This window comes from Harpia harpyja, chromosome 15 (assembly GCF_026419915.1).
Source record: "Harpia harpyja isolate bHarHar1 chromosome 15, bHarHar1 primary haplotype, whole genome shotgun sequence".
Classification (NCBI taxonomy): Eukaryota; Metazoa; Chordata; class Aves; order Accipitriformes; family Accipitridae; genus Harpia; species Harpia harpyja.
The window spans coordinates 12,391,229-12,679,586 of record NC_068954.1 but is presented as its reverse complement, the minus strand read 5'-3'; the positions used below and the strand labels follow the sequence as shown (position 1 = coordinate 12,679,586).

General features: G+C 39.7%; 5 protein-coding genes and 1 long non-coding RNA gene across 16 annotated transcripts in view; 3 read left to right on the top strand and 3 right to left on the bottom strand.

Annotated features, from left to right (window-relative positions):
• Positions 1-83,469: 83,469 nt before the first annotated feature.
• LOC128151666 (uncharacterized) lies at positions 83,470-89,293 on the bottom strand. The gene is made up of 3 exons (XR_008238443.1): positions 89,123-89,293; positions 86,978-87,067; positions 83,470-85,026 (listed from the first exon to the last, which is right to left on the bottom strand). It is a non-coding gene; the product is annotated as an uncharacterized LOC128151666 (long non-coding RNA).
• Positions 88,698-189,318, top strand: VSNL1 (visinin like 1). 5 transcript variants are annotated; one of them, XM_052809182.1, is made up of 4 exons: positions 88,698-88,855; positions 129,303-129,469; positions 186,415-186,630; positions 187,565-189,318. In XM_052809182.1, the coding sequence occupies exons 2-4, from the start codon at positions 129,308-129,310 to the stop codon at positions 187,760-187,762; spliced, it is 576 nt and encodes a 191-aa protein (XP_052665142.1). In that variant the 5' UTR covers positions 88,698-88,855; positions 129,303-129,307; the 3' UTR covers positions 187,763-189,318. The 5 variants fall into 5 exon arrangements, with proteins under 5 accessions (XP_052665142.1, XP_052665145.1, XP_052665143.1 ...); XM_052809185.1 differs by having other exon boundaries at positions 88,705-88,855; positions 129,307-129,469; XM_052809183.1 differs by lacking the exon at positions 88,698-88,855 and adding an exon at positions 89,423-89,540.
• Positions 189,319-189,511: 193 nt separating this feature from the next.
• SMC6 (structural maintenance of chromosomes 6) lies at positions 189,512-228,564 on the bottom strand. 3 transcript variants are annotated; one of them, XM_052809180.1, is made up of 29 exons: positions 228,461-228,564; positions 225,687-225,843; positions 223,093-223,229; positions 221,495-221,612; positions 220,597-220,702; positions 219,295-219,431; positions 218,680-218,741; positions 217,311-217,391; positions 215,676-215,777; positions 215,370-215,489; positions 215,167-215,265; positions 213,906-214,052; positions 213,436-213,524; positions 212,788-212,952; positions 211,625-211,803; positions 210,338-210,539; positions 210,083-210,197; positions 207,153-207,313; positions 205,285-205,420; positions 204,253-204,333; positions 202,188-202,358; positions 200,353-200,490; positions 199,463-199,608; positions 198,652-198,777; positions 197,117-197,222; positions 195,666-195,818; positions 193,816-193,913; positions 192,375-192,493; positions 189,512-191,374 (listed from the first exon to the last, which is right to left on the bottom strand). In XM_052809180.1, the coding sequence occupies exons 3-28, from the start codon at positions 223,222-223,224 to the stop codon at positions 192,385-192,387; spliced, it is 3,279 nt and encodes a 1,092-aa protein (XP_052665140.1). In that variant the 5' UTR covers positions 223,225-223,229; positions 225,687-225,843; positions 228,461-228,564; the 3' UTR covers positions 189,512-191,374; positions 192,375-192,384. The 3 variants fall into 3 exon arrangements, with proteins under 3 accessions (XP_052665140.1, XP_052665139.1, XP_052665141.1); XM_052809179.1 differs by lacking the exon at positions 189,512-191,374 and having other exon boundaries at positions 192,181-192,493; XM_052809181.1 differs by lacking the exons at positions 189,512-191,374; positions 225,687-225,843 and having other exon boundaries at positions 192,181-192,493; positions 228,461-228,546.
• Positions 228,565-228,704: 140 nt separating this feature from the next.
• GEN1 (GEN1 Holliday junction 5' flap endonuclease) lies at positions 228,705-249,624 on the top strand. 5 transcript variants are annotated; one of them, XM_052809733.1, is made up of 15 exons: positions 228,912-229,135; positions 230,280-230,388; positions 232,071-232,268; positions 234,074-234,260; positions 235,478-235,654; positions 237,302-237,412; positions 240,359-240,432; positions 241,260-241,351; positions 242,174-242,324; positions 242,442-242,478; positions 242,581-242,661; positions 243,645-243,775; positions 245,549-245,610; positions 246,158-246,301; positions 246,529-249,624. In XM_052809733.1, the coding sequence occupies exons 3-15, from the start codon at positions 232,108-232,110 to the stop codon at positions 247,983-247,985; spliced, it is 2,865 nt and encodes a 954-aa protein (XP_052665693.1). In that variant the 5' UTR covers positions 228,912-229,135; positions 230,280-230,388; positions 232,071-232,107; the 3' UTR covers positions 247,986-249,624. The 5 variants fall into 5 exon arrangements, with proteins under 5 accessions (XP_052665696.1, XP_052665694.1, XP_052665693.1 ...); XM_052809736.1 differs by lacking the exons at positions 228,912-229,135; positions 230,280-230,388 and adding an exon at positions 228,705-228,782; XM_052809734.1 differs by lacking the exon at positions 230,280-230,388 and having other exon boundaries at positions 228,911-229,135.
• Positions 249,625-265,136: 15,512 nt separating this feature from the next.
• On the top strand, positions 265,137-266,980 carry MSGN1 (mesogenin 1). The gene has a single exon (XM_052809905.1). The coding sequence runs from the start codon at positions 266,384-266,386 to the stop codon at positions 266,900-266,902; it is 519 nt and encodes a 172-aa protein (XP_052665865.1). The 5' UTR covers positions 265,137-266,383; the 3' UTR covers positions 266,903-266,980.
• Positions 266,981-275,845: 8,865 nt separating this feature from the next.
• LOC128152238 (uncharacterized) overlaps positions 275,846-288,358 on the bottom strand; it is a 12,677-nt gene continuing 164 nt past the window's right edge. Inside the window, exons 2-21 of the mRNA XM_052810338.1 lie at positions 288,195-288,247; positions 286,531-286,623; positions 285,017-285,144; positions 284,193-284,336; positions 283,448-283,531; positions 282,691-282,858; positions 282,526-282,622; positions 282,206-282,429; positions 281,308-281,461; positions 281,024-281,232; positions 280,819-280,936; positions 280,445-280,650; positions 279,873-279,990; positions 279,055-279,224; positions 278,212-278,285; positions 278,006-278,133; positions 277,001-277,190; positions 276,420-276,561; positions 276,062-276,158; positions 275,846-275,919 (exon numbers count right to left, since the gene is read on the bottom strand). Of these exons, the coding sequence (XP_052666298.1) occupies positions 275,846-275,919; positions 276,062-276,158; positions 276,420-276,561; positions 277,001-277,190; positions 278,006-278,133; positions 278,212-278,285; positions 279,055-279,224; positions 279,873-279,990; positions 280,445-280,650; positions 280,819-280,936; positions 281,024-281,232; positions 281,308-281,461; positions 282,206-282,429; positions 282,526-282,622; positions 282,691-282,858; positions 283,448-283,531; positions 284,193-284,336; positions 285,017-285,144; positions 286,531-286,623; positions 288,195-288,247 (2,671 nt within the window). The remainder of the gene's footprint in view (positions 275,920-276,061; positions 276,159-276,419; positions 276,562-277,000; positions 277,191-278,005; positions 278,134-278,211; positions 278,286-279,054; positions 279,225-279,872; positions 279,991-280,444; positions 280,651-280,818; positions 280,937-281,023; positions 281,233-281,307; positions 281,462-282,205; positions 282,430-282,525; positions 282,623-282,690; positions 282,859-283,447; positions 283,532-284,192; positions 284,337-285,016; positions 285,145-286,530; positions 286,624-288,194; positions 288,248-288,358) is intronic.

Genomic DNA, 288,358 nt, shown 5'->3' with positions numbered 1-288,358 from the left:
CAGATAGTTGTAAGAAATTGTCTATAACTTGGTAACATGATATGTTATGCTATCGGATGTGTGCTCACCATGTTCCTTGAAGGGTACTATTTTTAGAAGACGATGGCACATATTGTACAAGGACCACCCTGAGCAGCAAGCAATAGCTGGCAGCAGGTGAGACTCATGCTTAGAAAAGCCATCTGTTCTGTAACCTGCATCAGCACTCACCAAGCAGCATCCTTCTGACTCTGCAGGCAAAAGCATGTGAGGTCCAATCCTTCACCAGCACATCTCTCCATGGAGAAGCTGTGAATGCCTTACCACCCACTTGTTCAATGATATCAGATTGCTCTTCCAACCTCACCAGTGTTTCATTGTTCTTTTAGTTCTCTGAAGGATGAAAATAGACTAAAGGTGTTGGTAAAAAACTGATGCAATTTCACTCAAATTAATTTACTGAGACTGATATGAATTCTTGACTCGAGAAGTAACTTTCATTGAGGATTCATTTCAAAAAGAGAGCTGCAGAATACAAATGAGATGGTGAGACAGGATAATGAACATTTGCACTATCTCTGATATCAGAATGATGTAAGATCATACCTACGTGTCAGGTCATACCTTGGAAACTGTGAGTTGCTGACTTGGTTTCATCTATTATTCACCAGTAACAACAATTGTATATGACAGTGGTAAGCATCTTGATTGAAACTAATTATTTAAACTCAGGAATGTTTGAAGAACCCATGTTCACCAGTTATCAAGATCATTCAAGATAAAAGGAGTCCTGTACATGACTAATTTGATTCATGAACTAATTAGCAAACATACTTACACAATCTCTAAAAATCTATTGTGTGTTCAAAGAATAAGAGCAGTAATTTGGAGGATGTTACTGCACTCTACGTGGATAACAAAGACATTGAATCCTGCTCTTGGATCAAAAATCAGGGCAACACTGTATATGGAGAAGCAAAGTCACCATAATAATAAACATCTCCCAGAGATTTCATAACATTTGATCAGATAAATAGATGTGTGTTACAATCCAACTGCATGACAATTACTGGAACACAGCAAAGCTGTCACTTCAATATTGCTCCATCATTTTGAAGCCCTGAAGCTGGTGTTGTCTCTATCCATTCTTTTTCTTTACCTTCTTTGCTGCAAAAAACACATGAAATCACCACGGTTACACCATATTCTTGTCTCCGTGCTGTATTACAAATGCCAAGAAGGAAATGTGAAGTTTATCAAGGACACTACTCAAAGCCAGGATGTAAAAATTGGATTATGTTATACAGGCATGAACCACAGAAAGCCATGTCACATAGCTTTAGGGAGTGTAACATTTACAACTCAGGAAAAGAGATCTTAGAGTCATCAGTGACAGGTCTCAGAAACCATTAGATCTGTGTGCAGCAACAGCTGAAGTAAGACAACAGAGCAGTGAGCAATGTAAGGAAGGATATTGAGATGAAAACAGGTACTATATAAAATTTTGGGACGCCCATATCTTGCTTATGGTGTGTAGTTCTGGTTTCCACATCTCAAGAAAGACAGAGTGGAATTAAAGAAACTACAGAGAAGGGCATCTGAAATGATTAAGCAGCTGCCTTATGAGGAGAGACAAGAAACGCTGAAACTTCAATTTGCCAAGGGGAAGATTGATATGGTCGGGATTTACAAAAACCATGGAGAGTAGAATAATTCAGGCTGGAAGATCAACTGTATAGAAGACCTCAGGGGGTCATCTTCTGACTTCAGGAAGTCATCTAGTCCTATGTCCTACTCAAAACAGGGCAACTTCAAATTTATAAGGTTGTAGATTAGGTGAGTGTGGAACTGGCATTCATCAAGTGCAGTAATATTACAAATAGGGAGCACCGAAACTGATTTGCAGTAAGTTTAAAACAGAGAAAAGAGAGTCCTTTTTAAAAAGAAAGTAATGAGAATTTCTGTTAAGATGGGTTATGGAGGCTGGTAATTTAAGCATGTTCAAAAAGCTGTTAGACAAATTCATGGACAATAGATGCATAGTCAAATTGCAAAAGGTATATGCAGAGATGGACCCTGTAACATCCCTAATTTAATTTTGGGAGACAGCAAAGGTGATAGCCTGCAGAGAGTGGGGATGCTCATGCTGTCTTCCCAAACAGCATGTCCGACAGCCACTCTTGGGAACAGGATAGATGGAGCACTGGAGTCACGTTATAGGTAATTCCTTATGTTCCTATGCTCTCTTGAACAGCTGAACAGCTCTGCTGAAGAGCTTATGTGCAAAACACAGTCAGAACCCTTTTTTTTTTTTTTTTTTTTTGCCTGCCATGCCCTATATATGTCTGAATCACTGTTTATCCTAGAGCTTTAGAAACAGAAAAGGCTCGCATGGGACTGTATCATCATAGGTCCATGTCCTTTCCCTGCATTGTTCAGGGCACCAAAACCCATGAGGCTGAGATGATGCCATACTGTGTTCTCCGTTGCAGGATGTGCAATGTCTCCCTGTCTTACGTAAGCTATGAAAGGACAGTGGATTCATCCCAGCTTTGCTATTTCTGTAACACGCTTAAGTACCTGGCAGATTCTAATCTTAAATGAAAAGTGAATGACTCTCCTGCAAAGATTGCCATTTCCTGTTATTTTGAAAATAATATCTTGAAAATGAATATTTCTCAATACTGTGAGATCTGGACATTTCAGTTTACATATATAAAACAGATCTGCTCATTTTGGATACAGCCTGGTCCACACTTCAACTGCCTTTTGGATATGCGTTGACTTGCACCTTGATCGATAAGATTAAAGAGCCTGTTTCTTGCCTTCTTGCAGAAAAATATTTTAAAACCTGTGATGAATGTTCTGTGTCTCAAACTAAAAATGATATCTCTCCTACATGTGGATAAACAATTTCCTAGGCAACTCACAAAAAGTATTACATACAGATATTACTGAAGGCTTTTAATTTCTTCAGGACTTACGTGCTTTCTTTCTTTTAAGTAGTGAAAACATATTTCATTTACATATAGGGAAAAAAAAACAACTAAAGGATAAATCTTGCAGAAATTCTCAATACTGCAATGGAATTTTTTATGCAGTTTTTTCCCAAATTGTGTTAGATGAGTTAAAGACCACTGTACTTTGTGGGTGTCAGAGAGTACTGTTTAATATCTTATGGATATAATCGTTACAGTTAAAATAGATATCTAATTACTAAGAAATATTTTTATGATGAGAAGCTAAGTTGAATTACTGGCTAATAAAACAGCGCTTGTGTGTTTGTCCAGGGGAGCTTACACCTACTGCTTAGCAATCTTTCGACGCATATCTTCAAAGGCATCACTGGACACATATGCTCTTCAGAACAGAAAATATATGGGCATTCCCTGAGCATTAGGATCTCTCCTTTCCCTTTTCTCCCCTTCACTTGTTCTGCCTGTCTCACTGGAGGAGAGAAGCCCACTCCCGTTGCTTACATTAGTTTGCGTTTGGGTTGCTGGTGACCTACTTTCAACAGATGGAGCGAGAACAGTCCATTCTTATCCTGGAGGTTAGTGTACTCCTCTCTGAAGTAAACACTTTGCATTTAAATCCTGCAAGTTCTCCATCTCAGACAGGCCTAAAATGGAGGTCTCACATTCCAGTAAGTGCTTTCCATAGCAGGCTGCACAACCGCGAGGTGGCTCTCACCAACTTACAGGTATCTGTGGAAGTTCTAGCTGTGAACCCCACTTTCACGTAAGCACCTTCTGCCAGGCTGCCGGTCTGTGTCCGAGCCTGGCAGACAGCTGGGTGTCTGGCCACAGTCCTCCATCCTGCAACGCCTGTCGGCTGGTTTAGCTTCAGTACCTACCTCAGCGGTATGAATTCTGCTCCCAGAGCCCTTAGCTGTCAAGTCTGCAGACTTCCCTGCAATAATGCCTACATCTCTTTTTTAATATATCTCATGGGCTTTGTTGGCTTAAGTTGCCCTCTAAAACATCAGAATAACATTAGGTTCCTATCCCTTAGGTTAACTACATTAAAGATAGTGAGAAATGCAGCCATTCTGGTCCATTCTTGCATGGTGAATGTACATCCTCAAGATGGCTAGACTGTCTGTCCATTCCTTTTTTTGTGCAAAGGAGCTAGCCTACCAAAAAACCCCCTTGGTCCAGCTAAGCTGTGAGGCATAATCAGCCACTTCAGTGAAAGAAAGAGGAGCCCATTTTCTGCAGGAAAGCTTTCACAGATTGAGCGAGAGGATATGCTTTTCTCAGTGCTAAGCCAGCCTGCTCCAGCATGCTTTTAGCAAGCCCTGTGCTGCTGAAGGTGCCCTCTGGAATTCTGTCATGGTTTAAATCCTATTATTTCACATCCTGTTCAGTGATAGTCTTTTGGGGCCAGCATAATGCTGTGAGGTTGTTGGTTGGGTTTTTTTTCCCCTATGATATCCATGTTTTGAGTCCTCTTTTTATTCTTTTGGCTCAGCCTTGCAAAGCCATAGTGTGCACTTTTATAGCTATGCAGATGTTACTTGATCTAATCTCCTCTTCTGCCTCCTACACTGCAGTTTCTACTTTGACCAACTGTTCTTATTCAGTAATGTGTATCCTACAGTTCTATGAAGCACAAGCTGAACAAAACCAAAGTAGTACCTATAAGATGGTGTGGCTGTTCAGTGAGTGCTGCTTCTATGGTGGTCTTCTTCTGACCCTCTTTACCATCTACCCAGGATTTGGGGAAGAATGACAAAGCTTCTCATAATTTGCTAGAACTGTCATCTGAGAACCCATTGACATTTATTTATTTGGGTTTTTTTAATGTTCCAGTGCAAAAGGGGGACATATTGTGGCCAACTCTGGCTGCAATCCCCTTTGGTTTTTGTTCTCTTTGATCTCTGTCCCGACACAAAAGGTCACTCATTAAATATCAGAACTACTGAAGCTTTTTCTTCTCTCAAGATAGGCAGAAATACATGCACTTGAGGATCCTGTGGTTTTTACCATATCACAGATGGTTTTTCTTCTAGAAGCTCTGTTTGGACTCCTGATATTTCTAGTCAGTAACTACTTATTCTGCAAACTTTCCTGTGAATTACAGTGGAAACAGTTCTGGAGTTTGGTACCAACTAAGGTAAGGATAGAGAACACCGACCTCTGTTTTTAAGGACAGCTCTCAGGGAAAGTCTTGAGATGGCTCTTATTTACTGGACTGCCTGAAAGCAGCCAAGGAACCTACACAGCAGGATTACCACCTTCCTTAGGTTTTAGCCACTTCATGTAACCGATGAAAAAATAAAATAAAAGCAACCATTTCCCCTCCCTCTCGCATGCCACATTTGTACTTCTCTGCAAGCACAGCCAGCTGAGGTGCCACAGCTCTGCCGAGCTCTGGGAGCACCAGCAGCCTCCCACGCTCAGCACAGACATGTGCTTCAAGAGGCCAGCCCAGCCTGCACAAACCCTCCTGCGCATCCTGCGGTACCTGTTTCTCCCACGGACTGGAGAGGGAGAGAAGGTGACTACAGACTAGGCCCCGAAGGGCCCAAAATTAGGTGAAGGGAATCCACGCTTTAAAGTTCAGAAAGATATTTACAAAGAGCTCTTTTACTCAGCCTTAATTTGCAATTCAGGGGCTACATTCATCTGCAAGTGTGTGACTGAAATTTACTTGGCAGATAAGTCTACTTGAACAACCTACATTTCATAGCAGACCTAAGGAAAAGAGGAAAAACTTTTCCTCTGGACAGCCCATCTCTAGGGGAAAAAAAAAAAAAATTAACCTCTTTTCAAAAGAGGTTTATAAAAACATAAAATGTTTATTGATATGTTGCAAAATGAACAGCATGTTTATTGCATTAGCCACATAAATGGTGTTAGAAATCATTCTCAAAAGTTAGCCACAGAAGAGACAATGAAAGGAAACATGAAAAAAGAGTTAAGCAAGCCCAGTTGCTGCTTGTGTATTGTTCCCTTTAGGCCCAGCCATTAATTAACACTAGATATGAAACAGTCTCTGCAAATGTGTTCCTGCAGAATTTTAAAATGAATAATAGCTTCTGCGCTGGGGCAGGCTATGAAATCTTCTTATGGAAACTTCAGCTGATTTTAAAGCCTTTCTGAATTATCACTGGATTCTCTCTCGTGACCAAGGCCATATGTTAAAGAGGTAAAAACTGGCTCCTGGTCTTTGCTACACTGAGTTCCTGCCAGTCTGAGCAGGTAGATTGCCTCCAAGGATGTCAATACCCTCCAGTATTGCTTATAACACAACTAACAGCAGCCCAAAGGCTGCGGTGAATTACTGCAGGGCTCAGAGGCAATGTAACCACTTCAACTCAGAAAGACGCATTTTCCTGCAGCAGAGATACAGCGTGTATGAGAGACCCTGTGTCTCCACCTGCTAAAAACTGAGAGTCTGGGGGTGGGCAAGGAGAGCGAAGGAGAGAAAGGTGTTTCCTCAAACCTTCCCTTAGCTTTGTTGCAAAAGATCGTAAGAAGAGAATTCATTGCTGTAAAACAAGTGGGTAACAAGAATCTTATTCTTTGTTCAGTGGAGTGAAATTTAGGAGCCCAGAGGCAAATGAGAAAAATAACATCTATCTTCTTCAGAAGCTGCAATTTCTGTAACCAGGAAAAAGCACTCCACAACTCTCTAGCATGGGGAGCCAAGACATTCAAACCAGCCAGAGCTTTGAAAGGATTTGCTGTTCTCTTTAAGTGAACACCAAATTACCAAGAGAGCTATGAATTGCTAGGTCATGATTTATGACTTTTTAAAGAGAGAAAACTAAAGTGGGACAGCCTAAAAAAAAAAAAAAAAAGTTTGAAAATAAATCTTTTCCCTGTCTGCTATGTCCTTGAAAGTTGTGTCTGTTTCTCCAGTCTTATTCTGAGTCCAGCAATTTTTGGAGGCTTCCTGAGCTGCAACAAATTTGACACAGTCCTTTCTGCAGCCTTTGGAAAATCCCTGTGGTATAGCTATGGCCACTCCCAGATCTTCTCAGCAGTTCCCTGGTCTCTGTGCTTCAGTCTATTTTCTCCTATGGTCCACCCCATCTTCCCACCCCACACTGAACATCAGAAGTTATTTGTTCCCTCTGCAGGGCAGAGAAACAAACTCTTGTTCAGCAAGGACAACCCTGACACTGCAAAAACTGGCAATCTCTTCCCAGTTTTTTCTCAGGATCTCTGTCTCCTCACCTCATGCTCTACAAGCTTTTCCATGCAGATGTCTGGGTTCATGCCACCTAATCAAAATGCACATGCAGCAAAGAGAGATTTCCAAAGTCATCAGATCTTATGTGGTGTGAAATGTCATCTTGAAGTACTTTTTCCTTCCCACTGACTATAGAGGGAGACACAGATAACTACACTTCTAACCTAAGTAGTGCATTGCTGTGTCTAACAGTAGATGAGATTAATTTGGGCCATATTACTTAAGTATTCCATAAAGACATCTCAGCACAAACATTAGTTGCATTCTGTGCCACATCAACTACTCATCCTTTAACCAGCTATTTTCAGAGTTGGGGAGATCCTTCTGGATACATTTATTCTCTCAGAGGTTTAGGTACAGGCCCAGGATAACATATCTGGGTTTTTGCAGCATATGGCTTTGATTTGCACATCTTACACATATCTTTCAGCTTGTCTAAGCTTGAATGCTGGGGTGTGAGGAATGTGGTAATTTAAGGGTACATATACAAGAAGCAAATTGTGGTGGCACCTGTCACTTGTCCTTTTGACCCATGCTACAAGAGTTAGTCCTCAGACCATGCAGAATTACTGTTGAATGAAGGTTCACTACACAGATAACATTATAGCACCATCAGAAATACAAGTACTTACTGTGGTCTGATGGGTACTGCTAGTGATAGAAATTGTGTCTAACTCCTCACCAAGTAAATTCACTCTCCCTCAGAAACAAAGTGTCTTAAACTAGAGCCTGATTTTATCAGAGGATTCTCCAGTAAGGCCAGCTTTTTTAAGTCAGTAGGATACACCTGTAGAATAACCAGGATTAGTCTCAAAACATTAAGTTCAACAAGAGTTTTAGGCATATGTCTGACATAGACAAAAAATGTACTTCCAACATTTACACCTGTGGTGGGTTGACTCTGGCTGGATGCCAGGTGCCCACCAAAGCCGTTCTATCACTCCCCCTCCTCAGCTGGACAGGGGAGAGAAAATATAACAAAGAGCTTGTGGGCTGAGATAAGGACAGGAGAGATCACTCACCAATTACCGTCACGGGCAAAACAGACTCAGCTTGGGGAAAATTAACTCACTTTATTACAAATCAACCAGAGTAGGGTAATGAGAAATAAAACCAAATCTCAGAACACCTTCCCTCCACCCCTCCCTTCTTCCCAGGCACAACTTCACTCCCGGATTCTCTACCAACCCCCCCAGCGGCACAGAGGGACGGGGATGGGGTTTACGGTCAGTTCATCACACGTTATTTTCTGCCGCTTCATTCTCCTCAGGGGCAGGACTCATCACACTCGTCACCTGCTCCAGTGTGGGGTCCCTCCCATGGGAGACAGTCCTCCATGAACTTCTCCAACCTGGGTCCTTCCCATGGGCTGCAGTTCTTCACAAACTGCTCCAGCGTGGGTCCCTTCCACGGGCTGCAGTCCTTCAGGAGCACACTGCTCCAGCGTGGGTCCCCCATGGGGTCACCAGTCCTGCCAGAAAACCTGCTCCAGCGTGGGCTCCTCTCTCCACAGATCCGCAGGTCCTGCCAAGAGCCTGCTCCACTGTGGGCTTCCCACGGTGTCACAGCCTCCTTCAGGCACCCATCTCTGGCGTGGGGTCCTCCACAGGCTGCAGGTAGATATCTGCTCTACCGTGGACCTCCCTGGGCTGCAGGGGGACAGCCTGCCTCACCATGGTCTTCCCCACGGGCTGCAGGGGAATCTCTGCTCCGGCGCCTGGAGCACCTCCTCCCCTCCTTCTGCACTGACCTGGGGGTCTGCAGGGCTGTTTCTCTCGCATGTTCTCTCTCCTCTCTCCGGCTGCCATTTACCTCTGTCCCAACTTTTTTTCCCTTCTTAAAAATGTTATCCCAGAGGTGTTACCACTATAGCTGATTGGCTCGGCCTTGGCCGGCGGCGGGTCTGTCTCAGAGCTGGCTGGTATTGGCTCTCTCGAACACAGGGGAAGCTTCCAGCAGCTTCTTACAGAAGCCACCCCTGTAACCCCCCCCGCTACCAAAACCTTGCCACACAAAGCCAATTCAACACCCTAGTGTAATTTTCCACTTGCAACTTCCCCAAGTACTGCTGGTGCCTATGTCTGTGCTATAATGATAGAAATTATTAATAGTCATTCTGGATTCTCCCTGTCCTATTCCCCTGTGAAGCTTGGTCAATTGGGTTTTAAAATACTTCCCAGATTAAACTTCCTGCAAAAGATCATGATGATTGACCTTCCAGGATCACATCTGTGTCCATTTTACCCAACTGCCAGAGCACTTACCTGGCAGGTAGGTTTTTATTCCTTTTCTCCCTGCTGGTTTCAAAGCAGAGACTTCACCACATACACCAGAACAGGTTTCTAATTCTCCAAATTCTTGTTTTTCTGAGAAAATTTCCCTGCATCTTTCATTTTGACATTATTTCACTAATGTTTCCCCCATGAACTCCCTAACCACTAGCTGTATACAGATTTTGCTTGGGGGAAGGTTTGATTTTGCGTTTGTTGTTGTTGGGGTTTTTTTCCCCCTGCTTTGAACATTGAACTCCAGAAGAATTTTAAACAGCAGCACTAAACAATTCTAGCAAATTTTCACTCATTTTGTTGCTTTTATTTTGCCTAGACTTTTCCCTGTAGATATCAGACATTGGATGCTATATATCAAGGTTTCCACAGAGCAGAACACCCAAGAGTTAAGCATTTCAGCACTGAGCCTTGTAATGCTGAAGTTCCTTTGCAGATTTACCTTCAGGCACCCTGTGAACTCGAGTCCCCTATAGCCTTTTATAAAAGGCTATAAAGGAAATGTAGTTTGTGAGATTCTGATAAACAAGAAAAGCTGTGTACTAAAATCTGAGCCATGTTGAAATGTGAGCCTCTGGGAATACCATTAAAAAATAAATCTAAGACAAAACCCAAACAGTTCTATAATGCTAAGATATACATTCTCTTAACACAAATAAAACTCGATTTTCAAAACTCTGAATGTGTTTTCTCTTGGTCCTGGTCTTCAGTAAGTAACACCTGAGAAAGCAATACCACAAAAATCAGGTGGTCTCTGATGAGCTAGAAATGTGTAGGTATTGGTACTCTGTTCTAGACAGTCGTGTCTTTAAATATACCTCCTCTAACAATTCTTTAGAGATAACAATAAAGAAAAAATAATTCCAGCAAGCTCTGTGATGAGATATAACAGATGGGACTGCATAATGATTTTAGCTGATGCTACACAAAAGCACTGCTCCCTGCTTCTTCTGAGCAAGGAACCCATGCTGTTGTGCAGCTTTGCTGATTTGGCTTCCAGGTGGAAGCGAGGATATGTTCCTTCCTCAGAAGAAATCCCAGCCACTATCATTTCAAAACAAAACACTCATTAGTAAGCAGGTTCTGAAAATCTCTTTGCACTGAGTTTTGGTGACTTTCCAAAAGACATTCCCAAAACTTTGAGCATTTTCTTGTTTGCCTACTCTGAACAAAACAGCAATACATTTTACTTGCAGACAGCACTGGCCAGACAGACAATGCACAAGCCAATGTACAGCCAAAATGTCCCTCTGACCCCACTCAATTTTTATCAGCATGACAGCTCATGGGGAACACACTCATTCAGATACAGAGGAGAAGTAGAACAAGGGGTCATGATCTGGAGGCTTCCCCCTACCCTGCCTGTGCGCTCATTCATCCCCGTGAAGGACTCTATTCTATTAATAATTTTTCCTATAAAAAAAATGAATCAAACTAAAATCTTTCCAGCTTGCCTCCCTCCCTCCATTTTCTTGGATCCCAAATTTTTGCATTTTTTCTAAGTACATCAAGAATGATCATTCATTCAAGATATACGTTGCTTTTTAATGCATTAAAAGCTATACTTTAGGACTTGGAAGAAAATATTTTGAACTAAAATGGAGGATTCAAAGTGAGTATTCCAGTGCTTGTTTCTCCTCCCATTTCCTTTGATGTGGTCCAGGAATAACTCAAGGGGAGTGGAGTTGCATTTTACCAAAGTTAGCATAAAAAAGGTCAGAGTCAGAAGGTCTGCAATGAATATATTGGTGCTTAATGTAGCTAGCAGAAAATGTGCAATGAATTCAGGCTATTATAGCAGAAAGGCTTCTGATGACTGTAGATTGTTTGTAATAGAGAAGCTATCAGAAGTTTGTGCCATATGCTTTTAAAGTGTCGGTCCTTTCTTAGCCTCTACTTCTGTTCCAACTGCTTCTCCCATCACACAAGTGTCCTGATCTCAACACACTTGGCAGTCAAATAGATACAATTATGTACCACAAAATCTGTGCTGCAAGTGGGATGTTCTGGTAATAACATCAGACATGAGAAAATACAGCACAGCCACAAGGCTAGAGGGACACAGCAGGCTTCAAACCCTTTGGAACAAAACAAACCATATTATTTCCATGAGCTGAACTTAAAGGAACTTAAATAAGACAACTCTTAGTAGAATAATTACTTCCACATATCTCTGATTTGTAAGTTGACAATATATTTTCTTTAACAGAAGTCTGTTTCTTCAGGTTTTTACTGTCATACGTACCTGAGATCAAAGGCAGAAGCTGACCTTTAGATATTGACTGAGGTGACAGTGTAGGAATGGGCTGTGAAGAGACATTAATGAGGATCTTCATTATTTCTTCTGCTACACAGGGTAGGGCAGGCACGCAGAAGTCATTCTGCAAAATGTTGATTACCAATGGCATTGAACAAGCTCATACGTATCAAAGATAATTCTCGTATCCCAGATGAAGCTTTTATTAATGGCTGCTATAAAGACCTTGAGGTGTTTTGGTTTTTTTCTTTGCCAGGTAGCTTCTCTTGAGAGAGAATAAACATGAACTCAGTAGTGCCAGTTACCTAGCTGGGATTGAATTCTTAGTTACAGTGAGGTCTTCTCACATTGCTGCAATAAGGTGGGGGTATCATACCTGCCTTAGGTCCCTTTATACAGCCAGAGGTATTAAAGGCACCACAGAGTGAATGTGAATCCAGCCTTTTTTAATCAGTGCATTCCTTCTCACAGAACCAACATATTTAAAACAACTCTGACACACTTTGCTATGCTTGCCTCTCCAAGTGCCCTCCTTTTCCCCTTCACCTGTAAACTTCCTAAATGCACTATGAATACCTGCTGCCTTTTTTCTTTCTGTTTCATCCTAGTGTCTCCCCAATTCATTTTATTCCAATAACATTTAAATCAAATTATTGTTGTCAATAGAAGCTGCCTAAATATCTGTTTCTGAGGGAAGGTATGAGGTAGGTGTCTAAGCCTCCATTATAGACAATGAATTGAATTAGTACAGTCAGTGGAGCCTAGAGAGAAATTCAGCTGACAAGAAGCTTAATTCAGTTGACTACAATGTAGGTACTGAGTGATATTTTAGATGCTCTAAGGAATGTGAGACACACTGTCATTAGGCTGTCAGATATGACAAAGTACCTACAAGACACCACCTTTATCCTTGAGCAGTAGATGGAGACCAGGTAAGATACTACAGAGCATCTCAGATAGCCCTAGATGCCAACATCTAGGCACCTGTATCCTGCCCTGGGTGTCTATTTCACAGTCAAATATGTCCTTTAAGCTATATTTAGACTCACGTTGCAGCTTTTTTGTTTTCTTTTAGAAAAAAAGCTATAACTCTGTTATCCTAATTTATCTTACAAATTTTGAAACTAGGAAGCCCTTCACATTAGTAAAGTGAAGAGCTGACTGAAGGAGGCAGGAAGAAAATTCTTTGCCAGGATAAACACTAGAGACAGTTGTCTTGTATCAGTTATTCAGAAGAAGATGAAGGAGAAAAGGCTTCATGTTGGAGATCAAATGCAAACTCTGGGCAGATCTGTTCTGACTAACGTAGGACCATGGAGCACAGAACCAGTCTACATCTCGTCTGCTAAACAAAGCTGCCCCAGGACATGTTCCCTGGTCCTTTACCTTACTGGTGTAGCATGAACATACCCATACATTATCTTACCATTTATAGCAAGGTAACTACATCCAAACTGTGGAGAATAGTTCCTGTCCTGTGTTACTTCCCAAATGGTGCCTGAAATTGTGTGACTTGCTAGTCGCCTGCCTATCAAAACCAATCAGACCCTAACAGTTTAAAAACGCGATCAAGTTCCTTTGTTTAACCACATAGTGCTGACATCCAAGGCATAAAAGGAACACACAGAGATGACAAAAGCATTGCAAAGAAACCAAGTGAATTTTTTGCATCAATTTTTGCTGTAGAAGAAATGGGGTAGATTCCCACATGAGAACCCTTGTGGGGGATGGAGGGACTGAGCAGTGAATTTCTCTGAAATGGAAGGAACAGAGGAAGTGAGCATGGTACAAGTAGACCAAATGAACTCCAATAATTCACCAAAAGCAGAGAGAATCCATCAAAGTATTCAAAAAGATCTGAAGGACAGAACAGCTGAGCTACTAACAGCAGTGTGTAACCTCTCACCTAAAACTTCCTTGATACCTGAGGAATGAAGGCAAGCAAACATGACGCCAATCTTTAGAAGAAATTTCTGGGAAGGTCAGGAGAACTACAGATGAGTAGTAGTAAAAGATGAGAGCTGAACAAGACAAAGCAGTAGAAGCTATTATAAAAAAAACAGATGTGAAAAATAAGCTCTGAGAAGAGTCACCTGTAAAGGGGACACTTGCCTTGCAAACCTCTTGCAGTTCTTTGAATGAGCCAGCTGAGCTGGCACATAGATAAAGATGAATTATCTGAATTTCCCCAATCCTTTTGATAAAGTCTCTCACCAAAAGCTTCTGAAGAAATTAAGCAGTCACAACAGAAGTGAACATTTTCTAGCAGAAGACAAAATGTGCTAGCTATTAATATGGCTAAATGGCTAAAAGATAAACAGTTAAGGTTTCTGGAGAGAGGTCAACAGTAATAGAGGGCTGTGCTGTTTAATAGTTTTATTTTTAAAAATGGAAAAGCAAGTGAGCTGTGCCATGAAAAAGTTGCATGATGTTACAAAGTTATTCATGCTAGAAGAACAGGGTCTAAATGTGGAGAATTACATAGACCTTTACAAGATTCAGTACTCATGCAACTAAATGTAAATGAAATTCAGTGTCATTTAACATAAAGCAATGCACATGGGGAAGAACAATCCTAGTTTCTCATTAAAAATGATGACCTCTGAGCTGAGCATTACTGCTTGGGAGTGAGACCTTGGGATCATGATAGATAGCTCCTTGAAAACATCAGCTCAGTAATAGTCAAAAAACCCCAAACCAAACCAAACAAAAAAAACCCCTAACCTTCCCCCAACTGCTAAGAATTATTAGTAGAACCAAAAAAAAAAAAAAAAAAAGAGAACAAATATCACTATGCACTATACAAATCCATTATTCACTCATCAGGAACACTGTGTGCATTTCTGGTTTGTTTGTCTAAGGAAGGGCATATTCAAGCTTGAAGATATTTAGAAAAAGAAGAAAAGGATGATCAACCATGTAGAAGAGTTTCCATATGTGGAATGATTGAGTAGGCTGGGGGTTTTCAAACCTGAAGAAGAGATTACCTAGGGGAGTATGACAGAGATGTACAAACCATACATGGCATAGAGACAGTGGAGATGAATTAGCTGTTTACTATCTCTTCCTGTATGTGTTTAATCCCAAAAGGAACTCAGATTTTTGGACTGAAAGATTTTACAGTTTAGATCAGACTAAAGAGTTAATCAGTGTAAAAAGGGCTGCCTAATATTCTTCATTTATTTTGCCTTTTTAGATCTCAATTTTGCAACACTTAAAAGATGCCCATTTTATTTTTGTGGAGAGATAAAATGGACATATAATTCTTTGCATATTTCTTTTATACAAAAGTCCAATATTTGGGCACTAGGCATCATAGAATGTGCTACATTAAGCTTATATTATGCAGCATCCTTTTGTGTGATGGAGCCACACTGAATTATACAGGAAAATGGGAGTGACGAAGCATTATTACTAATAGATTATTATATCATTCTTCAACTTTCCATACTTCTGAAATAATTCTAAAAGCAGAAATAAACCATGAAGGAACACTGTATTTGAGAAAGAAAAATACGGAAAAAATATGCAGCATGAGAAAAGAGGAAATAGTATGTTGGTGACTGTGCACATCTGCCTTTGTGGATTGCTACAGCTATGTTATAGCTACGTTAGAGAGGTTCTGTTGCTCTATCTGTGATGCTCCAGGGTATAATAAATATTATAGGCAGAGCTAATAGTTTTTATTAGATCAACAGGTATGCTCAGAAAAAGCAGAAAAGCTTTCAGGCACACAAGCCCTACAGATATGAGAGAAGCAGATGGAAGTCTGCTTCCAATGTTTTAATAAAGCATTGACTTCCTACGAGCTCTACCTGCTAAAACCTAGACTCAAGTCAGAGCTTCTGGAGCTCAGCAGATGTACACAAATGCTCCAGGGAACAGATGATCAGTGTGGCTATCTCCAAAGCCAGCAGAAAATATGGAGGTAAAAAGAATGATGAAAGGTTTCATGGAATGGAAGGAGAATCAAACAAAAATGTTTCCTGAATTCCGCCCATTCTAAACTCATCCCCTCCATACTCTTTTTTCTAGCAGAAGGCATCTTGCACTTTCCCATTAATCTTTCTGAGATTGTCCTGAAGACTAAAGACACTCACTCTCTGTTCTTTCAAATATGACTGTGATGGAGATGATACAAGAAACCTGAACATTATCTTAAAGAAATTACACAGGGGAAAAAAACTACAAAAAAAAAAACAACAAAAAAACCCAACACACAACCAAAAATGCAGACAGGGAAAGAAGGCAAAATAAAATGTATTTGTGCTCAAGAAGAGCTATACAACAGCCGGGGTTTTGTTAGAACAACAGTTGTAGCTGAGGATTTGTGGCTCACAAACAGATATGTGTGAAATCTTTTCAGAAAGAAACATTACTTGGTCCTTTTTATGTTCAATTTTATATATTTCTGCCACAGAACTAACTTTTTACTACTAAGAGTAGTCACAATATTCACACTTCTAAAGCTAATCCTTTGATTTGACATCAAATTTATGAATGCAAATTGCATACAAACACTGAAACTTATACAAAAAAATGCTTGTCAAATACCATGAGAAGTAAACAAGAACATCGTAATTCTAATAGGGTTTTTCAGCACAATTCTTTTTCATAGGATTGCCAGGTGGGATGATGCATTATGCCACACTGATGGAAAGGGAAAACATTACCCCTGACCTGAGGTACACACCGTAGGCACCATGTTTTCACTGTAGATAAGTTCTTACACTTTTCAGAGCATTAAACTGTTTAAATTAACCTTTGAAGTTTCTTTGCACATATTTGTCCATAAGCTGTTTAAGCTGCTACAGCTCAGTGCAACAATGAAAGGCAGAACTGTAAACAACATATTTACTGTCGGCATTTCCCCTCCATCTAGTCCTCTAGGCTTTTGTTACTTTCCATCCATGTGAATGACAAAGATTTAGCCCTTTCAGAATTACACTATTTTGTATAATAAAAGCCATGTAATAAAAAACAGACAGCTATATTTATTGATTTTACTCTATTGATGCTTTCTTTTGAAGTGCAAAATTTTCATCATTCCAGATCAAGAAAATCTCACACCAAAATGCAAGCCTGAGCAATCCCATTCTTCATATTTTGCACCTGTATTCTTGACTCATGAAGATGAAGACAGGATTTCTCCATATGCATCTGTCTCCCTCTCCTGCATCCTCCCTGTGAAATAATAGTTCCCTCTCAGGACATGATATGGCTCAAAAAATGGTGTTTTGGGGAAAAATCTCTTTGTATTTTTGCCCACGGTTGACGTGGCTCCCTATTATGACAGACTTAAGTTGAAGTGATTCCCATCTGTCTAACTGCATGGTCTGCTACACGCCCCTTGCAAGAAGGGGTTTCCTTGCTTCACAAACATATGCATTAAAAACTTATGGGACTTTTTCCTATACTTCCCATATTTTTTAATATGGGACATAGGATGTAAGGCTGAAATAGTCAATTCTCTTGCTACCCATTCCCTTCCTAGTTCTGCTCCTTACAAGCACAGAAATGTCTCTTGGGCATCAGTAGCAGTGGGCAAGAAGGACAGATTCCCCGTCAGCTTTCCATTCTCCAGGCTGAGCCAAGCCCACTCTCGCAGCAGTGGCGGATCCCCCAGATCACTGGTTGTCTTTTAGTAAACATCACCACAGGCCAGTGGCTAGTTGAAGTCTGGCATGGTCTGTCTACCAGCGTTACAAATTCCTTTTGTGGATTGCTGCAGGGATCCTGGCATATTATTATGATGGAGACATTAATGCTAGATGCTGCCCTAACACACGGAGTTCAATAGGACAGTGAAACTGTAAATGAAGACAGACTTCAAATGGGTTAGTCACTATGGAAAAGTAAGAAAGTGCATACCATTTTTGATAAAAATTGAACTTCAGCAGCTTTAAATAACTTGTCTGAGGTCAGAATGAACTGAATTATGAAATAAGGCTAGTGAAATGTCAACCCTAATTAGGGGTTGTCGTTAAAATAATAGTACCACAGATGAAAAATACATATTCAAAGAGTTCAGTGATAAATGCTAACCAGGGAAAACATATTTGGATACTATGATGTTTTGATGATACTATTTGGAGATAAGTCTTGAAGAACAGCTGCTTTCAGAATAATTTGCTTGATAATTAAGATCGTTTTACGTAAGTATCACTAATGCCACAACAAAAGATAACACAGAAGATAAAGGGACTTCTTGCTATGAGGAATTTACAGACTAAGTGCTCAAATTAATTTCTAAGTCCCCTTTTTTCGATTATGAATAAAATTAATATAGAAATAGTCAGTGAGCAAGGGCACTGTGTCGCAGTAGTTCAAAAGCGTTTCATTTTAGTTTCCATTTCAGAGCAGTCTAAGCAATTAAATTAAAATGCTGCAAAAAATCTCAAATGGCATTTTGTGTTGTTCTGTAAATGTATGCTTTCATATTTTATTTTAGGGTTATTTGGGAGAAGGGTCATCACTAAAATAATTTAATTACATGCTCTTGAATTCTATGGCATATTCTTTTCCTGGTTTTATAATTGCAAATTTGTGTATACAGCTCAGGAATACTTTTGTGAAAACTGAACCTGAAATATCTACTTTGGTGCCCCGGAGTAGCTGATAACCAAACTGTTCCCTCAAGTGTCACATCTTCCTGAAAGCTGCTTCTGCACTGATGGATTATTTCATTCATTTGTTCATTCAAAAGATCAATGTTAATCTTCTTTCTCAAGGAGATGAGTAAAGAGATGAACATGGCTCTTGGCAGCCTTTTCAGTGCTGCCACTCTTGCTCATTTCTATACAAACACAGGTAAGACTTTGTTCACCAATGTCAGTATTACAGACACATCAACCCAGAAGCTTCCCTTGTTAAAATATTTTTATTTATATATATATATATATTCATTGAGAATAGAGGGGGGCTGTAGAAATGAATTTTGCTTCTGGATTACATCAATCTATGGTGTAAGATCCATGTCAGATGAGAGCTAGGCTGACAATCAGACTGAAATTTCATGAGAGGCTCACATGAAGTTTGAACCTTATATGAAAAAAAATTAATTCTTCTGGTATTCAGAGATTTTCATATTCAAGATTATTTCTTTTCCCTCTAAATCAAATTATAATAAAAGCATTCAAAGTATATTTAGATGGCTTTTTGATTGAATTTGTTTCTCAGTTTGAAAGGGAGAAATACACTCTTAGCTTTAGCTGCTGTCTTGTTTCTTTTATATTTACTTATTGAGGGGCATTTATGCCTATCAGTGTAAAAGAGTGCTTACTTTTCATATTGATCCCAGAATTGTTACTGTATAAATGGGAATTGCCTCATCTCAATTGCCTCATCTTAAATACAATTTAAAATAAGTAGTATTGAAGAGGAGAAGGAGAAAGAGCAAGAGAACAAGAACTGGTATGAACAGAAATATCTGGAGGGATACTGTATTTCCCTTTTAACCTGGCCAGACCCAGGTGTACACACTTTCCAATTAGCTAGAACAAACCATAGAAAGAAATCTTGCTTTCAGGCTCACTGGAAAAATTTGGTAGTCTAGGTATCCTTAACCACATACTTTGGAATACAGCTACAAACTCTGAGGGTAATTGGGTGTGAAAAGGCTGTCACATCTAGCTGGAACTTGGGTCACTTTGGGATGTCACACTCCAGCACAGAGCTGGAGTGTTGGATTAGTGAACACTGACAGTTGTTACTTAACAACTAGAGTTTTATAATCCGGGGGGGGGGGGGGGGGGGGCAACAAACCAACCACGTGTTGGTGTTACATTATGTAAAGGAAACTCTTTAACCTCCAGTACCCACAATGTGTTCCTATTCCATTTGATGCAATGGCTTTAACCTTTGCTAAAATGCAAAAGTGATTTGGTCCATATTAATTAAATCATGAATGCCCCACTAATGTGCTAAGCCCCTCATGAGTTTCACTGTGTTGAATCTCACCAGACTACACTGCCCTGACAACATACAAAGTTATTTTGTCCTGGTGCAGAGCAGTGACACCTCTTACAGAACCACCGGCGAGTCTCTGCTAATAAAAGGAACAGGGCTGGGACATGGGTGCGGGGACTTGATCATCCGCGCTGTTAAACTGTCAGGCTGCTCCCTCACCACTTCGGGCACCGTTCAGAAGTTAGCAGAGGCTGGGCAGCAATTCCAACGTGCAGGCTTCATGCTTTTAAGGGTAAAAGGATTTAGTAGTACACATATGGGCTATTCTATGCTACGGAATGGTCCCACGCTTGTTTAATTTCCCGGTACAGACATAGCCACAAGGTCTGCTTCTCTCCACCCCCTCAACAGCTGGCTACCTAGCTAGTTATTTTGCTTTCCTTTTAAAATCCTCCTTTCAAAACCTCTTCTGAAAGTTGTCAAAATGGGTCTTACCTGTTTAAAAACAGGCTTGAGACCTGGACTCATCATACTGTGGTGAGATTTCTTAAAACAGTAGAATGGGTATGAACCCGAATGTAAGAAAACGAGCTCAATTGCTACCTTCACCAAGGATGCTATTTGAGACACTGAGGAAATTAATTAGATTGTGGATAAACCTTGTGTAGAACAAGATAAATCTGAAAATAGATTATATTCTTTGTATATTTCTCTTGAATAAAATATATGATAATATTGATATACATTGGCAGCACTAATAATACAGATGTGGTTTTGTATTCTTGTATTAAACAATCCCTAATATTTTAATGATTTTTTTTTCTGATTAGTTATTTTCTGGACATTAGAAAGTGTAACATATGGTCTAAATCAACTACAAAAAGTATTTTTAATTTTTTTAACTGTTTAAAAGGCTGTATGAGGGATTTTCATGGAATAAACCCATCAATGATCTCCACCAAAAGAGAAGCAATAGGACTTCAGTGATCTAAATTCTATTATGCTTTTAAATTCTTTAGGAAAAAACTTATATTGCTGGTGAAAGATAATCTAAGATTTAGCAGATGGTCCTAGTTGTGATTTACAGACAATCTCTGTTAAAAATGCATATATTTTTCCAAGTCTGAATTTCTCCACCTAAAATTTCAGTGACAGAGGAGTTTGTTGTCCTTATTTTGTGTATGTTCCACACAATAAATTTAAAATATTTAAGTAATTAAAGCAAAACATACTTGTACTTGTTTTAGTCTCTGAGAGGTAAATCCAGAGACTAAAAATCCAGTTGTGTGGATTCCCTACACCTGCAGCCTGGAGAGTTGAACTGAACCTTTGTGACAAGAGGAGAGAAACTTCATTTATTTCTAAATTAATTCCTCCACCCCAAGAGGCAGAGCATAGCCTGCACACCGTACTTATGCCATGCATCTGGTTGTAAGGCACTCATTTGTCCTTTATACTTCTGATTTCTCTTCCATGAGTTTTTGTTTACACGTACGAAGGGAAGAAGAAGCAAAGCAGGTTTTGTGTTAACTTTGTATATTCCAAGTGATGCAAAACAACTGTAGTATAGCAGTTAATCTACTCCAAAGTGTGCTGTGATGATACTCTGCAATACTGACTCGGACTACCTTCACATCAATCAAGTGTGTAATCTGAGCCAGACCACTGATTAGTTTGGGAAATGGTGAATAATAATAAATATAATTAAAAACCATGTTTGGACTCAGCTCAGAGACATAGCAAGAACATGACAGTAATTACTCATCAGCACTTTCACCTGCAACTATATGCAAAAAGATTTGTGTTTTATTAGGTATAGCAGGTCTTCCAGGAAAGGAGTGAGGCACCTTGACAGCCCGTGCACGGGAGAGTCAGAGCTGTCCCGGGCATGCAGTGCACATTCAATGGATAAACAGAGGATTTCATTTTCTAGTGCCTGTCGATCTCAGACCTTTCACAAACACAGATATTGCTTTTAAGGATAAAAACAGTGAATTATTTAAATCTAAGAAACTGGCTGCCAGTTATGCATGTTAATTGCTTATCAATAATAGTTTCTCTTAAATATATTGTGTTTACAGGGGATAACTGGTAGCTACCCCACCATCACCACTAGTGTCTCTGTTAATTCTCTATTAAGTTTGTTCTGCAATTACTGATTTTCCAGGTGAGTTGATAAACAACCGAAAGCCCAACAGCTACAGTGAGATTCCTGAGTCATTCTCTTCTGTTAATAATGTCGGAAAACAATCCAGAAGGCTAACAAATTCTTATAGTAAACTTGGGGGTTTTTGCATCCTCTTTTACTAGAAATAAAAATTACTTGAATTTTAGGATGTTAATATTGGAATTAGAGCATGATCTTGGTAGAGATAAAAATCTTGCTATTGACTGCATCTCTGAAACGGCAAATCACAGACAGAAAATAATTTTTCATAGCCAGGTACGAATTTTGTCCTGTTCCTTTCTCTAAAAGTTTGAAAAATGTATGAAATACTAAGTAAAGAGCTTCTTTCTATGATCTACTCTAATAAAAAGTTTGCAAAAATTCATGTATAAATTATGACCATTTTAAATATATATATTTTAAAAAAAGGAATACCATAGTATCTCTTGCATTTCTATGCCAATCTTGCTTGGTAATATTTTGTAATTCGGGGGGGGAGAAAAAAAAAGATCAGAAAAAGCTGAGAGCTTCATATCCTGCTAGAATAGAGAGGGCAAACCAATTTCCAAGAAATAATCAGAACTAGAGATAAAGCTGGCAGGTTAACCTGCTTCACCCTTTTTGCTGTGCTACAGGACAGTGAAAATGGGAATGGGGGGTGGGGAGAGGAGAGGGAATAGAAAAGAGGTTTGCAAAAACCAGGCAAAGGACTGTACATGCTGAGCACCTGGATCTCAGACAGTCACAGATGCAAACTAAACAATGCTGTGGCTCTTTTACAGCCTTCCTAAACACTAAGTAACAAAACCTTAAAAGCAAACAAAACCCCTGATTGATAATATTATCCCTTCAGTAAACAAGGGTCCAAGAAAATATATAAGTTGAAGGGTTTTGACATTCTCAGTGCTTTCCCTGACGTTAAACTGGAAGAGTTCTTGCAAATGCTGTATTTGATGAGACAGGACCCACATGTCCTCTTTTGGGTTTACACCATGGATGAGGAATAAACAGCTGGCTTTGGTTTTTACTTTTTAATGTAAAATTATCAACACATCATTTCTGGTTTAGTATAAGTTCAAATATATGGTGAGTATGGACTGAGGTTCCAGAGCAGGAAACTACTTCTTACCATAAAACTGGAGTGATGGAGTGATGTACTCCAAAAGTGTCAGACAATAACACTACAGAAGTTAAGAATGTGTATGAAACACATAGCCTTTATAAAATCTGACTGGTTTGACATCTTTTCATCTTAATTTGGGAGGAATTAGCTTACAAATTGAAGGCAATAATGGAGCTGAAGATAGCAATCTTTCAGGGAAAAAACATTACTAATTATTCAAATACACATTTTCAACTTTTATCTCACTTTACCTTTTACCTCGGTTTCAAAAAAGGCATGGTGACATTTAGGAAGTAGTTAATATTTACATATAGCTTGACAAAACTGGATCCCAGTACATAGATAACCAGAATATATCAGCATCATTTATTTACCTGAATCAGTCTTTCCCCAATTCACTCCTACCAGACTGTAAACTCCTAAGGACAGGGGCTGTGGTTCCAGCTCCTCATTTACTTCTGCAAAACATGGAATAATAATGTCTACCCACACAGCTGTACTACTTTTCCCTTCTATTTTCTCTTTTTAGAGGACCACCAAGGTTTTCTTTTCTACTCTCACTGGTTATGCACTAGCATTAGTTCCCTGGAGTCTAGAAAGTGATTTCTGGGTTGCAGTGGAGTTAGCCAAAAGCCAGGCTCATTAATTCCTATAAACTACTTGAGTGAACCATTTCTCCTACACTAGGACTGTTCCTTCCATTATGATAAGACAAATTTTAAATGTCACGTGTAACATTTTATTTTTGTGTGAAATATTAAATTTCAGCAGATATAAAGGATCAAATTAAAGCCTGCTCTAATTTAACTGATTTCACCAAAAGCTCATCAAAGTTCAATTTGGTTTTGATCTTCAAACGCTAGAAGAGATTGGTGTGATTACATGGACTCACATCATGGAAAATATATATATATATCTCTCAAAGTGTGTAAGTAAATTACATGGTTATTCTTGCATTTTAAGATACACTGAATCACAAAGCAGTTTTTAAAGGTTTAGGGTTTTTTTTTCCAGAAAATACTGGTTTATTGGAACTGAAACTTTTTGCCAGTGTGTGCTCTTTCCCAATGCTTTCATTGGGACAATTTTCACAAAAAAAAAATTTGAGTTACACAGCTCCCAACATAAAAACCTATCCATCACTTATATTTTGATTTTTTGAACGCTTTTTGGAGATGTGAGAAAATCCACCTACATTCCATTAAGTCAACTGATGTTACATCTACGTGAAAGGATTTTGGTACCCTCTCTCTTTTCTCCCCATACCCAAGAATGAAAATAACCTTCATTTAATCACAATTCAGAGTAGGACTCTTTTTTTGAAATGTCAAGGTTTTACAAGACTATTTTCCACTGAGACCAATAAGCAACATGAAAAGTTTTTAAGAGGAAATTAATGGTACTGTGAAAACACACATATCAATATGGGGAATATGTATATCAGGGGAGGATAAGTTTCTCATTCCCTTCACTCAAGTAGTACGTTTATTGTCCATGGAGGATAGTAAACTAATTGGGAACATATCGCTCTTGCTGACTCCAGAGATACTTCCCTTTTTAGTGAAGGTTTAAAACGTATCATGAGAACAAAAGCTTTAGACTTGGAGTCTACATTTTACATATATTCACAGTAAACTGGAGAACATTTTATACTTTCCACCTGAGACACACAAATACTGAACAGGTATTTCCTACATTTTTGCGGCAGAGAAGATTTCCACCAGTACAACATGGAAGTTGCTTGCACTAGGACTGTAGTTTCAGAATTTCAGTACCCATTACATTGTTAGAAATGTTTGCAGAAGAACAATCAAGAATTTTTATTTTCCATTTTCAGGTTTTTTAAAATTCAAGTGATTATAGTAGATAGACAACTGAATTATTTGACCAACTTTTTGTGCAACTGTGCTGCCTCACTATACAAATTAAATGTGTAGATAAATCAAATAGGACAATATGGGTTTATTTTGGGCTCAGTTTTCATCCTAACAGCATCAGTATATATCTTTTCTGTGCATTTTATTTACCGAATCGGATGAACAATTACCATGCAATGGTTATTAGGCCATACAGACAATAGTTTCCCAACACCAATGCTCAGATCCAGGGCACTGTTTGATTTGTTTGCATAGAAGTAACTTCTGGGTCCCAATCATTCTCAGGATCTCTACTGATGGTGAAAATAAAATCCCAGTGGATGACTGTTCCATGCCAATGGGTGCTCTTTGACAGTCAATATTACTTTTCTTTAGAACAATTCTCCTCCAGAACTCTGAAGGGGAAACAGAACAGAACAGAAACCAATCTGAACAGACACCAGGAGAGGAAATAGCCAGAAGACTTCTGCCACCTACGCACACATTAACCTTTTTACAGCTTTTGCCTGACTCACTGATATTTAACATGTCTTTTCTTATATTCTGGGATTCCTTTATTGCATGGAAATGCATGTCAGAGAAGATCTTGGAAAGAGAGGTTCAGCAGAAGTACTGCATTTATCTGTCTGTCCCTTAAGGACCTCTTTCAATGCCCACCTGATTACATTACCTTGCACATTAGCATGGTGTGTCCTTTCTTTCAGATGAATTGGTACTTTTGCCATTTGCACGTAATTACGTAAACCAGGTTGTTCTTAGCTTCAAAAGAAAAAAATAATCTATCTACCTAGAACATTTACTACTTTGCACCCTCTTCACATATTATCTGATCAAAAAACAGGTATGATAGATATGCCTTTCACTTTTTTGTCAAAGTAATGCTCATTCGACCCTTTGCAATTTTCCAGCAGTCCCAGGAGTGCAGTACAAGAAAATGAAGGATAGCGGCATGAATCACAGCTAATGTAATCTGAAAAAGACAGAAGTGAATGCTTAGGAATTTTCCTTTTGTTTCAAGCATTTGAACTTCATTTATCCACAAACACAAGAAGATGGACTTGCCACTTCCTTTCACCTTCAAGGACAAAAGCAAAAGTAAGGGCTTCTTCCTTTAGAAAGAGGTTTATAGTGATACCCTCACCTACTTCTGGTGACCTTTTAAGGAAATTTAATTTTGAATCCTGTCCAGCCAGAAAATGCTGTGCTGTACATTCACTAACTGGACATTCTGTTTCTTTTTGTCACCTGAGACATCAGAGCTTTTCTAGGAAGACAGGATTGCCACATTACCTTTTCTTTGGTGAACATTTGGATGTTTTTCCATCACAATTTTAAGTTACCCTTCCAGAATATTACTTTAGAAATATAAGCAGGTTTGTGTGTCTGAAACCAGAGCATTCAGCACTAAAAACTTCCTAAATTCTCAAAAGGAATAATTATTAATGATCTAGTCAAGAATCTGCTTTTGAAGTAATTCCTTTAATACCCATGATATTTTGTTTGGTACGAAATTCATGATAAAAGTTTATGTATGGATATCAAGGGGATCATGCAAAATGAGAGGGCTTAATTGTTGCAACTTAGTGAAAGTGCATAATGCAAAGACACAAGTTTCATGATTAGTTAATCACTTTCCATCTCAGAATTCAGACATTCCCATCCTTAAAAATAGCCCTTTGACCTATTTTTTATAATCCTTGTCTCTAACAACTTCAACTTCATTTAGCATCCCATTGTATTCGCTGCCTTTCTCTACAGAACCTCTCTTGCTCTTTTCTCTCTCACCCGTTTTGCTCTCTAGCTACTGGTAGTAGCCCTACAGTTTTTATTTTCTTCTTGCCTTTTCTGCCCCTGACTTCTTCCATGCTGTGCTCTGTTCCCGGGAATAACGATCAGTGGTACTGAGACAGACTCTCCATTCAAACCCTAGCAATAAAGCTTCATCTATTGCAAAGCTTGCCAAACCCTGATTCATATAAATATCACCTCATCACTTACAAAGTTTTCAACTAAACCCTGTAAATCTTCTCACTGAGAGCTCGTCTACTATTTGATATAGGCAATGAATCTATATGTGTGCCCATCGTGTTATGTAGCACACTACCATTACCTAACAAATCCAAATAATTGATAATATGTATGAGTTAGACACTATATTCATCTCCGCTTGCTGTAGGTACTTGAAGTGTTTTAGTTAGGAGTTTGACTGCCTTACATATCTCCTCAAGTCAACAGGGAAAGATGGACATCACTGGAAACAAATCAACTTAACTACAGTTTGAATTGTCCTCTGGAGATCCATTCCTTATTTAATGCCTAAATAAGGTAGGATAAATCTGGATTTATGAGACTGTTTGATATCCTAATTGGAAAGTTTGTTGGTGAAATAAATAAATGAAAGATTAGAGTCCATGTATCTCAGATCTTGAACCGCCTCACTGCTTCTGAACGGGTGAGCAATCCCTTCAAGTCAGTCCTAGTGCCTCAACAGAAACTCTGCTGACTAACTAAGCAAGAGGACAATCTAAAAAAAGAAAAAAAGTTAGCACATATTAGCAGCAAACTGTTGTGACAAATAACCTGCAAGGACATAACAATCACTGAACTATTTATATAAATAAGAGAACTATATGATTTCACTATTGGACTGCTAATTCCAGAGACAGAAATAGCTTTTATGCCTAGAAAATTCAATGGGGGAGTAATATTTCTAACATATTCTGCATTCAAAATAAACAGTATTTAATTGAAATAGTTTATCAGACACTGTCAGCTGCAGCCTATCCAAAACACAGAGACAAAACAGACTAGACATCTTCCATTTTTGTTAGAGTTATTTACAGTTCTTCTGCACATATCCAGAACCACAGTACTCCGAGCAAGTCCTGTTTCCCACCCAGGGCTAATTCAGAATTTGATGTTCCTCTGCTTTGCTGTAGTGCAGCAGACATGATAATGTCTTGTTTAGAGCATACTTCACACATATGCTCAACACTTAGGATCTCAAAAAATGCATGTATGACCACTTAAGCAAACAAAATCCAAAGAAAAAGAGGGACTCTGTCTTTTTTTATAGTAACATCATTGTATTTGGAGCACTCGTGCAAGATAAGGTCCGTTGCCACCTCATCCTAGAAGTAAGACCTTCTCACACAGCTCAGGCTCTGCTCATTTCTGAAGTCAAGAATGTGACACTATGCAGAAGAGCCTGGACCAAAAAGAGTGCGTGTAAGCAGCAATATCATAGCACTCAAAACACAGAGTGTGATTTGGCTCTGAGCCCAAATTAGGATACATTTCTCAAGTGAGCTCTTGATTTCCCAGCTGAGACTGTTTTTTCTTTTTTTTCTGCTCTGTTAAAGTGCAATTAGTTTAATTTAAAATCACCCTGGTTTCAGCAGAGAAGCAGCACCAATAGTTGTCCTTCCCAACAGAATTTGTTCTGCAAACATGTCTTTGTTCTAGTGCTGGAAAGTTAAACAGGTTTTAGCTGCAGAAGAGAGAAAAAGGAGAAACCCAACTAGCAGGTCTCTCCTGAGAGGCAAGAGGACTCATCTCTGTTGCCACTGCCTAGCTGATACTGGTGTGTGGCAGCACAAACACTTCTCCTCCTTGCTCTAGTGTAAGTTAAACAGATTATGTCATGGTTTAAGCCCAGGTGGCAACAAAGCACCACAAAGCTGCTCACTCACTCCTCCCCGCCGGTGAGACAAGGAGGAGAAAATATAAAGAAAAGCTCATGGGTCTAGACAAGGACAGGGAGGGATCACTCACCACTTATGGTCATGGGCAAAAACAGACCCAACTTGGGGAAAAAACAAAATCAATTTAATTTACTAAAAATCAAATCAAAACAAGCATAATGGGAAGTAAAACCAAATCTTAAAACACCTTCCCCCCACCCCTCTCTTCTTCCTGGGCTTAACTCCACTCCCGGTTTTCTCTCCCTCCTCCCCCCAGCAGCGCAGGGGGACGGGGAATGGGGGTTGGGGTCAGTTCCTCACACGTTGTCTCTGCCGCTCCTTCCTCCTCAGGGGGAGGACTCCTCACTCCTCCCCTGCTCCAGCGTGGGGTCCCTCCCACGGGAGACAGTCATCCATGAACTTCTCCGGCATGAGTCCCTTCCACGGGCTGCAGCCCTTCAGTCACAGCCCGCTCCAGCGCGGGCTTCCCCATGGAGTCCCGGCCATCTTGGGGGGCATCCATCCCCCCGCTCCGGCGTGGGCTCCTCTCTCCCCGGGCTGCAGGTGGGCATCTGCTCCCCCGCTCCCCTCCGTGGGCTGGGGGGCACAGCCTGCCGTCTGGTCTCCCCACGGGCTGCAGGGGCATCCCCTCCTCCCCCGCTCCTCCTCCCCTCCTTCCTCACTGACCTCAGGATCTGCACGGGGGTTCCTGTCACACTCCAATCCCCCGACTCACTGCAGGTTCCCCTCTTAACTCTGTTCTCCCAGAGGCGCTACCGCCATCACTGACCGGCTCGGCCTGGGCCGGCAGCAGGTCCGACCTGGAGCCGGGGAAGCTTCTGGCAGCTTCTCACAGGAGCCGGCCCTGCAGCCCCTCCCCCGCGACCAAATCTCTGCCACACAAAACCAAACCAGATTAGTGTAAACCAGCTATTTGAAGCCATAATGAAATAAAACAGAAATCCAGCATTGATTCCAGCTGTATCCAGTTATGGTTTCAACACCCTGCATGTAAAGGGACCCCATTTTACAAGCTTAGGATGCTATCTGTGCAAGTGCATGACAAGTTACATCACCTACTTGAACTCAGAGAAATGTACAGTGTAAGTGTCCCTTGGGACTCTTGGCTGATAGCTAGCAGCTAGAAGGTTGTGCTGTGTGCTCAAAAAATATATATATGGTTTATATGTATGTCAATAGAAAAATAAATTGTCCTGAGGCAACAAAACTCTGTGTTGGTTCTATCCCAAACACCACTGCCTATTCTAAAGGCACTTACAAAATCCAGTGGAGGGTGATGACATGACTGAATTCAGACTGGAGAGTTTAATGGATGAAGTTGCAGTTTGGAATAAAATCTTCCCTAATGTGGAAGAACTGAGCACACCTGAGAGCAATTAATCCTTCTGAGCCAACTTTAATTTAATGTCAGAATGAATGCATACCTTGATATTTACTATGCCAACACATAAGCAGGTCCCCTGTGGCAAGATAGCATTTCCAGTCATCATAAAATGAAGTTTAATGATTCTAAATACTTTCAAGAAGTTGACTGGGTCAGCTAAAAAATTGTATCTATCTGTGATACATAGCACTATGAGATTTAAAAAATTATCACTATATCTTTGTGAGCCATGTGTAATAAAGAAGGGGTGGGGAGGAATTCAAGGTCTTTCCTTGCTGTCACAGCAAGGAATAGAGGAACCAGCAGCTTATTCCATCTCCTCACAAGTTCATTATTCTTGTATGAGAAGGAAGATACATTTTTTTGGTGATGGGAAACTACTATCTTTACTGTGTTCTTGTATATGAAGTATTATGCTTTAGCCCACGGAACAGCCTCAACTCAAAGATAATCCCTGTTGGAGCAGGTCCACAGGAGGGCCATGAAAATGATCAGAGGGCTAGAACACCTCTGCTGTGAAGACAGGCTGAGACAGTTGCGGTGGTTTGCCCTGGAGAAGAGAAGGCTCCAGGGAGACTTCATTGCAGCCTTTCAGTACACAAAGGGGGCTTATAAGAAATATGGAGGGAGATTTTTTACCAGGGCCTGTAGTGACAGGACAAGGGGTAACGGTTTTAAACTGAAAGAGGGTAGATTTAGATTGGACACAAGGAAGAAATTTTTTATGATGAGGTGTTGCATTAAAGGCTAAAGAAGTTTGGCAGAAAATAAACTGCCTTGTGTTCCAGCTTATCCTCAGATATCAGAGGGGCTGGGGGCAGCTGGGCTTAGATTCTGAGTGATGTCCAACTCAACACTATAAGTCCGGTCGTGTGCAATATGTACTGAACTATCATGATTACGGACGTACTAATAGCGTAATATACTTTCAATCTAGTTGCATTCAGCAAACTCTCACAGCCAGACTTAAGAACTGTGGTTGCATTCAATGAACTGCCACAGCTAGATTTTAATGAATAGTACAGTTTATTGAAGCAACAGAAGTACAGATTCTTTCGGATTGCCGGTGATAAATACACTGTCTGCAAAGCACATGCAAACAATAATACAGTTGACTACAAGAGCACTAAATTATGGAAAAACTCTACAGAGATTTCTAAGTAAGTACCCCATGAAAGCACTCAGTATAGCCGAGTGTTCGAATCTCACCCAACAGGCGTCCCTATCGGGGGGAAGAGAGGCTCAGCCCGTTGACTGATCCCAGAAGTCAGCAATGTCCTCCCGACTTGTCCACAATGATATTTTCCCTAACAGTCCCCCTCTCTTAAGGACTTTTATACTATTTTCCTATTTTTAGGTGGAGCTTCAGTGACTCTAGTCATACATACCTTTATTATGATTGGTGTAACATCTCCTCACTTTTAAAGGTATAAGCTAGAGAAATTCAGAGTGCGTGCTCAGTGAGGGGTGGTTGCATCCTGAAGGCGAGCAGGCTTTGGGATGCAGGTGTGTTTTGGTATTATAATAACATTATAATGAGCAAAGTTCACCCAGAGGACATGATTTTGACAGAAAATGAGTAACTGCTGGTTCAGGGCTGGCTCAGGGTAACAACTATGCTGTTTATCAGTTCCATAGCACCACCCAGTTCCCATCCCTACAGTGATATCACAGAGCCTGGTCGTGGTATTTCGACTCCACTCCACCCTCCGTATTGTTTCGCTTAGAGTCAGCACACCAAGCTCCCCTGGTGTTGCTAATGTCTAAGGTTGCAGGTTATATTGCTTAGGGAATTATTATGGAACAGATTCCTTGCATATCTACCATATTCCACCCTTGAGATTTACCTTTTCGTAAGAGGTGGGCATATCAATAAATCACCTCCAGCAACCATTCCACATGAAGGTGGTGAGGCACTGGAACAGGTTGCCCAGAGAAGTTGTGGATGCCCCATCCTGGAAGTGTTCGAGGTCAGGTTGGATGGGGCTTTGAGCAACCTGATTGACTGAAAGATGTCCCTGCCCAAGGCAGGGGGGTTGGACTAGATGATCTTTAAAGGTCCTTTTCAACACAAACCATTCTGTGATTCTATGAAAGATCACCCATATTGATGCAAGTTGTACTTCTGGCTTTAGTACACCTGGAGTAAAGCGTATATGTCTGCTTTTCATGATGACCTGGAACACTGCCCTCCTGCAGAGACAGGAACCTGCAATACTCCCTCACACTCTGTCCTCTGTACCCCCTATAAGAAGGACATCTACGCTAACCGGGAGAAGATACACTTCTGTAATGGATGGAGTTTGTTCTCTTCTCTTTATGCTGAAACCATACCTTGTAGAGTGAAGATACTGAAGAAAGGCAACACACACTTCCAGCAGATCCATGAACTTGGTGCTTCTCCTCTATCCTAGAGAAACTTCCTTAAAGGCTATAAGGAGCATCCTTGAAATATTTTTTGAAACTTGACCTTTGCAGAGGGACAAAGTCACTGTTAAATGCTAGATGTGGCAGTGGTTTTGGGTCCTTTTACTATGTGCCTCTTTGTTCTTCTGTCCAATTTATGCCTCTAACGAATTCCCGCCTGTAACTGCTCAAACCTTTCTCTGGTGACTTACACCTGGTTGGAATTTGACATGTGCTAACAGCTTCTTTTTTAATCAGGCAGTGAAATGTGTAGCTCTCTGGAGAACCAAATAAAAAATCCTGCATGTAGAGCCTGGCAATAGGGGTGTAACAACTCCCTCCCAGATCCAGCAGCCTGCCACTAAGAGAGAGGTACACTTATTTCCCTCAGAGATACTCCAAACAAAAGTAAAGGAGCAGCAGTCATTGTTTATATAAAATTTTTGCATTTACAAAGGTATTTCAGTTATATTAACTAAATTAACATGTTTTCCTGCAGTCAGCTGAGGAACGTGAGGCACTCCTGCCCTGATTCAGCTTTCAGAACAGTACAAAAAAAGAGTAATGTCATTCCACTTATCTTTTTGGCACCAGAAAAGTAGCGATACAAAGGCTGAGCCCAATGAAGTCAGTAGTGACCCTAGCAGCCATTCGGTCTATTGATTTAGAATGGGCTTAAAATACCTTTTTAAAAGGGCCTTCTGGATCACTTATTAAGCACAGCCAAACTGGAGATGCCTGCCTGTGGTATTACTTGCAGCAGTCTTGAAGTCAAGTGCCAGGCATTTCAAGTATAACAGTTAAATAACATAATGTGTGTCTGAAACATGTCACTGAATTTATACAAGGTGCCAAATAATTTGTGATCTTCAACATTGTCACATTACTACACTACTATTGCTTTAGTACATGGTAGCACTTTCCATACATGTAGCTGAAGCCACAGCTCCAAAATGCCCACCTCACTCAGAATATTAATCACAAAATCAATCTGAAGTTTTACAGGGTAGACTTACTGAATCTCTGAATTTGCAGAAACAACCGCTTACTAAAATGGCAGTAGTTTCCTTTTTGACTTTCAATTTTCAATTAACATATGGGCAGAAGGATTTCTGTATGCTTGTCTATTGCTTATCAAATAGATAGGTCTGAAATTGCCCTATATTTCCATAAAGGCATTTGCATTTGTTCTTGGCTTGGATTTGAAGTCAGAATCAAACTCCATCTAAATATCCTAACTCCTGGAAAGATTAGAAATATTCAGTTAAACTTTCTGCACTAAGCAAAGTTTTGCTACTGCACATTGGTCTTTTTCTTTTATTATTTTGGAGAGTAATCAAAATCTGTAAGAATGGCAATAGTTTAAGAGAAGGAAATCAGTCTAATTCATGTGTGATCCTATCACCTACATAAAGTATGAGACATCCCAGCAAATCTGCAGAGAAAGCATACAGTAACAAGGAATTTGTGGCTTAGATGCTCTGACAGATATGAAGATGTTGTTTGCCTGGCCTGAAGAGCATGGTTTCTGACTAGTTTTGAGATAATGAAAAAAAAATTATAAACCTTAATCATATGAGAACTAAGGTTAGAAATCTGAAGAATTATTCTGAATCTTGGTAGTTTCTAGCTTCATCTGGAGGTCTCCAGCCCATAAGCAATCAATGGAAGTCTGAAAAATACACAAGAATATAAAAACTTTGCTGGGAGCTATCTCTCATAGCTCATAAGTAAATCAGGAGTGGTAGGCCAAGGTATTGGCCTGATTTTTAATTGCTTTTCCTTTCAGACTTGTCAGTAGTGACATAATATGAATGATGATGAGTAAGATTGTTTTATCCAAGTTCTATCACCTGGAGGCAACCTACCACTCCAGTGCAGCCTACGTCTGATTTTCCTTACCATGTTGTTACCTGGAACCTTCCTTTGACCACAGCTCCATCTCTGTAGCAGTGTTCCTGAGAATTTAATTCTTGTGGATTCCGAGACGTGACATGGGTACTTAATAACAACATAAATAAGTGCTGGGACTATATGAGAAGTATGTTAGTTCAGCCTCTCTTCTTTTATGTCAGGAATAATATGTTACAATAAGTCTGCAGATTCCATAAAAAAGTGTGACTTAAATTCCATACATCATAAAATTCATTTATGTTCTCCAAATGCATTTAGAATGATTTAAATACTAACCATTTTATGATCTTAAAGTATTCAGAGGTTCCACTTTGAATTCTGAGATCAATAAAAATTAACTATGTTTGGTGCCACTATAGCCCAGAAGCTTTTGAGATATAATGTTCATTAAAAAAGGAAGTCAGAAGTTTACTGAAGGAAGTTTATTAAAACTGTCATATCTTACTAGTGCAATTTGCTTATCAGCTTTTCACAAAGCTTTTAATTTTCTAGAACAAACAAATATATCAGCAAGATCAATTTTGTTTTGGCCATTTAAAATGGCAAGATTAAAAACTAGGCTGAAACGGAAATCATTTGCAACTTTAACTACACTAGAGTGTATCATTAGAGTGTCCTCTAGGCAAGAGAGTCTGTCTTATATCAACATGATGTAGGATGCTAAATCATTAGATTTCAGTTCACAGGGGAAGGTATTCCTCACTGCAGCGATGGGCCCTGAGACAAATGTGAGTTTAGTACGTGTTTCATTTTTAATTCTCCCTAGCAAGAATATGAAACAGATAAAATAAAACTCTATTATGACTGGTAGAGTGGGATCTTCATTTTAAATGATCCCTTAATACATTAACTGGAGGAGAAAGAAGATAACTTGATGACTTCATGTAGAAGTACTTGTTACTGTCCAAAGCTTGTCTAATAGCAGCTCATTCTTATGTCACTGTTGTTCCTGGAATGACACTTAGGTCACTGCTATCTGCTACAAGTTAAAAAGTGCTTACTCTCTGAGGACAGCTTTGGCATGCCTGGGTTTTACATTTGTTGGGTTTTTTTAAATCTGCATTCAGGCATCAGTGTATAATTTTCTTTATTGCCAGCTTCTTCGCATTCTGACTGTCTTCAAATGCCTGCCCCTGTATCCTCTGCATTGCAGACAGTTGCTGTAGATTGTATTGATTTTAACTGATGCTGGTGGATTGGTTTGCCTTAGTTCCCAGTATAAATTACAGAAATGTCATCCACGCTCTGTAAAATATTTGGCATAACATTTCTACATATATAAATACAGGAAGAACAACTTTTATATGAGCAGTAATACCAGAAAACACATTTTTCTTCCTCTTTATTGTATTTATTTTAGTTGCCTCAGTTTTTGTTATCCTTCTTATCCATTTTCACATGAAACAGTTTCTTAATATGATAAGCCATGCCTAGTGATCAAAGAGTCTGCATTTTAATAGGTTTGTTGTTTAAAATGTTAACACCTTCAGCCTTTTGGGGTGATTGGCCTAGTTTTAGCAATTTTCTTGGGGGTCTGCTGAAACTGGTCATATCTTCTATCAGGGAAACCATTAGTAGCAGCTATAGCAAAGTATCTTTTAAAAACCAAGTGAAATTAATTTACAAGGTAGAGGTATTACATTTACCTGCGCTGGACACTTGCTTTACCTTGAATTAAACTTGAAAAGAATAGTTTCATTTATTCAGAGTCATTTCAGATGCTGTTTATCCTTGAAGAAACAAGCAACATGGGAAATGTGCTATCTCTCAGTATGTGAGACTGAATCAGACTGATCAGCCTAATTTTACAATTCTTTCTGTAAGAGCAGACACATACATTTTAATTTTCTTTTCCAGTAGACCATGCAGAATGTATTATTTTTCTTCAGATACAGCTAAGTTTTCAGTGACTGCAAAAATCTCTGCCACGCACAATGTAAGTAGCACCTGACTCATGACAGATATATGGGGCAGAATGCAGGTTTCAAAATCCACTTTGAGCAGCTGGCTAAACCTAATCTCCCTAGCTGTTTAGCTTTTCTTTTTTAGCTTAAAGTGCTAAAAAAGTACCTCTGTCCATGTCAAGCCACCCTACTGTGAGTAAGTGGATATCAGCTCAGGCCCAAGGCCCCAGAATGAACAAACATCTCCCTGAGGTGCCTCTGGGATTTGATCTGTGAAGTTTCGCAGACCATATCAGATGCTGACAGAAGCAGACACCCTGCAGGACACATTTGTGACAGCACTATGCACCTTTTACCCTGCAATTTCTACGTACAGTGGAATGAATTCTCTTTTCAGCCTTACAAGGTCAAATCTCCATCTCCTAACCACAATAGGTAACTATTCTTGAAAGTAGAATGAGGATGGAGGAATGATATCCTACTCCTCCCCACTGAAATGGTGTCACCACAAGAAACTAGCTGAAATTTCTTTAGACCACAGTGTCAATAACATTAAGTAAAATTACGATTAGCGGATTCACTTGGGAGCAGAGAGCTGTGTCCTGGTCCACTTCCAGAAAACTATTTGTGCATTTTCTTAATAAATATAAAAACAATTCTAGGAACAGGAACTATATCCAAAACCATCGATGGGTCCCTTTCAGCTGAGTGCCTACTGGTCAAATTATTAAAAAAAAAAATTCTTTTCAAGCCCTTCCTTTCTGGCCCAGTCAGCTCTGTGAATGACCTGCCTTCCTACATGTAAAAGTGGCCTCCTCAAGGCTGGGAAACCCTCACTGTTAAGGTACTTTCAAGGGAGACAGGAAAATTTGGTTTAAATCTAAAGCAAAGCAACAAACTGAAATGCTCTAATTATCTCAGTTCTGTATTTATGTAAGTGTATATATGCAAATGTATGTGTCATTGCATTCAGATGTACATTTATTGAGCTGGAAGGAAGGTACAAGTTGGTCTCTGGGATCCTGTCAACAGTGGTCACAAGTTGTATGTTTCCTCCTTCAGCCCTGCTGACTACCTTCTTGTAGATAAAATATTTCCTGCACAGTTGCTTCCAGAAAGAAACTGTGAGCATCTCTTCCCAGTCTCTGGAGCAAAAAGGACAAAGGTGCTCTGTAAACCCACGTGAGATATCTGAGACCAAAAAAAGGACCAAGACCTAAGAGGTGCCCCTATTGTCAGCTTTTTCTCACCAGCTCTAGGTGGTTTTGCTCAGCATCATAACTGTTTTGGGTCTGTTCTGATGTAGCATTTGATAGGAAATTAGAAATAGATTTTCTCTGAAAGAAAGATTAAATAACTTTCTTTGCAGGGGAGAGTTTTAACATTTGACCGGGGCCTTTGCAAGCCCAAAAAACAGTTTTGACAAAAGAATGTGATGGTTCTTTGTAACTGCTAAGTTGTAAAAACTTTTGCCTATCTGCCTTAAATTTCTTCCATTATGATTTACCGAGGGAGAACTGATTCAGCAGCACCCAGTGTCACTGTGGCACAGTGAGATTTAAGGAATTTAAGCAAGTTCAGTCTGGCAGCTCCTGGCAGTTGACTAGTTTGGCTAGCATTTTCACAACAATTACAGAAAAAGGGTAAGTCTGAATAAGCTGGTCTGTGAGCTTCAGGTCAGCCAGACTTGCAGAATCGCCTCATGTTTTCCTTAAGGCGACCACCGAAGGTATCAGGAAGCTCTGAATGTCAGATGCTGTTTGATCTGAATGAAAACTAACACAAAATTACTTTTCAGGTGCTGTACACAGCTCTGCTCAGTGAGACTGATTAAAATAAAAGCAAATTTTTCTCCTGTTCTTTTTTTCTTTCTTTTCCTTGTTTTTAGTGTATTTGGCATGAAAAAGCTCTATGCAGTTCTATGAAAGTCTCCTTGCTGTCACCTTGAAGCCTGATCATGTGCTTGCTCCTCTAAGGAATCTCCCAGCTTCTCCTCCTGCGGCAAAATTGCTCCTGGTGTGGTCTCTGCCTCTTCCTCCCTCAGCTCGAGAAGTTTCTCCCTTCCACAAACACTCAGTATGTCCCCAGGAAAGAGCAATCTCACCTCTGTCTAGGGAGCTCCTCCTGAGGGCAAGAGCCACAGAAAGGTAAGTTGGGGTCTCCCCTGCTGCCCAGACACTGCCACGATGCCAGACCAGATCATAAACTATACCTAGGATAAAATGCCAACAAAAAGTAAAATACTATCCATTGCTCTTGGGCTGCAACAGTGATGATACACTAGATTGAGCTGGCAGCATAAATTACATCTGTAATTGTCCCCTAAGGTTAAACTCAAACTTTTAAGACAAGCTTAAAACCAGTTAGCTGTTTATAATAAATAACTAACAGTTTACTGTTATTTTGAGCCTGAGTTGAGGCTGTTCCTTGTTATAGAATGCTGACGTGTCCTTTATGTTCAGAGGTTTTACTTTTTGTCTGAAATGTTAAGTCAGCCCACCTATATTCCTTAATGCTCTTCTATTCCTTAATGTTCATTCATTAATTCCTTAATGCTCAAGTGCTACTTCTTTAAAAGTAAGGGGTTTGCTGCAGTGTCCTGGCCAAACACCAATTTGGTGCTTGGAAAATTTTGCCTAAGTCAACTGGAGTTTCTGCATGATAAGATGTGATTACTTGCCATCCCAAATTGCTGTGTGGTGCTCTTTGCTGCTGTTCACAGCTAGCTGCTCTTCAGTGATGCTGGTAATTCCCCACATCGGTGTAAATTCACAAGACTGTTGTGAGAACGCGTATGTGTGTCTGTGTGTGCCTGCAGCAGATACACCACCTAAAAGGTTGTCTTGGAGTAAGAGACATCTGACAGAGCCAGTAAGTCCTCCTTCAAATTAGTAGAAGAAAAAAACTTGTTTTAAAATGTACAGAAAGTTCCAAGGAAAGGTATTCAGTCCTCACACAATTACCTTTTGGCTGACCTTTGCTAGATTTTAGTGAATGAATATTAATGAATCTCCAACACAAAAGTAATTTAATGAGAAAAAAGTTACTCAACACAGTATTTTGGCCACCAGAAAGCTACTTCCTAGTTGCCTAATAAACCTATTTGCTAAATTTTAGAGTAAAAACACAAATGTAAATTTAATGTTGACATATTTTAACAGGATTTTTGTTACAGATCATGCTAAATTGGGAGCTTCAAGTTGAAATACATTTCTTTTAAGAGAGATTCAAATTATTTCATTCAAACCACAATTAGACTTCATTTGGTTTACAAATATTGTTTCCCGTGATCTTCATCGTTTCTAGTATTAGTTTCATTTTCTCACTCGTAAAACCAAAATCATAGTACCCCAAAATAATTTTCCCCTCAAGGTATTATTAGATGATTTTATGTTACTGTTATTTAAGTAGGAATTATCATTAATAACTTTTGTCATGTTTTCATTATATATTCTTTATGTTTTAATTACAAGAAGAACTAAGAGTTTACAGTTTAAACCCAGGTAATGCTGGTTTCACTCTGCTACAAAATCAGTAGCAATGAAAAGCAGTCTAGACGAAAACAACAGTTATTCTGATTACACGTCAGGCCTGATCCAAAGTACACAGACTAAATTATTGATGTCCTACTGACTTCAGGAGGCTTTGAATCAGACCTTTTGAGAAGCCAATCAATAGCATCAATCACAATTGGGAATGAATAGCCAAATCAATTGCTGAATCAAGAAACAGCATTTAAAAAATGTTTAGATGGTTACAGAAAAGTTGAACAATGCCAAGGAATTTGGTAGATTAACATTTTGATGAGTCATGTTCCTGTGCTGACAAAACAATTGTGATATTGTTTTATTTTGTTAATTTTAGAAAAAATCTTTAAAATTAGAATAAATTTGCCTATGCTACATAGATAAAGTGTAGGATTTAAAATCCTTTTTACAAGAAAAGTGATGAAACTGCTGTGTGTTTAAAAACAGCGGAAACATTGTAGTTGCAGAATGGTGGGTCTGCAGAGAAAATAATGATTTATATTGACTGTACTGATAACATCCTTTTTCATGGCATTTCTTTGTTTGTATATCCTCATCTCCTCTCAGAATAATTTCAGGTTCTCAACCTTCATATTACTTTGCAGGATCAAACCCAAATTTATTCTTATCAAGTAGATTGTATTAGAGTATTATAACTGAAAAGAAAATCAGGCTTTTTAATCTACTGTAAAATAACACATAAGCCACCCATGAATCTATATGAAATTGGAAAAAAAAGATACTTTCATCTTAAATTCAAGAATAGTTTATTACAGCTGATAAGTGCTACATCTCAGGTGAAGCTTAATTTTGGTAAAATAAACTGCTGGGTGATACCAGTTACCTTCATCTGCTAAATACTGTTATTTTCTTATTATAAATACGTGGGTTCATGTAGTTGACTTCTGTGAAATTGCAGATTTATGAAGAGATGAACAATTCCAGAATATTCCTCTGTTTTACTGGGTTTCAGTGTTATGCAAAAAATATTCCAAACAGCGTAAGCAGCATTCACATCTGCCCCCACTCAAAAAGCACAGCATACCACTTAGACAGCACAAACAGAATGCTTCACTGCTCTCTTTGTCCAAATAGTACACTCACAAAAAGTACATATTTTTCAGAAGTTTTTGCAAATATGTTGAGTTTTGCTCTTCAGGAAAGATTAACAAGAGCCAGTCTTCTGAAATCTTATTTGCCTAATATTTATTTTGCCCCACTTCCTTTTTTCAGATTGCTTGTACAATTCCCAGATCTACATTGTATAATCTTATCATCTCATTACTCATAATTTTTATACAATGTCATTATTCATAGCAGCAGTCCTGTAGCCAATATGAGGAACCAGATAATAATACAGGAAATTCAGCAGCTTGAGAAACACATGTTAGAGTGCATCTTCTGAAAGCGCACCTTGGTGTGGGTTCCTGAGATAATGTTAAGTAAAGGTTATCAGTAAAAAGTACGGTTACAAATCATATTTGCTTATGTTTCCCCCAAAGGAAGGATGATCATCCTTCAGAACAGGATCTGGAAGGTGTCTAGTGCTGCCAGCACAGGTTCAGGAGCACTGTCTGTCTCAGGCTGCTTCAATGAGAAAGACTGAGAACATCAGTACAGATAAGGCATTGTCAACGATTTGGGGATCATTAAATGGACATAATGAATTTCTTGTCTTCATAGAAAAGAACATTTTCTGCTGAAGTGTCTTAGATTCTACCTAGATAAATAAAAAAAAAATTATAAAAAAAAAATCTGCTCCAAAAGAAAATCTTTAAAAGAAAGAAAAATACTCCAATTCAGGCATTACTTTTCATGTTTGGCTCAGCCGCCAAACAAAAAATAATCTCTTGCACAGTCTTAAGAAAGACCATGTCGTGGTTTAACCCCAGCCAGCAACTAAGAACCACGCAGCCACTCACTCACTTCTCCCCCGACCTAGTGGGATGGGGGAGAAAATCGGGAAAAGAAGTAAAACTTGTGGGTTGAGATAAGAACGATTTAATAGAACAGAAAAGAAGAAACTAATAATGATAATGATAATACTAATAAGATGACAATAGTAATAATAAAAGGACTGGAATATACAAATGATGCGCAGTGCAATTGCTCACCACCTGCCAATTGACACCCAGCCAGTCCCCGAGCAGCGATCCCCCCGCCCCCACTCCCCCCAGTTTATATACTGGGCATGACGTCACACGGTATGGAATATCCCTTTGGCCAGTTTGGGTCAGCTGTCCTGGCTGTGTCCCCTCCCAGCTTCTTGTGCCCCTCCAGCCTTCTTGCTGGCTGGGCATGAGAAGCTGAAAAATCCTTGACTTAGAATAAACACTACTTAGGAACAACTGAAAACATCAGTGTTATCAACATTCTTCTCATACCTAACTCAAAAACATAGCACTGTACCAGCTACTAGGAAGACAATTAGCTCTATCCCAGCTGAAACCAGGACAGATCGCCCTTCTTATACGGAACCAGCATGACATAAATTGTCAGTAACTCACAGGAGCACAGTAAGAACAGCAACAGTACAGAGTGGGACAAGCATGGCCACAACAGACCCAGCGTCTCGCCGCGGATACAAAGTCAGTACTACAATAGACAGCCTAGCAGCGTCAACAAGCTATGGCAGGGTCAGCTTGAAAAGCCATTAGCAGCCCAGCATCAGCAGCAGGAAGCACAGCAATGATAGATGAGTGAGCAAGAGATGGAAGAAAATAGTAGTTTAAACTTTCAAAAAACACAGTTTTCTCCAGAACAATAAAGCCAGCAGACAGAGAGTTGTATGGCAACATGGGAATCAAGAGGGATGGTTGCAAGGTCATCACCTCCCCAAATTTCAGATGGCTCAGTGCCAATGAAACAATATCAATTGTTATCAAATTGGGAAGCCCAATATCACCTCATTGAAACACAGCGAGTGCATTTGGTAGTCCGGAATAATTAATGATGATAGCAAATCTCTGATATCACATCTTTGGACTATCCTGAACAAGTTGTTAGTATTTCTGACAGATTTCTACCCCAGCATTGTCCACAAGCATCCATCCGTTGTTACAGAGATATTCCTGAGCTCTTCGGAAAAGACTGCCAAGGGCAAAGCTGTAAATGACTGTGTATGTAGATACTAGGAACAAAGACTGACAGACTCCTACTACTCCTGCTTGTGGTTGCCCAGGAAGTATCATGTACCTCCCTGTCTTATAGACAACTATCTCCAGGAATCCTTAAGGACCATACCTAGGAATCAAGCTGAATTAGAATTTTTTCCAATGTTTTCTTTGCCAGAGAAAAATAGGTTGATGCAAAAAAATACTACAAGATTTGACCCTAAGAAGATCTGGCAATAGCCAAACAACCTCACATTTGACCTAACAATAAAAAAAAAAAAGGACATTAAAAAAAGGACTTATTTCTCTTTCTTTTTTCCCCCCTGTCTTTCCTTGGAAGCTTCATAAAAATAGGAGCCTTAATAGGATAAGTGGGACTGCATGAAATATTGCTGTTCTTTGGAATATTTTGTGCCACTAATGACATAGTTCATGCAGGTAAAGATTCATTCTAGAAATAAAAGCAATTACTAATACAATTCCATGTTCAATATTATTAGTTCAGCATTTTAGTAAACGTTAAGATTCCCATAATGAGTCCTAACATTAAACTATTTTTATTCCTTATAAAATATAATTTCATTAACTTATCTGGGAAATGCAGGAAATATATTATTGCTTTGTTACTGAATGTGAAAATACATTCAGCAGCGTGCAGCTGGAAACTTGTTTGTACATATTCCTGGGGCAAAATGAAAAGTAGGTGGAGAAAGAGTATAATGAAAGACTTGATACAAGCTTGGACTGCTGATTTTTTTAATGGAAATTTTTTTAATAGAAGAGCACAAACATGTATTTTTAAAAGCTGGATGAACAAATAAGAATAGCTCTGGGCAGATCTAATCTGCACGGCTAGCACTTACAGTATGCATTAAAGAATTCAAGCTGACACTGACCTTGGCAGCACTTACAAAGGAAGAATTTTCACAAGGATGAACACGTCCTACGCTGTGTCTTCAGTTTTGTGAACAGTCTTGTATTTTTTTTTCAGTGTTAACTATACTTATTTCTCATACCTCCATTCTTTGCACCCTATAATTATTTTCAAGCAATAACATACTAAATACATGGGATAAAAGAAGAGTCGTATAGTGAAGTATACAAGCATAATTCAAGCCTTCATCACCCTTTGAAAAAGATCCTCTTCTGAAGACATGTCAAAACATTTTTTTTCTACAGCTTTCCCCCATCCTAAAAGCTTTTTTACAGATATATTGCTAATGACAGGGTTTTTAAAAAACAGATAATAAAATATACACATAAAATAGAAAGAAACACAAAAAATGAGCATTCTATCCACAAATACTTATTTCACAGGGAGAAAAAGAAGAGTTATATTTTAATTCTCATTGCACTCTCCTTATGGCACTGGCTTCAAAATCAATACCATGTTCAAGTTCCCTTGACCATCACACTCCATAGGTTCCTGGAAGCTGAAGATTTCTAACACTACTGTTTTTTTATAACCATCCCTGCTAACCATTCCGAAGCTGGGCAACTCAGAGCTGTCAGTGTTAACACAGGCTTACAGATACCATGGTCAGAGAGGAATATTGAGACAATTCAGCACCCATCCATCACCACGAAACCTCTCCCAGAGTGAAAATATTGGACAAGACCAGTAGTTCACCACATCTGGTCAGTTATGGTGTACTTTTGAGGCACAAGCATATCACAGGCGAACTTTGGCAAGCCCAAGCAGGTAAGTTTTGCTGTAGCTAGGCTGATCGTCGGAAAGTCCAGCTCTAGTTGCTTTCCACCATGCTGGCAGAACCTCAGCAAATTCCAGGACAAAAGCAACTATGAAGAGGGAAGAAAGTGAGGCAGAAAGAAGAATGAGCTGATACGTAGGGTAAGGGGCACAAGGAGCTGGGTCCAATGGCACATAACACATTGTTCATTTTCTCAAGGAAAAGTCTGCTCCAAAAAGGGTGGGAATGTTTGGAACAGATGAGAAGAATAAAACCTGAGATCCATCTTCAGACTAATCTATAGGACATTACCTTTCCCGTAGTCAGTTCCCTGGCTGCTGCATACGTATAACCCATCCCTTCACTCATGCATCTACCAACATACTGCTCCAAACAAACAAAATTATTTTAAAATTAAAAAGATTCTTTTATCTACAGTGTAGAAGTAAATCAAAGATTGCTCTCTTCAAGAAGGGATTTTTTGGGGGGGGGACATTTTGCCTTCATTAAATGTCACAGTAATAAGCAATAAATAAATTAAAGGTACATTGACAGACTGAAAAAAATGAATTGTAAGATCTTTGGGACAGGAACCAAATCTTTGTTGCAAGATTTTGCAATAAACAGTGAGTTGTAACCAGAGGTCCTGGATACTGTTGGAATACAAACCTTAGAATAACAATTTCAATGCCGGAAAAGACTTTAAACAGCTGTCTATTTCACCCTTAGCTACAAATAAGAAATAAAAAAGTTTTTTCAACTCTTGCAGTCTGTTGAAAACACTGACTCTGGCACAAGCTTTCCCTAAGTTTCCTCGCTAGTCAATGGAGAGAGACAGTTCTGTCCCAAAGGCAGTTCAGGTCACCTTAAAGCCCAGCCTATTGTACTGACTGGGGTTTCCCAAGTCAATTCAATCTGTTTCCCATCTCTCCACGTGTAGTCATAACCTCCATTCAAAATTGTGAAATATATCATTGCCAATATGTTGCATTAGAGGCTCCAAAATGTCATTGTTAATGAGAATACATTTTGATTATACTTTAAAACATGGTAGGTTATACATGTATTTATACATATATATCTCTCTCTCTATGCTGATGCACTTATTTTTCACGTTTCTTTGGTAAGCTTTGCATATTTGCATATTTAAGCTTTGACAGAAAGTATTTTAAAATAGAATTAGTCTAGGCATCTTTCTTAGTGCATACACTGAATATAATTTATATTGAATTTTCATTATGACTCCTGGCTAAAAATATTGTGATAATTCAAGGGGCCTTGTGGGGGAAAGATGTTAAATAACAAAATGGAACATATATTTCTTTTTAGTATCAATACTTGGTCTCTTTTATTGCAGCATCGACTCAGATCAAATATCAAATGGTAGCATATATTTTATAAAATGCCTGTATGTTTACTTTGGTTACCTTATCAAATCATGAACTAATTTTGCTTATGAAATTAATCATAACTTGTAAATGTTAAATTGCTGCATTTCATATAGACAGCTGTCAGCCTTTCATCTATCAGCCAGAATGTCATCAGATGAATGCTGAAACCAGTGTCCTAATTGCCATTTTCACCTAAATCATACTTAACAGAAATTAACTTTTAATTTTCCCAGGTATTTTTCAAATGTATTTTGAGTTTACCTGACACTTTGTCTAGAAATGCTCTACTGATGGCTCAGCAGGAACACAGCAAGTAAGGAGACCTCAGTGGCTCGGTCAGGGGACAATGGCAGGTACATTCTCCAGTGGTGTGTGGGAACAACATGGTGGGATGTCCATGTTGGGAGCAGAGCGTTAAGGTCAAAACTGGATATGAATTGTAAGAGCAAAAGTTGAGCTCATCCTTAACCACATGAAGCTTCTTGGTAACGTATATTCACAAAAAGTGCCCTGTCACCATCTTGCTTGATGAAGAACCTTTTATTATATACAGTCATTCCAGCCCTTTCTCTGATGCCTTCCCTCAAACGTTTGTCATCTATTCTTGTTTAGAAACTGTCTTCCAACAGTAGAAGGAGTAACAGGGCTTCATCATCTCTTTCAACTCAATTCCCTGAAAGAGACAATAGCTATACTTCTACTATACAGGTGCTGTTATTAAGCTCGATTTTAACAATCTTGCATTTCTTCACTTATTAATTGCCCACATTTATCCAAAATACACTAAGAGCAGTGTTAGCTTTGCATCCAGTCATTAGAAAGGCAGACAGAAAAGATACATTCAATTACTATTTATTAAAAAATCACATGTATGGGTACCTATAACAGAATTCAAGGCTTTCAGTAGGCTGTAATTGAATCATTTTGTATTAAATAAGCCACAGCTATATCTATTGTTCTAGCAGCTGAGAAAAAATGATTCAGAAATTATATTTAAGCTTTTCTGCGTAATTATTGAAGTATAATGGCACTTAACATCTGCATTTCTGTTAGAGTCAGCATCACTAAGCTTAGCTAACTCAAAAAATATCACCAAATACTGTCTGCAATGAAAAAAATTCAAAATCTGTACACATTGCTTCGATAAAATATGCGAAGACATATGGCGGGTTCTTTGCTTGGCATATACCCGCACAGCTCCAAAAGTCAATGGAACAATGCCAATTTATATCGCCGATTTACGCAGCTGAAGGCTCACGTGCTTCTCTCCAGTGTAACAAGGTGCCTGAGCTTCGCCAGCTGACGGTGGCTGGGGAAGCTAAAGTCGGCAGAAGGCCAGCCTGGTGTTCCCAGTGCCAACCCCTCCTCTGTTATTTAAGATGGGGGCATGTTAGCAGCGATCTCCAGCTGAATGATCAGCGAAGCATAAAGTTTACATAATATCTCAGCTGGACCATTCTTTCTGCTTGTCTGCATGGTCCAATTTTTATTATTTTACTTGATTGATTGTCTGGGGTTTTGTGGTTGGGTATTTTTTTAAGTTTGAGAATGCAATTTTGTATTTCAAGTATATTTTCTGGGATATTTGGGACATTCTTGCACAAACTTTGCACCATTAAACACAAGGAAGTTTGCCACTGAGTATAAATCTAAGACTCTTGTCTCTTGTCCTGAAAAAGTAGCCTGTTTACCTCTGTATACTGCACACAAGAGCATCGTAGTATTTTCATATAAAAGCATCAGATAAAGAGACATTTTTCAAAAACAGGTGAGTTCATTGATTTAAAAATAAGCATGTTTCTGAATTCTAAAAATTGCATGTAGTACAGACAGTTACTGCTTAACTCTTGGGTATTTTAAAGATATTTCCTATTTTGTATCTGACTTTTTGTATCTTAACTTTTTACTAGACAGCAAAGTTCTTCAGTGGAAGTATGATTTGCTGTATAAAAAATGATGAGGTAATTTAATGGAATCTTTCCTTGGGATTGATTCCTGCAGATTTTAGTAGAACCTGAGTTTCCAGGCATCCCGAAGTTTACTACAAGGCAGAACAAAATTACCTAGGTATTTCAAGGAAAAGTGTTTCAGAATTAGCTATGTGAACATTCATTACAAGTACCCTTTGGTGGGGTCACATCATCTCCGTACATGACTTCACAACTTCCACTGATGTAACTAATTTCAGAATGACGAAGGCCATTTTCATGACTCCGTGTTGGACACTAGTTAACAAAGAATCAGAGTTGTGAGGTCTCCATCTTAGACATTCAAGGCCTTGACCCCCAGACATCACAAACTCTGATCAGTCTGTGGTGTGGAAGCTGGTGGTAGACACAAGTGCTCTGACTGTCATCCTTGTACTGATCTGTAAAGTTCTATGGTTAGTGGCTTTTGTAAGGTGGTTGACACCCAGTATCATCATGCTCTGAACACTGGGAGTTCCCAGGATAGAAATGGTATGCATATTTCCAAGCCACGGCCATCAGAGGTGCCCCACAATTATTATAAATGCAATGTTTTCATTGGATTCCCAAGTTTCATTAATGATCACAGGCACACAGGAAGAGGATGTGGGAAGATGGCTCTGTGGAGTAAAGATATCTTTTCCCACCAGAGGTGTAGGATGGGGAACAACTGTCGTGGTTTAACCCCAGCCAGCAACTAAACACCACGCAGCCGCTCACTCACTCCCCCCCACCCAGTGGGATGGGGGAGAAAATCGGGAAAAGAAGCAAAACCCGTGGGTTGAGATAAGAACGATTTAATAGAACAGAAAAGAAGAAACTAATAATGATAATGATAACACTAATAAAATGACAACAGCAATAATGAAAGGATTGGAATGTACAAATGATGCGCAGTGCAATTGCTCACCACCCGCCAACCGACACCCAGCCAGTCCCCGAGCGGCGATTCCCCGCCCCCACTTCCCCATTCCTATACTGGATGGGACATCCCATGGTATGGAATACACCGTTGGCCAGTTTGGGTCAGGTGCCCTGGCTGTGTCCTGTGCCAACTTCTTGTGCCCCTCCAGCTTTCTCGCTGGCTGGGCATCAGAAGCTGAAAAATCCTTGACTTTAGTCTAAACACTACTGAGCAACAACTGAAAACATCAGTGTTATCAACATTCTTCGCTTTCTGAACTCAAAACATAGCACTGTACCAGCTACTAGGAAGACAGTTAACTCTATCCCAGCTGAAACCAGGACAACGACACAGAGAGAGGCTTTCCCAAAGAGATCAGAGAATGTGTTGTAAATACAGAAGTATCACTCCCAAATTGTAAGAAATCCTGCTATTGTAAACATCAACCTTTACAAATATGAGACAGAGAATCTATTGGTAAGACATCATTCCTGAAAGCCAGTTCACGTTGGGCAGAAACTGTTTGCCCAGCTGTGAGGACAAAACTCCAGGGGGGACATGCAGATACCTATAGATCAACTCTCTTTGCTCGGCTTTAGGTACACAATAAAGAACGCTTAGCTAAAGAATTTTGATCAGTTGCTACTTACTGGGATCCAGAGAAACTTAAGCTGATACTTCTTACGGAGCACTGAGAAACCAGCATCCCGTTACTGTCTATTCACAATTGCTAAAATCTAAAGACCTCACACTTACAATGGCTAAAATGAAGCATGAGGAAGACAAAGCAGTGACCCTCAGTTGCCATTTAGGGGTTGCTACCAACCACAAGTCCACAAGCTCCTCCACACTGTCACCCTGATCTATAACGCCAAGTTACCCTCTCTGAGACAGAGGTGTCTGCTGCTGATGGTGAAGGTGTTACAAAGTCTAGTCCATCCGTCTCTGTTCAGCTGCCTGACTGGACTCCTCAGGCTCACTTGCACATTCCCAAGGGACCTGACTAATGGCCCTGCCCTCCTAAGAGCTTCTTCTGAATTGCTTCTGAATTTGTTTTCTAGTTGCCCATTTCCTTAGCCCTTATAAACTTTTCCATAGATTAGGTCTACTGATAAAGGAAGGATAATTTCTTGTCCTGTGGCCTCCAGAAATATGTTTTCCATTAGCATGGATGGTTTTATACTTGCATCATTGAATTTTTAATGGGCAAGTTAGTAAGTTTTACTGTTTAAAATTCTTTTTAGACCAGGTGCACAGCACTTACTACACCTTTTGGGCAACCTATGGTCCCCAGATAGGTTTAGAAACCCTTGTTTTAGAACCAGCTGTTCCTAGAAACAAACGTTCATCTGCCATTTTTACTATTCCATATGAGAATAACAGAAATTATAAACCAAATAATAACCATTTTCTTAGATTTTATTGTCTCATTGATTTCTCTCAACATTGTGTACTGAATTTCCTTTTCTTATGTAGACCCCTATAGGATAATCATACTGATATATTTACTGTTATATACGACATATTCTGAAGGTTGCTGCTGAATAGATTAAACTGTGTAGTGACTTAATCTTTGCACTGTTGCTATAAATTCTATGGAATAATTTACCTATAGATATATTTCCCTATCGATTCAGCTTGCTCAGCTCTCCTTGTGTCAGCTGCAACCAAGTATTATTATTTGTACTGGGGTTTATCATCATTCCATCACTATTCTGTAATGCTTGTTATACTGAAATTCTCATCCACTGCAATGTAAAATACACTCTTTCTAAACAACTCTGTGCAATCGCATAGAGGGTTTAAAGCTTTCTTCTTGATATCTGTTATTGGATTATTCTTGTTCTGACACTTCAGTGATTGTTTTTTCAGACTTCACCCATGTTTGTTTCTTGCTGTGCTTATTCAGTTGAAACTGTTGCTATTCTTTATTAGATAACACTAATATCAGGATATTAACAATTAATAACAGATGCTCCTAATCAATATCTGTATGCTTCAGATCAGCCCAAGTTTCCCCATTTTTTGAGATATACAGTCTCCAGAATTTATGTGCTGGTATTTTGCCTCCATATTGTATGCAATGGTATCGGTACCCTCAGAATAAGACATTCTGTCTGTAGCATTTATACTTTTCCTCCTTCCTTAAGCCTGCACTGAAATTCAAGAGTTTTCTTTGTCTAACAGGACAAGTGCATGGAACTGAAAGTACATCAGAGGAAATGACCTCTGAAGCCTAAAACATAATATTCCCATTTAGTAATCTAAATTTAGCTTCCTGAAATTCTCTTCTACACCTCTCTAAACATTTGTAACAAATCCCTTTAAAAATACTAATTGAGTTTTTAAAACCAAATAAACACACAGAAGATTCTAAGAATGTCTGACAGAAAATTTCAACTGTATATTTTAATAGATGAAAAATACATGTCAGATTTTATTAATATTACATAAACTTTAAAAGGTCCTCATCTTTCCATTAAAACTTCTACTAGTAAACATTCATTATAAATCCCTTTGCTATCAAATATTCACAGTATTCCTAAATAAATCACTAGCAAATACTGCAATATTAATATCTAAAAAAACCTATAAACCACAAAGATCAAACTATCAACAGAAAAACTTAACATAAAAACATTTCAACAGTTTTCAAGCAGAGTGATTCTATTTGAAGACTGGTAAAAGAATCCACTAAGTTATTTCAGATAAGGATGAAGCTGTTTGGGTCGAGCTTTTCTTGACAGCCCAATCCTGATGGGGCCCTTGCATGTTTTAAGAGGCTGTACTCTTATAACTTCATGTGACAGAAAGTATCCTATATTAAAAAAAAAAAAGAAATAGAAAGTGAAAGTAACCCAGAATTCCATATGATATACACCAGAGTTACGTACTGCCAAGACATGTAAATTAGATGAATATTAATTGCAGCTTCTCGGTCCTTTACTACATCCTATCCCATCTCCATTTTGTGCAGCTGTAGAGCATCTAACATAGTCTTTTGGGTTGAAATTGAAATGCTAACAGATGGGTCACATGTAGAATCCTTCTCATTAGAAGGATCCTCAACCTAACATTACATAACTTGCCTTGCAGACTGGCAAAGGCCTATAGTTTGATACAAATTACCATTCTGGGACAGAGGAGACACTGAGAGCAGTATGCTTTAATACTTACCACTAGTCTGAGGGGTTTAGATGTACGAATCCAAATTACACAGCCAGGCATCACTCTACTAGTGTTAATAATCATGATGCCTCGTCTTGTGCCACTCATTTTCCAGAAAATAAGACAGGAGGATATGGATTTTCTGTTCCATAGTCTATTAGGTAAGGTATACACCATCTAGTAATCTGGAGCATGATTCAGTCATCCTTTAGAAGCTGTTCTGTTTTGCATAAAATAATATACTCACTGGGGAAGAATGGAAGACTGCGACCTTGTAACTTAGAGACTAGAACAACAAGTCATCCGGAAGAAGTAATAATCACACATGAAGGTGCCAAATTTCTCAAGATCTTTTCCAGTTCTGTTTTCCATTATTCTACAAAATGATGAAGCACTGAGCAATTAGCTAGGATATCAAATAGTGAGCCCATCAGAGCCTTAGGCACTCAGCTGGGATCCTACTAAAGGGAGAAAAAAAATTCTCTTAGCCTTTCACGAGAATTTAAATGATGGGATGAGAAAAAACCCAAAGCTCTGTTCTTAAGTCAATGATGAGACAGTAGTGCTGCTATATCTTTTATAAGACTCATAAGAGTCAGTTGGAAGAGAAACTGCATGCAGTAAAATTCAGTCAAGTGTTATGGGTTTATATGTAGCCAGTAAATCATGGTAGTTAGTCGTGCTGAATTGTAAAATTGCTGAAGTATAAATCTTCTTTTCCCACCTAGGTATCTCCTTTCCAAAACAGTCACAGTTTCTGAGGCAACAGTCACTTCATGTGACCAAACAGTGGGATGTAAAACAAAGAACTCATTGATACCAGCAAGTATAAGACCTGTACCTCCTAATCTTCTAACTATGGGAGCAATATGCTGGATTAAGCCACAGAGTTTTGGCAACTAAATTGGCTAAATTAACAGGCTTGGATTCCATCGTGGAAACAGAGTGATCATATCCAAGACGCATAAACAACCCAAACCATGTAAGAACACATGTGATGACTCAGAATCCTACTAAAAAATAGAGGGAGACAGCCACACATCAGCAAAACTTCTGACATTAACTTCTATCAGTACAGTAAATATAGTATTCCCCCTGACAAAAATAGATATAGTCCTTGCTTCAGAATAATCTCTAAGGTAGTTCAGTGTAAATGGAAGAGAACTGTCTCTGCCAACCATAGATTGCAGCACAGAAGCAATGTACCTCCTCACCAATTCCCTATTTCATAGAATCCCAGAATCATAGAATGGTTTGGGTTGGAAGGGACCTTAAAGATCATCTAGTTCCAACCCCCCTGCCATGGGCAGGGACACCTTCCACTAGACCAGGTTGCTCAAAGCCCCATCCAACCTGGCCTTGAACACTTCCAGGGATGGGGCAGCCACAACCTCCCTGGGCAATCTCTTCCAGTGCCTCACCACCTTCACAGTGAAGACTTGCTATCAACTGAGATTGATAATGAGGGGAACATAACATTTTTTCAGCTTCTTCTACTGGAAGCATATTAGGTGCCCGTTGATTCTGACAAAGCTCTGGAAAAAAGGTATAAAGTGCCTTAGAAATATGCCATTGCCCTAGAAACCTGCATGATTTCTCAGCAATCACAGGGAAAAAAAGAAGTCACTCATTGCTAAGGCTTTCTTCCAAACATTTCTGGAGAGGCTCAGATGGGAACTTAAAAAAGTCTAGGAAGCAGTATAAAGGGAATAGTTACTGCTAATGGCAATGGAGGAAATGTCTGTTTTTCTTTGCCCTTGGCCCTGTGGCCCAAAACAACAGGGAAAGAAGAAAGGAAAGATGATCCAGGTTCAGTCACCTTCTGATCTTCTGCAGGAGCTACAGTGTTCCATCTAGCAAGCTTCAACACCATCTGAACAAAACTTCCAAGAAGAAGATGTTAATATCAACCACCTTGTGCTGTTATGCACAATACAGCATTCTGAAATTTGAATTTTCCCTAAGCAATAACAACACCTACTACAAATGTCAGAAACTAGAATCCACCTGCCACAAAAGAAAAAAAAAACCAAACCCAAAACCACCTTATAGAGCAGTGATAAGCAGTAAAAAAGTAGAACAGAATTCTCTGTAACATTTTGCATTTGGTAGATGAAATATTATCAAAAGATGACATATCTTCAATAAAAAACAGGTGAAAAGAACACCAGAGGTCATCTGTAAACATTCAAGATTTTTCAGTCTCATTATTTCACAGAATGGCCTGAATGAAGAAAACAACTTTCTGAATTCTGAGAACAGCAAAGTATGCATCAGTTTTAAGAGGTGCGATGGGTAATAAAAATGAAAATATCTGTACATGGTTTGACCTAGTGAAACAGAAGTTATCTGTAGCCTTTTCCTTACAATGCTTTAGTATTTCATTTCAGAATAAACCAATAGCCTTGTTTTACTAAATGTTTCCAAGTGTTGGAAAAAATGCGAAAGCATGCTTTTTGAAATCGTAATAGATCGATTGGCAATATCTTTCTGAATTTCCTTCCACAATGTGTCCAAAACTGCAACTCTTCCAAGAAAGTATATCAAATCATGTTCTCCTTATAGTATATCTTGGCTACACCACAATGATTGGAGGCCCAAAGATGTTTGTTCCAAATGGCTCCAAAACAAGCAAAAAAGGAAACACCACATTGTTAGAGTTCTTTTCTTCTATCCAAAGAACAAAAAGACTCATCTGCATGACTTGCTCTGTGACCCAAGCCAAAGATGGGACAGCTTTCTAGCAACCTACATTTAAACAAAATGTGATTGCTATAGAGACAAAGATAAAAAGGGAAGAAACAAATACAAATGTTTGAGATATAAGTTTATCAGCACTGGTATTTGTGGTATAAATAACAAAATAGTATTACTCTTACCTCCCTCTTTCTGTAAATTATAGTTTTGTTCCTTAAGAAGTGTGCAGGATAAAAAAGCTGGGTCCCATGTGTATGGCTTTTTATAAGCTGCATCAAAATGGCCTGAAAACAGAAGCATAAATACAACATTTAAGATTTTAACTAATTTCTATAAACAAATAACTAAGTTTGTTTAATCTAGTTATTAATTTGTGGTTGTTGTTGACGTAAAACATATATGTGCATATTACAGGAAATACTAGTGAAGCTACAAAGTCTCACTCTCAGTGCCTTGTCAAAAGCAACCTATACACCTCATGCAGTTCTCCTTTGCATAGATGCAATGATGCAGTTTTTAATCCTCTGATGATATATCATTTTCTCCGCTTAGGTCTTCTTATTCCAGACTTAGGCAGAAAAGTGATCACTTAGTGAGCAATTTATCCAGTATCTGTTAGGTTTTCATTCTCTGGGGCAAGACATTAAGGTGTAACTTGCAGCACATTATACTGTTACAACTACTGAACAGACTTCCCTCCAGGGCTTTTCTGTGACACTTTTCTAATTGCTTCACAAACACTAATTACCTTCACAAAAACCCTGCAATCTTCACTTCACAAATTTAGAGCCAAGTCCCTGAGAAATTGATTTCCGATGCCAAATTTGAGATGGCTGCATTTTTATCAGATAATTTACCAAATATGACCAAAGCATATCTCTCATTGATTTTATTTGCAGCTGTGAGAACTCATCACTTCTGCAAACTGAATTTCAGGTACGAAATCTGATAAACATGCTGTTTGAAAAGTGCCTGAATAATTTATTTATCACATAGGAGCTATTTGTAAAAGAAGGTACAGCATTCAACTGGTTTTCTTCTTGGTGTCCTTCCTTTACTCATTAAATACTTCTTGATTCTGCAGCAAATGTGGTAGGAGTGTTAGAGTTTACAAAGAGGGTTGCCCACCTATTGTTTGAAGCAGACATTCTGTTTCTTTAAGGAAAAATAAAATAATTTTTAAAAAGGCAGCATCTAAACTTTAAAGAAACATAACTATAATACTGCCTAAATTTTGTGAGGGCCTGGCCTGAAAGCCAGAACTGTAAGTGAGGTACATATGCTTTCTTTATGGTGGATGGAAAAAGTTAGGTCATCCCAAACAGAATGCAATACAAGCAATGAACCAGGCAAGAACTGCTTAGGGCAACGCCATGAGAAAAATAAACTGCAGGATATGTTTAGAAACCTACTGCTGCTTTCCAAGCTTAAGGTCCTTAGTGGAGCAAACTTCCTTCATCTATTTGGGATCTATGGCCCAGAATTAACTTCTGAGGACAGATAACTAGAACACACTTTAGAGAAATATGCAAATATCACACATGACAAGTAGGGCCTACCACCCATGAACATATTCATATGTATCTTTATTAATCTATTACATGAACTTGTGTTAAACTGCCTATTTTCCCAAACTAATGTTCTTTAAATAGAAGATATTAATACCCATGTCAGCTGCAAAATCATGTAAATGTTGCAAGACTAGCTATTGTGTTCACTTAGAGGTCTTAAACAAACCAGAGATTTAACAGGTGACTGTCACCACTGATCACCTAACTCCAAAAGAATTTTTTGTGACTATTTGACTCCTCATTAATATGGCCTTCTGAATATTATGCAAAATCCTTTTTGAAAAGATGAAGCTGATTGTCATGACACTACAAAAGTTTTCAGTAGAACACATCCCTGGAAACATTCAAGGTCAGGTTGGACAGGGCTCTGAGCAACGTGACCTAGTTGAAGATGTCCCTGCTCATTGCAGGGGGGTTGGACTAGATGGCCTTTAAAGGTCCCTCCCAACCCAAACCGTTCTATGATTCTATGACATCGGTTGTAAGAAAACAGTTTGTATCCTTTGTGAATATTGTATGATGTTTTAATTGAACCTTTTCTCTCTGTAAATGTGCATCTTACTGAGTTTTTTACTCTTTTAGGGGTTGCAGGGCTTATTATGATGAAATCCAAGACAAAATAAATAATCTGTAATGGAATTTGCATTAAGGTGGGTTTGAGCAAGCCTGAAACTGACTGACTGAATTCTGAGCTACAACTGCTACAGCACAGCATGCAGGCAGCGGTAGTAGCGTAGGTTTTTTTGCATTTGGCTACTCATAGGCAAGTACCTTTTGTCTGACAAACCTTGTACAATTCGATGAAAACTCAGTTATTGTTACAGAATTATTTGAGTTGAGAAACACAACTTTAAAGCAAACCAAATATTGCCTGAAATTTAAATTTGCTTATTAACATAATAGCCAATAATTTCTTGTGCTTACCTTCTGCAATAGGTAAATGCAGCAATTCTTCACTTGACAGTCTTGAAATACAATATTCCTTAGATACTTTTTGGTCTTCATTTTCATTTGATATCTTTTCATTTAATGAACTTTCACTACTGTCAGTTATGTTTTGCCCTTCTATAGTACCAGAGATTGGAGAAGAAATACACAGTTTCTTTTGAGGAACACTTGTCACATTTTCATCTGGCCCCTCAGAATTTTTTAATTCACAATAATTGTTGTGTGAGTTTGTTTCCAAACTAGATAAATTGTTTTCATTTCCCTTGCTAATTTCATGAAACATATGTAGCTCTTCTAGCACTAAATCAAATCTTCTCTTCAGTTCAAATTCATATGTGATTTTATTTTCTAAAGGTAAATACTTATCTTTTACATCTTCAAGACATCCATTGTTCATTATGGTTAAATGCATTTTTAATTCCTCTTCTGCAGCAATGAATGTTTTAGATTCATCTTCTGAATATGACATAATCAAGTCATTCATTACAGTCTCACATTGACTTTCATTAGTTACATGCATTTGTTCATCATTTATCTCTTCCTGTTCTTTTACATATTCAAGATTATGTTTCAAAGTTGCTGGCTCTAAACTGACTGCCTTATTTGTCTGTGTATGCCCTTGTAAAGAAAACTGCACTGTTTCTTTAGCCTGTAATTGCAAGTATGTATCTGGCATGGCAGGACTTCCTGTGGATGGGTATTGTACAGTGGCATGAATTTTTTCACTTTGTTTTTGTTTGTCTGCACTTGAGGAACTCCTGCAGTGTCCATCTTCACTTACTACTCTGTCTTTATTGACAAAAGAGCTGCTATCTAATGGCAAAGTGATAGACTGATAAACATTTGAGGAACCAGGAAATAAATTTTCAAAATTTAAATAAGGATTTTGGTCTTCTACTTTTTCTTTTTTATTTGCTAAATGTGGGCTATATGTATCTATTTTTTTGCAAAATTCAGGTTTGTTTGTTTGGCTATCTTGTAACAAGAGAGAAATACATTTTTCCATAGTTGTTTTTAACTGCTCAGGTAGAACTAAGGCATCATTTGATTTAGCAGGCAAATTAGGAACCTCTTTTGAACTGGTGACTGCATTTTCTTCAGACAACTTTTTTTTGACAGAATTGTCTTGGATTACAACTGGGATCTGGTCAAAGTCTTCAGAATCAGTAGTAAGGGGAATTTTTTCATATGTGTCAAAAATAGAAAAATATTTTTTAGAAAGAAAATTATGAGAATATGTTTGCAACTCTTTTGACCTAACACATTCTCTTCTATCAGCATTTATACAACAAGAAGTACCCAAATATTTTTTCATGGTATATGTGACTTCATTTGTAACTTCATTTGTAGATGTTATGCAATTTCTACATCCAGTTGTTTCATGTTTCTCATTTTCACATAAAACAAAAGGGAAAGCTTTAAATCTTTCTCCATGAAAAGAACTATTAAACATTTTATTTGGTTTCTTCTTCTGCTGCTTTACTGTAGTTACTGATATTTCCTGATTTGTACATTTACTATTTACCTTTTCAAATTTCGGTTGTGAATGGGCAGGAAAGTAACTCCAAAATCTAAGATTTGCTCCTATCAGATACTGTATTTTTGTGATATTGCAGCAATACATTTTGTCTAGTGAAGAACAACCAAAAGTGCCCTGCAGCAAGATTAGGCATTTAGCAACTAAAATTTGCTTTTTCATACCGTTTTTGTGACTGATTGACCTCAAATAGGTGCTAAACCCTTCACTCCCTCTGGATAAGAGATGGTGCTTTCTGACATATCTTCCCTTATATAATTCACTTTTTTGGTTACGAAGGAAGGCTCCTCTTTTTGGGAAAGTAAACTCTTCTTCATCTAAAGATCTAGAAAAATGTCTTCTCTGGCATTCATTATGTAATTCAAAACCAATGCTCTCCAAAAATTTAGAACTTACAAAGCCTGGATAAGTTTCATTTTTTTTATGAAACTCTGTGTTTTGCCTCAAAGTATTATCTGTGTATGAGTTTAACTGATCTTGCTTTCTGCCACGTAAAGGGTGTTTCACCACTGGCATAGACTTTGCTCCAGTTGGCAATAAAGTATCTGTGCTATTGAAAAAGGAAGCAAGAATTGTCTTTATTGGTTTCACCTTCGAATGCTTTGAAATAATAGCCAGCAAACAAATGCATATTTTATTTTTGTGGTTCCTATTTGTATTGCTCTTTACTAACTCTTGAGCATCACACTGCTCGTTTAATGTTTTACAGAAATGAAACCAATGTGTAACACTGTTATCCTGACATGTGGGCATATCTCTATATAAAGATTCAGTCCATGCCCTGAGCCACCCAAACAACATGTTTTGAAATGAAAACTTTAATTTGAACATTTTCTTTCCCCTAAATATATTGCAACTCACTTTCTTATCTGGAAAATTCTGCACAATAATGGGAGGACAACTACTTTCAAATATAATGTTTTTAGTTAAATATCTTTTGAAATCAAGTATTTCTTTTGCAGAGAGTTTTGATTCTGCTTCATACAAACTAATATCACTGCTAGAATTATGCACACCACAGTGTATGTCTAACTTATTTTTCTCTAATGCTTCTGTTATTACTGGAATACTTGTCTGTGTATGAAATGTTCCTGCTTTCTCATTACTGCTCTTCCTCCCCATTCTCTTCAAAAGATCATTACAGCTGACACATTTCTCATTCTGAATGTTTTTAGCACTAATATAAATGTGAATCTTTGACTTCTGGTCATCATCACCATCTGAATTCTCCAGCACTTTATCTTTGAAACAATTTTCAGCAAATATTTGATTACATTCAATGTCAGTGCTGTTGTCTCTGAAATAAGTTACAGATACTTTTCCTCCTTCTGCCAAAGCACTGTGCTCTTCTTTGTTAATTGATGGGTAATTCTTTTCTTTAAATTCAGAACCAACAGTTGAAGCTTTTACACTGCTTTTATCATTTTGCAATTTTTGTTTCTCTACCTCAGACATTTTTTGCACACCATGTATCTGTTTAGATTGCATCAAAGATGGTTGGCCCTTAAAATTCTTCCAATCCATCTCCTCCAAGTTAGTTGATGCCATTTTACTATTTATTTTATTTGAAATGCTAGGAAGTTGAAAATTAGGGATTTCCAGCCATTGTATACTTTTAAAAGGTTTTAATGTTGGAATTATATATGATGAATTATTTTTTTCTTTATTGTCTCTTTCTGCAGTAGTTTCATTATCACTACTGAAATAATCTTTATCTTCTGTAGAACATACTTTTTTCAGAAAATTACCTTTCTCATGTTCTCTGTGTGAAAACACAGAACTGGTACCACGTAAAAATGGAATTTGCAAAAGCTGGTATTGTTTCCATTTTTTATCAGAGACAGACTTATGACTTAAATATTCCATCTGAAACAAGTCTCTGTTTAAGGATGTAACTGAAGAATTTTGTCTGAGTTCATTATCACCATTTCTTTTATCATTTTGTTCTATATTGTTGTTCTGCTGCACTTGGGGTGGATTTAATACCTGTAGATTTTTACATGTGTTAGCAGCACTCCACACACTGAGCAACTCTGCTTCAAGAAGCTGTCCATGTGCATTTAATGAAATGTCATCTTCTTTAGTATTTTGGCTTTCATTTTCAGGATTCCATTTTTTGGTGGACAGTTTATTTTCTGATACTCTACATGGTAATCTTTCATTACTACAAGTCTGAAAACGGAAAAACTCTCTCATACAAGTTTTTCTTGCTGCATCACAACTTTGCTTTTCTAATGCCCAGTTGTTTTGTCTTTCTGATAAATATATAGGTTCATGTGGTGATGTTTGGTACCTGTTCACACAATGTATGCTTTGTTCTAGCTTTTGCTGCTCCCGCTCCTCTTTCTGTATGCTTTTTTGATTACTTTCTATTTTAATTCGCTTTGGATATAGGTAGCGTTCAGTTTCATCTGATGATGCAGATAAAAATCTTTCAGAACATGTACTTTCCATGATTACAAAAATAAGTTCTATACTTGCTGAGTCAGTCCTGAAAGTTAAAGAAATATTAAAGTATTAGGCATAAAAGATCTTTCAATGATTTCCAAAATGTACAGGACACAAAATCAGTAATTCTATCATCTACACATTACCACAGTGATATTAGTTCTGCATGCATTACAGGCCAAAGATAAAGACAGGATCACTGAACAACATTTAAAACCAAGATCTAGGATTTAAGATAGAAGTTATTTACTAAAGTTGCAGATGTATGCAAAATTAAAATGGGTGATAATGTCACTGTGTCAACAAGGTAAAGAAATTAATTGCATTTTTCATGCATTTGTCACACTGTATTTTTGCCAAAAATGAATACTGAGAACAAATATCAAGAAAATAATGCCCACTGACGAACTGTTCTGATTTGAGGGACCCTTTAAAATTGTTAAAAGCTGAAAGAAATTGCCAGTCTTGTCTTCATTGTGTGATAATTTGTAATGTGGAACTGTAGGCAAGTTTATCAAAAGTCCTCAGGTATGACAAAATGCTGTATCACAGTGTATCTTCATATAAAAAGAAACAGTGGCGTGGCTGGCACAAATCTAGACTGTTAAATGTACTGGTGCTCCTGATTTCTAAGTGCATGTCTCTTCAAGTTAAATGCACTGAGCAGCTTCATTTAAGAAGTGATCTACCCAGTGTGTGGAACATAATTTGAGAAAAATAAAATTTCATATACTGATTGAGGGAATTTATTATACTTGTAACAGACTGGTTCACCAGTATCTCTGAACAATCCAGTCACCGTGCAGAATTGACCTCAGAGAGCCAACAGGAAGGCGTTCAAAACATATCATGAAGTGCATAATTAACAGAATTAATTTTTTAACCAGGACTGCATGATTCAAGAATCAAGTAGCATTCCTAATTTGACAGGTTTACTTTAACGGCGCAGCAAAATCCATTTTGTCAAGGAACACTTCTGCTACTGCGGGATATACCTGTGAAATGCAGGCAGTGAATGAATCCTCAAGCTTGTGGCTTTTCTGCCTCCCCTCCTCCAGGAGGCTTCCCCCTTGCTGAAGGTGACAGGACCCCTCTGTCCTGTCCCTGAGGTGGTTTCCCTCTCCGGTAAACTGCCACTCTCCTCTTTGAATTAAGTTTTACCGTCCCTCCCTCCTGGTTTGTATAACCTCTTGTAAGCTTTTTTTTTTTTTTAAAAGTCTTCCACGGGGATTGCTTTTCCCCTCCCTGCAGCAGGGCCGCTTCTCTCTCAGAGCCCCGATCCCGCCCTGAGGTACTTCCCCTCGATGCACTCGCTCCTCGGGGGCGAGGGGATCCCCCTCCAGCCAACCTGCCCGCCCCGCCTCAGCCGCCCCCTCCGGCGGAGGGCTGCCTCCTCCCAGGGCTCTGACTGCCCAGCACCCCGGCCGCCCTCTGAGCTCGGGGCACAGCTCCGTTCCAGCTGGACGCCTGGCGAAGCGGAGCACGGCCCCGGCGGGGACCGGACGGCGCGACCGGCTGACCCGCCGCTGCAGGCGCCCGAAGGCGGGAAGAGCCCCCGAAGGCGGGAAGAGCCCCCGGAGGCGGGAAGAATCCCTCCGCCCCTCGCCGCTCGCTAGCACTCCGCCGGTGAGGGGACGCAGTGCCGGCGTGTCCCTCCGCCCGGAAGGAAAGGGGCCGGTGGCTTCTCCTCGCCCTCGGGCACCAAAGGAGAAAGGCCAGTCGGGATTTATGCGCCAAAGGCTGCAGGGTGAAGCGCACGGCTGCCAAGACGCTGTAGAAACTGCAGTTTGGTTGGAACGTCCTTTCTTTGGTGCCTGAGCAACGAGGGTCACCGACGAGAGCCGAGCAAACTGCCGCCGCTTGTTTCCACAAGCGGGACGTACTTTCCCAAATCGCCTAATTCCGAAAGCATGAGATCCTGCATGTGCAAATGCTCATGTCCGCGGCCCTTTTCCACGATCCTTCTCTGATTAACACACAGCAGAAAAGACATGACTTCCCTTACCTTTTTTTTTCACAGTAGCAAGTGTTGATTCAGCCAAGGACTTTATTCCAAAAATAACAAGTATTCATACAGCTTCACACTTTTGAAATAGGTGTTTCCTCTTCAACCGCTGAAATTTCATTTCCAAAAGGTTATTTTTTAAAGTTTGCGCTAAACCAGCAGGTTGCTTTAATACCGTTAAGAATGGGCAATAAAAATAGAAACATCCTTAGGGCCTGTTGCTGCAAATATTTTGTTTGAAGGCTTATCATCCATACTACAGTGAAGAAATCCACTGAAGCCCAACAGATCCATTGTTCCTGGTAGCAAACGTTACACGCAAGAATTGTATAGAACCGAGCCTTAAAATAGCTTTCTCTTCAATATCTCTGCTTTTGTAAATATATCTGGCTAATAACTGCTTTCTAATACTTAAAAGATATTATTCATTGAATTAATCTTTAGTTAACAAGGTATGGTTCCTGCCTATTTTTAAGCAACAAATAGTCAGACTGAAATCAATTAGATTACATTCACATTTTAAAATATTTAAAATACCATATAGAATGGCGGTCATAATATAAACTAGAAATAGGATTTTAAGGCATGTAAGAGAGATTCACCACAGCGCTTATGTTTGCTACTCCTCTGCATTGGAATAGCATCTAGGACGCATTCCTGGAAGACAAATTATTGTATTTTTCTGAAGTGGAAATGCTGTAGTATTCACAACTGTTTCTAACATCTTCTGAATAGAGTATTCCCCCACTTGCCTGTGAGTGTGAAATCCCTTAGTATGCATGGTAGGCTGCAAGTAAATAGGAGTGAGTTTAAAATTACTCAAGTCTTTGAACAGTGAAAACATCCAGAATTACATGAAAAATAAAGAAAACTGCCTTTTGTGCACCTACACAGCTATAAATTAAGATTGTTTATTAAACCCCATCCAGTTGTTCCACATCTATGGCTTACTTTGCTGTACATAACTTAGATACCTAGCATAAGCTGACAGACTTCCGCTGAAGCATAACCTGCATGCTCTGCACTTTTCAATTTGCAACTCATGAAAAAAATTTATTCATACAACTTGTTTACTGATAGTACAAATTGAATAGAGCATATTTTTACTAATGGACTGGAAAAAAGACATAATTGCTTTCCCTGCTATTCAGTTCAATAATATTTTAATAAGATGTAAACACCACATTTTTTTGTAGAATTTCGATAATTTCAAACTTTCTGTCAATTGGTTATGTCTCCATCACATTTATCAGGTATATAACTATTATTATACTGTGTTTGCAAGTTGACACAGTGGGTTGTAGAGCAGCTCCTTGACGAAGTCAGCAAAGAAGCTTTGGGTTCTGATGCAGCAACAAATTCTCAGAAATATTCCTTCACTTCAAAACATTATTTAAAACTCTTACAAAAGGTTTTGTAGTTCTCATTCTCTTTTTTCTTTTTTTTTCTTTTTGTTGAAAACTATAAAAGAAAAACATTGTAAAATATTAAAAAAGGAATAAATATTCAGAAATTAAGTTAAATATCAACAAAGACAGCACGAAAAATAACTATGCTACTCTATGTGATCAGTAAGACACTAAAATTTGACAATCTTGGTTTGTCCAGTGAAACAGTGCAATTTGGCTCAAGTCCTTTATCTCAGCTTAGCTGTGCTAGCTTAATGATTGCAGCCTTGACTTTACAATGCATAGTAAGTAAACTGCCTTTTTAGAATGTGAAATTTCAAGACTGAAGGACTGTTGTAATCCATCATATTTCTATCATGAACTATAATGCTAAAAATTTTCACTCTGAAAGTAGCTCACCTTGTAACACTGATTCATCAAAGGCCGTAATTAAGATTCCAAAGGAAACTTACTGGTTGACTAGGAAAAGGTTCATTTTGATAGTTCTCTTATGAACAGGACATTGGTCATTAACATTCTTAAAACCGTATTTTACAAATTACCTTTTTTTGTCATCTTACTGTCACGTCACACAATCACTTCATCGTTAAAAGTATCCATAAAAAAAGTTGGTGTGTGAAAATACTTTCTATACTTTCTATCACAACTGCTGTATCTGCAGCCCTCACACACTTCCTGTCTATCCATGTAATTTTGAAATCACTTAAATAAAAACTTCAGTCCTTCCCTCTTTTCCAGAGTAATCCATATTGTTCCCAACAACTAATACGAACCATTAGGCTTGCTAAATGTTTAATAAAGATAGAACTTCAACTTCACCTAATGTACTTGAAATCATAAAGAAGCTAATGTCTCTCTGTATGCATTGCATGTATTAATTCCGTATTCTCAGCAGAGTGTCCATACCAACAAAGAAAAAGCATCATGTAGGACGTACACTATGCTACTATCAGCTTCCATGTATATGCAAGCAACAGTCTTGGAGTGATTCAGTGATATATTAGTCCTTCAAAGCCAGACCTGGAATAAAACTGTCCTGAAAATCACAGGCTTCCTAAAAAGTTATTTAGTAAAAGTTTTCTAACTGCTCAGTAGCATTTCTTGAGATGCTATTATTTTTATATTTCCTCCCATTTTTGTACTCCATTTTTTATTTTCCTTTTTGTTTCTGCCAATATAAATGGTGACAACTCTTTCATGACCAACACACAGTAGCCTTCATAAAACGAGGAAGCTGTTCTGAAAAACATTTTTTTTTTTTCTCTTGTAGCCTCATCCAGAGCTAAATTGAAAGAAAAATACTGCTGTAAAACAAGGGGAACAATGTGTGTGAATATCCACTGGGGGAGATCCAGAAGGCATTGTACCTAACGCTAAGAGTAATAGGGAAGTGCAAGACAAAGTCCCTCTCTAACTCTTGGGAAAGGGAGAGCATCTGACACACATCATCTTCTCCCTGCACTGCTCTGTCACTGCTGCCTGACTGCCACGACAATGACTTGAATTCTTTGAGGATGGTTTGGTGCTCTGATTTCCACCAGTAATAAACTTTTCTGTTGCTTTCAAAGGGAGTTCTTTTACATCTTGGGGGGTATGAAAAGAACATGCTTCAGAGGCATTTAAGAACTTAAGCTATCCCTATTTAACTGTAGGGTGAATCATACCCCCCTATGACACCTTTATTTTGTCCGCTGCAATGAAGTCACTGCTTGACTGCCTCATGTCCTACGCATTTGGCAGCTGTCAGTTTCAATAAAAACTGCTGTTTATTGGACTTGATATTTTGGACACATTCTCTTCCTATCACCTGATAACACTGTTTAGTCATACCACTCTATACCTGTGACCGTATCATTCTCTATTATATTAACTCCCTGTACAATCCCAAAGGTGTTCCCATTTTCCAGCTGAAATACTTTGTTTGCAGCTTAATTCCAAAACAGAAGTAGCAAAAAAAGGCATTTTGTATACAGAACACTAAACACAGAGATACAAAGGATCTTCATCCAATTTTATCTGCCACTATCCATCTTCTTCATAAAGGGCAGTGAAAATAGTTCCGCCTGCCAGACAGTTCAAAACCTCTTTGTTGAAAGTCTGCAGTGCTGCTGAATTCAGGTCACACACATCCAAGGGCACTCAGAATGCAGTGTTCTTCTTTTCATGCTAGCAAGGCAATTAACTCAGTCCATATGATCCCTAAGACTGATTTACTTTTGCTCAAGGTACTGCATAGAACATACAGGCTTGTTCATAGAGCCACAAAAAAATTTAGGTTGGAAGGGACCTCTTGAGATCATCTGGACCACTCTGCTCAGAGCACAGCCAGCTTTCACGTTGCATCTAACTTCAGTCCTTGATCAGGCTGCTTGGGGCTTTTCTAGTCAAGCTCTGAATATCTCTAAGATATTGGAGATTGGAGAAATTGGAGATTTCCCGGTGCCTCTGGGGTGCTTGCTACGAAAAGCTAGTTATAGCACTAAATTTTAAGCAATCCATCTTCCCTTTTCCAGTGTTGCTGTCTTCTTTTAGTCTCTGCTTATCATGTACGGACTAACTAAACCATGTGTAATGCATGAGTAATACATATAGCGATTCACTTAGTCTTATAGTATCTATTTCTGATAAAAAGCCAGTTAAGAATAACAGATTACATTTAAATAAACAACTATTCTTCTTCAAACACATCATGAAGATACAAAATATCTACACTTCCTCCTTTCCTCCTGAATACTGTTCACAGCTAAGAAGTTATGTTTCAGAGTCACATAGTAAAGCTAAGTGTTAGCCATATCTGCTTATCAGCAGTTTTTTATGTCCTTGGAAATAAGCCTGGTTAACAACAAACACAGCACCCCTTCTGCCATTACTAACTGGGTGTATTATAGAAGTTGCAGGGCTTAGCTGCTCAGGCAGCTTCTCAGAGAAGTGGAGCCATTTAAGAGGTGATAAAGTATTGCAGAAACTCACAGGAAGTACAGTTTATGTTGGGAAGTCCACAGTGTAAAAGCTAAGTGTGAGCTGCACCCATATAACATTCTGCCAAAGCGTATAATGAAAGTGCAAAATATCCACGGGACAACTGAGAAGTTTCACAAGATAGTTTTCCCTATATCGACTGCATCTCAGTTCCTGTCTAAGAAAAAGGACAACTGAAATAGCTACTCTACTGCCTTAAGGCAATAAAAGCAGTGCAGATTACTGATTTTGGCTCCTGAACTTTCACACAGAGGTATTTGGCAAAGTGCATGATGTCTCATTTCATGATAGTTTGGGGATGTATCAGAGGCAGGAAAAAAATAAACTCTTCTAGTTCTCTTATCAGGGGAATTTTGAAGCCTTGTTCAGGCCCTTCCCATCAGGCTTCTTAAAATTACCCAGATTATAATGCCTTCTTCATTGGCAAGAACAGATGAAAATTAAGTGTGCAAGATGAAAGTGTCTTTTGAAGCAGAAAATCAAAAACTGAAGTGCACTTTTGCGTAGTGTGTATTTAGTCTATCTATGGCCATAAAACTTCATGTGAAAACAAACTGATGGGCTTGACAAAGCCTTTATTTGTTCTCTTTTTATTTCTGAAAAACCTGTGCTCAGAACTATGCTGTTGGATATACTCATAAATTACCTGGAAAACTATGTAAGACAGATCACAGTTACTGGAGGTACTCAAAGTTATAGTTGATTGCGAAGAATCCCAGAATCATCCTGCAATACAGAATGACTGCATAATAAAACTACAGAAAAATTTCATTATTGATAAATATGAGAGCTAATATGTAGAAGAATAATAACCCTAACTGTATATGTACATTTAATATGTATTTACTAGCTACTACTACTCAGAAAAAAAGATATGGGGGAATCTGCAGACAATCTCTGAAAACAGTAATTCAACATTCACCAGCAGTGAAAAAAAGGAGAAAAACTAAGAAATTATTCGGAAAACACTGCTGATATTATACTTCTGTAATCCACAGTATGTCCAAATCTTTAATAGTGAGTGGTACTCTGATCATCCCACCTGAAAAAAAAAGATATAATAGAACTGGAAAATGTAGAAAAGCAACAGTGATGATCAATGTGAAACAACTTTCATATGAGAAGAAAACAAATATACTGGGACTTTGAAGTGAAGAAACGGGATAATTAATGGGGAACAAAATGTGAGTCTATAAAGTCATTGGTAGTATAAAACAGGGAAAAAGAAAAGGACTATTCATAGAAACTTAAGAGTGGCCATATTGGGTCATACCCTCAGGTTGGTCCAGCCTAGCGTCCAATCTGACAGCAATGAGAAGCTCAGGCACATTGTAAAGAGAATAAGAATGGGATAAAAAATGTGCATCTCCTAGGAAGTCTCAGTCTGCAGCCATTTCTAGTTCGGTCACTGTCTACATATTCAGGATTTCCATGGATTTCTTTTCTGTATTCAGTTGATCTCATTCCAGTCTCCCTTCAATTCCACATAAAATTTTAGAACAAATTTGGAACAAAGAATTTCACAGCTTAACCTCAATAATTTTAAGAACAAGCCCTTTTTATTTATTTGAAATGAGTGCTCAGCTTTGATGCCTCCCTTTCTTGTGTTGAAAGACACAGTGAACACTCAATCCCTACATACCCCTGCCATGCTATTCATGTTTCTCAGACCTCTATCACATCCTGATCAGGCATCTATTTTCCAGATCGAAAAGAGTCTTATTTGGTTGATCCCACTACAAGAAGCAATTCCACACCTTTGATCTTCCTTCGTGCCCTTCTCTGAGCCTTTTTTAATTCTACCATATCCCCCATAAGATGAGGGTTCAGAAGTGCATATACTGGTCAAGTTGCAGGTGCTTCACATATTTATGCAGCAGCATATTAATATTCTTTGGGGGTTTTTTATTCATTTCCTAATCATTTTTAACATTCAGCTTGTTTTTTTGACAGCTGCTGATCACTGTCATTTTCACTGAACCATCTAATCATAACTTGAAGAGCTGGCTCCTCCGCAATAATGGTCATTTCAGAGCCCATCATTTTAAATGTGAAGCTAGGACTATTTTTTCCCCCCTCTGCAGCAGTTTACATTACTCCAAATTGAATTTCAACTGCCAATTTATTGCCCCATCTCACAAGGTCCTTCTACAGTTCTTCACATCTAGTTCTCATTTTTACTACTCTAAGTCAATCTCATCAGTAAACTTTTTCACCTTGCTATGCATTGCCTTTTCCAGATAGTTTTTGGGTGTGTCAAACAGGGTATAAGAAATTCCTTGCAGGACAAGAAATGGGATGTATCACTAAAATTACTGTTCCAGAAGCTTAGCACAAACAAAATATAGTACTTTTCATATATAATTAAATTCGGAACTCATGGTAGCATGTAGTGATGAGGCTCAAAGGTATAAGAGGTTTCAAAACTAATTAAGATAAAATTCAGGAAAGATACCTTCATAACCTATTAAGCACAATGCCTTGATTCTGAACTAAGATTCAGAAAATTGCAAAATGTTGATTGTCAGAAGCTAGAGGGTACTAAGTGAAGGATTATTTTATATTTGCATTGTTTCTTATGCACTTTCGCTAAGCATCAGCTACTCGCCAGTGTTGGAGACAATATACTGTACCACCTGTATACAGATCAGACATACACATCTGATCCAGTATGACCATTTTTACATTCTGTTATTAGATATGTATTTCAGATTGTTATTAATGCTTTAAAAATGTGCTGTGTTTTTACATTTTCAAGAAGATACTGTATTCTGAAATGTGCTACTAATGAAAAGTAATCAAGCCTAAATATTAATGAAATAATAAACATCTGGCCTTACAAACTCAATGCCCAGTATACAGGTTGAATATCCATCCCTCTTTAAATCTGTTAAAGATTTTTGAATGAGTTCTTCCTTTCCTTTTTGATTATTCCTGTTTAAACTACTTCCAAAAAATGTATCTGTCCAGTGATAAAAAAGAAGATATGCTGATCTTTCAGCAGACAGAACAGCATAATGGTATGTTTTTTTCTAATGAGACAAGGTTTTGACTTTGAGAGCAATTGACTGGAATTTGAAGAGCACATTACTCCATGGCAAATGTTTCAGAGGGTGCTTTCATTACACATTAACATCCCATAAGTTCTTCAAAATTAAAATGTCTTATTTGGACATCAGAAACTTCCCTGTAATGGGATCGCAGTTGAAGACATATTTCTTAGCAAAATATCCACTCCCAATTATCCATATATGCAGTCCATGACTAAAGCACTCCTCCAGACACATGTTCCTCTCTTCCTATATATCAGCCATAATAAATATTTTCTGAATTCTTTAATTTAGTGTGATTGTAACACATTTGCCAACCATGAAGCAAGATTTAAATATCAGGAAATTGAATGTATTGCTTACAATGTAAGGGAATTGCCACACTGTAATTGATAGATGTATTATTTTTCTTTTTCATTCTCCCCCACCATCCTGATCTAATAAATAGTATCAGTTGCAGGCATTAAATGTGGGCATAAAACACGTGCATTTAGTCAAGTGTCAAAATGCGGTTGTCGAGGCTTCACTTTTGGCAGGCACACAGAACTAGTAAGTAGCTGAAGTGTGTCACCAAGCATGTGGGCAACTTATGTGTTTCCTGTTAATTTTGTAGTTTCCAGATGTTGTGGCTGTTAACATAAATAATGTGGGTCCAAGCTGATTCCTGGTTTTCCAAACACTGGAAAAGATTAAGCTTCTGAACTACAGAAAAAGCTCTTCTCCTGGGTCTCAGTTGTCATCCCAAAATATAATTTACTATCATCATACCAACGTGAAAATATTTTTATAATTTATGGATCACATCTGTATGAGCCTTGTATTTTGGAAACTGAAATTCTTATGCCTCTTTGGTTCTAGGCTGCAAAACATCTAACAAAGAGGCACATCTAGGACACTGTCGTGGTTTAACCCCAGCCAGCAACTAAGCACCACGCAGCCGCTCACTCACTCCCCCTCCACCCAGTGGGATGGGGGAGAAAATCAGGAAAAGAAGCAAAACCCGTGGGTTGAGATAAGAACGATTTAATAGAACAGAAAAGAAGAAACTAATAATGATAATGATAACACTAATAAAATGACAACAGTAATAATGAAAGGATTGGAATGTACAAATGATGCGCAGTGCAATTGCTCACCACCCGCCGACCGACACCCAGCCAGTCCCCGAGCGGCGATTCCCCGCCCCCACTTCCCCGTTCCTATACTAGATGGGACGTCACATGGTATGGAATACCCCGTTGGCCAGTTTGGGTCAGGTGCGCTGGCTGTGTCCTGTGCCAACTTCTTGTGCCCCTCCAGCTTTCTCTCTGGCTGGGCATCAGAAGCTGAAAAATCCTTGACTTTAGTCTAAACACTACTGAGCAACAACTGAAAACATAAGTGTTACCAACATTCTTTGCATACTGAACTCAAAACATAGCACTGTACCAGCTACTAGGAAGACAATTAACTCTATCCCAGCTGAAACCAGGACAGACATCTAGATGAGGTGTATCTATAACATCAGAACAGCTCATAATGTGCTGATTTAATGTACTGGATCCTCACTTTTTATGACATAGTTTCTATAACAGCATTTAAAAACTGTCATTTCATGCATTTAATATGGAACCATTAGAAGCTGATTATGGCATATTGTGAATAAATTATCTACTATATTTAAAATGATGACTAAAAGATGAATGATATAAACAACGTTGACAAAGCTGAAACTCACTTAACGGAGAATCACGAAAGTGGGAATACTGTTGCTAGTATTTGAGGAAAATGTAGGGTAAAACGATGAAATACTCTAAATGGCTGATAATCAAAATTCAAATATTTTTCCCCATGGAAGCACAATTCACAATTATCCATTGAATTTGGAATATTCAATAATAACACTTAGACATCTTGTGCAGAATATGTGAGGTGAAACAAAGTGAATCTAAAATGTTTTATCCAAATTAATTTCAAACATAATAGATGGCACTTTCCTCTTAGTATCTTTTAAAGTTATCTTAGTCTGAAGAAGATTCTCTAATTATAACAACATGTATAAAATACTGTAAATCAAGATGCATATTTTAATTTATTAGCATGTAAAACTGCAAAGTCTAGGAAAAATCATAGAATCATAGAATGGTTTGGGTTGGAAGGGACCTTAAATATCATCTTGTTCCAACCACCCTGCCATGGGCAGGGACACCTTCTGCTAGACCAGGTTGCTCAAAGCCCCATCCAACCTGGCCTTGAACACTGCCAGGGATGGGGCAGCCACAGCTTCTCTGGGCAAACTGTTCCAGGGCCTCACCACCCTCACAGTGCAGAACTGCTTCCTAATAGCTAATCTAAATCTAAATTCCTTCTGTTTAAAACTGTTACCCCTCATCCTATCACTGTATTGCCTGTTAAAGAGTCCCTCCCCATCTTTCTTGTAGGCCCCCTTTAGGTACTGGAAGGCCACTATAAGGTCTCCCCGAAGCCTTCCAATCTCCAGGCTGAACAACCCCAGCTCTCTCAGCCTGTCTTCATAGGTGAGGTGCTTCAGCCACCTGATCGTCTTCGTGGCCCTCCTCTGGACCCGCTCCAACAGGCCCATGTCCTTCTTATGTTGGGGGCCCCAGAGCTGAACGCAGGACTGCAGGTGGGGTCTCACGAGAGCGGAGCAGATTGGGAGAATCACCTCCCTCAACCCGCTGGCCACGCTTCTTTTGATGCAGCCCAGGATACGGTTGGCTCTCTGGGCTGCAAACACACATTGCCAGGTCATGTTGAGCTTCTTGTCAACCAACGTTCCCACGTCCTTCTCCTCAGGGCTGCTCTCAATCCATTCTCTGCCCAGCCTGTATTTGTGCTTGGGATTGCCCCGACCCATGTGCAGGACCTTGCACTTGGCCTTGTTGAACTTCATGAGGTTGGCATGGGCCCACCTCTCAAGCCTGTCAAGGTCCCTCTGGATAGCATCCCCTCCCTCCAGCATGTCGACCGCACCACACAGCTTGGTGTTGTTGCCAAACTTGCTGAGGGTGCGCTCAACCCCACTGTCCACGTCATCGACAAAGGTGTTAAACAGCGCTGGTCCCAATACCGACCCCTGAGGAACGCCACTCGTCACTGGTCTCCACTCAGGCATCGAGCCGTTGACCGCAACTCTTTGAGTGCAACCATCCAGCCAATTCATCATCCACTGAGTGGTCCATCCATCAAATCCATGCGTCTCCAATTTAGAGACAAGGATGTCATGTGGGACAGTGTCAAATGCTTTGCACAAGTCCAGGTAGATGACGTCTGTTGCTCTCCCCTTATCCACCAACACTGTAACCCCGTTGTAGAAGGCCACCAAATTTGTCAGGCACGATTTGCCCTTAGTGAAGCCGTGTTGGCTGTCACCAATCACCTCCTTATTTTCCATGTGCCCTAGCATAGTTTCCAGGAGGATCTGCTCCATGATATTGCCAGGCACAGACGTGAGACTGACTGGCCTGTGGTTCCCCAGGTCTTCCTTTTTTCCCTTTTTAAAAATGGGGGTTATGTTTCAACTTTTCCAGTCAGTGGGAACTTCCCCAGACTGCCACGAATTCTCAAATACGATGCATAGTGGCTTAGCCGCTTCATCTGCCAGTTCCCTCAGGACCTGTGGATGCATCTCATCAGGTCCCATGGACTTGTGCACCTTCAGGTTCCTTAGATGGTCTCGAACTTGATCCTTTCCTACAGTGGGTGGTTCTTCATTCTCCCAGTCCTTGCCTTTGCCTTCTGCAACTTGGGCAGTGTGACTGGAGCACTTCATGGTGAAGACTGGGACAAAAAAGCTGTTGAGTACCTCAGCTTTCTCCATATCCTGGGTAACCAGGTCTCCCGTTTCCTTCCGGAGAGGGCCCACATTTTCCCTAGTCTTCCTTTTATCACCAGCGTACCTATAGGAACTTTTCTTGTTGCCCCTGATGTCCCTGGCCAGAGTTAATTCTATCAGGGCTTTGGCTTTCCTAACCTGATCACTGGCTGCTCAGACAACTTCTCTGTATTCCTTCCAGGCTACCTGCCCTTGCTTCCACCCTCTGTAGGCTTCCTTTTTGTGTTTGAGTTTGTCCAGGAGCTCCTTGTTCATCCACGCAGGCCTCCCGGTGTTTTTGCCTGCCTTCCTCTTTGCTGGGATGCATCACTCCTGAGCTTGGAGGAGGTGACCCTTGAATATTAACCAGCTTTCTTGGTCCTCTCTTTCCTCCAGGGCTGTATCCCACGGTACTCTACCAAGCAGACCCCTGAAGTGGCCAAAGTCTGCTCTCCTGGAGTTCTGGGTAGTGAGCTTGATGTGCGCCCTCCTCGCTGCCCTAAGGATCTTGCACTCCACCTTTTCATGGTCACTGCAGCCAAGGCTGCCCTTGAGCTTCACATTCCCCACCAGCCCCTCCTTGTTGGCGAGAACAAGGTCCAGCATAGCACCTCTCCTTGTTGGCTTCTCCATCACTTGGAGAAGGAAGTTGTCATCAACGCATTCCAGGAACCTCCTGGGTTGCTTATGCCCTGACGTGTTGTCCCTTCAACAGATATCAGGGTGGTTGAAGTCCCCCATGAGGACCAGGGCTTGTGAATGTGAGGCTGCTGCTATCTGTCTATAGAGGGCCTCACCCGCTCGGTCTGAATAACATGAATAAATGATTAAGGTGATACGTTAAAGAATGTGAGTGATGACAAAAAAATGTTATGTGACCATTAATATGAGCAATCCTCTACCTGTTAAAAATAAAGACAAAATAAATAAAATTAAGTAAAATGTATTTTTACTTTTAGGAAGGGAAGAGTGTAGAATGCCACTGTTAGGCACTGTTTAGGTTCTACAACATAAAAACAATACAGAATTCTTCCTTTTTATTTCTTTAAAGCTTCAACAATCAGACAACAGGTTATTATAATAACAATCACTGGCTTTTTCTCATTATCTTGAAAAAAGTAGCAGCCCTTTGTTCATACAGCTTCATGTATAAGATACTTTCTGACATATACCATGAAGTCACACTGTAGTTACAGTGTTAATTTATACACATGTATTTATTTACAAAATCTTCTTCTCCACAGACACAGAAAAACACTCAAAGAAAGAAAAAGTACCTAAAGCAGGCAAACAGGGATAAAACGTCTATTCATTGGCACTCAGTTCCGCCCATCCTGGTGAGTGAGCTGGATGGGAGTGTATCTTCCTGTGATCCCGGGCTTTGCTGACACTGCTGTAAATTGCAAAAGCATTGTATCTGTCTTCAGCAAGCCCCAGGAATCAGGCATAGCATACAGGCAGGTAGGCTATTCCTCTCCACTCTTTCACAGCGTGTAGTGATTTGATATATCTGAAGGTCAACACTATAAATGAGACATCCTAGCAACTGGTAAATGGTTTCCACACTGGCTGTTTGCTAAAACAATTGCTAGACTGTGTTGATTTAATAAGCAGTTTGCTTTTAAATTCAGCAATTATTCTTTCTAATCTATTTCATATATTCAGGTGTTGCTAGTTTGAAAGAGATATGGAATTTCAGTAATACTCATGGTATGAATAGAGATACGTTAATTATTTTGATCAAAATCTCCCTTTTAAATGTTTTTCACAGCCTTAGGAAAAAAAAAAAGAAATTATGGGTGGAGGAAAAAGAAATTGAACAAAGTCTATTGGGTCCATAAATGCAGGAAGAATTTAATGTTCTTTTTTCAAGAATAGAAATCAGAAAATTGTGTTCAATAAAGGCCTTGGGGGGCGTGGGGGGAAATTCTTTAAGAACATGGCGCTTTTTCTTCAAGTTCATGCGGAACAACTACAAAATTAGACAGCTTCCAGCTCCTGCTTGGCCCAATCTTAAACATGGTCAACTATCAACATATGACGCAAGAAAGACTGCAGGCATTTCTTTATTATGAAGTATCCATCTTGTAAACTGATCAGCCAGCATCATTCTCACATAAAAGATAAACTAGTTAAATATATATAGTTTTTATACTCATATTAAATTAGTATATTTATTATTGTATATCATAGTGATGTACATTTATACAATTTTATATAAAATGCATTCTTTAGACACAGGTATACATTAAAAATGACAGTTATGTAGGTCTTTACAAAACCCATACATTCAATCCCCACTTCAACTATGGATAGAAATTTAGAATAGGCTCAAGATGAGGAGAGAAAGCTGATTAAACATCTATGAAATAGCTCAGATGTCCTGTTAAACATCAACAAATTGGTAAAAGGGACCATTCCATAGCAAGGCTAAAAAAAATCACACTACCCATCTGCCTAAAAAGCAACTAAGAGGCAGGTAAGTAACAGCCTAAAAATTTTATAAACTAATTTTGTAAAGAAGACAATAAATCATTTAATACATGAGACTGGGCAGAAAATAATGTAGATTTAACATTTTGTGTGTGTATGTGTGTGTGTAGTTGCATATATACACACAAATTATGTATATATACTAACCCACATTTATACAACACAGACCATAAGATAAATTTCTCAAGAGAAACAGCAGAATCTTAGTTACACTACTGTTTGCATTAAATTAAATGGGACAAAACACTTATTAGTCTATCATTAGTTTGAAATGGCATCAGAGTGAAGGATCATGAATTACTAGATGTTTTGCAAAGACAAGGAATCTAGAACATGATATGATATTAAAACCTAAACCACTGATTTCTTAGGATATTGCACCTAAAAGGGATCATCCCAGTAATAAACAAATGAGGTCTAAACTCTGGGCCCTTTCACTGGGTAGCTAATTATCACCTCACTTCTGTAATTGAAAAGTTAAATGTCCAATGTGGGAGACTCTCACCTAGATGGTGATTCTTCTAAGTCTCTAAGACAGAAAAGATGTGTTGCCATGTGGTGGTATCTCCCCAGCTACAGAGGGAGTGTAAAATGATTTTCAGTAAAGGCAATTTCTTTATACTAAAGATTAAATTAAGTACAATATTATTGCCATTTAAACCACTGAAAGATCAAAATGCTGTAGGTCCAAGAGGTAAATCTGCAACTGATCGATTACCCATTTCTTACCAAACTTATCTAAAAGATAAGATTAAAACCAGAGTACCGATTAACAGATTACTGGACTCAAATGGTGGCACATGGACTGGCTCTCCCTGTGTTTTCTAAAATACATTATGTCTGCAGAAGAGGAAATATAATCTAAATTAATGCAAATTCAGCAGTGAAGCAACTGGGGCAGCAGTGTAGATCCCACAGATTCGAGCACTAGGACTGCCATTTTTACAATTAGTGATATTTCTTATCAGTCTGAAAACTACAGGGTGCTTTTCATGTAACCTAATTTAGGACATCTGCATCTGAGCTAACCACTCAAGGTTCCTTTTATAGACAGTGCAAAAAAATAGGCAGTTCTGGGCTGACATTAAATCTCAAGTATTTTAGATGTTTAGGAAGAGATAAACGATTAAAAATGCCTATTTGTTTCAACTGACTATGCTGGCAACACAGTGTGGCTAACTCAAATGTAGAGGGCTACTCCAATGTCTAAATTTGGTTAAGTATATCTTAGCCCATGTGTTTGCAATTAGATGTTAATCATTTGAGAAGTTAGTGAAGTATTGCTTCAGAAAAGGCCAGAGAGAAAATAATGCAACAAAAGACTGTGTAATGAACTGCACTCCAGAATGCAAGGTCATGAACTTTAAAAAAATTTGCATACAGGAAGCAGTTGGACCAGGGGGTAACTAAATCTGGACACAGGAATGCATTAGCATGATTATCCTATTCCTGCTGGAACCTAAGTAAGCTCATTCAGGATTAGGTGTCTCTATCTGGAATAGCATTATGAAGCACAGATATGTCTTTTGACCAACACTATTCTTTTATTGACTGTTAACCAATAGTCAAGCTGTCACTTTTCCACCAGGCAAGCTCAGCAGGATCACAGGGGGAAACATTATCTTCACTGAGACTGATGCTTGGAACAGACATTTAGGCTGAGCCGCCTGGGCTTCCTCTTGAGTTTCTAGATTGTGCATGCCCGCAGAGTTGCTGTACTTGGAAATGAGGAGAGCAGAACATGCTCTGAATTTATTAGTGGACAGCTCTTCAGAGCAAAAGGAATGAAGAACTGCATCCTTCCTCCATCTTGTCCCTTCCTAAGAAAACTAGTTAAGAGCACAGAAATTGTATGTTGTAATCAGCTGATGGAAAGCTCATGGTTAAGGTTCTGAAGAAATGTGAAGAAAGGATCTCTCTAACCAATATACATGACATAAACACATTCACATCCTACTATATGTGTACAGGCTATGATGAATCTTTGTCTAACAATGTATGCCGAAGTACAGTAAAACAAAGGGAACAGGTCTAAATAGGTTTGCTGTTTTCATACACCTACTCAGTTCTTCTGCAGTTATTTGGAAAATATTTATGCTTACAGATTTTTAACTGGGAGGATATTAGCTCTTTTTTCTTAGAACAGCCTCAGGGTAAATAATTTTCCTTATAAAATTATTTTTAAAATTACCCAAGGCAATGGATGACAAGTGTGTTATAGAGACATTTTTTAGCCACTAATCTGACATTTCTAATCTGGAGAGACAAATTATTGCTCAAAAACTCAGGACTGATGGGTCCAAGGACCCTGAAGATGCACAAGTCCATGGGACCTGATGAGATGCATCCACAGGTCCTGAGGGAACTGGCAGATGAAGCGGCTAAGCCACTATGCATCATATTTGAGAATTCGTGGCAGTCTGGGGAAGTTCCCACTGACTGGAAAAGTTGAAACATAACCCCCATTTTTAAAAAGGGAAAAAAAGAAGACCTGGGGAACCACAGGCCAGTCAGTCTCACGTCTGTGCCTGGCAATATCATGGACCAGATCCTCCTGGAAACTATGCTAGGGCACATGGAAAATAAGGAGGTGATTGGTGACAGCCAACACGGCTTCACTAAGGGCAAATCGTGCCTGACAAATTTGGTGGCCTTCTACAACGGGGTTACAGTGTTGGTGGATAAGGGGAGAGCAACAGACGTCATCTACCTGGACTTGTGCAAAGCATTTGACACTGTCCCACATGACATCCTTGTCTCTAAATTGGAGACGCATGGATTTGACGGATGGACCACTCAGTGGATGATGAATTGGCTGGATGGTTGCACTCAAAGAGTTGCGGTCAACGGCTCGATGCCTGAGTGGAGACCAGCGACGAGTGGCGTTCCTCAGGGGTCGGTATTGGGACCAGCGCTGTTTAACACCTTTGTCGATGACGTGGACAGTGGGGTTGAGCGCACCCTCAGCAAGTTTGGCAACAACACCAAGCTGTGTGGTGCGGTCGACATGCTGGAGGGAGGGGATGCTATCCAGAGGGACCTTGACAGGCTTGAGAGGTGGGCCCATGCCAACCTCATGAAGTTCAACAAGGCCAAGTGCAAGGTCCTGCACATGGGTCGGGGCAATCCCAAGCACAAATACAGGCTGGGCAGAGAATGGATTGAGAGCAGCCCTGAGGAGAAGGACGTGGGAACGTTGGTTGACAAGAAGCTCAACATGACCTGGCAATGTGTGTTTGCAGCCCAGAGAGCCAACCGTATCCTGGGCTGCATCAAAAGAAGCGTGGCCAGCGGGTTGAGGGAGGTGATTCTCCCAATCTGCTCCGCTCTCGTGAGACCCCACCTGCAGTCCTGCGTTCAGCTCTGGGGCCCCCAACATAAGAAGGACATGGGCCTGTTGGAGCGGGTCCAGAGGAGGGCCACGAAGACGATCAGGTGGCTGAAGCACCTCACCTATGAAGACAGGCTGAGAGAGCTGGGGTTGTTCAGCCTGGAGATTGGAAGGCTTCGGGGAGACCTTATAGTGGCCTTCCAGTACCTAAAGGGGGCCTACAAGAAAGCCAGACAGGGACTTTTTACAAAGGCATGTAGTGATAGGACAAGGGGTAATGGCTTTAAACTGAAAAAGGATAGATTTAGATTAGTGTCCTGGGTTCGGCTGGGATAGAGTTAATTTTCACAGGAAGCTGGGGGGGGCACAGCCAGGACAGCTGACCCGAACTGGCCAAGGTGATATGCCATACCATGTGACGTCATGCTCAATATACAACCAGGGAACGGGCTGGGGTCCTGGTGGTATCACAGCAGGGGAAGTGGCAAAGTGTCAGGTCCCGGGTGGTGAGTAATTGCGTTGTGCATCACTCGTTTTGTATATTCTTTTATTCATACTATTGTTATTATTGTAATTTCTCTCCTTGTGTTGTCCCAGTGAACTGTCATTATCTCAGCCCACGAGGTTCTACCTTTTTTTTTTCTCCTTTCTCATTCCCTTCCCCATCCCACCAGAGCGGGCAGGGAGGAGGAGGGAGGAGTGAGCGCCCTCGTGCTGGCTGGGCTGAAACTGCAACAATTAGATGTAAGGAAGAAGTTCTTCACTGTGAGGGTGGTGAAGCACTGGAACAGGTTGCCCAGAGAGGTTGTGGATGCCCCATCCCTGGCAGTGTCCAAGGCCAGGCTGGATGGGGCTTTGAGCAACCTGGTCTAGTGGAAGGTGTCCCCGCCCGTGTTCTTTAAGGTCCCTTCCAACACAAACCATTCTATCATTCTATGATTACATGAAGTAAAATATACTCAGCATTTCCGTAGACCTTGTTAAACCTGATGAAAAGATATTATAAATAATGGTAAGTTAAAATATCTAGTCTAAGGTCTCTATTACTTTCTGGGTTTATTAAAACTCATCCAACTCAATATTGCTTTCCTTTCTTTGCTGTTCGTGCTGTGGTACAGTGTTATATTACAATACACTACTTAGAAGCAGCCTGCAATCATATAATAATGAGCTAGGGGCAATCTTTTTTTTGCAGTGAGTTGATTTTAAATTAATTTCAACTTACTCCATGATTTTTGGTTCACCTCCCAAATTACAAATACTGATGGCCTCATTATTTAATGAAACAGCACCTGGGAATGACTTAAAGTATGCTGACCAGTAATTTAGACATCACGCAGAAGATACTTATGGGTACAAAAATCATGATCAGTAAAGAAACTGAAAAATGGAGGAAGATTAATTGTACAGTGTACAGTACTGTATAACATGAAATAAACTACCAAATTGTTAAAAATAAATAAAAATCCATGTTAAAATGAAAAAAGATTTTATGCACATAGCAAACATTTCTTATTGCTATGTTATACCTAATTTGGATAAGCTAACAAGTGTATGGAATAATGCATGAATATTTTTCATTAATCATACATAGGTATCTCAGGCAACCACAGAATGATAAACATAGCTAGAAAAGTTGATAATGCTTATTTGAGACAAGTTTTGCAAAGTATCTACTGCATTTGAAGTGTTCTGGCTTGCTACAGAATCATTTGTTTATGACAGCCACACCAGACTGTTCCCCCTTTTGCTTAGTTTACTTTTCTATCAGTGCTAAACAAATCACAAGAGCAAGTAAAAATATTAAAATTCTCTTTCCTTACATAAGATAGTAAGCCACATTTGAACTGTAAAATACCATTTGTATGCAGCTACCCCCTCTTATTTTTTGGCACAACCCTCCTCTGGGAGCAACCAGCCATTCTGGAAAAGGGCTTCTGCCCCAGGTTAACGGGTTATTCAATGCAGCAGAGATTCCAGGGATGAAGGAGCAAACAGCGATGCAGGACAGTCAGACAGGCATCTGAGAGGGAAGACAGAATGGATGGAATTTTAACAGTAAGGGTTAACCACAGGGCTTCAGAAGGGAGGAGGAGTTATTCAGGAAGGCTCAGGGAAGCAGAAACACTTCACAACAGTATCTGAAGTAGGGCTAAACCACCTAGGATGGTTCTCACAGATAAAGGGTTTTCAAGCTCTTAAGAGTTTTAGAAGGCAGGTTCTGAACACCACCCCTCTTCATCTTCCCCAACAAATATAATAATCCATCAGTACATGCATACCCCAGGTGCTCCCTGAGGTCTGACTTTGGGGGAAGGCCCTTGAATTCTGCAGCAAGCACACACGCTGATGCGATATGCTACAGGCATATTTACAAGCTTAAAAAGTGGTTGTTTTCTTTCTCCTTTTTATCAGATAGAAAAGAATGAAAATCAGTACAGTTAGCTCAGTATTAATATTTCTTATATTTTTATAATATGTATTTTGATAAATAATTATAGATTTGTATTTTCAAAGTTACTTCAAATTAATATGCTGATACCGCACAGCTTGTTTTCAGTGTGGCACTACATTTTTCACCACTGAATGTGAAAAACGGGTTCTGTATTAATGGTATGGGTGAATATTTTTTTCACATATCTGAAGCATAGTTAACTGTGGAACTCATTGCAATAGGAAGTTACAGAAACCACAGATATAGATTACTTAAAAATGATAAATTCATGACTAAGCAGCTCATCAGCGCCTGTTAAGTATCCTGATCCAAATGTATGCTCCAGCTCTGCAGGTTCCTAAACTTGAAACTACTAGAAGGGGAGGTGTTCTCGTGAAAGAAACAATGTGTAACTGCTTTGCTTTTGATAAGCTTTTCTTAAGCTGACATCTCTGATACCAGGTACCAGACTAGATGCTGTGCAATGTATTTTGGGGAGAGAAGCAGCAGCATGATTTTGACAAATAGAGATGTTGGCAATTAGAAAGGTATGTGTAGAGGACTGGCACTTATTTTAGGGGTTAATAGATACAGAAAAAGACGACTTAGTATTACAGATGGAAGGATTTCATTGCAAACGGAATTATGAAATAATTTTTCAGTGTTTTGTTTAACATCTCTTTTCTTTGATGAGCACTTCTGTCTGTTGGTTTTGAACATATTTTATGTCCAGTAGCCTACTTTCTGAGATGTATCTCCACTCTTAGCAGTACATCCTGCTTTTGCGATTATAGTCCAAGAGTGCTGATTCACTGCTGTTTTCTCAAACTAAATTATATTTAAAAGTATTACTTCTGAAATAAAGACTATTATGAGAAGTAGTGTCTCACAGTGCAGTTTAATTATAAAAAGATACCTACCTACATGTCCACAAGATTTGAGTACATTTTGTCCATAAGCAAGTAAACAGTCCTGCTGCAACCTTTATTCTCCTTCTACCCTACCCGCCATTTTTTAGTAGAAACTACATTCATATCACAGCACAGAAGTGTATTATTAATCATACAGAACTGTACAACAAACATTGGTAATAAAAATAAAAACAAAAATGCAAGCAAACAGACTAAGATAATCTGGGGTCCAAAAAAAGGTTAGGTAGCATCTTGCTTGTTTTGATGTGTGTTGGTACAACGAAGTATTTCATTATTAATAAATCTGCTAACCTATCTGTAATTTGTGGACTTTTCCTTTATTTTTATTTCCTTTATTATTTACTATTATTTCTACAGCTGCCTTCCAATTTTTTACATGTCACTATTGCAATATTTTAGCTAAGGACAATCACTCGTGGATCAAATAAGCAAACAAAGCCCTCTTGGAACAGCTCAAGACTGCATGATCATTTTGACTTCACAGGAATTATTTTGTATATGTAAGAGTTCTGCCTTGAGCTAAATGGCAGAGGAAAGCATGATGCCATGTTTAGGACATTCGCAGAAAATGAAATGCTTCTAAGTTTTGTCATTCCTATCCTTCTAAACACCCATTATTTACCTGAAGCTTATATTTCTTAGGTCCAGAACATCAACTTTTTACTTCCACTTGAGCAAACGCCTCACTTAAGAACAACAACTGGAACAGCTTCTGTGGTAAACAGCCTACTGGAGTGGAACCTGGGCTCGTGCCATTTAGCTTTAGACACTTCATTTAGGTGCCTAAACATAAATACATTTTTTCTTGACTCTTGGTATCCAGGCTCCCGGTCTGAATCACCTTGTCAGGGCTTCTCTTCATTTTCATTGACACCAGAGGCAATGCAAGGAAATAGGCAAAAAATTTAGCTATCAAATTTAGGTATCTAAAGTTAGGCATTGCATGTACTCCCCAGTTGTGACTGTATTATACAACATCAGAGATTATGTTACATAAATGGTATTTCCTTTACATTTCATTCCGTGAGCCTGAGAAATTGAAGACCAATAAATAATCTCATTAATAAAAAGACTGAGTTATAAATTATTTGGTTTAACACATACAAAAGTGATCTGCATACATAACATCATTACATTTCATAAAGAAGAAAAATTGGATTTATTAGTAAAGTACATTTTATCTATATTCTTAGGGGCATTATTTAAAAATGAATGAGAGATGAATGTGAAAGATAATACATATACATAAAAATGTAATTTTAATATAACTATATATAGCACATTAAAGAAGCAAGACAATCTACTGTCATTTTGAAACTGATAATCTGTCACACTTGTTGTTTGCTGTTGAGTATCAAGAATCTCACCCTTTTCCAACTGCAGCTTGTTGCAGCAGCTTCATTTAATCATAGAGCCTTGAAGCAGTTCCCTTCTGCCAATCCTTGCAGCCGCATTGCTGCTTTCAGTTCCCCACATAACAGACAAGTATATTTCAGCGTGCAGAAACTGCATGAAGGGAACACAGAAAGGAGAAGGGAAGTCATTCCTTCAAAAGGCCTGGCAGAACATAAAGTATATAGCTACAGATGTAGATACAGACTCAAATTCCTTCTCATTATATTCTGCTGTTGATTCTTGTAAAATATATACACAAATATTTTCTTAGCAAGTATTGAGCATAAAAGGGAGAGGGGAAAATGCAATCCCTGAAATGTTATTCTCCAATTAAATTGGTGTCTGTAAAACAGGAGGTCATGCTAAAAAAAAAAAAAAAAAAAATCTCATTACCAGTAAGCCACCTGCTGAGATAGTGACTCCACTCAGAGACTACTGTGTCTTTTAATACTGAATTCTCTACTCTGGAGCAAAGAAGGGAGAGAAAAAAAGGAGAGGAAGATCCTCGATTTCATTAGATTTTGAATTTCCCTCTGCAGATGCCTATCTATCTCCCTTGACAAGATCAGAGGCTTCAGGCCTCACCTGCCTTCTTTCAAAGGCATAAGCAAAACCTAAAGGATACCCATGTAAGCCATGGCGGACTGCAAAAGGAGCATGTACCTACATTTTTGTGCTACTCATTCATAAGCTAAGAATTCTTATATTTACACTGTTCATTCTGATGCTAAAACAAAACCCATACACTAAATAGAAAACTTTGGGTCACATCCTGGCTTTGCTTAAATTGCTGTAGCTCCATTATGAGCAATCTGTTCTTTAGCTTCAAAAACCACTTAAAGTTGCTAAATGGCAACAAGTAGTTTCATTTTCAAAATCCAAAGAACTGTATAGGAAGAAAGGAAAAATCCTACAATTATCTATATGATAAACAAGTGCAGTGGATCTAATTCTCCACAGTCTAAAATACAATATTATCAATTACTTAGATGAAAAATTAATGTTAAGTGGCTGAAAATGCCAACGGTCTGAACTGGTAAACTTTTACACCAAGCTTACAAAAGCATTTAGCAATTGCATACGGTGTAGGACAGCACAGTGTAAGACTTGTCATCATAGCACAGTTGTTGATAATGTCATTACCTTTTTAATGATAACTCCATGCACGGTTTAATAGGCAACATTTATTAAATTGTTGATTTACAGCAAAATGAAGCTCCTTCATGGGCATTTTGGACTAAGCAGTAATACTACAAATGGGGAGGTTTTATATGTATATTTACTTTTCAAATGGGATTTTGTATTGTATTGTTAATGTGATGCAGTACATGAAAAAAAAGCCAAAGTTTTCTAGAATAATACCTTAGCATGCTTCTTTTTGTGAATGAGCATCATGTTTTCAAATGCATTCGAAAACACAGCCTAAGTAACCTGATTTTACAGAGAGTTATCTAAATGTAGACAGGGAAGCTCGGACATGAAAACACACTGCATAGTATCTTCTGCTTAATCCACACTTTTTTTGTAGCAGATGGGAATTCTGCCACTGAATTCAATGAAAAAAAATTATGACGTATGAAAAAACCTATTTAAATGTGCTTTAGCCACAAAGTTTTAAAATTCAACCTGTAATTTTCTGAGGGCAAGCAAACGCTCAGCACCTTTTTGAAAAGGATGACGCCTAATGATATTGAAAGGCATGTCATCTATATGTGCCAGTCACCCAGCAGACAACCCTAAGCTAGCTTTCAACCAGCTGACTGAGATACTGTTACCTCGGTAGTAGTTGTGAAAGAACAAAACAGCAGCAAAACCCAGCTAAGACACCAAGTAAATACCTGGTCTTATAGGCAACACAGAGCTCTGCGCCCCCATGGCTACCCTGCTGCCCCTAGAGGAGATACCAAGACGAGATGAAGGCATGCAGTAACTGCAATATGGACACAATCGAAATAGGTCACACAGAATTAATGTTGCACTGTGATGGTAAAAGACAAAAAGAACTGAACAAGAACTGAACAAGAGACAGAAAATACGAGGGAACAATGTGGTTAAAACTTACCAAGCAGATGCCACAGCACTCTAACGTTCATTATGCTAAAGATGATTATTAATGATCTGGCAGGCCAAGCAAGCAATGAGGTAGCAAAATCTGAAGATGACAGAAAATAATTTAAATCAATCAGAACAAATGAAACAGGAATTTCAGAGATACTTAGTGAAGTGAATCACCCCCTAACTGTTTGTTTGTGCTAAGTCTGGAATCAACCTAAATTTTTAGCATTTTCAGGCTGCATTTTTGCATGTATAGAAAATCAAAATAGGAACTGAGGAAGAGGAATGCACTGGGAAATGCCTAAAAACCCATAAAATCTTAAAATTATTGTCTTACGCACAAAAAGTAATTCTGGGTGTAAAATTGGTGATTTTTGCTTATCACACAAAGAAAACCTAGGAATTCAATTGTCTACATTAGCAAACTGAAAATACTGTAGCTTCCCGTGTATTTGTACAATACCGAACACATCACTTTGTGTTATAATTGAATTCTTTGGGCATTTCAACAATAAACTAAGAATTACTACTGTCTATCATGTATTATACAATCTTCACATTTTCATTTTCTTCTAAAATAATGAGTGGCAAGACAGAAATGGGCATGGCTTGATTTGGTAGTCTTTTTTATACATGTCATTATTTTGCCCTCATGGGCATGGCTTGATTTAGATACTTTTTTTTGTATAAGTCATTATTTTGCCCTCCTTTCACTTCCTCACCGTATCCGTCTGCTTTCTCTAGTGTTACGCTTAGGACATGCTAAAATACGCTTAATTTATGGACTGTAAACAGTCAGTGACAGAACTTGCCACGCATGAAAGTCAACATGTATCTATGTCTTTGCCTTAGAAGAGGCCTACCAATTAGTTACACGCTGTGCGGTGTCTAAAGAGCCCTGATCTTTACTCCTACCAGAAGAGCAACTACTGCGACAACAGTGACAACAGCGAGGGAAGGGCAGCATCAGTTGGATTTTATGTCGAAGGGCAAGATCAGTTGAATTTCACATCAAAGGGCTGAACAACGTTACACAAGTTGGACGACCCCACATTAACTTGCACGCTACTGTACGAAGCGCGTGGAAAAGAGCCACCAGTGAAAGCACAGCTTACAAGGCAAGATGATGCCTCCAGGCACGCATGATGGCTACAGGTGGCTCCGCGCGTGGGATACCAGTGCCATCAACCCACGAGCAGCCGGCACGGCACGGTGGTGCCTCCGCACGCGTGGCGGTTACGGACGGCTCCACGCGCTGGATAAAAAAGCCGCCAGCTGAAGCGCAGCCCACAAGGCAAGGCCACGCGTGACGGCGGGGGACGACGCCGGCCGCCGGCAGCGCCCGGGCACGCTGCGGGCGGGAGTGACAGCGAGGCCACCTCGCTGAGGCGGCTGAGGCGGCCGCGGCGGCAGCCCCGGCCCCCCGCAGGGTGGGTCCTGCCCCCTCTCCCCGCGCTCCCCACGGGTTCCCGGCCCCTCGCCCCGTTCCGCCCGCCCCCGGGGCTTCCCCTCTTCCCTCCCGCCCTTTCGCCCTCCCTCTCCGCCAAGGCGACGCCTCGACCCGCCGCGCCCGCGCTCCCTCTCCCTCACGCCCGCGGCGGCGGCGGCGGCGGCGGGCGGGCGGCCGCGCGCATGCTCGGGGCGCGGGGGCGGCGCGTGCGCGGGGCGTGCGCGGGGCGGCGGTCTGCAGTGCGGGGCGGGCGGGCGGCGCGCGGGGCGGAGCGGGGGCGCGCGCGGCGGCGGCGGCGCGGAGCGAGCTGCGGCGCGAGCGGCGGGCGAGCGGGTGGGCGCGCACCGAGCCGCCGTCCCTCCGGCCCCAGCACCCCGGCGGGACCCCGCGGCCCAGCGCCCTCCTCCGCAGCGCGGACAGCTCTCGGCGCCCTCTGTAAGTGCGCCCCGGGTGCCGCCGGCGGCGGCGGCGGGGATAAGCCGGCGGAGCTCCGGGCTCGGCAGCCGCCCGCCCGCCCGCCCCGCCGGGCGAGGTGCGGGCGGAAACCTTTGCCAGGCTGCCCGCCGGGCGGCGGGGTCGGGGTCGGGGTCTGGCCCGCGCGGGGCTTTTCCTCCCGGGGAGGGCGGCGGGGGCTGAGGCGGGGGCTGCCGGGGACGGTGCGGTCAGCGCGGTCGCTCCTCGGCGCTCGGGGATCGTCCTCACCGGGAAAGTTGACGTGCGCGGTTGGTCTTGGCGGCTCGGTGTGCGGGAGTTGTTTCGCGGGCGAGATGGAGGGAAAGTGTGTCCGCAGCGGTTTGCCGTGAACTGTTGCGAGGTTAAGAGACCGAATCCCGCATCCATCCGGATACCAGCGCCGACAACATCAAAAGGAGGCGTTGATCTGCCGCTTAACAGTTTGCGCTTAGGAAATGTTTTGGTGAAAGTGGAAGTCTTTGCCGTTCTTGCTTGTTTGAAAAGAGAGAGGGAAAAGGTCGTTATTTTTTTCCAGTAGGGGGGAAAAAAAAAAAAAAAGCGTGCGAAACCGAAGAGCAGGAGCAGTCCTCACAAGGTCATCACACCCACTGGGAAGGCAGAAGTGCTCCCGATCCTTGCGATCGCCGCATTCATACTCTTACTGCCCGTAAGAGATTTTTTCTTTCCCCCCTTTATTATTTTATTTTATTTAACCTGGGAGGTGTTTGCAGGGTAAGCCTTGGGTTGCATTTGCAAGTGGGTGCGCTCGCCTCGCCCCTCCGGGGAGGTGCGGGGTGGAGGTGCCGCGCTCCTGCTATTTACTTGGGCATCAGTCGGAGTGAAAATGGAGGTGGGAGGAGATAACAAAAGCTGGTGTGCGATCCGAGTCATTTCCCACACGAAGGCGTGAGAAGCGGGAGGAGGAGGGAAAGGAGGCGACGGGAGAGAGAATTTAATTCCCAGAGATCAAAACAAAAGGAGGAGCAGGTTGAGGCACATCGCGAGCAGCCGTGGGGGAAAGCGAGGCGTTTTCCGCGCTGACCCGAGCGGAGAGGGGTGCGGGGGCTCTGCGCGGCCGCGGAAGGAGCGCGGACGGGGGGGGGGGGCGGGCGGCAGCCTGGCCGGCCCAACTTTGCGCGCAAGCCCCGCTCGAAAGCGAGTTGTCTGCCCCGGGGGGTGCGCGGTGTGCGCGGGGGGGGGCCTGCCTGCTGGTGCCCCGGGGGGGGCTTCTTCTCCCTCCTCTTCCCTACTACCTCCCCCGGGGAAGGGATCTTTAGTCCCCGCCGGGAAGGGCCGGATCCCGGTAGCGCGGTGCCGGGGGAGCGCGCCGGGCACGGCGCTGCGGCGGGGACGCTTCCCCGGGACACCGGGGCTCTGCGCCGGGCGGAGCGGGGCGGGCTTCCCGCCGCCGGCGCCGGCGGGGGTTGCTGGAAGGGCCCCCCCCCCCCCCCCCCCAGCGCCGCCTTCCCTCCCGCACAGCCCACTCCCGCGGGCACCGCGAGTCCAAGGCGTCCTCCTCCCCTCCGGGGGTGTCCCCAGCCTCCCCAGAGTCCCCCCAACGGGGAACACTCCGCACCCCCCGCAGCCGGGCGGTCCCCTCCTTGCACGAAGCCACCCGCAAGGTGCGTCCCCCCAACTCCCTCGGCATCCTGTCCTCAACCCCACGAGCCTTTCCTCAGCTGGGGTGTGTTGTTCCCCCCCCGACCCCCCCCGGCGCTCCCCTGCCTTGTCCCAGCCCGGGTTGGCTGCTCCGGCCTCCGACGTGGGGAGAAGCGGTCGGAGATTTGGGGGGGGGAGCTTGATCTTATGCAACCGCAGACCCTCCCTCCCCGTCCGTGGAGGGCTCGGGGGCTTTTGGGAGGTGGGACGGGGCTCTCCGCCTTCCTAGGGCGGGGAGGGGGACCCCGATCCCGACCCCGATCCCGATCCCGGCCGTGCGGAGCCCTCGGGGCAGCCGGAGCGCCCGCCCGCTGCGGAGGTACCGCCGCGGGGGGGGGAGCCGCGCTCCCAAATCCCGCATCGCCCGAAACAGCGCAGCAAGGCCGGGGGAGGGGGGCGGCGATCACCTACACCGCCAGGCTTTTCGGCTGACAAAGAAAGCGTGCAGATAACAGCGTAATTAAAAAACCTGCCCTTTTCATTAAAACTGAAATGTGATTACTTGCACGCCAGAGCCTCGGCCAATTAGCGAAAGGCCAAATGTATGAATAAATTCCATGTTCTTGTACAGAAGATGTTAATGTAACAGATGTGTTCAAGAGATACAGGTACTTCTCCCAACAATTCTGCTGGCAAAATATTTTCAGCAATATTTTGTAGTGAGCGTGTCTGTGGATAGGCATTCTCTTCCTTCGTATATTAGAAAGTTCAGCTCTCAGAGGTACTGCCACCTCTTTATGAAGAAGAAAAAGATGCACATATTTACTAAGCGGAATATGGTAAGGAACAGATTCCTTACATTCAGAGAAAAATAAGTACATGAGGAAGCTCAATCTGTGTAAAATAGCTATTCACTGGCCCTTTCAGAATACATTCTTACCAGTAGTTTGTTTCTATGACACGTTTTCAGACTCAGTTTTCACTACCCTTTAACTTGACAGAATGCTTTTTTTTTTTTTTTTTTTTTAAAGAACACAGTTCATTTAAGAGCATTGGTTTACTTGAAAGGTTTTCCAGTACAGTGTTAGAACAGCACTATCCGTTTCAGGTTTGTGGACTGTGATCAATTTTAATTAAAACTTTAATTACATTTTGCTTCTCCATTCAAATAAAGCATAAAGTGGTCTGGGCTCATGCTGCTGTCAAGGAAAAATAAGGAAATGTATTCTTAATCTTCATTATTTTAATTAAGGGCTGAATCCTTATCTTGTTGGGCTCAAAAGGAGTTTAGCCACAAACTTTTCTGACATAGAACTGCAATATTTAATCAGTTTTCTAGGTTGCCCTGTTTGCTTGCCCCAGACAAATGCATACCCGTACGTAGAATTACACCGCCGATTTTTCAACATGCCTCGTGTTCTGGAACGTCCAGCTATTGACAGCACATGAGCTGTGTCGTCGCGCGACATCTGCTTCAGACTATCACAGCATTACGTAATCTCACAACCGCAGAGCAAATGCCAGAGGTGTCCCCACTGCTGTCAGTCCTGTTGTACAGTTCCCCATGTGCACTCCCCTGATGTAATATACCACAAGAGTCATAACTGATATCACACCATGGTACCCACCAGAAGAAGAATTATGCTCTGGTCAGAATGGTAAGGCAAAGCCTAACTGGGATGTGATGGGGTAGGACAGGGCAGAGCAGAGCAGAACAGAAGGCTGCTGGTTCAGCTTGCAGAAATCAGACTGGCTGCGCAGGATGGAAGCGATGCAATGAAGCTGGCTTTGGTGCTGTTCGGAAAAGGCACCACACGTGTCCCAGGGTGTGACATCCTGCTGATGGCAGCGTGTCCCGGGGTGTGCGGGGGATCCCGGCCTTCCTTCTTCCAGCACGGTCCCACTCGAGGGCATGGGGAATGGGCTGCAGTACCACGCTCCTGCAGCTCCATTTCTTCTCTTTTCAGTGTGTTGGGATGGTATAGCCCTCTTGACTTTCCTTTCTGCCTGTACTCTCAATATAGCTGCAGGCAGGATCTAAATCTAATAATACAGATTCCTTCTAACACACACATGAATATGGTGAACTTTGTTACGGGAGCTTCCGAAACTGTTTACTTTTCAAGCTGCTGTTCTGGGTCTGTTTTCAGTTTTGGAATTCTAATTTTATGTCTGGCTGCACTGTGCATTCCTGAGTTTTTTGTATTATATCTGTGCCTCACGCTCATATTTTAGGTATTCAGTTCTGTGAATTTTGCAGATTCCTGTGGATTTCCAGAAGTTTATGTCACTTGGGTAAATCATGCTGGCTCATCCTCTCATTGTAAATTAAACAGCAACGTACAGTAATTGAAATTAGAGTTACAAAATTTCAAATACGATAGGCAAATTTGTTTTTAAAGTAGTTGGAATTGAAACACATAGCACTTATCATGAGAAACTGTGTTCCTTGTCTGTTATGTCAAACATTTTCAGCACTGGTCTTCATCCCTTTGTTTTTAATGCATATTGTTTTACCAGTGTGGATTTGTTGTTAGAGTGGTCTAAAAAGAAGCTTGTTTTAGAGTGGTTTTGATTGCCAGTGGATTCTGTACTTTCCTTTGATTTTTGTCTTACACCAATAGAGAAGAGCAACTGTGTGGTCTTCCTGCATTATTCCTCATGCCTAATTTTGACTCGGACTTCACTGTAATGAGCCTAGACCGTTTTATCTGTCCCCATTTTCTTGTGGGTCCCCATTACTGCATTTACATACCTTTTGCTATGCTATACATCCTTGGCCTTTTTCTTTCTTCCTTTGGAGTATAATTTCATTTCTTCTGTGATCTTTGTCTGCCTTACTTGCATCTTTGTATTGCTTTTCTCTTTACCAATTATCTTCTTCACTGTTTATTTCCCTTAATCCTTGGGAAAGATCATGACTTACTTACTCTATAGTTTCTCTATGTGGCATTGCTGAAAGCGTTGTCTGATACAGGAATACAGCATGATACATGAATACAGCATGAATAGGGAAGGCTATGAGTATATGTAGTTCTGTAAGATGTAAGGATCCAGATGGGCTTCCATCACAGGGAGGCGCTTTCTTACCTCGGCTCCAACTCTTGTCTTTATTCATAGAAAGAAAGAATCTTACCTTTTGAATTTTATACTATTGCTCTCAGAGTAATAGTTACAATCCTTTTCAAAGTTAATGAAACAGATGATAAAAAGGATGCTCGTTCATGGAATACAAAATCTCCAGGTAGTGCTTCAAATCCATACTGCTTTTTAAGTTATGATTTAAGTTGCTAAGAATATATATGTATTTTTTCAATTTGTGTTTTAAACTTTATGTGGACATTATCCACAGGGTCTCTACTTTCAGGAGCTTTTCCACATTTAGATACGAATATGACCCAAAGGACAATAACACACATGTAGGAAATTAAGGCAGATTATTAGAGATGGTCTCATAGCTAAAAGTTGTAAAAAGTAAGTAGTTTCAAGGAGGCAGTTGAAGGAGAAGAAAAGATAGAAATCACTTGATACTCAATTTCACTGATGTGTTTATAAAAACATCAAGCTGTTTTTCTTTGTGATTATTCCCCTGAGGAGGGTAAAGAACAGAATATGTTTTGTAAAATAACTTGGAAAACCACAGTTAATTGAAATAAACAGTGTTCGCTGGGAGTGAGATGACAAATGCATCTTTTGTTGACCTAATCATGATGTATTCTGAAATTCTGATATCAAGGACAAAGGAAGAAGTATTACAGATATTACTGAAGACTTTCTGCCTGGAACAAACCCCATTAAGTCACATTTTCAATCCCAGACTGTACAAATTTAACGGAACATATTACAGCTTCCCCAGTTCCACTGTTTTGAAAAAGCAAGAGTTTGCTACATTCTTTAGTTTGTCAACAACCTACAATTTTTGAAGTCATGAAAAGTGATACTTTGAGGTAATCAAGTGGATCTTTAAAGATAATTATAGTAATTTCCTAATAGGAAGATAAAGAATTTTTAAATCTCTTTATTATCACAAAGCCATTTGTGGAGGAATATCTACTTAATCAGCATTACAAGAGTCTAAATTGATGTGCAGGAAAAAATCAAGCTGTAATGGTGATTGTTATAGCTTTAACACTAATATATATGAGACGCTAAACTTTTTGATTGAAATTACCTTTAATCACTTTTGACTTAAAGCAGATTTAATTTTAAATAATTGATGATTTCAGAAAAGCATCATTGTTTTTATGCAGCTCCACTGTATAGTTTACAAAATACTAGAAAGAATCATTTTACCTATTTCTTGTTCACTAACTTAGACTTTCTCAAAGTTCACTGATGGAAGGACGTAAAAACGGAGATCCATGATGGTAAGACTTACAAATGGCGTTTAAACTTTTTTGGCCTACCGAGGTGTTTTCATACCATAGTTAAGCATAACAAAACAGTGGAATTTTGTTTAACTCCCAATGAGTTGAATCAAGCAGTATAATAACAACCAATGGGATTAGCTTGGTTGTTCAAACTTTGATGAAGAATGTACTGTCAGCACTGTACAAGTCAAAATGTAGACTTGGGAAGAAAACAAGCTGTGACAGTAATTTACAGAGCTTTTAGATTAATAAATATAAGACTCAAAACCTTTTGATGAAAATTACTTTAATTAGTTTTAACTTTTAGCTAAATAGGAAGTCATGTTCTAGAGATGAAAGCTTTCAGATTCGTAAATGTTTAACTCTACAAGGGAGAATAACGAGAATTTTAACCAAGTGTCTAGCAGAGTCCATAACATTTGACTTGGCGATGCCTCTATCTAGTCTCCTGTTCATAAAACACATACATATTTTTGGAGGGGGGGGGGGAAATCAGTCTTGATTTAAAGACCACAGATAGTGGAAAATTTATCTCAGTTCTCCCTAAGCTTTTCTAATAGCTAATTATCCTTAGTGTTAAAATGTATACCTTGCATCTTGGTTCTGGACTTCATTACCAGTTCTTGAGCCAGTCAATCCCTGAAGTAGTTGAAAGAATATTACATCTTAAATAGGTCAACTGTTGAGCAGGTGTGCATAAAATATGACTTAATTTTAGTACCTAAAAATAATTTCACAAGGGCAGTATATTACTTTAGCATAAGATTAGTGTTCCACTTAGTAGAAAATATTTTTACTCAGAAGTAGATATTAAATCATTTACTATAAGATGGAATTAAATGGCAGTGAGGAGAGCTGAATATTATCCTCTTTGTGGACTGCATTTGAGAATATCTGTGTATTTAATTAGACTTTATTCAGAATGGAGTCCTCTAAAATTAGAACATCTTGTTTATAAAAGCTTTTAGAATACAGCATATTTCTGTGTACTCTTATCTGTTATATTTAGAAATACAAAGTAACTGAAGATTCTTAGAGAATGAAATTTGGGATATTAGTAGTTTGAATTAAAATGCTTTTGTTTTTTAATAGAAGTTGGTATATATATAAAAAAATTGATTTCGAAAAGTTAGTAAAAGTGAAGAGTTTTACAAGGTCTTAGCACTGAAAATAAAATCAGCTTATATAATGGATAACGCTGCAGAAAGTTACTTGTGCAAGTATTGCTAATATCCAGTCAATACCGCTATAGTCGATGTTCTTTCATTACAACAGAATATATACTGTACTTTTTAAAAGCAGTCATTTTTCATCTTAGAACTGTATTTTTTCGTATGATACAAATGAGTGCCAACATTCGGGAATGGTCTTGAAATACCTGTTTTGAATTGCATAAAAGGCTTTCAGTTTGAAAGTATGATAGCCTGAAAAGGAATTTTAGTTTGATGTATAAAACATGGATCATACTGATGATTTTTGCAAACCAGACTGATGTATATGAAAGGACTGTATTTTCAAATACCCTCTAACGAAGTTTGACCTGTATTTTTCACCTTTTGTTTTTATTTTTTTGCATCTGACTTGGATATGTTAGTACTTTTGGATCTGATCACATCAACCACAGTGTAAGGTCAAAGGATGCTCTGCAATGTGCTCTAGCGGGCTTGGAATCTGGTCCTTGGCATCCATACAGAATGAGAAAATTTAGAAGATTAGGATGCTTTTTGGCCTTGAAATCAGAATGTTAGACGTTTTACCTTGCTAAAATTTTTATATTATGCATCCTTAACTGAGGAGGGTCGAAGAATCACAAGCTGTTTTTCCCATATAACTACAGAAAATATGCCTGCCGCCTTCTGTCAGTGAATTTCTAATGATACAACTGTATTACTGAAATGCCAAAGTGCTTAAGAGAAGTAGCTTCTAAGGCTCCATTTTCCTCCTCAGGTATGGTAAGTAGATCACAAAGTAGCCTTTATCATTCTTCATTAACAAGTTTTGTTTACAACAGCTGTCTCTTGTTATGGTACACATTGGGCGAGTGCTTAGCTATTTAGTTCAATGGCTGGGTTTTATTTATTTTAATTCTTGCCTGGGGAAATAGGAGGCTTGGAAGGGGTTATGATGCTTTACATTTTTCTCAAGTGTCTGCCACAAAGGGGTGCTACTGGAACACAGATCAATAAGTAATATTAGTTTGTACATGGTTTAAGAGGTGAACATTACTCATCCAGGCTTCCTGCTCTGTTATATGAGAATGTAATCCTGAAGTGTCAGCAGGTACTAACTCTGCCTCATGTCTTATCTCATCCTTCAGCTTTTACTGATCCCTTTTTTCCTCCCTCTCTGGCTCTGCTTCCTCTCTTTGATTCTGCTCCAACAGTGTCCTGTTGCCTAAGTCTCCCTCTCCTTAACGATACTTGGCTGTGCATGTTGCACCATGGTGGATGCCTCCTTCATCTTGCATTTTAACTGTGGTTTTGTGTTTGTTTTCTAAACTGTGAGCTTTATAAAACAAGGATCTGCCCTTTGTATATGTTCTAGGAAGTGCAGCTGTATGTACAGTGCTATAAGGGTAAATATTTTTATTAAAATTTTAACAACATATAAGAGATACTGTAACTACAGCCTGTGCAGAAAGATAAGGTGCACGTTCAGGGATTTCATGGAGTGACATTGAACCAATCCATGTCTGATAGCAGCGACTGAGTCCATCTCCTGCAAAGCTAATTAGGATACATTTATTGTGCAGTCACTAGGTTGTGAATGAAGTATGCTGACATACTCAGACTAGCCATAAACCAAATATATGATGTACCTGCAGCAAGCCAGAGACAGCAGTCCAGCGCTTAGCATGGCTTATGTACTCGGGTCTTTATCCTGCCCTTGAGCAGGTAGGTTATGCAGCCTGCACCACGTTCTGCTTTGCGCCGGTGGGGCTGTTTGCAGTGGCAAAGCCAGCGAGTTAACAGCCGGCGCAGGGACACGCTCTGCTCCAGCTGCAGCGGCTGCAGTGTAGGTACACACTAGAACATGTTCTAAACAGCTGGGTTTGTATCCACATATCTCTAGGCTGGTATTTCCAAAGAGAAGTCTGTAAGAAGTCACAGTACAATGTGAACAGATGTTGAATACAGCTGTGCTCTTTCTGTGTGTCTGTCTGCCTTGTCTGTTGAATCACTCTCTTCAGTGCCCTAACTCCCCGTATCTTAGTGCAAGGCCCAAGATGTAGCTTCTTGTAAATCTGCATAGTAGGAACACAGCCTATGTATTTCTTTTTTCTTTTTTTTTCTGGGTTGTGTAATGTTGGGGTAGGAGGATGTGATACAGGACACTGGAAATGTTACAGTAATTTAGCATGACATACTCTGTGTTTTTTATTTCTACATACTGTTATCAATGGTCCTCCTATCAGTATGTACATATAGCTTAATGCCATAACATTTAGATTGTTAATTAGCTTAACAAAATCTATTAATGCGAGTTCTTCAGTCACAAAGCAGTTTGCTTTCTTTAGAGAAGAATGAGATAGAGAACTGTTTGCTAGTTAATTGCTGTTACTTTTAAGATACATTACTTTAGATTAGTACCTCCTTCAAATATTTTTCACTGAATGTAGATTTTTTCATTATATGCAACTAAATAAATGAAAACAATTTAACAAGGTTCTGAATTGTTGCATGAGAAATCCACAGTAAATATAAAATAATAAAGTAATTTGTATTTAAGTATCAACAGTCTTATCATTACTTTGTGTCGCCATTTTAATGTTGGTGAAATACAATTTAAAGTAAATAGATAGACAATTTAAAGACAATTTAAAGTAGACAATTTAAAGTAAAAAAAATTCCTGCATCTTCATGCGCTTCAAATATATGAAAAATAACTGTGTCTAACTATGGCTTGAGTTTTAGTGGGTGTCTTATATTCCATAGTTGGCTGAGGAGGAGACAGAAAGATATTTCGAAAATTCCGCTTTCTTCCATATAAATTGCAAGTTGTTGCAATGTGTGACTCGTTTCAGCTGTATGCATCTCCCTGTTGCCAATAGGAGTGTATTAGTGATGACCAATAACAATACATTAATGTCAGCTCACCTCCAGATAAAGAGTTCATGAAATGTTCAAGGTTGTTCTGGGATTATATGTAACAGAGATATCTGGAGATTGTAATTCTCAGTGTTGCCCAGTAAACCCAACTATTTACTGTTGTCAGCATTGATATATTCAGATGGGTTTCAACATCTGAAGCTGTGCAAGACAAGTCACATATTCCCGATATCTGCAACTCTGCATTTGGTCACTCAGAATAGTAATTTATGAGATTCCCAATTCTAGTGAGACCTGCACAGCAGCTAGTAGCCATTTCAGTCTTGTACTTCTGTTTTCCATTGAAAATACCTTCAAGAAATCTGCAGAAATTAGCAGGTTTTCATTTGTTCTGAATGATCAAAGTTAGTGGTATCACTCTGGATACTTACCTTCTATAATTGTTGAATCTAGGAGAACAAACAAAACAATAAGGGATCAAATTCACACAAGTTATAGGGACAAAGTCACCGTGTGTCAACTTTGCTATGATAATTGGCCATGCTGCAAAAATTCAACTTACAGTAAAAGTGACTTAGATGTGGTTGTATAGTGAAAGAAAATGTATGCCATCAGTGGGCAGTGACATTAGCAGTGCTGTTGACAAGCACAGACATCAGGAAGTATTTAGGAGCAAATGGAAGGATGGCTTGATGGTGTTTCATTATTAAAAATTCCCCTAGAGTTGAATGTGAACTGGAAATTTCTTTTCTGAATCAATCCCATCCTGAAGTAGCTGGACCAAAGTCCAAGGTCATACAAATATAAGGACTCATTCTGTGAGCTGATATGTCAGATCCCTACTGGAAAAATTGGATCAAGGAATGGATTTGAATAGCAAAAAGTACATCCTGAACCACCAAAACACTTCTGCGAGTGATTTGTTTTAAACACATGGGAAAATCTGTTGGTTTGAACACATAGAGTTTACTAGAAATGTAGGTGTAAGTGTTCAGCAAGCTCATAGCCTGAAGGAGATAAGACTTGGGGAGAAGGAGAAGGTGTGATCATGAATCATGTCAGAGATGTAGGCAGGATCAGATCTGCGAGGATTTCAGTGCTAGGGAGAAGACATTTTAAATGAATCAAAAACGAAGAGGGAAGTGAGGAAAAGGAGTAGGATAGCATTTGAAGACAGCAGAAGGCAAAGGTATCAGCATCTAGGAAAGACTGAGGAGTGGAGAGCCTCTCACAAAAAGGGTGATTAATTAGAAAATTACCAACAGGTTCATCACTTTTCACGTTTTTTTAGGTGTTGTGAGAAAACTTGCAGGGAAAATTTGAATTTCCAGGAAGCATTGAATTTACTGATAAATCCAGCTGATTCTTGCCACTTTTCTCTGAGCTGCTTCTTCGGGTGTAATGATAGCCAAGCTGTATCAGAACTGTACTAGGGGAAAAGCATCTGAGTTAGGTGCTTAGAGAAAGCCTTACTGAGATGCCAATAGGTAGCTAGCTGAGCTGTGGTAACTTTGCTTGTATGTATGTGTGAGATGGGTGATAGATGTAGCTGTTGGGGAAGAAGGCGGCGAATTGAGATGGTTTTAAGTCACGTACAAGTAAGTCCTAAAAATGACCAGAGAAGCACCCCCAGTGCAGGTTCCCTCTGGCAGTGAGTTCTCTGTGGGTACAGGGGAATTTGCTTGTCTAGAGGCATTTGGGACATGAAACTGAGTGGGGAGAAGGATTGAAAAATAAAATGTGAAGCATTTGCATAAGACTGCTTATGCAAGTATATGTTTTCTTATCATATGATTCATTGATCTTATGACTGAACTGCTGCTTTTAAAAATCCTGCTTTTCTGCATTAAAAAGCTGTTAGTTTGGGGCCCTGATTTTGAAGTATTTAAATGACAAGTTGCTCATTGTTTTGCATTTGTATTTATGTGCCGTGTAGTTTTTCACCACTGATGTCAGTTTTGAATGGGATATGACACCTACAGTATTGGCAAATTTATAGAATTTGACATGATTTTATTCATATTGTATTACATGATGAAGCGGAAGGCAGAAACGTGACTTGTCCAAGAGCTTTTAGTAAACTGTGGCAAAGCAGAGGATGGAATCCAAGACCTTGATTCTCATAGTGAATTGTAGACCATGTTTTACCTGTTTGCTTGATCACAGTGCTATACTGAAGTTCCTTTCGTGGGAGGAACTCAGTTTGCACTGCTAATTTGAAAGAGGTTGGGCAAAACCTCAAAAACCCTATTTCTAGTTGTTACAAGTCAAGGTGGGAAAATGTTTGGCATTTGTGTAAACTTTTCACCGATAATCTACAAGTGTTTCAGTCCCATACATCAGTAAAGGCCAATCTCTTCCTCAAAAGAGTTGCCCATACAGTTCAGGTATCACTCCCATATTGATGATTGTCTTCTGCATCTGGTAGTCAAATGAGTAGTACAAGATCTGGGGTGGGGTGACCACATTTGGGGTTTGAAAAGAATGAGGATGCAGACCTAGAAATTTGGATGAAAGCAGTGTCCCATTGGACTTTTGGTATGACAGTGGTCTGTCCCGAGTGAAATGCGACGTGTGATTACCCCAGCACCAGGTGATCTACATTCCTGACAGCGGGCGGATGAATGGTGGCACCAGCTTGGGCTGAGCTCTCCATCCAGCCCAACCCAACCTCTACTGGCTGGGTCAATATGGTCACCGAATCACATGCATCTGCTAGAAAGGGAAGCTTTCCCTGTTGCGTTGCTTCCCTATTACCACATATTCTTTTCTGGGTGAAGGTGCATGGCCAGTTTTTTCTTATCATGCCTTGCACATGGCCATACAAATCCTAGGGTATACACAAGACATTAGGCAAGGAGTTGTTTCCAAAAATAAGAGAGGTTTACTTTGGAGGGTATAACCCTTTTCGGCAGCAGAACTGGATTATGTTAGATTAAAATCGCCATGTAGTCATCCTCCCATGGAGTAATGGGACCAATACAGAGTTGTTATCGTTGTCTGCCTGTGACCCGTTCCTGAGGCTTGTCTTTCCTCTTGGCTCTCTGAGGTACTTGGTATGAAGGTAAACAGTGCAGTTTGGAAATATTGGCTATCCTTATAAATTCTTAAAGAAGCAAGTGCTTGTGTGTAGTTGATGAACTAAAAATGAAATAAAAGTTTTAATGAACAAAAAGTAATAATTATTGTATACCTTAAATTTAAATGATTAGGCCACCACCGGTCTAATTTTGGAATATTTATGAAGTGGAAATAAGCAGGTATTTACATGTCTCCCACGTTCCTATGCTTTTGCTGCTGAGATCTCAGTCGGCTGGTGGTGTGATAATGATCATCCACTTGGACCAGAGCTGATGAGGAGGTGGGCTGCAGAGCACAGATTGGACTCTTTAAGTAGATGGTCAGGAGATGCATGTCTCTGTTATCTCTGGGTTTTAATTACATTGGATTAATTACATCACTATATTACATTTATATACAATTATTACATCAGTTTTAATTATCAGGTTAGCCATAGTCCTTGACATATTTTTTCTTCTTAGGTTTTTGCATAAAAAATACAGGTGTCAGCACTCCACATATGAAAATTGCTCATGCACACATGGTTGTCAAAGTACTATGGAAAAATAAGGTCCCAGATCAGTTTCTCATTTGGATTTGAAATTACCCTTTAGAAAGAAGCATGCAACTGACCTCTTCTCAAGTTGTATGCTTTATGGCAGACTATAAAATGGTAGAGCTCTGCTATAATATGTGGCCGAATTCCATTTTAGACAGGCTTTGTGGCTTTTCCCCTTGGACATGTGAAGCGTTTCCTAGAAATCAGTTTGACTGTGAGTAAACTGGAACCTGAAGATTTCTCAGTACAGTGCAGTAAACAGGCATAACCAGTTACATTCTGCTACTCTGTGGGTTGTGCCTGAGATTTGTCACTACAGTAAAAGTTGGCAGGAGTGGCTATTATCTGTTCTTGCTTGTTTCAGAGGGGAATGGGTAAAGACTGAGACCTGGTAAAAGTAGTTTTTTAAAAGTACTAGAGCAGAAGAAAATGAAAGGTATGTATTTTATGTGGAATGGTCCAGAAGTTGTGTGTTCCCTGTTTTTCCTTTGAAAAATCTCTATTTCTTTGGCCAACTGTGGGTGATTATTACTTCCCATTTATTATTATGGCAAAATATTTAAAAGTGGAGTCATCTGAGCACCAATCACACTGGATATAAGCCAATTCAACTCCACGAGGCTCCATTAAGTTGTTAAGTGCTGTCAGCCAAGTCCACATTATGGAAGACAAAAGATGAAAATCTGCCATATGTAAGAGTTGGTTGTACAATTTTTTTTCAGTATAGCAAGACTCCAGAGCTCGTACAGCACACTCTTCAGCTTAGGTCTGTATTCTGAAAGTAGAACTCGACAGTCTGGTTGTTTTTCAGCAAGAGAGCTTGCCGGTTTTATTTTGTTCCTGTAGCTTCAGACCACTGAACAGGACTTTTTATCACTCTAAATGAAAAATTTAAATGTATGGTTCAGCTGTAGTGGGACGTTGCTTTGGCTGGAACAGCCTTACATCCCATGGCTAGCTGAAAGGGCTCAGTCACTTGATGCTTCGCTTACTTTTCTGCTTGAGGCACTTTGACAGCACATGCCTTAACGTGTCACTGCGGTTTTTGCTTGTTCCCACAGGGGCAGATGAACAAGAAGGGAGCAAACAGTGCTCATCCTGCCTCTCTTCCTGAGCTGCATGCATCGATTAGTAGGCAAGGCAGCTCCCTGCACTCTGCCATTCCTGCAACAGTTTCTCCAAATCTCCCTTCCACTCAGCCAAAATAAAAACAAGCCTCAAGTAGTGGAAAGGCAGAATATGGCTGGTGGGAAGCAGCAAACAGCCCTTTCTGCAGTGAGCAGATGAAGCAGCTGTTCAAAAAGGAGATTATGATAGCAATATATTCACTAGCATGAAGCTTACTCAACCTGTCTAAATTTTTTCTCTCAAGTTTATCAGATGATAGTTTTTTCTGGTTTTGTGGCAGGTCATAATCTCCTGTGCATCTACGTTATATACATATTAGCTCATGTCTAGACTGCTTTGGAGTGAAATAAGTACTTCCTTGGTTGGGGAATGGGTGGTGTGGAGTAAAGCAGAGGATGCTGCTGGGGTCCTGCTTCTGCCTCTGGTGTGGGCAGAGCCTGCTGGCACCAGGTCTCTGCCTTGGGCGGGCTGGGGAGCGCCGTCGCGGGGACGTGCCCGGGAGCTGGGGCACTTTGGCAGTCCAGTGCACAACTCGCCTCAGCACCCACCAGTTTAACGACAGCTGGCACCTGCTGTGAGGACACTCCAAGTGAATAAAGACCTGAAGACACCACAGACAGCTTGAATGATAACTTGTTTTTCCTAAGAAATAAACATCCCGTGTCAGTTATGCCCAGGTCACAAGTTTAACCTCACATTTCCCCAAGGTCTGTGTGAAGCTTTGAGGAAAAGTTTCTTACTCACTGTTTCACACACAGACTCAGGATATCGTGCCATTACCTCTGCTCCGTCAGAAGAGCTCCAGAAGAGCCTAATTTACTTTTCTCTACATTATTCATGAAGAAATTTGCAAAGCTACCTTCTATCTCTGTGCAGAACTTCTATATACTATAGTATGGAATATATAAAGTTTATAAAGTGTTCAGCACCAGCATCCATAGCTTGTGTAGGGATCTGGGGAGACTCTTTTAAAATAGATATAATTTAATTTAAATTTAATTTAATTTAAATCTTTTAAAAAGGATTCTACAGCTCACTGTGAAATCTTTAACAAGTTTGATTATTTTTATGTGGCAATTATACTTCCAGTGCACTTCCGATAAAATCCCGTAGTAGGATCAGTTCTACTATTGATTATCCATTATAATCAATAATAAATAATATAAAATTTCTTTCTGTAAGTATCCATGTCCATCGATCTTATGCCTTCTATGTAAAATGAGAGATCACATTTATGTAGCAAAGTGTATAGCAAAGAGGAGCTCTCGTGTTCCTGATGCTGTTTGGGAAAAGCTATTCCAAATTAGTTCTATGTTTAGATACTCTTAGTCTAGAGAATTGTTATTCTCTGGAAATACAGCTATGTTAATAAGATGCTTTTCTGAAGAATAAGAAAGGGATAAAAGTGTTACTACCTTGAATTTCTCAGGAATACCTTTTGTAGTTCATATCCACTACCGATTTTAATCTGAACTAATATTCAAGTATAAGCATGTCCATAGTGATTGAATCATTAGAAGAGCTTGGAAGAATTACAGAACCTTGAAAGATGGTAGTTATCAAGGCAGTAAAAGTAACTCTATATGTAAGAACAGAAAGCTAAGCCTGAGACTGAAACCACAGCTCCATAAATGGACTTACTGCACATCGTGTTCCTACCCACAAATCCAGGAGGTAATTACCTGGCTTAATCAGGCACAAAAGAAGGGCAGTCCCAGGAAGAAATTACCTCATCCTGAGGTTGGAACTAGGACAAAACTTTCTGGTCCTGAGAATGGTGTATTTACCTTTCTCAGGGTTTCCATCATGCTGTGGCAGCCTGCTCATGAGGCAGTTGGTGGTTAATATCTTAGTTTTGTCTCAGTGACGCAACCAGCCTCAATTCTTTTTCCAAAAGCTCAACTTTGTCTGAAATGCCACCGTGTGACCCGTGGAGCTTGCTGCTTGGGTAAGCGAAGCTTGAAGGACAGCCTACACAGTTTCCAGGGTGTAGGAAACATTAGGAAATACTGACAAAATCAGTGTGATGAAACAAATAGTACTCTCCGGCTGCTCTTTGTCTTACTTTGAAAACATTACTTTTTATGGCCACTGATTTTCCAGTGGGAAACACTGAATGCAGTTCAGGACCAGCTTTGTCTAGGCTTCCCCTGGTCCTAACTCCAAGAAACTTCCTCCTTGTTCACTGTAACAGTGCTAGAATTAAATTCTGTTTTCTGACAGAAAAATCACCCCCTGATTTAGTGCCTAAGGCTGTTAATGCTAGTGGTACATTAGAGACCCACATCAGCATTTTTTGATGGATAAATAACTGTTGCATTACTTGTATCTGTATCTAATATCCTAACTCAAGTATAGCATTTGTGGCACATTTAATGGTATTTAGTTATCTAAAAAGTGCTCTGTCAGAGCATACTGCAGGTATCTTAGGTGGTGGATGTAGTTTTGCTATTTATATCATAGTGTTCTACAAATATTAATAACACTGTGCTTCAGAGTGAGCTACAGCCATAAACCTGTAAAATAACTCCCAACAGTTCATCTTGATAGTCTGTTGAAATTGGACTGCTCTGACTATACCCCCTTCAGGCTCACTGCCAATCTCATATTTTATCCTGAAATTCCAGGAGGAGACACTCAAAATAAACACTACACTAGCAACAGCTTGCATTATCTTTAAGGCAGTAGCTAGCATTGGTTTCACTTCAGCCTCTCTGTGGCTTTCTTCATTTGAAAATTCATGAAGTTTGACCTTTTGGATACATTTTGTTCTTATTTATCCCCCCTGTTGACTACAGTGGAACTGAAAGGATGTAGCTGAGAAGAGAATGGGTATATCGTAGATGCTAACCTGTTATGACTAAATTATCCCTGTTAGTCCCATGTTGCCCAGCACCAGCCACTTTATATAGTGCATATCCACTCACTAGCTTGCTTTCAGGATAGAAAAATACAGCTATTAGATTTGTGTTTGAGTTTTCTTAGGAGGGAAGAAAAAAAGTAACATGGAAATTACAGGATTATTCCAGGCATCATTTCAGAGATGTTCAGCTTTTTTTTCTGCAAATGCTTTTTCTTTGCTACTGCTTTTGAAAATAAGCTGATCTTGTAATTCACTATTATTCACCGAGGTCAGTATACCCTTGAATCAGAGAGGTTTGCTATTTTAAACTTCAGTGTTTTTCAGAAAGTAGTGTGTTTCGCAAGAATAGAAGAGGTAGAATGTAGGATTGGGACAATATGAATGCACACACATTGCTGCCAATGAAAGCAAAGCTTGCAGGTCTAATTTTAGGCTTTTCAGCCTTGGTATTGTTCCTTACAGCACAGTTGTTTTCCATATGATACAAAGCAGTCCTTTTTTCAAGTTTTATAAACTGCTTCAGAGAGCAAAAGCAAGGACAAAGTGAGTATGTCATGGTTGAAAACAAATCAAAGAAGCTTAACCAAGGGTGAGGTTAATGATGATTGCATGCCATTTCTATATTCAGAGGACAACTCTTTAAGAAAAGTAAGAGTCTAGAGAAGTGTGTCATGAGACCTGGAAGTAGAGTTACATGCTGTCTGAACTGGGACCCTTGGGTATGACTGGATTTACTTCAACCCATTTAATTAATTTACAATGTGCTTAGATGCCTGGTAACTTAGTCCTCTTAAAATGTCAAAATGACCTGTGCTGTTTGGAGAAGTAGGACTTACAGGATATCTACCTATCTCTGGGTGCTTGAAACTAAGCATTGTAGATGCAGTAGGGATGCTACAACTAATTCTTTATGTAACACCAGATAGATGCTATTTTCTAAAGTTACCTTTTACTGATATATTTATACAAAATGAGTTTATAGAATTATAGAAATATAATACTGTAGAAATACTTGTATTCTTTCCTATATATTAATTACCAATGACTGGAGCCAGTTGGTACTAAGCCATTCCCCATGGAAGTGTCAGCAAGTCAAGCAAGTCAATGGTACTAACCTGTCAAAACTATTAAAAAGACCTTTAAAAATAATTAAGTTAACATAGTCCCCATTTTTCATCCAAGGGAAGCTTATTAACTGAATGAACGTATGACAATGGCCATACAAGAGCCAGAGAAATCGGGGAACATAAAGCTGTGTGATTTTTGTTAGTAAATCTGGACCCCCAAAAAGAGCTGTTTGAAACAGGTTGGTAACAGGCTGTATTGGCAGAAAGACAATTTCTTGGGAAAAGCCTGCTCTGGGGCTGCTGTAACATCGAGCTGGTATTTTGTCCCACAAGTTCAGCCAAGATCCACTGCCTCCTCCCTGGACTTCGCCAGCCAGGTAGTACTTAGGTTTGGGTCACGAGGATTGAGGCACAGTTTGGCTGCAGGCTCTGCACTTGTCCCCGAACTGGGAGAGTCAGCTCAGTCTGAGCTCAAGGGGTGGAATTTTTTTTCATGCCATTCTAGCTGTCTAGAAGTTAAATGTTTAGTCTAAACTAATTGTGTAGGCTTTCTTGTTAGTCAAACAAGAGTAGGCATCTCCAAAGAGCAATTAATCCCACTTATCTTGTATATATACTTTTAGCACAGGATGAATTGCCTCTTGGTGAATTGGGTGCCTGTTTCTCACCATTGCACATTGGAGCCTTGATGACTAGTTTAGATGAGATATCCAACTTCTAATGGCTACCACCCAGGTAGAAATAGCCCGGACTAATCAAGTTCCCTGCTACTGACTATATAATAACTTCCCTGTTAATATTCTGTGCGTGATTTGTGGTTGCTGTGTTAGAGAGTCTTCTCGGTTTTCTTTGCAATCATTTAAAATAGTTTGGCATTAGTAGTACAATTGCTCAGTTTTCTGTTGTCTCTGGTCATACAGAAGTTTTAAAAATTGTGACTGATTTTTGTTATTTACTGTCATCATTAATAATAAAAAAAACATTTTCATTCAGTTTCTTGAGGGAACTGATTAAGTTACAGACTGGCAGTTTGATGTCCTTCTGGATTCTGGCCAGGTTTTTGGAGTCATAAATCAGCCTAGCTCCTTTCAAGTTAGGGAAAAATAATGTTTCTAAAAAAGTTTGGAGCACCAATACTGGAATAGGGTGGAAGTATGACATCAGCTAAGAATGAGCAGACTGTCGAGTGGCTTTATTTGGTGGCAGGCACTAATTTGATGGAAACTTCCAAGACAGTAATTGTTTGGTTGTTTGGGGGATTGCAGCTCCTCAGGGCTTTCCCATGCCTGTCATTTAAGAGTTTTTTCCTTTTTTTTTTTTGGCAAGAGATCTATGAGGCAAGCAGAGCAGAGGAACAAATTGATTGTTCCTCTTAACCTTGAAAAAGGTTTTTCCTAGATGTTCTGAAAAGTTTTTTTGAGAAGTATAGCTAGTTTTTTAAAAGAGAAAGTACAAATATAAGTGACATCTCTGACCCCAATGCCTTTTCCATTTCCATTTTATCCTTTTATCAGGGGCAATTAAGCAGCAGCAAGAGTCAGGTTAATTTCTGCATTTGTTCTGGGAAAAACAAACAAGGAAGCAAAACCAGTTTAAGCCTCCACCTAGAAACCTAGGCAATGAGATGAGTGGACACTGATCTCTGCTTCCCTGCTTACAAGTGTTCAGCAAATAGGTTCACTCAACACTGCTTTTTTGGGGGTGAGGAGAGAAGAAGGGATTTAGAATAACATGTAGAAAGTATAAGTAACAATCTCTCTCCCTGGTAGTTTGAATTCTCTTTTTCTACTTGAGGATATCAAAATTAATCTCTTCCTTTAGGGATACCAGCTCCTCCCACACTTCTTCCTCCTATCCCACCTTTTAGGTGATCAGATTCACCAAGGCCTTTTAGGAACTGAAAACGCTGTGCTGCATGTCTCGCTTGCCGTTACTGCTAGTGAACGTAGCGGGTTCTCCTGCTCTTCCTGCCCACAGACGGTTCCTTTCCATGAGTTTTTTCTCCTCTGACCAGTCTGTGGTGATTTTGGGCAGTCGGAGGAGTGCACATATGTGTACAAACCCTGCACGTTTGCCCACATGTGAGGGAGACATTTGTATCAGTCTTGCCTTCCTGCCTGCATCTGCATCTCATGCCTGTAAATCATGGTGTTTCTCGGATGGCTGCCTTGGGTTGTTTAAGCTTTATACAACATAATTATAAGCTGCATAATCCACTTAGCTTTACAACCTGTTTTTTAACATAAAATGCTCTCAAATATTGTACAGTGTGCAGCATCATTTAAACATGCTGAGGCTTGCCCCCAGTCCCTCCCGTTCAGCAGCTGCCTCTCTGCAAGATGCTGACAGCCCTGCTGGCAGCCTGGGAATCCATCCCTCTCTGCTCTTTGGGAGTGGTTGTGTTATCTTTGTGCCTGAAGATGCCAAGATTGTTTAAATGTCAGTAAGATATTGCCCAGATGAATTCCTCTGCAGCTTAAGCGAGCCAGCCTCTTTTTTTTTCCTTATGCATACACCTTGCATGCTATGAACATAGCTGGTCTCACTGCTTTTGCTGATGAAAAGCCAAAAAAGGAAAAGAAAAAGTGCAGATAGAACACCAGGGGTGATGAGAGTTGGCATTGGGTAAGGAATAAGAGCCAGGTAGGAAGGAAGGAGGGAAGGAAAGTGGGAGAAAGAGTCAGGATGAGCTGGTACAGATTTACTGGGACTGGCTTGGCAAGTGTGCTGCCAGGGAGCCAAAAATACAGGGAAACGGTGGGACAAAGAAGAAGAAGAGGGACAACTTGCGGCTGAGATTCACAATCAATTTACTGTTACCTAGCTGTCTGTCTGACAGCAGAGCCATGGTAATGCTGTGTAGATACTCCTAACGCTAAGTACGTCTGCATAATAAAACCAGCTTAGCCTATATTTTTTGCGTGTGTATGTCTATATATGTGTCGGTGTTCCTCAGCAATATTATAGCCAGTAGTTTTACTGGGCTATTTAGGCACGTTCCTTACCTCACTCTGTTAATATGTGCTCACAGCTTGGCACTCACAGCTCCCCAGGACTAATGTTAATATGACATACGATTGTTCATGTGCCTGGCTATTTTTATGAAGAATCAAATGCCAGCCTGAATGGTTCACAGTGGCAGCGTGTGAGAAATTGGGACCTTCAAAATGCTAAGAAGAGGTACCATGTAAAACAAGGCATGGACGCACAGGCTAGCATTATGAAGTTCAGTGCCTGGCCTGCTTTGTATGCCGGTGTCGTATTCTTAGAATGTAGAGGTGACAGAGTTTAAGTTGCATTTTGAGGAGGGAATGCAGCAACTAAATACTTCAGATGAGATTTGCATAGCTATTTAGGTACTTGGTGAGATTTCATAAGAGCACTCAAGCTGCTGGAGAGATGGTTGATACCTTTATACTGAACGTCACCTTGACTTACTTGAACAGAAATGAACCAAGGCAATTAGATAACAGCATCTGCATTAGCCAGTAGTCCGGACCCATTCAAGTGCTTGCATGTGTTTGTAAATCTAGCTCCTTATGCCACTTGCCTTGAAGTCTACATTTTTCTGTTCCAAGATACACACATTCTCCCACAGAATATAATACAGCTTTATATAAGTGAGAAAAGAGGTTTTTGATCCTTTTCCGAGAATCTATTTCTTGACATACACTTGCTCCCCTTCCCTTTTGCTTGGCCTTAGTAACAGGGCTGCTCTGGTCAGGAAAGATGAAGGGATTTTTTCCACGATGAAAAACCAGGCAGATTTCCTGAATAACATTTGTTCTATATTCCCTTTTGTCTTGGAGATTGAAAAATATCGCTACCAAAAGTCCATCATTTGGAGTCCTGTTCAGTTCCAGAGGGGATTCTGTAACAGGTTCTCTTTATACTGAGTCTTTCTGAAGTAATTTAGGAAAAAAAAGAAAGAGGAAAAAAAAGTGCTACAACTATAACCAGCTCAAACGATTCTTTGCCTTCTGGCAGCGAACAGTTTTTATATTGCATCCTCTGATTTGATTTACTAGCTGTTCCAAGCTCCCGGCAAGTGCCACAATAGTTTTTAAGATTTCTCTGTTTCTTGCTGCTGGTTTTGGGGGATTTGGGGATTTTTTTTTTGTTATTATTTTATGTTATTCCACTTTTTACCTTATTCCTAAGCTGTAGCCTTCATTTCCTTTAACTTTTCCCCTGGATTGTCACACCAGAGAGAGTTAACAGCTCTACCAGTGCAGCATTTAGCATAAGCAAGGCTTGATCCAACTATAAACCTGGTAGATTATCTGTTGTTTTAAAGCTTTAAATCAAGACCAGGTGCCTCTCTAAAAACTGTACCCTTGTCCAATGACAAGGATTGGAGATGAACCAGGAATTTGAGTGTGAAATTCTACGATTTCCATCCTAAACAATCACAACACTTCTTCCCAGGTAGTTAAAATACATGACTCTGTGAAATATTTTTCAAGTTTTTAGCCTTTAATGATAGCAATGTGTTTAAGCCATCTTCTAGCTGGTTTTGAATTTTCTAAGTGTAGTACTTATATATGCATAATGTTGTAAAAGATAGTAAGCATAAAAACAGGTATCACACATTTTTACAATTTATGGAGAGTGGGGGAAAAATGAAATGTCTCCATAAATGAGTTGTGGAGTTGACTAGTAAAGTGAGAAAGTTTGCATATGATTTTAGATTACCCATAACAGTCACATTTCAATCTGACTATTAAGTGCTGCAGCATGATTATGTAATACTCAATATTGGGATGATAAAACAGCAGGTGAATTTGTTGGCAATAAGAGGAAGGTAAAGTCCATGGGACAAAATATATTGATGACTATAGATTAACTAGTAGAAATCAGGAGAGGAACGGGGCATTCCTGAGGATAGAGCTCTGAAATTACCAGTTCATGACAAATAGCAGTTAAAATGGCTAGAAAATACTAGGACAGAAGTAGAAAAATATTCTACTGTATAAGCATGTGTAGCATCCTATCTGTAATTATAGTCACTTATATGATAAAGAGCTATAAAATCGTAAAAAGTCTAGAAAAAGGGAGTAAAGTTGGTTAGGACCATGGAGCATAGGCTGGGCAGAGTCTGGCTGTTTCATGACTGATGATGAGGAGGTAAATAAGAAATAGTCACTGTTTCTCACAGTACAAGAAATAGGGTCACCAATGAAATTATTGTATAACATTTAATTAAATTATGAAACTGATTTCCACAGGATGTTGTGGAGACCCAGATATAAATGTGGTCAAAAAGGGATCAGACAAATTCAGGAAAGCTAATTTAATCAGTGATTATTAGACATGATAGTCTGGAGAGTCAATGGAGAGAGAACAGCACCTCAAAAGTATGACTCATCCCATCCTAGGAGAAATGTCTTAGATCAACTTGCTGAATTGCTATCTGGAGATCACTGTGTCTCTGTTGGCCTACATGACTATCTTAGTGTAGACACCAAAATTTGAGAGCATTAAAGCCAGGTGATTTCACTCCCACTGTAGATGTTGTATTCATATACTAAAATTGTGGGGCATTTTTGCAATTAAAAAAGCCGTGGATGCAATTAAATGGTGAAGATGGCATTGACTATAAAGAAAGGATCTTTTTCTATTTGTCATCCAAGATATTTTTGTTCTTTCTTAGCAGCAGTTTAATTTGTGTGCCTTATTGCAGAAGTATAGGAAGCATGAAAGAGATTATGTCATCCTCAAAGTCACTCCCAGCCTCTGGAATCATTAGAAAGAGCAACAAACATTTTTTATCATAAACCTTTTATCAAAAACTATTCCCATGGACAATTCAGCAACAGACAGCCCTAAGTTAGGAAAAAAACATCCTGCCCCTTGAGAATTAGAGTTACATGTCATGCTTTCCAGGATTCATAGCCTATAATAATGTCATTTTCATGCTAGGTTTTCTAAAGTAGTTTTCCCAGGGGGTCCTTATCTACCAGAGGTGGGCAGTGAATCAGAACAAAATTTTATTTTCCTAGACAATTTAATGGAACTGCAGGCTAATATTTCAGATTTGCAATTTTGAGACCTTTGAAAAGATTTCTGAGTCAGCTTGACTGTGCTTAGCAACCTCTATCAATAGCTTTATCCCGGTGGATGATAAACTCAAGGAACTTGGACACTGGTTTTGGTGAATTTTGTAATCATAATAATTTTAATGTTTATATAGTTTTCATTTGTTTTCTTTCATTTTTTATCTGCATCACCATTGTTTTTTTCTGTTGTGTTGGATGTATTGCTATGGCCCGTCCCAGAGCTGTTCCGTTGTAACAACAGCTTCCCATGTGCTTTGCTGAAGGAATTCTAAGTGCACTGGTGTCCAAATCAAATATGTTGCTAGCATTTTTTTTTCCCCATCTTTTTCTGTCATCACCAGAAAGATAGCTCCTAAACTGTGTGTCCTGGAAAAACAGCATTTTAGAAAGTATCTGAAAAGCAAGCATCTCTTTGAAGTAAAAAAAAACCAAACCAAACCAAAACAAACCAATAGACTGTACCTTGCGTGTTGTCCTTTGCAGGTTGAGGCACTGAAGTTCTCATGGATGGTGTGGTACTACAAATGTGTGATGCATTGTATAGGTCTCCTCTGTTTCCTCCTCTTTCCTCAGTATAGATTTTCTTATTCTTGGCCATGGTAAATACTACTGAAATTTAAACTCTGTCTCTCTCTTATTTTTTGTCTATCTTTTATTATTTCACCAAAAAAAAGCATGTGCGCACACACAGGGATTCAGCTGAGCAAGTGTATCAGTTTTATTAGCACAGCCACAATACCCAGTTGTTATAAAAATTTATTCCAGTAGAGCTCTCATTGAAAAACAGTTGGAAAAAATTGTTCCAATTATTTTTAATGTAGAAAATGATAACATTGTGCAGTCTTTTAGCATAAGAGGCTTTCTCTCTCTCCCTGCCTCCCTCTGGATTATCTTTTAACAGAAAGACCATATGCTGTGATTCATATATGGGACTTATGAAAAGTTGTATGTTTTACCTTGCTGTCTCTCAGAACTATTGTACTGTATAAATGAAGTCAAAACTAGAAGAAATACCTAACAGCTTTCAATTATTGCATATCCAAGATTTTCGGCTTTGTGTTTGTGATTAATTTTTTGTTATGAAGGACATACACAGGGCTTAGAGGCTTGCCATTAAGGTCATGAAATAATAATGAGGTTCCTGTACTGGGGACATAGAGTCTCAGAGACAGCCAGCTTTCCTTTTGCTTTGTCCTTTTTGCTCATTTTGCAGTTTCTATCAATATTAATGTCAGAGTGCATTCTTTTTTCCCTCAATATATAACCTTGCTAGGAGCTCTGTCTTTAAAAATACTTACATTTTTCCAGGAAGAAGGGTTTGTGAGACTCGTCTATATTATTTGTCAGTCTGATTTCAAATAGCAATAGTACTAGTGTGTGCTAATTAATGAGGAAGTACTAGGTAATGGTTATGTGCATTATTGCTTTTTGATGCTGGGTTTGCCCATGTAACAGAGACACTCTGTACTGAAGAACTCATGTTCTCAACCTGCATTAAAGCCATTTTTACATTTTCAATTAATTGTGTGCTTTATGACGGAAATTGGATTGGCAGTTCTGGAAAGTGAAACTCCTAAAGGAGGAAGCACAATGAATACTTCTAAATTCAGTCCTGATGGGACCAGTTCAGTTTCACACTTTCCCAACCTTGACCTTTTTGCTCCAATGTCCTTCAAGAATAGTAGTCGAGGCTGAAAAATGACTTGGAGATCAACTATGATTTGGACCTCTTGTGCATTATTCTATAAAATAGCAAAGGGTACGGAATATATGGACAGGCACAAACAACAGGTGAGCTTAGCAGCTCTCCTTTGGGCACTGCTGATATGACAGCTGACTCTACGTGTGCTCTTTGCTGGTTGTATGTGTGCTAGCATGAGTGGACGGGAAGGCTGACAGCTTGTTGTTTAACACAGCATAGCACACTAACACCAGCGTGTTAAGCTAGATCAGAAACAACTTATTTCCCACCTAACCTTCAGGTGCATAACAAAGCCATCCTCCCAGCATAAGTGAGGAGTAAGGGAAGGCAGGCATTTTTCATGGACTCCAGAGGGACCACCTATAGATATAAGCTTGATGAATTAATTTAGGTGAGCAGGGTTTCTCTGTGATGGCTTTTCTCTGTTGCCAAAACAGGGTGCTTTGGCACTTAGCTGGTTCGTTAGGCTCAAGTTAGCTGTTGAAATTAGGTGGGCAAGACCTCATTCAACTGATCCAGCTGCTTAAGCGGAGGTGTCTAGTGCCATCTGAAAGGCCCAAAGGTGTCCGAGACATCCACATGGAGCTAGCAGATACTAACGCAGGGATGAACCAGGACACCCTGTGTCTAGGCAGCTGACTTGACCTGAGTGGCTTAAGTCATACTGATGGACACTTGCTAGGGCATCTCGTCTTCTCTGAGATGGTTACCAGCCTGCCTGCTTAGAACTAGACTGAAGGTACTAAAATGTTATTTCAAATGAGCCATCAAACCACTCTAAGTAAAATTACTACATTTATTCCAAACCATAAAAATCAAAACTGATGGAAAAACTTTGCATTTCATAGTAATGCAATGAAGGAATTTTTATTTGAAAATTCTACCTTAAGACGTCATTTTCAGGTTTTCTTCTGTAATTCTTTGATATTTAGTGTTACAGCCGGTCAAACTTTAAGTGTTTTTTTCCTGTTCAGGCTGTTTACATGATTCATTTCCTCACTTGTTTGCCTAAGTAACATTTTTGACCGCTCTTCAATGTCCAACTCAAAAGTGTAAAACCATTGATTTCATTCTGCAGAATTATGATTCATCTTCTCAGTAATGTATTTCCTCTGCATTTAATCATGTTCCATCTGAAGCAGTCACAAGGGATAGTTCTGACGATTCGTTTATAATGAATTTGGGGCAAACGTTGCACCAATGGATCACTAGCCACAATGATGTAAATACTTTGTTTTGACTTTGAAAGGTTTTTAGTAAAATAAAAAGCTGTAATCTGCTTTCCTGCTAACCACTTCTGTTAATATCTGTCATAATATAGTTATGTGGTTTTTAGTAATGTAGTTGTTTAGCACATAGGTCAAAATCATCAGTTGAAATCAGCTCATTCACAGCTGTCATTGATGCATGTGCAAAAGCGAGCTGACTCCAGAGTCTTACGTGTTCCTTTTTCATGCAGAAATTGAATGGAAGCAAAAGATTTAAAATGTATCTGTATGTGTTAGCATATATTTATTTCAATTATCACAACACTATAGGTCATATGCTGATATCCCTACTCAGAGTTTTACTCCGTTCTTTGTCAGTCGTAGTTGTCATCACAGGACACAGGAGCATGAGCAAGATGAAGAAGAGATCCTGTCACTGCTTTGTGAGTTGGGAACAAAGAGGAAACAATCTAGGCAGTGATCTTGCTGCCGTTAATCCCAGCAGAGACTGGAGGAGGGCCATACAGTGCTCACCATACCCGCTTCCCCCTGTGAATCCAGAGCAATGAGATAGTGTCTTGCGCTGCTGGACACGGCTGCTAAAGAGGCTGTGGTGGATAAAGAGAGAGCTGGATATTAGAAATGGGTTGGAGAAGACCAAACTTTAATATAGCATTTAGATGGTCAGAGTGAAATTTCTTATAAAAGAATATTGTGTTTAATAATAATAAACAATATCTTCTTACTCTTTGAGGACGGGACTTTACTTGGCTAAGAACTATACTGAGGAAAAAGCAGGGAATGACAAGGGCATAATGAAACAATCTTGAGCAGCCTGATCTCTGCAGTTCAGCTACTTAAAACTATTTTGGTTTTGGGGGGCCTGGAAAAAGGTGGAAAAGAGCTAATTTTTCCACTGCTTTGATGGAAGTAAATAGCAGTTCAGGAAAGACTGCCTGTATTTGGTACACCAACATGTTGTACTTGTAATGGCATTAATCACACCTGAATAAAGGTTGTGGTACACACGAATAACAATCAATCAACCTTGGCAAATCTATGGGCTTCCTAGTGAGATCACGAACTGCATTTTGATTCTAGGTTACCCACTGTCAATGAGCAAGTTAGGATTTTTCTTGCTTCACTTTAAGCATTTAGAAATCCAGTTTCAGATCTAAGCAAGTTTACAAGGCTGCCTCTACAAGCAGCAGAAAGAAAGAGACACTTGTAGAAGGTGATTCATCCTGTCTTAAAATAAGCTTATATATATTAATCCTGCCTCTTTCAGACATCTCTCTCTGCATGGGGTGAATCACTCTGAAATTTCTGGCCATCTCCATTGACTGCAGAGGGACCAAAGACAACTGACTTTTTAAACAGCTAATGTTTGATGCGATTAATCCACCTTTGCAGAAAAGTAGGGCAGTATTGTTTAAGAGCTGTGATGAGGAATATGGATATAAATGAAGAGTGAAGCTTGTACCATTAAGTAAAGCCCAGTGACTTATGAGTCAGAGATGAGGTCCTAAAAGGGCATGTGATGGATTTAAACTCAAATTAAATTGAGGCTGGAAGGTGAGCAGTAAAAGTACCTCTTGGTAAGCATACCAACTTAGAGAATTTGGCTTTGCGCATATCAAACATAAGAAGTACAGTGACATTTCAAACTAACAGTAAAGCAAACTGATAGCAGATAAGAAGACTTGCTGTAATACAAGTGGTGAGAAGTCATGTATTACTTTTTTATAGGCAATTACAACAGAATGCATGAATATTTATTTAAACAAAAACTAAGAAAAAAAAATTGGTGCATATATACATAAATGTGGTCAAGGCAATGTCTAAAGTCTAAAAACCTTTATCCCCAAGCAAGAGCAATCAATAGTGTTTATCTCAAAGAAAAGCAGCATTTTAATTAACATTAGTCTCTACAAATTGACAAAAATTCTGTATCTCAGGCAGAGGAAATGTTGATATAGTTTGGCAAAACAGAACTAGATGGATGTTTACAGTCTACATAAATGTTGTCCCATGGTTCCAGTAGAAGACTGGAACCTACTCGGGGAAACTATAATGTTCAGGCATGCCTTGTCAATCTTCCCCCCAAAACCAGATGTTTGCAGCAGCTATCCCAGAAGAGGTGGAATACTGAATAATGGATAGATCCCTGAAATATCTAAAATTGTATAAGCCACTCTTTTGAAATGCAAGGCTTGGAAAGTGATCATCAGTGCTGATGTGTAATTTGTTCCAGTGGCTACTCTAAACTAGTGATGTCCAGGAGGTTATGGATATCTCTGTTAACATATCAGAGCATCTCATGAGGGAAAGCCTATTGGAAACCATATTCTAGAATAAAACCTCAGAGGAAGCAATCAAAACCTGTTATATTTGGTATAAGGTGTATAACAAACTTGTCACAGCAATCAAGGCTCTGATGTTGGAGCATTCTGGATAATCAGGTGATTGGAATGGTATTCAGCATATGAATTACTACAGAAAGGTACAGTAAATGTTCTGCATGCATTTTAAGATTATTATTTACAATGACAAAATAGAAGAGAATAGACTGGTGAAGAAAATACTCATTTCACTGCTGAAAAATGAGGCTTCTTCCTCAACTCACACCTCCTTGTTACTTACTGATCACCATGGTTGGTAGAAACTGGGCCAATAGCAAAATGAAACTATGGCAACAGATGTACTTACGTGTTTGTCTGACACTCAGCGTTAACAAGCATATTGTTCTCTTCAGAAATTAATCACTAACTTCTCTAGAGCATATAAGTCACCAAATTTTGTTGAAATATTGGTGTCGTGGTGGAAGAAGTGGACATGAAAAAGAAAAAAACAAACGAGTTTGAGTTACGGCATGCAAAAAAGCCAAATAACAGAGTTAAGGAGGAAGCAAAAATTTTCTTAAGGACCACTGATCATCCAGAGCCTAAGCTTTCTGTAGAAATACAGACACTATCCTCCCTGTGGTCTAAAAAGAGACTGAGAGAAAGAGCAAGCAAAAGAGGGATTTTGTCCCTGTCTCTCCATGTCTAAAGCTAAGTGGTAGAGCCTGGAAGCTCTTCTGAGCGCTTATGTCTTGTTGAACAACCCAGTTAAGACTCTGCTTTATGTTAAAAACCTCCTCCTATGTCCACTTGCAAAGGAGGAAAGCCAGCTATGGCATGTTGTAAGCAGTTTCCCAATCCAAATGTGAAGAGGGGGCAGAAATAAGACCCTGCGATGTACTTCAGAACATGTGTCTGCAGGTTAGTTTATAACCAAGCTGCCAGCTTCAGCATTGGGCTTTGAATAGAGCCCTACTGTGACCCACAGGGGTGCATCAACAGTGGAGTTACTGGTGAGTCTGGTATTGCCCTGGTTTTTCATGTTGAAAATGTGGAGAACTCCCTTTTTGTTTTATTCCAGACTCAACAGAAAACAAATCCACACTTTTAATGAAATAAATCCAATTTTTGCTTCCTGGTCACCTACAGAAAAAAAGCCCTACATACCAGTCGTTGTTATGTTAGAGCATCCTCCTGCACAGCTTTTACCCTTTCAAATGTTTTTTTATTGCTTAAATCTAATTGAATATCCATCTCATTTCAAATAAAATTTAAAATTGTATCTCTCTTCTTTTGCTTAAACCTTTTTTCTCCATTTATTATTCAATTCAGTTGGATAATTGCATTCCTTAATGTCATTACTCTCTATTTTTCCCCATTTCTTTTACACGGAGAGATTGCAGGCCTAAATCTGATCTTTGGTAAAGCCAGTAAAGTAATGTGAAATCACTGGATTTATTCCAGTTTTTGCTGTAGTGTAATATAAATCAGAACCTAGGCTGTTTGTTTCATCCTTAGTTTGAGGTTTATGTTATCATCAGCAGTAAATTATGACTGCTTCTAACTTCAGTATGTTGTTACACAAACAGACACACACAAATTCGTATTAGTTTTTCACTGATGGACTTCCCATCATTTTGGGATGGGAAGCATAAGTTCGGTTAAAAACTTATAATAAGCCCTAAGTTTTGTATGAAGGAGAAAGCTGGTAGTTCAGGGTGGGTTTTGCCTCTGAGTTGGGGGAACAACATGTTCCTGAGGTCACTGATAGGCAATATACCAATATGGAAGTACATTAACTCTACCTATACCTGACAATCAATTTCTCCCCAAATTGCTACTGAAAGGATGTCTGCAGTTCTTGAGTCGCAGAGCCACGGAGGTTGGCAGGGACCTCCAAAGACTGTGTAGTGCAAGGCCCTGCTCAGAGCAGGGTCAGCTAGAGCAGGTCTGCAGGGCTCAGCATTGTCCAGCCTGGTTATGCTTTTGCCGTGCCTGGTACTCTCTGCCCCTGGTGCCTCCGCCAGTGTCTGGGGTGGTGTTCCTTGCCTGGCTTTTCCGCCCCGACAGGGATGGCTTACATCTGCCACCCCTACAGGTTGTTGCAGCCCTTCTTCCTTGGTGGCAAAGTGCAGGCGTGGAGCTGCTGTGTGTTTGGATCCATGGGTTTTGAGAGAGGAGTAGGAGGATGGGACTGAGCAGCGTGAGGGGGTCTTTGACCTGTGGGAATTTTGGAGAGCTGCAGATGCCACAACACAAAGCAGTGTCTGTCATGAAGTAAAGGCTCCTGGTCGTTGAAGAGGATCCAGTTGGCTGGCTTACAGGAGAGACAGTGAAGGCAGAAAGACAACTGCTGCCACCACTAGTTCCTTCTAAGCTGACTGACCCCTTTTGAAAAGGTTTAATAGTAGTGTAGTACTTACATAGTGTCAGCATAGTAAGGTCTGGTATCATGCAACAGTACTAGAACATTCTCCTCTAAAATATTTTCATCGTTTGCTCATATTGGGGGAAAAAAAGGGCTTTCCCTGTCCAGTGTGGTTCTACTATGCAAGGTATAGGACAGGGTTTGGGGTCATCCCTGTTTCATGCAAGCTGGCTTAGAAATTGTGTTGACAACTGATGTGAGGAGATGCTTCACAAGTTGCCTAGGAAGCATAGAGTCATAGAATGGTTTGGGTTGGAAGGGACCTTTAAAAATCATCTAGTCCAATCCCCCTGCGATGGGCAGGGACATCTTCCACTAGACCAGGTTGCTCAAAGCCCCGTCCAACCTGACCTTGAATACTTCCAATGATGGCATATCCACAGCTTCTCTGGGCAACCTGTTTCAGGGTCTCACCACCCTTATGATAAGAAATTTCTTCCTTACATCCAATGTAAATGTACCCTCTTTCAGTTTAAAATCATTGTCCCTTGTCCTGTCACCACAGCCCCTAGTAAAAAGTCTCTCTCAATTTTTCTTGTACATGCTCTTTTAAGTATTGAAAGTCTTTGTCTTTCTTGTAAGCCCCCTTTATATATTGAAAGGCTGCAATAAGGTCTCCCCAGAGCCTGCTCCAGGCTGAACAACCCCAACTCTCTCAGCCTTTCCTCACAGAAGAGGTGTTCCATCCCTCTGATCGTTTTTGTGCCCCTCCTCTGGACCCACTCCAACAGGTCCACGTCTTTCCTGTGCTGAGGACCCCAGAGCTGGATGCAGGACTGCAGGTGGGGTCTCACCAGAGCAGAGCAGAGGGGCAGAATCCCCTCCCTCAACCTGCTGGTCACACTTCTTTTGATGCAGCCCAGGATACGGTTGGCTCTCTGGGCTGCAAGTGCACGTTGCCAGCTCGTGTCCAGCCGGCTCATCCACCAGTACCCCAGGTCCTTCTCCACAGGGCTGCTCTCAATCCCTTCATCCCCCAGTCTGTACTGATACTGGGGATTGCCCTGACCAAGATGCAGGACCTTGCACTTGGCTTTGTTGAACTTCATGAGGTTTGCATGGGCCCACTCCTCAAGCCTGTTGAGGTCCCTCTGGATGGCATCCCTTCCCTCAAGCGTATCAGCTGCACCACTCGGCTTGGTGTCGTTTGCCATTGAAGCACTGCCGTTGGACAAGGTCATTTCAGTTCTACCCTTTGTTCATGGTTTGGATGGGAAAACTCCTCTTTTCCACACATATGGTTCCTTGGGTATTTATTTCCATGAGGATTTGTGTATAAGATTGTTGGGGTTTTTGTGTGTGAAAGACAGGCTACGGCTCCAAATTTCTTCTTCTGTGAATCAATAAGTGTATTTGAAGGAATGAAGCATCTGTGTGGCTTGATAGCCTGCTTCTGTCTATCACTGATGCTGACATTAGTAGATAAAAGGCAGTGTCAGGACTAGCCTGAGGAGAAAGGAACAATACTGGGAGTTGTCAGGAGTTACAGTTATTATCAGCACACAGCTGGAAATTTGATAAACAGCCTGCTCAAAAATAACATGAAAATTATTCTGTTATTGTAAATTACAGACATAGTTCTCTGCTTTCCTTAGCATTTAATTGTTTGAGGTTTTGTTACCCCTATATATGTATGAATGTTGGAGTCTATACAGTGTTTTATGTACCGTTTATGGATTTGTATTGTATCAAAGATTGCAAAGACATCCACCACACTTGCCTGCTCAACGCCTGGATTTCACATGTAGTCCCCAGCAGTCAGCACGTTCCTGTGGGAGCTTGTGGGCTGGGAGCAGGCAGAGGGGTGGGGATGAACCACAGCTTTCCTTCCAACCTAATGAGTGCCTGCCAGCACAGCTGAGCTGGCAAAGTGAGTGGTGTCATTTGCTTCTGGCATAGTCCACACAACTCATTCCCATTTCCCAGAGCCAGGGAAGAGCAAGAAAAACATGCACCATACAAGGGAACTCATTTAATGCACAGACCTCATAAGGCTGCAGAGGTGTTGGTTGACTACCCCCTTCATGCAGGATTCCTGGGAAAACAGGAGCATGAACATGGGCAGGTGTCAAAGCAGGCAAAATATACTCAGGTAAGTTGGGGTAGCCCCGTTCCGTTAGGTGCCTGTGCCCAGGGACATAAGGCAAATCTCCCTGCACAGCCGGAGTCAGTGAGGGGTGGGATGTGACTGCAGTCACCAGCACATCTTCTCCAAATGATCCTTTGGCTGAGCCCTTTTTCTCTCAGCTACACATGGAGGGAATTTAGGCAGCTACTGTGGATACCAAAAGTTAGGCGGTATGATTGCCTCATTTCCCCCTAACTGTTTTACAGAATCACAGAATCACTGAGGTTGGAGGGGGCCTCTGGAGATGCTCTAGTCCAACCCCCTGCTCAAGCAGGGTCAGCTAGAGATGATTGCTCAGAGCTGTGTCCAGTTTGGTTTTGAGTATCTTCAAGGATGAAGACTCCACAGCTTTTCTGGGTAACCTCTTCCAGTGTTTGATCACCTGCACAGTAAAAAAGCATTTTCTTATGCTCAGACAGAATTTCCTGAATTTCAGTTTGTGCCCATTGCCTCTTGCCTCTCTGGGCACCTCTGAGAGGAGGCTGGCTCTGCCGTCTTTATTCCCCCTGTTGGGTATTTAGACCCACATTTATAAGACCCCCTGAGCCTTCTCTTCTCCAGGCTGAACAGCCCTAGCTCTCTCAGCCTTTCCTTGTATGACAGATGCTCCAGTCCCTTCATCACCTTTGTGGCCCTTCACTGGACTCAACTCCAGTAAGTCCATGTCTGTCTGGTACAGGGAGCCCAGCACTGGACCCAGCACTCCAGATGTGTCTTATCAGTGCTGAGCAGAGGGAAAAGATCATCTCCCTCAACCTGCTGGCAACACTTTTCCTAATGCAACTTGGAAAGAAAATGGTTTTATATAAGTGGGTTTAAGGAAAGCAAGCAAAATGACACAGAACTGGGTTTTTAGGGGCATGGTTGGACATTGTTGGTGCTGTCTTCTCAAAGGAATTTGGGTCCTTTTTCAGTACAAATATGAGATCTTCATCAGCACTCAGTTTACTCTTCCTTAGGAACAGCCAGAGTTATATTTGTTTGCACTTCGTCCCTTTGAACACTTGCCGAGGAGGCCAAAGGGGAACGGAGAGGAGGGGAAAGAGGAAGCAGGTGGGAATGGAGCTGTGTTAGCAACAGTTTGGGGGTGTTTGAAATCGTTAAACAGCGAACAAGCTTCCGTAAGTCATGTTTTGCTATTGAACTTTAACTTTCTTTTTTTCTACTTCTTACGTCTTTAATAAAATTTTGGTTTGTAAAACTGTGCTCACACTGGCAGTTTAGTACTGGCAAGCCAATTGGGAGAGGCAGACCTGATAAACCTGTGCAGGAATTGCTGTAAAATATTCCAGGGAAAAATCCTTGCCATTGGCCAGGAGGTTTGGATGATGATTGTGTGGAGAGCGGAGAGTTTTTGAAACAGCACAAGCATGTGTGGGACATGTGGTAGCATTTCAGGAAAAATATAAAAAAAAAGATATAAACAGGGAAAAACTGTTTTAAAACCAGGTATGGTCTTAAAACTGGAGGAACTGTCTCCCTCTTCCTGCATGTGACTTAATGCCTGTTACCTCCAAAGCCCCCAGTAAATCATATAAAATCAGTTTGCTAAGCCATGCTGCTGAGTCATTTTAGAGTAACTTCCAGCTGCTGCTGCAGCCCTTTCCTGCTTCCCGGGCTGGCTGGCATGGACCTCCTGAGGTCCAGTGGGGTGAAGAGCAGGCAAATACATCCTCACATTGTCCCTGCCTGCTGCTGGCACAGCCCGGACTGCTTCAGGTTGGGGATCAGTTGTTTAATAAAATTCCATCTTTTAAATCTGACCCTCCTATGGACCTGTAAAAGCAGCTATTAAGGTGTTACTTAAGTATGGAAGTACTACTATATTAAGCATTTCTCTTAAGCTTGTTTCTCTGCATAGCACACAGCCTCTTTGCAGCATTTCAGCCAAGAGGATGTGTTTTTAAACTCAGCCTTCATTGCTGTAGCTACTTGTGGCACAACAGTAGAGCTCTAGTATTTTTCTTGATCTCTAATTTGGATTGTGTTGCCCTTGCTAATATTAATAAGCATTCTTCTGCCAGAGTAATCTCACTGGGAACAGACTTGACACCTTTACTGATGTACCTGGTTCCTTGTTTATCATGAATCTCTCGCTCACGACGGTTTGGAATCGAAGCATGTTGCTTTTTTGTTTGTTTTTTTTTGTTTGGTTTTTTCTGTTTGGTTTTTTCTTCCCTTTCATGGTTTTTGCCAATCAGAAAATGCAACAGAAGATGAGTAACAGTGCTTGGATTGTCACATTGCATGATTGGAAGCATGAAAGTTGGAAGCAATTTTATAGTTTAAAAGAATAAAATTTAGTAAACAAAGAAATGCTTGCAGAGTGACCTTTCCTCCTCTTGAAAACTTAGTGATTGTGCAGCTGTTGTCTCCTGTCTTTTCCTAATGCATATTCATAGATTTTCACAAGGAAAAAACATGTTTGGGAAATCATGATTATAAGTTAATTAAAAATAGTTTTCATTTTAGAAAATTAAATGTGTTGGCAGTGGCATACTCATTGCTAATGGGTGATTGTACTTTTTCAATAATAATAAGGAATTCAATGAAACTCTAGAGGATGTTAGAATATGATTAACTAGATAATCTATGTATTTGAGTTTTTATTCCCAAATAAGCCGGATCTCCCACAGCCAGAAGTGTGAGTTTATATTTGATAATTATATGAGACTCTTGAGCTTTCTTGCAAATTATAATTCAATTCCATAAGAAAAGAACTTTAAAATGAGAAGAAAGAATGAGTGCCTCTAATTACAGGAAAGCATTGTGACCAGCTTGGTCAGTTTGTTCAGTCCCTCGTCAGAGACAGAGCCCGGCAGATTATGCACCCTACTGTGCTGGAGCAGCAAGTAAGAGTACAGAACCCAGCAGTCCCAAATTATACCTTCCTTAAATCCTGGTTTGGTTCTGTGGAAAAAATGGTTTCTGAAAGTGTTTATCAAGATGTCAGCTGTGGTTTTCATTTACTAGAGGATATTGTATGGTGAGGTACATCAGGGATGGCTGGAAGGTGTTTGGGACTTATTGGACAACCTATGGCAGAACAAGCAGCTGACCAAAACAAGGGACCTGTATCACAGAGGCAGAAAACTGGTGTCTTGTTTCTCCAAACTGATGTTAGAAAAGGTTATGTGTGGATATGTTTGTCCAGCTCTTTAGTCGTGTGTTCTTACATACATGCAGACCCACTCCATTTTCTATAATGTTTTACTTCCATATTACTGAAAACAACATAGCTAACTTTGGAAGATGGTGCTGAAATTCACAGTCCTGTCTGCTTCCACCTCTGTGTAGTGCCAGGTCCAAGGGCTGTAAACCTAACAGGATAGATACAGAAAAGTTGCTATTGCAGAAAATCTGTCAGTCAAAACCACCCGATTTCTGCCCACTGAAGATGCTTTTTTTCATGTGTAAGTGTCATTGAGTTAAATATTAATGGGGATAAGAATCCAGATGAAAAGAGTCAAGTAAAAGCACATTTGACTAAATTAAGAGAGCCAGAAGATGCCTTATGAATCTACCTAAGGTAGTTACTATAACTGCTGAGAATCTTCAAGGGTCCTCTGGGTCCTAAGCAAAGCACCTTATGACTGCAAACGGTAACGCAGTTTAAAGAAGAAAAAAGGGGAAATAAACAGGCCCCGTAAAGATTAAAACAAATAAACCAGTCTATTGTTTCACTTAAAAGCCATCTGAGTTGGAGCTAGAAAAATAACTGTATTAGTATACTTTTAGACTCCATGGGATGTAAATACAGATTATGCCAAATTAGGTCAATGTCATACATGAGAAGATGGGGACTTCAAAGATAAGGCTGTGGCAATTGTTCTAAATACTATAAATTGCAAACCTATCGTTTAGTCAAAACAGCTAATTTCTGGACATCTGTGTGTACAATTAGGCCTGTGGCAATTAACTGAAAGGTAGAACTCTCGCATATTTATGCTAAGTTTACCAAAACGTGTGGATGGGAGCTTGGCAAAGCTTCTAAGTAAGTTTAGAGCAAGCAGTGTGCTGCCCTTAACAGCTGTGTGAGTCCTTGCAGCAGGTTCTTGTAGTTCAGAGAAGATGCAGGGCCTCGAGCAAGAAAGCACTGCAGCATCTCACAGAGTTGGTAGAGGAAGGATATGCAGAGCCTGGGGAAGGATATGCTTGCTGGAAGCACCCCAAGAAATGGTGGCCCACTTCCACCTCCAGTTAAATCTGTGCACAGCACAGCGCACTTGTCTAACAGCCATGCCACAAAGGCATTGAGAAATTTCTGGCTGGAGTTTCTAGCCCAATGGGTTGTGGCATTTTGTACTTTCCGATGACTGAATTTCCCAACTTTGTACCAGCTGAATGCTTTGACAGAAGACACCTTCCTTCTCAGTGTCAGGGATGATTGTGCAGCCAAGTTGTGTGCTGTCTTGGCAAAGAGGTTTGCTGCCAGCCCTGGTTGTCTTGGTGGGCTGGGGGCTGTGGGAGGGGGTGAGGACAGACCGGGGAGGACCATGGCCAAAGGGGAGAGGGTCCATGAGGTGTTTCAGGAAGGGACCTGGTGCAGCTGGTAGTATGGGACCAGGGGATGTCTTGGCCACACACAGAGCAGGAGGAATGGTTAACTTTGTGCCTGCTCAAGGAATGTTCCTGTAAAGGAAATTATATAAATATATTGATTCATTGGAACAGAGCAAAGTATGTTCTTTAGAGGAGAAGGAAACTTCCCCTTTGAAATAGGGGAATATGCAAAAGCAATAGATTAATATCAGGAATGGGTGGTGATATGGACTAGAAATCAATGCATACAATGTGGTGCTGTCATTAGAGACATGCTATACTGGGAGATAAAAATGGAAATGCTAAGCTAGGCTCAGGAAAGAAATTATTCATCTCTTTGCAGTTCTGTACAGGACAAGTTAAGTACTGTCTGTCATCCGATTGAAAAATAACTAAAAGACATCTCCTGTCATGAAACAAACTGTAGTAGAATGGGGAAAAGTTAAAAGAAAAGGATTTCTCAAAAGTCTTCTCACAGGACATCTTTGGTCAAACATCAAAGGATCTGGAAATATCTCAAAGGGCCAACATGAGTAGTACTGAAATTACTGTATTCATCTATACACAGATGCATATTTTGTATTTCTGTATGTTTTATATTTAATATTTATAAATGTGTGTACAAAATGTATATAACAGATGTAGTAGATATCTCCAGAGTGAACAGTGATGAAATAGAAACTATCTGTTGTGTATCAACTATGCAGTAAATGTATACTTATAAGTATACATAAGTGTATATATACACATATATGTGCATATATATAAGAATTACATTTATTTACCCAGTTTGGTTTCATCATGTTTTGAGACCAAGTATGCGGACTCTCACATTGCTTCCTCCCAGTGGAACATGTAGTGCTGTACGTTACAAGCCTGTCCACAGCCTTGTACCTGTGAGGAGTAGTTGCTAATGTGGCTGTCATATCAGAAGAGATTTTCAAGACAAAGATAAAGAGGAATTCTGTGGACATCTCTGAATCTGTGAAAAATTTTTGTTAAATTCAAAGAACAAGTGAAGTCATCTTTTTCAGCCTTAGTGTAAAGAAAAGCTAGAAATTACTTAGTCTGAATGCAAATGAGCAGTCTGTCTCCAGGCCTTAAGACTCCTAAATGAAAGAAAAATATTGTTTTTTTCACCACTTTCAGCCCCTAATATTCAAGCATAACTTAGGTACCTGTTCACTAGCAAATCCGTGAAGTTGCGTTTGACTAAAAGCAGCAGTTGAGTATGAAACAAGTGATGAGTTCAAGCTTTGTCGCTAATTCCAGTTTAAAATGTTCACAGCAACTTGGCTAACTGTATTAATTTATTTCTTCTTAAGGCAGAATGGGGAAACAGAATAGCAAGCTGGCCCCTGAGGTGATGGAAGATCTGGTGAAGAGCACGGAGTTCAATGAACATGAGCTAAAACAGTGGTACAAAGGATTTCTAAAGGACTGTCCAAGTGGTAGACTGAACCTTGAGGAGTTTCAGCAGCTCTACGTAAAAGTAAGTTATTTATTAAGTTCCTATTATTTGGCCATAGAAAAGGTTGCAAAGTAATGTAAAGCAAACACATGGTCAAGAGCTGCCAGTCATTTAGACTAAGGAATACCTTTGCTAGGAGAAGCAATGGTGAAGATGAGGAGATAAATGGGAAGTGCTACCCTCATCACACCAGTGATTCATATAGCTACAGTGACCTAAACCAAAAGTTTTAAAAAAAAGCTGTGATTTACTCACAAGAAATATATTCTCTGCACTCTCTAATTTATGGGCCTCTTTCTCCTTCAAAGAGTGGTTGTGGTTCTGTTCAATAAACGGCGCTTTACCCGTGTAATACCACTGGAATATAAACCATGTGATTGCTGGACCTACTCGTGAAAGACTGTCCTTCTTTTGGTTTCAGAAAAAGGGGTGAAGTTTCATGGCAGTATGTCCTGCAGATAAATTATGCACTGTGCACAAAGGATTTCTTTCTCTAAATTTTAAGTATTGCTTTTTTTTTTTTCCCTACTGTCTCTTTGCCCTTGTTATATAGGAAAGGAAAACCAGGCTGCTCGGTTTATTTTCTTCTTTTTTTTTCATTATTTTATCAAGTTCAATGTAGTCTTTTCCTTACATTTATTATGTATTTATTCTGTAATAAGAAGAGCATGGGGGCAGCATAAGAAGTGTATTCATGTTACAAAGATAATTATATTTTAATTCAGAATCGAGTGTCTGCCTAAAGGTCAGAGACTTCAAAGTAATTTTAATTAGGAAAAATATTGGGTGGTGATGATGAACGGTAGGATCAGAACGGTTCATAAATACAATGTGAGGCTGAATAAAAATAAAAAAGCCTTTCAAATGTAAGTAGTTAATATTGAGTACACTGACAATTTCTGCAGACAAGTGTGACTATCTGTCTTTTCCCCTAAATGCATGCTACAGTCCTTTCCTAAATTTCTTCAGCCTTGAAACAGATCACTGCAAATTATTACCTAGCCCCTTCTAATGAAGGGTCTACCAAAAACTGCTAACTCCAGCTTACATAAATAAGGTTCTGTCTTCATATTTTAATATTTATGGCTCAAGATGTTGCCTCACAATCCTTTCCTTAAGAAATGACTGACTTTGTAATAACTGTTATTTTCAGATGAAAGAATTTTTACTGCCTCGGGTATTGTGCTTGTTACTAACTGATAATTTATAGCTTCCATTTTAAACAGTGCTCCGTGCACATCCAGCAAGATCAGACATCTAATCATTTCTCATACATGTTTTTGAGGAAAGTAAATGGTCTTTACAAAATATGGGTACCTAATAAAGTACATTAACTGTTTAACTCTTTAGAAATCATTATTTTCTTTTTGGCAAATCACAGTAAAGGGATTAAATTTTTTGTGTGTGTGTGTTGTGGGGAAAGATATCTTCTGAAAATAGCTTGAAACTGTTAGGACTTCCTCTCTTCAAAGAGGCGTTTGAAGTGTTCACAGATATTTCACAAGATACTTTACTCATGAAGGAATATCAGAGAATAAATTCAATATCATGTTTACAAAAAGGTAGTGCAAAAAATAACACAAAGAGCACAGCAGTATTTTGCTCTTGAAATTTGGAGACAGCTCTGTAGTCTTACTAAGATGCAGTATCTGGCTTTTAGTTTTATGGCCTCATATATTTTTAGATATGCACATCAGATAAGACTGTCTCCCTTGCTTTGGTAGTTATGGATTTTGAGATGTGCTCTGTAATGGTACTGTCATATATTTAGTCTGGTTTATTGTCATTCTATATATAATGCCTATATACAGAGCAAAATACTAACTTTGCAGAGGACAAATATGATTAGCTGTAGTAAATCCAGAGCTTTACTTCTTCTTCTGTCACAGAAATGTTTGTAAAATAATGGCCCTGGGCTCTCCGAGGAGCTAATAGTCTGAGTGTTGGCCATGGTGACGACTTCTCCTATGTAGGACGTTCTGCCTGCCCTGCCTGCTCGTTGCAGACAAAACCCCAGATGCAAAATTTGATCTTTCCAGGAGGAGCCACCAGCAGGATACCCAAATCGTTATGATTACATTTACAGCATTTCAGTTCTTTTCTTTTAATGCATATTCAGGGTGAAAATGTATGAAGCGTATTGATTAGTAATTCCTCTGTGTGAACTTATAGTTGGGAGGGATGACATTTATCTGTTGGTCTGAACTGGATTTTCTTGAAGATTTCCATAAATCAATGTATTTGGAAGAAAAATACAAGACTTACCTTCAGTTCAGATTTACGTTTTCTTAAGATGACACTGTTTCTTTGTTCATGAGAGTTGTGTGGTGCACTTTCATGTGTATTGATAAAAGGGTGTTGGTCATCTAAGATGCAAAGAAAGCTCTTCTTTTCTTTTACTCACACACAGTAGAAGATCTCAGCTTAAGGAGCAAAACCATTTTAGATTGTATCAGGATCAATATTTTGAGGTGAATTTCCTGGTTATCTCCACTTACTTCCATCATAATTAGAGAGTGGTGTGCACAATCTTGGGGCACAGAAACTGGGGGTTTTTTGGATGAAACATAACTAGAATATCTGTTCTGGAATCACACCTAATGTATTACTGTATCTAATGCCTGCTAATAAGCTAGAGTAGGTCTGAAGTAAAATATCCAGAACATGTGTGGTGTGGATGTCAGGTCCTCAACACTAACTCTTCCACTCTACGTATTTGCATCAATTGTACTGTGCTGTTTACTGATGTAGATGAAGACTGTAATGACTAAAGGGGGAATTACTCTAGCTTGGCTTGGAAGCCTTTGCTATTGAAGTTTCCATTATGAATACAAACCATGCAGTGCTTAAAAGAAATAGCAGTTATACAAACAGACTCTACAGGAAAAAATATTTGCAGCACTTTTAGTGGAAGTGTCCATAAAAATATTTAGTCAAGAACATCTATTTTAAATAAGCAGCTAATAGGCAGAAATATACTTTATGGTATTGCATATTTAGCATTGTCTGCAATCTAACAGGTTCTTTAAAAATATTGGTACATTTTGGGTGGATAGATTCTTCTTGGGATCCAGAATCTGTGGCCCGCTACTAGGGCTTATATTTCCCTCCATGGTGCTGAATGAGGTGAATGCTTCAGCAGCTTTTGAAATAGTTTATTGAAGAATTGTTTATATACTGTAAGCCCAGAGCCACAAAGAGACCTAAATGCTGAAACACCAAGTTAGCTGTCCTGACAGTCTGCACAGAGCATGGGAAGGGGAGAAATTTGTGGATACCATTCTGAGGAAGCTGAAACTCAAGCCAGCATGTTGTAAGCAAATGTACCAAGGCAAAACCACAAGGTAATGCTCAGGACAGAGATTTATATTAAATTCTACATTTCTCCAGGGTATATGAATCTGCTTTCATATGGGAGTTGCATCTTTCAAACCTCTCCTGCAGAGAACTATCTAGGACATTAGAAGTCAAAGCAAAATCAAGTGACTGGAGTCCCTTTTCTTTCTCTCTTAAGTAACGAAGATAATGTGAATGCTTTGTCTTTACCACAGTGGTTTAAGTACTCATCAAGCTGTAGGAAACTCTGAATCAATTATCATGTCCCTGTAAAGAGTTCGAATCTTCACTGCTTACCCTCTCATTGCTCTACCTCTGATGAGATACACCCTTCTGGGCTGCTGGCAATATGCCAATTAACCTCTTTTTCTGCAGGAAATAATGATAAGTAGCATCAGACAGGCTGGAACCTACAGTTTCCATCTTCAAAGAGAATATCCTAACCATTAAGCTTAATCCTTGCTCAGTTTCTTCATTTTCCTTTTTTCTATCCTAAAAAGTCCTTAATTCTTCTATCTTAATAAAAAATCATTAGCATGGTGGGCAGAGAGCTGAAGGAATTAACATACCAAAGTGTCATTAAAATAAAATATACCAATAAAACATTCTGGACTGTTCCTATCATTCTTTAGGGTTTCTTGCAGTCTAGAGGGCCAAATACATTTTCCTTCAGATCTTTTGAATTCACTGGGTTTAGATGAATATGCCCTAGAGTGTGTAAGTGTGCATAATCAGTGCTAATGTTCACAGGAATTATGCATGTTTATTAAGTGGAAAATAGGCTTCTATATTGTGATACTTCTTGGAAGTGGGTCACTGAACATGAGAAGCATATCCTCTGGACTAATAACAGAAACAAGCACCAATGGTCCTTTAACTGGAAGGGTAGGGTTGGGAGTGATCATGATATAATGCTAGCATTAAATAAAGCAATTTACTTGGTGAATTTATTGCATATCTATTATTTAGCTATGTTTTGGGGGTTTATAGATAATGTTTAAATGAAAAAAATGTACTAATGCTATTTGATTAATTGCAATCAAATGATTTGTCATATTTTTGGCTTTTAGCTCACATTTCCTGCCTTGAAGGGAACTGATTTCTAGTCTTTCATTTTAATATGTGTACAACAAAAGAATCTCAAAAAATCTATTGAAATTTAAGTGGGTATATTTGCAGCCTCTTTTTCTCTATCCAGATTTTCAAGACAGACTAGAATCTTTCTAAAGATGGCACAGAGCTCCTCAAAATGTTAGGTTAGAGCTGCGTTTCAGGCTTTCAGTGGCTGTGAAGTGGGATTCCAGAACAGCACAGCTGTGTTTACAGATGCCCCTAACATAGATGCAGTTGCACTGGCAGAAACTGATTTTTCTGGGATCATCTCTTTTAACTGGAAGAGTTGTGCTGGATTTATGAGTGTGGTTTGGCCACTTAAGTTCTCCCTATAATAGCAGTGCTTTTTAAGTATTTTATACCAATGTTAGGTATATTATACCTAGTATAATTAATATATTTAGGTATATTATACCAATCCTGTATTGCTAAAGAACTACAGCATGTTTTGAAATCATGCAGATTATCAAAAATACTGATGTATCTACTCATACAATGAGTTTAGTCCATGCTGTTGCTACCTTCCACAAGATAACGTTCGGGGGGCTAGCAGTCTTCCTGGACAATATGATGGTATGTTTGTTAGATGCACTGCCTAAATTTAACTGCAACACAGAAAACATCCTATGTATTTATTTGTAAACATGGCTCTAAAAAATCCTTACACAGGTTAATAGTACTGCCATGTTACTGAATTTTTAAAACTGATATGGAATAGTAAAACTATTATTGTTATGTTAGACACAATTAGAAATAGCATTGTACGCAAACAAATAAAGCAACGAATAGCTCTGATCCAGGGACATTACCAGGTGGCTCTATAAGAAGCAGCACATATGTAGATGATAGGCAAATAGAGGCTAGAAAGAAATAACAGTAATATTATTGGCAGCAGTGGAATTTTTGCTTTGGGGAGGGGGGGTGTAGAACAATCTATGAGGTAAAGATTCTTAATGCATTCCTTAAGCACTTAATACAAATCTGCACGTTTGAGACAATTACAGTAAAATTGTTAGAAACAAATGCTTCCAAAGAGTAAAAAACCTTTCACCAGAATTGCAGTGAAAGTTCCTGTGAAAGGAAAATTAATATAGCAGAATCCAAAAGGCACTATGCTGAAAAGCAAATGTATTTGCGGTCCAGCATTATCACAGGGGAGTGCTTTTTAGGATGAAGTGTATGTTTCGTGCTCCAAAGCTGTATTAAAATTGGGTTCTGGTAACTTTAAAAACAAAAGATATTGCAATTGCTTTTCATACAGGACTTGGTTAAAAAAAAAGGCGTTGTCTTGTTGCCTGGATGTTTTCCATGCAAAACTGCTTTTGCCATTATTCCTCCTCCTCCTTCTCCTTATAATCATGAATAGGCAGGTGCTGTGCCAAAATGCACGTCTACTAGAAAACCACATAAGAGGCTTATTATATGTTTCAAACAGAAGCTGAGATTGTGCTGCATGAATTTTAAAACAAAGGCCCAGAATGCTTCTTACATATAAAAACAAAATCAAACAAACCCCGAAGGCAGTGTTAACTTTGAAGCTGACTTTGAATGATTTGGGGAAGGGCAGGATACTGGTAACATGCCCTTCTGCTGCATTTCTGTCTCTGCGCTGATCCCAGGAAAAATAATGGCTGGACTTCATATTTTATGGAACATCCTTTAAAATCTGTTTTTAGGAAACAGAGCTTTAAAGATCAGCAACCATATTGAAAAATAAAATACAGTAAATAAACATAGATTCTCATTTAAGCTGCGAAGGAAAATGAAAACAGTAATTTTCAGAAGAGGACAAGCATGCTAGGTAATGAACTGTTCTGAAAATATGGCTGTAAATCACAACACTGGATACTAAGAGCCTTTAACAATGTAGAATGGAGTCAGTTTAGATTGAAATCCTAATCTCACTGAAGCTAATGGGAGTTTTCATTTCTGATCCTTATTTAAGCGCTTAAGACTGCACTGAGCTCTTGAAATTGTTTATCATCGTGAGACCCAAGTACCGTGAAGTCTGGTACAAGCTCCATTAACGTCCAGTCCTACCAGCTGGATTGAGAGTCAGGAGAGCTCCTCTCATCATGTGTGAAGAATGTATGCATTGCTAGCTGTCATTTAAAGGCAGTAGTTATTTAAAAACTAAGTCTGTATGTATGAGTGGTGAGAGTAAGGGTCTTGAAGTTAGTAGAAACACAGTTTCAGAGGCAAAGAACGACAAGTCCTTTTCTTTTTGCAGCTTTAGCTAGTGGCTAATTTTAAAGGCCAAAGTATACTTTTCTTTGCTTCTGTTGCAGAACACATAATGGCCCATATCCTCTAGACGATCTCTGGAGACTCTAAATCTAGAAAATGAGGAAGTCAGACAATTCTAAGAGATGAAATCTAAATAGCTGAATCTTAATTGTTCCAAATAGCAGCTTGTGGAATGTCCAGGCTAGTGGTATGAATCTTCCTGATGCTTGAACAATTCAGTAACATATGCTGACACCACCTCTGTGAGAGGCAGGAATGATGGTCACATGAATCCATAAAAAGTCTGACTGTCCAAAGGCATCTCCAGGCCTTACAGAGTCAGCAGATGTGTGGGGATGTGAAGGTTTAGTCCAAACCTCTGATTATTACTAAGTATTGAATAGTCCTGTAATTCTGTGTTTATATGCGGTTCCTGGAGGCACTCTAAACTAACATCAAGTCTCAAGCATTGAAGAGACTATGTCCAGCCAGGGCAAGATGATCCAGCTTGGAATGCTTAAAAATCTCACCATGTGGATGCATGCCCTGGTTTCCAACATGGCCTGATAAAAGAATCCAGGCTGGGTAGATCTTCCAACAATAACATGCAAATTACTTTTACTTCATCTTTTATTTTGAAGGAAGCTCACCAGTTCCAAAAACTGTTATGCATTTTTATAAGAGACCTTGTTCCTTTACAGCTCACCTTTGCTCTGTGTTGGATTCCTCAGAGAAATCAAAATGATGAATTTGGGATACCGTAATTATTTCTGTAGCAAAACACTGAATTCATCAATACGGTTATGATTTCCCTAAAGGGTAGTACAGAAGGAGTGGTGCAGCTTGGATGGAGAGAGCCATTGTTAACACAAGGTATCAAAGACCTCAAAGAAAAAAACCCAACAAACTGTCAGCACCCAGTCCCACAGCCATTACAGTGTTCAGGTCTACTATTTGTTGTAACAAGGCTGATTTTATCATTGTTAAGTAGTCCTCAGAGCAGTCAAGACTGATCAGTGGTTCATAACCTTTACCCAACCTGTTGCAAAGGCAAGTGTTTTGGACTTTTTTCCTCCTGAAACTTCCTATTTCCTAGCTCCCTTCATACCACCTCGGTGCTTTCCTTCTCATCACAAGGAAGGGTGTTCACAAAACCAATGAAAACTGTTGAGGATGTGCAGTGGAAAGAAGAAGTGGTGATACTGTCTGTACTTTTTTCAGAGATATTTCCTTCTCTTACAATCTAAATAAAATAACCACGAATGGAGCATATAAAGCCTCTATATTATGTATGGACAGTTGAGATACAAAAAGGTTAAACCACTTGCTTGATGTCTTTGGCAAGGTCAGAGTTGAAATTATTTCATGGGTCAAAATATAAATGGCCCTTATTTTATTTTTTTGGCGTGCGGTGGTTTTTTTTTTCCTACAGAATGGCTTGGGAATGACTTCCTGGGGTCATACATGCACATTATAGTATGGCATTTCTGGCCAGATTTTAATCAAATGTCTACTCTAGATCTACACTGTGATCTGTGCTCTACAGTTAAACTCTGACCGCGTCTTAGTGGAAACCTGTATTTTAGGTCTTTGGTAACTTTGATTTGGAAAACTGGATCATCCTAAAACTTGTTCTGAAGGCTAGTAAGCATGTGTTTTTGTTACTTGAGACGAAGTGAACTAAGGTCTTTCAGGGACTTCAGCTTGCCACATTTCTTGAACTGTAAACATTTCTGTTTGTTTAAAATATAAAAAAAGCTGTTTGGTATTACAGGGTTCCTGAAGGAGCCTTTGAAACCAGGGCACTTCACTTCAGCACTGGAGTAAACTAATGTGATTTGAAGTATTTTGTTTCAAAATGTTGAAGTGTTTTCCTCTCGTATCAAAGTCTGCTTCCAATATCTCACTTGTACACAAGGCCTGGGGCTGAAAACAGCGTTCTTTTTTGTAAGGTATGGACGAGAACTTGGTGCTCTGAACTGAGTCCCTTCACCCTGCGCTGACATCTCTGACTCCATGCCTCAGCTTCACCTCCCCCCTCTCTTCCCGGGGAACTCATCAGTCCTTCAGAAAATTAAATTACCTTAGTGATACGTACTTCCAGAGCTTCCCAGATGGACAGCTGTGAGTCACTGTAGCTGGGTATGAATACTCTAAAAATTAAAGGGGTCTGATTAGTCTGGATCATGGCTGTCAGAGCCATGCATTGCCTCTCAGCCTGCTCCATCTGCTTGTGGTACTTCAAGATGGCAAATCACTATTTCCACTGCAACGCACGCTGCTGTGGGTAGCTATAGCTATGCAGGTAACGAAACATCAAGTGTTTTTTCAGGGTTCTCTGTTATGGAGAGACATTTGGGAGCTCGCTTAGTTGCCAAGTTAAATGCAGTTTTTATTATCATGTAGACATTTGTTGAGATTCCAGTCAGGTTTCTACTAATCATAGTCTGAATGTTTCCAGTACCTTGGGATATCAACTTTCTTTTTCTTCAATGGAGTAAATTTCCATCTTTTCATGTTTAATTAAGGCTCATAGGAATAGACTATTTGCACCGACAAACCTATTGATTGCTGAATTGAGATGACTTACTGCTACTTGGCATGAGAATTAGCTAGCTATCTTAATTTTATATTCCATCACAAACAAAACCAAATAAGAAAAACATATGGTTTAGAGGATAAAGTAATCAACACAAGGAAATTTAGATTGGAGGAGATTCTGCCATTTTGCTGAAATACATATGAAACATTCTCAGAAGAGGTTGGTGTGAAATCTACCTATATAAGAAGTTGTGAAGTTTGGCTGCCTGGTTGTATGGATAGCCCAGAACTGAATATGCAGCTTTGAATAAAATCTCCCTGTAGTCCAGAGAAACAGCAATATAAGCAAAAGTGTAAATGAACACTACAGTTCACCTCAAAGTGAATATCAAAGTCAATTGGGAATTATTTCCATGTTAACAAAGCTATTAAAAAAAAAACAGAATTAAAAATTCTTAGGTCATTAATTGAAATAAGATTTTATATGGACCTTGTCAGCAGCTTTCAACAGTAGTATATTCAATTACAAAGTTATTTCTAGATGCCCGTGTCCCCTTTCATTTGGAAGGATATACCCTAGAATTGCTGTTATCCCTTACTAGGAAATTACACAACTGTATGCGTACTCATGACTCTTCACAGCTTGCTTTGACAGATTTTCACTAATTTGCTCCTCCCTGTCAAACTGATAAGGCTAGGAGATGGTTAAAGCCCTATTCCAAGATACCTGAATTTTGGCTATGTGATTCCTGTCCCTAGGGCTAATACCAAAGGCACAAGAACTGATTAAAAGGAGCAGTCCTTCAATTTGCTTTCATGTTTGCAGGCTCCAGCTACCGCTACTTCTTGTGTTCATGTTGACTAGATCTGTGTCCCTCTTCTAAATACCTTTTTGGTACTGGAAACAGTTTTAATTGTGTTGGTGTTTATTAATGTAGCAATTACAGTGCCTAATTTTATAATATGTGTCAGTGCAGATAATTATGTAATTAAACCGCATAACTGGAATGATGGAGTTGTCTAAGGATGGACCAATTAAAACAAGAAATTGTGCTGTGAAGGCCTCACAGGACACCACAGTTAAAGCCTGCAGATGTCTTCAGGAGATGTCCTCCCTCCTAGCATGGATCTGTTTCCACCAGAATAAACTCCAGCCAACTGCTTTTCAGCCAGCTGCTAAACACAAGTAGTTAGAAGGTGATGCTCTTTGGATGTGGTCCCGGTGAAATGCAGATGTCCTTAGTTCCTATCAGAGTCTCCCTACCCACACACACGTGCCTTAGCCGCAGCAGGGAAGGATGCCGTTGTTCCTCCCACTAAGTCACTGCTTCCCTCTTACCGGCTCGCAGGTGCTGGTGGCACTTTGGCAGGTCGGGTGCCATCCCCTGTACTCCATTAACACTCCTAACTTCGTTCAGGAGTAGAACACGTCCAATTTCTATGTTTCGGTACAAAGCATCTTCAGCACATTGAGTCATGTTACGTGTGGGTTGGTAAACTTGGTACAAACATTATATACACACACTAAACTTCGCCCGGTCTCTTGATTAGGACAAGTCACTTAGGTGGTAATCCACCACGCTTGAGTTCACAATTGCTCAGTGGTGACCAAATCCCAAAGTTTTCTTGGAGAAATACAGTCATACTGTTTCATCTATATCTAGAGCCATAGAAAGGTAGAGCTGAGCATCAGCTTCACAGTAATGGTACTGCACACTTAATTTTCATCTTATCTCTTCTGTTGCTCATTTGTGCAGAACAAGGGATGCCTTAACACTCCATTTATTACTTTAGGAAGTCATAGTTCCCAATATTTGACTGTTTAAAATATAATGTCTATACATGGTGTTTGTTTGTTTGTTTGTTTTAAAAGAAAAGTAATACTTCAGATAACACTTGGCCTGAGAAAGGTACATTTTCTGAGTTCCACTATATGGTGCTTCTTAAAAAGCCAGCAAAAAAACCTGTGGTTAAAGTCTAGAACAGCTCTTTAAAGCATATCTAATGTCTTTTATATTTTTTTGAGTTGGAAGAAATGCTAGTATATAAAATAGGATTCTGAAAGTGGGAGTTTATAATAGTAATATTAATTTAATTGTAAGGGTGCTGTATTAATCTTGGCTTGAAGAAGCAATTATTTATCTATCAATTAGTTCTTGCTACAGTTAAATACGGTATATGACAAGGGAAGCCCAACAAATTAGTGGCCTTGTGTTAGAATTGCAAACTCCGTGCCGCAAATTAGCCCCTATGGTGTATTAGTCTATCTGCTCATTTATTTTTAAGATTCTTTTCCCCTGGAGTTTTTCTGTATAGCAGGAAAATGGTGTTTAATGGGCCTGATGCTATTTTCAGAGAGACATAAATTCTGGGATTATTCTAATTCTAATGTACGGCCAAGTGTAAGGAGAATAAGGACAGTTTCTGCTTCCTGTATCTACTACCCTGGGGTATCTTTGGAGCATGAAAAATCATGAAAAAGAGCACATGTTCTAAACCAACATGTAAGGAAGCCCTATTTTCACTCTCAGAAAATTAAGCTGCTTATACAGAAAATCACCAGCAGGTCCAGGGCAATAAAACTGAGTAAAAAAATACTGCTAACAAAAGGTAAATGCTGGTCTTTGTATTCAGCAGTTTCTTTTAAAGTGATGTACCTCTTTGTTATCTCTCTGTAAGAATAATGACATTTTGCCAAAGAAATCAAATCTGTTTCCAAAGGCTGAATTTAACACATTCAGTATAAAAATTACATTAACACATAGCCAAATTTATTAAAGACTTTTGAAAATGATTAATTTGGCACACAAACTTCTAATAGGCATCCTATAGAAGTGGACTATCAGTGGGAAATTAGCTCTTGAGCTAATCCAGCGGGCAATTGTCAGTGTGAGATAAAAGAACTGCATTCTGGCTATCCAAGGGTGGAATTTTTCCTGCACAGGCACAATAAATAGTTTTTGCTAGCAATAAAGAGGCTGCCAAATCAACCTATCTGAATAAAAACTATGTTGTGCTTTACACATGGGAAAAGTGCTCCAGAACAGTTAATCCCTATGAAAACATTATCCCTGCATTATCGCCAATAGTACTTGCCTTCAGGCAGTTTTCAGTTATTTGTTTCCATTTTCTATACATGTACCCAATGTTCTTTATTTCCATGTGATTGTTCATCTCAATCATTTTCTTTGCTCTCATCTATTCTGGGCTCATGCGCATGCATTTTACATATTGCCAGAATACTTTGGGCTATATTTAAGTTTCCAGATTCATAGAAATATTGTTCTACATATAATGCTATGAAAGCAAGTACATAGTCCTTAGAGGACCACTGATTGCTGTGGGATGGCCCATGTCACTGTGAAGTACACCAGTGGGCAAGAACACTTTTAACCTTTTCGCCTTCCCTTTTATGTAGAGTAAAAGCCTGGAATGGTATAAAGATTCCATGGAAGTCCTGTATATGTGTGGTGTGAGTGAGTTCACGTAGCGCGCTGGTTGAAGGAGTCTATCCCAGGTTTTATTGCCAGCATGTTGCTGTAATAGCTGGTTCAAGGGACAGCTGAAGTTGTGTTACTGTGCAGACAAGAAGTCTTAGAGCCAAAAGAACAAGGGAAAAAAAAACCTCCGTACAAGAAAAGCAATCTCTAGTTATTGTGTAGATCCTTTACCATGTAACAAAAGGGAGCAGTAACAGTGCACAAGTCACATGTGTAGTGAAGTGGAAGCATTATGGTGGAGGGTAAGAGTTTGACAAAAGTGAGTTCTTTAGTATAATCCATGATGGACTAAAAATGCACTTTTTGAATTGTTAAAATTTGTTTATTGTATTGGGGGCCTCAATTCTTGCTATCACTGGATAAATTCACAGAATGCAATATTATGAGAAAGCAAAAGTTTTCTCCCCCAAGGGGAAAAGTTCCCTCCTTCTTCCTGGAGTGGGCCAGAAGATGCAACCTTGGCATCTCCAAACTCCTGCTCAATCCTGGCTGTCAGGCATGCAGAGTCTTGAGCTACATCCCCATCTTTTTCTTAACCATAACGTGCTTTTCTTTTCTTCTCGGCTAGCTCATCTTCTTCTTTCCTAGGGCACTGGCTAGATGAGTGGTGAAGCCTGATGTGATGTCTGTACCTTTGTCCTTTTCCTTTCCAGCTTTTGAATTTCTGCAACTCTGCCTTGTTGGGCAAGGGATGCTGTGACTTAAACCTAATGAGAAGCTTGCTGTTAGTTGTGCTCATTCAGCCTATGATGTGGGCTTGGTCATTTTAATTTGTCTCTCCCTTTACCTTAAGAAAAGGACAGTCCAACATCAGAAAGCCAGCCCAATCCTTTATGCAAAGGAGGACCTTATAGCTGAAAACTTTTCTAAAATACCAGTCTACAAGCTCTGGCAAGGTTCTGCATAGGAAAGCAAAATGAGTGGGCGTAGCTGAGTGTTCATTATTCATTGTTAGTGGAGCTGAGAAACACTTTAGGAAATAGAACAATCCAGAATCTTTTACTTGAACTAAAATGAAATGTCTTCAGAAAGATTTTTTAAATCACTTCCTTTTAATCTTTGAACGTATACATTTCCAATTTACTATGTCAGAAGTTTGGGGGGGGGTTCTTTGTCATTTTTTTATTTTTAAATCTTTTTTGGCAGTAATGCCAGTTATATGAATGGTGATGGTGTCAAACAGTACAGATTTGAGGAATGAAAGGAAATTAAAAAGAGAAGAAATTGAGGCTGGATAAGTGTAAACTTGCTGTAGACCTCAGGAGATTTAAAATTACATATATTTATATAAACCAAAGGGTTTTAAAAATTAAGACAGATGATGAAGAGAATGTTGGCAGGGAGACATTACCTAGACAATCCATTCCATGTTTAACGTTATACATCTGTAATAAAATACATGGTTCTGAGAAGAACAGTACTGCAGTCTTTAAGTAAGGCTATAAATGAACAGATTGAATAGCCAATGGTCCTGTTCCAGTCCATGGGAGATTTGACACCTTCTGTGGGACCAAGACTTGGCTTGCATTTTACCAGTTTCTTGTTTTATAACATATGATATACTCTTCAAAAGAATGGCAGATGGCCTTACAACTAATTTTTTTGTGATGAGAATATGTTCACCTCTTTGTGTCTTTTGTATGGAAAATCCTTCTCTCTTGGTAACTTCCACAAGCAAATAATCTGTTACCAAGCTCATCCTGAAAGGACAAATACAGTATCTGGAAGTGCACAAGTGAAGATGCTGGACTGGGCACTCCTGAGAGCTCCCATTCCAGCCATTGTGGGGTTTTTTCAGTTCATTGGCCAAACAAATCAGATTACCACATCTGTTTAGCCAGATGGTCTTTCTAGTGTCATGAGGCAAGTACAGTCAAAATACTATCTACAGCTAGCACAAGGGTTGTATTGGCAACTTGCTGCAGAAAAGGAATTATATCATAGAAAACCACTGTTGATGGCATTCAATGGTGATTTCCTCTTCTAATAGGCAGATGAACTGAGCACCATGTCCAGCCATGGTTGGGGTATGCAGGTAGTAGGTGGCAACCTAGAATACTGAGTAGTGCTCTGGTTGGTTTCTGGATTGCAAGTTAGGAATGTTAATCTTCCTATTAATCTTCTATTAATCGTGGCCTGACCTGCTTGATATTATCAGATCTTTTTACTTCTTTGTTTCTTTTTCCAGCAGCTGTCAGCAAAATAGTATTGTGTGTATTTGGGGTTCATTAGACTAATTCTCTTTCTTCTGTTCTGCTGGATCCACTGTACATACATTAGTACTGTTAGATCTATACTACATAATTAAAAAAGAAGAAGAAAGAAATTATCACAACTGCTGTGCTTCCAGCTAAAAGAAACTACCTGAGATCCTTTTCCAAATTATCATTCAGTTGATTGTGGCCTTATGAGGAAGCTTCTCCCAGAGGCTGACCCAACTGTGGTTAACTCCTAAGAATTTGCAGTGACTGGCTATTATGATAGAGCCAGTTGAAAGTTCAAATGTTGTATGACACTTTTGTATAGTTAATAAAATGGATTTCATCCCCATAGACCTTGAAAATTCTAGTATTATAGGAGAAACGTATGGGACTGTGTTATTACTGGAGCGCAAAGGCAAATCAGTGGGCAAATCATCTCGTTACAAGATAGATGTATGAGAGAGATGGCAGAAACCATTCTTTGAAGGAACCTACCTACCTGTATCTAGGGGGTGCCAGTGAGCTGTTAGAAGGCTAGAACTGGGAGGAAGAATCCAGACACTGGTGAAAGGTATTTGACATAAAAACAATTTTTACATAAATTAAAAATTAATCCCAATTACAAGATACCATAGAGACTTTATAATGTTGTTTGGAACATATAAGAATGTTTTATATCAAGATCTCATAATGTTTTCTTAGCAAATAGTAAAAATCACAGAGATAAACTCACTTAACACTCTTTTTGTTGTTGTTAAAGTCAAGGATCCACTGTGGTCATTGATTTTCTTCCCCTTTGGTGGAAGCAAGATCAAGTCCTGTGGACTCAGATGGAGAAAGGGAAAATAGAAGCTGAGATAAATGAAGAAAAAGTGTGCTTTTAGGTATTTGTAAACTCTTTGCTTGGCTTAGAGCGCATTCATACCGCAAAAAAAAAAAGTTTGTTTCTGACTTTTTATTAGTTTTATGATAATTATAATAATTACTTTAAAAGTCACAAGCCAGGAAATTCTAAATGAGACAGTATAATTATAATATATAACCATAATAATGCTTCCTTCCATTCCTCACTTGGGTATTGTGAGGCTTAATTAGTTAATGTTTGTACAGCAGTAAAATGCAAAACACCACAAAAGTATTAAGCATTTTTCGTGTTTCAGTTCTTCAGTATAACTGATTACCTTTCACAAGGTTCTTAAAGGGGATAATTTAAAAAGATCTATATAAACCAAACTATTTTGTATCTGTCTTGCTGGTAGTTGGAGTGGCAAATCAGTGTTTAATTGCATCAGTATTTCTCATGAACACGCTGACACTGTGACAATGGGTTTGACCTAGAAATATTTGTTGATTATCATATTTCTGGGCCTTGCAACAAAATTGAAGTGTTCTCAGGGGAGCCAGAGACACAGCTGATGGAAATGAATAGAGAATGAGTGACGCAAGCTGACAAACCATCATATTTAGAAGGGAGAAAAATCACAAATAAATGGTGTTCAGTTGGAGTAAATAAAACTTTTTGTCAAATATTCAGAATAGGAAAATCTGTTATTTCTTCCTTTCTGCTGTACAGAGTTCACTGAAGAAAAAAACTTTGTGCAATGTGTAAATCTGCAATGTATAAACAACAAATGCAGTTAGAGCTCAAGGAATGTGTCACTGTAGACTAAAATCAGATATTTTAAATTATCTTCAGGTCGAAGAAGTACCAAACAAGTTCTGGGTGTCAAAATAACTGCTTTACAAACTGTAAGAATCAGTCTAGGTTAGAGGTGGAAATGGACTTAGGTTAATTTTGAGGAGTTTATTAGCACCTTTGGGGATAATACTGAGATCCTCTGAGTTAAAATCCAGGATGTTCTCCGCTAGATCATTGCTTATTTAGTCACCCTCATCCCTGCCATTGAGCTTCAGCACAGATGTAAGGGTTGGGATTAATTCTGCCATCTGAAAGCTAGTTTGTCATTTAAGCTGCACTTGAGTCAATGGAAAGAGAGAGGCATTTCCAGAGGATTATTCATTTTGTCTGCCTTATACAAAACCACCTTCGTTTCTTTAATAGCTAATGGACTGAAGGAAAGTTCTCAAAGGAATTAATCTGATCTTAAACATTTATTTTTGGAAGAAATTAATGATGCTATGGAAGTGCCATTTTCCATTCACTATAAAGTGATTCTCAAGTTTCATAGCTGTCTTTTAGACTTAGACAATTTAGATGCCTAAGATAAATTGCATCCCACGTGTGCAAAGTATTAAGCATTAAGTCTGTAATGATGACCATGGGCACAACCCTCCAGCACGCTACATGCCAGCAAGGCAGAAAATACTTAGCCACATTTAGGAAGTGACAGTCCTTATCATTGGCCGGGGTCATTCTCAAGTCCATTTGTTTCAGTTTGGAGACCATTTTAGGTTCCTTCTTGCTGGTGGTACCATAGAATTAAGAAGCTTCAGCTGTAATCCACATGATTCTGTAACCATATGGACCTGTCAAATACAGATTAAAACAGGTATTTTTTTAAGCAGAGATGGAGTGTTAAGCAGTTGGCTTTGGATTCACATGGACACTTGGTTCAGTGATTTTAAAAATAAGTTTTAATGAAAAAAATGGAGATAATACGAAATCCCAGTTCTACAAAGGCAGCGAAAGTTTTGCAGTTGACTTTCATGAATCCATTATTTCACTCGTTAAATGAAGTGGAGTGTGGTCTGTTTTACTGGTAATCATATGATGGTTAAAATACTAGAGTAATCAATACATAAAAACAATCATAATTAAATATTGACTCTTGCTTTTTTAACCTCAGACTCTCTGTTATTTAGGTTGTGTCAGGCTGGTTGGCTTTGTATTCAAGGCTGTAATTTGTTTGGAAAGAATTTTTCTAATCTAATATTTCCACTTACTCTGCTTCCAGCCGATTTATAAACATCCGCTTCTAGCAGGCAAGAGCTTTCCACTTTTGTAACCGCGAGAATTTCCATTATTGCATTTACATGTGTCTCAGCCGCTGCTAAGCAACAGGGCTAAGTTACCTGCCAAAGCTTGGATTTAAATCCCAGGTCTGTAAAAAGGATGGAAAGAAATATAGATGTGTAATATACTTGAAATAAAAAGTGAGGAATGTGGTTTTGGTAATACGTAGAAGTGTGGAGGTATAAGAGGAATACAATTCCATTCTAGAAACACGTAAATAAGGGTAATATAATGTGTTAGAGAAATTTAGAGAGTCGATCAATTTGTTATATTTAGGTGATTTGTTCTTGAAAATAAACTGTTGTCAGATTGGTTTTGCTTTGTCAAATCTTACCATGAAGTGTTAGGTCTAAATGCAATGTTAGATAATGGGGAGCAAAGAGTAGGGAGAATATCAAGAATAACATTTAATTGAATGTGTATAGTATTCCTAAATAGACCAAGTTGGATTCATAGTATTTTGTATAGTGGTTTTGCTTCTTCTTTTAAAGACAGATGTATTTATATTTGGATAAGAAATGAGTCAGTCTCAAGTGCTTTTCAAAGACTTGATTGACTTTCTTTTCTATTAGTGCTTTTGGTCTCATGCCTTTGGCTTGACAGGGTGGGACTGTTTCTAAGAAATGGTTTGCATGTTAGAAATGCTGTTGCAGTTAATAGCATTAGCATTTAAGTCTAAGGGTGCATGATGAGTGGTGGTGTACCAACACAAGGCATAAAGATGGTCTTTACCCTGCAGACCTTGTAGTCTGCATTTAAGGAGGAGGTGGTAGATGGGGAAAATGGATGACGAGAATAAATGTGAATAGTGAAACAATACCAAGAGCCCCAGAAGTCACAATCCAATGCCAGCTGACCATTGTCAAGCCTTGTATAGCCACAGATTTCAAGAAGACATTTTGAAGAGAAGGAAATAGCCTGCAGTGGGCGTGCACTGGAATAACGTGTAATGCTGCTTGCTCTAAGACTGTAGATAGCTACAGGCAACATCACTGCCTGATGTGATGAGCTGGTCTACATTCGTGCTTGGTACAGTAAAGAAAGAGGTACCGCAAAGGCTGCAGGTTGAAGTGACAGGACAGGTAAATGAATTTTGCAGCAGTGTTGGCATGGTGTTAACAGTGAGAAGATAAATTTTTGTAGGACAGAGAACACTGTCAACGAGCAAGTTCAAACTGTTTGGACAGAGAAAATGTCAGATTTTCATCATGTGCAAAAGAAGCAGAAGTTCTTTATTCTCCTCTGAAGTTTGTTCATGTTTTCCCCTGCTTTTGAAGGTGGTTTATAATTCTTTAAGGCATCCTCTCATTTAGAATACTGCAAGCCAAGTAACAGATTTAACTGTCTTTATTAAAGTATTTAAGAGACGTTTCCTACAAAATGGTTATTCTTTCCTGCACTTCAAGACACAATCTGATGAGAATATAGCATCATAAAATGTCGTTTTAGACAGGCAGTTTATGCAGTAAATTCCTAATACTTTCTTTAGGTCCCTTAGTTTGCTTGGAAATAATGTGTATACATGTAATCCCTTAACACTAGAGTTGTAAGAAAAAAAGCATTTTCGTATGTATTGCTTGTACTTTGGTACACACTGTTTTACTAACAAAACTGTTGAAATGAAGCAACAAAACTGTTATGACATTTTGGGCAAAATATTTAGACTGTGAAAAACAATGAAAAAATACTATGCATAAACAATCATACTAACACACTTATGGCTCTAGAAAACAAGAATAGAACAACTGAATTTGTAACATAATTTAAAAAATTTAGGACTAGTTTATCTTTCTGTAATAAAACTGCACTGTATTTTTTGGAAAAAAAATTGGCAAGTGACATGGAAAAAGTGACATACAAGAAATCAGATTAAATCAATGGTTCAGTCTAACTGAACACAGATTTTTTTGCTTCAGCACTCATGTAACTATGTCCAGTTTAGCTATATTTCACTTGTCAGCATCACTAGTATGAAGTCTGCAATTTATCCATTGGGATTTATGTATTTACAGTCTGCTGGGAAAGAGTGAACACCAGGTATTCCTTCCTCACCTCTTAGAGATCTCTGAAGGGGTAGGTGGGCATGTGTATAAAGATAATCTGGTTGAAACTGTTTACTTGACTTTGCAAAGAAGGTGACAAAGCCCTTCACCAAATGAGAAATGAGTGTCTCCTACATTTCTTCAAGTTACAGAAAAGAGATAGGCTCCTCCCTGGGATCACCCAGAACAAGGTTCTCATTTAAACTCTCTGATTTGACCCTATGTGAAACCTGTCACTCTCTGTTGACTACAGAGGACCTTTGGGAAACAAGTACCCCTCAGATAACTCTAGCCTTTGCAACCGCTCCCGTTAATATCCCATGTTGGGTCTTTAACTGGATTTTCTGGATTCCTTTGTCTCAGAATGCTTTATTATTTTTGTTGAATATAATATGTTAATGCTGTTTTAAAGGGCAATGTATTCTCAGCCTTAACTGTCTTTTCTTCTGGGGATATATTTAAAGCTGTAGGGAGAAGCAATGGTTATCTCATTTGAAAATCTTACTGCTGTTCTCAGAGCAGTAATTGATATCTTATGGAGTATGGCTACCTTCTTCTTTTCTCATGTGTATTATGATTCATAAAGGGAGATCTTATTGCTTCTTGAAGAGCAGTGCCTGAAGGCACCAACCTGAAGTGCTTGGAATAAAGAGATTGTGTCATTGGCACCAGTGGAGAAAAACCATGGGAAGAAAAATAAACCTCTGAATAATTTGATTACTTCTCATGCCAGCACTTTCATTAAAGCTCTCACCTGGGCTCGTGCGTTTTAACTTTACTGAAAGAATTTGAACTGATGTACCCAGAGAGAAGTTGAAATGCAAGATAAGACTAAGACTAAATAGCATCATGGGTCACAAATAAAAGACTTGTAAGTAAAACAAAAACAAAACAGCTGAAAAAGACATGTAGATGTGGTGCTTAGGGACATGGTTTAGTGGTGGACTTGGCAGTGCTAGGTTTATGGTTGGACTCGATCTTAAGGGTCTTTTCCAACCTAAATGATTCTATGATTCTGTAAAAAACACATCTGGATGACATCAGTCAAGGCAACCACTTATCATTCTTTTCAGTAGCCCTGTTGAGAATTGAAGAACTGTCCCTGGGGTAACTAGCCAAGAGAAAGAATCCCTTAATCCCACTGATTTTGGATGAGAGCAGAGCCTGTATTGCATCTTCTCTGACAGCGGGGCATTGTGTTTGCCAGTGGTAGTGCTGGCAGCTGTGCTCGCAGTGACCCCAGCTGGGACTCCTCCAGTGGCAGGGATTATGTTGTCACTCCTGAACCAGCAGCTTTTGAAGCCGGGACCGTGGGGCAGATCCAGAAAAAGCAGGTAGTCTTTATTTCTGTCCTCTTCAAACTGTCACCCCAAAGTGTCCTTGCAAATTGCTATTCTGTGTTGAAGGAGTAAGAAACAGTGCTATGAAGCTGGCCATGCTGTTTCACTTACAGATAAAATAGGAGCAGTCTGCTGCTAAAATAGTCTGCTGGTAAAATAGGAACAGTCTACTAATAGAGGAAGAAGTCAGAGTTAGATGGACAGTTCTGGTAACAGACTGATAGAAGGAAAAAGAAGAGTCCAAAAGCTATGATGGTTTCAGTCAGCTGTCAAAACAATCTTTAATTCCTCTGGAGAACCACCCATCACTAAATTAAGAAGAAATAAATCATTGACTGGTCTTGTGAGGCAATTTTTTAACTCATTAAGGACATGTCTTCCTCTCATTGGCTTAATCTTTAAAAGGCATCTTCCTTTGGTATATAAAAGCACTTTTACGGCCAGAAGGCTTACTGATGTCAGTGAATTATCCCTCCACGATGTTGTGCAACCAAGAACATGTGGTTGTTATTTTCCCTTCTGTTGCTAGTGGAGGGCTCAACACATGATGTGTGTAATCAATAAATTGTGTGAGCAGTGGCTGTTCTGCATGGCAAGCCTTATTTTTTACAAGTCAGGATCCTACTTATTACAGCGCGTTTGCTTGTATTTGATCTCTTTTTCTCTGTGCCAACATGAGAGAATATCCTACTTTATCTGCCTTTGCCAAGAAAGAGGGACCTGGGATGGATGAGTCAGTGCTAAGGTCTATGCCTTAAGCATCTCTGTGTTATACTCTGGCTTCAGAAGTGAAATCCAGGTGCTAGCAATCTGCATAAAAGAGATGAAGCACTTCCCAAGCAAGAGTTGCCAATTGCCTGTGAGTGGTCTGATTTGGAAAAAGTAACATGAACAGTCTGCATAGAAGGAAAGTACCTTTGGGGAGAGTTTGTGCAAATGGCATGTGCACAGGAGATCCTGGGTGTACCAGCATAATATAAATGTTAAAGAAACAAAAAATGTACAATTGACCTAACTGGACAGACTCAACAGGAAATAGTTTTGCTTTTTTTCTTCACAGAAGGTGTGGGTCTAGGTGCCTGCTCAATGGGTAGGGCAAGCTGAGACACTTGAGCCAATACTTTCAGGGGAGAGCTGATTCTCCGATGAGAAATGCCCAGGAGTGGGTTTTAGATTAAGCCCTGCTCCCAGGAAACATTGCATCCCGTGACCTGGGCTGAAGATGGCTGTGTCCCTCAGTTCTTGATTCCCAGAGTGAAGAGCCCTTCCTGGAGCACAGCACCAAAGTAAATTCAAGCCTTTCCACAAAAGTAGTGTTTCTGCCTCCTTTATAGGCCCCAATGTAATGCCTTAAAGTATACTGGGGGTTGAGGTGTAATCTTACCCCTACCTGAGAGTATTTAAACTTAGTTTTCCAAACTCCCATTAAGGTCCCCTTTACACTTGGTATTAACGTGTCTTTGTCAGTCTCCCTCAACCTCTTCCATATTATGCTGAACAAAGGGAGCAGCACTGGTCTGTCTTGTGTCAGAGCTTCTGGCCAAGTTCGCTGGTTGGTCCTAGAGTTAGTCTGTCATATCTATCTGGACAATATTTGCTGTCTCCTTTCTTAAGGAAATAAAGATGATGTGATTGCGCTGTGTGCACATTTGCATCTGTCTTTCTGACTTCCCCTAATGAGTTTTGAATTGTAATGTCCCTGATTCATACAATTTGGACAGAGGAATAAAAGCCTCAATGCAAAAAAAAAAAAAGAAAATTCCCACAAGTTTTATGTAACAAGTATTCACATGAGGCCATAATACCTTCACGGAGGAAGGACACGAACATGCACTTAAACCTTCTTAGATATCAGAGAATTCACATGGGCACTCGATTGTGAGATGCAACGATGAGTTCCTGTGAGTCTGCTGCTCAAGAGGTTATCCGTCCCCTGTTTAACAAGTTTAATAGCTCATTCAATATTGTACTTAATAATGAAACTCAATTATTAAAGAGTTTAATGAAGTATTTGATATTAACCAATGAAGATTATGAAGCCTATGGAAGAAATCAAGTTCTTGTTTCTCTCCCATTCTCTTAATAATTTAAAAGAAGATAAAATGTATTACATTATTTTTTGTCTTATCATTCTGATTTTAAATTTATGGCTTAGAACCTAGTAGATTGTAGTTAATAGCCTTATATACAGATCTTCATAAACCTCCCTGTCTATTAGTAAATCAAGGCTTCAGGTATGCACTGCAGACTATTTTCATGGCTTTTTAGTTGTGATATGACCCTTAACACTCCAGTGATGTGATACAGTGATTGTGTGTGGAAGAGGACTTCATTAATGAAGGTAATAGCCCTTTTTAATAACTGAATTTGCTCAAGTGCCCACACATTTTAGAAGCATTGTTAGATTGACATTTGCCTGGGGTTCATGTCTGATTTCCAAGGAGTGACCAGTTCAGTGCCTCAGACAGCATCACGTACGTTCATTCCTTCCAGTCATGAATCAACAGATAAAATCCAGTGACTTCCCTCCCAAGTGTTCCCCATCAGTGACACCTTGAGCAGCATCACCCAGTTCACTACCTGATGAATAGCTTGTGTTAGAATAGGGCTTAAATAGAAATAATATTGGCAGGCAATATCATAGAATCATTAGAAACCATGACCTTGCTAAATGACTGCTGTTTGCATGTGATTTGGGTTTGTGTGGTGGGGTTTTGGTCGCGGGGGAGGGGCTGCAGGGCCGGCTCCTGTGAGAAGCTGCCAGAAGCTTCCCCGGCTCCAAGTCGGACCCACCTCCAGCCCAGGCCGAGCCGGTCAGTGATGGCGGTAGCGCCTCTGGGAGAACAGAGTTAAGAGGGGAACCTGCAGTGAGTGGGGGGATTGGAGTGTGAGAGGAGCCCCTGTGCAGACACCGAGGTCAGTGAGGAAGGAGGGGAGGAGGGGACGCCCCCGCAGCCCGCGGTGAGACGGCAGGCTGTCCCCCCCCAGCCCACGGAGGGGAGCGGGGGAGCAGATGCCCACCTGCAGCCCGGGGAGAGAGGAGCCCACGCCGGAGCGGGGGGATGGATGCCCCCCAAGATGGCCGGGACTCCATGGGGAAGCCCGCGCTGGAGCGGGCTGTGCCTGAAGGGCTGCAGCCCGTGGAAGGGACTCATGCCGGAGAAGTTCATGGAGGACTGTCTCCTGTGGGAGGGACCCCATGGTGGAGCAGGGGAAGAGTGAGGAGTCCTCCCCCTGAGGAGGAAGGAGCGGCAGAGACAACGTGTGAGGAACTGACCCCAACCCCCATTCCCCGTCCCCCTGCGCTGCTGGGGGGAGGAGGGAGAGAAAACCGGGAGTAAAGTTAAGCCTGGGAAGAAGGGAGGGGTGGGGGGAAGATGTTTTAAGTTTAGTTTTTATTTCTCATTATCCTTGTTTTGATATGATTTGTAGTAAATGAAATTGATTTTGTTTTTTCTCCAAGTTGAGTCTGGTTTTCGCCCGTGACCATAAGTGGTGAGTGATCCCTCCCTGTCCTTGTCTAGACCCATGAGCTTTTCTTTATATTTTCTCCTCCTCATCCCACTGGGGCCAGGTGGGGAGGAGTGAGCGGGCGGCTTCATGGTGCTTTGTTGCCAGCTGGGTTTAAACCACAACAGCATGATAGCTGAGTTTAATAGGTGCTTCACTACAACACAATGGTCTTTTAGTAGAGAATAATGCCTATCCCTTGTACTGCCAAACATCACGTCTGTTAGTCCCCATGTAAATTCAAGTGGTTGAAAGATTTTTCCAAAGGAGGCTGGGCTGTTTTCTGCATCACTTGTCCATCAGTGTCATGTCATAAGTGTACTTCCCGATTTGCAAAACTACCCAAATGATCTTTTCTCAGGTTAGATCATTAAAATAATCTTCTTTCTTTCTAATCTGGGATGATCAGCTTTAAATGAGTTTTGGGGGTAGGGCTTTCCATTTGCCTGCTGTTATCAGCTAGTGGTGATTGCACTGAAATTAAAAGTCTCTAGAGCTAAGCTGTTAATGCCATAAATGATTGATTTATTATCACTCTTTGGAAATGAGTTTGTCATGAAAGGGAGCTCAAGAAATCTGAAATGTCTCCATAGCAGACCGAAGGGGACAGGGTCTCAGTTAAAAAAAATAAATAATAAAAAAAGAAGCTAAGTGTGGATGTCGCAGTTAGTAGGCTGCTAATCGTAGGGAGCACTCAGAAGGGCTGGGGCCCTGTGCGTGCCTCTGGAGCCCACTGACAGGCCCGGGAGGGTCCTGTGGGTCCGCTTTGTGCTGGGGCTGTGGGCGATGTCTCAGCTGCTCAGGTGGAGCAGGTGCCATTGAGTGCGATGCACTAAAGGGCCCATCTCTACGTCCTTGTCCTCGCGGACAGCCTAAACATGAGGGAGGAATAACGCCAGGTCTTAGTGCAGTTGGGAGAAATGCTCTTGGCGGGAGACGACCGCAGCTGGTCCAAGTGGCCATGCAGGAGCGGAGGTCCCAGCTGCTCCCTGTGGGAAGGTGTTCCTCCCTCCCCGTTCCCACAGCGTTCCTCTGGTTAGCTGTGCAGAACTGACTGTAATATTCCCTTTAACATCTAAAATGCCCTGTTGTTGTTTCAGATCAGGTTGGGGGGAGGATTTTTGAGGAAGATGAGTCAATTTCAGCAAAAACTCTTCAACATGGAAGAGCTCTTGACTACACAGCCTCCCTCTGCTCAGAGGCTGGATAGTCTGGGGGACATGGTTTGCAGAATGAGCTGTATAATCTAGGTCTACATCAGCAGCACAACTCAGAACTGGGCTGCCAACTGTAGCACCTTTCAAAATGAAGAGCTTTTAAAATAGAAAATGCAAGAAATTGATATACAGGAGATTCTAGATTACAGTACACTTGAAGAAGTATTTTCACTTAATGCTGAAAAAGCCTTTGGGATACAATCCCATTTCATCCAACCTGTTTGTGAATTAATTATGCTAAGCAGGTTCTTTTAATTACATTGCTTGAAGGAAGAGCAGTAGAACATATAAATTCCATAAGAGAGAAAGCAAAGGTTTCCACTGCCAATTACGGAGCTAAATTCAACAAAGGCAGCTGTAGCATGATGGGGCAGAATGTGATTATTTTAAATGAAGTCTAGAGAAACTCGTGAATTCCTCATTTTTGTTTTTGGCAATGTCCTGTAGCGCTCAATTGTATCACAGTGGGCATGACATTTTTCCAAAGTGTTAAGACTTTCTGTTATGCAGCTTTTGCGACACAACAGTCTGTAGCAAGTTAAAGCACTTGGCTCTTGCTTGGGAAGGATCAAGGATATTGTTTGACTTGCACTACAGTGGAGGTCAAGGATATTGTTTGACTTGCACTACAGTGGAGGTCTGTACACTGTGCCGAAATGTTTCTCCTTTCTTGAGGTTTCTGAGAAAGCCAAGCAAAAAGTGGAAGGTACTCCGTGTGTGGTATACACCACCACCATCTAGTGGTTATCTTATAACTTGATGGATAGCTGGCTGGAAACTACTAGCAGAATTATCCTGGAAACTGGGAAACTGTCACCTGGGGCTGTTCTACCTCAGTACATTTCTGTATTGTTTATTTGTTTACTTAGGGAAAGTATTCAAAGAAAAAAAAAATTCTGTTGATAAGTCTGTCACTGCTTAACAACTGGAGAGGCTATTTGAATGATCAGTATAGAATTTGCACAATTCTAAAATGCAATATGAAAGAGCACTGATTTTTATAAGAAATTGCTAAATGCGAAATACTTAGAAATGTGACTCTTGCATGTCACTTACACAGTTCCAAAAGCAAGTGGAGGAGTTTTAAAGGGAAATCTACTTGGACTTGTGCAAAGCATTTGACACTGTCCCACACGACATCCTTGTCTCTAAATTGGAGAGACACGGATTTGATGGATGGACCAGTCACTGGGTAAGGAATTGGCTGGATGGTTGCACTCAAAGAGTTGCAGTCAACAGCTCAATGTCCGTGCAGAATGTCCGTAAAATGCTTGAAGAGTCACTCTGGTTACAAAAGACTGTGTTCAACTCACTTAACTTTCGCCATGTTGGAGTCTAATCTATTTGTACATTGGGCACCTCCAGCAACCACTTCATGAGAGAAGAATTCATCCTACCTATTCCAAGCATCCTCCTATTTTAAGACAGAGAATTCTGCTGTTGGAGGTGATTGCTTCTCTTCAGTCACTGTTGAGGGGACCTTGATAAGTAGCTTAGATGGAATACCTGATTTTGGGACAGATAAAGTGAGGTAAATCTCATCCAAAAAAAATAAAGGCACAGTTATTAGAGAAAAAGAAAAAAATCACCATTTGCTCTTATGAATCAAATTTGAATTTTTCAACATAGCTTTTACTAAAAAAAAAAATAGAATTATTTTTTAGTTAAACATAGAAATCAGAGCTCTCTGTTCCGATCTGCAATTGTCTGCAACTGGGAGAATTCATCTTGTGAGCTGTAAATAATCTCTTTTCTCACTTCCTGATGTGAATGTTACTTATTTCACATGGGCTTTGGAAATTCAGGCCTTTCTCTTATTGTAAAGAAAGGTTTTTTAAAAGGTAGCAGTAAGGAGTTCTGTTTCTTATTCATCATTTCTGGGTGGACCCTGTCCTGGTTTCAGCTGGGATAGAGTTAACTGTCTTCCTAGTAGCTGGTACAGTGCTATGTTTTGAGTTCAGAGCGAAGAATGTTGATAACACTGATGTTTTCAGTTGTTGCTCAGTAGTGTTTAGACTAATGTCAAGGATTTTTCAGCTTCTCATGCCCAGCCAGTGAGAAAGCTGGAGGGGCACAAGAAGTTGGCACAGGACACAGCCAGGGCACCTGACCCAAACTGGCCAACGGTGTATTCCATACCATGTGACGTCCCATCCAGTACAGAAACGGGGAAGTGGGGGGCAGGGATTCGCCGCTCGGGGGACTGGCTGGGTGTCGGTCGGCGGGTGGTGAGCAATTGCACTGCGTATCATTTGTACATTCCAATCCTTTCATTATTGCTGTTGTCATTTTATTAGTGTTATCATTATCATTATTAGTTTCTTCTTTTCTGTTCTATTAAACCGTTCTTATCTCAACCCACGGGTTTTGCTTCTTCTCCCGATTTTCTCCCCCATCCCACTGGGTGGGGGGGAGTGAGTGAGCGGCTGCGTGGTGTTTAGTTGCTGGCTGGGGTTAAACCACGACAGTCCTTTTTGGCGCCCAACGTGGGGCACGAAGGGTTGAGATAACGACAAACCTGACCAGAGCTTGTTAAAACAAATTTGTTATAAGCATTCATTATATCGGTCTAATAGTTGCTGGTCATTATGTTGATTTATGTGTTCTTAGAGTTGTTGCTCTGGTTTTTAAAGTTCTGTTATGTATCACCTCGCTTGCTGTATGTAGTCCCTCTTCTGCTGCTTATCATCCGTGGGAGGTGGATTAAGGTTTTCGCTTTGATGTATTGTATAACACTGGTTTATGGTATGATAAAGTCGTCGGCTGTGGGATTAATCCGGTACTTGCACCCAGCATTGTCACCTTTATACTGTGGAAGCCATCTGTGGGAAACTATTAATAATTATACCATTTACCTTTCCTCCTTGGAAAACCAGTCTATGGGTGGGATACCTTTCTTCCCCTCTCCTTTCTCCCTCAGTCCAGTTACAATGGTGTTTGAGAATTTTGAAAAATTTGAATACTCTTGGGATGTTGGGACCAGCACGGTCCTAGCCCTACTGCTAGGAATTAGCATGCTTCTGAATGTGGTTCAGCTCTCATTTAAGGTTAAACAACTATTTAAGAAAATCACCCAGAGATCTGCCCCAAGGCTGGATAATTATGAGTGGCAGGGTGTGTGGGGTAGTATGGGCAAGTACCTAGAAAAGTGGGCACCTCCAGTGTTTTGGAAATTCACCCCTGAACAAGTGCAGAATCCAGAAGAACTAGTAAAATATTTGGAAAAGGTATGCTGTCACCCCGGCAGCTCCAGAGAGATACAAATTACTGCAACGTGCTGGGGCCTGGCCCATGCCTATCGAGCCCTGTTCGACACCACTCAGTACCCTCAAGGGGAAGAGAAGGTCTCTGGACCTAACAACAAAACGATGAGCACTGTGGCTATCCAAACCTCAGTGACAGGCACTGCAGCCCCTCCAGCCTCGGCAATGAGCACGGCAGCTACCCAAACCTCGGCAACGGGCACTGAGGTCCCTCCAGCCCCAGCAACGAGCACAGCAGCTACCCAAACCTTGGCAACAGACACTGCGGTTATCCAAGACCCGGCGAGCGGTACTGCAACTGAACCAGTGGACCAACCTGCACCAGTATCAGTTGCCCCCGTACAGAAAAAGAAATATACAAAAAAAATCAGTTCGCTTAGCGAAGGATGAAGGCGAACCAGGGTCATCACGGGAACAGGAGGAAGAGGCAGAACCAGAGGTAATAACCCGGTCCCTATCCTTGAGTGAGCTGCGGGATATGCGAAAAGATTTTGGCCGCCGTATAGGTGAGCATATTATCACCTGGCTCCTCCGATGCTGGGACAATGGGGCTAATAGCTTGGAATTAGAAGGTAGGGAAGCCAAGCAGCTGGGATCGCTTGCCAGGGAAGGTGGCATTGACAAGGCAATTGGAAAAGGGACACAAGCCATCAGCCTCTGGAGGCGACTCCTGTCAAGTGTGAAGGAAAGGTACCCCTTTAAGGAAGATGTTATATGTCAATCAAGCAAGTGGACAACCATGGAAAAAGGTATCCAATATCTGAGGGAATTAGCTGTGCTAGAGACAATTCATCATGATCCGGACAACCCACAATTACCCAAAGATCCAGACGAAGTCCAATGCACACGACCCATGTGGCGGAAGTTTGTACGGAGCGCACCATCGTCCTATGCCAACTCACTGGCAATAATGACCTGGAAAGACGAAGAGGCACCGACAGTGGATGAAGTGGCTCGCCAACTCCGTCAATACGAAGAGAATCTCTCCTCCTCCCTACAAGCCTGCATTTCGGCTGTGGAGAAGCTGTCCGAGGATTTCCAGCAATTCAAAGAGGAGATGTCCTGTTGCCCACCTGTAAGGACCAATGTCTCAGCTATTAGGAGTGAGCGCTCCTCTGCCCAAGAGAAAGAATATAGAAGGTACACACCGCGAGGTGCCCTGTGGTTTTACTTATGTGATCATGGAGAGGACATGAGGAAATGGGATGGAAAACCTACCTCGGTCCTAAATGCACGGGTACGTGAGCTGCGAGGAAAAAACACCACAAAAGGGGATTCTACCAGGAAAAATGCCGCTCCGGTTTCCAAACAGAGTAGAAGGGCTGATCTTATTTCTGATCCTCTTGAAGGGACTTCTGAGCCAATTTTACGAGAAGTGAATACTGGATACTCTGACCAGAATTAGAGGGGCCCTGCCTCCAGCCAGGTGGAGGAAAGGGATAACCGGGTCTATTGGACTGTGTGGATTCGATGGCCTGGCACGTTAGACCCACAGGAGTATAAGGCTCTAGTAGACACCGGCGCACAGTGTACTTTAATGCCATCAAGTTATGAAGGGGCAGAACCCATTTCTATTTCTGGTGTGACAGGGGGATCCCAAGAGTTAACTGTATTGGAAGCTGAAGTAAGCCTAACTGGGAATGAATGGCAGAAACACCCCATTGTGACTGGTCCAGAGGCTCCGTGCATCCTTGGCATAGACTATCTCAGGAGAGGGTATTTTAAGGACCCAAAGGGGTATCGATGGGCTTTTGGTATAGCTGCCTTGGAGACGGAGGGCACGGAACAGCTGTCTACCCTGCCTGGTCTCTCTCAAGACCCTTCGATTGTGGGGTTGCTGAGGGTTGAAGAACAACAAGTACCAATTGCTACCACGACGGTGCACCGGCGGCAATATCGCACCAACCGAGACTCTCTGATTCCCATCCACAAGTTGATTCGCCAACTGGAGAGCCAAGGAGTGATCAGCAAAACTCGCTCACCTTTTAATAGTCCCATATGGCCCGTGCGAAAGTCTAATGGGGAGTGGAGACTAACAGTTGACTATCGCGGCCTGAATGAAGTTACGCCACCGCTGAGTGCTGCCGTTCCAGATATGCTAGAACTTCAATACGAACTAGAGTCAAAGGCAGCCAAGTGGTATGCTACAATTGACATTGCTAATGCGTTTTTCTCAATCCCTCTGGCAGCAGAGTGTCGTCCACAATTTGCCTTTACTTGGAGGGGTGTCCAGTACACTTGGAATCGACTGCCCCAGGGGTGGAAACACAGCCCCACCATTTGCCATGGACTAATCCAGACTGCACTGGAAAAAGGTGAAGCTCCGGAACACCTGCAATACATTGATGACATCATCGTATGGGGCAACACGGCAGAAGAAGTCTTTGAGAAAGGGAAGAAAATAATCCAAATCCTTCTGAAAGCCGGTTTTGCCATAAAAGAAGGTAAGGTCAAGGGACCTGCACGGGAGATCCAGTTTTTAGGAATAAAATGGCAAGATGGGCGTCGTCAGATCCCAATGGATGTGATTAACAAAATAGCAGCTATGTCTCCACCAACTAATAAAAAGGAAACACAGGCCTTCTTAGGTGTCGTGGGGTTTTGGAGAATGCATATTCCAAATTACAGTCTGATTGTAAGCCCTCTCTATCAAGTGACCCGAAAGAAGAATGATTTTCAATGGGGCCCTGAGCAACAACAAGCCTTTGAACAAATTAAACGGGAGATTGTTCACGCAGTAGCCCTTGGACCAGTCCGGACAGGACAAGATGTTAAAAATGTGCTCTATACTGCAGCTGGGGAGAATGGCCCTACCTGGAGCCTCTGGCAGAAAGCACCTGGGGAGACCCGAGGCCGACCCCTGGGGTTTTGGAGTCGGGGATACAGAGGATCCGAGGCTCGCTATACTCCAACTGAAAAGGAGATATTGGCAGCATATGAAGGAGTTCAAGCTGCCTCAGAAGTTGTTGGTACTGAAACACAGCTCCTCTTAGCACCCCGACTGCCAGTGCTGGGCTGGATGTTCAAAGGGAGGGTCTCCTCTACACATCACGCGACTGATGCCACGTGGAGTAAGTGGATTGCACTGATCACACAACGGGCTCGCATAGGAAACCCCAGTCGCCCAGGAATTTTGGAAGTGATCACGGACTGGCCAGAAGGCAAAGATTTTGGAATGTCGCCAGAGGAGGAGGTGGCACGTGCTGAAGAGGCCCCGCTGTATAATAAACTGCCAGAAAATGAGAGGCAATATGCCCTGTTCACTGACGGATCCTGTCGCATCGTGGGAAAGCATCGGAGGTGGAAAGCTGCCGTATGGAGTCCTACACGACAAGTTGCAGAAACTGCTGAAGGAGAAGGTGAATCGAGTCAGTTTGCAGAGGTGAAAGCCATCCAGCTAGCATTAGAAATTGCTGAAAGAGAAAAGTGGCCAGTGCTCTATCTCTATACTGACTCATGGATGGTGGCAAATGCCCTGTGGGGCTGGCTACAGCAATGGAAGCAGAGCAACTGGCAGCGCAGAGGTAAACCCATCTGGGCTGCCGCACTGTGGCAAGATATTGCATCCCGGCTAGAGAATCTGGTTGTAAAAGTACGTCACGTAGATGCTCACATACCCAAGAGTCGGGCCACTGAAGAACATCAAAACAACCAACAGGTGGATCAGGCTGCCAAGATTGAAGTGGCTCAGGTGGACCTGGACTGGCAACATAAGGGTGAGCTATTTATGGCTCGGTGGGCCCATGATGCTTCAGGCCATCAGGGAAGAGATGCAACATATAGATGGGCTCGTGACCGAGGGGTGGACTTGACCATGGACACTATTGCACAGGTTATCCATGAATGTGAAACATGTGCTGCAATTAAGCAAGCCAAGCGGTTAAAGCCCCTGTGGTATGGAGGGCGATGGCTGAAATATAAATATGGAGAAGCCTGGCAGATTGACTATATCACACTCCCACAAACTCGCCAAGGCAAGCGCTATGTGCTCACGATGGTGGAAGCAACCACTGGATGGCTGGAAACATATTCTGTGCCCCATGCCACCGCCCGGAACACTATCCTGGGCCTAGAAAAGCAAGTCTTGTGGCGACATGGCACCCCAGAACGAATTGAGTCAGACAACGGGACTCATTTCCGAAACAACCTCATAGACACCTGGGCCAAAGAGCATGGCATTGAGTGGGTGTATCATATCCCCTATCATGCACCAGCCTCTGGGAAAATTGAGCGATACAATGGACTGTTAAAGACTACATTGAGAGCAATGGGGGGTGGAACTTTCAAACATTGGGATACACATTTAGCAAAAGCCACCTGGTTAGTCAACACCAGAGGATCTGCCAATCGGGGTGGCCCTGCCCAGTCGGAATTTTTACATACTGTAGAAGGGGATAAAGTCCCTGTAGTGCACATAAAAAATATGTTAGGGAAGACAGTCTGGGTTACTCCTGCCTCAGGCAAAGGTAAACCCATTCGTGGGATTGCTTTTGCTCAAGGGCCTGGGTGCACTTGGTGGGTGATGCGAAAAGATGGGGAAGTCCGATGTGTGCCTCAAGGGGATTTAATTTTAGGTGAGAACAGCCAGAATTAAACTGTATATTAGTTGCTATATAACCCTGCTACTGTATATTATCCTTACTATAATTATGTGCTATATCCATAGTACTATAGTAAGAATCACTTAGATCAAGCAAGAAAAGAACTGTGATAAAACTGAGCAAAGCGCAGTAGTGATGGAACCAGAACTGACTCCAGCATGCAACAATCCAACGGTGCACACCATCCTCCTGCTGCGCCAAATGTCACCTGCTTGTCACACTGCACTGAAGCCCAATTCTGCTCTACCGACTGAGAGGACTTTGCACCATCCCTCCTGCCCAGAAAGACTGGTATGACAGATGGAGCCCAGAGTCGGAAACTAAATGAACTCAATGAACATTTTATGAACATGACCCATGAACTAAAGGAATGATATCTCTGTGTGTGTATACATATATATATATATCATTGCTCATATGTCTTAAAGGGATGGAAAAGTGATGATTGATCAGGATGTAACTAAAGGTATGGGAACTGTGCATGACGTCAATGGTATAGAATAAGGGGTGGATACTGTCCTGGTTTCAGCTGGGATAGAGTTAACTGTCTTCCTAGTAGCTGGTACAGTGCTATGTTTTGAGTTCAGAGCGAAGAATGTTGATAACACTGATGTTTTCAGTTGTTGCTCAGTAGTGTTTAGACTAATGTCAAGGATTTTTCAGCTTCTCATGCCCAGCCAGTGAGAAAGCTGGAGGGGCACAAGAAGTTGGCACAGGACACAGCCAGGGCACCTGACCCAAACTGGCCAACGGTGTATTCCATACCATGTGACGTCCCATCCAGTACAGAAACGGGGAAGTGGGGGGCAGGGATTCGCCGCTCGGGGGACTGGCTGGGTGTCGGTCGGCGGGTGGTGAGCAATTGCACTGCGTATCATTTGTACATTCCAATCCTTTCATTATTGCTGTTGTCATTTTATTAGTGTTATCATTATCATTATTAGTTTCTTCTTTTCTGTTCTATTAAACCGTTCTTATCTCAACCCACGGGTTTTGCTTCTTCTCCCGATTTTCTCCCCCATCCCACTGGGTGGGGGGGAGTGAGTGAGCGGCTGCGTGGTGTTTAGTTGCTGGCTGGGGTTAAACCACGACAACCCTTTATTCTGATTATGTGAATTACAACTTCACCCCCTCCCCACACCTTACTTCTTGGTTGGCGTATTGCTGTGGCTCTTAAGAGGGACCCTGGGCTGCGTGGCAGCATGGGTTAGTGAGACATAGCCACGTGGGCTGTTCCGCAGTCCGGGGTGTTGCTGTGACCCACCTCAGAGACAGTAGTGGGACCAACAGTGTACATAATAAACTCTTCGCTGGACCAAGATATGAAAACCAGGGAGCTCCGTGTGGGGAAACACCCATGCTAAGGTCATCTTCCATGTTGTCATCCTCTAAGCTTGTTCAGAGCTCCTCCTTCCCCCTCAGTCTCTTCTTTGTGGCCTTGGTCTGCTCTCTGCCTTCCTTCCCTGGCTCCATGGTTCCGTGTGTCTGCCCTCTCATCTGCTGGTCCTGGCTTCTGTGCTGCTCTTGTCAAAAATACCAGGGAGAAGCCCTGGGCCAGTGTGAACCAGTGTAGCACTAGCACTTCAGTGGAAGCACCAGCTGGGGAGCTGGCCCTTGATCTGGGTTCAAGGCAGCAGAGTTTCCACAGCTCTCTTTGAACTGTTTTTTGCTTTCTTTATCCTCTGTTCCCTCACAAAGATTTATTACCCTTGAGATATCTCAAGTTGACACTAATAGAAAATGAAGCTTTTCGGTAAGGGGGTAGAGGTCCTCTCGCAATGCCCAGTCAGTCCTTGACCTTCCTGCCTAGACTTTTAACAGCATTACAGTTCTGGTGATATGCTTTATTTTGCAGATACCACTAGCAATTAAACCAGGACCACCATCTCATTCTACAATGCTGCCAGACAGCTGTCAGATATTAATGACTGGAGTTCCCTATGACCAGAGCTGGATTAAAACTGGTGACCTACATGTGAAAGACTTTGTATCTCACTACCTCAAGCTATTCACCCCTAGATTTCTTTGAAATGTAATGCTGTTTTCTGGCTTGCTCTTATTAATCATGTTTGCTGGTGTCTGCCTGCTTTATTCAGTGAAATGTCTGGAGATCGATATTCCATGGACCTCTCTCTCGTATCACACACAATTTTCACCCATACTAGTTTTTGTTCACTCTGACTGTAGGAGATCTAGAAACTGGATAATAACCCAGGAGTAAGAAGATCAAAGCTTTTTACATCTAGGTCACTACTAATAATCCAGTGGTGGTCATTAGAGCATATGTTTAGCAGCTGATGTAAATTCTTTCAATCCCCTTTCTTGGGGTCGCAAAATAAAATGTGCCTTCATTTTATTGGCATTTTTGGTGACTTCAGTGGGTGTGTGGCTAATTAAGAACAAATCTGTGAGCAAGCTGTCTATTCAGGATTTGACCCTGGTTTAGTAAGCTGCTTGGGTGACTGCAGTCGTTTCTGTCAGATGGGAACCAAATAAAGATCCAGTGTTGGAAAATGCTTCAGGCTGTCAATACAGTTTAGACCCTGCCTTGCCATGTGCTTCCATTCTGGGGGAAGATTGTTGGTGTGGGGGTCCTACAGAAAGCCTGCAGCTGCTGCATGTTTCCAGAGAACACAGAATATGAAGAAATAAAGGTTCTAGGCAGAGATCCAAAGGAGGGACATTGCCAGGGTTCAGTCTGCATTTTAATCTGCTAGCATACAAATTTTCCAGACAGACTGGTTCAGCAATTCAGATGGTCCCACCCTGACTTCTGGACAAAGCCAGTGAGACACATGACACATACACGTGTAAGAGGGAGCTCTGTATGCTGCATAGCTACTGCCAGATATAAAATACCATGAAGGAACAGAGAAATGCTTTGAATTCTGTCATGCATGCTTTTGGAAGGAGAGTGATGTTATTAGCAGTGAGATTGTCTCCTGAAATGGAAATACATAATTCAGTTTGTGGTTCAGTTAGTTCTATTAAAACTTGGTCTTTATTTCTGCTGTCAAAATACATTTAGAACAAAACCTTCAAGTGGAAGGCAGGAAAGATTAAATTGCTCTTATCTTTTCAAGTTAAACTGAAAAGAGATGTTGGTGGAAGGGGGTTCTGGAGGTAGAGCAATGCCATAGCCTCTTTGTATCTGCTCCCCAGGTGGAGGGAAGACAAGCCTACAGGATCTTGGTGCAAGCTAAGGAATGTGCGGGAATCTTCCTTCCAATGTCATAAATGTTTCCAGTGAAAATGGTCACTTTTTTCAGGGCCCTGGAGCTCTGCCAATTCCCTGAAGCTTATTTGGATGCTGCCTAGCTTTTAGCAGCCCAGAAATGTTAAACGGTGTTAGACACAGGGGCAGTATGAAACTGGCCCCCCACTGTGGAAGCTCCTACTAGGTCCTCCATGCTTCACACTCTCCCTCAGCTTTGGACAATCTTTAAGTAAAGCTGAAAACCTGGCTTTAAATAGTGCAATGTAAAGCAATGAATGATGCAGTATTCAAATGTGAATGACTAACTTCAAGTAAACGGTTAGGACTTACTTGGAAACAACACAGACATAAAAGCCTCATCTTAGCTCATTGGCTTCTAATGCCTAAAACCAAAACCCAGCCTTTCCATGGAGAATTTGGAAGAAGATCAGATTCATGATCCAAGGTATTTAGAAACCAAGATCTCACCTGCTTTACATGGAAACTGTAATTCCTGGGCTTTTTGGAGCAGCCAGAAATTTGCCTGCCCTCTCAGTAGTGCACTGTTTGCTCTCATGGCTCAAGAGCTGTAGATGATTCAGCCTTGCTAATTCTTGCCAATATCCAAAATTCAAAAAATGCTGTTTCTCATAGTTGTGTCTGGACTCCTTGGTAGTCTTCCTGGGGAGAGTTACGTGCTTCCACACCATGCAGTGTGAGTAACAGGCCGACACCTCCTAATGTCTGTATGTTGTATAACTAATTTGCACTGAGGCAATGAGCTTTGCACCTTCTGTTGTCAGCCTTGGGCATGTTGTACATGTGCAGATTGACTCTGTGATGTGTGGCTATCCACTCTGGTGCTCTGGGTACATGTCAGACTTGCTGTGCTTCACTGGGGACTCAGTCTGCAAATGCAGGGTGGTCCTTTCTCTCAGAATTTGAGTTTTCCTAAAGGCTACTTAAAGCAAATATTACACACTGTTTTCCACCCTAAAGTCCCAAGCAGATGGACCCCAAAAGTAATAAGATGATAGGTCAGGTACGAAAGTGGTAGAGTTGGTAGGTGGCTTATTTATGGATGATCTTGCAAACTCATTTGTTTTGTTGCCTTTCTTTGCTGGTACTCTGGTGTCCACCCATGTGGGTAGGTTGTGGGATTAGATTGATGCACTTAGGGATCACTCAGATTTCTGTAGATTTCTGTAGATTTCTGTAGGTGTGAAAACAGCTCTTTTTAAAATTGAAAACCTGTTATTAACCACACATCTTACAAATTGCTATAGCTAGCTAAATCTACAGATTGTTACCTCTCCTGAGGCAATGGGAGCACTGATATCTGTCAAAGGAAAAGCACAAACTAGTTTGCTGTGACTGGAAAATGTACATTGCCCTCTTGTGAAAACACAGCTCTGCTGCACCAATAGAAATATCAAGGATACATTTTAGTTGAAAAGTTAACATATTCTGCCACTCTATAAATATAGCACAGGTCAGTTGTTGCTTTAGACTGACATCTCAGATTGTGCTCATAGGACAACAGAACCAAATCTTTCCTATTTATGTACACAGGGTAGGAAAAAAACGGCTTTTTTTCCCTTGGCTCTGCAGTCATTCTGGATTTTAGTCACTTCATCAGCATGCTGAACTGTACTGTCACTGTATCACTGTGACAGCTTCACTTGTATTTCAGCTTCATGACAGGTCTCAAACACATGATATTGTGACCTCCAATTTGCATCGCCTTCAAGCTTCAGTGCCATACCATCCCTTTCTCTCCCTGTCATTTCATATCAGGATTTAGAATAGATTGTTGTAGATTGCAGATATTTATGAATTTTACTGGAAATGCAACAGGACTGTCTAGTTCATTAGTAAATCTGGAAAGGTTATAGGTATGTCATCATTAAAGACAGCATGAGGAAGTAGCCTTTTGCATTTCAGTTGAGAATTAAAATCTTGTTCTTCGCTAAGCTGTTTGTGTATTCAGCCTGTAGTCATGCAATCCTTCATAACCCAAGAAAACAAAGTGCTTACCTGGAATGGGATTCAGGTCACGCCTGGTGTTGGGATATATAACCTGTCTTGGGATATATCACCCCATCAAGATGCAGCATCTCTTGCCATTGATGAAGAAGAATGAAGCAGTGAGCTTTGAATTGGTATTTGTCAGGCTGGCTGTTAAACTAAACGTGACAGAAGATTTAAACACATCAGCTCGCAAAAATATTTTTTCAGCAAACAGTGCTACCAGAATAGAGATAGTATATTCACAGATGACAAAGGTAGGTACTGTGGTACTGATTAGATGTCAGGACTGTCCCCAGCTGAGTGGCAGTCAGAAATCTAGTGAATAAGAGAACCAGTCATGACCATGTTTTGGGGTGGGGCTGGAAGAAGTATTGATCCTGACAGCAGGTGAAAATGATTAAATTTAAGACCTTCTTTCTCTGCCAGTAGGGCTTTACTTAGATTGAATTTAGATGGTTTTCTTCATGAATAACCTGGACAACTGTGAAAAATCTACCTTTTTATGTGCTTGCTTTGAGTGTACTCTCACTGTTCCCCAAATGAAGAGAGCCAAAACCTTGACACTGGGAGTCTCCAACTGGCAGACTTCTGTGAAAATACCACTGAGCTCTGGGAGCTTCCTAAGAGCTGGTGGTCTGCTTACGCGCTAACAGGAGAGACTGAGCTATCAGAGGTACAGACTCTTTCTGACACTTGTGTAAGAGAGGAAGAACAGAGCTACCTCAGAAAGCAGTTTCTGATTGACCTTCATAGATTTAGGTGCTTTCAGTATTCTCTCTCCAGTGTACTCAGACAACCAAAAATACTGCTGCTGACTGCTAATGGTGTTTGCTTGGGTGAGGGCTTAAAATGTTCAATTTGAGAGCTCTGGTGCTGTGGTTTAGAATTTTACCTTCTTTCTCATGAGTTGTCTCTGCCCAGGGTCATGGCAGATGCTGCTGCTAAATCTGCCCTGGCAGCTGGACTAGGTATCCTCTGGGCTCCATCCCAGGTGCAGGAAGAAATGCCGGTGTTGTGTTTTCTAGTTGGACCCTAGTCCCCAGCCTGGAAGACAAGCTTCTCCATATTTTGACAGCACTAAAAAGCATTGGCGCCCATTAGCTTGGTAGGCTATTACTTTTCTTCAGACATGTCTGTCTAAGGCATATTTCAAGTTTCTTGTCTCCTATTGTTTAACAGGGACTATATGCAATTTTCCTGTGTTTCTTGTTCAGTAAGTATTTGTTATATCCTCAGAGACTGAATTCCCTGGATGGTTTGTTGAAGGTCTTTGCCTGGGCAGTATTATCACCCTTAGGTATTTGGCTGTCACTGAGGAAAGATCCAAAGAATTCTGAGACTTCTTTACAAGGAAATCTGGTTGTAACCTTAGTTATAAAGATGCTGCCACCTCTCCGTAAAGATCTGATGCTATGAGAAGGGGGGCTTTGCCCTATTTTTATGAGAGCATGAACTCTAAGACAAAATGCCAACTCTGCCATATGTTTCAAGATGCCACGTGGATTCTCTGTGAAACTAGTTGCATTCTAGAGACAGCTGCCTTAAGAGAGTGGTTGTTCATTGACTGCCTCTCGCAGATGATTTATGAAGTGTCTAGAGGCTTGACAATCCTTTGACCATCAAGAAGAGCCTTTAAGCCAGGAGTGTGTTGAGAAAGGAATGCAATAGGAGGACAAATTCAGAAAAGCCCCCGTGCTGGAGAAGATGCCTACCTGTTACTTCTGTGATGATAGCAACCAGTCGAAAGAATACTTTCTTGTTTTATTCTTGTCTTCTTGTAACTTTGGTTTTGATTTTTTGTTGTTTTTGTTTGAGAATTTAACAACTTACTAGAATTAGCTCATTATTTTTCATCCTTAATTACATCTGGCATGTAATGTGACTCTATATCAAATGCGTGTGAAATATATGTCATTACTGTTCCTCTAGAAATAACTCATCTCTAGAGAGCATTATATGCAGTCAACTCATAGAGGAGATATGGCAGGAATTGGGCTGTATCTCCCAGCTGCAAACTTTAAAAGGGCGTTTTGGGAACTGGCATCACCAAGAACAGTGGTCCTGGGAGGATCCCTCTTGGCAAGTGTAAACCAGCATCCTTCTGGAAAGCAGTTGGTATCATAATAGTTTGGTCATGATTACATAGTTTATTGTTCAACCATTAATGTCTATAGGGCTTTTTATTAATCTTTATTGACTCTGAGGTACAAGAATATTAAAGAATACGTGATCGGCTGCTCTCATAAGATAAGAGAGCTAACTTACCCAAAGGCATGTACAACTAATCCTCCTTCAAACTCCGACCCCAATACTGAACTCTTTTTTTGCCGTTATTATTGTTATTGTATTGTTCCATGCTTGCTAAGGACTGAGTAGCTGTTGTTGTGTATTCATGAAAGCCTACAACCTGATTTATTTAACATGTTTACCAGAATACTTGGGGGAAAAAGTCAAATCTATTACTCATATTCATTACTCAGTGTGGAAAAGCAACAGTTGTTCCCCAGTGTGAGCTAGTTACCATAATTATACTGCTGGGCAGTTCAAATTGCATCAGTCTACATTTTTGAGTGTATTTTTGAGGTAATGTTTATTAATGGGAAACACTGATTTTGATACATCCCTTTGGTTATGCTTTGCTATGTCTATAAATAGACCTTGTATTTTGCTCCTTGCAAGTGGATTTAGTTGGGCTTTCAGGTTTTTAGAGATTTTTTTGTAGCTGAGGGGAAGAATTCAAATGGATCTGATTTTGAAATGAAATTGCATTCACCACTACAGTGAAGACATCAGTTTTACATTTGTCATGCTCAGAATTTTATGCACAGCTAAAAAGGTATGGGTGTCTGCAGTTGGTTTGGTGCACAGAGAGTAATTTAATCTGAAGGAGAAAGAACGTGTAAATACACTAAGCTTGTGTGATAAATAAAGCAGCAAGGAATCAGCATTAGAGAAGCATATTGCTTAAGCGCTTTATATTGTGTCTTCTTTTCAGCTGACTCCTAATTATGTTATTGAAACTTCAGTCATTATAATGGTGTCGAATAGTGCATGCAATGAGATATCCTGGTGTTGGAAGAATGGCATGGGGAGTAGCTTTCTTCTAAGTGTGCATGTTGATGCATCTTTTTTGTTAGTATGGTTTTGTTCACCTTTTTAGATAAAGATAGTTTTTAATTAAAGGTAGCTCGTTCTCTGCAGATTTTAGAATTTATTTTATGCTATCCCTTTGTATGCTCTTACTGCATTCAAGTGTTAAGTCATTTATAGACTAAGTATATGAATAAATATAAGATCTTAAAGGAACCAAGTGACAGGTAAGCACTTAGCTGGTTGATTTGTCTGAAACAGAAGAGGCTGCTCTACCCATTGTAGCTTTTTGCTTCAGTGGTGGTTTTCTCATGGCAAAAAGGAGCTGAAATTCAAAGGTACCAGGCACTGAAGGATTTAAGTTACTTAAGCAGGCAATTGCAGGAGAAGGCAACCCTGCCTTTCGCTTGCAATGCTTTAAATGAACAAGCAGCATGATGCAGTTTATACTAATAGGTTTACGGATTTCTCTAAAATGAGCCCTTGTGGTCATGTCTGATACCTGAAAGAGTGGATAAAACCACAGAAACCCACTGGAAAGTGATAATACAAAGTTACAGTACTGAGGAAACAGAATCTGTGGGGTAATTTTCCCCCTCCAAACATCCAGTTCACTTAAGTTAATCTCATAGAAGTCTGCATGCCCCAGGAGTTGATTGGAGTAGAAGGGATGAAACTGGGGAGAAGCTCTACTCTGTGGGATGATACTATCTTCTTTAGCTGGCCAATTGCCTAAAAAGGAGACACGTTTGGGAAACACATAATAATACTAAGTATAACTGGTATCAATATCCAGATTTTGTCTGCATTGGCTCATGAGCACAGTCAGTACTAGCACAGCAACAGCATATCCAGGGAGATGGCATCTCTGTGTGAAAGCAGTGGTCCGTATGGCCCACAGGGAGTTTTTCTACATCTATTTCTACAGATAGCAAAGAACATAACTGATGGAAAAAAATAGTTTGTATACAATGAGGATTTTCCCTTCTTGCACCATTTGAGACAAGGAACAAGAATGTAATGCTCCTTTACATCTTTCCATTCATCCTTTGAAAGTCTTTGTTCAAGATCCCTTCCCCTTAGGGAAGTTGATCTGTGGAACTAATAGACAAGGAGACGGTGTACCCAAGAGCTGTCATTGTTTGAATACCTGTGGTTTATTCTAGACATAAATTCTTAATTCCCAGAAGGTGACACATGGGCTGTGTCATTCCCTTCTCTTTTCCTACCCTTGGGAAAATCCACTGGATCAAGTCACAAAGAAAAGTCTTCCAGACTCCTTGCACTGAATTCCTCTTTCATCTTTCTTTTTCTTCTGTGTTGAGCTTTAGGTTTTATCCAAATGCTGCTCAACCAAGATTCCTAGATATTGTGACAGCAATAATAATACTGTTATTCACATGGAACTACAAATGTGCACAACACTTCACATAAATAAAACTAGGATTTTTTTAAACATCTGTGACCTCAAGAGTATTGTCCTCCAAGATGTTTTTTCTAAGCAAGAACTGATTTAGTCCACTCCTTTGATATATATCTAAATATCTCTGTATATAGATATATATAGTTATATGTGCATGATCGTTTGCACCAGAATGCTGGTATTTCAAAGTTTTTATATACTATTGGGCTTGTAAGTCTTGGCGTTGACCTTTCAAAAGGTTTGTGTTACAAGAGAAAGCCTAGATATGGAAGAAAATGCATTACCTTGCAAAGCTGGAAACTTAAAACTGCACTGTGTTAAAAGAGTCCTTTTTTATTATTATTCTTCATAAGAACAGAATTGAAAGGGTTTCAGGTGGACAGATCTCCTAAGTAGGGCTGTACAAAATTTTCAGAAGGAAATCTGAAAACCTATCTGCTCACAGCTTCATTGCAAAAGAAAAGCTTTGATACAGGCCGTGCAGCAGTTAGAAATGTGGGACCATTTCCAATTTCAAATGATTAGAAACTTCAATTTAGTACAGTTCCTCTGTGAATTGTAGGATTGCTTTGAAACTCAGAACTGAAAATAAAAGTCATTAGGATATGCCTAGGGATAGCAGGGAAAAAAAGGATAATACAAATTATTGCCCACTTGGCCCTTATCTATTATGCTAACTATTGCTGCTATTGCTACCATCCTTCCTGCCTCTCACCTCTAACTTCGGGGTCCTTCCCATTCCCTTAGCTCTTCCCCCTTTTGTCCCGCATTGAAACCTTATTCTGTAACACATCCTGTTACCAACGCCAATCAGATATCTGTTTGTGTGCGAAGACCCCAGGAGTTTAGGGACGGATGTGTGGCCTCCAGGCAGAGATGTCAGGATTTACTCAGGTGGGTTGCCAAGTACTCTGTTTCATTAACCCTGCCTAGCCCTGAGGCATTGTTAAACATTTTGGGTACAACACAAAAAATAACCACTCCCAGTCCATTGCCTGGGGTTGAAGGGCACAGAGGGATGAAGTGCGCACCACTGCACACTGACTGACCTAGAGACTGTGGCTGTAGTCCGGTTATTTATCCTGTTACATGTGTTCCTACTGGGACCAAGCTGCCTGGAGGTGCAGGCTGGGGTTCCCTTTTCTAGTCTGTGATGGCAACGAGCAGCAGGGTACACCAATTTTGGGGGCAGTCAGCCCTTCCCATTTTCTTTCCTTGAATACTCAATGCTTTTCTCAGCAGACCAAGTTCTCTCAAGGTGCTCGTGGTATCATACAACTTTCTTCTTTTTCCACTCCTTTGGTCTTTCTGGACTTCAGGTTGTAGTTTCCTTCCTTGGATGGAGAGGTTTATGGACTGCTCTACAGCCAAAGGCTTTATGAACTGGAAAAGGTATCTGAGTCCACCAATTCCGAGCTCATTGGAGTGAGCTGTGCTTGTAAGGGAATTGATAATTCTCCCCAGAAGTTAAAGCTATTTGTTGGTAATTCCTGAATTAGCAGGTTTTGCACTCAATATCAAGAAAACGGATTTTGTAGTTTAGCACTCACTGAGATCTTGAGGTTCAAATCATCAGTTCTCTGATACTCCCAGCTAAGCCATTTTCCTTCTCTTTCTGCAGTTTCCTGTCTGCAGTACTGGGCTATAACAACTCCCTATGTATAAGAATTTAAGGAGGACATATTACATAAGTATATGAGACAGATATTTCAGGCATGAGAATTTTTTCTGCAGTCCCATCTGTATATTCATAAGATGGTTGTCTCAGAATTCAGTGACTCGTGTTTCAAATCCCTTTTTGGCTGGAAATAGCACTTACTGATGCTTCTATAGTCCCATTCTTTTGGGAAATTTGCACTAAGGACTTCTCAACACAGCAGGCACAGCATTCAAGTTAATACTGTGAACCTTTGGAGCCAACACTCCCTGGGAAAATAAAGCCTTTTTCAGAAATGAAAAGGAGTCAGATGATCTTTACTGGGGGGGGGGGGCGGGGGGGCACGGGGAATAAAAAAGGAAATGTCCCAGATCAGTGTATTCTCCATCTGGTATGTTCCCAGATTCCTAAAGAGATAACATGGTGTCAAGAAAAAGGATATTGTAATTAGGCTGGGGCATAGCTACAGCACAGCAGGATCCTGACATTGTCATAGCCTTGTGCTATCGCTGACCTTGGGGTAGTGGAAGACTGTGCCAAACTTAAAATAAATAAAGTGTTCCAGTGATGCTGCTCAGTTAAGGAAGATCAAAGAGAAATAGCATTTAATCAGTGGTAGTCATGGTATTATGCACTAGCAATACTAATTGTTTTGACAACAATTCTCGCTGAAGATTTCTTTTTGTTAGCACTGAGTAATAACTGATCTGCTAGCGTATTGACCTATAGCACTATCACAGCTCAATTAAGTTTCTTATTGTCCAAATTTAATCAGAGAAAAGCTGAGATTGAAAATCGATTCATTTCCTGCTAGTTAATGACTAATTCCCCACAAATGTGAATATAGAGATTAACTTTTCAGATTGAAAGTTTGTTTTAGAGGTAGACCCTGCCAGATGGATGTTTGAGAAGAAGCGTGACTTCTCTTTTCCCATCCATCTTCCTCCAACCTCTTGGCATATGCTCTTTTTTTACTGTGGGTCTTGCTTCATCATAGTCTGTGGTGTGTGCTTGTTCTCTGGTCTCTTAACTTAACCCATATCTCACACAGTTGCGAGGAACTGGTATTGATAATTCAAGGTCAGCTCCTAAATTCTCAAATATTTCTTCTCCATATGCTTCAAATGAGCATTTCTGCAGTGGCTAAAAACATCTGCAAGACAGGGTGACTTAGTCCTTAACAATAACATAAGAGCTTGTCACAGTCCTTGGAGGTCTGGGTAAGACGCAGACTCTTCTCTGATCCCACTTCAGCCTGTACAAGTTGAGAACTTTCCCTGTGAAGGGGAGAAATTACATTTCTTGGCTCTTCTAAATATTTCTTCTTTATGTGAAGAACTAACAGCTGCTTAATAAGCCTCCCCATGTGTCTATGCATGCATATGTGTTCACAGTATTAAAGCTACTGAGCAGAGGCATAAGCAGTAAACATCCATGAGGTTTGGCAGTTCTCCCCAGTTCTTGCTGGTTGTATGACTCCCACTGCAGCAGTATCTGAAATAGTCACAATTCTTTGTTGGGTTTATCCTTGTAGCGCATCTCTGAGGTGGGGACATCTCACGAATTTACACATGGAGAACTGAGACCTGGATCTAAATAGACATTTAGACTCTGCTTTTTGGTGCTGCTTGAGATTGTCCTTTCCAGAGGCTCAGCCCTGTGGCTCAGCTGCTCCTGAAACCTATAGACCCATGGCTGTGGATGGTGCCCACTGCCTTGGGACCTTCCGGCAAGCTGAAGCCAGGTGGTTGGAGGCAGTTTTCCTAGGTGGGATATTTCTACCTTACACTGCAAATGTGCTTAACAGTGCAGCTATACCAGGCTCAGCATCTATGGGCTCAAAAGGCTGGAGGGCTTTTACCGTGAAGATTAGCTCTGGGACAGTGTATATGGGGGTTTTTCTCATGTCTCTGTATTGTTCCTGCTCTGTAACTGATGCTTTATCCCTGACGTCTTTTTTTATTCACCTTCCTGAAGAAAATACCGTGCTGGTTTCTGCTTTGCAGCAATGAATTTTGCCAGTGTTGAAAGGTTCAGGTCTGTATCCTGTCAGCCTGAAGTCCAGATTCATGTGTATCAATCCATTGTAATCCTATGGGGTAATCTCTTCCCTGACACTCAGCAAAACATAATCAGACTCTTTTTTTTCTGACTTGAGAGAACTTGATTCCTCCGAAGGAATCTGGCTGGTAAAAGCCATGCAGGCCTGCAGTACTGGGTTGTGGCATTGCATGATCCGAGTCTGCATTTTTCCAGTGGGTCAGCCCAGTGGACCTCTTATCTGCATAAAGCACAATAAAAATGCTAGAGTTGAGCCAGAAAATCGACTTTCTGCCAGATACTGAGCAGGGACTCACATGCTTTGGGTGTGAAGTGCTTTGGTACGTGTATGACAAGCTGGAAGGAGATAATAACCCTTCAAAGGCTGAATGGAAGAGGAGGCAGAAACAGGAAAACTGATAATGTTCTGCTACCAGTAAAGGCAGCTGTAGGAGGAACACAAAATGAATCTGACTTCTGAAGCAGTGTAGCTGTATTAACATGCAAGAGAAAAAAATACATCAATGCAGTTGCTTTATTGCATATTCCATCAGCAGAAGCTGCAGTCCTACACATGGACAGGCTAAATATCATCATCTGCTTTGATAATCTTGCTGTTTCTTGAGTTATGTTGGTGCTTTAGAGTGATACATTGAGCATGAATTTCAAAAGGTACATACTCTGACACAGCAGTGCCATTTTTATCCATTTATTTGTATTTTGGAAGGCAGAGGAAATACAGTTCACTAGCCATGAACAGAGTTTGTTAGGGCTATGTTTGCTTTTTCCGGCTTCATCTGCAAATTAAAAATAGCTAAGCAAAAGAAATTTTTAAGCTAACTAGCCTGGTAATATATACAAGATGTTGTTGGGCAAGGCCGTCAGCTTTGAAATGTATTCCACAAAACCCTGCTGCTATTCCAGGCAGTTTTACAGGCATCATTAACCCACAAGACACAACCAACCTGCCCATTTTCCTCTGGTTGCACCTGTGGTGGAGCAGAAAGGAGATCCCCATCAGCCCCATTAGTGCAGCACTTGCTTCAGCTCACGTGGAGATCAGTGGCATCAGTGCTATAGCTGGGGGTGAGCTATTGTGAGAGCTTTTAGACCTCTCCTAGAATTTCTCTGCATAACAGAGTGATAATGCAGGGTGGGGAGGAACAGAGGATAAGGAGAAGTGTGACAAGAGGGTCCCCATCTGTACCACAATGCTGAATATCGTGTCTAGTTCTGTTACAGCATCCCATCTCTAGCACAGTGCAGAAACATCATCCAATTCCACCTCCTGGATTTTCAGTAATGAAATTAAATTGTTGTAACCCTCACTTCATTTTTGATGCATATGAACAGGACAGCCCCAGACCTTTCAGAGGCATGCAATGTGTCTTTCTGTGCTGATGTGCTGCTACTCTGTGGCTGAGAGCTGGGAACAGGACAGGAACATCTGTATCTCTGGGATCCAAATCCCTTAATGTTTGATTAAATTGTTAATAGAAGCATGCATAGTTGCTGAAATTACTTCTGCTTCTGTGGAGCCAAATTCTTAGGTGCTCATTCGTTGCCTGTTATGTCTCTGCAGTAAACTTCTGCCTTGGAGAGCTCTGAGACTGAAATCCTCAGTGGTTATCTAAAAGCATCTAAATGCTTTTCATTTAAAGGGCAGTTGGGGATAGGAACCACAGAAGGACTTCAGCACAGTAAGATGTGGTTAATTGCCTCTGGGAACAGGATCTCCAAAGTCTAGACAGAAGAGTTGTGTGAGAAAAGCCCTTGGAGATCCACAGCTAAAACATTTGGACACCTTAGAGTGATGGAAGACTATGGAGGTGATTGCTCAGTACCCTTCACTGCCTGTGTCCCTTTGTGGGTTTGCCCTTGGAGGTCTGGACTTGCATAACAACATTTGGATGTGTTTTAGTTCATTAAAGATCTCATCCAATGAATAGTAACTCAGGGAAAACCTTTGACAGAACTAGAAAGTAGTAAGGAAATGCTTTCAGATTTAGCATGATCATAGGGCCAATTCAAAACCCATTGAAGTAATTGGATCATTTGCATTGGCCCATACTGCTAATAACATATATTCTGCTTAGTATCATAGAGGTTAAGATGCAGATGAAGTGAAAGGAGAATTGTGAAAATCACCTGAGTTAAAGTAGATTTTTAAGTATATTTAGTGGGGGAAATACTAGAATCCAAATCTTCTGCCTCCTAAATCAGTTCCTCAATCACCAATTTGTTAAAAAAAAAGTTTGCTCTCTTTCTGATCCCTTTAATATTAGTTCACACAAGCTGTTCCCAGTTTGGGAACTCACAGTTCCCTGGTCCATTCTATGCTGTAGCTGGTGCTTTCTCCTGAGCTGCCTGTTTGGCTTGTCTCAGATAGGGGACGGAAGCAAGAGTGGGGTTTCCACATCCAAGCTGAGACCTTTCAGCAGGGAAAGGATGTTGCATCATCCCACTGCTGTGATTTTGGAAAGCCTGTTTTGTAGGCAAGCACTGAAAACACTCATTCAGCCAAACATATGTAGAAGATAGCTGGGAAGAGGCCTAGTCTGAGAATTACAAGGACTAGAAGTCTCCCTGCTTAGGACTGTGAAGATTTACTTTGCAATAAAAAACAATTTAAGCTTAATGATGCCTCTGCTCCCCCTACAGCCAGTCAAGGGAGAAGTCTCTGACACCTAATTTGACCGCTTCAGGTAGCTCTTTGGAGAAGCCTCACTCCATTGACCAAGAGCGATGCTCGGCACCGATCCAGGGCGATACTGTGGCTCTCACACCCGCAGGCATTCCTGCTCACAGCCCCATCCTGCTCAGCCTTGCCCTGTCCCACTGGTCCCTCCCCATCAGTCCCCACTACCCTTGGCAGGATGCTCTTTGCCAGCCCTCTCCGCTCCAGCACTGGGCATGGAGGCAGCTCGCAACATTTTGCATTCATTTCACGGGCATTAATCCGGAGAATAAGGGTGAGACATAAGATGAATAAGAGGGGCACATTGCGTCTTATCCATTCTTAATCCACATATCCTCAGGAAGTCTTGAAAATGTGTCTTTATTTATTTTAAAGGTATATCTGTCCTGATCTGCCCTTTAGCTGTGTATTCCCAGGGCAGTGAAATCTCTTCCAGAAGAAGGACAGATGTACTGGCTGTGTCTTTGTGTGCTGCCGTGGTTGTGCTCTTGTTACGTTAGTTTTCAGTTTTGTACAAAGAGGTGCTGGCAGGCACAGGCTGCAGCCCTGCAGGTCGCCCTGGTGCCAGAGCAGCACAACCTTCCCACAGGTCCTGACGGTTGCAGCCTGTACATGTCTTCCCCTTCTCATGCCTGAACATGTGAAGTGCAAGAGTACAGTATGTTAGAGAAAGTTAGTTACAATTATTTTTTCTAAAGGAGAGAATTAAAAAGTAATCTTTTTTTCTTGTTTCCTCGACTCCTGCGTTTGTACTGCTGGCAAGAGGAACTCAGAGCTTTGTCCTTTTGAAAAACTAGTGAGCAGCAATCTGCTCCCCAGTCATCACAGGCATTCCCCCACCCCTAGTGACCTCACTTCTGATGATCTGTAAGATGGGGCTTGACCAGCAGCTATCAGCACCTGGGTTCAAATTTAAGAGGTTTGCTATAAAAAATACCCATCTGAGCTTCTACCAGCAGCCAAACTTTCTGATTCTCAAAGTGCTCGTGTTCTCCACTTACGAAGGTGAACTGGGTACCTAGCAAACTTATTAAAGAGAGGAAAGAAAATCCTAACAAAGTAGATAAAAAGGGTAAGTGACTCCTTCCTAAAGTGTAACAGCATCAATTGTATAAGGTTTTTCCTATGGAAGCCAACTGCTAGGCTTGTTTCCACATGCTGTCCCCCAACGATGCTCGCACTGCTCCTTGCACTGGCTGTGCCCAGCTCGTCCCTCTTTGTTGCTTTAGCCCTCGGCAGAGCGTGACAGTGCTGAGCCCTGAACGGGGCATCTCATCTCCTGGGGGAATCGGCCGCTGCTTCTTCCATCTTCTCCAGGCCTGGGATACAGAAGCCCTGTACCACCTCCTGCTCGCCTGCCTCCTGTTCTGCCCTCCAGCTCCCACCTCAGTGCTGGAAGCTGTGACCTTACATCGGTGAAGGAGTTATCACCTGGCCGTGTGTAGGCAGCGTGTTCAGCTTTCTGTACACTACTCTAATGCTGGTTTTCTCCATTTTATAGCAGAATTTCCCTTTTAATAGAAATGCATCTCAAACATGATAACACATTGCATGAAAAACAGAGCACCGCTCAGGCCAGTCTATAGATTTGCTCCACCCCACCCTACCAATGAAGGAGAGACCCTTCTTTTTCGGACCCCCACATCACTGGGGAATTTGGGGAAGTGTATTGCTTTTGGTTTCATTTTTTTCTTTATGTTTTAGCCATATGCTAAAGCTTTAGCCATATGCTTTAGCATATGCTTTCTGCTTTTTCAGTAACTCCCAAAGTTGATCTGAATAGAGTTGGTCACAGAGTTGTCTGTGAACAGAATCACTTCAAAGATGCTAAAGCATCTGCAGGCAAGTAGATAAATATTTCTAGGTATTTGATCAGTTTCCCCAAGCCTTAAGTTACGTACAATTTGTAGATGCTCTTTGCTAGATACCGTAATTCCAGGACCCTTTGAAAGCCCCCCCATATACCAGAAAGGTGTCCAGAAACACTCTGGGAGCTAAGAATCTGCAAGACAATCTTCTCCTCCAAAATTCAGAAGCAGAATAAGAGGGATTATTTTTTTTCTCTTCCTTTTTCCTTTCCTAATTTGTAGTTGTCTATAGAGATAACACTTTCTTCACACACCAGCATGTTGACCTTTCAGAAAACGCACAGGCCAAGCATGAGATGAGACTAGAGAAGCAGAAACAAAGGAATGACCAGTGTTTGGTCACCCGTGGAGTTGACTGCTGTAAAAAGCCCAGGTTTGTCTTGATTTTTGGATGAAAAGGGTAAAGCAAGAGACAATGCTGGTGTTTAGAGGGCACTTTTCAGTGGTACCATTACAGTAGAAGGGAACTAGTTGCTTTCATATGTAGATTGAGGCTGAAGGCACTGACTTGCCCAGTGGCTGTAGCCTCTGAAAATCCCAATTGCATTTCTTTGTTTCTGAGTTATTCACTGAGGTCATGCCAGAGTGCCATATAACATGGACTAAACCACCCTCCTCATATTCCCCCTGCCCAAAATGGGTGTTTGTCTTCCAGAGATCCCCGTCTTCCATTGCCACTTGGCTCAGACTAGTCTTAAAGTAGTTAAGTCTGTGCCTTTACACCTTGCTAAGGCCTCACTGTATTTTAATAGTCAAATAATATTTTACCATAGCTGGTTTGTTTTGCTCTATAATTGTTTTGGTTTTCTTCTACTCCATTTCTTATTTATGAATCATTTCAAAACAGGCCAATGGAAGTCTTCAAGTAGACTTTTAAACAAGTTTTGACAATGTTTTTTAGTCATTCAGAGCTAAAAATAATACAAATCAGCAGGTACAGTCTGGAGAAGAGTGCCTTCAGCCCCTAAAGGACCTTTTACTGCATTTGCTCCCTAGAGGGAGGCAAATAGGGAGAAAAAAAAGAAAAAAAAAAGGCATCTGTTCCATTTGTTCACCTTACTAGGCTGTAAATGCCAAGGCTTAGCTCTGAGCAGTGCTATCATCTTCTTCACCTCAGAAGAGAAAAATTTGTCTTGTCTGTGATGAAAAAATTAGAAGGATTCTTTTCTCCCTGCTACATGAGGTTAATGGTATGACTGGCACAAGAGGTAGTGACAGCTTGCTTATGCTCCTCTAATGGGACGCTGAATGGTATGTTCATGTTTTCCCAAGAATAATTTAGAAATGGTCTTTGGCATCTCCAGTCACTGGCCCCTCCTAATCCCTTTCTTCATTCTTGGGCTCGAGTATTTTTGAGTGTCTGCCACTTCTTAGCCATTTTTGTAGGTGAGCTTCTTCATTGTAGTTTAGTTCTTTGGTCTCACCAGTACATTTGTACCATTTCTCAGTCTGGATCACAGGAGAAAGCACCTGAATGTATTTTGGTTCTCTGGACAGCAAAAAGGACAATCCCATTTCCCTCTAGCTGCTTGCCTTTCTGTTACAGAGACTGTGGAGTGACAGAGTCACAGAAATACTGATGGGGCAGCATCCTCAGCAATAGTCAGCTTTTAACAGAAACACTTGGAAGACTGTAAAATTTTGAAGTATTTTGTTTTGTAACACATGTCACAGGACAGTAATCAGTAGAGATTTAAAAAGCAAGAGATTTGTCTTTTCAGCTTTGAACAGCCAGCAAGCTCCCAAGAATAGAAGGGGCAGCAGTGGAGTCCTGGTGGAGCTACAGAGCACAAGAACCACTTTTTAACTTCTCACCAGTGGTCTGCAGAAGTGTGCATCTATCTGTACACACACGTAAAATTAAATATCACCTGTGTTAACATCTGCAATTGGTACAGAAGTTGGGGGGGCAGGTAGATCATGAAGAAGAGGAAGCAGTGAGCAGGATTTTCAATAACCTGCAAATAATGTTCAGGTTTTGGATAACATTCACATAACTTTGTTCTGACACAGCCGAATTTAGGACTGTGAGCCCCAAGAGCCTTCCCGCAGAGGGAGCTCTGTTTGACAAAGGGTTGAGGTTTGCACTAGAAAAGCAATTCAGCAAGGTCTGGTAGCTGCAGTCACTGCAGTCCTGAGTTGTATCAGAGACAGAATCCACGTATCTTTGTAAGTGTTTACAAGCCCAATCATGCTTACCATAATGGAGTCCTAAAATTTTTAAAGGTCAAAAACCAGAAAGTATAGAAAGAGCTGCAATAGTACCTTGAGGTATTTACAGCTCCATCAGTTTGGATTATCAAAACAGAAATAGGGGCTGGGCTGAGTACAGGCACCTAGGTTATGTTTTCAGCAAGAGACAATACCAAATGCCTCTTTCAGCTATTGGAGATGGGGTGTAGAAGCAGTGGGTGGATGCTGACCCATACAAAGTCAAATGAGAAAATCACAACTTGAACAGGAATGTTAACCTGGACAAAATACCACTGGACTGGGTACAGCATCCCTCTCTGTATGACTCCAGACTATGTTCAAATATCTTCCCGAAAAGATACTTGGGAAGTGAGATGGGTGTATTTGATATCTCTTCTGGGATAATACAGTGATTTGCATCCCTTTGGGGGTAATTCACAACAGGGCAATATTCTGAATGGATGGAGGTGGACAAAATTTAACCCTGTTCTCTTTTGAGGTAAAGATGAAGATTTTACATTGACTATAATGCCATTGAGCCAGAGAAGCAGTTGTATCACACATCTTCAGCAATGCAAAGGTTATCCAGAATTGTGTTTGAAAAGTTGATATCAGAGAAAACAGTTTAAAAGAAGCTTTCAGGTTAGGACCACTTTGGCAATGCAGCAGTCATTCCTGACATAACCCTCATGGCCACATAGTGCAAGCAGCTGGCTGCACACTAAGTTTTGCATTTTTACGGCAAGACACAGTATCCAAATCGTCATTTGGCCTCCTCAAGGGAAAACCAGCAGAGGCTTGCCATGTTCTGCATCTGTATTTAGTCAGACAATTAGTAGCGCCCATTTCTGTATATGTTGTCAAATCCCTAAAAGCCCTGTCGTGGTTTAAGCCCGGCTGGTTTGCTCACTCATCCCTGTGGGTGGGATGGGGTGGAGAAAAATACAATGAAAGTCTCATGGGTCGAGACAAGGACAGGGAGGGATCACTCACCGCTTATGGTCATGGGCAAAAACAGACTCAACTTGGAGAGAAAACAAAATCAATTTTATTTACTACAAATCATATCAAAACAAGGATAATGAGAAATAAAACCCAAATCTTAAAACACCTTCCCCCCACCCCTCTCTTCTTCCCGGGCTTAACTTTACTCCCGGTTTTCTCTCCCTCCTCCCCCCAGCAGCGCAGGGGGACGGGGAATGGGGGTTGGGGTCAGTTCCTCACACGTTGTCTCTGCCGCTCCTTCCTCCTCAGGGGGAGGACTCCTCACTCCTCCCCTGCTCCACCGTGGGGTCCCTCCCACGGGAGACAGTCATCCATGAACTTCTCTGGCATGAGTCCCTTCCACGGGCTGCAGCCCTTCAGTCACAGCCCGCTCCAGCGCGGGCTTCCCCATGGAGTCCCGGCCATCTTGGGGGGCATCCATCCCCCCGCTCCGGCGTGGGCTCCTCTCTCCCCGGGCTGCAGGTGGGCATCTGCTCCCCCGCTCCCCTCCGTGGGCTGGGGGGGGACAGCCTGCCGTCTCCCCGCGGGCTGCGGGGGCGTCCCCTCCTCCCCTCCTTCCTCACTGACCTCAGTGTCTGCACAGGGGCTCCTCTCACACTCCAATCCCCCCACTCACTGCAGGTTCCCCTCTTAACTCTGTTCTCCCAGAGGCGCTACCGCCATCACTGACCAGCTCGGCCTGGGCCGGCGGCGGGTCCGACTTGGAGCCGGGGAAGCTTCTGGCAGCTTCTCACAGGAGCCGGCCCTGCAGCCCCTCCCCCGCAACCAAAACTCGCCACACAAAACCAGTACAATCCCCCATGAAATTTGAGTGTATTGTTTAAGAACTTCCATAGCTGACCACAGCAACCATCAGACTGCAGTGAAAGCTCAGGCCAGGGAGATGGAAAATTGTGAAATGCAGATCCGCTTCCTCAGCTCCCACTGAACTCTTTCCTTCAAACTTACATTATTAAATGCAGTACTTACTAAGAATCAGAATTTTAAAAAGCACAAAATGAGATTGCTCTCAGATTGGGAGTAATGCACATTTATATTTTAGGAGCATGAAAACCTCCATGAAATTGTTCTGGGAATATAGACACAAACATTTGTGTACAGTCCCTGCACTGCATTGGGACTTCAGCGCTAGTTTAAAACTCCCTTTCTTAAGAGGTATGTTTTCTTGTGTCTGAGAAAGACTCAAATGCCACAGAAAGAAGAACTACTGTCTCAAATGTCTTAAATCGTACATTTCCTGAGAAGAAAAAATACCAGCTGAAAAGCTACATGTTATGGTCATTTAAAATATTTTATTAAGCTACAGTCAGTTGCAGTGTTCGCAGATAATGGATATTAAACATGAAAGGCATTGCTCTGTATTGTTTAACTGAATCTCAGCTCTCATCTTACATACTTGTATTAATGTTGGCTGGCAGAAGAGAACATATGTTTCTTTTTTTTTATGCTGTGTGTGGATTTTTTTTTTTTAAATAAGTAAAGTTATATAACAAGCCCACACATCTACTTGGTTGCAACATGTCAAGGGCTGGTTATTTGCAGGCAGAAAAAATACTGTTAAAATGCACCTTGGTTGCTGTATTTCACAGTCAGAGAATATTACATACAATCTCCCATTTGCACCCAACTTCATTTTAAGGTTCTTCTCGTTAACTTAGCATTAACTTAGTGTTAAATATATTTGTAATATAGTTTGCAGTAAGCTAAGAGATTTTTGCAGAAACAAGTTTTTAATAATCATTACACTGTAACTGTTACAGAAGGTTATATTGCATATCTTCAGTTTCACACAAAGCCCACCAGCAAGTCTTCATAAATGCCTCACTTCAGTATTTTGCAGGCAGGTACAGAGCTTGCTTCCTTACATTGCCCACAGTTCTATTTATTACTTTATTTTGCAGTTCTTTCCATATGGAGATGCTTCAAAGTTTGCCCAGCACGCCTTCCGAACCTTTGATAAAAATGGAGATGGGACCATTGACTTCAGAGAGTTCATTTGTGCACTGTCCATCACCTCACGAGGCAGTTTTGAGCAAAAGCTAAACTGGGCCTTCAACATGTACGACTTGGATGGTGATGGTAAAATTACAAGAGTGGAAATGCTGGAAATTATAGAGGTGAGATCAATATGACACTCAAAAATTACATGTCTGAACATTAATAAAATCTACTTGTTCACATACCCTTTAGATTTTAAGCACACAGGAGGTTGTACTGTATCATTAAAAGCATACATTACATACATTCGTCCTATACTGACTCATGCCTAAGTGCTGCAAGCACACTAACATTTTAAAAGATGTAATCTTTGAGAACTACTGAGTGCATATGTGCATATAAGCTTTTAAATACCCAGAGATAATTTATTTCTTTTTTCTGATGAACAGATTAACCATAAGAAGACAGCAAAGGATTTACAAAGACCATCTCAAAATCACTTGACACCCATGAAATTAGTGGTTTGTAGCTCAAATAGCTGAAACCTTACTGGAAATTAACTTTAGATGATTACAGAAATTTACAGGGATAACACCACACTATTTTAAATGAGCTCTCACAAATGGGCTTTAAGATGACCACAGCATGTAACAGGAAGGATAAAGTTTACCATCCTCGTAATCTGCTGGCTACACGCCACAGTAAATACCAGATTTTGCTCACACGTACGCATAAAAAACTATTAAAAGGTGATGACTTCTAAAACTGATTATTTAGAATTTATGTGAAATATTTCAAAGGAGTGATTAAAAGCCAAATAAACAGTTGGTCTAGAGAATAGGTTACAACAGTTTTGCACTGTGAAACAGAAAGCCAAAAAAATTCATTCCAGAATGTAAAATGCAACCACTGAAAAATCTACATCTAAAGAAAGTAAAACACATTCTTCCTTGTTTTAAGTATATGGACATGGGATTCTAAGAAAAAAAAGAAAAAAAATCTTTAGGGAAACTGGCAATCATTTTATTGTTGGAATGTCTTTCCAGAATTTGATCACATCAAAAAATCAGGTTAATTCATATGCTGAATTTTCCATTTGGTTTCTTTTCAAAGGCCATCTACAAAATGGTGGGCACTGTGATAATGATGAAAATGAATGAGGATGGTCTGACGCCTGAGCAACGGGTAGACAAGATCTTCAGTAAGATGGATAAGAACAAAGATGACCAGATCACACTGGATGAATTCAAAGAAGCTGCAAAGAGTGATCCTTCCATTGTATTACTCCTGCAGTGTGACATTCAAAAATGAGCTTGTGTACAATGCGTCATAGACTGCACAGAAGTTTAATGTTCCATTCAGTTTGCAGCTATTTCCACACACACAAAAATTTGCTTGGACTACCTATAAATGGACTTGCTTCTTGTGTTTGAAACACTTGTGTGCATGAGAATGTCATTTGCTAAAGAATTTTAAAAGTATATATTATAAAAATAAACTGCCACAACGTGATGTGTGCAATGTCATTTCATAACAACCCTATTCCTCTGAAGCCTGTGCAGCAGTCCTGTGCTGCAGTGAATTATATTATTTATTGTTCATGTTTTACTGATGCTAGAGCTCTGTGTCTCCTAGACCGAGTAATGTTAGTGACACTGAATTCCCATGGTAATGTTAACTGTTTATTATAAATCATGTCACCATTCTGCTGTAAAGTAGTACTGGACAGACAGAGGGGAAGAGTTCCTCAGCTCTTAAGTCTGATCCACACATGTGCTTGTATTGTCAGTGGATATAAATGTACTTCATTTGCATGCCTTTTAGGTTTGCCTTAATTCTTACCTCATTTGCATCCCTTCAATCTGGAAAGAGCTATGTCAGAGGAATGCAGTATAAAAAAAAAAAAGAAAATCCTGCTAAAATGATCCCTTTAGTTAAAAATATATATAAATATATATATAATGTTTAAAATATTGTTTTATTGGAAGTTTAAAGGTTTTATTGGAAGTGTATTGATCTTTGCCTGAATTTTCAAAAGCTTCCACAGAGGTTGCAATATATATGTCCCAAAATAAATTTATAACATTTGACCTTTTCCCCTAATTCTTATTTCATGTCTTCACCACAGTAATAGGGAAAAAAAAAAAGTTCAATCTCTTTAATTATCTGCCACTGTACTACTGAGAAATGTATATTTCATTATGAAAGCATGAAGAAAACTTCTTTGCACGCACTCAACCCACTAGAAGAGTCATTTTATATGAAACCAAAAGTTGTAGTTCTTGTGTTTACCCACAGAGCAGCTGTTTATCCTCTAAGATTTGACAGTATACGTACTAGACCTGTGCTTACACAGCTTTTCAAGCTAGCTGGAAGTCAAATAGTTTATTTGCTTGGTCTAAACCTGGTCTAATGTTTTTCCCTCCTTATGTAAGAGTCTTTTCTCTTACCATATGACAATAAACTACCCCGGGTTTAATATAAACAGGCATGTTGTTAAAAATGAGTACTTATTGATAAATTAATCAAAGTATGATGATTGAGAAGGGATAGTGAAGAGAACCACCTTCCTCCTCAATTCTATGGGCATCAATCAAGTTTATACTGTGGCAAATACAAGTTCTGCACAGCCCTAGGAAAGCATCAAGAACTAGGAGACTGTAGAAATTGCAGATGAAAATCTTTCCTACACCACATTTCCCAGTTGCTTTAAACAGTTGGTTGCTTGCAGGATTTAAAAAAAAAAAAAAAAATAGTCTGAACATCTTATAATTGCATGTTTGATATTTCTTCTTTACCTTATGAAGAAATGAGACGGTACTCTTAATAGCTAAAAATCAAAACAATAAAACATGACACAAACCAAATCATTCTCTGTATTTTCAACTTTAAAAAATGAAGTTCATCTTAAACTTGAGGGGGAAAAAAAACCAACAAAATTTTATACATTTTGCTAACAAACATGGTGGGGGGAACACAGAATCAATTGTTGCCACAACCACAGCCATCCTCTCATATTTAAGTTTCTTCATATTCCAAACAAACAGCAAAAGGCAGAACTTTCAACTACATTTTTTAATACCAGAATTTTACTTAGACTACACAGGTAATAGTCTTAGCAAATTAAAGAGTGGTATACTTTGTACATTTGGCTGTAACTTAAAAAACACACATTCTGAAAATGTTACATACTTCTGAGAATGATATGCCCATTGTTTCCACTTAGGCTTAAATTACTAGTTGTAGAGAGGATGTTGAATATTCCTGGGAATTTATGCCTCTCTGGTTTACATATACTTATTAGAGAAGCAGTACCTCATTCTACATTTCTCTGCACCTCAGATTTATGTAGCTGGACAGGCTCCATTTACTTTAATGCAGTGTTAAGCAATGCATTGCCATCCAAAATGGCCAACGATACATTTTCTGACTGTTTGTAACATCAGCACTGCAATTCTCTCTCTAGGTAGCTGGTATAGTAAACTCTGTATTTAAAGTACCAAGAATAAGATAGTTTTGAGACCTTAGTAGGATCACTGCAAAAATAAGTGCATCCAAGCAAGTTCTTCAGTAATTGTTTATTCAGAACTAATCATCTACCATGAAAACAGTTGTTTATAATAATTATACAGTCAGGCACACATTTTCATCAAGTACAGTGCTAGATCAGAATAAATACAATCTATTGATTTGAATCAAAGATCAGAATTGTTGCCAACTGCTCCAATATTTCAAGTAAGTCTATAGAAAACTTGGGAGAAAGCTGAAGTGTTAGCTCAGTAGGAATGTGGTAATTTTCCTTAAGCACTTTTCTCCACATAACTCATTATAAAACTACTAATGAAGATAAATGCTTTCTCTCCTGCCTCTGCACTCTTGCTTTATTTTTTGGATGATGAAGAAAACCAGGAGGAAATAATGCTATGCCATTCTATCATTTCGTATTGTAAAAGGGTCTGAAACATTCTAGTTTCATCATAAAATCGAGTCAAACTAAACACATGGTTCATGATCACATAATAGTATCGAGGACTCCCAATACAAACAAACCAGACTTGTGTTCCAGACAAGTTTTGCCAAGCAGGCACTTTGTATGACTCCCCCCCCCCACCCCAGCTCCAGTATTTTCACATAATCCTGAAGTTGTAAGTATCTTTTATATTCCATCAGATCACAGTATTATGGAATTGTTTAGTTTGGTAGGGACCGTCAGGGGTCTCTTGTCCAACTCCCTGCTTGAAGGAGATGCAGCAGTCTAGTCAGACCCTGAAAGCCTCCAAGGATGGAGATTCTATAAGCCTGTTAGGACAACATGCTCAAATGCCTCATTATCTTCATCATGAGCAATCCCTCCCACCAGTTTATCCAGCCAGAACCTCCCCACTTCAATTTATGATTGCTATCTGTCTCTTCTGCTATGCACTTCAACAAAAAGCCTGATCCTGTTTTGTCAATAACCTCCTCAAGGCTGCTATGAGTCCGTTGGCCCGTTATCCTGGGCTTTCAGAAGTAAACATCTGAAGCCTTCAAAAGATCACTAGACTTAATTCCTACAGTTAGAATGCACTAGAACTGCAGCTATCTTTCTCAGTGTATTTCCTTCAGTTCTTACCTAGCTCTCATATTTTAGAGATACCTACAAGTTTAATACATGTTTGTGTAAAAACTAAACAACATTAAAGAATACAAAATACTGTGCAGCAGCTAAAAACAAATTCAGCTACAAAGTCGAGTTAAAACTTACACCGCAATGAGGTTTTATTGAGGAATTGCTATTCAGTAAATAACGGTAGAAACTGCAGAACTGTTCTCTGAATAGTCTCAATGGCTTGTATCCCCATAACATTAAAAAAAAAAGGTACGTCTAATGTCTGAACTCTAAAAAGTGATTGTTTTTGAAGAGCTGCCAACAATTTCAAGTTCCTGGAGAAAGGAGAACAGAAAAAAAAAAGTTAATTTGGGGCAGTTTGAAAAATCTGGTTCTTCTTTCTCCCTCTTATGCCCAGTAAATACTTGTATTATTTAAATAAAGCAAGTTTATTGTATTTTAACTGCTCTAATATAGTCCCAGGGGAGAGGGGGGCAGGGACACCCAACAAAATGCAGGCCTACAGTGCTGTAAAAAAGTTACTGTATTATTTCCCAAAATTCTTATTCTACTTCATTCCTCTATATTGGAAGGACTTCTGTCACTTCCGTTTGTTATAATATAATGAGCGTCTACAGATTTAGTCTATACCTGCAAACTCAGACTGTGCAAGAAATTTATAAAGCCACAATTTGCTAGGTTATATAAGCTCGTGTCCAAAGAATCTCAAACTCTTCCCCATAAACTCTTTACGAAGAAATAAAAGCATTTTTTTCCTGCCCAGAGAATACACTGCAAATAAATTTTTCACTTCTCTAATTATGAAAGTATACACTGTAAGTACTGATAGTTTCTCATGTTCAGCTGCTATGGTTCCACTAGAAAAAAAAATGAAACACATGTTTTACATGTATTAATTAGCACATGTTTAAGAAATAAAGCAGAGCTAGGAAGAAACCAACATTTTTAACTTAATGCAAAGTTTAACTGTGTAGAGACACTAAAACATTACCACAAGTATCAGTTCTCACTGTTTATTAAAATATTACTCCATAATTATACAAAATATATTTCATCTTTTCCAGAAAAAAAACCAGAACTGATAAAAAAAATTCTACTAGTTAAAAATATCAACTGAACATTCAGGGTTTTCTCATCATCAAAACTGTTTATTCTTGGTCTGTACACAGCCAGTAATTCTTAAAAAATAAAAATACAAGAACCTCTTCTTTTCCTGACAGTATCTAACAAAAGATCCCCTTATCCAGCATCAGGAAGTAATAACTTTACACACATCATTACACATTTATCCTCAATAGTATGCTATATTCATACACAGAGATACTTATTGATCTTCCTTTTTGTCATTCCTATTTTGGAAATTCAATGTTCTTTGGCCTCTTTCCGGGTCTTGCATTCGGAGAATTCGAATACGGGGACATGTAGGCAGAGAACTAAACATAAAATATGCAACATTTACACAGTGTTTCTTCTCCACAAATTTTAGTATTTTCATTTGATTCTTTCCATTACATAATTTCCTTTAAATAACTCCCTCTTTTTTCTTTGACACTTTTAAGAAACAGTAACATGGGGTGAAGTCCTGGCTTCACTGAACTCATACTGGAGCCAGACTTCACTAAAAGCTTGAGGTAAACACAACTGATTTCAATTATGTAATTTCTAACTATTAGACTACCTTAATTATAGAAAAGGTACTTTTAAGAGAAACTCTAAATGAAATAATGATCAAATACAGTTCATATTTGCCTTACAGTTCCTGACATGGCACACACTTTATACATGTATAATCACTCGCATCATACTAAGAATGAGCGAAGTTACTAAACATACATTTATACAGGCTTCTCCACCAATTATCTTAAAATGTATTTTTTCTGAAGGTGCCTCTGTACTTTTGTTAAATTAAATGTTTGCTGAACATGCAACATGTAACAAAATATAATAAAACCAAGCTGCACTTGAATTATTCAGCTTTTAAACAGTAACCATACAGAAAATTCCTATATGTTTATTGAATACGGTTTCAGAAGTTCCCCACAAAGCATTTCTACTTAAACAACAACAGAATACCATTATTCTACTTTTTATAGATTTTAGTAAGGGAAGACAATTAAGACAATTCAAAAACTTCATCTTGAAGACTGCTTAATTGTCCTCAGCAGGCTTCACTGATTACATTTGGCTAATAGAGAGAAGAGTTGGCTGCAGAAGGTTAGACAGTGACTGTCCCCTTAAACCAGGCATGGCTTTACCAGGGACTTGTAGAGAGGTTTTCAAAGATTTTTGGGCTACTAGATCAAAAAAGGAAAACAAGGACTAAGTTATCGGTTTCTGGATCAGCGATATTAAAAAATAAAAATCAACTCAAATGACAAACATCTTGAAAGTACTGTAGTATTAATAGGAAAAATGGAAAAATGCAAAGTCGTCTGTTAATTTTGGGAGAGGAGAGGAAGATACAGGGCTAAAAGCTACCAGGAGCCTACTCTACACAATAAAACATTTCAAAAAGCTGTTCTACTTAAGATAAACTGATTCAAGTCCCACTGAACCACCATATTAAGAGACATTACATAAGGAAGAGTGAAAAACCTATTAAATTCCAGAACCATCAGCAATGAACTGCTTAATTGTTGACATTCTACTGCTACAAACAGCAAAATTTCTCTCATTTACTTTTTTCAAGTTATACTCCTTGCAATAGAACTTCCTTGTATTTCCTGGTACAAGAATTACAACACAACAATATTACCTCATGCGTTGTGGGGTGAGCAAAATGAACTGTCGATGATGCTGAGAGTCAGCCACCTTAAGAATCATATCCATTGCAATTCTTCTGTTAACCATATCCTAAAGACAAAAGATTTATCAGGCATTGGTACTGACTGTGTACTTCACTGGTCAATTATTGCACAAGCTAGGACAAATGCTTAAGAAAAAAATCATTAGAAAATATCTTAGTAGAATAGAAAAACCTATTGGAATTCATTCATACACAGTAAAGCTTAGCTAAAGAAAACTCTAATAAAAACTAAGCTGGAGAAACATCAAGGTTAAATTCTAAAAGCTACAAATTATAGTCTGGGAAATTCTTAAACTCTACTTTTTGGTATACATGGACAATAGAAAGCTTCTATCAGAACAATCACACACTCCTACTCACAATGTTTTTCTATCAGCTTTGATATTCACGTAGTACTTCTTACTTTACTGGTATGCTGAGATGAACTGTATTTTAGTAGAATAATGTTTCCTAGAAAATCCTGCCTCAAGATTACCTGGAAGGATTTAAGGGCTGCATGAAACCTAAAATATTATGTAGCTTGTTTTTATTATGATTATTATTGTTATTATTATTATTACTATTTTGAACACAACCTTAGGCTTACTGAAAAAGATGTGTAATGGGAAGCCATTATTAGCAGGGTTTAAAAAAAGCTCTGCCTCTATACATTGTCACACATGAAACTAGGTATCTCCCTTGGTATATGCTGATGGAGTCCTCTTGTGGTGGGTCTCCAGGATTACACCAAAAGTAACTACGGAACGTGGAGACAGTAAAGGTTGCACTTGCTGGCACAGCAGTAGAAAGAAATTGTGTGGAATTATTTATGGAATAGATGACATAGAAGTTTTCTGCAGGGTCTATGGTTCTGAGTATCCACCTTTTTCTGGACAGATGGATAAACTTCTGCACAACTAACTCGTAAAAGAGGACCTAAGCTTTGGAACTCAGCTGAAAAATGACTGCTTGACCACCTTAGATACATACTTTCCTTTTTTAAATTCTTTATATGCAAAGTATATTATCTTTTTTCCCCTCTAGGTCTGTGATTCCCAGTAAATAAATAATTGATGGGAGAGGGACACTGAAGGAAAAATGAAACAATCCAGTATCAACTCTTTGTCTCGGAGACAAAGAACTAATTATTTTCTCAAACCATACCACACTGTATGTTAATAAGGAGGAAATAAAAATGTATAAAAGAATTGGTTAATCACCTATCCAGGGAAGCTGTACACAAAGATGAGGTTTATCAGTTTTAGCTGACATTAGTATTTACTGTCCATTATTCTGCATTTCAGCATCTTGGAAAGATGCTACTAGGTGACGTATAAAACAAATTTCTGAGTAGCAACAGTGAACTCAGTTGCGACACTTGCTCCGAAAAAAAACCCCACCAAACGCCACAGAGATCTCAAAATTAGTAGAAGCCAAAGCACATGCTAAGCCCAGAACTGTCAGAGCAATATGCAGAGGCAACCTGTGACAAACACAGTAACAACTGCTTGGGGAACTATTAAGAAGTTGTATTTTATGATTTTTGTGCTGAACTAAGGTTTAAGCATGTAAAGTAACAGAGATGCTCATAGCTCCGGATACCAACTTCAGAAACAGAATAAGCTTCAAAAGTCACTACGCAAAGTGAACAATATCCCTAACATGTTTTGTTTTGGGGGATTTGGGGTTTGGGTTTTTTTATTAATTATTTACAGTTAACTATAGCTTTTAAAAATCTAACCAAATACACATAACAACCCAACTATTTCACTAATTTCTACAAATCAGAATGGCAAATATAGTTTAAGTTTAAACTATACCATGTAGACATCAAATTCATCCAAGCATCTGAAAGGAGATTCAGTAATGGACCACAGAGAAAGAATGAAACAAACTGTTGAGAAGGAACGTTCACCTCCTGATAAGGACCTCACATCATTAAGGGCAGCTTTGTCTTCCTCTCGAGGCTGAACCTTGAAATAAAAATATTAGAGCAATTTTTAAACCTGAGATGGAGACTTACTAACAGAATCATAATTTTAACAGCAAACACATTACACATGAACAGATAGTGATCACTTGAGAACAATTTTAGGCACTTCACTGCCACTGCCATTATGGAATGGGATGGCTCCTAACCACTTAACACTTTTCTAGAATCGCTGCAACATTCTCCATCACAGTAAAATACATTGAACAAATTGAATGACTCTGCCAGTGTTTTCTTATTCAATTCTCTATTTTTAATAGCTATTAAACAATGTTTAATAAATGTCAACCAGTGTAGTTCTATTACAGTAAAATCCAATGGTTACCAGCTACAATAGAAAAGCAGGTAATTGATTTACAGCAAGAGTTTAAAGGCGGAACAGTCTCTTTACCAGAATACATAAAACACTGTGAAGTCCTTTGGTTCTACTGATTATGATGACACCTTGTGGCACTCCCCCTTTAAGATTAAACTTAAGCATTTTCTTGTCCTGTTAATTACCTTAGCTTTAACAAGCTAAGCAGGAAAGAAAGAATTATTTTGGAGTGGGGTCTTTTGGTGGTTTTTTTGAGCGGGGTTGTTTTCTTTTTTCAATTTACCTTCCTTGACTAAATATAGATCTCTTGCATGAGAAACATGAAACATCAGCTATTAAAAAAAAAAAAGTATTCTGATAAAGCCAGGTAATGACTTGACATTTTATGGGCTGAGTTTGAGTTCTTCAGATACCTATCCTTCACCTGTTTAATTAAGACTGTGTCAACACGTATTTATGTTGTCACTACACGTATTTGCCCTCAATTCCTAAAACTGAAGTCTCCCACAGAAACAAAAGTAATTACCTCTGTGACTAAAACTTTTGGGGAGGTATGTTAAAAGATACACAGAAAAGACATAATATTGAAGCTTTCAGCCATTAAAAGTTGTTTAAATAACAACTAGAGCCATTATACAATCACACAAATATAGGCAAACTTCCTATCAGTGAAATAGGAATGAGTCATTTTGAAAGGCTGACTAGGATGACTCGCTAATGAATTCCTATCCTTAGCATAAGACGACAGTCCAAATTTATTCCATGTAATCTAGCAACCTGCCCATATAAGATGGCAATATGGTTTTCATTCTTGCTTGTTTTCAACAACATCCTACAATTTAGCACCACATTTTGGAGAGGGGAGAACAATTTATTCTATCCTTTGCAATGCATGTTCTAGCAGCTGGTATTAAAAAATAATTCATTACATATTATGATAATTGAAGTAATATAAAATAACTTACTGTTATTGAAAGTGTCTCATTCTTGTGATCAAAAAGTATTTTTCCAGAGCAGGCTCGAAGACGTAACAAATTGTCAAAGTAGAGTTTGCATCGTAAAGAAAGGAGCCTTACATCAGTTAAATCAAGCAAACAAACATTAGGTCAGTGAGTTTTAAAATACATGAAAAAGTGACAACAGATTTTCATCAACAGTTCCACATCATAATCTTAAATATTAAGCACTGCTCCATTAATAATATTTTCCCAAATCAATTATGCTCTCAAGCAGGTGACATTCGATACTGGACATATTGGAGAGAATCACTGACAAAGTAACAACGTAAGAAATCCTGATGTACAGGCTTTGTATTTTCTAGAAGTCTGTTTCAATAGACTTGGAGCTTTTTTACACAATTCTTCCACAACTTCAACAGAAAATCACCACATTCCACTTCTTTCCTATGTAGTATTAGGACTGCACAGTAAAGATAGTAAAGAACTTACGCGGACTCCACTAGACTCCAGGAATTAAAGTGTTGAGTATTAATTTCTCCCCACACCCCCTTCCCCTCCAATTCTAGCATATAATTCCCCAATAGACAATACATCACGGTTGCTTCAAGAAAGAACTACCGTTCTTTAATACATCTTAAAGCGGGATGCATACTCAAATTTGGGCACTAGGAACAAGATTCAGTTTGACATACGGGCACCATAAGGCAAGCATCAGATTGTGCTGGTAAATGTTACCCACCACTATTTCTATACTTCTATACTGCAAAGGTTGGGATTCTCCTGACCATTACTATTTGTCAGGATCATCCTGGCACCACATCCAAATCCCAGATCAAAAAGTACAAAAAGCAGAGCCAAGACAGATATCCCTCAGTTTCTGCTGAAGGGAGTGATAAATGATAAAGAACTGCACTGGAAAACAGACCATCAGACCTTTTGAAGGGAGGCCACCACAAAAATCTTCATTGATAGGTATAGGATACTAAGGGACTGATGCAAGAAAGAAGGGGTATGCTCCTGGTATGGACACTCCATGAGACAAGCAGCTGTCAAATTGCAGAACCTGAATAAAGATCTTGAATTTTTTTCAGCACGAGGCACAGAAAAAGTGTTTGGCCTACAATAAAATTATGTGAGCACAGCACCACTAATTATACTCAACAAAAAATGAGTGACAGTTGAGATGATTTCAATGCTAGCATGTTGCTGGTATTTTACTGACCAAAACCAGCACTGAAACACCAAAACAGAACTGCCTTAGATTAAGTCAGCACAGTCGAGGCCTTTGGTGTGAAGCAAAATACAGCCTCCACTGATGACGTCGTTTTTCCAGCTGTCAGTCCAGACTGCCTCTAAACTGTCTGGCACAACAGTATTGGGTCTGGGAGCAGGATTAGGTTAAAAAGATTGCTGTGAGTACCACCTTAAAGACACCACATTCTCACAGGTCTGCTCTATAATTTTCACTCTGGAATATGGGCACATACTTACACCTACGTGTTAGTTTATCTGAAACCTGAAATTCAGTAAAGTTAACTCACCTTAAGAATTGCCGATATATTTTGAATCTCTGAGTCATTATTTCTTCCAGCAGCCTAATAAACTTCTTTAAATGCTTTACTTTAGTGTTTGCATCCTCATATCTTTCCTTTGCATCATGAAATTGCCTGTTTTAATTAACAGAAAGTCTAGGATCAACATGCATTACATTAAAACCAAGCTATTGTTGTAAATGCTGAAAATGAATTTGATAATCAAAACACTCAAAAACTTCCTTGTAAGGATCTATGTTAAAGTTAAAAGCATTTGATGAGTAAGGCACTGTTCACAAATGAGAAGCGGTCGAAAATTAAATTTTACTTCTATTTTTAATTCTTTTGAAAGGAAACTCTTACACCAAGGAGAATGAATCTCTGGGCTCCCCATGCTCAAGAATATCCAAGGTGTATGATTCCTTGAAATACACTGCAGTCAAAACCTCAAATAATTGTTTAACTTCTGCATTAGTTATTCAAGCTAGAAGTATGCTTAATGCTCATTGCATCACAGAACAATGGCGAGTTATGTTCGCACCACGTAGTCATAATTGGGATACTTCTAAATATTAAGAGGGTATCTGATTATTGGTAACTTCATATATATAGTACAGTCACAGTCTAAAATCGCTAGAGGGTATTTCAACACTCCTAAACCTGTATAACCTGAGCAATCAGCACTGCATGTTTCCATACCTTTGTACATGGTTTAAGTACTAAAAACATTTATAATGCATTGTAGGTCAATAAGAAAACTCTTCTTTCCCCTATCTTTTCCATCTTACCTAAACTGCTTTAGACATTAAAGATGACTTACTGTACTATTTCTTCTCTGTTTCCATGGCGAAGATTTTCTGAATTTATCCTCTCTCTTAAGCGATTCATTTCTGCATCAAGACTCTTAACAGTTCTGCTGACCTCCATGCGCTCCGAGTAGATTTGCCTAGCTTGTGCTGTTTTTTCCTAAAGTAATGTTTGAAACTTTGTTACACTTTTTAAAAAAAAAAAAATCTGTTTAGTCTTTACAATAAATATTTTGTGGTATGGAAAAACAAGGTCTCCAAGCAAGAACAATGTTTTTGTATCGTTCTTTGTGTACTTATCACAGCAAACCTACTTATTAACAATTTTGCTAACAACATTTATAGCACTGAAATAACTACCTACCTAAGAACTGTATCATTCTGAGATCTTTAATAAGTTCACAGTTATTTAGCTAATACAGATAAATAAGGAACCAAATTCACCATATTTAAACAGGACAGTCTTCCAAAAGTCTTTGCGGATGTGATTTCATAGTTAGTAAAGCTTTATTAGGTAAGTCTTCAAAAGATCAGGTATGAGGTCTGTACAAGGAAAAACCTAGCATTCAAAACACCAAACCAGTATTATTCAATTTAACTTAAAATACAAATTTTAAGGTTAAGTCATTATAATCTTTTCATTGCAAAATATAGAATAGTCCTAGGTGGATAACCCCTAACTTATCTGTCAAGACAGAAATGGTGCTCTGCCAGACAAAAAGATTCATTTATACAAAATTAGGTTTACTTATTTAGATAGTCAGCTTCAGACATAGCTGAGAGAATAATCAGTATAGCTGAGTATTAATATGGTCTGTATGTTGTACAAGTAGAATCATTTATTATTAAATATTAGAAGGATCATGACCATTTGACTTCAATAAAGAAAAAACCCCACACCTACCTCTAATTCTTTTTCTTTGGCAGCTAGTAATTCTTTATGTCTTTTTATGCAAGCCAAGTGTTCTTTCTGTTTGTCTTCATAGTGCTGCAAACGGCGTTTACTGTTTTCCACTTCTGAGTCAGCTTGGTTTAATTCATCCTGTTTGGAATAAATCAGGGTGTGAGCTGTTTGGGGTAGATTCCTAAGCATCTCTCTAATGTTTACTGACTTAATACAGGTGATTATGTTGTTTTTAACACTGCCTAATTTACTTTGCTTTCAGTAGGACTACTCCTTCTAAAGTCCAGGAGCTTTAACAGCAACTTATCAGAAAGCCTATACTCAACTCTGACAAGGACATAATAAATGCTTGTAATGTTGCTAGGAATCGTATCTTGAGGGGATGTTTTAATCTTTGGAAAAAAGCCATTCTTTCTCCTAAACCTCCAAAAAATAAACTTATTTTTTACACTACATTCTAGCCAGAACTTCTGATGCCTGTGTAACATCAGCTAGAACTGCATTTCTATGTGAAAATTCAGTGCCCTGCTATACCTATGATGTAGACTATAACAACTTCTATACTACGTGTTTATACAGTTGAAGTGATATCATATCTTTCCAGAGAAGCAGACACAAAGAATGACAAATTAGAAGACAATTTTCTTCCTCATCCCTGTCAACTAGATGGCTTATCTTAAAAAAACAAAAATAAAAAACCCCAAACAAAAACAACAAAACAACCACACCTCAAAAAACCAAAACAACAAACAAGAAAACCAACCACCACCACCAATAACGGATACTCTTACCTTTTTCTAATGCTGCCTTAAAGCCACAACTTGCTATACGTCAACAGTTCATTAAACAACTGTAAAACACATAGCAGTACGTCTAATCTAAAATCCTTTCAGGAATTTAAGAGTTGCCCTCTATTGTGTGTAGTACTCTTAATAACGAGCAATAATGTTCTAAAATTCTTAATAAATCTATTCTCTTTCCTTACACGGTTCTTCATTTTAAATAGAACATATCTTTAGAATTTCCATATTAGATACATTATAGCTAATATATTTATCAATTTTTTTCCTTACCTGTTTCCTTCCTCTTTTTCTTTGCTCTTGCTCTTTTAATTTGGGCTGACTACATAGCAATACACAATTTAAGTGAGGCATATAAGAGGTTCCTATAGTGGTCTTTCTAAGCTTTTCCTCATTCCATCCTTCTACAAGTTTACAATGCTGTAAACATGCTAGACTTATTTCTGTTTTCCATTTTCAAACCATTTATTCTTGGCAATGTGAAATTGCCTTCTATTTGCCAATATTCAATTTGTATGTCACCACTCTGCTATTTATCTTAAGTCTTGCTACTTCTCTATGATTTCCAGGTGTCTTCTGTAGTCTTGAATAATTAAAGCTATGTTAGTACCTTCTGTGATTATGCAACTTTATGGAAAAACAACCATTTCATACAGAACTTCAAATGCTATTTTGAAAACCAAAGAGTTATGAACACTCTTAGCCAGGCCTTATCAGAAACAAACAAATAAGCCAAAACAACAAATGTGGTGCACTAGAAAGAGAAGTCAAGGAAACTATTTTTCCTTCCTTTTCAGTCCATGACTAAAAATACCTGGAAACAAACTCTCTTTAAAACATAAAACACTACAGCAACTACACTTAATCAACATCACCTTCAAAATACTGCCAAGCTTATTTCTTGACATCCTCTATTTCCATTTTCATAGGTAGACCTTAAATGCATCAGGAAGGAGCATAGTCTTTTCTCCTGCCTCCTTTTAACCTCTTGCCACACAAAGGGAACAAATTAAAAATACAACATTAAATTGTTACCTTAATTGGACCAGCAATTTCTTCTACTTGATGAATTTTTTCTTTCATTTCTTCTAACTTTTTTTCAGCTAACTGGAGAGTATTTTTCAGTTCTTCCATTTTTCTGCTTTGTTGCTGCATGTCTTTTTTTACAGATTCCATCTTACCCTTATTTTCTTCAGCTTCATCTTCCTGTCAAAATATATTAAAATGAAGAATAATAAAAGGAGACATACATTTGCAAATTACTGTACAAGATTTTTATTTTATCATCACTATCAGGGTACAAGATTACATGCAATACTGTAATAAGAATATGAGCAACTCAATGTAGTTGCCATCAAAAAGCCCAAAAGAAGAGACTGACAGATCTTGTAGGAGACCACTAAACCAAATTGCAAAATAAAAAGTGGAATTTCTTAGTTATTTGACTGAAAATTAAGGGGACTTTATCTGGGAGTTGTAATGAAAAGAATAAAGGGGCTAGAATTTTGTGAAGACTTAGCCATGCTAATATTTTACTACAGTAATTTTTTAAACAAAAGAACAAGGTAACTTCCCTCTAGATGTGTGACAGAATATATACATCCAGTATACAAAGGAATACAGAAAGAGTAAGTGGATCATCACTGTTCCCTAGGAAATCATACCATTCCTAATAAATTATAATCACACATACTTTCTGATTTGAAAAGACAAATATTCCAAAACCTGGAAAAAATATGTAAGTGAGACCTTGTATTGCTAAGATTCCTTTTCACAATCAAATAATTGTGAAATTAAGGTAGCAATGAAAGACAAATACCAAGTGAAAGAATAGCAATTAATCCATAGTAGTGGTCAGAAAGGAATAAGGAGAAGCAAATCTATAAATCTACCAGTTGCATAAGACCATTAATCACAAGGCAACGGTAAAAATGTTGATGGTGAAAAAGCAAGTGTCCAATAATTTTTAAACAGGAAGATGATCTGCTACAGAAAGGTAATAGACTATTTTTCCATCTCACCAAAGGGACAAAGAATATACTTTTTTTAAACCAACAGAACTTGATTATCTGGAAAAGAGAAACCCTACAAGAGCTTACAGAATCTGTACCAATCCCTTACTTTTTGAGTAAATTTTGAAATGTTTACTTACATGCATGCGTGTGCACACACACACTGAAAGACAGACTACTGAAAAAGTGTGAGTTTGTGACATCAGAAGTGACAAAAAAAACCCAGCTGAGCAGCTTAGCCTCTCGTTGATCCCAGATAAAGTAGTGGCATGGAATTTAACTGAATCAACTGTCATCAGGATTATTATTAACATCAGCATGATTCTCAGAATTTAAATCTTGGCCATCTACACATTAGCTTATTGCAGAGTATCAGTTGAAATTCATGGCCATCAATATAGAAATCACAACAGTTTATCAAACATTTTTTCTGTTCTTGAACTACTATATGCACATTCTAAGAACACATGGGTAAGAATAAGAACTTTGAAGGAACCATCATACTACCATGATCCTTCCCTAGAGCAATATATGAACTTTAAAGCTTCTGCATGGTGAAGCTACAGCAAAGCAAGAAACTGTGGGTTCAGGACAGAGCAGCAGTGCTGACATTAATTATGCTCCAGAGTGGCCTTTACCTATGCTTTGATGATGCCACTTCTGACCTCCAAACCTATGGCACCACTTCTCCCTAACTAGAGTTTTACAGTACTGCAGGTCTAGAATGAGGAAAGAAAATGCATGGAATATCCTTTTACAGCACCACCTTGCCTTCCATAAAGCTACAGTGCTATTGGTTTGAAAAGGGGCAGAAGTAAAATTAAAAACAACACAGGGGAAGGGGGGGGGGGGAAGGGCGCGGGGGGGGGGGGAAGAGGGCAAAAAAGGAAGAAAAACTCACGAAAAATAAATAAAATTATGCCATTGCCATGATTGTGGAAATTCTATAAAGTGTTACATTCTTCACTATTTATCCAACTTGTACACTAATTGAAAATCTACAGTATCTGCTTATTCCAAAACACTGCCAACATTAAAAGACATTATTTCACATCCTTATTAGACATAATTTGGTAACCTATTCTTACTAATGTACGGATGTCCACTGACTGGTGTTCTTCCATATTTTCAATATCTGCTATTTCTGCATTTGTTGTTCTTATTTTTATCTGAAAAGAAAAAGAAAATAAATATTCTTAAGCTTATCTAAAGAGAAAAGTTCACACTTGTTCATTTAAGTCAACACAGAAAGCAAGATATTTCATCTTTTAGTTTCGCTATTGCCTACAAAAAACAGAACTCTTCCCACTTACCTATGGAATCCATTTTTATAAGATATTCCTTGTTCTGAGAGTCACATGCACTTTAAATCATTAAGTTATTATTGTATTTCCTTTCAACATGACAATTGAATAAAATATATTTTATTTTTCCTTCAAATATTTATTTTCAGCAATTTAAGTCCATGTGCCAGGTTTTTTACTGGTTCTTATTTGTAATTTACTGAATATAACCTTATATAGTACATATTATCTTATGCTGCCTAACTGTAACATCACTGGCCACCACAAATATATATATTACCTAGAAGTACTGGAAAACAAAGAAAGAAAACTAGTAGTTGTAGAATGGTTTATAAAGAAATTAAAATTAAGAAAACTTAAAGGTGAAGTATTCATCATATTAAAATGGGTTAAGAATATAAATAAAAAGCATGAAGAGAAACAAGATTCTGGGAATGAAGAGGCAAGGCTCAACAGAAATAAAGGAAGGGGAAGCAGGGAAAAGAAACTTGCATCAAATATTGCAACAACTTTCTATCTGTGTCAAAAAAAAAAGCAGTAGAAAATTTGTGAGATTTAGCACAAGGGGCGGGGGGGGCGGGGAAGATACCATACAGAAACAGCAGCATAAGCAGCATATGCTAGGATTGATGTGGCCTCTATCATTCCGTCCTAAATAACGAAAACATACTACAAAAGTAAACAACATGAAGGCAAAAAAGAAAAGTAGGGATAAACATTAAAAACTATCATCCACTCAAAATATATTGCAGAAGTCAAAATGAAATAGAGAAAGACTGACCAGTTTCTAAAAACTAACACTGTTCCTATTTTTACCTGTAGTTCTTTTTGGTGTCGTCGAAGACTGTGAAGATGATCTTCATTCTGCCTAATCTCCTTTTCAATGGAATATAAACGTTGCTGAGATGCTGTCAACTGTGACTTTTTGTTTTCAATTTCTTTCTCCAAGTGACTTTATAAACAAAGTGATATTGAGATATTACATAGTACACAGATATTATTTATTGCACACACACAGAGAAATACACAAAGAAAAACTAAATGCATGACAAGACAAAGGCTAAAAATGCACTCCACTAAAAAAAAAAAAAACCAAAACTTAAGTTTGTTATGCATTGGATGGTTTTAACAATTAATAAAAAAACCCACCAAAGCTCTACAGCAGAATTCATAGTTAACAACCAGCAGACAGCTGCTTAATGGTCCCAGTACAATGCCTAGCAGATAAGCCATTCATGTATTTGAACCATCTGTAACCTCTGTTAGCAATTTTCACAAACAGGCCAAATGTTTGAACTAAGCAGTGATGTTACTTCTAAAAATGCTACTGCATCTTGAGAGAAAACAAATACTTTGGTTAGGACAAAACACTTCCAAGTCAGAGAAAAATACAGTAACAGAGATGTTAAAATAGTATTTTATATAGTCTTATACTTTTCCTTCCTCAAAGGAGGTCGTGTCCAGAGATTTCCATAATTAATGCGTTCGGTTTGTGGTAAAACTATTTGAAATGCAAAACTAAGCTATTTTTTATTACTATTTATAGATGGCAAGACTTTGATTGTGTCTTTCACCCCTGCAAAAGAAAGGGGAAGCTTTACTAATATTACAGTAAAAAAAAAAATAATCTTAATACAAGTGTTTAATCCAACTTTTGTTATAGATGCATGAAGTGGACTGATTAAGTCTGACCCCAGAATCAATGTTTAATAAGTTGCATATACTATTCCAGATAAATGTGTCATTGCTTTAGGCTAAATACTGAAGGGGGAGGAAGACATTTTTCCTTTTTAACTGGCCTACATCATTCCCCTATAGTAATATTGGTAATGAAATGCCTATAAAACTTTGAAAGTTCAGATAATCTTTAAGTGAAGTTCATTATATACTGACATAAATAAAGTACAGTTAACTGACATATTTAAAACTTTTGAGTTTACAGAAATAAATTGTTAATGTTCAATTCTGTCTACACTATCAGCTATTAACACTAAAATTAAGTAAATATTTTATTTTGAGCCTCAGATGATATTACAGACATATTAAAAGTATTCTATTGTCACCAATTTGCTCGGTGACAGTTCAAGTTTGTAAACTTTGAAATACATTTGGCTTTTTAAACTACCATTTTGAAAGTAATGAGAAAAACCCTAAAAAATAAAATCGGGGGTGGGGGGGAAGTGAAGTTCATCAGAGATGCCTACCATGAGTGAAGTCAAAAGCCTGAGAAAACACAGATGCAAAGACTGAAACCAGTAGAACTACATGTGCCAATGTAACTTTGGTTTGAATAATCAGGCTTCCTTTGCAGTAAACTACAATACGACTGTTCAGGTATTACATTTTTAAAGAAACAGCTTTGTCTACACACTCTTTTTCAACAAGCATAAAATAAAAAGGAAGGTAACTAGATTTCCTGGAGTATTCAACCCAGCAAATCCCTACTTGCTGGGCAAGATTTACATGCCACAAGCTGAAAAATATCTAGGTACAACTCAGGTTTGTACCTATCACAGAAAGGCATTGAAATAAAGAGGTTTTCCAGAATTCTTGGAAAGGAAGCGTAAATCTCAGAAAGAAAGTGGAGAGACTGGAGATTAGTGTACGTGCAAATAGACAAATATGCAATTCCACTATTCATGTCAACAAGTGTGCTTTTTACAAATACAACACAAGATGCTAACCTTATTTCCGCTTCAACATCTTTGCTTAGGAACTTGGGTCTGAGGTAATCAGAAGAGTAATACCGTCTTTCAAATACTTGATCACCTTCAGCAGTGAAAGCTTCTCTACAATTTTTTGGGGGCCGATTAAACTGCATTACTTCACGAGCTTTACGGCTACTCTGAAAAATACAATGGCCTTATCATACCAACAGAAAAGCAACCATAATTAGAGATATCAATTTAAAACTTATCTAGAAGCTCTCATCCAGGAATAATTTCAATTCCTAATGAAAAATAAGAAATACAGTAATGAAAGAATGTGAAAAAAAAGAAATCTATGTCAAGAATCTGCTTTTCTTAGTTGAATAAGACATTTATGTTCTCAAAACCCACCCCCTTAGTTTTGCTGCCCATTTCTTTTCAAGAAGAAATTTATCTGCATTGTACGTTCCATAGTATAAAGAGTCCCTTATAATTTGGTGGGGGTGGGCGTGGAAATCGCTAACCAAAAGGTCACTATGCACAGATATATTTAATTATCAAAAGTAGAATACACATACAGGAAACAATCTTCCAAAGCAAGCTGTGAAGTACGTCAAACAATATTCAATTAAGTTTTGGGGAAACATGCTTGTAAAAAACAATATTGCCAGTGCCAGACTAAGTGGTCACAAGTGCCTTTGTCCAAGGCAATCATGTTATCCATTCAGAAGTATCATTTCTTCCACACCATACCCGTTCAACTTTTCAGATTCGGTTGAAATTATTCAGGTTGGGCTCTGTCACGGTTTAAACCCAGCCAGCAACTAAGCACCACGCAGCCACTCACTTGCTTCCCCTCCTACCCAGTGGGATGGGGGAGAGAATCGGGGGCGGGGGGGGTCGGGGGGGAGTAAAACTCATGGGTTGAGATAAGAACAGTTTAACAGAAAGAAAGAAAGAAAATAATAACAACAGTAATAAAATTACAATAATAAAAGAATTGGAATATACAAAACAAGTGATGCACACTGCAATTGCTCACCACTCGCCAATTGATGCCCAGTTAGTTCCCGAGCAGCGATCCGCCCCTGCCCAGCCAACTCCCCCGTTTATATACTGGGCATGATGTCACACGGTATGGAATATCCCTTTGGCCAGTTTGGGTCAGCTGCCCTGGCTGTGTCCCCTCCCAACTTCTTGTGCCCCTCCAGCCTTCTCGCTGGCTGGGCATGAGAAGCTGAAAAAATCCCTAACTTAGTCTAAACACTGCTTAGCAACAACTGAAAACATCAGTGTGTTATCAACATTATTCTCATACTAAATCCAAAACATAACACTATACCAGCTACTAGAAAGAAAATTAACTGTCCCAGCCAAAATCAGGGCAGGTTCAAAGTTAATAATGTTATGAAAATCAGTAGTTAGGTAAGGCAGAGGGGGAAGAACAATACTAACATTCCTGCCATTAGAAAAGCCTAGAAAGTTCAGCTGTTACATATCCCATTCAGTAACAGCCACACTTGATAAACAGTCAATCAGCTCTGCACTAGACAGAGCATAAACTGCCTCTTTTCCAGTAGGAATATCAGAGGACAAACTGGGACAAGTAGTTCTGGAGAAAAACAAAATCCACAAAAAGTAAGCATCATTAGTTCTGCTGCTTTCTTTAAATAAAAATACGTAGATCTTATTTTTATCTTTAAACATTTTACCTGTAATCTTATCTGCAGGAGCTGGTATTTTCAGTAGTAACAGAAAATAAAAAGCCAGTTTAGATCAGAAATCATATAGTAGCAGAAAACATTAACATGTTTTTATGGTCATCAAAAAAGATTGTTATCAAAATAGTATGTAATCTTAATTCAATGCCAGTTGCTAGTCACCTCATTCAAATCCTACTTAATAACTGATTATTGCTTTTTTTTTTTTTATTTTACCAGACTCTATCCACAACCATGTTTCTTTGCACTCTCTCATCTCAAATGCTTTAACACTGCCAAGTCCAAAGGGGCTCTGGTTGTTGTGGTAGATGAAAAATAAATTTGGCTGTGAATGCTAACAGGTGGCTGATAATTTCATGTTAAGAGTGGATGGTTAAATATCTAAAAGGGAACTTTTGAACTCTCAAGCACAAGCCTGCTACAGCTATAACTGGTATGGGCTGGTTGCAAATTTTGATAACACCCGGACTACAGGGAACTGACACATCTTGAAGCCACCAATTAATAAAGAGACATCAGACAGAGACAGCAGTTAGGAGTCTGATCACAGACACACAGACTATTTAGACTGGGAAACTAGACCACTTAAAAGGCCCAGAAAGGTAGTGGTGAACATCCCAGAAAGAAACAGGGAAGATCCTGGAAACACACGGGGAGAGATCTGTAGAAAAAAGTCCCAGGGCATACCCAGGGACCTTGGCCAGTAACAGCCCAAACAGGTATCTGTGAGCAGCTGCACAGCAGGAACCAATATGATTTTCTGCCTGACCTTCCCTGACCAGCAGTGATCTCCCTGCTGGGGACAGAGGTTAAGACCTATGAAGGTAGTGTTGGCGAAGAGGAGCAGGGAAACAAGTAAGTGTGTGGAAATAAAAGATCTAACCTTGCCAGTTCTTAAATAAATCCCTGTATCTAAATCTACTATGGGATGTCAGTTTACTCTGTCTCACCCATGATGGAAAACAGCATTTGCTGACAGTTTATCAAATGCCAAGAGGGCCTTACTGGGAGCCCTCCAGTGGTTACGTACATGTGTGTGCACTGCACTGTAACAGTGATAACTGATACAGTTGGCCTCTCCTGAGCCATAAGGGTCCTCACCTCTCCTCAGGGCAGGGGGGAATCTTTCTCTACCTCTTTTGTCCATTACAGACACTACCAGTGAAGGTATCTTATATGCTCCATACAAAAAAAAAAAAACCCCACGCTTTTCTTTAGAGACCAATAGGGAGTGTAGAGCCTTACTTTAATCAGCAGGACTGCTTCTATACGCCTCACATCAATCAAACAATTGGCAACCACTGCATGATCTATTTCCAATGCTGTGAGAACTGATGGGAATTCTGGATGATGAACTCCTCTAAAGAAAAGAAGAAAAACCACCATTCGTAAAGCTCAGAGATTCTTTAAGGAAAAAAAAAAAAATTACAAATAGTTCTTTTCAACTAATAATAATTTGAACCATCAAGGCTAAGCAATAAAATTCAAAACATAACTCACCTGTGTCTAACATCATAAACTTCATTCTGAAATTTATTTACAATTATTTGAGGTCTAAATCCACGTGGATAATATTTTGACATCAGTAGCTGAAGAGTTCTTTCATCACTATGATTATCGCAGCAAAATGCCTGAACTAGGCTTTTTAAACAACATTCAACAGCCAAGGTCAGCTCAGCATCTTTCGGATGAATGAAAGCACCTAAGTAAACATAAGAGACAAGGCTTTAGGAGCTACATTCCATAATAAAACATCCAGTAGTGCATTTTTACCATTCAAGGTTTTTCTTTTGTTGTGTTACAGGTTTAAGAGTCTAAAATAAACTTTTCCTACAAGAAGAAACCCCATCCCCCCTCCCCCCCAAAAAAGAGAAGTTAACTAAAAGATAAAGAGCTCCACGACAGACAAGCTACCCTGAGAACACAGACATATAATTTCTCTTCCTATAGAGACACCTATACATATTTGGAGGCCTACATTTTCTTCCAAGATCTTTGACAGATCACTTCCATTAAGGTACCAATTTTATGGCAGCTCAGCAGGGGTATATCAAGGCAAAGACTGCTTATCAACAATTTAATGCTTTAAGGGTAAAGGCAGAGGAACAACTATGCAAGTTAAACAAACATGAAGATTTTCATCAGCTATATTCAGTAGTACATGTGTTTGCATGTTCTTACCCTGCAGTAAATGCCAAGTACTTAAGTACTTGGCCTTTACACTTACATCCAGAATATACTGAAGCCATTACTCTCATTCACAAACTGAAAGTAGCAGTCACTGCCAGAGCTGGTCAAAAAAAAAAACAATGAAACCAAATGTTCCAAGAAAATCTCAGTTGGTTCTGTCTGAGTTGCTATACGCAAAACACCAAGTTTGACAAGCCCACAAAGTCAACCACTGGACATTTTGAACAAAATCTGTCCAAGAGCTAGACAGTGCTATCTGTCAAGGAACAAGCAGCCAAAGAACAGCAGTCTGATGCTTAGAGGGTGTGGGGGAGTCAGAGGGGTGCACTGAAAGTTTCCCATTGTAACTACATAAAATATCTTAACAAAACCAGCTGGAAAATGAGGAAAAACAGTAGATGTTAGCTAGTTCACATGACTAAAAGGACAGAAGCAAGAGATAGCCTACCAGGACAAAACCTTTAGTCCAGGAAGTATAGAAGATATATCTGAAGCTCCTTAAAGAATAAATAGTTTTTCTAAAAGATCACTGTTTACATTAGCAGCCATGCAATAAATCCCATGAGGAATTATGTCTTTTTCAGCAGTCATTCTTACCTAAAGGTCCAACAGGTTTGTGTTTAAAGCGCCCTTGCCTGTAAGCTGTTTCAACTGCTTCAAGAAATGCTGGTATATGCGGTCCAAATCTTTTCAAGGTATTTGTTTTACTATCTTTCAGCTCTCTCAGCTGTTTCTGCTTGGCACCCAGTGCTTCTTTCACATCACAGTCTTCTCTCCTAAGAGAACAGGACTTTTTCAGTAGCAACAGCTTAAGAAGCCTTTATTTGATTAAAATAAAGTCTCATTTTTCAAGTACTAATAGGACAGTGTATCAAGACCTTAATACCTCAATGTACAGCTAGCTACACATGCAATGTTTTCAAAGTTTCAAGGAACATGGAGACAAAAAAGCAAGAAAGAAAATGACTACTTTGCAACAGTTTTACAAGACTTATTTCTAACAATTATTATAAATTTATTTTATCTCTAATTATATGCTTCAATTTCACCGTCTTCTACAAAGGTCTTCAACAGAACACAAAGTTACTGTTGGTTACAATAACTGATAAAAGACATTTACACTAATACATCAAGTGCAATAAGCAACAATTCTCAAATCTCTTAAGACAATAAATGACAACACCGCCATAATCCCCCCGGTAATCATTGTTCAAGTTCAGGTTTCCAAATCAAAGCCAAAGAGTGCTTTGTTTTTCTAGTCTGAGTATGGGCTAAATTGGTGTTTGAACCATTTGCTTCAAAGTCTCTATAAATTTGCCTTTAACTACAGGCACAATAACAGCCCCTGAGTGAATCTATTTCCTTATATCATGTTATGTATCTTGTGACATCATATCAGGATGTACTAGTGTATTAAACATGACAAAATTTAAGTTATAGTCAGCCCATTGGATGATAAAAGAATAAGGGACAGATGGTGGGCAAAAGAAAGAAGGGCATTAAACTGGTAGTATGGATTTATATCAGGCTTTAGTAATACCTTTCACCTTTAATGACAAAACTGTTTTCTTAATTTAGAAACTTTTGGAAAACTAAGTCATGTTGTGACAAAGACAAAAATTTAGCAAGTCCTAAGATAAACTAGAAAAAAAAAAAATAGAAACAGAAGCCTAATACCTCAGGGAATGCAGGTACATAGGAAGGGACCTCTTATAACTTGAAACAAAGGAAAACAGTTACATTCAAAAAGCATAACTTACCTAAGTCTAGCATGTTCTTCCTTACACTTATATATAGCCTGCTGAAACTGATCCACCTGTTGACCAATCATTATTTCTTCATCATGGACTGCCTTTAACTGTTCCCGTAAGTGTGCAATTTTCCTTTGCCTTTCCAATTTTTCAGGCTCTGAAACCTGATTAGCACTAGAAAAGACCATACTTCAATAAACCACACTGAAGATTTATAAGCGACATGAACTTTTATTACCTGTATCACACAAAAGACCTATGCATGAGAAAGTTATGTTTAAGATTCTGTGCATTTACAAGATCTACAAAGCATAAATACTAATTTTTTATTTTTTTTTAAATTTGTAATCACACATAACTCTCCCCAGTTACGTTCCTATTACATTTAGTTTAAGGTATATTTGTTTTGCAACACCATGGAAGCTAGAAAATGTATGTTATCAACAAAAAAGAAAAGCTTTTTTCTGCCCAATTACCTCATCACATTCTAGTCAAAATCTTGGTATGCAAAGAAGCAGGATCGGAAATAGTTAAGTATTTAACTGGACCCTGCTGAAATTTCAAGAAAATTTTGTTACTGCAGATTTTCTCATTAATCAGAACAGCTCACTCCCTGCATACTTATACCTTAATTGTAATCACTATATTTGTACTTACCTGCTTTTCAGTTCTTCAATTCGTTTACATAGCTGTTCATTGTCTTTTCCCAGATGTTTTAACTCAGTTTTGAAACGGTTATAAAGTACCTATGAAGGAAATAGGATACAGTAGTTTAATAAATAGAAACAAGAAATAATTTCAAAAAGAGCTACAGTTTTGAATAAATAAACACTGAACTGCATCAAAACAGAGAAACATAACTTGAATTTCAAGAATGTGAAAAAGAAAGAATAACAGTTAACTTTAATCATATTTATTTTGACCTAAGCTTAACACCTGCATAAAAATATAAACCCCATGGCCTCAGAACAGAAACTACTTGCAAGTCAGGCAGTAAATTGCGCCTATTTTGAACTGCACTATGGATTCAGGAAACCTAGACACAGATGGAGAAGTGCATATGGGTAGTGCATGGACAAGATTAATGCTTTAAGTTTGTATGAACTTTGAAAGTTCTTTTTGCCTACCTCAGCTTCGTTGACTGCTTTTCTTCTTGCCTGCACATCAGCCTTCAAAGAAATATGCTGAGGATGCAGGGCTTGTGCTTCTTCACTTACTGTTATTAACTTCTCTTGTATTGCTTTGTACTTTTCTTCTGCTTCACTCACTTTTACCTTTGGTACAAAAAGAGAATGATACACAAGCAGTAATGAAGCAAAACTTTCTTAATGCTACAGAAGAAATCTCTCTCAAAAGAATCCATCCAACATGACTCATTTGCGCTTTTTTTTGGTTTAAAAAAAAAATAAAGCAATTCATTGCCACTATAGATAGGCTAAAATGAAAATTAATAGAGGAACATACTCAGTAAACCAACAGACTACCAGATCTGTGAAATAAACAGCAACCTTCTTTTCTAACTCATGGTTTACTCAAACACAGGAGTCTTAATACAATAAGGCCAAGTACCATGATATTGAAAGAACTAAAACCAGTATCTGGACAATGTTCCTTCAACACTACACAGACATGTTCAGCCATAAATGAAAAATGCCTCAATTGTAAAACAAAGACATACTTTTTAAAACATAAAAAAAAAAAAAAAATCAATGAAAAATGAGTGCAAATTCAGAAAGTTTGGAGAAGAACTTTTAATAGACTGGAAAGATCAAAATAACGATGCCTAGTGTTTCTCTACAAAAGATATATTTCATACGTGAATCTGAATGTTTGGAAAAATTATTCTTTCTTGCTACCTACAGAAGTCTTAAGTACCATTCAAAGAGCCTGTTGGACTTTAAGATGTCTCCAAAATCATGATCTTTTCCACAGGCAATGATACCCAAGGAAACCTACATGACAGATCCCTGAAAGATGCTCCAGCATTACAGAAATAGGCATCAAGTAAGTACTCTCAACAATAAAACAGTTCAGATTACTGCTCACTGGTATATGCAATGCTAGTCATCTCAAATTCCCAGGCAAAATAATATAACCCTTACCTGAAACAAAAGTATCAGCATGAAAACCACACACACATACCCCTAACTAAACAACAAAAAACAAAATGTCCTAATATCATCCAATGAAATGTGGAATGAAATGTTACGGTTAAGTTGTAGATGGCTAAAAAGGTATATAGATGGGAATGTTCTTAGCTGCTTGTGAAAAGCTAAGATGGCCAGCTTCAATAGCTTACAAGCTAAAGGACAAAGTTTAAATATTATTTTCATTCTTGAGTCAGGGAGCCAAAACTAGAGTGACATATGGTTTAAACCAAATACATACCTGGCATTCTTCTAGCTTCTGAATAAACTTCTCTGTATTTCCTTCTTCAGCTCTGATGCCTTCTTTGATTGGCTGTATTTCTTTTTCCATCTCACCTACCTAAACAGAAGCATATATTAGCATATATCAGAATGTCCGCAGCAGATTGAGAATAATTTAAAGTATGTTTCATATGAGGAAACATATTTTAACAAGACATTTACCACTGCCCACGCCATCTTATGTTTCAAATCTTCAAGACGATTTCGCATGTCATTCACAAACCCAATGCTTTTGTAACGTTCCTTTTTTTTACAATAAAGCCGCTTAAGTTCTTGAAGACGCTTAAAAAAAAAAGAAAAAGGTTCAATTGTGAGTGCAAAAAGCTATGATATAATAAAAAATTTTGGATAGATTTTTTTTTAATTTAATGTCACTGAGACCTAATCAAACAAAAACTATGTAGTTCAACTCCTATAGTTACTTCAGTGCTCAGGTCTGTATTAATAATTACTTTAACTTTTACATACCTCTACTCCTTGTTCTATCTGAATACATGTATTTTCTTTAGTTTTCATAATAGATGAATAATCTTCTTTCATCTGTTCCAGCTGAGTTGCCTTCATAAAAAACTAAAACGGAATAAAAAAGATGAAGATGTCAGATTCAGCAGCTTATCTAGATGAACTTTAAATAATTACCATCCCAACCTCTATGCATGCTGAATGATACCCAAAGTAAAATAAACAGTGGGATATTTCTGAATAATGAACTAACAGCTAACTCCACAGTGTCCTAATTTTTTTAAAAATTTATCAATGTCTTTAGAGAAAAAAATTCAAAAAATTTGTTTTTGCAAGTGGATGACTGCTACAATCACATAGCATACTGGGTCTGGCTGGGATAGAGTTAAGTTTCTTCACGGCAACTGTTATGGTGCTGTTTTAGGTGTGTGACCAAAACAATGTTGATAACACAGTAATGTTTTAGCTGTCACTGAACAGTGTTTGTATAGCATCATGGCCTCCTGTTTCTCACTCTGCCCTCCCAGTGAATAGACTGGCACTGCGTGCAAGAGGTCAGGAGGGGATACAACCAGGCTGATGACCCCAACTAACCAAAGACATATTCCATCCCATAAAATGTCACTGTCATGGTTTAACACCAACTGGCAACTAAGCACCACACAGCTGCTCGCTCACTCCCCCACCAGTGGGATGGGGGAGAGAATCAGAAGCATAAAAGTGAGAAAACTCATGGGTTGAAAGAACAACAGTTTAATAGGTAAAGCAAAAGCCACATGCACAAGCAAAATAAAACAAGGAATTCATTCACCACTTCCCATGGGCAGGCAGGTGTTCAGCCATCTCCAGGAAAGGAGGGCTCCAGCACGCGCAACCGTTACTTGGGAAGATGAACGCTGTAACTCTGAACATTCTCCCCTTCCTTCTTCTTCCCCCAGCTTTATATTGCTGAACATGACATTGTATGATATGGAATCTCCCTTTGGTAAGTTGGGGTCAGCTGTCCCAGCTGTGTCCACTCCCAACTTCTTGTGCCCCCCCAGCCCCCTTGCTGATGGGGTGGGGTGAGAAGCAGAAAAGGCCTTGGCTCTGTCTTGACTCTGTGTGAGCACTGCTCACAGTAACTAAAACATCCCTGTACTATCAACACTGTTTTCAGCACAAATCCAAAACATAGCCCCACATTAGCTACTATGAAGAAAATTAACTGTATCCCAGCTCAAACCAGCACAATCATGCTCAGCAATAAAAAGGGAGAGGAGAGGGTTTAGGGGAGTTAGCTATCTTTTGCTCGGGAGCTGGCTGGGCATCGGTCTACCCATCAGAGGTGGTGAGTGATTGCTTTTCCATCTTTTGTTTTGTTTTGCTTGCTTTCTTCTTCCAGCTTTCCTTCATTTTTTAAACAATTTTTATCTCAACCCCAAAATTTTCTTGCTTTTACTCTTCTCCCATCCCAAGCAGAAGGCAGCAGGGAAGGGAAGTGAGCAAATGGCTGTGTAGTGCTTAGCTGCTTACCTGAGTTAAACCACAACAGGTCATTAAAATTAAGAATTCTGATTTTATTTTCCTCCAAATACCAGCTCTAAAAATTTAAAATCAGTATTTTAATGTTTAATCAAAATGTTAAATGATTTTTCTTACCTTGTACTTGTCACCTTCATTTTTAGACTGTAAGAAGTGCTTACTCATTTCTTGGGTTAAAACAGAGACAGGATTATCTACCTGTAAGAATAACTGAGTTTATTTTCATTTTAAGTAAAAAAGTTTTCATGTAACTGCATATCCATGAAAGTGAGCAAATCATCTCCCTGTTCCACACCCAGCAATTCAGTAATAAGCTGAGAAGCAGATCCAGTAATTAATTTTTCTACTCCTCTCACCCCTTTTTTTCCAAAAAGAAAAACCAACAACAAAAACAATGAAAAAATTTAAAAGATTCAACTCCATCAAATACAAATTAGAACCACAACAAGGACAACTAAGGAACGGTTTCCAGGAGAATAACTGACTTGTAGAAAGACAGCGCCTGTTTTTCCCATTTATTTAACAAGATCCACATTAGGAATTTTATCCAATACTGTTTAATTTCTCATTATTTAATTGATCAAAGTATTGCATTAAATGGAATGAATTGCCCCATATATTCTTACAGAAGTTTCCACAAAATAAAATCAATATGTACTAACAGAAGTTTATATTATTTGAAAGGCTGAATATGTTGAATGTTTTAAACTTCATGTGTACTACCTGATCTTTCCTTAATCATGTAAGCAGCAAAAATACACTCAAATTTCTGCAACAGCAGAAACTGAAATAATGAGCAGAAAAAAAAGCTCCAGGTATGAAAGAAACCTACATATGCTAAGACTTTCATTAACAGCATACATAGAATCATAGAATCATTTAGGTTGGAAAAGACCTTCAAGATCATCAAGTCCAACCATTAACCATGCCCCCTAAACCATGCCCTGGAGTACCCTGTCCACTCGCTTTTTTAGTATCTCCAGGGATGGTGACTCAACCACTTCCCTGGGCAGCCCATTCCAATGTTTGACAACCCTCTCAGTAAAAAAATTTTTCCTAACATCTAATCTAAATCTCCCTTGCCTCAACTTGAGGCCATTTCCTCTTGTCCTATCTCCAGCCACCTGACAGAAGAGACCAGCACCCACCTCACTACAACCCCCTTTCAGGTAGTTGTAGAGAGCAATAAGGTCTCCCCTCAGCCTCCTCTTTTCTAGACTGAACAACCCCAGATCCCTCAGCCGCTCCTCATGACTCATGGCTCACAGATGATAGCAAATACTTATCTGTCTGGGACAGAATCTTATTCTGCATTGTATGAAGTATAAATTTCAATTTTCTTTTGCCATTGCATTTGATCTTGAAAGAATACAGAAGTGGTGAACCTCTCATTTAACAAAATGGAACATTGTTTTTTATTTGAAGAATTATAACATCACATGCTGATATCTTAAATTGCACAGAATTTAAACACCGTCACAATTACCTGTATATTAAAGTGATCCAGTATTCCTATGAGTTCCTCTTTCTTTGAAGAAATTAAGGTCCCTAATGGTAAAAAAAGAAAGGAAAAGCACCAATAGATGCAAAGTAAAGAGACATACAATGCCCTAGCCTACTGTTCAATCTAGTGGTTCTTAGTAAATGTAAAAAATGAGATTAGTATTTTTGTAACACAGATTTATTCCTAAATCAGAAACACTGTTTGGTTGGGGTTTTTAATCTTTCTGATGTATTTGCATTTGTACAGAAAGACTTCTAATTAAAGTCCCTCCTTGCCTCATAAACCCTCTGTAAAAGAATTCAGGTAAATCAGCAAATTCAACAAAAACTCAAACAGACTAAAAAATATGTTCAGCCTCATCATACAAGCAGATATTCTTAAAGACAAATACTGTATTACCTCACATCATGCACAACCAGACACAACTGCTTTTGACGTGCTAAAATATTCTTAGTCTAAGGTAAACACAAAAAATACATCATCCTTGAATGATGAATGAAATGAGAAACATTATCCTTTACTAACATCAAGGCATTTAAAGCAATGAAAACATTTAAAGAGCTTCTAAGACTGAGAACAAGACAAACTACCACCAACCAGATTTGCTTTTCAGTCTATAACTTCTGCTTCCATCCAGAGTAATGTGCTGATTCACAATAATAGAGCCACCATACACTTCTGGTTTAAATGCATCTCTGCCTCGGTTTCGCAATGTTATGGAAATATCTGCAGAACTAAAAAATAAAAATAATAAGAGACAACTAAAATTAGTTCCAAATCTTAAAAAAAAAAAACCAAAACAAAACATCAGAACATTCTATTTTTCCACAAAAATTGTAATATCTTGTACAGGTCACAACTGGAAGTCAGTCATAGTACCAATCGCAACAAGATATATTTATGTTGTTTAAGCCAAAACAGCACTGGAGGCATATGGCCATAAAGGCTGCCATACACTGACCTGTCTGCACCTTCTATGATTCAGATAAATCATGAGCCAAAAGCAAGTAGTTGTGAGAACAGATTTCCCCCACCTGCCCTTCCCATCTGAGTGTCCCCATCTTTAGGTTGCAGAATCAAGTTGCTGTTTTGGTTGTTCTCCAGTCCCCAAACTGACTTCCGTAGAATACTGGCTTCTACAGCCATCCCTAACCAAAGTAATCTATAGCAAAATGCTTAAGGTGTTCTTCTAGAAGAGATGGGATGTGGTTTCAGTTCTGAATTCAGATTTTCTGTTTCTCAAGTGAATGCTGAAACACTAAGGTATTATACATAAGGCAGGCACTGCCAACAATTTTACTCTAAGCACCTCTGAAAAGAAGAGCCTGGGATTCTGAGTTACAGCTTTATGTAAATGTAAACTCTTAAACCTCCTCTCCTATCTTTTTATTGATTCCCCTAAACATGTTATCCCCACTCTTGCAGCAGACATGAATCCACTTCCTGCATGTTTAATAATCCACCTATATGTCAAGGTCTTTGTATTGTATATACATTCATGTCACCAGAAAGACAGAAAAAGAATTAACCTCACTGCTCACAGAACAATGATAACTAGTTTCCAATTAATGTTTTTCTAATGAACTCAATTCTTCTGTAAGATATCCAAGTACGTCATGGAAGTAATACACAAGAACTGGGCAATATGCAGGACTTATCACTGTTAGCTAGTTCAGAGATAATGGTATACTACTGGTAAATTACTGGTAAAATTTCTAACGTGGTTTTTGTTTTCAGTTCAGGGGTTTTTTTTTTTGTTTAAATATGATCTCTTCAGTGTTATGGTTTTTATTCAAATCTGGTAGAGGAAACAAAGGTGAACGGAAAACTGATCAGCTAACCTGAATCACAATCACTAAACAACATGTTCAACTTTAACACTAAGAAAGTTTTACTTACGTCTCTCCATCTCGTACAAACATTTTTAATGAGGAACCTCTATTAGTTGCAGTGGCTTTTCCACCAAGTCCAACAATAAGAGCAGTTAATACAGAACTTTTCCCACCTGTAATAGAAGCATTGAACTTTTTTTAAAAATAAGTTATTGTAACTCTTCATAAAGTTCACCCATATTACAGATTTTTGTTTGACTGCTTATGTATTAATGCACTTAAAGTCCAAATTCTGTCTCTATTGAACAAACATATAAAATAGCAAAAACTCTAGAAAAACATCCGCTACTTCCAAGGTTGCCCCCCCCCCCAAAAACACAAACATGCTAAGCCAAACTTCTGTTACTTCTATTTAGCAGTTTACATTCAATAAGATGCCTTATCTCAAGAGGAAAGAATCTCTCTTTCCTTACAAGCATACAGAAAATATGTATATGACAAAAGAAATCAAACACACATTACCATTGATATCATATAACCTTTATCTGAAGGGTTTTAAGCTCTCTTTCAAAATTTTTGTTTAATTTTTGAAATTCTCTCTCCAAAAGAAGTGAACTTGCATAAATATCACTTCCTTCTCCTATAACAGTTTCTACATGACATATACTTGGACAATTACTGTGCATTTAATAGTGAACATACAAGTACATTTAGTTTAAATATAAGTTTATGTATGATTTAGCTATGAGAAGATTTATATTCACATTATCTTTTGCAAATCTCCAAATTTAAGACCTAAATTTTTCAACACTACTGGGATAGACCTGTGAGGTTCCCAAGTCCAAAAATGAATATCTCTCCATTCCTAAAAGATGGCTAGCAATTCTTTTTCAAATAAAAATTACATCTTCTAAATTATTAACAGAAGTGTTCTTTGACAAAGAAATGATGCAATTAATACTTACTTCCATTGCTTCCAACAACAAAATTGAGATTTGATCCAAACTGAAAAGGCCCCAGCATTGAATGGCACATAAAGTTCTTCAGCTGGATACTTTCAATTATCCCAACTTCCCCTACAGTCTAAAGGATTTAACAATTAAAACTGGTGTTATGTATGCATTTTAATGAGATACAGTTTATCTTTTTTTAAATATAATGAGAATCCAAGCGACAGCATGATATAAAACATCAATGGTTACAAGCTACAAGGAAATCAGAAGGGTTTCATGACACTATGAAAAGTTACTTGCTACAGAGCAGTTACATAATAAAACAAGGGGAAAACAGTTACCAAAGCTGATCACTCACCCATAGTAACTTTCAGTTCTCCCCATGACTAACTTATAATTAATACAATATAAAAGATTAAGATCATAGATTCTATACAGCTGTCAGAGCAGTAAAGAGCATCATAGAAAGACTTTTTTGTTACTTGAATAATAGTATTTGTGAGAATTCTTAGCACAGCTTAGAACAAGGGAAATTAAGTTACATCAGGAAGGGGGAAATGAAACTAGAAGTGGGACAGCCCACTGTTCAACTGGTGAAGTATTGTTTTGACAGGAAACTTCAGGATTATCGCCAGTGCTTCAGAAAAGCAAAATTTTCTAAAAAAGCAAAAGCAAAGTCATCAGGAAATATAAGCAAGCCAATGACACAGAACAGCTGCTGCTCAAGAAAATGAAGTGAGGAATAATGCTTCTGCATACCAAAAATGAACCATGGTGTCTTATAGAATAGAAGAGACTATTTCAGTTGGAAGGGACCTACAACGATTATCTAGTTGAACTGCCTGACCACTTCAGGGCTGACCAAAGTTAAAAGCAAGTTATTAAGGGCATTGTCCAAATGACTCAAACAGTTAGAGGCCTGGGGAATCGACCACCTCTCTAGGAAGTCTGTTGCAATGTTTGACCACCCTCTCAGTAAAGAAATGGTTCCTACTGTCGAGTCTAAACACACAAGACGGTATAACACACAAGACACTATTTGCAATCTCAGAAATTATTTCTAAAAATTCTTCATCAAATTAGAATTCAACTATTACAGAAAAGCAGAAAAAAAGTGGTATTCCTATTTTCAAGTTTCATCTCCATCAAAATACACATTTCAAACACTAGATTTTTTTTTTTTTTGAGTAATTTGAAAGTGTCAGCTATGCAAAACAAACAAGTAGTTGGTACTTCTTTCAGTAAATAATTTGTTTTCTAAATATTTTCTCTGCTTTTACTACAGCCATAAAGAAAATATACCATACTTCTATCAAACAAAATCTGTTTCCTTTATTTGGTTATTTGAGAACTTCAGTAGTACTCATTCTATAAAACCAAACTGTTATTTCATGATCAACTGTTATAACTACATGACCCAAAAGAAATAAGGTAAGAATGAACTCATGCAGAAGTCCTCATCACAGACATTACCTCTAGTTTCTTTTATATTGGTTCCACTGAAGCCTACATGCAAGACATTTATTTCAATGTCAACCAAAGGCACAGAACCTTTTTATATCAACTTTTTCTTATATCTTCCCCTCCACAAAACTTTTTAAACAACTTACCGAATTACTATCAGCTGATGACTGTGAATTTTCTTCTTCATTAGACTCATCACTATGTTCATCTGCGTATTCTTGTCTCTGCCTTTTATGGGATCCAGGCTTTGAAATACTTTCTTCCTTTCTCTTACCCATGAGTACTGAAAAATGAAAGTAATGAAAGATTATAGGTTTCAGTCTCATAGATGAAAACATACCTACAGATGATAGCACAGACATACCTATTTATTTACTTTGGTAAAAGAAATATTAAGATCATAGCAAACATTGCACCAAACAAATACTTTCTCAGAACTGAAATCTCAGTGAATTTAAGCCTAAGCTTACTATGAAGAAGTTGTATTGGAACAGAAGAAACACAACTTCATTATTCTAATCAAGCTGAATTTGTTTGTTGATTAAAAAAAAAAAAATCAACCTTGATTCTGTTTTCCTTGGTACATTAGACTGGGATATTTGCTAGAATTGTTTTTGGTTAGTAATGGAGTTGAAGATTAAGTTGTAAAAAGTACATAGCTATTGTAGTATAATCAGCAGCCTCAATGCAGGTTTGATTAAAGTGAGCTGCGTAGCCAAAAAGAAAATGTATTAATTATATGCAGTTGACAAATGCCTAGAAAATTAATATGCAGAATAAAGGAAAATTATATTCATAGCACTGTTCCTGTGCTGTTTCTTTCACACACCCACCCTGCTTTTGTGAGGCAGTATAATGTGATCACAGTAAATAAAACGCTGTTATTTTACTAATGAAGGATAACAATTCTCTATATAGAGAACATATATATATATTTATATATATTTTTCCTCTACAAATGAATAAACACACAGACTTCCTGCACTAATATGACTGGTCAGAAACACATCTTGCAAAAGTAACAAGGTTATTAAAGTCACATAAAACTGAACAGGCATCAAGATTAGTCAAAATCTCACACTTTCTGTAACTGTAACCTTAGGGCATGGTTTTTATTCCCCCAGAAGTACATATTACATTCTTCATACCTAGAGTCCCAAAGCACTACACAAAACATGGAAGTTCACATACTTTTGCCCAAAGTAGAAGCAAGGTCCTGCTTATACAAAGGCAATGCACAATCTTTTTATTTGCCAGTAGTTAAGTCACCTACTGGTAAGTGTCCAAAACAGGCTAAAACTGACATCAACTGCATAGTTTTCTGACATCAAAAAGTTTCTGAAATGGAGTATGTTCTCCTACTCAGACAACTTTGTTTACTAGAATTTAATCTAGAGCTCCCTTCTAGGGAAGATGGCAACAAACTTAAATGCATCTCACCAGTTGGAGCAAAATTCAGATGCATTCAATGCAATTAATATCCACTGCTGTAGAAAGATCACTGCATGACACATGGCCTAAGAGTAGGCTGAGTTTATTTAGGAAAATAAAGAAAAATAATAATTTAAAAAAAATATGGGGTGGGGTGCAGGAAAGGAAAGAATGACCAGTGTTGGAGACACTGCATGGTTTGAGACCAAACTGTGTAGAGACTAAAGATACTAGGGGCTTGGACAACAGAACACTTCTAGTCACAGACGCATTTATGATAATGAGCGACCACTTCCTTGTCCCACAGGACAGATGGGACTATCCAGGAGGGAAGGCAGGCAGGTCGGTCTAACAGTTCCTAATGTGATTTCCTGTGCCCTGCAAGGAAGATGACAGGATCCATGAGAAAGCTGGGTGGATCAGCACAGCAGTAAAGCCCTCAGGCCCTCCCAGAGCTTCTCTGTGGGTCTTGTTCCACATTCTCTCTTTAAATGTTTTAGGATTAATAACTTGAAGAATCTACAAAGAACTCAGTGAAATAAAGACTGTTAAATTACAACTTTAGTCATAAGAACTAGCACTGCAACGGAGAGGAACAGTCTTTCCTCCCTCTGCCTCTTCTGTATCTGTCTCATCCCCCTGAGTTCAAGCAGCTCTTTATGCAGCAGAATAATTACACAGCATTGATTCTACTGAAAATTAATGGAAAAAGCTTTTTCCTTTTAAATGAGATGAGTTCCCCAACCATTTCACCATGCACATCTGTACATTTGGGTCATTGTGGAGAAAGAGTGTGCTTCTTTTATTTGTGCCAGCTTCATGTTCTGGCCAAACTACAGCCTGATTTCAACTGATAAAAGGTCAGATAGCTCATACTACCAAGCACCAGAGACAATAGCATTTATTATACAAAACACCACAGACATTAAAATTTGTTACATCATTACAAAGAGTATTTCATTTCTATTCTAGATATTCATTGACTGTTTTATAAAATACAGGTTCTAATAATTCCCTCATTAATTTTCTTTGACACAGTATCTAAATTATTAAAGAAAAAAATAATATGCATCTCTTTCCACTAAGTGCAATGAACAAAATCCAAAGCAAATACAGAAATGCAATAAACTTCCCATCTGACGTTCTTGCAATAATTTTGTATGGCAGGGATTTCAGAACAAGTACTGGATTATTATTATATCCGTTAACTATTTACACGAAATCTGTCATTTCCTTTTTACATTATGTAATTTAATACCATACACATAGAAACCAAGGAGCAAATACACTTCATGATTCAGTTACATACCTTTTGCTATGCTACTTTCAGTTTCCTACATAAACATGTCTTTATGCTTAAATCACTCAGACCAGGAAAGAGTCACTTGTATGCTCTTTGAATTTATCCATCACCCAAAAACGAAGACAAGCATTCATTCAGTTTGCTGTTCCATTGAAATCTCTCTCTAGAAAGAAGGGAAAACACAAGTTTTAAATGTTGTCATTATTAATGTCTGAACTAAAGATCAGGGCTAGGAGTTCCATCACTATACCATTTGGACATTTAAGAAAAAGAGAGTGTAAGAGTGCAAAACAGGACAAAATAACCTAGAAGAAAACTCACTCATGTAATCTAAGCGTGACGAAGGCAAAGGACAGAACAGTCTCCACCACGGAACTCTTGAAGAACTAGTACTGCAAACAAAACTTAAACTGAAACTGCAAGCAAACTTTATGGAAGTAGCCTCAGAAATCATTCTGACAAGTACCAGCGGATGTAATACCTACAGCGAGCACAAAAAAGCCAGAAGGAAAGAGAAACTGACTGAAGCAACAAGGAATCCACTAATACGACTTCACAAGAAACAAAGCTTTAAAAGCTAAAGAAAGAAATAACATTAAAAAAATTAAAAACCCACATAAAATGACACATACGCTAATCTTTACTTTTTTTTTGACAGAAAAAGTTCCTTTTTTTACATTAATTGCTTCCAAAACTCTTGCACCAAGACACCCCTAATTTTCCTCATTAAGTTTTTAATTGAAAAAACAGTTGATTTCAGTCTTAGCAGCACTCACCATGACTAAAAACAGTTTGGAATAACTACTCAAGGCAAAGGAAAAGTAGCTGATCTGACGTATCTGAAGGTTATTCAAATGTGCAATACTATATTGGAAACAGTTAAACTGGCAAAAACATATATTAGTGCAAGTATTTTAAGATTCGTAATAGACTAATAGGAAGCCAACAACGGACACTACTGACAAATGTTAACAGAAGTTTTTTTTAATGGACCAGGCATCATATTTAAAAACTGAAGTCTAAATTTATGTTTATATTGCAATATAAAGTAGGACTATGCTAAAGGAAACCTCTGATGACAGAGTCAGGAACATCAATAATTCAAACAAGAACCTGACTGTTACTCAGAAAGACAAAATGGAAGTACTGATTTAATAGAGAAAATGAACTTTACTGCCATAGAATGTAAGAGCATACAGTTCAGAATAAAAACTGTAGCTGTAAGTCAGGAACAAGTAAGGGCAAGACAGATCCAATTCTGAAAACATCACAGGATCACTACAAATTATTACAAGTAATTGTCACGCATGTAACGAGAGCACAAAAGAAAAACACAATCCTCAAATGTGCCGTATAAAACTATTAGGACTATTACATGTTATAGTAGAAAAGCATTTACCCTGTTAACACCAAAGTATAGGAAAACAGAGGCTGCATCCACTGGAAGCAACATGCACTGATGCCCACCCATGTTCCAACTTAACCAATGGCATCACTTTCCACAGTTTCCATTGCAATGCAGTTGTACAACTGTTTTCCTCTTTCCCTAGCTGGCTGGTCACCTTCAGGCTCATCCAGAGCAGACACAACCAACCTACTGCCACCAAAACCGCTCCACTTGCTTTCTAGCAGCCTTGTGTTGGCCTGGTGTCCCTGTGAGGTAGGAAGCAGCTGCCACTCAAAATATTCACTTTGAGCACTCTGCACCCAGACCGGCTACAACCTGGACTGCCTTTCGTCCAGTTAGCAAAACAGAGGTAGAGAAAAGACATCAGAGCAGACCTATGGTGGGATGAAGGCAAGATATGGGAGGAAGCATTGGGTGGGAGAAGAGGAAGAACGAGTTGTAGTCTTCTACTGATGTGCAGCACGCTACCTTTGCTTAAACAGACACACAGATAGTGATAAATAAATTACAAGTTAACTCTAGCAGCTTTTAATAATGAAGGAAGGGAACATTCACTCTCTGCTGGACTTAAAAGGCACGTGTTTCAGAGGACTGAAGTCAGAAGCCTAGCTTCCTACACAGCAGTGGAGTGCGGTATATTTTTAGGGGCTACCCGAGCCAGATGTCCCAGGTTAGACTACACGACTCTGACATCCACGACTCCTCTCCGAATATATTCGCAGCCAATGCATAAGAAGCCTATACCATCCCATCCAGACACTGGAAAAGCACTGTCTGACCAACAGCAGCACAGAAGGCAGCTCCACCTCCTCTACAGGGAAGGACAAAGGGAAGAGGGGGCAGAAATCCCCCCCCGGTCGCACCTCCAGTCCCTCGGTTATTAGCTGCTTGGCCCAATACTTTCTCCGGACGACCTGGAAGGATCCACTCACCTCCCAGAGAGGAGAGACAGGTCCCTTCGCGGCTGGAAAGCCCGGGCGGCAGCCGCTCCCCGGTCCTTACCCGCTTCCCCCCCGCTTCCCACCGCCGGCTGCCGACGGGCAAAGCCGGGCAACGCGGCGGGGAGCCCTCACACCAGGCCGAGCAGCCACAACAAAAGAAGAGCGGGTGACAAAAGCCAGCTCCGGCTGCTAACGTGCCCGCACAAAACCACCTGCGAAAGCCCCCCAACGGCGCGGGCAGGACCCGGGCGGCGGGGCGCGGGGCTCCCGGCCCGGCGCTGCCCTGACACAGCGCGCCGGGGCGGGGGCAGGCGACGCCGCTCCCCTGCGACCGACCGACCTGCCAGCCGCCCCCCGCTCCCAGAGAGCAGAACCGCGCCCGGCCACCGCGGCACCGGCCGCCAGGGCCGGCCGCCCCCCACCCAGCCTACCTCTCCTTAACGCCGCTGACGGGCGGAGCCGTTACAACCGCCACAAGCTCAGACCGCCGGCAGGTCCCGACCCACGCAGCGGCAGCGGCAGCGGCGGCGGCAGCAGCAGCAGCAGCAGCCTCGGGCCAGGAGCGCTGCGGCCGCCCGAGCGCGACGGAAGAGCCGCCGGGAGGGCGGCGCCTGCGCGCTCCCGTCCCCCGCCCCGAGGGGGCCGTTTACCGTCTGCCCGCCATTTTCGAGAGGGCGGAGCCGCCGGGGGCGGGGGGAGGGGCGGTGCGCGCGCGCCGCCGGCGACCGTTGGGGCTGACGGAGCGCGGCGCGGGTGAGCGGACCCGGGAGGGGGGGTTTGTTCCCCTTCCCTTCTCTCTGCTGGGGGGGGGTTCTGCTCCTTCCCTTCTCTCTGCTGTGGGGGTCTCGGGAGTTAGCGGCTAGGCCTGCCCGGGTCTCCCCGAGCCTCTCGGGGCTCAGACCGGGATGTGAGTTTCTACCAATCCCCCCCCCGCCGCGCGAAGACTGAATCGCCTTCGCTGAGGCGGCCTCGGCTCCGCTGGCGGGCGGGAAGGGGGCAGCGCTGCGGGAGAGCAGCCCCCCTGTCCCACGGCTGGAGTCAGGGTGTTGGGCCTGCAGCCCTCTTAGCGGGCAGGGAGAGCTCTCCAAAAGGCGGTTCGTCTCACGGTGGGTCAGGGAAGCGTCTGCCTGCGTGGTGCGTTGTTATCTCCAGTTCATGTCAGGGCGGGAATTTTCGGTGCTTGTGTTCAAGATGCCTGTGCGTCTTGTTATTTCGCTTTCAGGCAACTTCTCGGTTTTGATTTCATCTAGGGGTAAAAACCCGTAGGAGTTTGAGGAGTAAATGCTGAAGCATGCCACTGCTGTGCTTCAGGTGCTCAGGTTTATGGGCAAAGCTGTGCCAGGTGCTGGGGTATCGCAGTAGTGCGGAGAAGGAGTGGGAGAGTTGTTAAGAACGTGTTGTGGGCTTTCTTTTTTCCTTTCTTTTTTTAAAGACCTCTGGGTCAGACATAAAGCATATGCTTGGCAATCTTTGCAAGTTACCTTGGCAATGGGTGAAAGCATATCTGCATGAATTAAACTTAAGCATTAAATGTCTTCTGTAGTTATTTTCAAGTAACTGGTTTACTTTTCTGGCTGTGTAAAAAAACTTTGTAGAGTAGAATATAATCTTAAAACACGATTTATAAAACATAAAAGCTGTATAGCTATAGCACATACTGGCCCAATGAGAAATTGAGGAGATTGGGGGGGGGGGGGGGCAGTATTTTATATTTCCTGTCAATGATCTTATAATAGCATGATGTCTTCAGTGATTTCGAAGTATATGAAAAAAATCAGGTTCAGTCTCCCTTCTTTGGAAGTTACCATCTCTCTAAGCAGATTGGAGGCTTGTGATGAATGAAGCTCCTCAATAAAATCTGAGTAGACAGATCACTCCTATTGAAAGTAGTAGATCTGTTGGTATACAGGATCCAGATCTGAATATTTTACAGAATACACTCAAAAAAGCAAAGACTGGTAGGTCTCACAGGCTCTCATAACTCAACCCTATATATATATTGAATGGGGTTGAGGAAAACTTCTGTCTTCAAATAACAATACTTTATTACCTCATAATTAAAAAAAATGGGGGGTTTTGTAGTTTTCAATTTTGTATACTTTTTTTTTCTTTATTATTTGTAATCTTATGGAATATTAAGTGTTTGTAGTGTATTTGTATTTCCTGTTAATTAAGTAACATGTGACATTCCATAACAATATATAGAAACCAACTAACAGGTTCTTTTTTTTTTAAATTGTGTTGATGTAGGCTGGCACGAACCAAATGATAACATCAAAAAAGACATCTCCCTTTTTTTGCTAGGAATTCTCTTGTTAAACCTCACTGAAGCTGAATATCACACTTGTCTTTTGAGAAGGTTTGGATGCCTTTTGTTAGCCTCCCCCGTGCACCAGAGAAATTAATCATCCTGGACTTCAAGAAATTATGTATTTGGATGCTTTATTTGTATGTTTAACTCATTTTATGTGCTTGAGGTATAACAACAGCAAAAGCAATATGTTATGCTCTGTACGCATACAACTAAAATCAGGTTGAGTGATTGTAGTAGTTAAAGAAATGGATGAGAGAAACATGATTTCTGTTGAAAGTAAATCTTAACATGAGAACTTGATTTAAAAGCAACTTGGAATTGATTAGTTGCCTTGTTTTAAAACAGTTCTAGAGTATAGAACAACGCACCCAACAAAGACAGATAGACTAATGGGGTTAAATGTGGAAGGCAGCTGAATTTAACATGGCCGTGTTCACTAGAGGCCACAAGGTGGCATCGGTCTTCACGTGTCTTAAGCAGATCTCAGAGCACAGACAGCTAGCTCATCTAATCATGATTTATTCAGAGGAGGGTTTTATTTTATCTGAGTATACAGTAGTAGTTTCAAAATCAGAAAGAAAAATACAAAACAGTCCAGATTTTATTTGCTTTTTATCTTCTAATATTGAGGGAGAAGAGGGAAAACTAGAGAAATAAGCATGAGGCAAACTTGTACAATAAGGCAGTGCAGGAATAGATTCGTATTGTGAGGAGGAAAAGCAGAGTATGTGTTAGAGGCCTTGTATAGAACTGGCAAGGTATGAAAACCAGAAGAATAATGAAAAAGAAGAGAAGAAAAGGAAGAAAATTAAATCCGGTAATGGGGTAGCACGGAGAATAGAGCTATATAAGTAAAGTTAAATAAGAGACAAAGAAATATGCCACTGAATGGGTGTATGTTTTCAGCTGGCGTTCATTATAGGTAGTGCCAGTCACACGATACTAAAACTAAAATAGTAAAACCATACACACTGGTGTGTTTCTGCAATCACAGTATTATAAATGTCAAAATGTTGGAAGGGACTTCTGGAGGTCATCAATGCTGATCCCCTGCTCAGAGGGGGACTTCCACCAGTACTGGTTAAACCGGCAAGACAATATGCTGACTGGATGTTGAAAATCTCTGAGAATGGAGATTCTGCAACCTCTGGGCAACCAGTGCTGTAGTACCCTCTGTTATTTTTTTTCCTGAAGTCCAACCTGTATTTCACAAGCCGGAATCTGTGGCTGTTGACCCTTATTACATCATCTTGGAATACTAAGGAAAGTTCAAGTTCTGTCATCATTGTAAATATTCCTCAAGTAGCTTTAAGCTACTTCTGTTTGAACAGAAACATTTTAATGTGAATCCTACCACTTCAGATCAGGAAGTAATTCCCTCAAGAGGTGTGGTTTTTCTTTTTTTTAAATAAAACTTGGATTGTGCGTATGTAAGGGACACATGAGACTTGGAAATGAATGATTCCCCCCTCCCCCCAAACTGAGTTTGGTTTTATTTATGTTCAGGCTAGTAGCAATGAAAACATACAGTCCAAAGAAGGTATTTAGAAATAAACCATCTGTGAACTGGAGTCACTATGCTCTTAGAAGGCTTGATTACAAGTGTTCTTGGCTCATAGAAGTAAAACTGATAATGACTAAATATTTGTTTTCTGAACTTCACGTTCATAATACATCATACTTGATGTCATATTCTGAAAGTATTTTATTTTCCTTGGTCTTCACAGCTAAAACCTTCATGCTGACAACAAAGAAGCTAGAACAATGGGAGTGACTAATCTGTGGCAAATCCTTGAGCCTGTGAGACAACCTGTCAACTTGAGCAGTCTCAAAGGAAAAACACTTGCTGTTGATTTAAGTCTGTGGGTTTGTGAAGCACAGACCGTTAAAAAGATGGTTGGAGTAGTTACCAAGCCACATCTGAGGTATGGTATCCATATAAATTATTGTAGCCAGAAATCTTGGAGCTGTATAATTTAGGTATGATACTTATTCCAAATTGAAGGCTACTTCAGAAATTCATGTGACTGTGTTGTTTTGATTCTGTTGTTATCGCTTGTGCTACATACATACAGGGTTTGAAGTGAAGACTCGGTCATACTGGCTGAATTCAATGTAATGCTCAGGTGCAAATAGAAGTTCTTGGGCCCAACCTACCTTGTCTTGAAGCCTCAACTGTCGATAAGGATGAGATGGATGTAAGCAGATCCATGTTTGTCTTACTGTGGTATAGCACTGTGTGATATAAAGATTATCAGTGAACACAAATCAGTGTGCTAATTCCTATATATTTCTGAGGCTGTGTGATGGAAGGTATGGGAGTTCCAACTGTTTATCACAGCAGTTTGGATGCTAGTCAATTCAGAGCATACTGAGAGTAATGCATGCTCAAGCCTAATCTGGTTTATAAATTAAAATTCTAGTTAGACCCCATATTGAATTAAATATGTTTAAATCATTCTTCAGGCTTATGAACAACCTTGAAGAATATGTATATTTTTAATTTAAATAAATCACATACTTAAGGGATGAACAAGTATAAGCAGCTGTAACTTCAAAGCACTGTTTTCTGCAAGTGATGCTGACAAAAATGAAAATATATACAAATTTTCATAAAAGACATGTTATTGGTTAGCTCAAGAATACTGAGTTACTAGCTGCTGTTAGATGTTCCTGTGGCTTCTGTTGAATTCAGCTGCTATGAAATATCAGCATCTTCTGAGAATAATTTCTTAAAATGTTATGCTTATGACCCCAAACGGGTAATTAACTATAAAACTTGAAACATGACTGAAGTCATTACTTCGCTCTGATAGGATGTCCTGTGTGCAGTGGAACGGAAGCACCAGTCCAGATCTCTTATGCAGTCTTTCCAAAGCAAGACAAAGGGATGAACAGATTTCTACCAAAAAAAGAAATGTTTTCAGGCAGTTGGAAATTAAGTTGTTTTGCTAAGTATTTTAGAGAAACTTACCATAAGTGATTGATTTTTATATCATTTGTGAAAATAGAACTAGCCTCAAAAGATCAGTTTATCCTTTTTTACCAGTAGCAATGGTACAAAGTTAAATCTAGAGTAATGGTCTTTCCATGTTAGTTGAAGAGATATAAATGTTTGGTCTACTCCTTTTGAAAGATTGATCCTGGAATTACTGGAAAAACATAGCATATGCTGTCTGATATTGCTGTTCTCAATTTTAATGTTATAGACCAAATAGTTATTATTGCTCCCTTGCAAAATTCCACCCATCAGTGATGCTGGTTTGCATATGAAATAAATTGGCATGGTAATGGTATCTATGACTGTCTAATACCACAGCATTCAGTCACTTCAGAATCTGATATGCCTGTATTGATAGATTTGGGATTAAAATTTGATATAAAAGAATCAATGTGGGTATGTGTTTGGAAGCAGACTTTGGATATTGAACGTTTTTTATAAAGCCTTTTAAATTTGCTTATGTCTTTACACCCAAAAAAGATCTTTCTTGTCCTTATGTGGTATTTTCCTGGGAATTTTGTAAAGCTGTTAGAAGTTCGTAGTAAAACAACTTCAACCGAAGACAGGGATATAGATAAAAGGTCTGTTAGCTTGGGGGTGAGGGAATCATAAAAGGTGGAGAGAAAGCTAAGATTGTTCCTGAGGTAGGCTGAGGGATATAAGGAAAAAGTCTGAAGAAATAGGGCTTCGCTAATTCTGCAGCTTATGGAACACCTTGCTTTATTGCAGAAACCTATTTTTTCGGTCCTCTTTCTTAACATCAATGGGAATTAAACTAGTGTTTGTCATGGAAGGAGAGGCCCCCAGGTTGAAAGCAGACACCATGAGTAAGAGGAATGAGATGCGCTATGGACCTTCAAAGAAAGTTGGAGCTGCAAGAACAGGGAGATCTCTATTTAAAGCCATTTTAAAAGAGGTGAGTGATTGAAGGCTGTGTTCCAGTATTTTTCATGTGATAGGAAGAAATCTTAACCAAGTTAAATACAAGGACTTGACTGAATTAATAGTTTTCTACACAACAAATTTCAACAGTGTTTTGTGTTTTGAAGGAACACATGCCTTTCAAACTGGGCCTTACAGCATCTGTTAACTGTTTTTGTAGAAGAGGGACAATGTCAGAATCATTTTCTTGTCTGATGTGTTCCTATGCATGTTACGCTGTAGTGAGCCACAGTCATAATTGAGTGTTTATTACAGAAATTCACCTTCCTTGTTGTTTTATAGTGTTAGTATTGATACTTTTTTTTTCCTAGGTTGGGGTATACGTGAAAACAGGAATGTGTTGTGTACCTATGTAAGCTAAGCTAGTGTGTTTTTGAAGGGGTACACAGAACTGTTTTGTAACCTAAATCTATGATTTGGTAAACTAGCTGAATAGCTAAGAAGATATACTTGTTGGAAACCTACTGGATTAGGCTAAAAGGAAGATTGTATAGTCATCTTGGTATAGATGGTTGAAACAACTCTGGTTGCAAAGACCTCCTATTCAGTAATTTTCTTCTTCATTCATTGTTGCAGATATGTAATCATTTTTGTCTATTCAAAATTTTGTGAAATAGAATTTATAGATACTCATGCCTTTGATAGATTGAATGTATCAATTAATGTTTTATTCTTAAATTCTAAAATAATTTTTTTTTCTGAAATTTGTAACAGGTATATATGAGTATATATCAGTATGTCTTATACTGTGGTCCAGTCTTAGTAGGCTGACAGTACTGTACTTTCATGCTTGATTTTCTCTGGGAGTCTGGCGCCTGTTGAAAGATGTCTGTGCTAGCCCATTGTCACTAGAGTAAACAGCGTTGTTTCACGAAGATAAATATTCCTTTGTTACTCTTCTTTTAAAAACATCCTAAATATCTATTTAAAGTGTAAAGATTTTTGTGAAGGAATAACCATTAATCATGCTGTGTTCACGTCCTGTAACTAATACTTTGATCTTAGTTGGATATTTCTTTTCGCTGTTACAGTAAACTGTACTTCTAAAGTAGTGCTTGTATTGATGTAGTGTTCTATAGGCAGTGTAACAGTAGCAGGTTTTTTATACACTTGTGTCTGAGAAAATGCATGCTGGTAAGTGGATCTAATTCAGCATTCAATCTCTCCTTCCTTTTCGATTCCTTCTTTTAGTGTCTCGAACTGCTCGAGTGTTTAGGTGTCCCTTGGGTTCAAGCAGCCGGGGAAGCGGAGGCAATGTGTGCCTACCTAAATGCAAAAGGACATGTTGATGGCTGCATTACCAATGATGGAGATGTCTTTTTATATGGAGCTCAGACAGTTTATAGGAACTTTGCCATGAATGCTAAGGTAATGTACCTCATCCCGTTCTCACCCTCTCTTTAGACTCTTCCCAAAAATGTAAATAGAAAGAAGGGACTTGAAACAATTACTTAGATATTATTATTGCACTGACCCTCTAGTAGTTGAGTTTGTTTAAAATAGTACGTTTAAGACAGGAATGTTTTGTTTGATTCACTGGCAGTATTCCCATGTATTGGATGTGAGAGCAAAACTACTGAACTGAAGAACACTTATGGTATTATTGTCTGTGTTTGTAGTGTCCTGTGATGTGTAATATAAAGCTAAGTAGCAAACTTTTTTTTCCCCTTTCCTCCTCTACAGTGAAGAATTTGAGTGAAGTAATTGCTTCTTATAAATTTACCATTAGGGCATATGGGAGTGGTCAGCCTCCTGGGTCTAATAACAGTGTTCACACACTTGCATTTACAGGTTTGTTTTATTATGAATATACTTACAATTAGTACTATTAGTCTCCAGTTAAACATGATGAATAGGGTAAGGATTGTACATCTGTATCATAATCAGTTGTTGCAATCATTCAAAAAAACCAGATCAATATATGACCTTGAGCTGAAGTGTTCATTTGTTAGGAATGCAATTTTCCAGAACTGGTGAAAGGCAACCCCAAATTTCCATATTTTATACTTTCTCTATAAATCAGAGAAAGGAATGCATGTGTTCTGTCTGGTGAATCTAACAAGAAAGTGGAGGAAAAATGATATTGGGGTTGGAATTTTAAATAATATTCATCTGAAAGACTTGTTGAGAAAATACTTCAGTAAAGGAGAAAATCAATAGGACAGAAAAAAAGCACTACAAACAAATTAACTTTTCTTAAAAAATAATTAATTTGATGGAAGATGATTTGCTTCAGCACCATGTTTGGGTTCTATCTTGACCTGGTTCTTTTCTTTCATTCAACTTCCTTGTCATTTATCACCTAAAATGAAGGTGGCCTCAATCTTTCAGGTGTACTTCGTTACCTACATAAGTCAACGTAAAAAAATAATATATGTGAGTGTGTGTCTGTCAGGGGCATCTGTTCCAGAAAACTGGATTATTTTGGATTATTTTGGGTTGTTGGCTTGGGGGGGGGGGGGTGGTATGGGGTAGTTAGTGTCCTATGTTTTGATTCATGTTAATCTTGATTTCATGTTGTTGTGTTTGAGTCCCCCTACCCTTCAAAGCTTCAGGTGTTCCTTTAGCTCATGTCTAATATGGTAGGTAACATTTTAATTTTTTTTTTTTTTACTCAAGTAGCACATTAAAATGTTTACATGGATTTTAAAAACTGCAGTTCCTGAGATGACTTGCACAGCCACTAGTACTGGATAATGTTAGTTTGCCACATTTTTGTACAGGTAGTAAACAATAAAAACACCCCTTGGCTTATTTTAGTTTCTTTCAGCAGTTGATGCCCATACTTAAAACTTTAAATTCCAGAACTGTAGTTATTCATGTGGTGTCCATGGATTACATTATAAATTTTAATTGCTGCTAATCTTTTTTTGCTATCAGACCCCACTTACGGGATAGACCCATTTCCTACAGATGTGGGTGAATAGGGATGGGTAAGCAATCATTACTGAATGTGACTCAGGGCAGTTCCTTCCCTGATGTTACAGGAATAACATGTGATAATTTCTCTTGCAGGATCCACATCTTGACTGTTACACAATGTCCTCTATTAAGGAGAAGCTTGGATGTGACAGAGAGTCTTTGATTGGGCTAGCTGTTCTTCTGGGTTGTGATTATCTTCCAAAGGTAAGCAATATAATTATTTTTTATTAGGTACTTACACTGTCTTGAAAAACAATAAACTATATCAAGGGAGACATGTGCATGCTGACAAAACTGTATGCAATGCACAATTACTGAGATCTAGTTGAAGAAGATGCTTAGTAAGTTGCTGTAAATTTTATTTGTGAAGGCTTAAAGATAATCAAAATGGTTCATGAACATTAATCTTTCTAAAACTGTCATGTATTATTCCAGACTTTCTATAATGAAGGTGAAGACAAAAGTTTAGATGTTGATTACATTGAGCAAAAATGTGAGAACTCAGTTGTTCATGAGGATGCTTTGTAACCATTCACGTATAATTACATCCCTGGCAGACTAGCTGTGGAAAATGAGAAAAACAGCTTTGTCTATGCTGTTTGGAAGACTTAGTAGTTATGGTTTTGAACTGTAGTTATTAGTAATGCCAGTTCTCGGTACAGTTTGGATGTATCCCTTTTCAGTTCTATCGTTTGTAAATACATGATTTATGAAGTAGTAGAAGTCACGTATTTGAAAGTTTGCCTAATGAATGAAGTGAGAGGGATCTCACTCATGGCTACTTCGCTTTTTTTTTTTTTTTTTCCTTTTCTGTAAGCTCTTGAATGTTTTTGGAGACTTTGAACAGAAGCTGTTATAATGGCTATTTGAAATGGAAAGAAAGTGGGATGAAACTTGATTTCCATACAGTTCATCATACAGTGACTTCAGGCAACAGTTGCTCCTGTTCAGGCTTGCAGTGGATATCTAGTTATCTTTAAATCATTGTGTGCTAATTTGATAAAACTGTCCTTTTAAACAACAGATATTGCTGAAAGAGCAAATAGCTCTAATTACTTTATCTTTTCCTGAAAGACTTGCTTCTGTTATAGGAATCTTTTAAAGAGTTGGTATTATTATTATAATTACAAAATAAATGTATAAAGAGAGAGGGAGTAAAAAAAATAGTGGCTAATCAGTGGTTATTGTAATGGAACTACCAGCTCCCGGAATGCCAGGTTCTTGCATAGTCCTGAAGTAACACGATTATGTAATGTCAGATAGGTCTTTTGAGTTACTGCAGCCCAGCAAAGTGAATAAAGATAGAAACTTCTAAGGAAAGATGAATTACAGGAGCACATTGGGAATGGGGATTGGCAGAACAGATAAATGAGAATACCACTTTATAATTCCAGTTCCTTTGTTGAATATATGTCAAAATGATACTTTACTTGCAGAAGCTGAATATCTGACTTGCTACGTGAGTGTCTGGCTGCAGTCCAATGAAAACTTCTAAATGGTTTTGAATATACATTTATTTCATATGGTTGCATATATTCAGTTCAGCCATTACAGCTGGTTAAAAATATGCTATAGATTTATTTGTAATAATGCTGGAAAAAGCACACTCAATACAATCTTTATATTCAACTGTACTGATTCTTGACAAAATACGGTAAGGATTGAAAGAGGAACTGGAAAAGCAGTATGGGCATTTTGAATCATAGAATAGTTTGGGTTGGAAGGGACCTTTAAAGGTCATTTAGTCCAACCCCTCTGCAATGAGCAGGGACATCTTCAACTAGACCAGGCTGCTCAAAGCCCCGTCCAACCTGACCTTGAATGTTTCCAGGGATGGGGCATCTGCCACCTCTCTGGGCAACCCGTTTCAGTGTTTCACCACCCTCATCATAAAAAATTTCTTCCTTATATCTAGTCTGAATCAACCCTCTTTTGGTTTAAAGCCATTACCCCGTGTCCTATCACAACAGGGTCTACTAATAAATTTGTCCCCATCTTTCTTACAAGCTCCCATTAAGTATTGAAAGGCAGCAATAAGGTCTCCCTGGAGCCTTCTCTTCTCTAGGCTGAACAACCCCAACTCTCTCAGCCTTTCCTCATAGGAGAGGCATTCCATCCCTCTGATCATTTTGTGGCCCTCCTTTGGTTGTTTTGAATCAACTGACTTTCACTCTTCAGTATGTCTAGGGATTACTACAAACTTCTGGATTTCAGTCCATGAGCTAGGTTCCAGAAAAGGAACCTCCAAGGTCAGGTTGGGCAGGGCTCTGAGCAACCTGATCTAGTTGAAGATGTCCCTGCTCATTCCAGGGGGGGTGGACTAGATGGCCTCTAAAGGTTCCTTCCAAGCCAAACCATTCTATGATTCTGTGAGAATATTTGCTGTTCCTATCTATTATCCATGGTGGTAGTCCCCTTTCCTATAAAGGACATGCATACTACAGCTGTAATAATGGAGTAAATGTCAAAATCAAGCAAGCAGTTATTGAAAGGAAGGGGAGAAATTCTTTGGGTTTGTGGTTTTATTGTGGTTTTTAATTACTTTTCAGAAAATGCTCTTGCACTTTTCTTTGTTACCTCTCAGAATTGAATTTGCATAAGTGCTTGAGGTCTTCAAATATTAGAAGTTGTTTCTGTTGCCATAAAGCATCTCTTTCCTGTGAGTGAAAGCTTTTTGCTGGGTTTCTTCTACCTCTTAAGTTCCAGCCTTTTGACTCTAAAATCCAAAAGATATGTCTTTGTCTTGTCTTTCCAAGACAATTCTGAAAATTTTCAGCTCTCTGGCAGTTTGCTGGCAAGAATGTTACCAGTATTTTATATTGTCCTGTTGCAGATAGCAAGAAGGAAAAGAAAACAAACAAAACCTCTTTTCTTATTTTTTTTTCTACTAACTTCTTTCTCCACCTTGTTTTATCTGAGCTGCTGTTGAGCTTAAGAGCATTTTATGCAGCTTCTGTGTTGCACTGGTAGTACAGCTGTAATCTGTCACCTTCTCTGACTTTAGAACTTGGTCAAAAATTATTTTTCTTAATTTATTCTCAACATCTGGGATTATTTTTGTCATTTCTCTACATAATGTTATGAAGGCAGTTTTTATGAAAACCTGAGTATTTTCTGTTTAAATGATGTTTCGTATTTCTGTTTCTATAGGGCATTCCAGGAGTTGGGAAGGAACAAGCTTTAAAGTTAATTGAAACTTTACGAGGTCAAAACTTACTACAAAGGTAAAATGAAAATTTATGTTGTATGCTGAAGTAGTTTGATTTTATTCAAAGACTTGCTAGTATGTACTTCAGCTCCAAGGCAATGTTCATAATACTTTAATTCGGGAGTGGGGGAAGGGATTACCACATTCCTTTGTTTGCTAAATGAATTATGTGTTTTGCGAGGCAAACTTCTTAATTGTTTTAAACGTTAGCTGGCTTCTAGCTCTTGAGCTAGCAGAGGTATGTTGATATGTTGGAAAGGAAGTCATAGGGACTGATGAGAGACTTTTGCTGATTTTTAATTGGGTTGTGGATCAGGACATGAGATACCAAATGCTTTCTATGTTAGCTATCATAATGTGTGTGTCAATACTAGAAATCTGACAATCATATAATGTACTGTACCTGAAAGGGGGTTGTAGTGAGGAGGGTGTTGGTCTCTTCTGTCAGGTGTCTGGAGATAGGACAAGAGGAAATGGCCTCAAGTTGAGGCAAGGGAGATTTAGGTTAGATATTAGGAAAAATTGTTTTACTGAGAGGGTTGTCAAACATTGGAATGGGCTGCCCAGGGAAGTGGTTGAGTCACCATCCCTGGAGGTATTCAAAAAGCGAGTGGATAGGGTACTCCAGGGCATGGTTTAGGGGGCATGGTTAATGGTTGGACTTGATGATCTTGAAGGTCTTTTCCAACCGAAATGATTCTATGATTCTATGAAAAGAAATGTATTTCTTAAATTGGAAAACTGTTTCTCGGGTTGATGCCTGGGAAGTAGTATTTTTCAGTGTTTCATTTTAAGTAGGAAAGTTAAAGATATTTCTTAATCTTTTTAATATCATCCTTTTAGGTTTGAGCTATGGAAGGAACAATTTCGGTATGGTAATAATCCACCTTTGGTTGTTAAAAGGGTAATTCACTGTTCTGAGTGCCATCATCCAGGTCAGTGTGAAAAGCACTGAATTTTATTTTTAGCCTAATTGTTTAGTTTTTGTTCTGATTGTGTGGGGTGGGGGATTTTTTTGTTTGGTTGGGTTTGGGGGGTTTTTTATGCCTAGCATTAAAACTCCTTGTCATTCAGCTTCTGGGAAATCTTCACATTTTCAGCAATGTGTATATGTATCTTTATATAAATATTTTTGAGGCTGGGGACTGCCTTTCTTCAAATGTGAAACTAGTTGATAGAAGGTGGACTGTTATCGCAATGCTGTTGTGTGATCCCAGATATTTGCCTTTTTAACATTATCAGTAAAGAAAGTATGCTATACTGACAAGCAACTATTTCTTTAGCTGCCTGAATTGGTCTTGCATCAAGAGGACTGGATCCATTAGCACTGCTGAGTTTTGCTGCAGTGTTTTCTTAAAAAGAAATTCATCTTAAGGAACCTCATTTTGGTCGCATCTTTGATCAATGAACTTGTTCAAACCAGTCACTTGGAGAAGGAAAAGCTTGTTTCAAATATGTTACTTATATACGTTTGCCAGGTTGTCATGGACTACTTCTGTAGTTTTTAGGTAGTTTTCAGCATAAGGTCTGAAACTGTTGGGGGAAAAAGTCTTCAAAAAAAAATGAAAGCTTTCTTGTATTTGTCAGTTTTCACTGGAGATGTATAAATACAGCTGATGCACTCAGATCTGCTTACAGCTACTATTCATGTCAAATTTGTATATGTTCTGAGCTTTGTGTTTGTACTATTAGCTTTGTACATTTGGAGATTTTGGAAACCTCTTTTCTCCTCATGTTTTGTGCATCTGCTTCTATAGGATCTTACAAGGAACATGAGCACAGTGGATGTAAATTCTGTGAAAGCACTAGTTACTGCAAACCCAATGACTCCGAATACTGCTGCCCTTGTGAATGGCATCAGTCAGAGCAAGTGAAACAAGCAAGTGCAGTGGAGGACAATATCAGAAAGTAGGAATGTCATGAAAATTGAACTGCTTTTACCTGTGTTCATGTGCAGGGTGAGCATTTAAATTCTGCATTTTTCCCATCTGTATTCGGTTCCTAACACATTTGTTTTACTTGCAGAAAAGCTAACAGTTGTGAGGGCTTTCCATTCTCTGAGGTAACAAACAAGCCTATTTAAAGATTAATTTTTTTAATCAATTAATTGAAATTTCAGTTTTCAGCCCTCTCTTAAACTGCTTCTTTTTTGTTTTATCTCAAGGTTATCCAAGAATTTCTCGTAAACAAGAATAAATTGATCAACATAAAGGAATGTCAAAGGCCAAATTTATTGTCCTTTCAGGTATATAACAGAATTCTGGATATTCAGCTCTGTAGTTGTTTGTTTGTTAGTAGGAAAGGCATCTGTGATAATTTTGATCTTCATTGGTAATTTTACTGGACATAAGAATTAAAGAATCTTGCTACAACTTCTCAATGTACCTCGTTTTTTGAAAGCATAAAATTGGAGACTTTGAAAACAATCAGTTGATGTAAATAGGTATGTAGAAAAGTGGAGGAACTTTCTTTTTGATGATATTTATGGTATTGAGATAACCAGCTTCTGTATATAACAAGCAGAAGTGGCTTTTATTCTGAATGTCACATTTTTTCCCAAAAACAGATAGCAGGCTTGTATTTAGCACAATACTGCCAGCTTTCAATTCGGAGGCCCTTTAATTCAAAGTGCACAAAGTTCAAAAGTGGTCTAGCTTATTCCTCTGTCCATAGAAGAAAGGATAAATATCCTGTGAAGCTTCTTTTCAGGGGTGGGGGGGAACAGGGTAGAGTGTTAATATATGCATGTTAGCATTGTTTTCTAAGAGTGATTTTTATTTGTTTTTTATTGGTGAAAGCAGATCTTTTACAATGTTTCATTGTCCGGGATTGATAACAGTGTGAGAATTACGTATAGCATGATAGACTGCTGTTAAGCAATATAGCTTGAATGAAAATCCGTCTTCATCCTTCTCTCACATGCAAAATCCATAATTTTCACAGCTCCTTGCGTAGCTGATCTGAATCTGATAAGGTGTTTAGCAACTGCTGCTGCCACTACACAACCATTCCCTTGGCTTGTTACTGACAGCTGAGGAATCTGCCATGTTACGGATGACTGTTCCCTCCCTTGGCAGTGAGATATCCTTGGGTGTTACACTAATGTATAAAAGCGTTCTAGATATTTTAAGTATTTAGTCCTGTGTTCCTACTACACACCTATCTAAGCATGATATCTAACAGAATAAGAAAGTTTTAAAGTTTGGGGTGGTTTTTTTATACTAACAGATATTTGCTTCTGAGAAGATGGAATGGACTAAACATTACGCTTGTAAGAAACTGTTAGCACTGTTGACACGTTATGATATGATCCAGAGAAAATCTGGATACGTTGATTCAAAACAACTGCAGGCAATACGGTAATGTAGCTTGATTTCTTGAACTTAATATGTTTACTTCTGCTACTGGATGAAAATCATGGGTGTTTTCCTTTTTTACAGAAATAAAACGGTTTTCTTCCATCTCTGTTTCAAGCTTTTTGCTCATTTTGAATAGAGGTGAAAATTTAGATCAGTACACCAATTCTTATACTACTGCTGCACAAAGTAGTACATACAGCAGTTTCATTCTGACAATGCCTGCTTTTCCTGTGCTTACTTTCTATTGTTTCCTTGGATCTGCACAGGAGATTTAGCATTACAGGTTTGATCCTCTGCTCAGGTTCTTAGCAGAAGTTTAATTGACTTCTGTGATTCAAAATAAGAGCCTAGACTTAGAAATGAGCATCTGCAGATTCAGTCATGGTCTCTGATTCCTTATCGGGCCTACTGACTGTCGTTGTACTATGTGTCTGATGAAATCATTGGCTTACAGTTCTATTCTGCTACCCCTTCTTCTCGAAACGTTTTCCTTCAGGACTGCTGCATTTAGGAATATAAAAATGGCCAAGTGTCCTGTTACTAAAAATGGATATGCAGGAAAAAAAACCCCGAGCAAAGCATGTAACTACTTTCCCCAGAAATATTTTCCCACCATCTGGGTTTCTGTTACTCAGGGGTTTTCTGAGCCAGAATTTGTACCTTCTGTCAGCCCTCAATGTATTTTTTTTTAAATGATCTAATCCTTTCTTAAACTTCTGTAAACTTTTAGAATCTACAGTGTCTGTTGGCAGATCTGAACTTAACTTCACTGTGTGATCAGAATTGTGCCTTACTGTAACTTTAGTATCTGATGGTTTAATTTCCCAAATGAAACCTAAATTCCCCCTGCCCCCCAAATTCTTGTATTGCAAGAAGGTTCGTATTTTTCCCATGTTCCTTGAGGCTGTTCAAGATTTCATAGACCTTAATTTTGGGGGGACAGAAGGACAGTCAGTAGCAATATGATAGTATCTCTTCTGGATTGATGTGTCTGTTAAATTATTACTTGCAGAGAAGCTGTTCTATTCAGTGCCATCTTTCAAAAGAGTGGAGAGACTGGTTGGGAGCTGCTTTTTAAATGGGTTGGCTAGATCAATTACCAGCATTTACCTTGATGAATGAATTAGTTGACATCCTCTGTTTATAACACTTTCTAGTGTTTCAAGAGTTTAAAAGACAGATCATGTGTGCTCTAGAAGATTTCTTTGGTTAAGAAGTATTTAAAAACACAGTACTGACTGATTCAGCAGGAGCCTCTTTGCATGTAGGAACCTATTAAACTGGGGTGTAGATAATGTTTTTTGAAAAATTTCATAAAGACTGTCTGTCCCTGCTCAGATCATGTTTTATCTTCTTCATGCTCTCATGCAAAAGATATAAATGACCCTGTCTGGTCATTCAGAAAATTACTGTCTATGGCAACAGCCTTCTCTGAGGCGTTAGTTGAAGATATCAAACTGATGTTTGTAGGAGCCTGCGTTACGGTTGTCTGTTACAGAATAGCTTTTTAATTTCTTGTTATGCTCCTCTGAGCTGTATCATTAAAAAAAAATAAAAATGTTTCAGTACTCAAATCTAGACACAAAATGTTACTGTGCAACTTATACAGAGAAGTAGTGTATTTCTTAAAAGGTATATTAATTGCACTATTACAAGATTATTTTTTCCTCTGAATCACTACAAATTAGAGTATTGAAATATTTTTAGATAACTTAGATTTTTTCATTTCCTGTTTACACAAAATCGTTTAATGGGCTGCTTCTGTTCTTACAGGATAGTCAAGACACGTGTTAAAAACGGAGTTCCTTGTTTTGAAATTGAGTGGCAAAAACCAGGTTGGTCTGGTTTCTATGTACATTATGGAACAAAACTGTTCATAGAAAAAGAGGAAAGCATGCTTTAAAGAGGAGAAGAGTTTGACAACATTATGAGGCAATGAAATGTGGGTGAGATTGGAAACTGTTCTATGAAAACAATAGAAAATGTGCATCAAATTTCACATAACCTGAAAGTAAAAGCAATGCTTTTAAAAAAAAAAAAAATCTACCTAGAAAGCAAGGGACTTGGTCTTCAGGTACTTTTTCTGGTACATGTTAGTATACTACATTAGTTACTCTGTATTTCATCTCTTATTTCACTGTGTACCCGAAGCTGTGACTTTACTAGCTAGAAATTTTTCTATGCTGACAGACTTCTACCTTTAGTGTGCCAGGAGACTGGCAGAAAGAAAAAGACTTTACTTGTAGCTAAATCTCAAGCATTATACTATTAATCTTTTTACATACCTTCTTTGTACTCAAATAAATCTTTTGTTGTTTTACTTGCTCCCTACTTTGATACCTCTGTATATACATGTCTAATGTACAGTCATTAATTTTTTAGAACATTATGTTGATGCAGAAGATGAACCTGTGGAGTTGTTTGTAGTCACAGTAGAAGAGGAGTCTTTGTTTCAGGCTGCTTATCCTGATGTTGTTGCCCTTTATCAAGTGGAAAAGTCAGAAGTTCTGAAGAAGAAACAGAAAAGTAAGTCCAAAAGCTTATTTCTTATGAACTTCTGGGTCTTGCCAGAATACAAGAAGCAAAAGCAACAAACATTTCTCCCACTGTTGAGCAATATCATGTTTTGTCAAGATCAGGGCATGATATCTTGCAGGGACTGTGCTTTTATCTTACCATTTAATACTTCAGCACTAGGAAATCTGAACTGTGGTTAATATGTCATTTTGATATGCCCTTTTTATTTTTTTCAGACAGGAAAGACAGACCAAAAGAAAAGGAATTATCAAATGATTATGATGAAGTTAGCGATCTTCTGTCTCAAATGAATTTAAAATCTAGATGTGGAATTCTTCCCGTGCAAGACTCCACATCAGATATAAAAACTCCCCGAGAAGACCAGATACACCAGAGAAGTACTGAATCAAAAGATCTAGCGTTAGCTTCAGCTTCCTGCATAACAACTGTTCAAATGCCAGCATCAGCAGCTGCTCTTCCTCTGACGACATCTTACTCACTTTTACAGAGTATGTTGGCTGACTCATCTGTGTCACCAGCACAATTTACTAAAGATTCTGGGATATCATCCTCTTCCTCTGTAACAGCTCATCTACAACTGAGCAGTATTGACTGGGAAGGAACCTTCTTCAGCGCTTCACCAGCCCATGGGGGTGATACCCATGATCCAGCAGCTGACTTAACTACATGCATAAAACACTCGCGTGCTCTAGGTCATGAAACAGTAATAGCTAGCTCAGAATATTCTGGTGCTATGCAGTCTGATCGACATCATTCTGATAGTGCAGATGATTCGGTTTCAGATGATGCTATGGAACAATTTCAGAAGTGGTCTTTAAGTGAGCGAATACTTAAGAAGACTTCCATTCCATCAAAGCCTTTGTTGTCTGAAGACGTAATGCAACTGGAGCCTTTGAAATGTTTTAAACAAACACAAGAAATGTTGAATCCTGATAAAGATTATGTCTCTTCCTCGTGTCAGTTAAACAAACTAGTGCAGGAAAGTAAAAATGTGCTGTCAGAAAACTATGCAAGGGAATCCAGCATACACATTTATCAAGATCAGTACAAAAAAGCTGACAGCCTGGCTGAAATGATGCAAAAGGGCCATAATATAAGCAGTTCAACATCTCTAACCCTCAGTGGGCAAACAACAGAGACACAGCATCCTGGGTGTGAAATGCTTCCAGCATCTCAAAAGCCAACAGATGTAACTGGCTGTCACATTAAAAAAGCTTGTATTCAAACTACTTGGAAAACTTCTTTTAAAAGGAGTGTGTGTCACAACAGGTGTTCTTCTAGTGAAGACAGTGATGATGGGAATATGAACAAAAATCTGATTTATGAGCAGCAGCAAAGGCAACTGAACCCCGATCTGTCTAAAAAATGTTTTTCAAAGAAAAGGAGTAACATTGTTACTAGCAAAAGAACAAACAGTGACTCAGCCCTTATAATTAAAGGGGAGAAGAAAATGACCAATTTTAAAAAAGCTGGTAATAGTTTCTCATTGCAAGTAGCTCCAAAACCGTCCTCTGCAGGGGCAGTTAATTGTTCCCAAAGTCCAGAGCAACCCTTTGAGAGGTTGGGTTGTGGTCCCATGCAGCAAGCCAAAAGTGCTGTTCCGACTTATGCATGGGCAGACAGTCCACTTCCCCTGTCTGAAAGACTAAAAGGAAGAATCAAAATTGATTAGGTTCTCCATAAAATAGATTATGATAACAATTAACTCTGAACCTTCAGCTTTTACAGAGTTCTTTCTCAAAGTTTCTGCAGTATGTTCTATCAATTTTAAGTGGACACAGTTTTGATGAATAAGAAGTGGTGTGAAATACTGCATACTGGAGCTAAAGTTTGAAACTAAAATGTTAGCAAAAGTACCAAATAGCTGATTATAGGCAAGTGCCAGTTATTCTGGACTTGATTAGATTCTAAACTTGATAAATAAGTATCAGGATATATAGTATACAAGGGAGCGGGGGGGGGTACTTACGAAATAAGAAGGTTTTTTTCACAGCCGTTCGTGAGGATTTTGTGTATGGCTATTAGTCCTTCTGCTTATAAAAACAGACTTACTAAAATAGTGCCTGCACTGCTGTTGGATATTCTTAATTAGACAAAGTGATACAGCTCTTTCCAACTGAAATTTTCCATTCTGGTCCACTAACTTAATTTTGCTAGTTTTAAAATGGGTTTTCAAATCTTGGGATGCCGGTTGTGTTGACTGTCTCTGGAGGACCAGATAGAGACACACAGCAGATGTACCTTGCAGGGTAGCTAAATTTATTTCTGCCATGCCCTATAATAAACTGTTCTTTGAGTATGTGCATATTCCAAAGAATGGAATAAGCCATGTAAGGATATTCTGGTTTTGTAGCTGTCATATCTAATATTTAAGGAAATTTGATGGCTGTTTTAATCAAACATTTATAGTTAGGGGCATTTTTTTCTTAAAGGGTAGGAAATTCCATCTAACACTCACTTCTACTTATAATAGAATGAAGGTTAAGTTACAGAAAATCAAAATTTAATGATGATATTGCAGATTCTTTGAATAATACTGTGTAAATGTTTGTTTTTAAGGGGGGAACTTGAATACAATTGCATTTTTGAAGGTGTTCTTCATACCTCTTTAATATAGAAGCAATCTCTGTTCATACAAAAAAAAAAAAAAGTTGTCTTCAATAGCTTACTAGAAAATGCCTCCTGGCCTGCATTTAAGCGTTTATAACTTTTTCTATTGAACCAACCAGAAGGAAGGCCACTCTTACCAAGATAGAATGTTAAGGATTGAAATTTGGAATATCCATGCCTTAATGAAAATGTCTATTCTTTCTTCATGAAGGCCAAGGCTTTAAAAGTTAGGAAGCTAAATTCCAGATGTGTTTAAGGAAGAAATAGGTAGTCTATAGATAATACAGTCTGTAATTAGCCAAAAATGGTAGTTTCTTATTTTCCTCTGTGGGCAGGTGGAGAAAGTTTATAGTTGATTTTCCAAATGAGAAATGCATTATGGAAATGAGTAAAAAATCCAAAATATTGGAAACTTTTTTTCAGTTTTGAAGATGGTCTCTCTCTTCTGGAGACTCTTAACCACCCAGCTGATGTGAGAGGGTAGCTAGAAGAATAGAATTGCTAAGGAGAATAAGAGTAGCAGTTACCTGGGGACCATAAATGGAGAGATTCCTTATGCAGTGGTCAGTAGTGGAGAGATCAGACCATTTTTGGAAAAACATTGTTATTGGTTATGTATGATTCTTTTCCTTGCTGCTGATTTTGAATACTGAAAGTTGGAATCAAGAGTTTGACTTTTCATTAATAAAAATGCCAAAATCTTGTGAATGACCTCACTTTTGTTCCCTCCCAGTGTACGGGTATGTGCCCTTTTGTTGGAAGGATTGGACAATTTCACCCGCAGTGTGTGGGTTTCTGTGTTTTAGGGTTTTCTTTAGAACTGGGGGGCAAGAGCAATTTTTGGAGGGGTTTTTTGTTTGTTTTCCAAATCTGCCTGAGATGACTGCTTTAATGTATGACTCGCTGAAAATACTGTGCCAAAATTATGACAAGTTTATGTTTTGCAGATGATGGAAACCAGAAATGAGATATAAGATATTAAGAACTGCAGAGGAAAAAAAAGAGACTATGTTGCTGATTATCACTACAAATTGATCTGGTTTCATAAGTACAATTCAAGCATGAAAAGCAGAAAAATTTCAATTTTTTCGTTTGCAATGCATCTCAGTTTTGTGCAAGTTTTCTGCCACTACTTTACAAGCAGCAATAGATGTGAAGAAAACTGTGTAGGATGCCCTCTCATTTAGGCTGTAGCTGCTCATTGCAGCAAATAAACATAAGAACATTTATCATTGGGAGTGACTGTTGCTCGAATTAAACTTGTGATTCGTTACAGAAGGAAAATTACAGGTTTTAAAGTGTTTTGATTTCTCATCTTTCTGTAATTTACTCAGTCTAAGGATTAGGGATGATTTTTCTTCTTTGGAACTGTTTTTACTGTGCCAGAGCTGACTGCTTTGCAACCGCTCACGCCTGTGAAGATGATGTTTAAATTGAGTGGGTGTAACAGATAACTCTCTTCTGCAGGAAGTGTTCCTACAAGATTATGTTAAACTGGCTGCAAGTATAAATTAATATGATGTATCAGCCTGATGACCCTGAATATATTTTCATTTATCATCTGTCCTGGTCAGCCTAAACAGGCTCTATCAGGGTGCTTCATCTAAAATAATAAAAATATATCTGCAAAAATATATCTGCTATGGAGGTGGGGCAAGTAAAGGATGCTTTGTTCTTCAAGTACTTTTCTGAAAGTTTTTCTGCAAAACTACTGTGCCAGCCCGAGTACTTTACCTGGTCTATCACTCCTGATGTCGGCGTCCCTCTAGCTTGGATGATTCCTGCAGAGATATAGAGCAGATCCATAGGTTCTGTATTCGCAGTATAAATATCATTATTTCCACTTATAAACGGTATTAAACATCTACTTAGATGCAGCAAATTTATTTAGTGTAGCTTAACAAAGGGAAACATTTCTTTGACTTTCCTTGTGATTGTAACTCACTATTTCAGCATCATGGGGAATCAAACAGAAAGGAAAATAAATACTGTTTACGTGGAATATATACATAGAGAGCTACAAGAAATATAATGTAAAAAAAAAACAAAAAAACCCCACCAACCAACCACCCCTCAATGTCTATATGTGCCACTATCAAGCTACACATGCTCTTAGTTTTTTCATTTGAAGGCATTATTGAAATACTTAACATGTGTGAACATGTTTACCAGAAGGAAAATTAATTTTCATTGCATTTACCAATTTCTACTTTATTGATAGAATTGGTGAACTTGATAAATCTTTTTCTAGTTAACAGACAAATTTCCCAATTTGCGAAGGGGATTATTTGACTTCTTTGAGGATTTACACAGGCTTGGCTCTGTGCTCTTATGTCAAGAAAGATGCTTGGAAATATAGTGGTGAAAGAGACTAATGGCAGCTGTTACTTGAGACAAGATGGTCTTTTCATGTCTAAAAAGGTGCCAAACCCTGCCATATTATATCAGCAATTAAAAGGAAACTGTGGTTAGAATATTATTGAGAGTTGTTATAAACCCAAGTGCTACTGACAAAACAGTAAACTCGGCGCTAGATTTAGCGCTTTTTCCTTCAGGAAACAAAACACTTTAACTGTTTCAAGAAAACAAAATTACGATGGGTGACACAACCACTCTGCACAGTTCTCTTGCTCGTGTATCCTGCATCATAGCTACTATCAGTACTGAACTTAATTTAATAAGATTAATTGCATATCAAACTTTAAAAGTTCTTTAAACCCAATCCTTGTCTCCACCCCCCACCCCAATTTCCCTTGACTGAGTTGGAGAGATTTTGTCACTTCAAAGACTGAGCACAGCTGGAAAAAGGGACATGCCTTTGAAAATACTGCTCCATGAAAACAGCTACGTATACCAAAATTCCACCTGATGGATATTTAAAATGAATTAGCTGTCTGACTGAAATACAATTAAGGAAAGAAGCTAACCAGGGATATTTTTAGTGCCAAGATAGTGTAGAAGTAGCTGTACATCAGTATCTATGTCATTTTAATATCTTATTTTAAAATGCAATTTGCTCTGCTAGAGCACTAGCCAAGCTCACAGCCAGGTTAGTTGTCCTACCAAACATTCTTGACAAAGGTTGGATCTGTGGCCAGCTATGGGTATTCTTTAGGACATGGTGGGAGGAACTGTGAGCATGGTCTGCTTTGGATAAATTTGTGGGGCAAACTTACTGGATGAACCCTTATGTGCTGTCTTCTTCCTCCATCCCAACATCCCAGTGCTGCCCTGGCAGTGACACCACATAACAAATAACAGACAGACAAGACAGCCCAAACCCTAGAAACTGTCCAAGTTTTATCTGCTGCAAAAACATGAAATTTGTGGCCTCATTTCAGGTCGAATTCAGGCTGTCTTCCAGTCCCACATGAATGCCAGGTCTCAGAGCAGCTTTAGCCTTTAAGCCTCTCTATAGCTCAGCCCACTGCGATGTGTTGTAGACATTTTCTTTGAATCTTTTGCACTGGTGAGCTAAACTTGGTGCTTGATCTGCAGCTGGGTGGAAGAGAGCCCTGTGCTCAGGCTCAGCTTCCCCAAAGCCTGGAATTTAATGGAACAAAGGGCTCCCGGAGTTAGAGCCACATGCACACCTACTGTACAGAGGCTTTATAAGACTTCTTATCCAGATTAATGTGTTGCTAGTTTTTGTAGTTGTTGAATGGTCTCTTTACCAAATAAGATCTGCCAGTTAGAAACAGGGGCAGTGGTCTATTTTCTTGTAATTAGTTACAGGGCTGATGTCGTCAGTATGACCTAGGAAGACACTGCTGGGAAGGACAGCATCTTTCACAGGGGATGCTTCTGAAGGAGTGGGCAATTAGCAGTTCATAGATGACTCTATGGCACTGGGACAGTCTTATTAATTGCATTTTTCTATACCTAAATTGTTTTTGTGGTTTGACAGTGGGTAAATCTTACTTCTCTCCAGAAAACTTGCTTAGCAGTACAGGCTGCCAGTTTCTTACATTCTTTTGAGTTTATAGAAATCTGAAGGTTTACTGAGAGCGGGTAACCAGAACTACTGCTTAGTAGACTTAATCAGGCCTCTCTTATTCTGTTGGATAGATCAGAAGAATGTGGGATGTCTTTTTCATAAAAGTTCATAATAAATAGAGAATTTCAGTTGGAAAAGGAGAAAACTGGTTCAGTGCCCTTCTCGGTCTGGATGGGTTTCTGGGAAAGGAGCCACACCACTCAGTTATGGGCATGGAGCCTTACGGAAAGTTGCTTTGTCTGTGTTGTGTGACTTCTTTGCCTTTGTCCTTCACTGATATTTTTTAACAAGTGGCCAATTTCAACCAAATTTGATGGTTTCAGGTTTATAAATTTTTGATGATCAATTGCTCAGGGATGGGAGAAAGACTTTTCATGCCTTCCTGATGGAAAGAAATCGGCAGTGGCTCTGATGACAGCCAGCTGGTCAGTCAGCTCACATGTGCTTCCCTAGGCTGTGACATGGGCTGTCTTTTGGCTATCAGGCAGATCAAAAATGATGGAGGATGCATGGGGGGACATGAGGAAGTAAAGCTGGTTTTTGCCATGGGGGGGTTATCAAAGACATGAGAAAGGTGCTGCTGATATTACGGAGAAGTTTAAGAGATACAGCAGAGGAGCAAGAGGTACTACGGTGGGATGGCATAAGGCATATATTAATCCTGAATTCCCAAGCACTTGTGTTATAAGTTTCGGAATAACCTCCTGGGATAGACCAAGGCATGCAGTTCAGCAGCTCGGCCTTTGTATAAACCTGTGCCAAACTGCTCTCCTCCCCATGTCTGGCTCCTACCATAATTTTTAGTAAGGCACGTACAGCCCAGCATCTACTTCTGCTTCTCTATTACCTTTTTAAACTGAAAATACTAGCTTTTACAGCATGGCTTCAGATGATAGTGGTTTGCATTCTCTGTGTATTTATTTTGAACAGCACAAGAAGTGTGGGATTTGTAGGTGTTCATACCATCAAGTCCAAGTGAAGGTGATGGGATTGCTCCCACGCATCTCCAAGCACAACTACACTTTTGTTTTGGTGTCTGCAGATATGCCATCATTAAAGAAGGTGTCACTCTGTTTTCTGGACTTTTCTTTGTTAACCTCTCTAAAAATCCCAAATCTTACTGCTTGCAGACTGCTTAGAATTTGCAAGGTAGATATTAGGGAAAAATTGTAGCCTCGTGATTTTTCTTTGTGATCTCTAAAGAAATACTCTTTTCAGTTGATGGTATATTTATATTTTCCCCCAGTATTACTCTCAATTACTAACTGTTATGGTTGTTAGTACACTAATCATAAAACCTCATAGAATATGTTACGCTGTTATTCTGATTTATGAATATTCTTTTTGGCCATACCAAAAGAAAACACTATGATAATCCTATGGTTAAGAGGTTCTGAGATATAATGTAGAAAGCAAGCAGGATTCACAATGACATTTTCCATTTTATTTTGTTTTGGGTTTTTCCAGCTACAAAGGCCAAGTTTCATTCTATTTAAAAAAAAAAAAACCCAACCTTATCCAGTACTATCCCTGTTGCAGTCTGGGGTGTTAGTGGTTTGGAAGGTGGGCTGGCAGGTATCCCATAATAGCTGATTGACTTCCGTATAGCAGTCTAGCAGAATTGATAAATTATTTTTTAAAAGCCACAAGCAAAGTCCTTTGCTTGTTCTGTTATCTGTAGCCCACCATGGAGGTCTTATAGAGAGGACATTCCTCTCCCTGCATTGATAAGCTGAAGTATATAACTGTGTAAAATGGGTATGTGGCTCTTGCTGTGTAGGTGCTTGGATTTGTACACAGAACTGAAAAATTTGTTCAAGAAAATTTTATTTTTTCCAATAATAGTGGTGTTGACCTCGCAACAAATTCTTAGTGATAGCATATTTATTTTGTAAAATACCAGCAAATTAAGTTTGGGGATTTTTTTCTTCTTTTTTTCGTATTAAAAAAACAAAACAAAATATTTTGTGCTGCGAGGCCATGAATTAGAGATGCAGAAAAAATTACTATCAACAACCATAAATGTCTTCCAACTGCCAGGCCACTTTCACCACAGAAGCCCAAGACTTGGAAATGCTTTGACATGACAGTGAATGGGGAAAGGCTTTCAAAGCTGTAGGGTCCTTGTGACGTGACATCCATGTAGATATCTATATAACCTTGTATAGACTTGTATGAACTCATATAAACTTGTTACTTGCCCCTGGGGAAAAGACCCTCGCTTGTACATTGTGTTTAACTGATCATGTAATTCAGCCTGTAACCCAAGTGGGAGATTGATTGTGGAGGAAGGGATGTTTCAGAGGGGGAATATATCAAGACTTTGACCACCAGAAAAGCCAGTGAGGTACCAAGTGTCCCTGGTGCAGGTAACGGTTACCAACACAGATGTCCTGGGGAGTCTCACCAGACCCAGCCAAGGACACCTTCTGAAGATGCTTGCTGAGCTCCCCTCAGACAACCCCTTGTCCGGCCTGACCGAGAGCTTTCTGATCAAGGCTTATCCTCTTTCAAAGATCCCAATGAAGCTCACTTAACAAATCTCTCTGCAGTTGTTCATTTAACAAAACAGAGTGCTAGCATTTGCCCTTATAAATAAAGATTAAGTATAGTGCAATTTTTTTTTAACTCCTGCTCTTCTAGTCAATTAGATCAATCAAATATTCTATTACAATACTGAAACTATCTATAAAAAAAAAACCCAAGACATAGTACCATTTAAGAAAGTAATTATGTTTTCAGAATAATGACAGCCTAAAATAAGGATGAGTATGGCATCTATCTCGAGCACACACAGTTTAAGAAGTGCACATTGAAAAATTCCCCTAAATGTAATTCAAGCTAAGAAGCCAGTTGATAATTTTTAGTACATAAATCATGGTAGCTCATAGGTTGGCGATTAAGAAGAGTGGCTTATTGTAAGGACTCTTTTAATAACCTACTGTCACAGATCTCGGTTTAATAGCAACACTATGTGATCACATATTTTATTTATGGATCATTTGAAGAATTTGTTATGCAGATATTCTGATTAGTGGACTATTGAACCATTAGCCAAATAAATCTAAAGGTAATAAAACTCACAGGAAGATAAATGGCTTGCTTTTTCTTGTTCTTTTCAGCCAATTCAGGCTAATTTAAGCCTTTCACAGAATGGTGATAATGAAGGATTTGTTCTCAGCAGCGTTATAGCAGGTGATTTGCATTTGAAAGTTTGACACGTTTATAGGCCTTTGATCTTTTCCCTCCAGTGCTTGTGCCCCTGGCCAGACACCTACATGCACGTTTTACCAGGTGGAAGATCCAGGAGCAAAAGTAGCTCTGAAAGTTACCCTGAAAACGTACACTAGAAAAAATAATTATACAATTTGTGTCCAGAAAATATTCTATTGCTGAATTTGAGTGGCCTTTATATAACGTAAGACAAAATATATTTGAACCTCTTTTATTAGAGTTTCTTTTAAGCTAGAGAAAGTGCTCATGGAAGATTTTAAAGGAATACAGAGTCTGATGTAAAGCCCACTGAGCCGTAAAGATTGGCTGCTTCTGTAGGTTTGAATTTATTGTTGAAATGGAACTTCTTACCATAGGACATGAATTTTGGCACCTAGCAAGCTTGGGAAAAGACTGTGACAGCCATGGAGCCATTTCTTAAATCTTATTTACATTTTTGCTTTGTTATTAAAGAAAAATAAATTAACTCTCTCTCCTCTGGCCAGAAGAGGAAGTCTTGGAAAAAAAATCAGGGTGTTACTGGCACCATGAGCATATGTGAGTAAAATTAAGTGTATAACCTAGGATATATGAAGGATGTTCTTAATGTTTACCATTTGACCTCAAAATAAGAAGGGAGTGACAGGATTCAGGAGGAACAAAGCTGAATATTTGAAACAGGACTGTTGTATCCCTCATGATTGTCTAAAATTTAATATAATCAGCTGATTTCTCTGCTGGATCGTAATGGTTAATTCCAGGTCTGTGAGCCAGTGGTTCATTTCATTCTCATCTCAGACTTGATGCCTAAGGTAGACTGCATTCACTAATTAAAAATTACCTGCATGAAATTCCTTCCTGTGCCATGAGCAAATGATATTTCTCCAAACTGAGCTTTTCCTCTGAAAGGAGACATGGCTTGCTAGGTTCCGTGGAGGAGGACAGCCCGTCTGATCTCAGGAAAACTCCAGGGATGGAGGTTTCTGGCCAAATAACTGGCTTCAGGCTGTATGTTGTATTTGGGAGGATGCGGCTCACCACCCCAGAATACTCAGCCTTTTTAAAGCTGTGTAATGAGTATTGATTAGCCATTGTCTGAAGTACACTGAAAGTAGCAGGGACTATGTAAATGTTAGCTTACTTTATATGCACATTAATAGGGAATCCCCTATAGCCCTATTGAGTCCTTTCTTTTTTTCCCCTCCCTCTCCTTTAAAAGATGCTCCTTCAATCTAAGAGTTAACTTCACGTTGAATGTACTTGAAAATTCATTCCTGGTACATTTTGTTCTTCAAAAGAGAGCACTATCCATCTGTGTTACTTTGCTTTCAACTCATCACAGAATGTCAGATATCAGATAAGAGCAAGAGACTGATGAATGGGCATCCCAGCCTGACAGGGCAGGTCAATGTCAGGGAAATTGAAGATTCCTTTTTTTTTTTTTTTTTTTTTATACTACAGCCCATTTGCCAGTATTTACTTTAGAAAATCGCTTCTCTGGGGGCTCAACTGGCTTAAAGCAATATTACCTGGAGAATTTAGATTTAATTTTTTTTCTGATACTGTCTCCATTTTATGCAGTATTTTGTAATAGGACAGCATCACAAGCTTTAAGTTGACCACTCTGGTGAGCATCATATAGAAGAGCTCTGCAGAGAGGTAATCCCTCCACTGACACAGTCTGTATCTAAGGTAGGGAGAGATTTGGGGGAGCAGGAGAGGAAGACAGGGTCTTTTTATGATCATGCAGGTCAGTGGCAGGGCTGAAAACAGGACATTTGTGACCTGATTTCCCATCCGTGTGATTGTGCTGCCTCTCCAGACAGTGCTTTGCTATTCTCCCTGGTTTGCAGCAAACTGGACCCTAAGAGAGCAGAATTTTAGCCAGGACCAGCTGCTCTCAAGATTTGCATGCCTGCTGTTGTAAGATCTACCTGCTTATTCATGCATGCACCGATTTTACACATCCCAATTACCATTAACTAAGGAGGAACTTAGGCAGGGTGCAAACCAGATGTCTGTGTCTCATCAGAGTGAGGGGGTGGCCAGCAGCATACAGTTAAATGGGCTCTCAGAGTGAAGGCAAGCTAAGAGTTTGATTAGTAATCCCTTTTTCCCACTAGTTCTACATTTTACATTCTCTTTGTTTACCTTCTCTTTGTTTGACCTAATAGATTTATAAGCTTGACTTACTGGCCCATACATACGTTTTCCTGGTAGGATTTTAGTTTTTTTGTTCTGTCATGTGTTTCAAAATAGAAATGAAGATAATATAAGAGTTTTCTAAACAGCAGTGGCCAGAAGTAAATGACTTCTTGCAACTTTACAACCTTAACTGAGCCCTTATCTGTAGCTATATACTGTAACTGCTGTAACTATTCGATAACCTGTGCTTTGGACTTCCTGAAAAGCCTTTTTCAAGTGGATAATTAAATGTTTCCTGCTTCTAAGATTAACTTTATCCATGCAGCTGAGCAGATAAACAGAGATGTATGATTTATGTGGGTAGGGTATGTTAAAAAAAGGCATCGTGTTCTGCTGTTGGTATCAAGAAGCACCATAAAGAATGAGTAAGAGACTGAAAATCAAATAGATGAAATCTTAAAAAAAACAAGAGAGAAAGGAAAAGAAAAGAGAGAAAAGAGGAAAAGAAATAATGACTAGTCATAGTGGGACAAGCTAGAGGTAGAAAAATTGGGAAGAGGTGGAAAATAAAAGCTGATCGTGAGGCAAAAAAAGGGAGCAGGGTCTTCGGTGGTGGAGAATACTGACCTCTGCACCATGCCCTTGTCACCCAAATACAACTGCCCCAAAATCTCATCAGGCAGGAAAAAGATCAGTGTCTTCTTCTATCACCAGAAGTACAGCAGGAAACCTATAATGCATCACTGAAAGGTCAAAGGCTTGTAAGACTCAGAACTTGATGTGTTCATTGTCTCTCTTTCTTCCACCGTGAACTTCTGCAGAGTTTGGTCGCTCTTCTTTCCACTCTCCCATCAGGCAGCTGCAGGCAGCGGTAAGGTGTCCCCTGAGCCTTCTCGTCTCCAGGCTGGACAGACCCAGCTGCCTGGACCTCTCCCCAGGCACCCTGTTCGCCAGCCCCCTGGCCAGTTTGGTGACCCTCCTCTGGGCTTGCTCCACTCTGTCAACCCACCAGGTTCCCCGGGTCTTCTGGGAAGCTGCCTCCCGGCCAGTCACCCGGAGCCTGTGCTGCTGCGTGGGGTTATCCCACCCGGCGCAGGGGTTTGCGTTTGCTTTCCCTGTACCTCCCGAGGCTGCTCCCGGCTCATTTTCTCCAGCCTGTCCAGGTCCCTCTGAATGGCGGCTCTGCTCTCCCATGCATTAACCACTTCCCCCATTTCGGTACAATCTGAAAACATCTGTACCTGCAACGTTACCTATAAAAAAAAGGGAACGGTTTTACTCAGATGTATTCATGGGACTGTTATAACACTGAGTTTAATTTGTTCTGCAAAATTCATGGAAGCATTCAGAGCAAATGAAAAAAACCTCCCAAACAACATGCCATTCGTGTTCGTCAGTAGACTGAAGGACAGACTTGGTTTTTTTGTGGGACTGGATGTGATTAAAATTAACATTTAGCAACTTGCCAAGAAATTCATGATTGCAGTTTAAAATCAATGGTCCTCACCCACGGGTTAACCACGTGCTTGTGAAAGGTGGCTTGAACAGGCACACAGCGCTTTATTTCAGAACGTGAAATATATAAGAGCTAAGTAAAATTTGTAATCTAACACTTGTATGGTGTCTCTTACTCAGACTATCGATCCATTTTATAATTATTAAACTGAACTGCAGGCTGTGCCCAGAGCATAACTTCATTCAGCACTGAGATGAAACATGGTTTCTATAAGCAGCACGCAGCAATTTTGCACATCAGTGCTAGGACACGGGGGAGGAAGAAATGAGCAAATACTGATGAGGAGGTTCAGTGGATGAAAAGGAACAGCCTGAGCTGAAATGTAATCACAGCAATTGAAAAATAGCTCCCTTCACAAACACCCAGCTTCAGCTGTGCAGCTCGACTAGAAATAGTCACAACTGAGATTTTAATGCTATTTTCCTGGCTATTGGAATTTCCTGTAAGATGTACCTAGTTTTGGAAAATTCATCATGCTGCAAAATGAACTATTTAGAGCATGGGACACGAAAGCCCACTGTAATAGCAGGAAAACAAAAGTACAAACCCTTAGGTGCTATCCCAGTCTTTTAAAAAGCCCTATGAAACCACTATCAGACATGGCAAAGACAATCATCAAGCTGTTCATGGGGAGACTAAAAGAAACACTTGGAGATAAACTATATTGTACTTTATCGTTTATTAAATTTGAATGTATGCATTTGGGTAGAAAAGGAGGCATTGATGATGATTTTGAAATATTTTTAACAGGTAACCTTCCACCTCTCCCATGAAAAACTGGAATATATCCACTTCATTACAGCAGACAAATTTTTTTAAAACCAAATGTGAAAGTTGATATAATTAAGCCGCACTAACCAATAATGGAGTTCTACTGAAAGAGCTTCTATTATTTTGATAATATCTGTTACTTCTTATTTTCTGAGCAAAATAAACCTTGTTAGGCTCCCCTTCCTCCCCCAGCTTTGCCCTGTCCTTCTGGCTGAAGTAACCAGTAGACATTAAAGACCAACCACATAGTTGAACCTCCTTTCAACTTCTGTTAACAGGGGTATTAAAAAGGCATTCCTAAATATCAGCTGAAAACCACTAGGTAATAAACTCCCTACTTAAAAGGTGGGTAGGTGTAAATTCCACACATAGGCCTTTTCATCTGGGAAGCCAGTTGCTTGGAGATCAGATGTTTTAAATGAATTGCGGAGCTGATGTCACTTGTCAGTCGATGGGGACTGCTACTATTTGGAGGATCAAATACTTACATTTGAGGATGTAAAGCAAATAGATAGGTCCTGATCCTGCCAGGGCAACGCCAGAGGGATGCTTGTCACTATGCAAAGCCCCAGTGAAATCAATGGTACTTACTTGACTGTTTCTTCTCCATGAGCAGGCTCTTAGTTTGGCATTTTGGAATTGTGCCCTTGAGAACATGAAAGGTTTTAAATGTTTATGGCAGGACTTTTTAACAGCACTAGAACTTGCCTATTCCTGGTCTTACTACAAATTAATAACAATGTTTTCTCTTGTGCTAGCCACAGGTTTGTTTGGCCAAAGGTGGTAATAACAATTAGACATCCAATTTACACGTGGTTTTCATTGATTATAGTAAGGGTTGTAGGCTCCGTTTCATAGGGCTGGACTCAGGATCAGTCCTGGTTCTCTTACTGCCTTCTTTCTCTCTGGGAATTGTAGCTGGCTATTCATCTGTATTCTTTGGCATATTGACCTCAAAAAAAAAAAAAAAAAAGTATGCATTTGTTGACCAGCTTGCTTACCTAGAAGTCTTATTTATTTCAGTTGAGGTTGGACCCAGATTAAATCATCTTCCACAAGCAGAAAAAATCTGCAAAGTCTACTTATTTTTAAAAAATACATCTATCCAAATTGAGGGAAAGCCTTAAAAAGGAGAGGAGCATCGTGTGGTGGCTAATGTGACTCTGGAAAACAAATGTGGTGGATCCTTTCCTTCCTTTATTGCCAGCTTGAGCATAAACCGAGGTGTTCAAGACTATTTTTCAGAAGTGTTGAACACCTGCTGCATCTGCTGGAGTTAGTGAGACGTGCAGCTGCTCGCCCCACGTTTTATATACGGGCGACTGACTCCTCGTCTGCGCCTCTGTAAAGCAGGACGGTAACAGCCGCCTCCGCAGTGAGTGGGCGGCATAGCAGCTAATGCTTGGGAAACCTCTTGTTTAATAAGAGATGAAGTGACTTTAAAAGCTTTTGGGAAATAGATATTTTTTTCATGGTACAAGCTGCAAGATGAGGCTTTATCGTCTAAGTGCTCTACAAGGATACTAGTACAATCTGCTTCTTGTCAATAATATAAGATTAGATTTCTGTCCTAATTGTAAAGAAGGCTGACTGTTATGGGATTAGTGTTGTTGAAACACATTTATCCATGTTTACTCAGTTTCAGCCTGCATTTTTCCCATCTGATATGATTTTTTACGTATTGTTACAAGTCTGTTTCTCCTACCAAACTTGCAGCTTGGTGGAAATAGATGCTAATATAGAAAAAACCCCTGCAGATCAGTCCTTAAATAACTGTACACAAAAAAAGCATTTATCTACCATACTCATGGATGACAGCGATTATCTGGACAACTTGTTTGAAATTTAAAACTTGAATCAGACACATATGGAAGCTCTAAAAATATTCTATTCCATGGGTGTGGGTTTTTTAATGGAAAAATTTTTGCTTGTTCCATGCATCCGTACTTCTCCTCCCTTCCGTAATGAATTCAGAAATTCATTCAGAGATGAAGATTGAGGTGTTAGCCTTTATACTGGAGAATAAATTACTGAAATGAAAATCAAAACTATCAGTCAAGCAGAAAAATGCCTTATAATTTTTTAAGTGTTAATTCATATTTCATTGGTGGTAGCCTCGTATCTCACTACCCTTCAATGTTTTGACATTAGTGACAGACAAAAAGGGAATTCCTAAAATTTGCAAGAGAGACAATAAAATAAAGATTGCAAATACTTTTTTTTTTTTTTCCCCATGGATTTTCTTTCTGGGAAGGTGCCACCTGAAATACTAGACTTTCTTAGGTCTTTAGTGAGAGAGCATCAGATAGTCATAGGGTATAGAAAAATAAACCTGGTATCCAGCCTGTAGCTATGCCTTCCTCTGTACGGTACTTTTAAGGCCCTGCTATAAAACAACACTGTGAACCGTTCTACCATTTCCAGTAATTTTTGCCTGTTACTGTTGTCCCTACTTTGCAAGATAATTTCACACAAAAACATAGCACTATACCAGCTACTAGGAAGACAATTAACTCTATCCCAGCTGAAACCAGAACACTGAGGATTCTCATACTTGTGGGTGGAAACGTAGTGCTATCCAAAATGAGCTAATCCAAGACCAGCTCCATACCATGAGCCTCTATTGACTTACATAGGCTATGGATCATACAGGGATCGTGGAGAGAGACATTGCATGGCTTCCCGATTTGGCCAAAACTGAGGCACACTTCATGTGAGTACATTTTGGGAACCTGGGGACTGTGGGTAGAAATGGGTGGCTATTTTTCGAAATTGAACCTTCGGCTGCATCTATACCAGTAGAGCAAACAGGGCCACAGCCCCTTCTTTGGCTCTGAAGACGCGTGTTAATGGCAAAGCTTGCTTTCATATGGGTAAGCCCTTTGCTCACCCCTATGCCCTTGGTGGCATCCCCTGAACAGCAGTTAGGCAATGTTTGGGACATAACTAGGTGGGTACAAACTAAAATAGCACCAGGGAGCATGATGGTAATAAAACAGGATGCACAACTGCAAGGCAGTTTTCAAGTATAAGCCCCGTATTACCTATTAATATAGAAAAGCCTATAATTTTTTTTCTTGTCCATGTAACAGTTTACAAAAGCATAAGCTTATAAGATCTAGTGATTTTTCATGCAACCAGAGCAGTTGTCCACATACTCTAATATCCTGCCTTGGTCACTCTAAACATTTACCCATAAGTTATAAGAAAAGATATAGCTATTGCTATAATTTGCATTTCCCTGGCTAATCTTATCCGAATCCTTATATATAAGAATACAGAGGTGAAATCTGACTGTGTTCACCTGTCATTTACAGCAATGGCATCTTGGATATGCACAAAATCTTTTCCCCTTTGGTGTCTGAGCAACACTTTCTATGATAAACCCATAGGCTAGGGGTATAAATTAACTGGCAACATGCATTGTTTATAGTCAGCAAACAAGTGACTTGTTGAAACTTTTGCTTCTAAATTTGACTGCATTTAATTAACACTTGATTCCAAAATAAAAACTGCTGAGCAGAACAGTTTATGTATATATATATATGCTCAATATGTGTATTTTTAATATATTTCTCCCTATATATCTACACACATATGTATATGTGCAAGCTCCTTTTTCTTGGCACACCTTGGTAGAAGTTCCTCCTCTTCCACCTCCCCATCCCGATTTTTGTCTATTTGTAGGCTTTTAATTGTTGTGTTTACCAAAAAAGGGAAAGACATAAAATAAGAGCAGAGGACACGTCAAATGGAAAAGGCACTATAAACACAAATATGGGGAGGAAAAGAGAAAAAGAGTGGGAGAGCGATTTTAACTGGGACAAAATTGAGTCTCCTATTTATGCTAAATTAGACCTTGTGTCTGACTTATGGCCTTGTGACCATTGTCTTGATGCTAAATGAAACTCATTCAGTTCACTGAAGTGACAGAAAATACCTGTCGTTCATCTTGTCTTAATTTTAATCTGTAGCAGGCATTTGCGATTCTTAGGATTGTTTCAGCTCATTTTCCTTAAAGAAGGAGTAAAGCAGAGCTCAGAATACAGTAGGGTAACCATAAAACCCAAAACAATCCTGACTGTGGGGAGCTGTTCCCTGAGTTTCTGCATGGGATACACGTCATCATGGTCAAACTCTCTCAACCTGGGCTGAAATGCAAAAATCCTTCACTTTTTGGTTCTTTCTTACTCATCTCAGCATAAAATCAGTAAGTCTCCCACAAGCTACTTCCCAACGTTTTGATCCCAAACTCACAAAAATTCACAAAAGCCTTCCTAATGACTACGGTGACTATTGGATTGGGTTTTTTTCTGAGTGGTTGTAGTGAGGATTTCACAACTGGAGAGAAATGGTGTATTCCAGAAAGCCTCAGCTTGCTTCGGCTATGTGCCATTCAGAGGTGTTTACCCCCTTTTTTCAGAGTAGATTATGATGCACACAGAGATCGTTACACAGAAAGAATCTCTAAAATAAATCCTGCTTTTCTTTTTCCTCCAGGTTGGCACTCTTTCTCCCCTTCTTTTCATTATATATTATATTTTGCTTCCATTATGGGCTGATACAAAGTCATGGCTGGCAGCCGAGCTGCTCAGTAGAGCTGCAGAGCTCAGTAGTTTTGGACAGCTTTCCTGGCTCTCAATGATTTGCTGTGTGATTTTGGGCAAGTTACTCCTTGCCTCTGCTTATCCATTTCCCCAGAGTAATAGAGATCATTAATCACCACTGTAAGCTGTTCTGAAGCCTAGAGATGAAAAGTGCTCATTATTAATGCTATTAATTTATAGGATATACATTTTCACTTGAACTGCTTAAGATAGAACTTCACTGTTGCACTGAGTCAGGGCTGGAAAAGGATTTTTTTGGCAGAAGAATGGATTCCTAGAGGTAGAAAATTTTACAGAAGTAGCTTCTAGTCTTCTCTTACACATGTCTAATCTGTATATTACTTTGAATTAAATTTCTATGTAAAACATTTGTCTGGGCCCAAAGTTTATACACTTTAATTTATTTCCTGAACTTTTTTTTTAATTACGTTTTCCTATTTCTTTTTTTTAAATGGGACTTCGACTTTGTTTATAATTTCAGACTTCCTTTTTGATTTTCCAGTCGTGATTTAAAATAGCAGATAAATCTACAGACTGCAGGGAATGCATTGCTGTTCTTTCCTCCTTTCTCCTGTTGAAAACCAAAGTGATCCAGAGAGAAGGTAGTTACAATCTAATGAGAAGGGAAATCCACAGAGCCATAACACGTGCAAATCCAAACAAACTATCTTTGGCTTTTATGATTAAGACGCAGATAACGAGAGACTACTTCAGCAGCAGTCAGCATGGATCACTGCTGTAGTGCCATTGCCTTCAGTTTCACAGAAATGAGGGCTCGGTGGCTTAAATTCAGCGTTTGTTTTAGCGGTCCTTATCTTTAAATTCTACATCTGTAAATTGTTTTGTAAAATTGTAAATTTTCTTTTTCCTCTCTCACTACTTATCCCGCCAGCGCAAGGTTACACGTAGATGCGCAGCCTTAATTGGTTTAGTTGCGAGAAGATAATCTTTTTTTCCTCCTTTCTCGCTGTCGCCTGTTAGCGTAAAGGCTTTTTAGCTGAAGGTTGATAATTATCATTGAGAAGAAACTAGCACATCAGGAGTTCATTTTCCATCTTAGCACTTGTGGCGCTCCTTTGAACTCCTCTCGCCAAACCCGCGTTCCCACTCTGTCACTTTCCTCCCTCCATCATAAAAAGGTCTCGGCCGCCGGCGGCTTCAGCCTTTGCTGGCGGGCAGAGGGCATTGCTTCTCCCGCGCGCTCCTCCCGCATGGACAAACTGCACGAGACGTTGATAAACATGGAAGACGCTTTGGGCTCGGAGCACTCCGTCTGCTTGTCCTCCTGGGACTGGAAAAGCGCCGCCGGGGCTTTCGAGCTGCACGCCGTCTCGTCTCCGCACAGCTTGTCCCCGACGCCCTCCTTCGAGTCCTGCTCCTCGTCCCCTTGCCCGGCGGTGGCGGAGACCCCCTACGGCAGCGGCGGCGGCGGCAGCCTGGTGGGCTACAGCCTGGTGGACTTCCCCCCCGCCTACCTGCCCAGCCCCGGGCAGGCTTGTCTGCCCAAGGGCACCAAGGTGCGGATGTCCGCCCAGCGCCGGAGGAAGGCCAGCGAGAGGGAGAAGCTGCGGATGAGGACCCTGGCCGACGCGCTCCACACGCTGCGCAACTACCTGCCCCCCGTCTACAGCCAGAGGGGACAGCCCCTCACAAAAATACAAACCCTGAAGTACACCATCAAGTACATCAGCGAACTGACGGAGCTCCTCGACAGCGTCAAGAGGGCGTAGACCCCACCCGGGGCACCCGCCCCGGCACGCTCAGGGTCTTTACAAACAAAAAAAAAACCCAGCAAAATTTCTTCCTTGCCAGAGTCCGGTGGCGTGGGGCGCGAGAGGAGGACGGAGCGAGGGAGGGAGAGCGAGGGCCACCGTGGTACATAGGACGCGATGCTGGAAGGTGATGTAGGATTGCCTAAAAACCTGAGCTGCGAGTTGCTGAGACAGAAGTCTTGCTTTTTTGCTTTTTTTATGTCTTTTTTTTTTTTTTAATAATAAGCTTCTGAGAAATATTAAACCTAGTCTGATACAAAAGTAAAAAAAAAACCCCAACTGATCTTCCTAGGATTTACGTGTCGCTGTTCTGACTGATCTTCTATTCGATAAGGACAATAGTAAATCCATAGGTTTTAAACTGAATTTTAAAAAAGTAAATGACAACAACACTCTAAGAATACTAAGTGTATTGATTTGTAGGCACTTTAATACTAGGATGAGGAAGAACATGTATAGTTAGTTGAAGTATTGTCTATTTATCCACGTTTCCACTGTACCTAAAAATCAAGAAACTAAGTAATAGTGAGAACATCTTTGCTCGTAAACAAATAAATATCAGTGTCATAGTCTGTATCTTGTATTATGTATCTGATTGATAGATAAGTAAAATCTAGCAATGACTGCTAAATATTAGAAATGAAATATAAGCAAACTGACATTTTGTATAGATAAACTGCTGTTAAATCCTATCTTCTTTATTAATATATACAGAAATGTGCAATATTTCTGTATTTAATGTATAAAACCCCTTTGCTTTAATGCCTGATAAATGCTGGAAGATATTTTTACATCAAATTGCTAGAACAAATAAGATTAGGCCAAGTTATCTTCCTTCCCTCTGACATGAAATAAATTGATTCAGGTATCAGAAGGATGGGAAGTTTTATCCTCAAGGTGTACTGCAACCTAGGAGGGTTCTAGTAACCATAATGTCTCCTTATTAAAAGCTGTCAGATCAGCTGTTTCCTACAGCTAGTAACAGTCCTGTAAAACACGCACATGAAACCCTTCAAAAACCAAACAACGGAGGACATAGTCTTAATCCTTAATTACTTTGACTTTCATCTGACAGGTATCACACAGGTCTCACCACACCACCAAAAAATGTGGGTTGCTTTGTAAATCTCATTGCAGACTGATTCGTAAGACTTGACTGTGCTGAGGCCAGCAATGCACAGAGAGGAGCAAAACCGAGGGCCGAGCTGTGTGGAGCTAATTAAGTCAGATTAACCTTTTCTCCACAGGGAGATGTAAGACACACAGAGAGCAGCAGCCAGGAGGTAACAGGCTTGTCTCACCAGGATGGATAGATCAGCATGTCTGTGTGGGGCAGATGGCTTAGGTTTGCAGATACATCCTGTAGCAGAGCACTGCAAAGCTAAAACTTTATTGCATCCTTCTCTTTTTTCTTTCCCTCTTTCTGCTTGTTTGGAAAGAAATGTCTTTGTACATTTTTTTTCTCCAAGGCTCAGCCTAAACTGCCTCAGTGCTCTTCTCACGTGGTACGTGCATATTGGAGCAATCAGTGTGAAATCCCTCAGTATCTCAAAAAAGCTGCTACATTCAAACTTATGCAGGTAGCACTGTCACTCAAGATGTAACCACATTTAAGCATATACCATATGCTTCTGTTTTGGTTTAACCAATGTTAGATTTCTCTCAAGCTTTAGGGTTTCAGCAAGAATATAAGTAGAATCATTTTTTAAAGCCCTATAAAATTGTCAGACTAGACACAATTTTATGTGCGTATGAGGTGGCAGTACTAATATCAGCATAGTATTCCCCAGTATAAGCTTGTGCAGCTGATCCAGATTTGAGCAGATAAAGAGCCACATAGACAAGGTCAGGCTGGATCATGTTTTGCAAGAGTGAAATTGAACATTGCCCATGGGATCTTGCACAGAACCATAACTGAGAGCTTGATCCCATGTCCTTTCTCAAAGGCTCTCATTGTCACTGACAGCTGTAAAGGGGTACTTGCTCACTTGTGCTGGCAAACCACCAGCAGATGCACAGGAAGATAGCCCTGTCATTCTGTGATGTTAAAGACCATCATCATTCACAAGTATAGCGGTTGGGTATATTGTCAATGCTTGGGAAGACTTTTAACCTTGTTCCTTAAATCTTCCATGCCTGAAACTACAGGTAATGACTATGCTTTTCAGCTAGGGAAGCCTATAGGGTCATGGTTAAAGCAGAGGAACAAGGAGGTAGAAGGATCCACTTTTATTGCTAGTTTATCTGTGACCTTGGCTGGTCATCCAGCATTGCTGCCTCAGTTTACCCATCTACAAGTGAACACTCTGATAGCTAATAACTTCAGAAGGCTGCTGCTCATATACAAAGCTAAGTAATACTCTGTGCAGAAGTGTCCCAGTGGGAGGTAGCCTGCAGATTTGCAAAGTGGCTCAGGCTTAGCATCTCCCACCATCCCAGAGAAGGTGGCAGGTGAAGGGCCTGAACGTGCTGGGCTATATCTTGTTAGGTGTCTCTAGAGTTCCTCTGTCTCCCTGGAAATCCAAGGTGGAGCAACAGCTCTAAGTAAGCACAAAGGCAAGGCTTCAAGTTTCAGAAGGACACGTTACTGCTTCTGTGCCAGTGAACTAGACCTTGCCTGTGCCTGCTCCCCAGCCCCAGAATTGCTGTAGCTGCTGCTATACTTTTAAATACTTTGAGCTCCAGCATGACATGGCTGCATCTAAGCTGACCTTAGGGAACAGTCTCCCCTAAATCACTCCCTGTGCTGCAGCTGGACCAAAGCCCATGTCCAAGATGGACTTAGTTTACTAGAATACATTGTACTCTTGCATGGTTTAATTTGTTTGATCTCCTTTAAGGGGCTCTCTCCTTCCACCTGCGTGCGTGTGTGCGAGAAGTGACTGAAGCGTACGAGTAGGAGGCACAGGTACGTTCAGTACCTGCCTGTAACTGGGATCTCCTAGGAGCTGCCAGGTTTTTCTCCCCTCATAGAAAGAAATGAATTCTTGCTCTACCTGACATAGAGCATCTCTTTAAACCCCTCCCTTTGTAATTTTTCCCCTGGCATAGACATTTCACTGATCCACAGGAAACAGTCTGAATTATTATATTCATGATGGTACAAGTCCTAGTGATACTAAATGATGGATTTTATTTATTTTCCAATAAAATGGAATACAGTTAAGGTTCCTCCTCCTTTCTCTTTCCTTTACTCCCAGGAATTTAGGATATTTAACTGATGTGAAAGAGACCAAGTTAAGTTTCCCACTTAAGGGTATGAGATCTAGCCTCCAGGACTGCATGTAAGGTCCTTAAAGCTATATTGAATTCCAACAGCAACACCACAATAATCCATAGAACAGAGGCAAAAAAAGTGGAACCTCAGTCTGAAAAAGTTGCATGAGTCACAGAAGTAGAGGACATCTTTCACATACAAGCATCTTCTCTCAACAATATGTTAAAAATCTACATGGAAATAAAGCTAAAGTAGCAGCCCAACAATCACTAGAAGTTCACGGTTGAGGAATTAAAATGTGTTCTGCCTAAGGGATAGAGTTGTTTTCCATGCTGAAGAGTTACAGGAAAGGGAGCTGGGGTTTAGTCCCAGACAATGAAATGAATTCTTCCAGCCCCAAGAGCTCTCCCTTTTCCAGGTTAGCATATCATTGAAATTCTTTACTAACACGCAGAACAGAACATGGGTACTAAAGAAACCACCACCACCAAAACATAGTTTTCTACTGCATTCACAGTTTTCTCGTACAAGAAATTGGTACATGAAATTATACTTCATGAGTGACTAGTCATAAAGCTGAAAGGGCAGCAGGTAAGTGCTCAAATACTAAAGAGAAAGTGGATGAAGAACATTATAAGATCTTCTACAGAAATTAATTAATTGAAACAGATTTTTCTGTATCTCAAGGTTTTCCTGAGATTCTAAACCTGGCAATTTGGTTGAACTACTAGTCCTTAACTCTCAGTTTACTGATGACTACACCATCCTGCTGTTCCCAGAATCAGTTGCTGCACACTACAAGTGGATATTTTGCCTTTTAAACAAGTGCTCCCAGACATTAACAAACAAACCAACCAACCCACACTTTGCATTGAGCCAGAGGGAAACAGCCCAGACTACCCATACGCTCTCCCTGCCCAAAGACAGTGGAGAGCAGTGCAGTGAAAGAGGCTGAAGGCAGGAGAAAAGATGAGCGAGGGGCACCACATCATGGGTGAGATGGCAGGACCCCACCAGCTGCTTTCCTGAGCAGCTCTTCATTCTCAGAGCTGGACCCTCACCTCCACTCAGGGTGAATTGCTGAGGGGGGCAAACCAGGTGTGATCACAGAGACAGAGCGCTTGAAGTTTCAGAAGCCAGAGAAAAGAGGGACTTTTGCCCCACAGCCATCCTAACCCTTCTATTATGGAAGAATAATTCAGGGCAGAGCAGGCAGTTACATATAAAGGGTTTTATACAAGTTAACTCCTCTGGTGCCATCAGCCAGGCAGTTGGTGCTGCTGGAGGGAGGAATTGCTGCTATCAACAGTATGAGGACAGGCTCTGGGTTTTGTGCCGTACCTCGGAGACCAGAGGCTGTTCTGGTGCAGCTGGAAATAAGTGATGCTGCTTTGTTTAGCAGAAGGCACACCAATGGAAAGGAGGAAGCCTAGTAGGTGGAGTATTAGCCCAGGATTCAGGAGACTTGTACAGCTTCCCTCTCCAGGGCAGGCTTTCCTGCCTGAACTCAGGAGAGTGACAACTTCTCTGCCCACCCTATAAACGGGGTGCAGCAGTGTGTCACCCGCCAGCAGCACCAACACCTAGACAAGCACCCTGAAGATGGCAAGGAGGCCAAATTCCCTCTTGGTGGGGAGAGTAAGTCCCTTGGAGAGAATATGCCCCAGTGCTTAAAGGATCACACGTGGAAGGTGGCAAGCCCTGGCTCTGGGAGCACCAGAGCTCACCCCCCACCCCCAAAGCAGAGGGGAGCCTGGGGCCGCCCGCCCACACGCACCGCTTTGAAATTCTACACTGAGGGGCACCACAGAGGTGCCAAGAGGTTTTATGGTTACACATTTGGGCTGCACATAGGTGTGCTTGGCGGGGGGGGAGGAAAGCCTCCTGCAAAGGGGCTTCAGCCAGTTCCTTGGGAGAGCTGCTTATCTGCTAGCTGCCACAGCTCTGCATCCCCTCTGCCTAGGGATGCCAGGGGCCATCCGTCAAGCTCTGCATGGCAGTAGCTAAAAAAAAAAAACCACAACAAAAAACCCCCAACAAAAAAAAAAAACCACCAAACCAAAACATGGCGCCCCCCCCCAAACCAACCCAAAAAGCCCTACACAACAAAAAACCCCCACAATATATACACACCTCAGCTTCTAAGGAGCCAGGATCTGACTGACTTTTACTGCCCAACTTATTTGCCATACAGCCACAAATGCTATTATTACATTTAATGGATGGGAAACGCGGTTGCAAAGAGAAGTCCCAGCTCCCAATAAAGCAGCTTGGTTTTAATGAGCGATAGAAGCTAGGTCCATCAGAACCCCCTTCCCTGATCAAGCCCCTGACTTTTTGCTTCTTTACACAGCAACAGGAGCCTAGGCTTGCTCTCTTATGACTACACCAAGTACTATATGGAGACCAATTCAGCTTAGTTACGCTTTAAAGCACTTCTTTCAAAGCACATGCCTGCCTGGGATTTGGGAATCTAGCTAACACTGTGTTTAGGTGTTTCTGGACTCTCACGCACAAGCGAGAGCAGAAATTTTATGGCAGTGACTAGCTGAAGACTCAAACTTATGGCAGAAGCCAAAACTTGAACCAAAGCTTCCCAAATCATTAGATCATTGTCAGAACATATTTTCCTCTAGATAGAGGTGCATAGCATTTGCTCTTTTACTGAAGACATTGAGATAAAAAAAAAAAGCTATATACCAAAAGAGAAAATTAATTGGGCCAGAAAATTTAAATGTCAGTTTTCTTAATTCTTCAGTATAAATAGTAAGTTGTTGCTGCTTTAAGTCACCAAAGCAGTACAGAGCTTTCAACTACTAGCCATGTCATTGAATATAGACCATAGTTAAAATAAGAGCTCTGCATTTCTGTCAGTGACCAGATATGAGGCTAGTTGTAGCACTGGCTTACTGCCATTTATTTGAAATGGAAATAACTGTCTGCAGTACACTTCTGTTATTGTTCCTATTTTCCTATAAAAACAAATCACACCAGACTTCTCTTTCTGCTTAGACTTTTATCATTCACCTGTTGAAATTGCAGAAGACATGAAGCATAAACAAAGAAGATTGATCTGCTTTCAACTTGTGTTAACAGGGATATAAAAATAACATCCCAAATACCAGGGGGAAAAGCATGTGGTCATAAAATATCCACTTAAAAGGCAAAGAGGTGTTGATACAACACTTGAAGAGGATTTTTTGTTGTTGTTTTTTGGTTTTTTATATATATATATATATATATAAAACCAGGAAGACAGTTCCTGAATTTTAGTATAAACAGACACCTCTGAGGTGGAGAGAGTATTACTGTCATGTCTTTAAAAGGTTTTACTGATATTCAAATGGATTGTGTATATATCTCACATGCTGTTGGAAAAGCTGACAAGAAGCTTTATATAAATCGAGTCCAATTATGAAAGGGAATCTCCTTGAGTTTTCCCATGTATCAGAAAGGTAAAGGACCATCTTATCTATTAACACTTCTCATTTTACAAAATGACAGTAAGCAGAGCTTTTAGAAGAGCTGAAGAGTAGAGCCACAGTTTACCTGGGCATCAGCTTGCTCTTCAACAACTCTTAAATCCCCATGAACACAAAGAATCTCAAGATATTGACTGATCTTATGAAAAGAAATAAAGATGCCTTAGACAAGGTTGTAAATACCAGATTTCTATTCCCAAGTGGTGTTGTCCTCAAGTCCTGGTTTGAAGAAAGGAATCGGAAACCCAGAAAGCCACAACTGAGACTGAGTTAACAGCACAGAAATAGGCTGCCCAACCTCATGCTTGATTCTCACAGCAGTCCCTCGTTGCTACATTTTTCCTCCACACAGCTGGAAGAGGGGAGAAGGTGGCTCAGGCTATGCCAGGCAGCCTATGCTGTGCTGGTAGAGCACTGTCATGGCAGATGAAGATTGCCACTCATCTATCTGGAGAAAACACTGCATAACAGTCATTTCTTGGGAGACAGTCAGCATGATGTAAGACATACAGAGAAGTCACCATACCACTTAAAGTGCCCATACTCATGCTCTGTTAGGTGCAAAACTCTAGCAGCATATTATATGTGGGTCCTGTGATTTCTCAGTAGCTTGTTACCACAGACTGAGGAATAGCTATACTTTACCCACTGGGTTAATGTAGGGGAAAGCACTAAGCGCAAAGTTAACTGACTTATAAGCCTGACAGCAGACTTGACACGTTCTGCATTTTCCTTCTATTCCCATGCTGACGTATTTACATCTCATTCCTCAGTATCACAGCTCCATGGCTTTAGTCTTTGCCTACCACAGGAGTAACAGAATAAGACTTCTTTAGCACAGTAGCCTCCTCTGTTGGAAAACAGTCTTGATGCACAGCTAGGAACTTGACATGTCTGTCATCATGAAGCCCACACAGATTTTTTTCCAGAAAAGGCAGTAAAAACACATCTACTACAGATATGCTTAATAGGCAACTGGAAGACAGACAAGACTTACAAACGCGAGCTTGTAATTACAGCACAAACTGTTTAGTGGGATCTCTGTACAGGTATTTTAGCAACAGAGCTACAACCTTTTAGACACCATGCTTTTTCACAAAGTGCAAATAGATTCACAAAATAGTTTCTTGCTCGTTAACCTTCACAGAAATTCCCTGTGGTATAATCCTATTTAGTATCAAGTTAAAAAAGCAGACACCTGTTATTGTATCTTTACCCTAAGGGATAATGATTCATGCTAAGCAATAGCTTTCCCTGGAACAGGAAAATACAACATTGAATCTGAACTATTTTCACATCACTGTTGAGATGCCAAGAAGAAATCAAGAATTTTTCCTCCTATTAAAAAAATAAAAAGACAGGATAATCTGACAAGAGCTCCTAGGATCATGTTCTCTAGTAAGGAAGAATCCTTAACACTTCATGGATAGAGTCCATGTATTATCATTACTACTAGTATGAGTCTTCACTAAAAGCTTTTTTTCATTTAGGCTGACAGCTTACTCAGCTAACCTGTGAGCAACTTCCCCCCACCTAGGGAAGACAACTTGACATTGCAGAATCACAACACTCCTGCGAGATGCACAGTTTACAGCTTTTCTGTCAATAGCCACTACAGGATCAAGTATGTTCATCCCCAACTTGCTTTGAAAAAACACTTTCTCTTACTGACATTAAGCTCCCTGCAATCCTGTGTTCATACTGAAGCTTTAAAAAAGCTCAAAGTGATTTACAATTGACTTCACACCCGTTGCCACCTTCCTCCCCCTATCCCAGAACAGATGCTTCCAACTGTGAAGTGACTAGACACAAGTTTTGGACACATTAGCTGAGCAGACTAGGTCAGATGCGAGTCACACAAAAGACTAAGAGTTCAACATTGTAGAGGAACACAAGAGAGCAACACACTAAAGACAGAGATACATTCATGCTGGTTAGCTGACCCTCTTCTCAGTAGACACTGTCAATATATTTTCCCAGTAGATACTTTCAAGATGTCTTTAGTTGTAAGTCTGGGCAGGATGTGCTTGCTTAGGCCACCTAAGTGCAACTTCATAAAACTAAATAGTTCTTGTTTAGTCTCTGTCAAAAGTCGGTGTATTCACCTACAGGGAGAAGAGAGGCATACAGAAGTCTGTTATGTTACAACAGCAGTATATTTGGTATTTCAGTAGTGTAATTTAAGATTGACACCAACCTCTGCTAGTTGTTTTCCTTCCTAACAAGCACTGCTCCAGATGACACTTGCCCATGTGGACGTGGTTCTGCACTGCGGTCTAGTGAGACATTTCAGCTTTTAGGTTTCTGTACAGCACACACTAGGACTAGGAGTCTGTTATCTGACACAGATTGTGACAGCATGTGCCATACTGCTGAGCAAAGATTCAGGAGTGACTTGAGAAGTGCCTGTTTTCTTACCAAGTCTGTGTTTCCCAGGATTGCATCTCCTTGGACAAAGAAAGCCTGAAGGCTCTTGCATCGTGCTGCAGATCACCACACTGCAGTGGAAATACAGCTACAAGACAAAAATATAAATATTATGCATAGGGGAGTCTTATTTGGCAAACATCTGATATGTGTACTGACCCTAAAGGAAATTAACTGAAAACTGCTAAGTGGCTAGTCTTTATTTACTACTGTTATAGTGTTATGCCTTCAAGGAGGTGGCCAATAGCCCCAGGCAGCACCTGGCCGGCTGAGACCTTACACAGCATTTGCTGCATGCACCGCTCCAGGCTCATATATTGGGACTGCCAACAGCACAGAGACATCTCACCTGCTCTTGTAACAGAGTTGTGCCTTGTACAAAGGTGAACATCTTCACTTCAAATCTCTTTAGGTGCTGAGGAAATTTTACTCTGAGGCTATAACTAACTTCATGGAAGATAGTTCTGTAGGAGTCTTTGCTGTTTTCACACCTTTTTGTGAAAGAAAAAAAAGTGAAAGAAAATGTATTTAATCTAAACCCTCATCACTTCAACCAGATCTTTAAGCAAAGCAAGGAGGTAAAAATCAGAGGAGCTTCCCTCTGCATTTTCCTCAGGCCATAGCGATATGGGTAGAGCCTCCCCCATTCATGATCCTTGCCTTTGGCTACAGTCAGGGTTGCTTCTTGTTCTTTCTTTCCAGCTGGAAGCTGTTAGCTAGAAGTACCTTCTGGCCACCCCGACAAGCTGCCACCAGAAGGCAAAGCCACTGTGCTGACACCAGTAGGCACTCCACAGCCTAGCAGCAATTGCCCATCAGGACAAAACAACACATCCAAGCCGACTTGTGTCCTCTTCCCCTTTCCTCCCAGCTAAGGTAAGGGGCTTTGTGCTGAACAGTTCCCAAGTACAACAGGGAAGCCCTCCTTACCCATTTATAAGGATGGGCCACTGTGGAATGCTATCCTGGCTTTGGGAGTTCGTAGCCCAACAGTCATCCAGGTTTAGTTCCAGTCTCACATCTTTAGGCTGGAGCAGTTCAACTTCAAAATACAGTGCCTCCCTCAGATATTTTACTACAGGATATTCCAATTCCTGGTAGGGCTCTGAATAGGATTTCTCTAGAAGAGAGTATTAGAGTTTCCTTTTTACAGAGTAAGTATTCCCAAGCTTTCTGCTTTGCTTTTCCTTCCACCACCATTTACTCTGGCACAGTAATACTAAAATCTGGGAGAATGTATGAATGTCAACAAATGGCGATACAATAGCAGAAAAGTGAGAACTGGCAATGAAAGCAAAGATCTGAACTGTATTCCTTGGCTCTGAGGATCCAGAAGCGAGACACTCCTCCTGCAAAAAACCATTGGAGTAAGGTGCTCATTCAAAACTGCCTCTGTAAAGGTATTGGTGGGGTGGAGTAAAAAAAAAATTCATCAGGGCCATTCCAGTCAGTGTGAGGGTTTGGTTCAGGCTTCAGTTAGCCCTTTCTGCTAGTGTAGTTAACATTTTACAGCAGTATTGCATGTGGCTTCCTTCTCTGACACAAGTTACAATTATTTCAGTCACTGCTAATTCTGCTTAGCAACACTTAGAGTTGATAGGAGAAAGAAGCTGACATCACATCCACTACACAAAACTTTTAGCATGCCCAGACCAAGCAGGAAAATCACACGTCAGTGATGCTGCCTGATCCACTACAGATACTTGACCATTTATGTTGCATTCTGGAATGGAAAACCTCTGTTAGAGATCTTAAAGACCTTAAAGAGGTTTCCACTTCATCCTTGGAGATATTAAAAAGTCATCTGGACACGGTCCTGGGCAACCTGTTCTGGGTGGTCCTCCTTGAGCAGAGTGGATGGACAAGATGACCTTCAGAGGTCCCTTCCAACCTCAACTGTTCAGTGATTCTATGGAGTCTAATCATAAATGTTACCTTTGAAAAGCTTCAACGAAAGAGCAAGAGAGCCAAACCCTGGCTTAATACTGGGTGGTGGGTTCTTCTTAGATTCATATTGGACATCAACTGTCTGCTTGATTGCATACCAGCATACAAATTTCAGTCTGAGGGAAGAGGTTTAGCATTAGATTTTTAGAAACCAAAATACCTTGGACAGCCTTCTTCTGCAGAATGACACTTACTGGTATACTGGTGTATCATTGCCAGGTCTGAAATAGAGTACATCATTTTCATATGCCATAGTTGTGCTGTTGAACTGAAAGATACACACCATTACAAACAAGACAGTTACATGAGAGTTTACTTTGGTTTTGCCACAATAACCACATCCCTTCATTTGACTGGCAGATTGCACTCAGCAGAGTACCCCTTAGGAATGGCCAGAAATTACCAGCCAACAGCCCTATGCCTACTAAACTAAAGCTGACAGCTATGCTGCAGTCAAGAAGAAACAGTTTATTAGCTAACAATACCTTGAATATGACATAAAACCCCAGAAACAGAGTGCACTGGGCCTGAGAAAAAGAGATCAGTTGTTTCTGTTGACAGAATCAGTGTATAGCATGAGATGCAACACCTGCAGAAGCAAGCTACATTTGTGGTGACCTGAATTTGAACATGATTTGATCCTTTGTTATTTTTCTTTTTTTTGTATTTATGCAGTACATAGGTGGCAGGAACAGGACCAACTCTAGTCTTGGTCATTAGCAACGCCTAACCAGCTTCTGCAAGGCATAAGAGCGTGCCTCAACAGCAAACTCATATTCAAGTCCATTACTAAACAATTCAGGTGTCAAACTGAAAGCTAGTTTCAGAAAGCACCTCTGACCTTGAAAAACATTTTTACCAAATAAGAACTTCTGCCCAACTGAATTTAGTATCCTCAGAAAAAGAGTATAGATTTACCACTTGACAAAAAGTCAGCTGTGACCTTTTTGCAGCTTCTACCTAGCTCTGAACCTCTGCCAGTTCTAGTAATAACCCTACCCCAATACAGGGTAAACTTCACATGACTAAGCCCTTACCTTTCTACTTGTTCCACAAGTGTTCACACTGAACTTAAAGGTTGCAGTCTTCTCTGTCACTAGAGTGGGTTTGCACTGTCTGTCCCTCAAGACAAGCAGGCTGGTGTCCAGGTCTGCAACTCCTACCAATTTTACTGCAGTAATAACCACAGTGCCATTGGGCAGGCACTCTGAAAGAAAAATACATTTTCATACAAATCAGGACTCAGATTCCTTTATTTTGTAGCCTAGCACAACAAAGAGGTTCTGATAGATTTGCTAGCAAGTTTTTTGGCAGCTCACAAAGATTAAATTTTGAGCAAGACTCTCCAGTACTAACACCTGATTTTCTTCAAGCTCACTGCCACTAGACTATACACTACATGGCAAAGCTGGTGATTTCACTTACCCTTCTCCTCCTAGGAACTCTCACCCTCTCTCAAAAGGATTTTTCTAGCCAAGATATTCAGTACATTCAATACTGATGAATAGCTTTAGAAAGACTAATTTATATGCTGATCCTCCCCCCACCCCACCAAAAAAGCTCCATTCAACCCCCAAACCAACCACAAAAGCCCATTAAAAAAGCTTCATGATTTTGGAGGTGTGAGGGGTAGTAGAGTTTCTCACCTCCTTCTCCCCCTCCTGTACTAGGCAGGATAGTCACTCCAATCTGTAATTTGACCTGCCTTGTAGCATATTACTTTGTAGGAAATCTGACAGGCAAATAGAGTATCACACAAGTATAAACTCCAGAAACATTTCAGACTGCACGGGCTTGTGTGATTTAGTTATGCAACTCAAAGACCATTAACAACTAATCCCTAACATGTTATTACGTATTAGCTCTGAAGGTGAAAATCTGCAGGAAATTGAGAAGTCCCTCCTATTAGCCAAGGTAATGCCATCCTTCAAGGTCAAGTGAAGTGAAGCCTTTATTCCAGAGGTATGAAAATCCTACAGATGACAATCACAGGTTAAACAAGAGAATAAAAACACACTGTTCAACTACAGTATTCAAAACCCAAGAGGATGGGGTTATCACAAACCCAAGGTAATGGTGATTAATCAAAGTCAAATCCACAGGAGATTTTTTAGTCTAGAAAATCATGCAGTGAGCTTTTTCAGTTTTGCAGTAGAGTGCAGTACAAACTCCATTGCATGTACAGTTGCCATTAAAGATAGCTCAGCCTTAAAGTGCTTGCAGAATGCTTTTTTTTCTTGCCTACTTCTGCCAAAATTAACCAAGGGAAATTAAAGTGTTCTTCCAAGGGTAGAAAATAGTCCTCCATTAATCCTTCAAAGCCTATCTCAAAGGTAAATTTTATTTCACCTTCAAGGACATAGTGTATCATGTTTGTATCTCACAGCTAGAGCATGCCTTTTAATGGCTACATGCTGGCATCCTTACCTCATAGTTCACATGGGAAGAAAGGAAAGGGACAGAGATTGCCAAGTGAGTGCCATTGTCCCTCAGGCTGTAGTTGTACTTCTGCACAGCTTCTGGGGTCATGTGCCAGTCTGAGATGAAGGGTAGCCAATTTTGGTCCACATTCCCATGAGTGATAATGAGATGAAAGTTCCTCCCATCACAAAATCCTTTCGCACTGGGTAGTACTGTAATACAGTCAAGAGTCAGCCAGCATGCCAGCTGCCATCAGTTTAGTAGGGCTGTTTAGGACTGACAGTATCCCTGGCTGAAATTAGCCCAGTTAACAGCTGAGTTCACAGCTAGGTTAGTCACAGCCAGGTTGGTACAGTACTACCCAAGTTCCACCAGTTTACCTGCATCTTTAACAGCAGACACTATTGTGACTGGGACAGTGAAGGTCTCACTTGTTGGGTGGGTTATGAACGCAAGTGTGACATTCAGGGTGTATGCTCTCATGTCAGCTCTCGCGTACTAGGAAAATCATATTTAGAAGTGAAAAATCACCAAGCGATATCATCATTTCTATACCATGGTATGCTGCAGTTTCTTAGTACGCACCTCTTTCTTAATGCTTGGTGCATCAAGTGGGGCTTGTATTATGTAGGCTTTACTTCCATTAGCATATCTGATCTCATATGTTAGATATCCATGCTGAACAGCTTCAGGTACAGCAACAGCTGCCCCCTCAATGGTTAAGTTCACAAGGTCCACATCTGGGAGGAACGTTCCCACTGTCACATTCATTAGCCTTGCACTCAGATTTGAGTCTGAAAAAGAACACAGTAACACTGAGCTCTTAACAGTACCAAAACCTTCAGTGAATTCAACATTAGGCTACTTACTGTTGGTTATAGCAAGTTCTACTTGTTCAAATGGTGTTTCTATTTCCTTGATGATAGTATGTTTGGTTAGTCCCCATTTGTTATCTTCCCATTGATGTTCCAAGAACAGGTTGATGGTATATTTTGCCCCATGCTGCCCACTGCTCACAGAAGTCTAGAATTTCAAATCAACACCCTTTAGTATAACATGATTGTACATTAAAGTTGTACTGTAACATCTCAAGGTCAGCTAGAGCTACAGCTCCAAACAATTGTCCTTCTCAGCTCAGGAATCATGACTCTTAAGTGGCACTTGCTGTATCCCTATGAATTTAGATTACCTCAGAGTACTTCCTTTGGAAAATTGTCCCCCACTCCCAAGTTTCAAAGCAGCAGGGGACTATTTCACCAGTGAAAGGGCTCCTCCTGCAACTTCCTTTGAAGTTACATTTGCCCGGGATTCAGTTCTCTCCAGGCAACTACATTTAGATGTATAGTCTCAGCCCATCCCAATATCATATGGTCTGGTGGACAAATGGGTTGTTCCCATTCTCTTAAGTGATCTGTGTAAAATACAACAGAACCCATGCATGCTTTACAGTCCAGTTTGGACTGTCTCCAAGGAGTATGACATCAGGACTAAAAGGCAAAAGCTCTGTGTTAACCTGAGGAAGGAAACAAATCAATAGTTCTGTGTAGGATTCTGTCCATCTGTGCTTCTAAGAAAAGGAATTCTTTAAAGTGGTGCTTACAAGAGCTACCTTTGGTCAGGGCTTTTGGAATTTTTAATATACCTTTTCTTCCCCCTCACCCCCATCCTTTATTTGAAAGGAACAGGATGAAGAATTATTCCTCCCCAGAAAAGAAAAAAAAAAAGAACAGAAAGTCTGTTGCCTGGCACCTTACATAAGTCACTAACCTTGTAATAGCCACCTTCTGCACCTATTGGTATCTTCATTGTAATTGCATTTAAGTCATTCGATAACACATATTTCCTGGAAGCCATTTCTTTGGCAGAGAGTTTGTGTAGATCCACACCAGCTTCAACAAGCACATCCTTGAAGCTAGTTGCTCCAGTAGAGAGTGGTTGAATATATTTTGGAACAGTCCAGATGATTGTTTTGTTAGTGTAGTCCACACCATCTTAGGGACAAGATATGAAAGGTGTCAGCTCATTACTCTAGTCGTAAGTCAGTCCCTGTACATTTAAGCATTGGAGTAAGGTACTGCATTTCTCACCTACAGGACATGCCACAGCAGTATCCACCATCAGGATCATCCATCGCTGTTTGTAAAACGTACTTGATCTCACTGCAGAAAAGGTAATTCCCTGATCCTGTAGGAAGAGATCTGGTTAGACCTACACAGCCTGGCAGCTTGCTGGGCTGGAACAAGCATACCAACCTCGACCAGCTGAATTTGCTCAGCAGTGTATGGTATTCTCAGCAGAACCCTGGTGTCTGTGGTGTTGAGTCCATAGCCTGCACTCCAAGCATCGCTCACAAGCAGAGCCTTTTTTTCTTCTGGCTGATGAAACACTATATGCCATATTGAGGCTTTTCCTGCTTTTGCCTACCCAGAGAAATTCATCAACACTTTAAACTTGCTATTCAAAGTAACAGATTTACTGTATTAAATGATTTATTGTACTGAACTGACCAGCAGTTTTGTTGTCTTATTCTAAATATTGCTAGTGAGATACCCCTCCAGCTTCCCCCCCTCACACATACAGAGAGCTTTCCATATTAAGAGCATCAGAGATTAACTGCACTGCTGCATTGCAAATACAGGGTCCAAGAAGAAAAATGCTGATCCACAGTTCACTCCTGGGCCCTGGGGTCTTAGATATAGTTTTTGTTGTACAGTGTCTTGACTGGGAAAACTCAATTTCTAGGCTGTGTGAGAAATCAGCTTCCATTTCTTTCTTGGAGACATGGCCTACAGCTGTCTATTGCTAACGTACAGTTAGAAATAAAATAAATAAATAAAATAAATAAAATAAATAAAATCTCTATACTAAACCCACTTGGTACAGAAGTTCTGCTCTTCTTACTTAAGTGCTTTTTGAAAGGACATTTTGTACTGTGTGGACACAAAATAGAAGGATAGTTGTGCCAGAGGTAGCACTAGCTTTTAGTAGGAAGAAAACCTGTAGTTTTACCTCTGGAAAGGGAAGAGTCCAGTCCTCAGGTTCATCTTGAATGAAGTCTTTTGCAGTCTGTGGAACCTCCAGCCTGACAGAAACCTAAAGGAAAAAAGCCTCTGTAAGGGGTTTGCTGTTGGCACTTGTTTCCATGTCTTCAACACCCTACAAGTCTTTTTCAAGGGAGACTAGCATTTCCTAGAGGAAGGTTTCCTCCTGTCAAGTAAAAAATTATGGCGAAAGATGTCATCATGCATGGTGCATTATCTATAGTCCACTTGATTTCAGCTTCTTTTTATTTTCTGCCTATCTTCCCATTTCTACTTCCCGTTAAGGCCAGTAATTTGTTCTTGATTCCCATGTCCTCTTCCAAGAGGAGTCCTTTTTCCCCCCTCTGCGTTTCTCCCCAGAAAATTCAGTAGGGAAACTTCCTTCAGAAAGTATACATTTCTGTTATCTCAAATAAGATTTGTTAAGACAACATTCAGTGAGTTCAATCCATTAGCTTAACCTTTTGAATACCATTTCACAACTTTATTGGCTATTAATGTTGACAAATAGGCTATGTAAGCATAATATAAATGTATCACTAAACTCAAGATGCATGCTGTGCATTCACTAGTGAGCTGCTCATGGTGGGGCATTCAGATTCTCTTTCCAATACACATTCCTAGCATCTAATCAGCTTCAAAGAGGGCATCTTCCAGTACTTACCTCCTTACCTTACTTTAAGTACCTTCCCATAAGTACTTCCAGTACTTACCTCCATGTAGTTACTTTCACATACTAACTCTCTCGGACTCCATGGACCGTAATAGCAACTTGCACTTTTCAGATGAGTTGTAGCATTTTTCATATCAGGAGTATGAGATGCTTTGATTTGTATAGTTACTACGAACACATCTTTCTGCATGGACACAGGGAACACTTGCTTGTTAGACTGATTTTTCTCTAGTTAGGAACCACCTATCCTTGTGACTGAAAAGCAAATTACAAAACCCACCCACCAGCCTCTCCACAGGCCAGCAACTCCATACTGAAGCATTATTGCTTTCTACTTCATTAACTACATAGGCTATATACATATAGGTGTATAGCTATGTAGCAATATAAATACTTTGGGGAGCAGCTTCAACCTTTTGCATATGCCCAGCACTGGACAAAAAAAAATGCTCCCTAAAATATAGCTGGTCTTGTGTTTTATGACATAGTAGCAGTGAGCAAGCAACACAAACAGCCAAAGCTTTTGAGCTTTTACCCTAACATGTCTCAGACACTAAATATTAGAGCAGAGTGCAACACAGCTGCCAGAGAGAATTCCCTATTCTTATCCAAGAGGGAAGAGTTGCCCTTCAAGGGCATATGTGACATGCTGCTTCGTGTGTTCATCTGTAGGCCATTCAAATGTCAATACCATGGAATATTCTCAGACCTCTGGATACATTTGAGGAAAATTAAATCATTTGCCACTAACAGGTGTTCAAGACATTACAGCACCTCAATTAATACCTATCAATAACTTGGTAATCTTTCATGTAAAGGTCATATGCAACAGCACTGTAGCCAAAATGCCTATAATAGACTTACCTCTAAGTGAGAATGGCAGCTTAGTGCAGAAGCACGAAACTCGATCTTACTCCAATTGCTGTAAGTTACTGTATAGCCACACTGTGATGCCATGGTCTCATCTAGCTCCCAGGCTATGCCAGATTGATCTATGGGCAATTAGTGAAAAACGGTATTAATGAGCATTAACTCCTGCTGTGCAAACTCCCTGAGCAACCTGCCCTTGCCCCAGGGTTCAGCTGACTCTGCTCCAGTAGGGTCCAGCTACATATCCTGGGCTCAGACATAAGAGAATTGCAAAGTGGTGAGAGTGAGCTGTAACAAAGTCTGCAGAAAGTAAGAAAGGTAAAATTACAGACACACTGGGACAGGGACACTAGCAGCTCGAGGACTGAAGATAAAAAAACCCCCAAAACCAAAACACCAACATGGAAAGATATTAAATCCTAAAGGGGCAAAAACTGCAGTAAGAACAGAACAGTCAGTTTGGTCATAAGTGTCAAAGTTGTCAGGATTGACAGATGACAGCCTAGCAACCTCAGGAGTCTCATCTGTGGCTGGCACAGGCCCATGATTCTGTCTGATGCCTGCTTGGCCAAAAGAGCCTCTTCAGGGGTCTTACCAGGATGACAAGCACACTAAAGCTTAACTTGGATTTTTTTAGGCTACAAAACCATCTTTGTCGTTTTGGGCTTTTTGGTTTTGTGTTTTGTCGCCCCCCCCCCCCCCCCAAAAAAAAACAAAACCAAAATTGCTTTATACTTTCAAGCTGTACCTATCCCAGTTGCAGAGTGTCTGTCTTTGTGTATGTATGAAGATACCAGAACAAAGAAAATATTTTACACAGTTTGACATTCTGGAAAGGTAGATGTTATGTTATGGATGTCATGGACTATATCTAGTTAGACAGCAAACTAGCATGAAGAGCTAGTTCAAGGCTGAGTTTACATTTTATGCATATAATCTTACACCTGATGTTTATAGCCCAAAATTTATCTCACTCTGCCCTTCCAGGGCATTCTGTGGTGCTTCTCACTTGAATGCACCGCTTGTTGACTCCTAAGCCCATAGCCAGAGGCCCCAGCTAATTTTTCTTAGACTACATTAAGAATTTATACTCCTCCACCAGGTCCCTTAGCTGTAAGCAAAGAAGGTGGAAAGCCACTAGTGCAAAATCAGTAATGCAGTCCTAGCTTCAACTACTGAATTTTCAGAATAGTATGTGCTGTTACTGGGGAACATTTTGACCAGGAGGAAATCCACCAGCATCAACGTGCCTATAAAATATCACATGCATTTCAATTTGAGTCCAAAGATAGCAATATCGAGCCTAATCATGGCTAAGTTATCACACAAGTCTACAGGATAGATTATATAGCAATAAAGGTAGCATTTGTCTTTACTTACAATGAGGTCCAACCTACTAAATTCTATGATAGAATAATCCAGGGAATTCTAGTATAGGAGAACCTCAGAGAAGCTTAAACATTTCATCATGTGTAATTCCGTCTCCAATTTCTTCTATATCAACTTACCAACAACAGAAAAAGATAAGTATTTGTCCTTAAAGTATTCTGCACTCAGCGTTATACGTAAAAGGTTCCCCAGGCACTCCGAACTCATGGGTCCTGTGTTGAACATATTAAAAGGCTAGTAAGTATGGGATTAGATGTAACATACAAACACAAATCCGTTACTTCCCAGATTGCTGTAGAAAGTCAGTGTTGTGACAGTCATATTCCAGCATCTCTGGTCAGGAGGTGTTAGAAGTATTTTTTTTTTTTTTTAAACCAGCAATACTTCCAGAAGAAAAGCCAGGCCTGAAATTAGTATTCCAGTAGTAACTGTGTCTGATCAGCTGGCAATGCTACCTGCAACAGCCAGTCATGGAAACAGGATTTTGGAACAGGGTCAAACAAAAGTACTAAATTGGCTGCCCAAATCTGAACACCTTAAATGGAATAAAACAGAACAGGAAAATGTCATTCCCCCCACTCTCCTGAAAAGAGGAAGAAAGCAGCCCCTAAACCAAAAAATCCAACCAACAAAACCCCACAAACAAACTGCAAAACCAAAAAACCCCATACACACCTATTCACAAGAGAAGCCACAAGTCAAATCTGGGTGGGGAACAGCCACACCAGCTACCCATCAGCCTACCCTGTTCACCTGCCCAAGTACCAGTACCAGGAGCCAGTTGGCTCATGCTGGGAAAGGACCACAGAGGGGCAAAGAAGATGGCTTGAGAAGCTCAGGTCCCAAGCTGTCACCACAGCATAAACCAGGCTATGGCTGCCAGACCTCTGAAAGGCAGGAAGCAGGTATAAACTCTTCTAAACGTAGGACTAGAGACCAGAGAAGACTTTTCATTTGACATATTTCTAATAAACTGGGATTTGTTATTTCAAACAGAAGTTTCTATGACATAGTGAGCTAATGCCAACTAGACTTCTTATAGTAATTGTGCATTTCAAGAGCTGAGAGGATCCTTTTTCCTGGAGTTCAGCACTATACCCTTAAATGCAACTCCCATGTCAGAGATGGTCATACTAGGAAACATCAGACAGATGCTGGCGAGCATGAGCTTATTCTGCCCATATTCCAAGCTACCAGCTTGATTCAGTGCAGAAGCCATATAATTGCTCCAAGCTGGATATAACCTCCTCCAGTATCTTTTTACTTTGATCTTTGGTAAGTGCTAACATGTTTATACAGCACCTGCAGTGAGTAGGGCAGACGATCCTAGAACCAGCTCTCTGTATATGCTGTTCCAGGACCAGCTCCGTTTTGTAAGGAAGAAGTTAAAGCAGACAGCAGTTTTGGTTAAGAAAACTGTTTCTTCTCAGGCAAAACACTGATATCTTTATAGTATTTAAAAGACCTTACACATTGTATGGTCAGTAGCAATAACTAGGCTCAAGATAACAAGAACAACAATAAAGTCCGTATTAGTTCATCAGTGCTTATTACCAGACCGAGGAAAGATAGAAACATTTGCTTAATATGATGGTACATAAACCAAAAGAATGGCCATGAGTAGTTACACCATGAGTAGACACTTGTATGTTTGGAGTTTCTCAGAAAAATGTGCAAGTACAGCTGCCACAAGAGCTTCAGACTCTTCTGAAACACACACACAGGTATGACCTATGAAAAAGCCTGGAAATTGTTATGTGAAAACAGTTTACAGCAGTATTACCTGGTCTCTCTTGGGTCCATATTTCAGAGGTTAATATTCCTATTAGTAACAGTCTGTAAGAGAAGACAAGGATTAGCAGCACCTTCAGCTATGACAACAGCTTGCTAACAAGTTCCTGTACTCAGAAAGTTCCAGTCTGGGTATTAAACTAGTCTTAAGTTTAG

Bases quoted from the DNA above. Each gene is read 5' to 3' on its own strand.
- GEN1 (XM_052809736.1), top strand. From the start codon at position 232,108: ATGGGAGTGACTAATCTGTGGCAAATCCTTGAGCCTGTGAGACAACCT. The intron at 242,325-242,441 runs GTAGGAATGTCA...TTTTACTTGCAG, and splicing joins GTGGAGGACAATATCAGAAA to AAAAGCTAACAGTTGTGAGG. The intron at 242,662-243,644 runs GTATATAACAGA...TTATACTAACAG, and splicing joins CAAATTTATTGTCCTTTCAG to ATATTTGCTTCTGAGAAGAT.
- MSGN1 (XM_052809905.1), top strand. From the start codon at position 266,384: ATGGACAAACTGCACGAGACGTTGATAAACATGGAAGACGCTTTGGGC.
- SMC6 (XM_052809180.1), bottom strand. From the start codon at position 223,224: ATGGGTAAGAGAAAGGAAGAAAGTATTTCAAAGCCTGGATCCCATAAA. The intron at 198,778-199,462 runs GTAAGTCATCTT...TAATTAAAACAG, and splicing joins AACAGAGAAGAAATAGTACA to GCAATTTCATGATGCAAAGG. The intron at 193,914-195,665 runs GTATAGTTTAAA...TTTTGTCTTTAG, and splicing joins ATGAATTTGATGTCTACATG to GATATGGTTAACAGAAGAAT.
- VSNL1 (XM_052809182.1), top strand. From the start codon at position 129,308: ATGGGGAAACAGAATAGCAAGCTGGCCCCTGAGGTGATGGAAGATCTG. The intron at 129,470-186,414 runs GTAAGTTATTTA...TTTATTTTGCAG, and splicing joins TTCAGCAGCTCTACGTAAAA to TTCTTTCCATATGGAGATGC. The intron at 186,631-187,564 runs GTGAGATCAATA...TTCTTTTCAAAG, and splicing joins AAATGCTGGAAATTATAGAG to GCCATCTACAAAATGGTGGG.